We start from the raw sequence: 221,040 nt of genomic DNA, 5'->3' as shown, positions 1-221,040 counted from the left end.
AACAGTCGTAGAGATACTGGTACTTTTGTACTATAAATCCCTAAAGGTAAAGCTCGAATAAATAAAGCGGTTTCCTCAAACAAGTTCACTCAAAATATTCTGGTTATTACTTAACAAGGGGATTAAAAATTCTATGAAATCAATACCAACTGCGCCATAATTCACTTCTTTCAATAAAATGTTCATTTAGTGTTATCAAACCTTTAAATCTTAATCTCTCAATTTAAAATGCTTGGTAATTCGAGCTGTTCCCCTCCCCATAACACCAAACAATTTGACTCATCTGCTTATATTTCTGGTTTTCCTTCTGTATTTATGTTTTGTATGAAGCTCTCCCAAAACGCTATTTCACCACATGTTTCCACTGTTTTTCTGATCTGCTATAATATGCCGGAACAAAATGAAAACAAAGCTATTTTGCAGCAGACATAAACACTACGCTATATATATACAAGACATTTTCTCAATGAAATCAAAAAGCCAGCCGGCTTACGACGAGATTGATAAGAGAGAGGCAATAAAAGGAAGCAGTTTGCTGGAAGAGCGTTTTACTAACTGTTATACGCTATTTGGTTGTTCTGTACAGCTTATTGTGACTGAATTCTGTTTGAGCGGTGAGAGTATCTGAGAGCGCAAGCCGGTGAGTCTCAAATGAGCACTAACAGCTGAGCGCCACCAACGCGACAAAGCGACAAAACTTCTCAAAACTGCAAGCGAGTCACTGCTACGCTCATCTCTCACTTTCTCTCTCTCCTTCTCTCCATGCGTTATACAAAGAAGAGCGCGTCGTCTGTGTTCATTTTTGTAAAGCATCACTGACTTTTGCCTGCGAAATATGCTTTGCTAGCGAGCTACTCACAAAGCCAGGCGACAGACGAGTCTTCTTATCGGCGCACGAATGCATTTGTATATGTGCTCTTTGTATGCCTTGGCACTTGCCTTTCGTGTTGCAGCTGCTGCTGGCTCAGTGAAGCTGTGTGAGCGCATCGTACACAATCGTACAAACAGTTATGTCGCGCCACTGGCTGCCAACTCGTAGCCGTTGTGTCGAACAGTTTGCCAGCGATTGTCGTGTGAAAAGGACGTGCTAACGGGAAAAATTCGGTAACGCTAATACGTCGTACGTTTTACGCTCGGTCGCGTCGTGCAGTTTTCTAATAGCATACACTGCTGGTGCTGCTACTTTCAGCTACAACCAAGTGCAAATGAAAAGCCAATTGGATTTTATGTGTTTGAAATTTTCGAAAAAGAAAATAAATTTATGAAATAATAAAATCGTTTTGTGTTTTGTGAAAAAGTGTGCTTTGCGTTAATACATCAAGTAACAAAAAGGTATTACTACTCAGAGTGTTCATTTGATTACCACAATTTCGTCCAAATTTCGTATATTATAAAAAAGGCGTTTTCTTGCTGCTGTCGCCAGCCAGAAAAAGGCGAAAAAAGAACACACAGCAGACAGTGCTGTCGTGCGAAAAACGTGAAAGAAAAAACCAAAAAATAGGAAAAAAACACAAAATATTATGGCAAATTTGTGGCGCTTCCTTAATGTGTGGCCCTTGCAAGCGCTAGCAAGCGGCTAAGTGGGTGTACATATATGTATGTAAAAATATAAATTTCGATGTGTATGTGTGTTTGTGCGATTTACATGACTGAGGCGGAAGTCATTTTTGAATATCCGGCTTGTGTGTTGGCTGTAAGAAGAGCTAGCAGTAGGAAGAAGAGGCAAAGCTGCACAAAAAGACATGCCTTCAAGTGGCTGCAGGGTCTAGTAAACCAGGAATAGTTAACAAAAACATTGTAGATATATACTATATACAGTTATATAGCTATATCCATGTAAATCCCACTGTTTGCCTAGAGTCCCCGCGTCTCCATAACTCATATCGGTGTTAGCTGCTTATCCCTGTCGCTGTCTGTTGTCTCAGCTATTGGCGCTGTCATGTTGGCTGTTTCTTATTTTTGTTGTTGTTATTGCTGCCACTACTCGCTGCTGTCACCCAGCATGCGGCGCTATGTGTCTGTGATATATTGCATACGCGCATTTGCATATTTTAAGGCGTTAATGCTTGGCATTGTGCTGGCGTGGCGCGTAGGCAGCGCCTGCTTGCTGTTGCTGGCGTGTAAATATAGCATAGCAGCGCTGACGTACAAAGATGCTTTTCTTCTCGCATGACTTTGTGCGCGGCGTTTAAACTTGTCGATCGTGGCGTAAGATTTATTGTCTATTGCTTGTGAATAGAGCTGGAGAATGTGTTAAAAGCAATGCTTGAAAGGCGATATATATTGGTTGGTGGCATGCTTTGGAGGCGATAGTGACACGGAGTCAAATTAAAGCCTGAATAGACAGTGTTGTAAGCAAGCTGAGTGTGATTTTCTGTTAAGTAAAGCATGCTTTTAGGCGTTGAGGCAAATTAAATGCTGGAAAAAATAGTGAATATTGGCACTAAAGCAGTTTATTACAGTTTTTGGTGGAACTTTGACTATTGCCACTTGGTTTAGAGCTATTTAAGGTGTGAAGTATACTGTTAGGCGCTGGACACATATTCATAAAACGGCTACTGTGTGTAGGTTTGAATAATTTTCTTTCTTTTAATTTAAAGATCGAATTTTGTATAAAACTTATAGTTTTAAAGCGTACCCAAATTTAATTGCATAATTTTAGGCTGCGTTGAAAATAAGTTGAGTGTAAAATATTGCAAAAACTTTTGCTTCAAAATAAAAATATCTGCAGATATGTAATTTTCTAGCTATGTACCTTGTAATGAATATGAAAACAATGTTTACATTTTTAATTTACAAAATTGTTGCATACTTTTAGGAGCATTATAGGAAAATGAATTTAAAATTGTTTATAAAGGCTATGATTGATTTCGGGGCCTAAATAGTTGAGGTAAAAAATGTTTGCATACTTTCAGGCACTGCATACAATTTTATAATAATATGACTCGAGATAAGTTTCAAAATAAACGATTGAATACATGGAACTATATGAAATTTTAAATTTTTTTGAACAAGCTTTAATTGGCAGTAGCACACTTTTAAGCTATTCAATAAATTATTGAATTGAAAATTGTTTGTTTGCTTGAAATTGCTTGAAAATTGCTTGTTTAATGGAATTTTATTAAAATGAAATTAACAAATCTATTTAAAAGTCAGAAATTAAACTCATATTTTTTGTATGGATAGTACACTGCTAGTATAATGAACAAGTTGCATATATTAAGGCCTCTCGGACATTAAAAAAAAAAGAAATTGTGTGTATAATATTATTAGTAGACCTTCGGCGTGACAAGCTAAGTTGTATTACAAATTCTTTGCGGAAAGCTATTTAGCTTGCGAAAATGTTGAGTAATTGAAAGCATAAATTAAGGCGAAATATCAATTTTTTCGGTTTAGAAAATTTCTTCTGCTTTAGAAAATTTTAATGTGTTAGAAATTATCATCGTTCTATATGAAATTCTACAGAACAGCCTGGAAAAAATGTACAAAAAATATTTGCATAAATTTAAGATTGGAATGTATAAATTTATATAGCTGTAAAAATTAGCAAAATTCATACAAGCTCGAAATAAATTTATAAAAAAATACATCGCTGATATAATATGGTTTAGTATAACTTCGGGCGCAATTATTTTTGGTAAACTTAGTATGGTAAATTAGTAAATAATTAAGCACAAAACCATTTTTTAATAAAATATATTGTTTTTTTTCGAATATAAAATCATTTTGGTCAATTAAAGCATACCTATAGGAGCTAGCTTTATGATTTTTCTTCTGCACTTAAATTAAATTCCACAAGATAACAAAGTGTAAAAATTACATAAATTTAGCTTTTACCGCCCGTTACATTTTTTCCAAACAATTATTATTATATACTTATTATTTTAACCTACATTCAGGCGCTAGTGCCTCGGGAAATCGTTATAATCAATAGTGACAACAATTAATTGCAAAATCAAAGTAGCAAACAAAAAGTGAGCAAAGCAATTAAAATAACAACAAATAAAAAAACGAAATGCAATTAAAAGTCTCATAAAACAAACAACAACAATTAAAATAGCACAGCAACGGCCAGAGCAACAGCAACAGCAATAAAAGTGGAAGAAAAACAACAACGCGAACTGAACGGCAATTGCATTTCCTTATCAATTACATTGGCAACATTGTAAACAAACAAACAACGCGAACGGAAAAGCGCGACGCTGCATTTGTTTACCAACAGCTGACAGCTGCTGGTGTTGTTATTATTATTATAGTTTTTGTTGTTGCGCGCTGTCAGTGACTGTGCGTGCTTTTGTGAAAGAGTGTGTGTGTGTTTATGTGTCTGTTAATCTGTGTAGCGCCGTGAAAAGCCAATTAATTTGCTTTATTTATGCAAATTACGAACCGTCAAGGGAAGTGAACTGGAACAAAAAGTACAAAGTAGAACAGTTTTTTTAGTAAACGGCGGGTAATAAATGCATTGAGGAATTTAAAATAAAGTGAAATTAACGGAGAATTTGTGATTGATGCTTAACATAGGAAAATAATAAAAATTTAAACAAATAATTAAAAAAAAATTTGTAAACAATTTAATAAAAAAAATTAAATTAAAATTCGACTCTTTTTTAACTAAAGTTTTAATGTGTATTTCCAATGTAAATATACATTATATGAAAAAAAAAAATAAAAATAAATGTAGATGAAATGAATGTATGAATATTCAAAATATTTTAAAATAAATTTTGATTCAAATTATTCTAAAAAAATTAATAGATAAATTGCTCAAAATGCGAAAACTTGAAAGAGCTTAAAAATAAATATTAAATTCTTTTAATTAAATAAGCTATCTGAATAGTTTTCTCCATATAAAAAACTAAAAAAATAATTTTATTATGCAAAATAAAACCATAAAAATATTAAATTTTATTTAATACAAATAAACATTAAATTAACGCTGATTCTCATCCATGCATTTATCTAGATACTCTATGTACTTTTTTTAATTATTTATGCGATTGGAGTATACAAGTCAATTCAGCATTTAAATATTTCAACACAGTTTTTCTTTTCTTTATGTATAATATCCTTTGTTTTTCATAATGCATTCTGTGACAGCTAAAATATGGAACAACAATTCAAGAGTAAAAGAAAAAAATAATGAAATTTGATTAAATTGGTATAAATTTTTAATATTAAGTATTGAAAAATATACAAAATTGATAAAAACACATATATATATATATATATATATATATGTGTATATATGTATATATATAGGAATATAATGTTAAACTCCGAACTATTTTGTGAACGCTTTTTTGGTGTAAATACAGTTTTACATTAAAACCTAGAAATAATCCTCATGGAGCTATTATCTCTTAGCTATTTTCATTAATTCCTCGAAAAAGTACTTTTAAAATTCTCTTAAATACCTTCAAATTTCAATTTCTATATATGAGTGTATACGTATGTATGTATCTATATACTTGAATTTGTCTATACAATGATTTTGGTAAAAAATATTTCAAGGAATACAAAAAAATACTATTGCAATAAGCAAAAATGTTTTGTGCTTTCTTACTGTTTATTTTGAAAATTAAATATAAATATTAACTCAGATATATTATTTATTTTTTTAATACAGTGGAACTTCTCTAACTCGAATCACTATAATCCACAAAAAAACTTCGAGTTAGAGAGACTTCGAGTTATAGAATTTTCATTAAAACATACATTTTTTAAAAAGCTGTAAAATATAGATTTACCCACAGTTTTAGTTATTTACTTTGCAACACGTTGTAATTAAATACATGAAAACATGTATTTTGTAATTTTGTTTGTTGTAGTTTGCTATTGTTTGGCTCCTTACGTCTATATCTCATGCCTTTGTTACACGATTCAGGAAATCTGTAAGTATAAAATCATATTTTTTTCTTGCCCCTTTACGATATAGAAAGACTCTTTTAAAATTGTTCCCTGATAGTAAAATTTTAAATTTTGTATAATGTCCTGGCCGAAAAGTTCGATTTATGGAAGGAAATTTGTATGAAATTTGACTTCTATTGCCACTTGAGTTATAGAAATTCGAGTTAGGGAGGTTTGGCTTCTAAACGCTATTGCCAATTCAAGTCTTCGAGTTATGGAGACTTCGACTTATAGAATGTTCGAGTTATGGAAGTTCCACTGTATTTTTATAATATTTTGGAATATAATTTTTATTTTTTAATTTGGTAAGTAAATATCTAAAAATTAAAATAATAAATAAGTTTTGGAATCATACGAAAATTTTTTTTTTGATATTTTGTTAAATTTGAAATTTTGAAAACTTAAAACTAAAATGAATGCAATTAAAAATTATTCAAATTTTAATACATTATTAATAAAAAAATGTAAATTTCTTCATTATAATTGGAAGTACAAATTTTACGACACAAAATTATTTTTGTATCTTAAATTTTAAAACACTCCTAGTGAATCTCTTGAGTACAAGGGGGTTTATTTTTTATGTTACATAAGAAAATAAATTATTAATTTCATTTTCATTTAAATATTGAAGAAATTAAATTTTTAATTTTTGAATTAAAAAAAAATTGTATAATTAATTTTTGGAAAAAAAATTGGAAATTTAACTTTTAGAAAAAAAGTTGGAAATTTAATATAAATATGTTTTTTGACTAAATTTTATGTTTTTTCAAATTATTGTTTTCCCAGAGGCATCATGTATTTGAATATAAAATAAAATAAAAATGCATTTTATAGTATTTATAAGATCAAACAGATTGTAGAATATTAAAAAAAATTAAATATATTTAAAAGTAATATTAATATGCATGATAATATTAATATTATTAATAAATTTAATATTATTTGCAATTGTAAACATTTTTTTTAGTAAAAAAGGAAATAATTAGGAACGGCATCATACTCGAAAATTTGTATAAGCAAAATTCTAATAAGAACAACTGAAATCTGATGAATTTTCAAAATATTTTTGATATCAAAAGTATGAACTACATGTTTAATATTTTATAGTGAAGAATTTTCTATCGAATTTCTTATTTGAAAATATTTTATTTAAATATGTGAATATAAAAAATTACACAAATTATTTATATGACATTATTAAAATGCTTGTTACACCAATTATTAAATACATTATTAACATATTTTCTTATATACATTTTCAGAGATTTTATGAAGCCATTGCGGCAATAATCTTTAATGTACCGAAAGTTACAAAAAAAACTGCAATGAAATATTATTGAAGTCATAAATACTAAACAAAAAGTGTAATTTCTGAAAATTATTTGACAGGAAGATAAAAAAATTGGCGTGGAAAAGCGTTAAAATAAAAATTTGTCAGACAAAAAAGTCAAATAATATCAATAATAAATCAATATCAAATAAGTTAAACAACAAAAAAGAAATTGTTGAAAATTAAAAAAAGAATGTGGAAAAAATTGTTGAAAGGTACAGAACAAAGTGCTTGAAAAAACGCCTACAAGTATGCAATGTAAATTCAAACAAAAATACAAGCGTTAGCACTATTGCTCTAAAGTGTACATGTGTGTGAGTATCGTATTTTAAAACAGAAAAAGGCTAACTCAAACTGTCTGTTGTAAGTGAAAACTAATAATAATAACAGCAAAGCCGGAATGCAAACATAATAAGCATAACAAAAAAAGTGGAAAAAAGAAATACTGTGAAAAGCAAACAACAAAAGTAGGCCGTCAAGCGGTAAATAAAATAAAAGTGAGATATTAAAAATTATAAGCAAAAAAAGCTCTTGTAAGCAAATGCTGCAAATAAATGCCAATACAGCACAAAGTAAATAAAATAAAATAATAAAGAAAAAAATTCTTTAAAAATTCCACAGTGCTTGAAAGTGGAAAGGAATGTAAAAAGCAAAAAAGAACGGCAAATTAATTAAAACGACGTGTGCATGCAAGAAATAATCGGAAAAGCAAATACACTTCGAGCAAATAGACGCGAGAAAAAGTGAAACTCCCAGCTCCACTCCACTCTACTCCACAACAACTCAACTCCACCCAACGCAACTACTCAATTATAACAGCAGGCACCACTAAGCGTCTGCAAAGCTAAAAGATAAACAAGAACTACACACAATACTGCTGCAGCACACTGCACCTACTGCTCCGTCGTTTCCACCCCCGCAATACACGCACTAGACGCAAGTCAATGCACAATGGTAGACAAGCGCAGCGCCTGAAAGTGCACTCGAAGTCTACACAACTGCAACGCTGAAGCTCCACTCCGCACTCCAGCTGCAGCAGTCATTTATTAAAAGAAAAAAATTATAAAAAAAATCGTTGCATACTTTTCTGCTTGCACTATTTAACTGCTCTCCAGCCACATCGCTTGGCAGCGCCACGCGTGAAAGGGAATAAAACGCGCAACGATAATTTCAGCAAAAGGTAGGTTAATCATAGATTAAAATGCGTTTATTGTGCACATTTATCAATGTAAGCGCTCAGCTGCGCGGCGCCTACCGATATACAGTGCCTTCGTTGTTGGCTGCCATAATGCTGGTGCGCTTTTAGTTTTGCTTTCGTTTAAGCGCGGCGCTTGTGAAAAGTGAAATACGCGGCAGCAGATAATTAAGTTGGCATTAATGGCGCTTTTGCCAGTATAATGCCGGTTGAAGCGCCTTGAAGTAGGCCAATATTATTTCAATCATTTATCGCTGCGTATTAATAAGGCTGCACAGATAATTGTTGCCTTATTTGTGCTTCGGGGAAAATTATTTAACTTACTTTTATTGCTTTTCATTTTTTTAATATAATTAAATTTAAACAAATTTTAAAAATTTCCTTTCAAGTTTTTAAAGCTCAGTTTCATATCTATATTGTTATATTATTACTGTAAAAGAAATATTATTGGAAATTACTTAACAAGCAATGTGTGCAACATATGTGACAGTAAGTAATCTGTTCAGTTCTTTAAAGTTGCCTAAAAAGTATGCGATCATAAACATTTCAATGCGTTTTTATAACGATTTTGAAATATTTCGTGGAAGGATTCATGACTTATTAGCAACTAAATATGGATCAAATAGTAATTATTAAATTTAAATTAAAATATAGGATTAGGAAGGAATCAGTAACGCCTCATATTATGTTGCTGCTGAAATTTTGTTTTATTATTGTTTATAATGATCTTAATATAAACAAGTTAGGAAGGCTAAGTTCGGCTGTAACCGAACATTTTATACTCTCGCAATTTATTGAAGAAATTTTATTTATATAACACACAAATTTACCCATAAATTTGGCGTTAAGTCCAATAGAGTAACGAATATATATATATATATGAGGGCTGATGTAATTCCTAGACCGATTTCATTTATTTTCACCAGCAAGGTGCACTATATTCAAGACTATACGCTCACTTAATTTTGCTAAGATATCTCACATATTAACCAATACATATATGCGGAATAAAGCCCACCGTATTTTTGAAAAACCTATAATTAGGTATATGGGAGCTAGGAGATGTTATGACCCGATATTAATAATTTTTAGAACAGAACACTATGAGAAGAAAACAATTTCCTTTGAATTACATTAAATTATCTAAGAGATTCACCCATATTTTCGGTTAAAATTTACCCTTAGGCGCTGAGTTCAACATATTCGATATCAGGGGCTTTGAAAAGTTATAGTCCGATTTCGAGAATTTCACGATTTCACAAGTGATGCCACAGATCATATACAGTATTTGTATAAAGTTTTATTTCGCTATCTTCATTGGTTGCTTATATATATACTAGTAGACCCGACTACACGTTTTTGTGGCTAAGGTATACATTAAATTAGTAAATTTTTCAATATAGTAAAACAAATCTTACGCATAAAGAAGAAAGCGTTATAGCCGGTATATTGATTGATATACATTCTTGTAGATCTGTATTAAGCGTAAATCATCATAGTTTGTTAAACTTAAATTTTTTTTTTTAATCGTATATTGAATTGAGTATGTAACAAATTAGCAAATTTCATAGTTGGCTCAATCTTGGCTTCGATGACGATATTGATTACCTTAAGCACAGTCTTGTTCTATTGCAAAGTCGAGGATAATTTATGTTACGAAGCATGATGACAACTCACACTAATTCTAATTGCAAAGTGAGTGTTGCTGAACTATCAGCAATTTTAAAAAGTCTGTGGGAGAATTGACTACGTCATGTTGGTTTGTAGCTGTGTCAATTCTCCTGGAACGAAATTCTAAATTGTCACATTGAGACCATTGACATCTTTGTTTTTTACCACCAAAATAGGTCATTCAATCATCCATTTATGGTTATTATATTGTGATTATTTATAGCCTATGACCATTTCTAGGTTATCATCTATCATCATTCTAAATTTCATCACAATCTGTTCAGCCGTTTAGGCGTGAAAGAGTAACAGACAGACAGAGTTACTTTCGCATTTATAATATTAATATGGATTTGGATTATAAAGTGAAGGAATGAGATGAAATTCAAAATTGAGTTATATGGGAAGTTGTCGTGGTTGTGAACCGATTTCATCCATTTTCCACACGTGTCATCAGGGTGTCAAGAAAATATTATATACCGAATTTCATTTAAATCTGTCGAGTACTTCCTGAGGTATGGTTTTTGACCCATAAGTGGCGATGTCAAGCCCATTTTCAATTTTGTAAAAAAATCTGAGTACAGCTTCCTTCTATTATTTCTTCTGTAAAATTTAGTGTTTCTGACGTTTTTCGTTAGTGAGTTAACTCATTTTTTGTAATTTTCAACCTAAAGTTTGGTATATATAGCTTTATTGGTTTGTGAGATATATACAAATAACCGATTTGGGGGCGGGGCCACGCCCACTTTCTCAAAAAAATTACATCCAAATATGTCCCTTCCTAATACTATCCTTTATTTTAAATTTTACTTTTATAACTTTATTTATGGTTTAGTTATGACACTTTATGTGTTTTTGGTTTTCGCCATTTTGTGGGCGTGGCAATGGTCCGATTTTGCCCATTTTAGAAAGCAACCCTTTCCCAAGGAACATGTGTTCCAAGTTTCATTAAGATATCTCAATTTTTACTCAAGTTATCGCTTGCACGGACAGATGGACAGACAGACATCCTGATTTCAACTTCACTCGTCATCCTGATCATTTATATATATATAAAACCCCATATCTATCTCTTTTATTTCTTGGTGACACAAACAACCGTCATGTGAACAAAACTATAGTACTCTCTTAGCAACTTTTGTTGCGAGAGTATAAAAATATCGCTCAAAGGTATGCTATCATTAAAATACAAAGCCAGCTCTACTAATTTCTTCAGGCTTTATAGAAGATATCCTTAATAATAATATTTATTTTGAAGTTTTCTAGTCTATTAAAAAGTGAAATATGTTAAAAGTGGCTATAGGTATGCTCCATTTTACAAACAAAGGAAAAATTAAATTATGTTTTGAAATTTTTATTAGCGCTGAAAATAGTACCATTACAGTGTTTTAATTCGATATTTTTGTTATACAATTTCTTAGTAAACGACTGGAGGTATGGAGCTCTTCAAAATGTTAGAGGTTCTCAGATTTTATACAATTTTTTTCGATTTACAATGAATTATAATTTAGGTGAATTCTTAAATGTAACTTTGCAGGAAAAAATTTTATTTAAAGCAATTGGCTATAAAGGGATTTAAAATAATTAAAAACATTAAAAGCATAATACAATTCTCGCCTTAATATTGTCCGCAATGCTGAAATATTATCAGATTTGATTTTAAATGAAGCATAACTTTTCGAGCGGAGATATTATATACTTAATTTTTCATGATTTTTTCGGTGTTATTTTCGTAATAACAATAATAAAATACAATTTACTTATAAAGCAATTTAAGTATTTTTTTTTTCGAACCAAAGTTCATAGTTCATAAATGATGTTTACGAATAATTTAAAATTTAAAAGTAGATGATTCTAATGCACAAGTCATGAGTCATTAGAAGTATTAAAACCTTCACATAAAATTGAATGAAACTTCCAATACCCAAAAAAAAAAGTTGTCTCCTGTCATTATAAGATGATATATGTATTCTTCTGGTGTAGTTGTTCAATATACACAAATATATGTCTTTGTCATGACTGAAATCTTCATCAAACTTGTTGCCAAATAATAATTCTTGACATGATGTATAGTTTTAGACGCAATTTCTAAATATTTTATTTCATAGTTTTAAATCTTTTATTATGAAACATCAGCTCCAGGGGCCGAATCATTATGGTTTTCATGTATAAATATGCTTTCAATTTCCTAGATATGCGTCTACTTTTTTAACTTAATTGTTTATTGTTTTTTTTTGCAGATCAGTTGGATCTGCTAACCAGATTTAGGAATAAAATTTATTAAATAATATGAGAAAATCCGTTGCATTGCCTGAGGCTTAATATATTCGATATCCAGTAGCAAATTTAAGATATAAACATATATCTTTGAGTACTCTGAAAAGCCTTAAATCACGAGACTGTTGGTTCGAGCTATATTCTTATTGCATTGACCATATTTATCATTTTTATGTTATTCATCGAATATGGTTAGATACTTAAAGTCCCAATTTGGTAGTATGGAGCGGACAATGAGCTTTATTTAGCGGGATTGCCTTTCCAGAAATGCTCCTTTACTTACAATTATTTTTTCATTTGCATATTTTAATCAAAACTCGTTTTTATTGTACTATAAATAATTTATATAAGTAGTGCTTCAACTAATTCAACTATATCTCAAATATGGACATCGCCGAGTTTAAATTATTTCTAGTACATTTCTTTGAATTTTTTCCTGTATAAATAATTAATATATTTATAATTACCTATTCACCTAATTATATATACATATGTACTTGCTTTAATCTTAAGCATTTCCTTTCATATTTACACCCACACCATTTCACTTTTTAAACTTTCTCAGACAAAGCATTATGCGTACTTGAACATTTTAAAGACTTTCTGCATATTTACATACAAGCGCACTTACCTACTTGCTTACCCACGTGCTTACCCACTTACTTACTCACTTTCTTACTCACTTTCTTACTTTCTTACTTACACACTTACCTAGCCACTTACAGCAGATGTGTACACATATGAAAACCCTTTGGCAAGCGCTTTTTGCTGGAAAGCGAATGTTCTAGTGAGTGAGTATCTGAGTTTGTATATGTGTTTCTGTGTGTGTGAAAGTAAGGCGTTTACTTAACTGCTTATGCACTTACGCGCTTACTTGCAGCAAAGGCTATTTACCAAAGCTCAAACTCATACAACATATACATTTAAGTAGATTCAGGCATATACTTTTGTATATATGTATATACATAAATATATCTGTTATTGTAGATACATACATATATTATATATATATATATATAAAGCAAGGAAGTATACATACATATATTGGAGTCATATCATGAAGTGGCCATATTAATATTCTTACAAAATTTCATTGCATGTGAGCGCGTTTTATGTCTGCTTCTACTCTTTAGTATACCGTCATATGCATATATATGTATATTATATACATACATACATATATATTATATATAGCCCTCCATTCATCTGCTTGCATTTATGCTCTCACGCTTAAGCATTATCAGGCTATAATTTATGTCAGCTTTTACAATGTCTTTCCCCGTTATCTGCCAACAACCCCCCACTCGTTCCTTCCACTCCGTTTACCTTCAAACAGCCAGCTTATTTGCTGTCACTGCATTTTCGCTCTCTTCATATTCGCTTTGTTTTACTTGGCTTTCACCGCGTGCTTAATGCGTTTTTATTTTATTATTGCTTGTTTCCTTGATTTTTACTGCCTGTTTATGCGATTTTTATTCGTCGTCTTCCTTCGATTCATGCGACTCCTTTTACTTCATTAAATTGCTTTCTTACTTGTAAATATTACTTTTGCATTTATTTAAAAATATTTCCAACAAGCACACGCTCGCATTTGTGTTGCCTTTCGCCTATCAGCGCTCATTTAAATTAAGTGCTCCTCAAAAATATATAAATTAAAATGTGCGATATATGAAAATGACGCACCATTAATTGCCAGCGACAGCGCGCTGTCTGAACGCGAAGATATACGAGCGTAATTATGGCAACAATGTGTCATATTCCGTGATGGTGGTGGGGTGGGGGAGATATTTAAAAAAAATTTAAAGCAAGGAAGTGCCGTGATTTATGTTTACTCAGAGTTAGGGAGGGGTAATTTTTAAATGCTATTTGAGATATTTCTAGTGATTAATAAAGTTTTTGTTGTATCTTCAACAAAACTCTCGCGAATTTAAAGATCTCAAGTAGGCAGGAAACTCTGCACTCTTCTTGACTTTCTTCATTATCCAGGAGAGAACTTCTGACTAATAAATCAGTTTTGTGTTCTAAGAAACATAGGTGTTTTATTAGATGCTCGTCAGTTCCTGTCTAAATACTTGTTCGCAGTACTGATAAGATTAGTTGTCTAGTCTGGTCTAGCAATCTCTTTTTACACATGGGAATAGGTAAACCCTGAGTATTTTACTAAGTCCAATATCTGTGGTGTCCTTCTAAAGTTCGTTTCCTTAAGGAACCCCTGAAAGATGATGTATCCATTTAGAATTAATTGCTTTTAAGGAACCCTCGAAAGATCTGAGGTGTCCTTCTAGAGTTCATTGCTTTAAGGTACCCTGGAAAGGTTTGTGGTGTCATTATAGAGTTCATTACTTTAAGGAACTCTTAAAAGATCTGTGGTTTCCTTCTAGAGTTCATTTCCTTAAGGAATCTTGAAAAAATGTGTATCCGTCTAGAATTAATTGCTTTAAGTGAGAAGGCGAAGCCCGCTTGTGCGGTTGTGCGTAGGGCTTGGGACCCACCACATAAAAAAATCTCCCCAATGAAAACAAACACCGAGCCTCGGATGAGAAACCCCCCTTTTGATGACGACCCCTGCAAACGTACTAAGGATCATGATTTGAGGGCATGCACCTGGAATATCCGGACTCTTAATTGGGAAGGTGCCTCTGCCCAGCTGGTTGATGTCCTCATACAACTAAAGGCTGACATCACCGCTGTCCAAGAAGTGCGATGGACGGGACAAGGACGGAAGAAGGTGGGTCCTTGTGAAATCTACTACAGCGGCCATATAAAGGAGCGCAAATTTGGTGTTGGATTTGTGGTGGGAGAGAGACTCCGTCGCCGAGTCCTGGCATTCACCCCGGTGGATGAACGTCTAGCCACAATCCGCATAAAAGCGAGGTTCTTCAACATATCGCTGATTTGCGCCCACGCCCCAACGGAAGAGAAGGACGATGTGACCAAAGACGCTTTCTATGAGCGCCTAGAACGCACCTATGAGCGCTGCCCCCGCCACGATGTCAAAATCGTGCTTGGCGATTTTAACGCCAGGGTGGGTAAAGAAGGAAATATGGTTGTCTGTAGTACCAGATTCCAGCATAAAAAAATTTATCAAGCAACGTGGCTGTCCCCTGATCGAAACACGCGCAACCAAATCGATCACGTTGTGATAGACGGAAGACATGTCTCCAGTGTTTTAGACGTGCGTACGCTCCGAGGACCAAACATTGACTCGGACCATTATCTAGTAGCAGCAAAGATACGCACTCGCCTCTGTGCAGCAAAGAACGCCCGTCAACAAACACAAGGAAGGTTCGCCGTCGAAAAGCTGCAATCACAACCGACAGCCGAACGATTTTCTACTCGACTTGCGCTCCTGCTCTCTGAGAGCACTCATCAGCATCTCGATATAAGGGAGCTGTGGAACGGCATCTCAAACTCATTGCATACCGCTGCAGCCGAAACAATTGGTCTACGGCAACGCCAAAAAACCAGTTGGTACGATGAGAATTGTCGTTCCGCAGTGGAGAGAAAACAGACTGCCTACCTCGCAACGTTGCGATCGACCACAACACGTTCGGGGTGGGATAGATATCGAGAACTGAAGAGGGAAGCGAGACGCATTTGCAGACGTAAAAAGAAAGAGGCCGAAATGCGTGAGTATGAAAAGCTTGAAAAGCTGGCCGACATGGGTAATGCTCGAAAATTTTATGAAAAGATGAGGCGATTAACAGAAGGTTTCAAGACCGGAGCATTATCATGTAGGGACCGAGAAGGTAATCTGGTAGCGGATGTCCAGAGCACACTGGGATTATGGAGGGAACACTTCTCCGACCTGCTCAATGGCAGTGAAAGTACAACACCAGGAGATGGCGAACCCGATTCCCCAATCGATGACGATGGAATAGATGTTCCATTACCCGACCATGAAGAAATTCGAATAGCAATTACCCGCTTGAAGAACAACAAAGCGGCGGGGGCCGATGGATTACCGGCCGAGCTATTCAAATACGGCGGCGAAGAACTGATAAGGTGCATGCATCAGCTTCTTTGTAGAATATGGTCGGAAGAAAGCATGGCTGACGATTGGAATCTTAGTGTGCTCTGCCCAATCCATAAGAAGGGAGACCCCACAATCTGCGCCAACTACCGTGGTATAAGTCTCCTCAATATCGCATATAAGGTTTTGTCGAGCGTATTGTGTGAAAGACTAAAGCCCACCGTCAACGAACTGATTGGACCTTATCAGTGTGGCTTTAGACCTGGAAAATCCACAATGGACCAGATATTCACCATGCGCCAAATCTTGGAAAAGACCCGAGAGAGAAGAATCGATACTCACCATCTTTTTATCGATTTTAAAGCTGCCTTCGATAGCACGAAAAGGAGCTGCCTTTATGCCGCGATGTCTGAATTTGGTATCCCTGCAAAACTAATACGGCTATGTAAGCTGACGTTGAGCAACACCAAAAGCTCCGTCAGGATCGGGAAGGACCTCTCCGAGCCGTTCGATACCAAACGAGGCTTCAGACAGGGTGACTCACTATCGTGCGACTTCTTCAATCTATTGCTGGAAAAAATAATACGAGCTGCAGAACTAAATAGAGAGGGTACAATCTTCTACAAGAGTGTACAGCTCCTGGCGTATGCCGATGATATTGATATCATCGGAAGCAACAACCGCGCCGTTTGTTCTGCGTTTTCCAGACTAGATAAAGAAGCGAAGCGTATGGGTCTGGTGGTGAATGAGGACAAGACGAAATATCTCCTGTCATCAAACAAACAGTCGGCGCACTCGCGTCTTGGCTCCCACGTCACTGTTGACAGTCATAACTTTGAAGTTGTAGATAATTTCGTTTATCTGGGAACCAGCATTAACAACACCAACAATGTCAGCCTTGAAATCCAACGCAGAATCACTCTTGCCAACAGGTGCTACTTTGGACTGAGTAGGCAATTGAAAAGTAAAGTCCTCTCTCGACGAACCAAAATCAAACTCTATAAGTCGCTCATTATTCCCGTCCTGATGTATGGCGCTGAAGCGTGGACGATGACAACATCCGATGAGACGACTCTTGGGGTTTTCGAGAGAAAGGTTTTGCGCAAGATTTTTGGTCCTCTAAACATTGGCAACGGCGAATACCGCAGGCGATGGAACGATGAGCTGTACGATTTATACGACGACATTGACATAGTTCAGCGAATAAAAAGACAGCGGCTACGCTGGCTAGGTCATGTTGTACGGATGGAAGAAAACACTCCAGCTCTGAAAGTATTCGATGCAGTACCCGCTGGAGGAAGCCGCGGAAGAGGACGACCTCCACTCCGGTGGAAAGACCAAGTGCAAAGTGACCTGGCTTCACTTGGTGTTTCCAATTGGCGCCAAAAAGCAAAAAGGAGGAATGAGTGGCGCGCTCTGGTGGATTCGGCTATAATCGCTTAAAGCGGTTCCTACGCCAAATATATATATATAAGGAACCCTCGAAAGATCTGAGATGTTCTTCTAGAGTTCATTGATCTAAGGAACCATCGAAAGATCTGAGGTGTCCTTCTAGAGTTTATTGCTGTATGGAACCTTCGAAAGAGGCGTCCTTTTAGAGTTCATTTCCTAGGGAACCCTTGAAAAAAGATGTATCCGTCTAGAATTAATTGCTTTAAGGAACCCTCGAAAGATCAGAGTCGTCCATCTAGAGTTAATTGCTCTAAGGAACCCTTGACAGAGCTTTAAATGTAGTTAGGTCTGAACGGACACCTTGTCGGATAGAGTGAAACGAATTCATATACATCAACAACCACGCTACAATGTCGGCTGTAGACCGAGTAGTAGTCATTACTTTGATATTTCGAAGAACCTTGCTACAGTGACGGATTATCATTATGACTCAACGATGAATACATGGATGGAACCGTCTTAACTTGTGCTGATCATACCTCGGACTGATTCCTGGAAAGGTAAAAAAAATTTTTCAGACTGTTTTTTATGCATAATTTTCCGACTTTCATAAAGGCATTCTCATTGATCCAGCTTTAGCCACTATACAGAGGTCCGCGATTACTAAAATTTGCTCCCAACTCCCTCAATATTCTCTAGGAAATCATGAGTCTTCATTCATTTACATTTTCATTCTTCTTGACACATTAAATCTCGACAAAATATCATAAGCGCCTATTGGTATGCAACAATTGTTCGAAAATTACATAGAACCGAATATAAAGTCTTAAAACAAGACGCACCAACAGGAAGCTACAACAATATGACAGGAACAAGTGGAATGTTCAAACATGAACACGCCTCCAACTCCCCACCCAAAAACAACAATAAAGTGAAAAGAAAGAAAAAGAAAAATTGTTTCTAAACAACAGGAAATGAAAAGCGCACAATTGAGTTTAATTGTAGGCAACTTCCGCAGCACTTCAATTTGTCTACACCCAATATTCCTGGAAAACAAAGCGCAAATCAAAAACATTTCATACTTTGGCGGATTTGCAGCGGCTTTTTGTGATGACAGCTGCGCATTGTGTTGGTTGTGGGTTATGTAACTGTTTATAATTTTGCATAATTTGGTGTGCTTTTTTCTGGGAGGGGTCTGTGGAAAGCTTTTGGTATTTAGTGTGCTTAAATAGGAGGGAATATTTTATTTTATATGATTCGAATATTTAAATGCATAAACTTTTTGGGAATAATTTGTCTTGCATACTTTTCGGCGCCCACATTTTGTTCTGGCTAATTCCTATAAAATTTATAAATTTAATCGCTTCCTGTCTTAAGGTTAAGAAAACTGTGATAATTGTTGGAAAACACCAAGTCAGCTTAAATGGGAATACTTTATGAAGCATACCTTTAGGATTATACATTGCTAAAAACTATAAAAATGTGTAAAAAGATTAAAATTTAAATTTTGAAATATCAGTATAACTTATATAATGAAAGAAAGAATTAGTCATTGCAGGCTAGAAAAGAGTTGCCATGTATTTATTCTTAAAATGATAGAATACAAACAATTTCCCAAATTCTAATAAATATTTAAATTAATTAAAAAATATATAACTGTGACTTTCGAATTAATGCTTTCAATAATTTTATGATATTTCAAAAATACATATATACGAAAATAATTAGCCTAGAGTTGCCACATGTTAAACAATATTTCGTACAAAATGTCTATTTTTTTCGTTTTGGAAATATGTATATTTCACTTGCGGTGCTTAATTATACTGAGAATGTAAAATTAATTTTTATTGCTCTCAAAGCCTAAAGGTATGCTAAAATAAAGAAATAAAAAACGCCATTTTCAGATGCATGATGAAAATACTCGATTTTTATATAATATTAAATATATTTCAAGAATATTACAAACAGATGGAGTAATATTTTATATAAACAGCGCCAAAAGGCAGGCAACGTTACTTCAGAGTTCTCAGGTACCCTCTCCGTTTGAGGTAAAAACCATTTTACTATCAACAACCCTCGAAATTTTCAAAAAAGTAAATAAATGTTCAATTGGAAAGCAAATCTTATGAATCTGCGTCATATTTTAAAGCCTAAAAGTATGCATAGCGAAAAGTAATGCTTTCACATTTATATTACTTTCTCAACAAATCAATATCCCCTGGTATCCAGCATCCCACTAGTGTTTTCCGTACATCGCGTGTTTCAGTACTTCTCAATTCATATTTTCAACGCTGATTTTACCTTGCCTACATTTATCTGCTGTCAGTTTAGCTATGCCGGCTGTGCGCCGCAGCGCTACTCAATGGCAACAGGCAACAAGTAACAATGTGCGGCAATTTAGCACCTTTGCACCGTGGGGCACATGTGTCTGCGTTGCCAGCGTCCATTGTTCGCGTTGGAACGCAGCGCGCGGAGATCTCCCTTTAGAGCACTTAGCGCACTAAATTGCAGACAGTTGCGAACGTGAGCACTGCAGCAGGGGTATAAGATGCGGGTGGTGCTGCACTTTCCCCCAACTATAAAATATATAAAATATTATGAAAAAAAAAAATAAAAAAGGTATGTGTTTCATTCGTTGCTTGTGCTTTGTGAATGTGTGATTCAATGCTATTGTAGCATACATTTAGGCGGCTGAGCATTTCCAGACAAGCATTGCATTGCGTTCCTTTGCTCGTTTAGTTGCTTTTCAGTGAGGTTTCTCTGCGTTTTACAATTTGTTTTCTTTAGTCACATTGTTTTATGTTGTTATGTTGTTCATTTCTGTTGCTCTTTCTTGTCTTCTTCTTCTTATTCTGCCTTTTCCCTTTCCACACGTTTGTTATTGTTTTGCCACTTTAGCGCGTCGAACTGCGTTGTTGTGCGTTCAAGTGTGAATGGAAATACACGCATGTTAGTGACGGCGGCTAGCTCAAACTGGGGTTACGGCGGCGGGCCTCTGTGTATTAAAAGCGTTTCTTGTGGGCTTTCAGCAGCCATTGTACACAGTTTTTTGTATTTTTTTTGTTTGTTTTGTAAACTGAAATTTTGCATTGTGCTACCTTGAGCCACGCCAACTCATATGGAAGCATATAAAGAAATCTTCGTATAAAGCGCATAGCATATTTTAAGGCGTTGGCACAGTTTTGCATTATTCATAATGTGTGAGGGCGTTGTACGCATATAACAATTTTTTTTTCATTCGGCCGCCTCAACTTTTTACACTTACTTTTAAAAATTTCTTATTTTTCTTCTTCTTAGTTTTCTTCCACTTCTTCCTTCTTGAGCAGCTTTCTTCCCTTCTGTTGTATTTTTTTTGTACTTCCACGCACTTGTGTGCGCTCTTGTTGACATTCTGCGGTTTTTGTTTTGATTACCTCCACGCTCTCTACAACTTATATATATGATTGTTGCATACTTTTAGGCGCTGTGCATAAATTGTGGCTTTTCCTTACTTAGCGCTGTTAATTTAAATTTTTCTTTATTATGCTGGCTTCTCGTGAATCCTTACAAAAGCTGTGTGCTTTTTTTTCTTACATAATTGTAGGTCGCTCTGCCCCACCTTTGAGGTTAGTGTTGCGTAGCAGCGGTCATTGAACGCTTAAAAGGTGCCAAACAAAGCCAATAAATGTGGAAAGTGTGAAATTCAAATGAAAGCAATAAATAAATGAAAGGCAGAGAAGGTGTAGAAATTGTTTTATTGTTGTAGTTAGCAAAAGTAATCATTATGTGAATAAAATTTTTTTTTGAATATTTATTTAAAATTATTTTACTTCCTATCAGCTCTACTATACCAAGTGAACATTTTGTAAATTATTTTTTCTTGGTATTTAGAATAATAAGTGCAAATAAGTCCTGTTTTGTGTTTATGTTAATTATTCTTCAAATGACGCCCATAGATATACTACAAAAGCCACTTTTGTTTTAGTTTTTGTGGACCAAAAGGAAAAAGCCTTGGAAAATTCGAGTGGAAGGGTCATCTTCCATATAAGTATTTTTAACGGATAGAAAATTATATAAACAGAGGTTCTCGTTTAATGCTATAGATATATCCCTAAGCGAAATAAGTGGTGAGAAGCTATATTTAAAAGTTCGGTGAAAGCTCTTGAATAAAGGGGGATAGCTTCTGTATAATGAATGAAAACTTAATTTGTTAGTGGATTTCTGATACATGAAAATTTACTTCTTTTATAGTTATTCAGTTTTCTACTATATATACAATGAAACAACAACCTTTAAAAGCTTGGTGAAAGCTTCTGTGTGAATCGTGAAAGCTCTTTACTCTGTCAAATATTCTACCAAAACCGATGACACACATTCCAATAAATTTAAATACTTTCTCCTTACATTTCATTGCAAACTTTAAACACATTTGCAGTACTCATCTTCGCATAAGTAAAGAAAATAAAATTTAAATCTCCAACTTGTCCTGAAATATTTACAAAATCGAACGAAAATAAAAATCAGCACAAATCATGCGATTTATCCACTGATGGCCGTGATTTCTGCAACTCATGACAACCCAAAGGACATGCAGTACAAATAAAGACACAAATAAATAACAAGCACACACTGCCTATAAACGAAACAAATTCTACACTTCCTCTCCCCGCCTCCGAAACACAGACATTTTTATGACGAATACTTTGTCTTTACCCTACATTCGCTACTCGCTGTGTTATGCAAATTTGTGATCTAACGAAGCTCGCCGCTCACAAGGTCCAACTTACTGGAGCTTAGGGACCCTTCAAAGCAAATACTCTCTATATATTTACAATATATACACATTGCTGAGTATTTGCATATAAATTTGAGTTGAATTTGTGCCAGCGTAAGCAGTCGGTAGCGGAGAAAGGTATGTAGAAAGGATAAACAAAGTTTGTGAAAATATTTGAGTTAAGTACGTACAAAGAATGATTGGTGAAACAGAAACCGTTTGACAAATTGAAAAAAAAATAATGAATATTGTATTAAAAAGGAAATAAAATAAAAAAATAAAATAAAAATAAAATGGAAAAAGTTTGTTAAATACATAACTAAGGGATTACGAAATCAATAAGGACAGCGCGCGCTCACCAACAAGTGCTTATGCAATATTAATGTGGCACGACAGTCTGTTACGTCGGTATTTATGGATACCTACGCAGTTGCTTTCAAATGCTTTTAAATTATTTATGCGTAAGTTCACATATGGATGTAATACTTTCCAATAAATTTAGATATGTGGAGAGTACAAGGACAGCAAGTTTTTGTTGTGTTAAGCGACTACATTTTGTCCATAAAATCTGAAATAAAAAAACTTTTACATTAAACTTTAATTAAACTTAAAACTTAAAACTTAAAACTTAAAACTTAAAACTTAAAACTTAAAACTTAAAACTTAAAACTTAAAACTTAAAACTTAAAACTTAAAACTTAAAACTTAAAACTTAAAACTTAAAACTTAAAACTTAAAAATTAGTCTCGAAGAATTACATGTATTTTCATATTAAATTCTCCACTGCATAATGAATTCCCAGAAGCACTTTAATTGGACTTTTCCTTTCTTTACCGTTTTATTTATGTGCAGTATGCATTGTCTTGATAGGCGTATTTTCCCGAGCTCTTATGCCTGTACTCATTACTGTTCGTTTGGTTTATTTCTCGCCACTTTCCTTACATTAAATGCACTCAGCCAAGTTATAAAGAAGCAAGCCAAATAAAATGTTCTGCATGTAATTTATTGTTATCACATATTTTGCTGTAAGTCGTAACAGGCCGACAGCGGCAACAAAAATATCAAAAAAGGAAAAATAATTACATACAATTACAGCAACAAACATTGAAAAAAGCTGACCAGTCGTGATATAGCTATAGAAAACGAAACTTCGCACATAAAAGTCTACTTTGTAGAGATAGAGGAATGAAATTCGAGGCGTTGCAGCATTTTAGGCGCAATTATATAGACTGCACAAATCAACGCCCCTAAAATGCTGCTAATAAAAACGTTGTGTTGTATCTTCTTTTTTTGTGTGCCAACCTTCCCTAATGGACCGTCTGGCTGCCGGCTGTAGGAGGTCAGATTTGATACTCAAAGTGGAGGCAGGATTTTTTGTAAATAAAATGTTTCCACTTTTTCTTGAATGTCTTATATGTATATAATATAAGCTAGAGATTGATGAGCTAGAGATAGTATTAGACTTCCTTCCTTAACCTAACTCTAATTTAATTTTCTGCGTCAGGAAGAGCTAGTTTATCTCTGTTTTATCTATCAAGGCTACTTTAAGAAAAAAATATCATTAAATTCGTCAACAGTAACTACGGCCTTTAGGGAATCTAAGACATTGTTATTCGTTCTACCTATTGTCCGAAACTTAGAGACCTGAAAGCTCATCATCTTTAACGATTTTAAACTAAAATTTTGTATCATAATTTTAGGCGTGGTACTACATTTATGTATTAAACAAATAATTTAATGTACCTAATGGCTAATAAATACACAATTTCATCAAAAGACTTCTGTTTAAAGATATATTTTGTGTCTAAAATAAACTGAAATAAAACGTGTATAAACCACATTCAGATACCCCCAAATGTATGCTACACTTATTAAAAATCAGTTTCCACACTCAAGTGAGTATGTCTCGTCGTATAAATTAAATAATTCTCTTCATCTCACTCTCGCACTTAATTAGATTAATACAGAATATTTACAAACTTTCAATAATTCCTACAAATTGACTGAAATTGGATTAACTTATCAGTTATTTATGAAATCTATGGTTATTGGTTCATGGCAAATATGCGCAACATAACGATGAGAGCAAAAACAAAACCCAAAAAAAAAATAAATAAATATATAAAAATGCATAAACCAATACAAACATAAGTGGATATTTACTTAATCATGATTTATTGAAGCATGCTTTCAGGGGTATTAGTATTGGGTTGCAGCGAGTGTGGCTTGTCACTAAATATTAGGGTGTAGGATGGTGTTGATATGAAAAATTCACATTTTTTTACTTGTGTGTTTAAATATAAATACATGTGTGTGAGATTTTATATTTAGGGTGTGTCTGAGATAATAAATATTTTAAATATTTTCAGTTTTTAATTTAATATGTTGGGATACGTTTTGTTAGTTTCTCTAAATATTTTGTAGATAAAAAAATTTAAAAATGTTTAATTTTTTTATTTTATTTTTTTTTAACATTTAGTACCACCCTAACTTAAGCACTTTACCATCCTAACTTGTATGAATGCATTTATACATATTTTTTGTCAACGAGCTTTCTTTATAAAAAAGTTCAATTGCGCTGTACTTAAGTATATATAAAGTGACAACTTCAGAGCAACAGGGTGACACAAGTGTTGTCGAAGACAAAAAAATTATTACAATTAAAAATATATTGTATACATACATACATATAATAAACACTCTTGAAAATATATGAATACTTTTTCATATTTTTTCGGAATTTTTGTTTCATTAATGCCTTTAACCTCTATACATATTCGTTTATTTAGGATGAAAAATTTTCCACATAAAGAAGAGCACAACAAAGTATATACATATGTCTCTATATACTTATACACACCTACATATGTATATTCCATTCACCACGCACACGCAATCATAAATTCTCATTTTCACATACGCATCATTATCACGCAGACTAAGCGCCTTAAATGCTGCTATGTTTCAACTGCAAACCACATACATAAGCAAGCACAAATACATTTATTTTCCACATGACTATGGTTGGCATTTTTTGCGGCCTGTAAATATCACTACACATTAGCATCTAGTGAAATCGCAACGATTAGATTATTTATGGTTGACACTTTAGACGTCATGAAGTTTGTGCGGACAAAAATACAAAAAAAACTGTCGCGCATAATCAAGCCGACATAGTATAGTAGAAAAAGTAAAAGCTATTTGCAAGCAAAAAATATATATAATGATACTAAACAAGTGCTGTGTCTCGCTTTGTGAGCGTAGATGATAACGGCAAACACTCGAAGCAAATCGAATGTATAGCAAGAACACCGTAAAGTAGCGCTATGAATACATAGAAGAATACATAGTAGTAGTATGCCTGTGATGGGCGCCTTTGCAATGCAGAAAAAGAGGGCGGTCAGCTTGCTAAGCGGCAGGCGAGTTGTCTGCTCAAGCTTCGAATTTTTTATGCGCGTAATAAATACGCTCAATCATCATCAATTCTCGCAAGTTGAAGAGATACTTGTATATAGTAGTACATGTCTTCAAACAAATTTAACGAAATGTGTTAGGGGAAATGGACAGCAGAAAAATACTCAACTAATATTGCAAATTACTAGCAAACTAATGCAAGCGAACATTAGTGTTCTATTTGAGTGTAGAGTGGACAGTTGTGGTATAAAATATAGTAGAGTATCTTGTAGAAAAATGAACTAGTTCAAAACTAGTTACATTGCATTTTGTGATCTCTGGTTAGATGAACTTTGACCTATCTTAGAAACTTCTAAAAAAATTAGTAATAGTTGCCTACATTTAGGAGTATATTTATCCAAGACACATCATACATCTAGGCGCAAATACTAAAGAGCATACAATTACTATAATTAAACAAAAGCTCGCAACACACCAAAAATAAAGCACACAGACTCCCTAACTCTCTTTTTCCAATGAAGCCATTTTTCGTTTGAACAAATCAACAAATGTCATTAAAGCAAAAGAAAAAAAGCGTCAAAGTTGAGGTGTTGCATTACTAAATAACACACATAAATCGACTTTGGGTGTATACAGCATAAGAAAACTATTTATTGCCAATTTTCGGACACGAAGAAATGCTCACCCAAAATGAAAGAGAAAGAGGGTGGAGAGATTTGTCATTGTATGTAGGGGAAACACATTTCACCTAATGAGAAATCCTTAACTAAATAACCATTATTAATAGTGTCATCAGGCCAATGCTGACAAAGCAGAAACTTACATACTTGGTTTTGTGTAGTATGTATGTATTTGTACATACATGAATATAACCTTATAAAGATACTAAAAGGTATTGCGCACAACTTAGCTACATAAGCATAAAGTAAAGGCGAAAAATAAAACCAAAAGAAAATGTGTTGGACGCACAAAAAGCGCACAGCTTTTCTATCAAGCCAATTGTATAGAATGACTTTAATTAAGTAGGGCGTTAAGGCAGCAAATTGTCTTTGATAAATTTTATGTTTCGTGGCTTCTTTTGTAAAAACTTTTCTGCCATATTTTTGCAAATTATATTGTCTTTCTCATGAAAATGTAATATTAGTTGCCTACATTTAGGCAAGTTTCAGCCAAGACCCAAATATGAGAAGTGACGATAAAATGGTTAAGCATAAATCAATAAATAAACTACCTATATAGACTTCTTTAGGCGACTTTATTCCTAAACCAATATTAAAATTAAACTGTATTTTATTTGATTTTAATACATTTCAAATAATTTCTTAGACTTACTAATGGAGATCAGCTTTAATTAATAATATATAATAATTCAAAAGCCCTGATACTATTCATCAAACCATTAACTATATAGAAATATATAATATGCCATGTTAATTTTCTTCAAATCTCTTAAATTCTTACATTACATTATAAAATTGTATAATCTCTGTTTTCTGTCAAATCATATACATTGAGGCTTAGCTTAGTCATGTGTCATGAACTTATGATAATAACTAACTACTAATAAATATCGTTCGAATTTGGGTTTATTATCGAACAATTTTCTTTATAAAATAGAAATAATACAAAAGCAATGTTCTACAAAAACAACAAGCGCCAAAAATTTGTGTCAATATGTTTGCATGCTCATACATATTCATACATATTTACGACAAGCCGATTTTCTACTAACAACGCAATGTAGCGTCGCGCAGGCGGCCATCAATTTTTCGACACATCGAGCTTTACAGAGTCGTTTCAAGTGATCCCTCCGTAATTATAAATGCGCAAAATATGTATTGGATAGTATTGACTTACTATTAGCAAATATAAATAATTAAATGTATTTAAATATTCTACTAATATATGATGCCAAATATTAATGTACTACAATTGATTTTAGTAAGAATCGAGACATAAAACAATCCATAATAATATGAGTTGGACCTCTTTGCCTGCGAAAACGCGACACTGATTACAAGTCTGGGAGAAAAAAATTACTATTTGCGGTCATTCGTTGTCCGTGGCAACGAAGATTTTACAAGAAATGTACTACAAAACATACATATGTACATGTTTATATGTCATTGAACAAACACACAAACTTACATTTGTATATGCGTGCACATAAGTTTGTCAACCACCAAATTTACATTATCCCAGTGAACAAACAGAAAAAAATTTATCATGGCATTGGAAGCCATGGCAGGTCATGTCGCGCTTTGAGAGATGAAATGATAAAATTACGTCGAAATCCAATTGTCACCTTAGAAAAAGAATTATTCGAGTTTCTTAGCAAAAGAAAATGTTTATCAATAACATCATTCAATTGTCAAAGTCTTCGTGCTCATGTTGATGATTTCTCAGATAGAGTGTTTAAACAGTCAAACATCTTGATGTTATCAGAAACATTTCTGAACGACAACGAGCCTCCTGTATCCCTACCAAATTTGGTTTTCGTTGTAAGATTTCAACGAAATGAAACAAGAAATTCAGGCGTTGCTATTTATCATAATAAACAAGATAAATGTCATATTCTCACTCCTCATTTAGATATAAAGGCTCCGTACGCGAGTGATGCTGATGTGACGGTATCAACATCAACAAGAATTGGCGATTTGTGTGCGGTAGAAAGCAAAATGAACCCTAGCGATAATCATAATAATAAAAAATTTAATTTAATTGCCATTTATATATCACGAAATTCATCGATAAGAGATATAAAATTGTTCATCGGTAAAGCTTTATTACCGTTGTCAACTGCAGGTTCGCAAGCTTTTGCAGATATTATCAGAGAACCAGTAGAGTATAGCGAACAAACGGTACTCCTTGCGGGAGGTTTTAATGTAAATTTCTCATTGCCAGAAGCTGAACTATTACTGGCATTCCTCAGAGAGAAATTTTCATTAGAAATGATCAATGGAAGAAATGATCCTACAACAAAAGGATGTACGACTATTGATGCGGTATTCGCGAGAAATATAGATAAAATAGATGTAAGACATTTCATATCGTATTTTAGTTATCATAATCCAATTGTAAATATTATAGATATCAATCCGTCAGAACCCAGAAATGATAATTGATTTGGACTTTGGTTTATAAAATGTGCATAATAAATTTATAAAATGTGAATTTAAGAAAGTGTCTCTCGCTAGTTTTCTTTCATACAAAATGATATGCATTTCTTGGAATATCACTAAGAAGTATAACTTCATCCGTGCGTAGGGACTCCACGCACTCTTTTTTTATTTATATATATATACATATATACACATATATACATATATAATATCTCCGAGGTGTTGATTATTATATTTTTTTCTGCTTTTTAATTCATTTTATTTTATATTTTATTGATGTTCTTTCCTCAAAATAAACAGAGATGTTATTAATGCTCCTTGATGATATTTTGTTCAACTTAGAAATTGGTTGAGATAAATGCTGACAAAAAACTGTAGAGTTGAAACAAGGTGTTGATAATAATGTTCGAGTATTAGTAAAAATAAGCATATTTAGATAATTCATTAGCTCAACACTTTCTTAAGAATCTGCAACTCTTTACAAAAATATAGCAGACTTCTCCTTACAATGAATTTGATTGGTAAAAAATTCTACAAAAAATCACAACACCTCTTCCACATAAACAAAATCAATCAGCTTCTTAGAAATGCATTGACTCTCACATACATATTTACTTATCAACGACTGCGCTTCCATACATATAACTGAAATCCCATCAAATCGCATCAACTCTCATACACTTTGACACCTTCCGGAGCTTTGTCAGCGCTGGAATCTCGTAACAGCTTGTAAATTGCAATTTGTTGTTGTACAAATTGTTGTAATTTTTTGCCTTCTTTGTTCTACTTTATTTTTATTGTTTGTTATTTGTTATTGTCGTCTGCCATGTCACCTTGATTTGCTTGCCACATTGATTTTACAAGCTTTTATTTTCTTAGTCTCCCGCCGTCGTTGCTTTGCTCCTGTCACACCTTTCAATTTTCAGCAGCTTGCTTTCAATTTTCCGTTATTTCGCAACTTTGTTTTTCCTGCTTTTAGGCTGAGTGGCATGAGAGCGTTTACTATGTTTGAGTTGTGTGGCTATGTGCTATCATTGGCAGAGTGTGCTATTGCGATTGTAATGAGATTTGTTTGGGTTAGAAATATGTAGTATAAAGGTTGGCGCAGTGACAGAGGAAATAATGAAAAGTGCAAGCTAGAAGATAGAGTTGAATAGGGGCCAGAAAATGATAACGATGAGTGTTTTTGTTGATATTGAACAACTTTCACTGCATTGCAGATGATAGAGCTTCTTTTAAAATGAAAAAGAAAAATATATTTAGACCAGCATGGTAGAGTAGCTCTAAATTTTTTATCGTTATAGCTTATAATACTCAACTAGTTTAGCAAATATTGGATGAATTAATCTCTAAGTGAATGAGAGACCCCAATAAATTCATTTTCTTAAATGTACATACATTTTTAAAGCATTTTGTATACATTTCATTGCCGGTGTTTCATAATTCTTAACTGGTTTATATAATTTCATTCATAACTCCTACCTCAAAGCTTTTGATTTTATTATTCATACTACATCAAATTAATCCATTATTTTTAATACAATTTTATGCAGCATTTTGTATACATTTCATTTCCGACATTTCTTAAATCTCAACTGGTTTATGTAATTTAATTTCTTCAGAGCTTTAACTTTATTATCCCTGCTAAATTATTAAAACGCTTTAATATCACCACATAAACAAGCGAAAATTTGCTGCGCTTCACCACTGACATGAATTGCAAGCAATTTAACGGCACACCACAACAACCTTAGTCTACTTAACGGCGACCTACTTGTGCATTTCCAGGAAAAAAGAAGCGTATTACATTGCGGTTGCAAATATTTTGCAATGCACGCGCAATGCAATGGCCAACAATGAAAATGCGAAATGAATGCACGCTCTTTCCCAACGTCTATGCAATCAAAATGTTTGTGCGCTATCTACTTGATACATACCTACATACACTTGATTGTATATAATTGCCATCAAGGCAGCATTTTTTGTTTGTTGCAAATTTTTGTGCGTTATTGCACATTCTTCGCTCATTGCCGCTTCAGTTACTCCAAATGCATAAGTGCATACTTTGTGGCGCTCAACAGCGTATAGTTTATTGTGTGTGCAGTCATTTGCCATTTAGATTGTGCGCACACGGAAAAAGTGACCTGCTTTGCTGACCTTCAGCGTGATAATAAATTGCTGGCAGTATGTGTAGTTGGCGCACTGGCGCCTAGAAGCGCACTACAGTTATGAGAAATTGTAAAGATTTTAAAGTAGTCAGTGCTGGCAATAATATTATAGAATTTATTTGGTATTTTACCTTTCATTAAGTTGAGAAACAGCTGAAATGTTTAAAAAGCCTAAAAGTAGGCTAAAATAGTTTCAATTAATTTTCAGAGTAATATTACGAAATAAACATGAATAAATTTATATTTTTATACTTCCAGGTAATTCAGCAACACGAAAATTAAATAATTTTGACGGACAAACTAGATGTAGACATCACTAAGGTACTATTTGATATTGTATGTTGCCTAATTTTAGGTTTTAATTGTTATTACTGAGAATAGATACAACAAAACTTGTTTCTACTACACTACCGTCAGCTTTTAGCCACCAAGCCGACAACTAAATAGCACTAATTGCATTGCCATACATAATATTCGCTTACTCAGCCGAGCAAACCAATAAACAGCTGCGTGAAAATATACATTTCAATACATATATATGTATATACAAAACCTATATTCATTTAACAACCACTTACCGCAAACAGTATGCTCGCCGCACAAGTGCTACGCAGCTTAAGTTGTTATTTAAAAGATCAAGTACACACTGTGTACAGGCAAACAAGTAGACAGCAGCAACCATAAGCGCCTTAAAGTCGACTTCGAAATGTAGCTTAAGACTCTTATAACTTAAAGTGTTTCACAACAGCAAGCGTCATTACAATGCAGACGTGTGTTATTTGAAATGGTGGTAAGTTCATTTAACTTCACTTACATGCCATGGCGTTCAATATAAAGGTTGTGCGCCTAAAAATATATGAAAACACGTAAGTGTAATGTAATATTGCTGACCAGAACAGTTTGCCAATACATTTTACTTGACTGCTTACGCTAAGAAATACACGAAAGTGTTTTTGTAATGCTTCATTGAAGGTCTTCGGTTAAGCTGGTGTGGTTGTGGTGTGGGGATTTAAACCATAGTAAGACGTGCGCTGTAAGGCGCTACTACAATAATAACAATATTCATGAGCATAATACTGGTGTTGGTCAGTGTAATTATCTGGTATTAACCCCTTCTTGGGAAATTGGTTTCGGTGCTTGTGTGTCTACTTACTGTAAATTGAGGGTTCATTGATACGAGAACGTTAAAGGAGGCGTGTTGAATGTGTGTGGTAAGAAAGAATTGGTTAGGGTAAGGGTAGTAAGAAGTAGTACAGCTTAGTCTTAATGTTATTTAGGTATTAAATACGCAAAAACAAAATAAGAAAATTTATTACTGCGAGCTGCAGACATATACTGGAAGTATTCCACAAGTTCATTGTTTTCTGAGTTTAAGAAGATTTGTTGGCTAGCTCAGTCTAAAGACAGACGGAAAATGAAGTATTTATCATTTGCAGTTTAATTTAGTTTAGTCCAATAATCATTTTCTCATTCATTTTCCGTCTGTCTTTAGACTGAGCTAGCCAACAAATCTTCAATTTCATAAAGAAAACTCATTCGTAAAGCTTTCAAAAGCATATTATTAAAATTACCTCACATAATTAAGTTATTTTCACTCGAATTGAGGTTGACTTAAAGTATATTTTAATAAAATATATAATTTAATTATGAAATCAGCAAATTATAATTCTGCAAATGTCTTCAACTGTCTCAAAGTAAATATACATATCACCTGTAAGCTCACACCTTCAACTCAACTCTCAACCATTTCCGTTTTGCTCAAAGCTCACCTTCTCAGAATTGATTACTTTACTTTCATATCATATACATTTTATCGCCATCTTACACTGTTTCTAATCGCACTCATTAATTAAACACTCAGCAACAGCCTCACACTTACACCACTACTATTGTAGACAAGCTCCCTCCCACAAGACTTCTACTTCATCACTTTCTTCCTTATCACTGTTTGACCCAGTTAGTTGGTATTAAATAGTCATACCGCCTGACCAAGTCCAACCTCCTGACGCTAAATGTGCACTCACCTATACTAAACGCTCGGTTTGTCCTGCCATAGCATACATTTAGGTACTCTTTCAGATATATATTTATACATTTAACGCAATCATTGCTTTATTTCTTCACTTTACATGCTCTTCACGCTGCTCAGCTAATGAAATATTACAGCAATACAGTCATTTTAATTAGCTTCGTTAGCAATTGAATGATTGCCAATTAATTTGTTAGTGCAATTAAATGTATGTAAAGCAATTAGTGTATTGACAATTTGAAAAATCAATCAAATTGTGTGCTAGGTGAGGAGTACAAAGCTAATTGCACTTTAAATTTTATTTAACTGTAATTTTTTAGAGCATATTTAAAAAAATATATAAAGGTTGCGCTAAAAAGTATGCTAGATTTTAACATTTATTGTGGGCTGCCAATATTGAAGAAACACTTTTGTGTGGCGTGTAAAATGTACGCTTCACTGCCTGCCATTTACACTTCAATCAACGCAATATTTTGCTATGCTCTGAAGCGCACACTGGTTACTGTAAAAATTAAAACAAAAAAATCTATAAATAAAAATTTAAAAAATGTATAACGAAATTCAACCGAAAATCGTGCGAGAAAAACCTGCGCTCACAAAGTAAAACATGTCAGTTGTAATAAATATCAATAAAACCCACGCAATATGCATAAAAGCAATAATTGCGCTGAAAAGTATGCAATATAAAGTGGTTTGGCACTCTATAAAGTGGATTGAAAAGAAATTTTTGGCAAAAACGTCACATGTTATCAACCACTCGGCGGCTAAAAGTATTCGGAAGTAAATTTTTGTAATGCGTAGGTGCTTAATTTTAACCCTAAAAGTATGCTACGAATAAGTGAACTGTGGCTAACGATGCGCTAATTGTTTTTTGAGTAAATATTTGCACATATATATTTGCAAATAAAGAAATTACAATTAAGAAATACATCAACATTCTGTTGTTTAAGTCAAAATTGCATAACCTTAAATTCAAGAAATATATAAATCTCTTCCCCTCTCCCTCTATTTTTTTTTTCATTAGTGAAGATTTTCATGCTTTAAGCACCTGTCACACACGTCCTTAAAATTTACTTCAGTTCAGCTATTCTTCTTCTACCAAAAATATTGCACACCTTTAGCAGTTTTTGCTCCAAATAAAAAATGGCACAACGTGCAATTCGTGGTAAAGTGAGAGAAGTGCGAGATAAAAAAAAAACGAATATATAACATTTCGATTGCTTTTGCCAGCGCAACCGCAATGATAGTATAGACACTAACAAAAAATAACTAAATAAAATATACAGTTGCATGCAATGGTGTTAACGAAATAACATTGCATACATTTCAGCGCAGCGAAAGTGTCAACAAACTCCATTGCTTGCGTGCATACATTCAGCGTGTGAATACATTGATACGACTATATTTTAACATTTGCAAATAAATGCAATTTTTCCCCTTTACGCCGTGGTGCTACTTCGGTAGCATACTTTTCAGCGTCAACACAATTTTAACGCTTTCGCGTAACTGTCACAATAAAGCAGTGTAAATAGTAGACAAACTATTTGTTGACATGCATGAAATGGAGAAAATGTATCGGTTGGTGAATTGATAGAATTTAGTGCGAATTGGATATGTGGTGGGGTGGTGATGAGTTGTGAAATGATAGATATCAGTGGGGGGTGTTCAATTTGAAAAATTAAATTTGGCGAGAAATTTTTCTTGAATTTAAACCATTTCATCTAGCATAAAAGAGTTTTTACAACTTTCCTTTAAAGAAGTGAAGTAAGATATGACTTCACTTGGAGGTTGTACTTGAACCTTGAATTCGAATGTACTACAGAAAGGATTACTTACCAAATATACTATTTCTTAGTACCGCTTATGATTGCAGAAGCTCAATGAAAATTTGATATTAACATTAATTTGACTGATACATTGCGTGTTTAAGAGGCCAAATACCTTCCATTCCTCCCCTCGAAGGTAGTTCTTTTTTGTATGATGAATAACAATTTATATACGCAAATTGTTTTAGACCGCCCCTTAATTTAGACAATTAAGTAATTATCGTTTTATTGACTATCAATTTCTATGTGATTCAAATTAGCAAACATGATTATGCAATATCTAAATTGACTCCATGCTGAGCACTTTACACTTTTTTTGCAATGCAACTCATAAATGTTCTAAATTTACCTTATAAAATGGCAATTAAATAATTATGTCATTAGTACGAGTATTTGATTGCAAATGAATATGTTGAATGAAAATATATCCTAATTGCGCATAAGCAATAAACTAACTAATTGTTTCATATTTTAATTTAAATATACATAAAAATACTTAATTTGAAACTAAATTGACTTCATTTAAATCTTAATTTAAAGCTTAATTGACTTAATTTAAAATTTAAGTAGTTAAATTTTTAACTTAATCGACTACATTCTAATTTGAATTGACTTAATTTAAAACTTAATTTAATCAATTGAATACTTAACTGACTCAATCTAAAACTTAATTGACTCAGTTAATCAATTCTTAATTTTGAAAATTCATCGAAATTAATGCCTCTACTATCTAGAGTACAGTTCTATGAAATGTCTTTTTATGCGTCTGTATCTATCTTAGTATACTAAATTCACGGTTACTTCACTGTGTATTGTACAGTCAATGCACTCTTGCTAAACAGTTAATTACTACATTTACTTCTTAAACACCACTAAGTGACAGCTGCGAAATACAGTTAGTCAGTAACTAAATAGCAAGTAAGAAAAGGAAAAATTGCAAAAGAAAGTACAAAGTGAGACTATTTTACGTAAACTGCTAAACACACCACGCAAGTAAGTCCTCAAGCGGCAACCTCTAACCGTCACACTTTAAACCTAAGCAAACATAGGCAGTGAAATGCTTGCCACACTTTGTTTGCGCGCTCAGCAACAACGCTTATGTGTTTGTGTATATACATATGCATGTATGCGTGTGGGTGTGTGTTGCATGCAACCTACAGTCATATGCGCGATATGGCACTAATTATGCAATTAACGAGCCGTGTGTGTGCCACTTAATTAAATAATTTCATGCGCAGTCACAAGCGTGTAGGCGTCGTCTAAAGTGGTGCGACAGAAGCACATATTCATATGTATACGTATACATAAGTATATATGTATATATTTCTCTATAAAGGTGCATGGCACAACCAACGAAAATGTCTACAATTTGCAGGTGTATAATTTCAGTAATTTCTGTATACAGTAATATATGTGAACGTATATGTGTGGTGTGGAATGTGGCAAGTTTGCACATGTTGCTGCCAGACTGTCTGAAATATGATATGTATGCGCCAGCGTCGCTCGATAGCAACAAAGCTGAACTATGTTCTGCCAGCAGGGTGTTAGTGGTAGTTCGCTGGTGTTAAATATGTGTTTGTATGCGAGTATATGCTCCCACTATGTTTAAACACGTGTATGTCTCTGAATACTTGCGGTTCGCTGGTGACCGACCTGTTATTAAGACTTGAGAAAAAAGCTGAAAAAAGCTTTATGACATTTAAATATATAAAATATTGTTATACAATAACAACAACAAAAACATAAATATTTTAATTTTGGTAGCCGCGTATATCATGCTGAGGTCAAAGGTAATGAATGGATGCAACAAGCCTGTTTTTATTTAAATTAAACTCATAAAAATAATTTTTTAGTACAAAAAATAGTTATTTGCCATTCATTTAGTTTCACTTCCGCTAACAACAACAAAAACTGTTTACCTTCAAACAAACGCTAATTTGTGCTTTCCCTTGCTAACTGCCAGCTCGCTTACGTGCTGATTCCGCTTGTCACCACAGACACGCACACACACTTAACAAATAACACATATTATTATTATGTATATAGGTATGTATGCTTATATGTATATGTGAGTACACACAAACATGTCACGAACGACACCTGCAAATTAGTTGCTGACAACCAACTTCCGTTTGGCTAACGGACGACGAGTGGCGACCGTGCTTTCATGTAAATTATGTGCATTCGTTTGTTGTTGTCTTTTATTGCTTTTTATTACATACATATTTACATAACAACATAATTGTTGCACTTTGCTAACAAATTGTAGGAGCACACTGACACACACACACAAATACATATGCAAAAAAAAGTTTAACTGCTAACGGTGTATGTAAAAACAACGAAAAATATGCCTCGACTCCTTTTTCCAACCATTTTCCTCATCTTTCTCCACCGCTTTCTCTTCACTTTCGCGCCACTTTTGCATGCCTGTGACGAATTATGCATAATTTAGCAAATATGCGACACTTTTTTGCTGCCCCCAACACGGGCAAACACAATTATGTTGTTGTAAGTGACTCGTAAAAAATATAGCACGTTACAAAAACAACAACAACTCGCGAAATAATGAGCGAAAGTGTCGGCAATCATGTTGAAATGTCAACTTCCGCTTGACTAACAACTGAAAGTGTAGCAAAGCGAGAGAAAAATGTTACAACAACAACAACATAAAAAATTAACACAACAACAACAATAGAATAAAACTCAACAACACCTCATCCATATTTACCTGCAATCACAACCATTATTACCTCATATTGTTTAGTATGGCGTGCAAGACAAAAAACATGTTAAACACATTTCTGTTGCATACTTTCAGGCGCATGCGTTGCAAATTAATTTCGACATTAATTGCGCTCGCTTGTTGCTGTTGTTTGTTTGACAGCATTTTATTGTGTTAAATATTTGTAATACGCACAGCACGGCACTGCGCGTGTTAATGAAGTGATATTTTAGTGGTGTAAAAGATAAAAGCAACAAAAACAGCAACACTTAAACTCGCTTGTTAATAAAATGTGAACAATAAAGCGGCAAACATTTTTAACATAACAAACATGTATACACATACAAGGATATAAACAACAACAATACAAATAAAAAACAGCAATAGCAAACATACTACAACAACAGCAATATAAAAATTATAATAAAAACACACTAACATCACCAATTAGTCGTCCATTCCGCGCTTGAAGCAAAAAAACACAAAAACACTTTTGTACTTCCACGCCAACTAACAAAAAAAAAACAACAAAATAATAAAACGGAAATCACTCATTTGCCCGCCATAAAATATAACGACACACCCTCACATTGCCGTGTCACGCAACCGTCATTACGTGTTACCCCGTGACCGAGTGACTTTCCGCGCTTGACTAATTGTTGCGTGCCTTTTTTACCTTTTGTTTAGCCCATTAGAGCGCTTACACAAATTTTGATTGAAAAATTATGCTTTTTTAATTGCACTTTAATGTCGTACTAATTGTTGTTGGTGTGAAAGTGGAAGTGTTGACTTTTGTTAGTTTAGGCTGTGAGTTATTTAGGTTTTTGAGGTATGATCTCTCAGAGTTTATTCAAGCGGAAATCAGTTTGGAATTGTTATACGACAAAAAGGAAATCAAAAATTATTATTTAGGGGATTATTTTCGTCTGTACTAGTCAAGGACTGAGAAGAAATTAAATATAGAATTAAGCCATTGAATCGTTAGAACTCTCATAGTGAACAGATGTCACAGAAGCTATATGTGAAACTTAAAAACTTATCTCTCAATTTTTTGGAATCACCTTTCTTCCACAACATTCAGTAATACTGCGATTCTGAGAAGATTCTGAGCTATCAACGATCCTGCCAATAACGCACTAATCCAGAAGCACATAAATCATCATTTTGCTAAGGCTCTCTTCAATCGAATAACAGAGTCGGGAGAAAAACAGATAGTATATCAAGCCAGTTTACATATGTTCCAACCAACGGAATCCTTAAGAAGCTATCCAGCATTCCCGACCACGTTTTCGAATTACCCAAAGCTTATGTTGTTCTTGATAGGGGAACACAAAATATTATTATCATAATTCATTGTAATGAAACTAAGTAGTGTCAGTTCTTGGCCGGATTTAAAGTCAATTATATACTAGTTACTTAAATCTGACTATTTTTGAAATATAATAGAATAAAGGCTTATTTAACAAATTGGCTTGGAGAATGAGGCTCAACCTAGATTATGTTGCTGGATAAAATTGTTGACATGAACTTAGCTTTGATGGACAACAAAGGCAGCTGTTTATCAAATTTCTATCCCACAACCATACACTCCTCACTCTTCTAAATATATTGCGTTTGCAACAAAACCTTTCAAACAACCGAAGTGTCTGTCACTCAAGCTCTTCTCCAAACTAAAAGTTTCAAAATGAGGTCCTCAGCAGCTTCACTAGAGCTTTCATAAAACTGGTGAAATATTTAGAAAAAAATTAAATCCAAGTCAGCTTTGTTGGAGTAACTCGGATGAAAATAGATATGGAGTACCCGCTACTCGGCCATCAACACGTATCCAGAGAATCAAGCCAAACGATCATTAACTGGGACAATTATTTCAAAATCATCATCGAATTTTTATTCAATAGTTTCGAAGCTTTTAGAAGTAATTTCAGTTATTTCTACTGGTAAACGAACGAGAGATTGGTTTAACTGAGCGTGGCAGCTTTCATATTTTCAAAGAAGTATTATGTTTTGTTCTAACTTAAAATGTTTTGAACTTTGACATCATTTTTATTATAGAAAACTTTGTCACTGCAGTAGGCTCCAATGTGCGTTTACCCCAAATAGGAGTTTCTTCAATTGTCTATTAAACGAGCTGGATGGAAGGCACGGGTTCTGGTACTGGTCTAGGATTTCAGAGCTCCAAGCGAGTATCAAAATTTATCCAAAAGTCTTATTAATATTTGATTCTACTGGAAAGCTAAGAGGTTCTCCCTATAATTTAAGAAATTTCACCACAGTTACACCTTTGATATTACTATAATGGTAGGCCACCTCCTCCTTGAACTCTTCTATGTACTATAGTGTTAGTATCTATCATAGCAGACATCAAAAATTGAACGCCAAAATATGACAAATATGCACTTGCATCACTTTATCTACGAAATACAACCCTGCCACGCATTTGCCATTAATCAGCAAACCAGAAATTTTCCACATTTCCGTCATTTCCAATTCTTTCCGCCAATAAATAACAAACAAAGCGCGAAGAGCGTATTGAGCACTTGATGAATTTTATCACGCTGTGGAGCAGAGAAAAATGCCACTACCATTCGAATTAATGTACAAATTTTCCGCTAGCTATTGATACATACCACACTGCATACTTGCTGGCGTCATGACAAAGAGAGGAAGATGAGCTTTCATAAAAAAGAAGCAGCAGCAGCTTTCCATCAAATACATTTTTCATATTTCAAACGAGTTTTATTTTCATAATTTAAAGTACGTAATATTTTACGAGCAGCAGTGGAAGAGTTGAGAGAAGCGCCGGAGAGTAGGCAAAGTGTAGGGAAGGATAGCAGATAGAGGATATGTAGGAGATGCCGCAAGTGCGCTGATAAATAGAGTGTGTGAGCATAACTTACAGCATGTGCAAGCTGTGATAACACAAAAACAAAAAAAAAAAACACAAGTGAAGCAATAAATTTTGTTTTGCACCCATAAGTATGCTATATTTCTCATATGTGGCCAATAATATTTTATGCAAAAGAAATGTGGTGCTGTAGAGTGTTGCAAAATTTATTAAATTCATTGATCAACTGCTGATTTATGCCAACGAGGCTGAGTGGTGAGCATAATAGAATTTAGAGCGAATGCGCGCCTGGATGTAGGCAATGCAATGGCTATAATAAACTTTTTATAGCATTATATTTTATTTTCGCTTATTGAATAATAGTTCTATTGTTTAAAGACTATATAAAACGAACGCCTGCGGAAATACAATTAAAATCCATTTGAGTACGCCTAAAATGCCACCACCGAAAACAATGATACAGTTGCATATTTGCAATTGCATTGGTTTAGTTGCAGTTGCCACGGCGGGGGTAATATGAAGTAATAAAAGCAATTCATTGTATAGCGCCAAAAAGCGTTGCATACTTGCAGGCGCGCAAACTATTATTTGGCCTATCAGCGCCGCAGTGTTGGGTAAAATAGCATTTAGGCGTAGCTATGTGTATATATGCTTATGTATGCCGCCAGAAATATATATATATTTACCTGTATATAAATACATAAAGTAAAGTTATTTGTTTGCATGCGGTTACCGCTGCATGCCTGCCGCTGACACCTCGAAAACTTGATCGCATGGCGCGCTTTTATTTTTAGCTGCTTTTTGTTGCATATTTTTTCCCTTTCTATTTCCCGTATTCGGTTGCATGCTGCTATGCTTGGCGCTGTCTGCTTGCGCGCCTGCGGCAGTTACCATTTTCCGACCAGCTGTCGCGTTCGCGCTGAACTTTCGCCGCTGCAACTGAACTGTGAAATGCGAATAGTTGCGGTTTTTTCGCATTTGTCACATTGTTATTGTGTTTTTTAGAAAATTGGGTCAAATTTGTGCAAACGCATGCTGTGCGCGTGGGGAAGGAAAGTTGTTGGATGAGAGGGTATGAAATCGGGTATGAAAGTTGGTTTTATGCACAAAACCAATTTTTTTCGCTGCTCGGTATATGAAGTGCCATTTTATTAAACGAGTGGTGATTGAGAAGTTGTATTTAATTTATAACAGCGCCTAAAGGTAGGCAATGATTTTTAGAAGGGATGCAGGGGTGTTATAAATTATAGAGGTAATATTACAATATGTTTTATCTTTTATCAAACATTTTTACAATTTGCTCAAAAATTGTTTAGAGTTATCATATTTAAAAGTCTAAACGTAGCATAATTTGAGGCTTAATTGTTTTTTAAAAGATTTAGCTGTTAGAAATTGATGTAAGTTTAATTTTTTTCTAAATCCTAAAGGTAGGCAATAGCTTTTAAAAAAACCCTACAAGAGACGTGAGTTGGTTTTCTGTATAAATGTTAAGTTGTTATTAAGATATTTTCAAATGAATAACTAATTTACTATCACTGCCAATCTAAACACAGCACACATTGAAATTTTAATGTTTAGATGTGACCATCATCTGTCCATGGTGGCCACAAATTCAATCAATGCTTACTTAGAACATTAATCAAAAAGTTTCTTGGAAGCATGTGATCCATATGTTGCTCAGCTCTAAGTATTGATAGATACAAATGTTTTTATTAATTTCCCACATAACTTTTCACAATTAAATTTTCTTGCAACACTTGTTAAAACGTTTAATCAAATAAGCACATATGTTACTTTGAAAAAATGTTTTCTCATTACTTCATGTGCCTATACTCATAAGTTATCCAGGCTTCAATTCTCTCGCCATCTTATGGGATATGGATTAGATCAATTACTTTGCTAATCTGAATTGTTAATATCTGCAAATTGGTGGACTATTGCATACTTACAGGGCACTTCTAAGATTATTGAAAATAAAGCTGCAGCAGAATTATTTTTAGATAAATTATAAGTCATTTCAGAATTGAATACACAGAAAACATGTATTATACAGATTTTTTATTAAGTTTATAGTATAACCTTAGGCGCATTTGATTTTAATATCGAAGTTTTAAATATCAACTAAATTTTTAATATCTCTTAGAAGCTTATAACTTGCTTCTATCAATTTTCTCTATAATGTTTGTGTTTTTGAGCAAATTTAACAAAATTTTGTAGAGGCTATCTTAAAGTTATACTTCTGTAGAAACAAATCTGTTTACGAAGTCGATATTATTATTATTTTTACAACCATAAAGGCCATATTTATTTTATATACACATAACATATTTCAATTACTTCAAATAATTTATTAAAAAAACTAGGCACGAATGTTTATTGAAATTGAAAGCTAAAATATTTGTGGCCTATTTAAATATTTTCTATGAAATTATGGCTCTTTAAGAATAATTAAACTTTTTTTAATTAAAAAATCAAATTAATTATTACTACGCATCGTTGTATAAACTACTGCCTACTTTTTAGCGCACACTAGAATATTAATATTCTAAAATATTATTATTCAATTAATGCCTTGAAATAATAGTATAATTGCATTAAAAATTACTAAGTGCTCGTGTATATTCGAATTAGATTTGGTGATGGAATGAATTTAAAGCATACCTTTAGGCGCCAATTAGAATAAAGTTTATTAGGAATAAAATGGAATATCCATAACTAATACAAGGACGTGATTTTTATATATTTTTTAAGTAGAGAAACTATTGAAATATACTAAATGAACTTGCCTTTAGGAATGGGTCAATTGATATGAAATAGATTTAAATAGATTTGGTTACTTTACACACAAAGAAGTTTGGTTTTAATGCGATATTGAAAAAACATTATAAAAAATATAAAGTACTGGGTGAAATGAAGAACATGTTAATTAAATATATATTTTTATATGCATGGGCAATATGATCTAACGAATTCAGAAAAATAATTAAATTTAGCGACTATAGAAAATATAAAATTTGTAATTTTACGTTTCACTGCATATTTTTAGGCGTTGTTGCATGTAAAAAGAAAAAACAACAATTTGTAGACTTATATGGAGGCTTCAATTGAGACCCATTTATATATATTGTAACTATGCGCCTAAAATTAGGCTACATATCCACTTCAGAAAAAAATGGAGTTATCTAACGGTTTTATTACATACACATGTACATTTACACAATCGTAATATATTCTAATTAAAAGCCAACAGCAATTCTACTTGTTAGCACGCAAAAAAGTGCAAATTGCGATAATTGCCCACAAAAGTATGCAATAGCATACAACAATAAATAAGCCTTTTGATTAACAAATTAACAAGCGCGCTTTACGGGGCGGCGGTCACGTGTGGCATGCTCTAATTTGTCAGTTGTTGTTTTGTTTTTGGTGCTTTATTGCGTTTTGTTTTTACTTTTGTGTGCTGTGATCCAATATTTTTATTGCCACTCAGTTTGCCATATAAGTGACCGCAGAGCGCACAATCAGCCCTGACCGCGTAACTATTAATTATTATTTTTTGTACACGACCGCCGAACGGATGCACATACACGCCCACACATAATGCAAAAAACACGCCTAACCACAGGGTTGCATTTGTCATGCACGCCTATCACACTCTCGACGGCCTGGTGGGCGTATCAGCGTAAATGGCACATTTTCGGGTTAACCGCATTCCGCGTGACCGCATCGCTGTTTAACCATTATCGGCCGTCAATGACATTTTTCACAAATGAAATGAAATGAAATAAATTGCCACGCCGAAAAGTATGCAATGCAAGTATAATAAAATAGAACAATAATCAATTGAATATTGCATTTGCACGCGCGCATTCGCCGATTTATAACAGTAAATATAATAAATATTTTAATGCGCACAGTCGCTGCCGCCAACAGTGGCGTTAATCATTTGCGCAATCACACTGCTTATTGTTGTTGCATTGTTTTTTTATCTTTTAATTGCATAAAATTAGGCGTGGCATGTAGTTTATTTGTTAGCGCCACAAATGTGCACGCTTGTGCCTAAGCCATTGATTATGCCACAGCGTAATTAATTCCACTGGCACTAACATTTGTGGCCGTTTAATTGATTTTTGCGTAAAATTTGCAATTTTCGCATTTAATTAGCGCCTAATGCGCTGCAATGTTATTTCGGTTGATTTTTATTTAAAATTCACATGTTCGCAAAATAATTATCGGCTGTCAAGTTTTTGCGGTGGAATTATTTGAATTATATGGAAATTGAGTGTGTTGTCAGTTTTTGTGTAAAAACTCTGCATATTTTTGGGAGCGCCAACTATTTGGTATTTTAGTTTAAACTATTATCGCATATGTTCGGCATTAGCTGAATTAATAGCTGGTTAACATGATAAAATACCGGTAATGTATTTTAAGGCTTAAGATATAACCCATCACAAATGACTAATGACAATACAAATTAATGTGTGAAAAATAAGTTTAAGCCGGAAATAATTGAAGATAAATAAACATAAATATAAACTGATGTAAGCATTAAAAAATACAATTAATAATAAATACATAACCAAATAACATGTGACAAGTGACTGCTGAAAGAAACTTGTGCGTAATTTTCGGTCGAAATATTAGCTAGAGCGAGTTATATACATGTTAAAATTGATCTCTAAATACTATTCAGACAGAATATGTGACATAATCGACTTTAAAATAACATATGACATACGTTCGACTACATCATGACTAATGACCACAATGATTTAACGAAATAACTTTCGTTTAAGGATGAAATAATAACTAACACGTCAAACGTGTTGTTATATATAGTCATATAAAATATTTTTCTTTTAATTAATGTATGAATCTGTAGTACTAGATTCCAGCATAAGAAAATGCATCAAGCTACTTGGCTGTCCCCGGATCGAATCACTCGCAACCAGATCGATCTTTTTGTGATAGATGGACGGCATGTATCCAGTGTTTTTGATGTGCGAACGTTTCGTGGTCCCAACATCGACTCGGACCACTATCTTGTATCAGCTAAGATACGCACCCGCCTCTGTGTAGAAAAGCGCACACGTCAACAAACACAAGGAAGGTTCGATATCGAGAAGCTGCAATCACAACCGATAGCCAAACGATTTCCTACTCGACTTGCACTCCTGCTCTCTGAGAGCACTCATCAGCATCTCGGTATAAGGGAGCTGTGGGATGGCATATCAAACTCCTTACGTACAGCTGCAACCCAAACCATTGGTTTTCGGAAAAGTAAAAAAAAAAAAAAACAGGTGGTATGATGAGGATTGTCGTCTCGCAGTGGAGAGAAAACAGACTGCCTACCTCGCAATGTTGCGATCGACCGCAACACGAGCGGGATGGGAAATATACCGAGAGCTGAAGAGGGAAGCGAGACGCATTTGCAGACAAAAAAAGAAAGAGGCCGAAATGCGTGAGTATGAAGAGCTTGACAAGCTGGCCGACAGGGGTAATGCTCGTAATTTTACGAAAAGATCCGGCGACTAACTGAAGGTTTCAAGACCGGAGCACACTCCTGTAGGACCCCTAGAGGTGATCTAGTTATTAATGACCAGAGTATACTGAGTTTGTGGAGGGAACACTTCTCCAGCCTGCTGAATGGCAGTGAAAGTACAACACCAGGAGATGGCAAACCCGATTCCCCAATCGACGACGATGGAGCAGATGTTCCATTGCCCGACCGTGAAGAAATTCGAATAGCAATTACCCGCTTGAAGAACAAAAAAGGCGGCGGGGGCCGATGGATTACCGGCCGAGCTATTCAAATACGGCGGCGAAGAGCTGATAAGGTGCTTGCATCAGCTTCTTTGCAGAATATGGTCGGAAGAAAGCATGCTTGACGATTGGAATCTCAGTGTAGTCTGCCCAATACACAAACAGGGAGACCCCACAATTTGCGCCAATTACCGTGGGATAAGCCTCCTCAACATCGCGTATAAGGTTCTGTCGAGCGTACTGTGTGAAAGACTACTGGCTTTCTTCTTGACTGGCGTAGAAACCGCTTACGCTGTTATAGCCGAGGCTTTAGAAAATCAACAACAGACCAGATATTCGCCATGCGCCAAATTTTGGAGAATACCCGTGAAAATAGGATCCACACACACCATTTCTTTGTCGACTTTAAGGCTGCTTTCGACAGCACGAAAAGGCCTTTATGCCGCGATGTCTGAATTTGGTATCCCCGCAAAACTAATATGGCTGTGTAAGCTGACGTTGAGCAACACCAAAGGCTCTGTCAGGATCGGGAAAGACCTCTCCGAGCCGTTCGATACCAGACGAAGTTTCAGACAAGGTGACTCACTCTCGTGTGATTTCTTTAACCTGATGCTGGAGAAAATAATATGAGCTACAGAGCTAAATAGAGAAGGTACAATCTTCTATAAGAGTGTACAGCTACTGGCGTACGCCGATGATATCGATATCATTGGAAACAACACCCGCGCCGTTAGTTCTGCTTTTTCCAGACTGGATAGGGAAGCGAAGCGTATGGGTCTGGTGGTGAATGAGGACAAGACGAAATATCTCCTGTCGTCAAACAAACAGTCAGCGCATTCGCGTCTGGCGCCCACGTCACTGTTGACAGTCATAACTTTAAAGTTGTAGACAATTTCGTCTATCTGGGAACCAGCATTAACAGCAATAACAACGTCAGCCTGGAAATCCAACGCAGAATCACTCTTGCCAACAGGTGCTATTATGGACTAAGTAGGCAATTAAAAAATAAAGTCTTCTCTCGACAAACAAAATCCAAACTCTACAAGTCTGTCATAATTCCCATCCTATTTTACGGTGCAGAAGCGTGGACGATGTCAACATCCGATGACTTAACATTGGCAACGGCGAATACCGCAGACGATGGAACGATGAGCTGTATGTGTTATTCGACGACATAGACATAGTCCAGCGAATAAAAAGACAGCGGCTACGATGGCTAGGTCATGTTGTTCGAATGGATGACAGTGCTCCAGCTCTGAGAGTATTCGATGGAGTACCCGCTGGTGGAAGACGAGGAAGAGGGAGACCTCCACTCCGATGGAAGGACCAGGTGGAGAGGGACCTGGCTTCGCTTGGTATAACCAATTGGCGCCAAACTGCTAGAAGGAGGGATACGTGGAGCGCTGTTGTGAACTCGGCGCGTAAGCGGTGTCTACGCCAGTCAAGAAGAAGAAGAATGTATGAATAAAAAAACATTACTGTGACAGCTGACAGATGACCATACTTTGGTGATTCGTGACAAAGATGTAAACCTTTTCCAACTTCGATATATTTGGAGTACAACTTGATGTGTTTATGCTCATCCTTTTATTATTAGTGACAGATGACAGCTGATTCGGACAAAGTACACTACAACTTAACATTTTATATATTTTATAGCACAATACTTGCAAAAAGGAGGAACATAGCATTTATAGCGTTGATTCATGACAACTGACTGATGACAGATAATAAAAGTAGAATTGCAACTGGCATATCTCCAAAAATTATATAAACCAAAGTCAACGAAAACAAAATTATGTTATGAACTAACAATATGTTATGTAAAATATAATATTTCGAACTTTGACTAATGACGGCTAACTAACGACAGAGTTAAAATTAAAGTTTTATTTGTTAAAAGAATGCAATTTGTTTCAACGGTCGGCGGTTACAATTAGATTTTGTGAAGTTTTTTCACAATTTCATAGGAAATATATTATCGGCAATTCATGGGTAAAATACAGATTTCAAATAAAACTATAATTTAAACTAATAATTCTCAAAATATTAACTGCTATTTAGAATTTGATCTATGACAGTTGACAATTCAAAATTGGCATGTTAAAGATGAGTGATATGACATTGTTGTGCAAAGCTGTACTAAATATACGAAATTTTATTCACCGTGTAATAAGTTTTATTTTAACATTTGACAACTGACTAATGACAGGCAAACTATTTGAGTTTGTGGAATTATACGTGAATAAATCTTATAAGAATTGTGATTTTCGCAAAAATATATTATAGTGCGCATATGTCAAGTTTCAGAATGTCTATGACAGCTGACAAATGACATGTGACAAGCTCATAATGCAAATTTTAAGTTTATTTGGGTCTTGTCAGTATACTTAAATAAACTAGTTATATACATCAACTCCTTTTCTCTAACAAAACTTGACCAAAAGCTCAACAATATAGAGTTGCAACATTTATTCAACTGCTTATATAAATTTAAAGCACACATACAAGAAGTTGACATGCATTTATACGCTTCATGCTCCACTTTTGGCTTTATCACTCAAGGTAAATCTGCACAGCAAATGATAATGTGGGCATGTGACCACCTAAGTAGGTGGCATAGATACATGTAGTGAGTGTATAGTGGTTATGTATGTATGTATGAAAGTAGTGAAACGGAATACCTTCCACTCCAAATACGAAATTGCATAACAACACACTGGCATACATGAAGCTATCATTACATATGCGTGCTGAAGACTTTCAAATCTGCAGTTTGTATTGCTGTTATTTATATATGTATATTTAACGGCATATATTAAAGTGTTGTTAGTATTATCTGTTACAAGTAAAAAGAAAACCACTACCTAAGCAGTTATAAAAGTAAGTATCTGTATTTAGCTAAGCAAACAAGCGCAAAAGCCACAAAGACTACTTGTTGTTGTTGTTTTATTGCACGCAGCTGCGCCGAAGTCGATGAGTTTGCTTACAAGCGCTTGGCAATATTCCATTTAGGTTACCTTCATTGGTGTACGATATGCTCTCTCATGTACATGTGTAGTGTATATAGAGTGTGTATATGTGCTTATACATATGTATGTATATAAGACAGTACCAGTTACCTTAAACCGTAGAAAAGCAAACACAACGGTGTGTTGAAGCCAACTAAAGTCAGCGCCAAGTTGACTTAGGCCAAACCAAGAAACAAATATATTTGCCAAAGTGACGCATGAGAACAATGAAGTCAGCGGGGAGTGCGGGAGAGGGGGCCTATATATATTTAATATATACTCATAGGATTTAATACAAGCATATATTTATTAGCAATGCATTGTGCTAAGTTGTGAGCATTTGTTTGTGGTGAGTAGCAGTGTTGCGTTGTGTATGAAAGATACACACACACAAATAGAAATTTATATAAACAACCGCAAATACAAGCTAACACGCTATCTATTACCTATGTAATGATTTTATATATGCTTAAATATGTTTACTCAGCTTGTTGCGCGCATTGCCAAGCCATAAACAAACACTCACACACATACACCTTATATACCCATGAGTGTGCTCGCAAATAATTGTCAGTGTGTGGCATTGTGTGTGTGTGAAAGTTAAGCGATTTGGAAAAACTACTTTGCTTTGCGTTGGCAGGAAAGCTAGAAAATTGGCTTAGGCTTAACCCAATTCGTGCACGTCAAAGAAAAATATCAATTGTACAAAATTTCGGAAGGAAAGAAATTATAAAGAAAACTAGAATGAAGGAGATATGAGCTGGGGGCGGCGGACTGATAAGGAGGAAAATAAATGTCAGCATACAAACGGATTGAAATCAATTCACTGAAAGTGTTGACTAAGCTACATATATTTAAATTAGATGATTTTGTAGTGGACGACAGGGCGTATGAGTAACATTATTAATGGGTGAAAATATTATAACATTCTCTATATAAACAAGTTTAAAAAATTTAATTTATTGAATGATAACAGCTATATACTGTCCATTTGTTACTAAAATAGATAAAAACTAATATCCGCTTTTCTATGGTAAAGTTAGATCTTTAAGCTCACACATTCCCATCGGAGCTGCTATAACTTGTATCTGACCGATCTTGATAATTTTCATTACCTATACTGCATTTATTATAAGTTGATGTTTTATGGAATTTTGTGTTCCCAGCTCATTAATTTTACATATTATACTTAAAAGTCTCACATCTTATGTCATATTCACTCGATATTGGCGATTTTTACGGTACATATTTTATACATGATAAGTAAATACTCAAGAAATTCTCTTCCAAATTTTCATTTCTAAGCAATCGATTATATGGCAGCTACACTCATGGACAGAATAATAGGTTTTCGCTTAAAAAATAAGTGTTTATTTCGAAGATTTTATCATGCTCAATTATATCTTCCTTTGAACACTATTAATTGAAAAGAAGAAATTATTCAGAATGGGGTCTAGAAACCATTGCACCGATGTAGAGCATCGATTGGTAAAAAATTGAGTGATGAATGAAAAACGCACAGACTAACTGTCGGTATGTTAGGGCGATCGTAAAACTTTATAACTAATGCTGTAAAGCAAAAAATTAAAAAAAAATACCTGATCGTCCAAGACAAACAGACATGATCGATGATCGCCGTACACTTCTCATAGTAAGAAAGCACCCTTTTGTGACTTGACAACAAGTTGGACTAAATATTAGCTCGCGGACAATTTGGCATCCATTAGAGAATAAAACGATTCAAAGTAAAAAAAATATGCTTCTACGGAAAGTCGATATACAGAAGAGGAAAGTTTTGTCGCTGAACACAAAAATTGATGTGGACTCACTGAAGGTGAAATATTTTATCCAGGGCTAAAGTTTAGGTTAATAATTATGGAAATGATTGTAAAAGGACTACTTGTCGACCAAAAGGCAAACAATTTGATTGTACAAACACCACAAAAAAAATTAAACTTGGGGCGGAAACATAATGGTGTGGGGATGGTTCACCTGTCAAAGTGTTGGTCCGTTATTTTGGATAAAGCTCGTTATTGAGTACAGGAATATTTTGTAAAATGTTATGCTGTCATGTTCTAAAAATTACATGTCCCTGATATGGTGTTATCAACAAATTAACAACCTGAAACACGGATTTTTGCTGGTATCTGAGTGGTTCATGGATGCAAATGTGACCTGTATATAACGGCCTATCCAATCCTCTGATCTAAACTTGACTGTGGAGTGGCCTTAAAAGAAGATTGGCAGACATTCCATATGTAAATTATAAGCAAAAGTGTCGAATGCGGTCGGAAAAGCGGTGAAAACCATGAAGGATACAGGTTATTAAAAACCCATAGACCAAACTACATTTTTTTGTTTTTATTAAGAAAAATATATTTTACACCTTTTATTTTGACCAATGGTATTTCTTCTTATGAAAAAATTTTCAGTTTTAAAATTCAGAATGAAACATTTTTAATATATTTTGGTTGAATTACGTAAAACATTAATTTAACTGAAACAAAATTGTTATAAATACAACAACTTTAGAGTTATTAAGTAAAAACTGTACACACCTATTATTTTGTACATGAGTGTATATGTCATAGTCAACCGTTTTCGATAATTTTCAATGCAAATACTATTTTCTTCATAAATAAGCATTTAACAACATTTTATGTTTTATTTCTTCTATTAAGAGAGGCTAAAAGTCTCGCAACCGAACAATCGGTTGTATGGCAGAGTGAGGAGTAAGTCTATATACACTTCACTATATTTCCATTTTTCTGCTTCTTCTGCTTCTAATAAACAGCCGGCAGCGTTAGAGCGCCTCGTAAAATTTATTAGTAAAAAAAATAATTTGTGGCATGTCATACATTGTTGCAACAATTTGATTCACATTCACAAGCGCTATAAAAATTACAATAGAAATAGTTACAACAAAAACCAAACAATGAAAATCCGAAAGAAGTTCATTACTCTGACTTTTTTCTGCACAAATCGAAAGAACATGCAACAAGAGTGGTCGCAACTCCAATTTTCCAACGCAGCAAACAACTGAGTGTTTGATCATTTCTTTTCTTGTTGCAAGGCTTTTGAATTTCCTTCGCAAAAAAAAATTAAAGTGGCAAGCATGTAATGTGGCAACATCGATAAGCTTGCAACAAAGTGTGCACTACATTTCAGCATGCAGTTGCAAGTGTAACAATTAAAAAATGCTGTATATGCCACTACAATGACATACTGAGCACTTTAAAGTTCATCATGCTGCCACAATATGACAGTTGCAAGTAGCCATGTGGACGTTTCATTGTTAGTAGAGGCACGTTCGGAAGCACACGCACTAAACGCACTGCACCTATGCAGTGCTCTATAGTACTCACACTGTATTATATATGGTATACATGAGCAGGCCTAGTGGCATGCCACACGCAAACAATAACAACAACCGAACGTAGCCACAAAATGGCGTCACACATTATACACACATCTACATTAATATACATATAACATAACCGATATGTTTAGTGTGCCACATGCAGCCAGCAGTTAGCTTGCATGAGTTAGTGCCACACGATGTTGCAAGGTGCTTCTAATATTTCATAATGTGTCACGCAGTGACATTACGGTACATGCCTGCATGCATAGGCTAACAAAAGCCGCTGTCTATGTGTGAGTTGCATGCATACAGTTAAGTTAAGCGTGTTGCAAGTGTGTGGTTGCAAGTATTTGTGATGTGGCAAATTGAAGTTAAATACTAGCGTGCTTGAGGCAAGCGCACATGCAGAGATCGTCTATAAATTTCAACACACAAATATTTATATACAAATTGTAACGTGCAATATAAAGTGTTGCAACTACATATGTAGATATGTTTTTATTATAAGCAACCCTCATAAATAAATATATGCCTCCATGCGTCACTAACTTGCCACTGCACCCACAACGAACCCGCTCAACCGCTATCTTCTTGTTGTTTGGGTTTTTTATTGTTTATTATTGTTATTCTAGTGGCGACTGTGCCTCAATGTCTCTTAACTGTAGTCTATAGTGAAATGTGATATTGTCACCAATTTGTTGCCTCCTTTTGGGGTGCTCTATCGGGTTGTCGCGATGCTCTCATTGCTCCATTTGCGCTTCCTCTTTGTTGCTTCGTAGTCGCATGTGCCACATGTGTTGCTAGTTGACATAATAAATTTTGTGTTGCCACATTTGCGGCAACGTGTGCGCCAAGAAATATAGAGAGCCATGGTGCGCCAAAATTTGGTGTCTGAGACAGGCCTTGTAGGGAAATCGAAGCTTTTGATTGAAGTTGAGTGGATAAAAGGGCTTTAAAAGGCTTAGCTTAAAAATAGCTTTAGCTATCAAAGTAGATAAATTGAATATAAAGATATAGAGAATACATGGCTGATTCTGATACTGGAATTCAAAAAAATTCATCAGAGCTTTCTTTTATTTCTTTTGGAACTGCTCTCTCAGAGAGTGTTTTATACCGTATTGAGGACAGCGTCGCATACTTCAGACTTTAGAGGATAAGGACCGCAACAATGGGTTTAAATTAGTATAGTTCCATTAAAGTTCAATCATATATCAACTGAGATAATTTATCTCTCTCAGTATCTCGCATTACGCAATGTACTCAAGGATTAATGTGGAATATAATATGAATAGCTTCATAAGTTGAATGCATTTTTTTGCCGACGTGTTCTTTACAAGTCCTCCCAATCTTAAAGTTTTAGGTTATTGCTGGTGCTGGAAAAAAACTTATATGATGACAGTATTATCTGTGTCTTATCTCTATATTTTGATCTCATTTATGCTTTTGCTAGTCATAAAACAGTGAAAAGAGCTACAAGCGAACCTTAATTTCAAGAGAACCAAGGATGCTGAAAAAGGTGGCACTAATATCTGTTGCAGTTCCATAAAAAGTGATAGTCATAATTAGTTATATGGACTTAGTTAAGTTCTCTAAACCTGTCAGATCTCCTAGGTTTCTGATATCTCGGTCCAGTCGAAGAATGAACCTAAAACTGTTAGTATTCCAGTCCTTGGGGGATTTGGCACTCGAATACCTGACATAATCACAGAAAGTTGACATAACGAGTCTAATCTAGATCGTTGGGTCCTTTTACCGAGAAAAATACTCAAAACAAAGCAAAACATTGAGTTTAGGTCTGCTCGAAATGAGATTACCCAATTTTTGATTAAGAGATTTAAAAGGATATAATCTGACCTCGTTTTGCTCAAACGAGTTAGATATAGGGCTATATACATATATCAAAATGATCAGGGCGACGAGACGACTGAAAATCCGAATGTCCGTCCGTCCGTGCAAGCTGTAACTTGAATAAAAATTTAGATATCTTAATGAAACTTGGCACACATTTTCCTCGGGACCGTGAGAGGGTTGCTTTCGAAAATCGGACCACTGCCACGCAGACAAAATGACGAAAACCGAAAGCACATAAAGTGTCATAACTAAGCCATAAATAAAGTTATGAAAGTGAAATTTGGTACAAATGATCATCGTAGTAAGGGCCATATTTGCATGTAATATTCTTGGTGAAGCGGGCGTGGTCCCGCCCCCAAATAGGTTTTTTGTATATATCTCGCGTGGCATCGCCCACTTATGGGTCAAAAACCATATCTCAGGAACTACTCGACAATTTAAAAGAAATTCGGTATAAAATATTTTCTTCACACCCTGATGACACGTGTGGAGAATGGATGAAATCGGTTCACAACCACGACAACTTTCCATATAACTCAATTTTGAATTCCATCTCATTCCTTCACTTTATAATATATACATAAGGAACCAATGAAGAGAAGGAAATAAACGTTTACAGAAATACTGTATATGATCCGTGGCATCACTTGTGAAATAATTGTCGAAATCGGACTATAACTTTTCAATGCCCCGGATATCGAAGATGAATAACTCAGTGCCTTATGGTAATTTTTCACCGAAAATATCGGTACGTCTCTCAGATATCTTAATTTAATTCAGAGGAAATCTTTTTCTTTTAATAGTGTGTCTCTGTATCAGAAACGGTTAAAATCGGGTCATAACTTCCCCTATCTCTCATATACCTAATTATAGGATTTTCAAAAATACGATGGGCTTAATAGCTTATAAATCGGGTAATATATGAAATATCTTAGCCAAATCAAGTGAGTATATAATCTTAGATTAACGTATTTTGGTGATGAAAATGAGTGCAACCGGTTCAGGAATTACCTCAGCCTATATACTATATATGATGATTTTCGTTTTTCTACTGTACTTTATGCAGAATATATGGGTCAAATTGTGTGTTATCGTAATAAAAATATAGCAATGAATTGCGAGAGTATAAAATGTTCGGTTGCGCCCGAACTTAACCTTTCCTTACTTGTTTTATTAAATTTATATTTGTATTGACGACTATTTTTGTGCATTCGCCTAGATTTCTGAGATTTTGAAAGAGAAAGATTATTAGCCAGTAATTGCAATGAGTTCCGTTTACTACCTTTCGGAGAGTCATTCTCGAACTAAAGCCCGGTAAACGGGTAGATAGGACAGGTACTTATGCTGTCATTTCGATAAAGTAACAATATTTTTTTTACTAATTTAAACAATTTATGTATAATAAATAATTGCTTTTTTCCAAAGCATTTGTTCTAACTTCAGCAGACTGCTGTCAACACTGCACAATTTATCACAAGTGATATATGCATAAGCGGCGAGAATTTATGGCACACCGAAGCGTGCATATACGAGAGGGTACTTAAATGCGGCGCACACACACATATATACCTGCGCAAATCAAAGTAATAATGCACATGTGTGGTAAATAGTGAATATATATGTGTTGGTAGGGATGTAATTTCATAATCAGGAACACATGCATATACGTACATATAAGGCAAATAAATTTACACCAACATGTACCAGTATGCAGATCTCTCTTCTAGCTTTGTACTTGTATTTGTGTGTATATATGGCATACGTGCATATAACAAAATCCACTTATTTATGCACTCAAATGCATTCGTGCTTTGATAGCAGCAGTAAACGCTTACAGCTAAGCATACACATCCACTTACTTACCAACACATGCGAATACTTACAACACCCTGTGCTTAGATATATTTTTATATATACACAAACAACTTCACATCCACATACTCATATATACCCTTTAGCTCCGTATTTGTGCCATAAATTTTCTCTGCATAATTTCTGATTTAGAAGATTTTCTGGATTTTCTCGCTTTTGCCTTTGTCTCCATCGCCATGTGCCAAATGAAAATGCAAAATCTCTTGACGTTTTGGTGTCGCTGCCAATGATTAGCTCGGGCGATTAATTAATTGGAGTGACGTTTTATGCGATTTAGGTCACTCTCTCATCTCGCCTGCGAAGAAGAGTTACGAGCATGGCTTTTATGCTGCGTATACTTGAGATTGCAGTGGCTTTGTTACTTTGAAGTGCTGGATTAAACAACCGTGTGTGTGTGGGTTGTATGCTGACTTAAAATTCCGTAAAATTGACATGCTTTTCATTTTTAATGGCATACTTCGTGGAGAGTTTAAATTAGAAAACGTTAAATCGAAAATATAGCATAATTAGGAGTTGGGGAACAATGCAGCATTATTATTACATAAGCCAAGAATTTAATTAGAATTTTGGTTTAAACTTAAACTTAAACTTAAACTTAAACTTAAACTTAAACTTAAACTTAAAATTTAACTAAAATTTAAACTTAAACTTAAACTTAAACTTAAACTTAAACTTAAACTTAAACTTAAACTAAAACTTAAACTTAAACTTAAACTTAAACTTAAACTTAAACTTAAACTTAAACTTAAACTTAAACTTAAACTAAAATTTAAACTTAAACTTAAACTTAAACTTAAACTTAAACATAATACATAATACATAAACTTAAATTATAAAATTATAAAAAAAAATTAGTAAAACATACGTATATCTAATGAAACAAATTTTTTCTCTCTTTACAGTCTCTACCCACTCAAGCATTTAAATTTCCACCGCCAACCACGTAACACAACCTTCTAGCGAAAAGTGTACAAAAGAGGTGCCAAAACCCAAACAAACAAAAAAATATTATTGTTAAAATAACTTTCTTGGAAGTTCAAGAGTATAATAATAAAGCTCACTTGCTTTAAACTCCATTCGAAGCTAAGTGACAACTTGTAAAGCTTCGAAGCAATCTAATAGGCTACAACAATAAATTGCCGTTTGGAAGTGATGAAGTCATGAGACCGACATTCGATCGACGCCTCTGGATATTACTGTACATTTTACTAATACAATGTGAGTACCAAAAAAAAAAATATATTTATCATATCTTATGTTGAATATATTTACATATATGTATATCGTTAAACAGTTGAGTGAATTAATGATTAGTTACTAGAGAAAATAACTGAAGTATGAGCAAAGAATAGAACAGGTGGCAATATTTTGTGTACTCTACTACAGTCTACTCTCTTTAATAGTTGAGAGTTATAAGATCTACTACAGAAACTAGGTATCTGAGTCCGAAAGGCATTTTTAAAGCATAAACTTGTGGTTGACTAACTGAGTGACTAAGTGAGATACTGTGAGATCGAGGATATTTGATATTTAAATGGCTTATATGGAAGGCAAGGCTTACCATTCTTCTTTTAAGCAACAAAAAAGAAAATTTTATATGAAATCTCTAGCCCGCTACTTTTAATAAAGCTTCTTAACGGCACACAAAAGCAGCCATCTGTGTTGAATTTGCTTATCTGTCTCCAGCCAAAGCTGCTGAAACCAATACAATAAGAACTAGCGTCTTATAAAATGCATCAGTGAATGTGTGGACTCACAAAATCTGTAAGAAAAACTGGGTGAAGAATACAAACACATATAATTATTCTCCTAAATGTATACTAAAGCGGGGCACAGCAGTTGGGTAGGTACTCACCGCGGTTTTGCATAGTCTTCCGTCTGCCATCCTTCCATTTTGCTTCTATTACCTTATTCGCAAGAAAGAGAAACGTTCCATATACTTTTTTCCTCAAAATTCGCAGTTTTTAAACAACATTTACATCTGTTCTAACTCCATTTCCGTTTTCGCGTATTTTACTCTCTTTCATTCTACCGACTTCAATTCCACTTTGAAACCCATTTCCTCTTCTGCAATAGCCACTTTTCGCTATCACTCTCACAGCAACATATTTTTTATCCACTCTGCCGGCAACTTGCCACTCGTTTGAGCTCCAATAAAAATGCACACGTTGTAGCATAATTTAGGGCGTCAGCTGACAGCCGCCACAGACTAAGCGTTCGCAGCAAAGTTTTTTTACGTTTGTTTTTTCTGATTGCCTGCACTTTCTTTCACACAGTTAGTTTCCGTATATATATGGCAGGCAGCTTTCAATTTCATGCCACATCGCCTGCTGCGCTCCAGCGCCTATATGTAGGCAACAAAAATATCTCTTTCACGCGAAATTTCGTTGTCTGCTGGCGTTTCTTTTTATGCGCACTTTTTTCGTCGCCTTTCTGATTTAATGCCTTTACGGGGCGCATTAGCGTATAAATATAAAAACAACAAGCTCAGCCTTAGCTCAAACCCGAATACACACACAGACATAGATAGTGTGTGTTTGCGCAGCGCTGTCTAAGCATTAAAACGTGCGTCTGCTGCCTTTCCGTGGCGTGATAAACGTGCTTTTTCCCCCACTTCCCTTTCAGCTTTTTGTCAGCTGCTAAATTTTTTCACACACACACATTCAAACGGGGGTTTTTTGCTGTGTATGTGTGTTTGTGCCGCTTGTCACTGCCTGACTTATTTATTGTCATATTACTGCTGCTGTTTGTTATCACTTTGGTGTCGCTTCAGCGTCGCTTTTTATGCCCGTTTTTGTTTATTAGCAATTTTGGTGTGTAAATTTTCAACTGCGAAAATAAATTTGCGCCTAAAAATGTGTCAGCAAAGGCTTTGTGTTGAACGTGGCGCTTTTAAGTGCTTACTGCCTTAACTTTTTGGGGGTACTATAAGTGTTAGAAAAAACTTTAAATTTCTCAATTTAAGTCTCATAAAATTTAGCGCGTGAAAATATTATGGAATTTTATAACATTTTAATGTTTTTGCGAAGTAATTTAGTACTTGAAATGAAAATAAAATCAATGGCAACCCTAAATCCAAAGCTTTTTTTATTTATCACTTCACATGCAGTGATATACATCATCATAGATATATATTGTAAATACATAAATTTTTGGCAAACCTAAAAATTTTTACTTCAAAAAGGTTGGCAACTCAATGTTTAAATTAAAAAACCAATATTTTAAATACGAAACTCTCTCATCCATTTCAATAAATTCGAAAAACCGGGTGGCAACTCCAATTTTTTGTTCTTTTAACTAACTTTTACTTCTCTGTGCCAGCAATGTACACATATTCCTTAAATTCATTAATTATTGGCTACCCTAAACAAAGTTTTGCTATTTTTCTTTATGAAAGTTGGCAACTCTGCTACCAAAATATATAAAAATTCTAAAAATAATAATTATATAATACTGGCATCAAATTACTTATACTAATCTATACTAAAAATAATCTAGTAACTCTGGCATACAATATTCTCTCTTCTCTTCTTGACAACACCGTTGTAAACTTTGTATAAAATTTTCTACAAATTTGTTATCTTATACATATATAGCTGTTGTTGTTTTATAGTCATATTTACGGAATTAGATAAAAAATAATCATGTAAGAAAAACTTAGTGGCAACTCCATTCAAAAAAATTATTTCATTAAAAAAAAAGTAAACTAATAATAAGTAAATATTTTGAAAGAAAATTTATTCGTCAAAGAAAAAAGTAAAAAAATTTTGTAAATAGGTGGCAACGCGTAATTGTTTTTTTTTTTTAATTGAATATTACTTCAGTAATTTTTTTTTGGTAGATGTTGAAATATTATGTATATATATATTTATTTGTCTTGAAATTTACATTTAAATCGAGTATATAAAAAGAAGTTGGCAACCCTGTTCAAAACAATTTTTCTTTTCAATATATTCCACCTAAAATTCTTATGCAATTCTGTTAACTTTTGTCATATGGAGATCACAAAAGTCTCTCTATAATTATGCTAAAAGAAAAGTGGTCCTGGAGTAGAGGTTTTTTAAAATGCGGAAACCCTATTTATTTTAAGTTTATGTTTTATCTTATAGATCAACAATGAATTGTCTTTAATAATTAAGAATAATATATATATCTTCTGCATTGCAAATATAACGTATATAATGAAAGAATGAAATTTCATTCGTGCAATAAAATTATTTACAATTCTCATCTTGTTTGTGAAATAGTTTTCGGAGAGTTAGTGAGAGAGAATAGCTAATAGAAATATTAAATTTCAGCATTGAAGTCAATTTCACTCCATTCAAACCTCAAAAATTCACAATTTCACTCTTGTGCTTATCAACATGTAATCCTCAAACGGCTTATTAAGTAGATTACACGCAGCTTTTTAGCGAAAGTTATGTACACTATAAAATTATGAGCTTTCATGTCCAAAAATTATATGTCTAATTAAAACAAAATACCATCGCCATCACAAAACTCTTACCTCTGACTTTCACCAACTGATTAGTAAATACAAAAACGTACTTAACGTATAAATAACGGCGTATTTAGTTGAATTTTTTACGCACATATTTTTTGGAGCATTCAGCACATGACCAGCATGCCATTTTGTGTCTTCTGCACGACATGACGATGAAATGATAAGAATACTCAAACACAGCCAACTACAACAATACATCTCAATTGCTTTGCACTCGCAACACACACTCTTCCACGCTCAACACACAGCTCTATGATTCCTTTGACCTTTTTGGTCTCAATTTTCAGGTTTTTTGTCTCTGCCTTTTTGTCGCTCCACAATTGCCGGAGCTTAAAACGCCAGTTGTGGGGGCGTGAATGTGCGACGTGTCAGAAATACTGAAAATATGACCGCACCAGCCCGCGCGCCTGTAAATTTCATTAGTCTTCCCAAGTACAGCAATGGTCTATGGGTATTATGAGCTTTAAGCGCACGGCATGCGCTGTTCGCTCACAGTTATCTGGCTAAGCGTTGTGCGACGCTAATGCTTTCACTTTTCGTGCTTTTGTTTTTAATTTTATTATTCCGATTACTATTTTACTTGCGCTCGCATTGTTGTTATTGAGCTTTTTTCAAGCATTTGCTACGTGCCTTAACTCTGGTTGGTTGTGGCGATAGCGCTTGGTCTAACACTTGCTTAGGTAAAGTGTAAGTAAAGCGCCGAAAAGTATGCTAAAGCTGACTTAAGCTCCATGCTATTGTTGAGTATAAGGCTGAGATTAAGTTGTATTGAGGAAGTTCTGTGGAGTTCTCAATCCGAAGACGGAAAGACGAAAAGTAAATAATAAATAGTAAATAAGTGGAAAATATTGGTTTTCGTTTATCCTCAGAGATTTTTGGTTGATAAAAAAATAGAAAATAATTATTATTGATATAGAAAAATTAATTAATTATAAATAGAAAATAATTATATTTTTAATGAAAGTGCTTATGCCAATTTTCTGAGTATCGTGACTCTCAGTTAGTTTCTCTTCTCTTTTCGGAGACTTTAACGAAATTGTTCTAGTCTAAGAAATTAGGGACCTACTTTAACTGTCAACTTGTTAAACTCGATATTTATCGGACATAGTTTTAAGTAAAATAGGGAAATGTATAAAAGTGAGTAATTTTTAAAATTATTACGATACAAAGTTTGATAATAAGAGTGCAATAGTGTTGTTTATTTGTTCTTCTGTCTATAAAACATAATTTTTTAAAACCTCCGTATACTTTTAGGCGCTCTGGCATAGTAGTAATTTCGGCTTAGAAGTTTCAGTACCTAAAATGCATTTATGAGAAAATGTAGCACACTTATAAACTCAAAAAGAGTTGTATTTCAAAACTCAGCATATCTTTAGGCGCGAAAGACTCGGCTTTTTGATATTTAAAATATCTAAAATAAATTTGTGTAAAAGTTCAGCATACCCTAAGGGGAAGCAACTCAATTTCTATTATTACAATTTTAAATCGCCTGGAAATAGCTAAATTAGTCGGCTAAGCTGCGGGGAAAAAAAGTTACTCACAAAAAAAAAAAAATAAAAGTTACTCACACAGCAGCGACCATAGAAATTTATTTTTATTGTATTTAAAGTACTCACACATATAATCAGCTTTCTTAGTAATTGTAGAAATCTACAAGGCCACACATATTCGTTCTTCTCGATACAGCCACTGACTTATCGGCAACCTTAAAGCTAGCACAGATAATAACCTAATTTTACTTTCTTGGCTTTACGCCCGTCTTATTCACGGTAACCGCGCTCTTAATATGCCGTAAATACATTTTCGTTTCTCAATTTTTCCTACCAGTTCACCCCCGCTTCATTGGCGCGCTCAATTTAGACACTTTCAATTTAAGATCCTTCCGTCGTACAGCCTGTACTTGACTTTACCACAGAAAATGTGCTCGTTGCCACCTTTAGCTGTTTTCTTACTACTTTTTCGCCTTCCTCTCTCTTTTCCTGCCTCTTTCTTCTCCTTCCACTTTTTTCCCCATCCTACACACACCTGCTGCGTTGGTCAGTTCATTTCATTAACGCGCTTCGTTCCATTCGCATTGTTAAACTTTTTTGTGTACGTGTCGATGTTTTCATTTTCTTGACTAGCCTTTCTTGGCTTCAGTGTTGCCAGCCACAAAAAGTGTTGTTAAATTTTGTTAATATTATTGCTGTGTTATTGCTATTGCTGTTGTCGCTGTTATGGCATTTCATGTCTCTATTGCATTGGCAGTTGTTATGGTGACTGCCATTTTCGTAAGAGTTTTTTTGCGCTTTCTTGCTTCTTCTCTGCCAGTTTTGTTGGCACTTTAAGACTTCACGACGTTATGTCCTTGACGGCTTCAAATGTGCTGCAGGTATTTATTTTTTTAATATTTTGACTTTTCAACTGGTTTCATACTCAACCTTTTCATGCAAGTGTTGTTGTCACTTTGTTTCATGTTTTAATTTTTCTTCAACATATATTACACATCATGTAAACACAAATGTTCTTATTCCTTAAGTTTTAACTTGCAAGTTGGGGACTGACCCTAAATATAACTCGTAATTTTAAGTCAAGACTGCTTCACTTATTGTATATCAATAAACAACCAAATACCATTATTTTTAGACCATCTGGGTTTTTCTAGACTGGCAACCAGGTTCCTTTTCAGTTTAAAAGAATATGACTCAATTTTACTCTATTAAAAAATCACACATCGACCCCATTTTCATACTCATAGAGATCAAAAAGCTTCAGAAACCGCATTTTTTGACAAAAAGCTTTTCTATAAAAGAATTTCGCAATATTTCTCTCCACTACTAAAATTTCCGAAGTCCATGATTTTGTACCCGATTTAATGGTAATCAAGAGATCTTTTATAGTTTAATCTAAAAAAGTTCATACTAAACCTACATAGCCTAGATATATTACCGATGAGTAGGATCTCTTAGATTAAAATATTCCATTGCAAATGTAATGCTTTCTGTGCTAAAATATAAATATAGTCAAATTTCTTTAGTTTTCGACATATCAGCTGTAGAAGCATTGATATCATCCTAAACTGGGTGATAATCAGATAAAAGAGGAACAGTTTATACTTCGGTTGTGGATAATATTTCCCTTGCTCAAATCTTCCAAAATGTTTCAAAATTATAAATAACTTTTTCGTAGTCACCATCGTGAATACCGCTAATACTCGAAATTTGATATATTTGGTAGATTAACGTAAGAGCTTATATATGTATAGTATGAAGTAAAAATAAATATAAAAGTAAAAAAAAATATTTAAAATTTAATTTAATTCATCGTGAATATCCTTAAAAAGAAAAAATTATTGAATCTAAGATAAAAATACACTTAGTTTCACTATTATGATAAGTACTCAAAATATTTTATTAGTTATTTTTAAACATAAAAATTTTAAAATTTAAATCAATTAAGATTTATTTTTTTATGAATTGTCGGTCCTCGAAATATATAAATTTTGAATATTTAGCATCGCCAATACCCTTAGATTATAAAAATATATGTTTAATTACAGAAATGGATAATAAAATTGAAGCTTTTCTCGTAAACATGAAAAAATTTTGCATTTCTAACATTATAAATATCTATTGCCATTCAATGTGAATACCAAATTTTAACCCAATAGTCATCTATAGTGCCTTAAAAATTAAAAAGCTGTTAATTTATATTCTGTTTTTTCTTATTTTTTCTTGAAATCTGTTATTTTTCATCATCGTTAATACGCTTAAAGCAATTTATTGTTTGTTTTGCATAGATATATGGTATACAGAATTAAAAAATGTGTTAGTACAGTGAATACCATTACTTTATTAAATGCTCTTTAGCTTGTTCAACTATTAGCCATTGTTCGATTTCTAATATCTTAACCAACTCGCAACTGACATTCGCTTTCATCTCAGCTTGCGCTCACGGGCAATGCATTTATACAGAGAAAAACACGCATATGTATTTGAAGACACACATATACATGCAGTATTTGTAATATGAAGGCCCTCATACACACGCAAGTACGTATGGCAAGCTTTGATAACCGACACATGGCCTTGCGGCTAGTCAATAACATTGGACTTGAACGAAATGATTGTGATACTGATAGGCGCAGGCAGAACAGCAACAGAAAGGAATCAGATAGAGAAAGCATATATGATAATAGTCAGTTATGTGTATCTTTCATATAAAGTATGTATGTATATGTGGAGCTCTTAGCTTCATAACTTTTCTTAGCAATATAAGCTTGATTCAGATTTTGAAGAGGGGGTTAGATTGGAAATATTTTTATTTGTTGTTTTTGCCTATAAGTCGCATGTTAATACATAACCATATATATAATTATATTTCTGGCCTACAAGACGGAGCTATATGCCAATCTATTATCAAAACATATTAAGTGAAAGCTTATACCAAACACATACATACAAATGAGCTTGTGTGTGCCTAGCAACGAACAATTGATTAGCTTTCACTGCAAAATATTAATAGACAAAAGGCATATTAAAGCAAATGTCGAAAGTGAAATGCTGCCTCACATGTACTAGTCCAAACAAACTAAATATAATAGAGGCCAAATATTTTGCACACAAGTGTGTGTAGATAATTAGCCTCATACACACACTTACGTATATGAGTAGCCTTTAGCTAACTTTATATTGGCATATCCCTTTCGATTGTTGATTTAAGGCCGCACATGTTGCTTTGAACTGTGCTGTACACTTCTCCCCGCTTTAACCCGCAACTTTTATGATTTCCACTATTTCTGTTTTTTTTCTTGTTTTTGTTGTTGCTTAGGTGAAAATATTTACTTCAATTACATCCGAAACACGTATGTTCATTAACTTTCTAGGAAAATAAATTAATTCACTTTCAGCTACATGCTACTTAGTACCACTCCTCCTCTGTCTCTATCTCTCTCTCTCTCTCTCTCTCTCTCTCTCCCCCCACTCCTACATAACTAAAATCCTTCCCACTTGGCTTGTGTTCTAAATTACTTTGCTAAGCGAGTTGATTAATCTGCTGAGAGCATGTGGCTATCGATTTGCTTAGCAGGTTATAGTAGTTGGTTGCATTGATGAAGCGAAGGGGAAGGTATTGTAATTGGAGCAGCTGCGGTAAAACAGCAAAAGTCACTATGGGGATATATTAAGGAAATCACCAGTTGGTTTGGAGAGGGAATTAAAGAAAATAATTAACTGGATATATGAGAAGGATGGCAAATATGTTGCATACAAACAGGATATAATTAATTTTTTTTTTTCAATTTTTATTAAAGGTTTTTAAGTTTTTTTTTTATTTTTTTTTTTCAAATTTATTTTAATAGTTTTTCTATTTTTTTTACATTTGATTAATTATTTTTTTTATTTTTAAATTTTTCATAAAAAATACCAACGATTTATTTAAGTTCAGAAAATTTACAATATTCTCTCAAATCAACTCCCTGAACTTTCTTCAACAAAATCCTAGAGACCACATAATTTAAATAAATATTTATCCATACACACACCCATCTAACTATAATCCACATTTTCGTTACGCAGCACTAAAATAAATTCAAAATTCCACCTTAAATAGCCTGCGGTGCCCACGCCATGGCGTATACGCAACTATTTAAAGCAGCGCCCAGCAGTCGAATTTGTGGTTTACATTATCGCTTTGCGCGCCTGGCACACAGCCAAGCGTAAGCAGCCAGAGGCTTAACATAATAAATACTTAGCATTGAATAAATAAGCAAAGATTTAATTTTAATTAACACAAAGCAACAGAAAGTGGGCGCGTGAGGGAAAATGAAAGCGTGAAGTGTAACTAAGATTTAGTGGCGGTGAAGCCTAAATTTAGGGAGGATAAATGTGGCGAAAGAAGTTTAAAATGTAGAGATTTATTTGGTAGTGATAAGTAAAGTTGTGAATACACACGGAATGATTTTATTTTTTTTGTATTATACTTAAATTAAAAATTTAAAGCATACATTTAGGCGATTTTTTTCCAAATAAAGATAATTATTGAAATAATTACAATTTTAGTTTTCAGAAAGAACTGAATGCGCCTTTAGCTCTTTCTGGTACTATCTGTAGCGTACTAAGGCTAGCAACAGCTACTTTGTGACTGAGCTTTAAAATATCCACACAGTTGGTATTGTTGTTGTTGTTTTTTTAGCAATTTCTGTGTTGTAAATCTGTTAATCGTGGTTACTTAAACTAAATTTCTTAGAAAAAATATTTTCAAATGGTATATATTTCTCAACATTAAAAAAAAATAATTTTACCCCCAAAACCACACTACGTTTTTTGGTTTTACCGACTTTGCTGACCTTATTATTATTTATTTAGTTAAAAAATAAATATATATATTTTTGTTAGTGTTATCTAAATCTTAAAAATATTCGTTTACCCCTAAAAGCAGACTACGTTTTTTGGGTTTCCCCTCTTAGCTTGTTATATTATTATTATTATTTATTTGCATATAATATGCTATCTGCTAGCTGACACAAACAGACAACTACTTACAATAACAATTTACAAAAACAACAACAACAATACTAAAGTGACGGTTATATACGTATTATGACGCAAGTAATAGCTGAGTGCCAGTGAAGTTGAAATGGAAAGACGTCGGTAGAAGCCAACTGACGCGGTATGAGTAATAAGCTTATCAGAGACGGGTGCCTTGACAGACAATGCAGCACACGCACACACTGTCAGTTTCCCGAAAAATACACACACACACACACTTTTAAGCAAACACATATACACATATTTGTAGTGCAGTTGTGGTATTTTTATGAAAAATATGCAAACAAATTTCACTTTTGTAGCTGCCTTAAATTATGCAACAAGCCAGCGCCATAACCAAATGTAACTTTTGCTACTTTATTCTGAGTAATTGTGGCACATTTATCGCGCGCAAACAAGCGAAATGAATGTACGCAACGGCAAACGTGGCAGCAGACACACAGTTAGGCGAGTCAAGGTAAAGGTAGCTGCCACAAGATGTTGTTGTTGCTGCCACTGCCACACCGAAGCACTCCATTAGTGCCATACGAACGGCAGCACGATTGTATTTTGCTACGAAAGTGGCTGTGGAGTGCGAAAAAGTTGAATGTGTGGCATAGTGACTTTTCAATGTGCTCGTTTGTTCTACATTTCCGCATACCACACTTCCACGAAGGCTTTATATGTATGTATATATGCATACCTGTCTTCATTTTATTACATATGGCTGATGCTTCTCCTTTCTTTCGCTCGATTTATCAGCATTTTTGCGCGCATCACTATTATTTGCCTCCAATTTCCCTACTTCGCTGCGTAGGTTTAATATATGTGCGCCCCAAACGTATGCTAAGAAAAATTGCCAAAATGATTACAATGGCGTATGAGTATCTGCTGTTTCTTATTTCTTGTGAATGCATGTGTGTGCAAGTATTTGCATGGTGTTATTACTCACCTCTGACAACGCTCGTGAAATGTAATGGAGTGTACAAAATTTCGTATAATTTTGGTATATTGCATACTTTTTGGTGGCGGCACACATTGACTTTGCTGCAGATGGGTGGATTTCTTAGATAAGGTATTTTTGGCAGATATTAAAAATGTCTCTACATTAGTCATATGTGAAGATACAGCACTTTTTGGTTGTAAGTCGGTAGAAATTCTTTGGTGGTATTAAGAAACACCTGGTCTTTGTAATATTCCGATAAAATCATAGCAAAGATGGCTAAAAAATGCAGGGACAGCACTACGTCCAGTAATTTTTCGAACCACTAATAAGCCTTCAATCTCTAACGATTTTTTTAAGAGTAGTTACGACATTGGCGTGATTTAAAGCTCATTTCAATAATCGAATTACTGTAAAAAGTTTCAATGAGTTACTGTGAAGGTTATTAGGCTCTTTACAGACATTTGTATAATTATCATAGGAAACAAAAATATTTATCATACTTCAAGGCGCCAATAAATAATCACACAATAACCGTTATTAAAGAAAAATGTTTTTTTTTTTTAATTAATGGAGCTCCCAAATAAGATCAATGAAACGCATCTTTTACGCACTCTAGGTGCATAAGTTCCCCTTAGAGCATATAATCACTTATCATTGCCTATATTTAGGCCAACTACTTCACCAACAGTATAAGCCTTGCTCATTTCATACTCTAATTACTTCATCCAGCCTTACTAATTATTTCTGGAACTCCAACAACCTCATATTCATTAGAAGTTTGCGCTAAATTTCTAGGTTTTTTTTCTAAAATCTCTAAACTTACTTAGTTAATTGAGTGTGAATTCGCGTATGCTTGAATTGGCATTGCAATTAAATGGCAACTCACTCGAAAAGGCGGTACAATGTAAATTTGCATGCCGCATATACTTGCTACGAAGTTTTGTTTAACTTGCTGCCATTTGTTGCTGCGCCGCAAATTATACCGATTACTTCCACGGAGTTGGCATTAAATCCCGCGTATCGTTAAGTAGTTGCACTCAATCACATATAATTACACAAAAGTACAACGTTGAACATACCCAAGCAACGTTAGTTGCCTTGCCACGCCGGCAGTGCCTACTTCTAGGCTGCCTTTTTAAGTACTTAAGTGCTGCTCCTTTCAATTTGACATGCATAAGTTCGACAATTTTTCGCGCACACACATGCCGCATTCATATGCGTCGGAACGTTGCAGTACTTGCCACCGCTAATGTTGCTAATCTGACGTAAGTGTGAGCATTGCAGCAGCCGGAAGATAGGCAATACTTCTTGATTTCCATGCGTGTATTTGGTATATAGCGATGTATAGCAACAGCGGTGACATAGCACAGGCATGCTGGCGCTATAAATAAACGGCGCGTTTACTAATGGCAGCACGAAGTTTACACTGCAGCAGATTTTAGAAGTTGCAACAGCAATCCAGCTAACGTCTGTAGCAGCTGTTGCACTCACTGCCTGCTGCCGGTTGGTTGTGAACTTTTATTTCCGCCACTACAAATGGTAAATGAGCAGACATAAAAGTTTAGCAGCGCTGGTTGGTAATGCAAATGCGCCACAGCTGGGGTGTTGCATATGTGAAATTACATACCTTAAGGCGTATCAATAATGCGGCATTTGGTAAGATGCTGGCGCAAATTAGTTATTTAAGTAGTTTAATGCAAGTAGCAATTTAAAATATTAAAAAAATAAAATAAAAAAAAACTCAGTAAGCGCCTAAAAGTAGTTGAAAGAGTAATTGAGACATTTCATAAATTTATTGATATCTATAAAATACATTATATTATGCTGCCTGTAACCAATTAATGCATAGATGAGTTAATTTTATAATGTAACTTTACAAAATTTAATTGTCAGACCACTTTTTGAGTGAAGAAGCTTTTTAATGCTAACTTCAGGCGGAAAAATTTAAAATTTATATAACAAAATTCAAAAAACAAAAGTTCTATCATATGCTTTTAGGCGTAAATGTTTCAAATTGTATGAATTCAACAAAAATCAGAGAAATCGATATGCGGTATAATAATGATAACATTTTATATGAATTATCTAAGCAATAATTTAAAATTTTACAAAATATGGACTTTAAGCTACTTATAGGCGTTTTCACTGATTTTAACATTTAAGATTTTATTCTCAGCTTCACTTTAGTTTTAAAATTTCTAAATAAAATAAATATGCAGTCTTCTGGAGCAAATAAATGGAGGCAGAAGCTTAAAATTAGAAGTACAAGTCAATGTACAAGCATACATTTAGGAGTTATATATTTTCATATTGTTCGCGCCTATCTGGCACCACCGCAATCATATGTTTGTAAAAGCTTGGCTTGGCAGCACTTACAGTCCTGCTGTCAAGCTATGCTTCCGTTTTTCTCTCTCTCTTAATAAAGCTACCAGCAAGATAGGACGTGCAGCATTTTCAATCCGTGCTTTTACTTTCAATCCGCTTTAATCTTATATATTTAACCGCGAATGTTATTAGACATTCACATTTTTGGTCCTTCGAGCCGGATATTATTATTCGTCGAACCCGCTATTATTTTCGCAATCCTTCCGCAGTAAGTTATACAGCATGTCTTCCGCGAAAATTCGCGACTCCGCATTAAACTCCATCAAACGCTATTTGCAATCCAGCAAAGTGGATGCACTTTCGGTCGATACCGAAGTAATTACAACATATTTGCAATTGCTAGAAGAGCAATGGACTCGCTTCTGTGATGCACAACAAGAAGTCGAATTAGCATGTGGGGACGAGAACGTTTCCTTAGAGGAGCAATCACGCATACAAGGAGAGGAGTGGTATAGCACCGCTAAAGCTAACATGAAACGTCTATGCGCAGCTCAAAAGCAGACACCGCAACAAAGTACTACTCCAGAATCACCTGTTCCTGTACCTCTACCTAAACTGCAACTGCCGTCATTTGGCGGTGATCCTACGCAATGGCTTCCATTTCACGATGCCTTTTGCTCTCTCATTCATACAAACGCAAACTTGTCGGACGGACAAAAGTTACATTATCTACGTAACTGCTTGAACGGAGAAGCATTGGACTTGGTGAGTAGCTTAGCGGTATGTGATAGCAACTACGCTGAAGCATGGGACTTATTGACCGCGAGGTACAAGGTCATGAGAGTCATAGTGGACAGCCACATCAAAGCGCTCATATCAGTCGGGATCGCAGCTAAAGACAACGCTAAGGCCATAAAGCAAGTGCTAAATTCAATACTTCAGCACGTTGGTGCGTTACGTGCACTCGGGCGACCAGTCGAATTTTGGGACGACTGGCTCACCCACTTAACCGTTTCGAAGTTATCTTACGAAACTCGCAAACAATGGGAGTTATCACTCTTGCTAGATGACTTGCCATCTTTCTCCGCTCTTCGAGAATTCCTCGAAAACCGCGCACGATCATTGGAAATGGTGCCGTCAGTCAGCACTACCGCAAAGACAACAACAAAGAATGTCTTTCATACCGCATTCACGCAACCAGAAATACACGTTCCTACATCAACTGCTACCAAGGTGTCGAATTGTGTTTATTGTAACGATGAGCATAGAATCTATTCATGCTCGCAGTTCAGCCAATTGGATCCCAAAGGTAGACTATCCGCTATCAAGAAGTTAGGAACCTGTATAAACTGCCTCAGTAAAGGACATATGTTCACAAGATGCCGCAGCACATCTTCGTGTCGAATATGTCAACGCCGCCATCATACCTTACTTCACGCAAGCTTCATCAATCAACCCGCAACATCCGAGAGCACCGCAAATGAACATTTTAATGTAACCGCCCACCACGCAAACGCTGATCGCGTCATCTTACTGGCAACCGCAGAAATCATGATACAAGATTTCGCCGGTCGATGGCAACCCGCTCGCGCACTCCTCGATAATGGTTCACATGCATCATTCATCACCGAGGCTTGCATCCAACGCCTTCGCCTTCCCAGATCGCCTTCATCCGCTTATGTCACTGGGATTGGCTCACTACAAGGAGGTCGTACAAAGGGTGAGGTAACGCTTAATATATCCCCTCGAACCCTTAAGACACAATTTCAAGTAAGTACGCTTATCTTACCGAAAATCACTAACGATCTTCCAACCGCTTCTCTACCGAGATCCGCATGGCCGCATATTACCGATTTACCGCTAGCCGATTGGAACTACTCCGACCCCGGCCCAATCGACATTCTTATTGGAATGGACACAATGGACAAATTTCTACTAAGTGGACTCCGCAAGGGTGAACGGGGTACTCCAATGGCACAAAACACTGTATTCGGATGGGTACTATTTGGCAATGCAACTAATTCGCAGAACCCACCTTTAAAGGTTACAACTTTACATTCCGATACTCATTTAAATCAACTTATCAGCAAGTTTTGGGAACTTGAAGAGTTACCCACCCGCAAATTCTATTCACCTGAAGAATCTCTTTGTGAGAAATTATTCGATGAAACAACGCAACGTGCACCGGATGGTCGCTACATCGTTCGTTTACCATTCAAGAAAAACGTATTGATTGGTGAATCACGACAAGCCGCAGTTCGAGCACTCCTCCGCATGGAGAAAAGATTCGCCGCAAACAAACAACTTCTTGAGGAATACACAGTGTTTATGGAAGAGCTAATCTCTATGGGACACATGGAATTAGCTGAGACGACAACAGACAAAATGTATTATATGCCTCATCACGCGGTGGTAAAGGACACAAGCCAAACAACGAAACTACGAGTCGTTTTCAACGCATCCATGAAGTCTTCCTCTGGGAACTCATTAAACGACGCTCTCACGACGATGTCGTAATTATCCACGAAAGTAACACACCGCCTACAAAATGGAAATTAGGCCGCATCATCAAGACTTCTCCAGGGACAGATGATCGAGTTCGAGTTGTAAACCTGAAGACATCTGAAGGGGAGTTGCTGAGACCTATCATCAAACTATCGCTACTACCTACAAAAGGAGACATTTTTGATATTTAATATTTTTAAGTTTTCATTAAATTGTAATATTTTGAACGGTCGTTCAAGGCGGCCGGCATGTTCGCGCCTATCTGGCACCACCGCAATCATATGTTTGTAAAAGCTTGGCTTGGCAGCACTTACAGTCCTGCTGTCAAGCTATGCTTCCGTTTTTCTCTCTCTCTTAATAAAGCAAGATAGGACGTGCAGCATTTTCAATCCGTGCTTTTACTTTCAATCCGCTTTAATCTTATATATTTAACCGCGAATGTTATTAGACATTCACACATATAAATATGATATAATTTCATTTTTTTTTTTTTTTTTCATATAATTCTTTATTTATTGAATCTGCTCTTTGGAGCCTAACAATAAGTTATAAAATCTTAATTCTAATTAAAACTAGACAAGCTCAACCAATTGATTGAGTTGTTTTGGTGAAACGTTGCTCCTCAGTGTGCTGGCATATCTCTTCTTTTTAGACGTGATTGATTACAAGAATGTAATAAAGCATTAGCCAATGGGTTTGGGTGATCGCGGAGTTTGGACAAATATTTATTTCTGCTGTTCTCTACTTCTTTCTTTACCATGAGAATACCAAGATCTTTATGGATATTTTCATTACGCATATACCATGGTGAGCACGTGATTGTTCTAAGCATTTTTGATTGGAATCTCTGAATTATATCGATATTGGTTGCACAGGTCGTACCCCACAGTTGGATGCCGTACATCCAAATCGGCTTTATGACCGCGTTGTATAATAGAACTTTGTTGTCTAGGCTAAGTTTTGAATTTTTATTTAAAAGCCAATTTAAATTTGCTGCTCTTATCTTCATGCAGGTTATTTTGCACGATATGTGTTTTCTCCACGTGAGCCTTCTATCCAAGTGAATACCAAGATATGTTACTTCAGTCGCTTGGGGTACTAAAATATTGTTCATTTTAACTGCCGGACACGTTTTTGGTCTTAGAGAAAATGTAACATGCTTGCACTTCTGTTCGTTTACATTTATACGCCAGTTTGCTAGCCATTCTTCGACAAAAATCAAATGCGCTCCTAATACTTTTGATGCTATAATTGGGCATTTGTTTCGGCTCACTAAAGCTGTGTCATCCGCAAAAGTTGATGTCAAAATATTACTAGCTGTTGGAAGGTCTGCTGTATATATTATGTATAGAGTTGGCCCTAAAACACTGCCCTGAGGTACACCAGCTTTTATTGGTCGTTCTTCAGATATGAAGTCTCCTACTTTGACAGTAAACTTTCTATTTTTTAAATAAGACTCCAAGGTTTTATGCATTTCGAGAGGTAAGCTTTTTTTAATCTTATATAAAAGCCCGTCATGCCACACTTTATCGAACGCCTGAGCCACATCTAGAAATATAGCAGAACAGTACTCTCTATACTCGAACGCCCTTCTGATTTCGTTAGTAATTCTATTTACTTGTTCTACAGTGCCATGTTTTGCACGAAAACCGAATTGGTGCGTTGGTATTACATTATTTTCAAGGAGGAAAGGAGACATCTTTGATAGTAACACTTTTTCAAATATTTTAGAAAGACAGGGTAGAAGACTGATTGGTCTGTATGAAGACGGCTGTGTCAAGTCTTTACCTGTTTTCTCTATCATGATGATCTGCGACTTTTTCCATGAACTTGGATAGTACCCGAAACTGAGAATAGCGTTAAAGAGCAAGGAGAGTACTGTTAAAGCAATATTTGGTAACTCAATTAGCATTTTTGGAGTAATTTTATCGGGTCCTGCCGACTTTTTAGGATTCAGCTCTTTTATGATTTTAATAATTTCAGAAGATGACGTTTGAATAGACCCAAGCGACTCGTTAGCGCTATTGGAGATGATTGGCAGCTTAAAGCTGTTCTTTGGGCAATTAGGTTGAAATACCTTTTCTAGGTGATTTGCGAAACAATTTGCCTTATCCTCGTCACTTCTTGCCCAGTTTCCACCCAAGCCTCTTATAGGCAAGTTGGAGTCGACTGGAGGCTTCATTGACTTTTGGGCTTTCCAAAGAGAATTTCCTTTGTTTGAATTTGGACACAGTTTCTTTATATAATTGTGAGTGTGGTATTCTTCCTCACGTTTAAGCGCTGTTTTTAGTTTTCGTACAGCATATTTTAGTTGCAGCTGAGTAGAAGGGGAGCGATTTAACTGCCATTCACGTCTAGCTCGCCTTTTTTCATTTACAAGCTTTTCTATTTCATTATTAGTGAGTTTTCTGCGGATAATCGGTTTATTGCTTGTTTGGTGTTGCTATGACAGCTGCATTTGATATTACATCATTAAATTCTCTTATACCTTCATCAATATCTCTTTCTGTATCTATTTTTACATCAATATTAATGTGGCTACTCACATATTTTTTGTATTTTAACCAGTTCGTTTTGTGAGATGTTAGACCCACCTTTGGCTCAACGAATATGGGTTCTTCACACAACTTTATTAGTACAGGTGAATGATCTGAAGATAAGTCTGTACATGTATCAACTGTCACAAGTGATCTATCTATATTTTTGGTTACAGCGAAATCAATTAAATCTGGTATTTTGTTACGATCACTGGGCCAGTATGTAGGTTTACCAGGAGATATTATATCAAGGTTATTGTGGTTCATAATGGTTTGGTACAACTGGCGTCCTTTCGGATTATTAAGACGTGACCCCCAGTACATGTGTTTTGCATTATAATCTCCACCTGCTAGAAATCTATGACCTAGCGTTCCAAAGAAGTCTTTAAATTCGCTATCTGTAATTTTAAAGCGAGGTGGGCAGTATATAGCCGATAGATTTAAATCACAACCCCGATTTTTTAACGATATTGTTGTAGCTTGTAACTGTGCTGTAGCATGAGAACCCAGAGTAAAGTGGTTTAACCGATTTCTAACCAATACTGCCGTTCCGCCATGTGCTTTTCCATCCGGGTGATTTGTAACATACAGTCTAAATCCCGGTATTTTAAAATTGTTTTTGTTTGTCAGATGAGTCTCTGATATTAACATTACATCTATATTTTTTTCAGACAGAAATCTAATTATCTCTAGTTTATGTTGGTTAACACCGTTAGCGTTCCATATACATATGTTTAGTATGCTCATTTTTTACTTAATAAGGTTTGCAGCATTTGGTTTTGTGATTTTATTAAATCTTGGATCATGTTTTGCATCGTTGACATGAATTGTGTCATACATTGAGTCAGATTTAGAATCATATTTTCAATACCACTATTTGGAGGATTTTGCGGTGGTTGCATTTGTACATTGTTGCCTTTTACAACATTGGCATAGCTCCCTTGTACAGTATTATTTTTAATATTACTAGATTTCGGAATATGGTCTGTGATATCTATAATGTCAGTACGGGGAGTATGTAACATTTGGTTACGTCGTGCTTGAATTCCCTGTGACAACTTCGATTTCAAATCTTTATAAACAGGACAACCCCTGTAGTTGGCAGTGTGACTTCCTCCACAGTTGCTGCATTTTTTGTTTAAATCCTCTTTCTTGAGGATACATTTTGAAGTGGGATGTAAATCTCCACATACCACACAAACACTGCGTAGAGTGCAATAAGATTTGGTATGCCCATACTCTTGGCAGTTGGTGCATTGTACCGGACCGTTTCTTTTGTGTGGTTCTTCTACGGTTACTCTACGGTGCAGCAAATATTTTAAATTATATATTGGATGCACTTCGTTCTTTTTAAGCTGGTTAGAATTCGGCATCAATTCAATTCTAAACATTGGTTGTGGTACTTTGTTTCTGTTAAAGATGTTTACGACAGTTTTAACTTCAAAGCCACATTCTTCAAGAGCTTCTTTGATTTCACTAGAGTCTACAGATGACTCTATACCTTTAATTACTACAGCTAGGCCCTTTGAGCTCTTCAACTGATAGGAATAATAATTTTTGTTTTTATCCGACAAAAACTTGACAACATCCATAAAACTTTTCTCAGTGTATGTCTGTATTTTCGTTTCATCTATATTGCCTTTTTTTAAAGGCACTATATGAAAGTTTTTTCTACCTACAATTTCGCTTAATTTAGCAACAAGAGTATTTGAGCTACGCTCGCGCAAATATATTGGGGGCGGTTTGGCATACGCGACTGTGGTGGTACCCTTCGCATCATCATCAGAACCAGTGCTTAGTACGGCAAATCTGTTGCCATTTAAAACGTCAGGTTTATTCTTGGTTGGCGTGCCGCCTAGAAATTTTTTAGGATTGACCGCTGACTTCACAGGACTTAATTTCCTTTTAATATTGACGTAGCGGTCAATGCCAATCTGAACAGATGGACCTTTTTTGATTTGTGCATTCTCACCTTGCGTTTTCTTCGCTGTCTGCTCGCTTGCAGGTACCTGCTTATATGTTGATGCGTTCGTGTTTGTTGCTGGCCGTTGTTGGCTGCCGTTCTCTGCTACTATTGTTGTTGCTAAGCTCTGCTTAGGGTGCTGCTCCGTTGATCGCTGAGATGTCTCATCCTTCTCGCCTTTGCCTTGTTTGTTGGTAGGAGCTGGTTTTGCAGGCTCGACAAAGCTAAAGTAGGCATTCAGAGAATGCCTACGGCCTTGTTGGTGAGGCTGCGCAGCGCTCATGTTATTGTTTATTGTTTATTTTCTCGCACTTAGAATTTGTTATTTCGTATTTATTATTGTTTGTACACTTTTATTTCTGTGATTTTTTTTTTGTTTTGCTAACAATTTCGGCGTTATTGACTAACGCTTTGCTTAATGCACTGTTTAAGTTGTTTTGTTTTTTACTTATTTTATTTTAATTTTAGGTTTTAGAGAATAATCACGGAGCGCATAAAATACACGTCCGTATAGGTTGAAAGCTCTCTCACACCCACACTAAATAAACCTTTTTACAGTATTTTTTAACTTGCAGACTAAAAATATACATTCATTTATATTTATAGTAATATAAGAAAGCTCCAAATGTCAATACAAAATCTGTTGCCTACATTAAGGCGCATTTATCTAATTGACTATATTGAAACTACAGCTTAAAGAAAAATCATGTAAAAACATTGGAAAGCTATTTAAATATTCATTTCGCAATTTAACAAATTCTCAGCTTCCATTAATATTTCTATAATAATGAAATACTGCAAACGTACACTCAACATTTCATATAAATATGCGTATAAGCAATAAATTCCTGCAACTACGTGCGGCAAACATTTCAATGTCCATAAACAATTATTTCTAATATTTCACAAGAAAATCAATCAGTGGTATGTTAACCGCTTACCGACACGCAACCGCAAGGTAGCTAACTCACTCTGGCCAGCTCACTCCCACTCTCACTCTCTCATACACAACTTTCCTATTTTCACTCATCAGCATTACAGAAATTTATCTTCACTCATTTCACCACATAGCAATGATTTGCGGTTTCCACTGAAGTTGTCGGTTGCGCAATACATGCAAATGTCACTTGTCATCGGCGAAGATAAGCAAACCGTATGACATCGCCTCACACATGTGTGCACACGCACACATAAAACATATTTTTTCCGTACACACAAGCACGGAAAAATCTGAAAATCTGTTAAGATTTCAGAATAGAAAATCAAAGCGTTGACAGTTGTTGCAAGTAAACGTTGACAATAGCTGCAGGGAAGTTAAAAATTACATGTGAATTATTAAGGAATTGAAATTGGAAGTTCGCACAGGAAGTGTGACAAATTAAAGGAAAAGATGTTATGTAAACGGAAACAGAGATTTTCTTGTTTGTTAGATGAGAGTTGTAAATGGATGACAAGATCATAAACTTATGTGTCACATGCATTTATTTGATATTTTTGTACTTTTGAAATGAGAAAAGTTTAATATTTTTATAAAACTTGTATTGCGCCTATACCTTTTATATACAACTTTTTTGTAATGTATAATTTATTGTATTTTTAAATTTATACCCGTCTGTATAATTAAAGCGAAAACATAATTCATTGCAGCGTACATAATATATAATGAAATAAAGTGCCTAGAAGTATGCCTCATTTAAATATTTTGATTTTTCAACCACAAAGTCTCAGCAAAATATTGAATAAATAATCAAACAATGTTATTAAGGAAAATTAATTTCCAAATTATATTGATTCATTCATAATTTTATTCAATTATGTATAGCGCCTAAAAGTATACGTCTTTTTACTTTTAGTTTGGTTTTTGAAAATATTTTTCGCTCCCTATAAATCTCAATTTCGTTTCGTACTTTTCAGAACCCACAACCCCACTATAAGTATGCTTATTCCACACTTAATTATCATAAGTAGGCTGAAAGTAGATCTACTAATGTAGATTTCACACAATTATGTTGTCTAAAATGAGATTTACATTTAACACTTATTAACCAAGCTCCAATTTCTATAATTTGAAGTATACCTCGATTCTCAGCAAAAGCCAGAAACAAAAGATAAATTCATGGTAATCACTTCAGCTGTTATTAGCAGTACATATATATATACACAATCTATTACTGTACATATCTAAAACTTCTATATTGTTATTTGCGCCCAAAGGTAGGCCTTTTCACTTTTGAATTCATAAGAAAACTCTATGCATTTCACTTTTCAAATTCACGGTATTTACATTAATGTAAAATAAAAATGGAGGGCAGCTGAGTACCTAAAAAAATAATTTAAGTTCAATAACATTATTAATTTTATCGTAAATGTATGCAAAGGCGAAGCTAAATTCATTTAGGCGTCTAACAAATGAAATATTTAGCGATTAACTGAAAAAAGGGACAGAGAACTGAGTAAAAATAAATAGACGTAGAAATGCTTGAAAGAAAGTTAAAATACGTGAAAATGTTGAATACTTAATATTTAAAGAGGTGCAAAGAATTTCGCTAATTATATAATATATGAGAACACACAGAAGTATGAAAATATTTGTCAGAGAAAAATACGCTCTGTATATACGAGTATAAGCACTTACACATTTAAACATGAATAATCTTTATATAATTAAAAAAAAAATTTTAGTGTCGAATGACCTTGTGGCAGCGCTTTAACCGCATTTTCGTATTTACTTCAATTTATTTAAAATTTTATGTATTTACAAATTGACTGTGGCTACAGGATACGCTTTCGTTTAATATTTGATTTCATTTTTTTTATATTTTACTTCTTTTACTCATTGCTGTTTGCTTTATTTCTTGTCGGCGCAGCGACAGCCTTGGAGTCAAGGTTGAGTTGAAGGTAAATATTTAATAAAATACCTTAAAGCCTGAGAAAGTATTTTAAAATATTTAAATATATTTACACAGAATTTTTCAATTTCATGGAAATGAAATTAAAGAGAATTTTTATATTATGTATTCTGCTGGAGCGTAAAATTTATTATGAGTTTTTCATTCCAAGAAGATTTCTAATGTTGATAATTATTATTATAATTATGAGTACATGAAGAAATCCACAATGAAGTCGAAATAACGAAGAGCTTTGCCAAAAATTGAAAGGATTACTAAAAGTCGCTAAACAACAAAGTCGGAACAAATAGTAAAAACTATAAATACTCTCAGATTTCTCCCAATTTAAGTATCGTCAATAACCGTATTAATATCTTCACGCACCTAAAATAAAGCATATCCCATAAAAGTCAGTGACAATATACTTAAATTTATACTCTGTGACTTTAGTGCACTACTAATGCATCAATGGTTTCAAATTTAGTAGCGTACATTAATGTGCTTATGATATATGTATCTCTTATACAAACAAACTCGTGGTTATGCGCAATTACCACTGAATAAATTTATTAGCTTAGCTAGACGGCATTTATCATTTGCTGTCACATTTGAAATTTTGGTATTGTATTTGTACAGATTACAGGCGTATACAAACATCTAAGTGCGGATGGGTAGATATAATAAGTAGCTTTGTCAATATGTAATTGACTAAAGTTAAATAGCTTTAAATTTAATTATACTTAATTAACTGAAAATTGAGCTTAATTAAAGTTAATTTGAAATTCACATATAAACATATAAGACGTTGAATTAAATTATACTTAACTCGATTAGACGATGTGGCTTTAATTGAACTAAATTGAAAAAATTATAGGAGTATAATGATAAATAGACACTAAAGTAAGTGGAATGAATTATAGATTGAATTGAGTTGAAATGAATCAACGAATTTTGGGAAAAAGTAAAAAATAATATAAAGGAAATTGAAGGAAACTAGTCATAATTGAGTAATAATAATAAATTGATCAAAAACTTTATACGAATTTAATTGGTAATGTAATTTTCAATTGCTAGTAATTAAATTAAAATACCGTGTAGAAACTTACTAATTGAAAAAAAATTATTATTTAAATACTTTTAAGATTTTACATTAAAAAATCTGAATTAAATGGCAACAATATAAACAATTTTAATTACAATAAATTCAAATAAATCAAACAATGATAAGAATGACATATTTTGAAAATAAATCAAGGTGATTAGATGATTATTAATTGCAATTAAATTAAATTCAAAAACAATTAGTTAATCGACTTAAGTAGTAGGTAGTCTAAAATATCGATATGTGATAATTAAAGTTATTGGTGTGATATCCAGTAATAAAATCTATTTTAATGAATTAAGTATAAATTAAATCATACAATTTTTGTTAAAACTGTTACTAATTATTTAATTACACAGAAAATTAAACTATTAGAAAAAAAAAATATTTAAATTTACTTTAATTAGCAGTAAAATATAATTCAGTGCCCTTTCGACAAGCTTAATTTAAAATTATTTCACTTAATGTTCAGTCAATTAAGCTAACTGCAATTATTTTATTTTTATTTTTTAACTAAATTTAATGAAGTTTGTTAAATTAACATTAATTGAGTAAATTTGGGTTTGTGATTTCAAATAATTAAAATATTAATTATTACATGACAATATTAGTACATATATTAAAATTTTATGTTATAAACCCTCAAAATTTTACGCCGAACAACACATAGAAAATTATTTATACAGTTGAACCTTCAGCATAAAGACGCTCTGTTTATTAACATGGCCCATCAACAATTTTTTTCACAAAAAAGCAAAAAAAAAATCCCCCTCAAAGAAAAGAATGTCCACTCCTCGCCATTTCACACATTTGCATTTTTCTTCCATTTCAATTCACTGACTTGTCGACTTTAAGGCGCCGCATTGTTACACTTCGCTTCACTTTCTTACACTTAACACACTTTCATTGCACTGAGTAACTTGAGTAAGTTCTTGGCAAGTTGTTTTTTTCTCTCCCAAGTATTCAACACAAATTTGCTTTCATTTAATTTCATATTTTTTGCGTGTCCCACTTTGTGTGCGGAATTCCGCTTCTTTAAAATGCATTTAATTATGAGAGTGAAATAAATCAACGACAAATTGTTTGAAAGTGGGACACTGAGTTCAAACTTCTTGGACACTTGGCTTTTACATATGTACATATATATAATGTAAGATTTATGTATTATAACATATGCGACGAATTAGGTCAGCTAGGTTTCTTAACCCTGAAGGAAGATGGCAGAACATTATTTGTTAAAGATTGTGATTGAGATTATGAATGAGTTAAAATTGAGTTTAGAAATGAGACTGAGTTTGAGTATAATGAGTACAAAATTTATGTAGAAATTAAGATAAAAATTAATCGATAAATTTAACTGAGCTTCAATAAGTGAGTCTGAATATAATTAACTGAAATATTTATGGCAGTATAACTTCTGTCGATTCGGCTATAACCGGCTAAACGGTTCAACGCCAATTACATACATACATAAATTCTGTGATTTTTTTTGGCCAGAAACACTATTAAAAACCAATATTTCCTTTTCTTTACCCAAAGCTATATGAGTACATACTCAAAATGGCAAAATGAAAATGGAAGATCACAATAAAGTTAATCCGAGCAATAGGGAAACTATAAAAACGAAAGTTTGTGGAAAAAAGCTTTCGAAAAAGTTTTCCTTTATGTCCATCAAAATGATTATACTCTCTATAGTTGATTGAATGTTGACTAACAATGAGTATAAGAAAAAAATGTTTACACACGAGAGCGAATAAATAGAAACAGTTAAACAGAATTTTCAAACCAAAAACAAAAAAATATAAAATTTGCCGATAACGAAAATTGATTGATTGAGAATGCGATTGCAGAAATAATTAAAGATTTGTACCTGGAAAAGTTTGAACATAACTTACAAATGCTTTGACTTGGAATTAAGAAAATAATTGAAAGTGAAAATTAAAAGAAAGGTAAATTGTAACAAAGAGAAAAGGAATAAAGAAGACAGATTGTACTATGGCATAATCAGTTTTTCTTTAGACGTATCGAAAGATAGATTTGTAAATATGGAAATATGTGGATTCCAGGAAGCTTTCATAAAAAATCTTAAGAAAAAAAGTCGGAAATTTGAAATGAAAATATGGAATTTAAAAATATATATATATATATATATTTGGCGTAGGAACCGCTTTAAGCGATTATAGCCGAATCCACCAGAGCGCGCCACTCATTCCTCCTTTTTGCTTTTTGGCGCCAACTGGAAACACCAAGTGAAGCCAGGTCACTTTGCACTTGGTCTTTCCACCGGAGTGGAGGTCGTCCTCTTCCGCGGCTTCCTCCAGCGGGTACTGCATCGAATACTTTCAGAGCTGGAGTGTTTTCTTCCATCCGTACAACATGACCTAGCCAGCGTAGCCGCTGTCTTTTTATTCGCTGAACTATGTCAATGTCGTCGTATAAATCGTACAGCTCATCGTTCCATCGTCTGCGGTATTCGCCGTTGCCAATGTTTAGAGGACCATAAATCTTGCGCAAAACCTTTCTCTCGAAAACCCCAAGAGTCGTCTCATCGGATGTTGTCATCGTCCACGCTTCAGCGCCATACATCAGGACGGGAATAATGAGCGACTTATAGAGTTTGATTTTGGTTCGTCGAGAGAGGACTTTACTTTTCAATTGCCTACTCAGTCCAAAGTAGCACCTGTTGGCAAGAGTGATTCTGCGTTGGATTTCAAGGCTGACATTGTTGGTGTTGTTAATGCTGGTTCCCAGATAAACGAAATTATCTACAACTTCAAAGTTATGACTGTCAACAGTGACGTGGGAGCCAAGACGCGAGTGCGCTGACTGTTTGTTTGATGACAGGAGATATTTCGTCTTGTCCTCATTCACCACCAGACCCATACGCTTCGCTTCTTTATCTAGTCTGGAAAACGCAGAACAAACGGCGCGGTTGTTGCTTCCGATGATATCAATATCATCGGCATACGCCAGGAGCTGTACACTCTTGTAGAAGATTGTACCCTCTCTATTTAGTTCTGCAGCTCGTATTATTTTTTCCAGCAATAGATTGAAGAAGTCGCACGATAGTGAGTCACCCTGTCTGAAGCCTCGTTTGGTATCGAACGGCTCGGAGAGGTCCTTCCCGATCCTGACGGAGCTTTTGGTGTTGCTCAACGTCAGCTTACATAGCCGTATTAGTTTTGCAGGGATACCAAATTCAGACATCGCGGCATAAAGGCAGCTCCTTTTCGTGCTATCGAAGGCAGCTTTAAAATCGATAAAAAGATGGTGAGTATCGATTCTTCTCTCTCGGGTCTTTTCCAAGATTTGGCGCATGGTGAATATCTGGTCCATTGTGGATTTTCCAGGTCTAAAGCCACACTGATAAGGTCCAATCAGTTCGTTGACGGTGGGCTTTAGTCTTTCACACAGTACGCTCGATAGAACCTTGTATGCGATATTTAGGAGGCTGATCCCACGGTAATTGGCGCAGATTGTGGGATCTCCCTTTTTATGGATTGGGCAGAGCACACTGAGATTCCAATCGTCAGGCATGCTTTCTTCCGACCATATTCTGCAAAGAAGCTGATGCATGCACCTTATCCATCGGCCCCGCCGCTTTGTTGTTCTTCAAGCGGGTAATTGCTATTCGAATTTCTTCATGGTCGGGTAATGGAACATCTATTCCATCGTCATCGATTGGGGAATCGGGTTCGCCATCTCCTGGTGTTGTACTTTCACTGCCATTGAGCAGGTCGGAGAAGTGTTCCCTCCATAATCCCAGTGTGCTCTGGACATCCGTTACCAGATTACCTTCTCGGTCCCTACATGATAATGCTCCGGTCTTGAAACCTTCTGTTAATCGCCTCATCTTTTCATAAAATTTTCGAGCATTACCCATGTCGGCCAGCTTTTCAAGCTTTTCATACTCACGCATTTCGGCCTCTTTCTTTTTACGTCTGCAAATGCGTCTCGCTTCCCTCTTCAGTTCTCGATATCTATCCCACCCCGAACGTGTTGTGGTCGATCGCAACGTTGCGAGGTAGGCAGTCTGTTTTCTCTCCGCTGCGAGACGGCACTCCTCATCGTACCAGCTTGTTTTTTGTCGTTGCCGAAAACCAATTGTTTCGGCTGCAGCGGTATGCAATGAGTTTGAGATGCCGTTCCACAGCTCCCTTATATCGAGATGCTGATAAGTGCTCTCAGAGAGCAGGAGTGCAAGTCGAGTAGAAAATCGTTCGGCTGTCGGTTGTGATTGCAGCTTTTCGACGTCGAACCTTCCTTGTGTTTGTTGACGGGCGTTCTTTGCTGCACAGAGGCGAGTGCGTATCTTTGCTGCTACTAGGTAATGGTCCGAGTCAATGTTTGGTCCTCGGAGCGTACGCACGTCTAAAACACTGGAGACATGTCTTCCGTCTATCACAACGTGATCGATTTGATTGCGCGTGTTTCGATCAGGGGACAGCCACGTTGCTTGATGAATTTTTTTATGCTGGAATCTGGTACTACAGACAACCATATTTCGGGCCCCAGCGAAGTCGATCAGCCTCAGGCCGTTTGGCGATGTTTCGTCATGGAGGCTGAATTTTCCGACTGTTGTGCCAAAGACTCCTTCTTTACCCACCCTGGCGTTAAAATCGCCAAGCACGATTTTGACATCGTGGCGGGGGCAGCGCTCATAGGTGCGTTCTAGGCGCTCATAGAAAGCATCTTTGGCCACATCGTCCTTCTCTTCCGTTGGGACGTGGGCGCAAATCAGCGATATGTTGAAGAACCTCGCTTTGATGCGGATTGTGGCAAGACGTTCATCCACCGGGGTGAATGCCAGGACTCGGCGACGTAGTCTCTCTCCCACCACAAATCCAACACCGAATTTGCGCTCCTTTATATGGCCGCTGTAGTAGATGTCACAAGGACCCACCTTCTTCCGTCCTTGTCCCGTCCATCGCACTTCTTGGACGGCGGTGATGTCAGCCTTTAGTTGTATGAGGACATCAACCAGCTGGGCAGAGGCACCTTCCCAATTAAGAGTCCGGACATTCCAGGTGCATGCCCTCAAATCATGATCCTTAGTACGTTTGCAGGGGTCGTCATCAAAAGGGGGGTTTCTCATCCGAGGCTCGGTTTTTGTTTTCATTTTTTTTATGTGGTGGGTCCCAAGCCCTACGCACAACCGCACAAGCGGGCTTCGCCTTCTCACTTTAGCTCGCCTCCAAACGGATGTCTGTTAGCTACCCAGGGGATACTTGGTCTAAACCGGAAGTCGTGAGCTGCTTGAGTCATATGCAAAAGAATCGTTCCTGGCCATTCCCAAATGAATGGCAATCAGAAACTTTCCTCACTTGCGTGAACTTCTACATATGACCCCATCCCCCAATATTTTTTTTAGAAATATCTGAGAAAACAAATTAAAAAAAATGTTTTTAATTTTTTTTGTTTTGAAATTTTGAAAATTTTATTTTAGAAAAATTTGTGAAGAGAAAATTTTGAAATTATTTTTTTAATTCTTAGATTTTTTCACTGAAAAACTTAAACAATATTTATTAATAGCAAATATAACTATTATTAAGAGTAAAAATGTGTATCTCTGGTATATAATAATATTGTATTTGCTTTTCAATACATTTCCAAAAAATACTTTCATAAAACAAACTAGTTTCACAGCTCATTAAAATAACAACACGAACAACTATGGTAACATTTGACCTTTATCCAATTCCACACCTACAATTTGTTTATACAACTGACCACACAACCTAAACAAGCAAAACTAACATGTGGCCACACATGAATACACTCAGAGCCTTTATATAGATATTAGGTATATGAATGTATGTACATTTATCTGTGCGTGTGACTAACGGTATAACATTTGATGCAGGTGCTCATTTGTGCGTCATAATTACGCTATTTAGTTGCGTAAATGTGCGTAAGTGTCACCGACCGCACAGCAAGCGACAACAACAATATTTAAACCCACGCTCCAGCAGTTGCCAACAGACCACGCTAGCTTCTAACTATCAGTCTCTTTCTCACTTTCTGCCACTTTCTCTCTCTCACACTTCGCACTGATAATCTAATTTTCATTAACACCACGACTACGCAGCGGCTCAGTGTCTACCTTTGCGGGGCTTCTCCAATTACGCTTTACAATTAAGTGTCCTTGCTGTGGCTCTGACTGCAAATGTGGCAACACCGACGACGGTCGCCTACACGATTTGACCTACGCTTGACTTGCGTTGACTAGGCGGCTGCCTGGGAGTAGACTAGCACAAACACATACACATGATAAACATAAATATTTGTTTACGATGTATCTGTAAGGATATACAAGTGTGGGTATGTGTGTGGACCTACATATACATACATATATACAAGTGTCTGCATATATATTGGCTTGTGTGTATGCATGCGACCTGTTTGTCAGTTTGAGATAGTCTTTCAATTTGCCCACTGCCAAGGTTAGTGGCGACATCATTCATCAACCTTAAGTTACGTATACGCCATGTAGGTCGAACACCCAAAGGTATGCTATGGCATATAAGCAACACTATAAAGGTAGTGTGTGCCAGATGTGAATGTATTATTGTTGGTGTGTCACTACATGCGTTTCATATGCGTTAATGTGCCGTTAATTTGCTATAAGAAGAAGAAGAGGAACTTTTCTAAAATAGATACAGTTATGTCATATCATATGCATTTATCATACAGATAACTATATATCATTACAACACATCTTCTTCCTTCACTTTTTCTCATTTTTCCCTCCTCCCTCCTCTATCTTCACTCCACTCACCCACTTCCACTCCACTTCATTTCTATAACATTATTTGCTTTAGTCTATAATTAGGCGCAATTAAATTGCGTTGTCCATAACTGTCACTATTTCTGTTTTGTCGCTCACTGCTACATTTGTAAATTATACGTCTGTTTGCTGATGCACGTCTATGCGTGTACGTGCTGATGCTTACGCACTAGGTGTTGGTCTAATGACTTCATTGAATTTTATTAAGATAACTAGTCATTGATATGTATTGATCGATTTGTTTTGGACGAAATCTGCAATAGGCAGTTCTTAGTGTAATTTGATGACGTGCAACGTGAGCTGCATAGCGTAATTAATTGGTATATATGCCTTTATATGGAATTTGAATTAGTATTGTGACTGGAGAGGACATTGAATGGAAGAGACGTGTTCTCAAATTAGACTTAGAATCGTGTAGAAGGTACTCGATATGAAATTGCCTTGAATAAATAATATAAGAAATATCAAAATCAAAAATATTTAGAGTAGCTTTTTTATTTAAAATTATCACATACTTGATTCTAATCTACGTAATAATTTAAAAAAAAGCAAAAACCAAAAAAACAAACAAAAAAAATTAAAAATTTGAAAAAATACAAAAAAAATTAAAAAAAAATATTAAAAAATAAAGAAAACAAAAAGGGATTAAATGTCTGCTACGTCCACGTCGTTAATCCTGGGTTACACTAAATTCTGATAATAACAGTGCATAAATCAATGATTTTTCATCGTGTTCTGAGTTGGTTTTTTATTTGTAGCTCATACAAATATTGCTGTCCCAAAATTCCCTTTGGGGGGTAAAAAGATGATGAAATAAGGAACATTTTAAGATATTTTCGAAAAAAATCGAAGGGGGCATAAGTTGTTAAAAATTCCAAAAAAAAAAAAAAATTTCATTTTTTGCTATGAAATATTAATTTTAAAAATTTTTACGATATACAGTTTCAAAGTTTGAGAAATTCTGTACAAAAAAGTCACATGGTGTTTTAAAATCTGTTAATTAGTTTTAAAGTTATGGCGGTTCGAAAATTTTTTTACAAATAACTTTGGCCCCTTATAATATGGCAACCCCGCGTTACACAGACCTAAAACCATATGTTTTATTTTAGGTTTTACATGTACTATAAGATATATAATTGCCAAAGAAAATAAAGAACTTTTTTTCAAGTGGCTTTTTTTCCAGAGAATGCCCCATATATTTTATTGATTTAAACACAATTGCTGAACACTATATTAATAATTGATTTTTTCTCTTTGCAGGTAAGTTAAATCTGTTATTCCATGGACATAAGTGAGTGAACAAATAAGCCATAAATTTATCTACGCCTTAATGGATGTTACAATAAAAAATTCAAAGTGTTTCCTTGTATTACCTACTATAAGCAGATAATTTTCAAGCGATTAAGTTTGTATAAGAAATAATTATATGAAAAATCTTAAACTTGTAAATAAAAAAACGCCGAACTTAACTGTAGACTATACTAAAAGCTAGGTTCATCTCTCAGAGGGCTGACTTTGTATATAATTTTTTATAAATGAACATTCTGTTATAAATATTAGCTATTTTGAGCATAATTATGCTTAGGAAAGAAAACTACTTCTGGCGTGGTTTAAAGTCTACAAACTACTAAATTACTATACGAAAATATCAGTTTTCTTTTAATAGTTGTATGAGCCACAAGATATGCCTTCAAGCATATATAATAACATATTTTGAGTAAATTTTATAAACAAAAACATAGTGTATTTTTTGGAACAACTTGATAATTCCGTAATAGATTTAGTAAAATAATAATCTCGTGTATTCCGAACAATCTACTAACAAATGAATCTATAATCTTTCCAGATCTGTTTGACTTATAACTCTTAACTACCCAAATTTTTCATTTTTGATTTTATTTGAGAAAATATATAAATTGAATACTGCGCCAAAAGGTATGCTACAAGGAAAAATATGTCTTATATTTTTAATTTCATTTCCATATACTTTCAATAGTTTGACAAAAAGACCTTCTACTATTAATAGTTCTGTAAACATTTTTATATAGCAACAATTTATTGCATAATATAATACTAATAAATGTTCATAACCCAATTTCCAACTTTCCCTGCAACTTGCTAAAATCAACTAATCGAAATTGAAAACTACCAAAGCGCTCACTCGCCATACACAAAACTACTTGCCAACACATTATATGTAGTGAAATTAGCATTTCACCAAAAAGTGTATGTGAACAAAGAGTGAAATTTCATTATGGCGCCACAAAGTATGCTATGCGACACAATAATTCAAATGTGATTTGGTAAAATAATTAAATGTTATGCACTGTAGTTTTATTGGCATGAATATTTAAAAATGTCAGCGTTAGTTGGCACAGCAGCTGCCAGCCGCGGCGCTTACTTCGAACGCGCACGAAAAACGTTAACTTTTGAGTGCGCTGCACAACTGCTCGCCGTGCGCGCTTCATTAAAAATTGAAAATTTCAACATTTCATAAAGCTTGGCAAAACGCAGTGCTGATGATTTGTTGAAAGGAAAGAAATGTGAAACAAATGCTAGAAAGGAGGCAAAAGTGATGGGGGGAAGCAAATAGGCGAAAGTAAAAGAGGGAAAAATTTGAATAGCTAAATTCCCGTTGGGATGATCAGTGTACGAGTATATATGTATATATATAAAATTGCTCAAAAAAGCACACTGAGTCTGTATAACATTGCATTGAATGTAGCACAGCAATAATGCGTTGAATAACCTAGTAAAGAGTACACGCGAAAAATGTCCTTTCAACACAGTCAATCAAGCTGGCGCCTTACACCCCGACACGCCTCCTGGGTAGTCTGCTGCTGCGCGCTGGTGGGAATTCAGTTGTAGAAATAGTAAAAAAAAATTTATAAAATTAAAGCCGCCATCACTGCAACTTTTCATTTCATTTTGAAAACAAAATGCAAAAACTTTCAAACGCAGCACACAGCAAGGACATAACACCGCTACTCTGTGTCAATGTGGAGACAGCGAAAAATTGCGCGAAAGATTCAAAAAGGCACGACTAGATATATATACATCAGGGTGGTGTGAAATTATTGGATTTTTTTTTTAATTTTTAAAAAATAATAAAAAATATCTACAGAAAGATCAAACAAGAGTGTAAAAGTAAAAAATACAATAAAAATAAATAAAAAAATTAAGGACCACCCTAACTTTATAGTAAAATTCTTATCCCGACCGAGCGAGAGCCAACTGTAAATAGCCTAAGCAGGCCAGTCAGCCTTCAAATCTAGTCACCGCCAACGCTTTTCTGACGCGCATTCATTCATTCCAGCATTCCGTCATTCTCCAGCGTCCATTCATACAAACACTCAGCGCGTCGAGGGAGACTGCGCGCAAATACCGCTCCGCTCACACTATGCACTCGAGATGCGAAACTAATTAAGTTCATTTACTTTATGCTCTGTTATGTTTGAGTATCTGTGCTATGCGCGGGCTTTCCGTTTCGCCGCAGCTTGACTGGACGCTGTACAAATATCACCAATCTACAAAGTAGTTGCTTGGCTAATTATTGTACTTTGTGCCAATTCGAGCAATCGCACTCGCACATTTTAGTAAAATGAAACTTCAACTTAAATGGAAATTAAAAATGAGGAAAGTAAAAAAATGTTTCGAAGAAAAATAGTGTAAATATGGAACTGTTGAAAGATGTTATGATGTGGTAGAAGAGAAAATGCTTGAAAAGGAAGAGAGTGGCAGTAAACAGTAAGGCAATGGGATTTTTAGATGGTGACTATCTTGTTTATATCATTCAAGTGCAACTTGCCTTCTTCCTGCAAGGTCTCAGCACATCTTTCAGGGATTATTTTTGAGTGAGAAGAAGAAGAATATTAAGAAATTAACTTAAATTTCATGTCAATCCGAAAGTCGATTGGCAATAATGCATTCCAAAGCTAGATATTTTCTAATAGAGAGATTATTCGTATTCCACTATCCATCCACATCATCTTTTTGTTCAGAAATTAAAAGGATATGGTATTCAAATAAATAAAGAGAAAAAGGATCAGTTCTCAACATACAAAATATATGTGATTGTTGTTGTTGTAGCAGCATAAGCATTCTTCAAATAATTTTCGTAGATGCTGCTCATTTCAGTCTAGTGTGTCAGTTCCGGTTACTTAGGACTGACCAGTGGTCTTCGATCATTCTTATACAATGAGTGTACAGATTAAGCGAAGGCATTTGATGAATCGAGTTGCGCTTGTGGAAGAGAGGAGAGGTATAACAACAGCATTTTAACAGCATCCGATGAAATTACCTTGATTTTTGTAATAGGTTCAGGTCCAATTATTGGAGGATTTCAAGAGTTTAGATTCTGAGAAGAATGACTGTCATCTCTTTCCTCACTTTTTTATTAGTAAGTTAAAGCAAAGCAAAGCTAAACTGATTTGAGAGGACCTTATTTCAGTTGTTATCAATAACTGCGACGACGAAGCACCTTTATTTAAGTGCCAGGAATGCAGCTCTTATCATTTGATTTCTTTTATGTCAAAAACGTTTGACCTACTCTAGTGAACCAGGTGAGAGAGGCAGGGATGACCCTATTCAAAAAATCGCAGATTATGATACTCTCTATTTGAAAGAGCTTAACGCTCCTTGGCCTAGCGTTCTGAGACCGGAGAACTCAGAACCTCTTTTCTCTTTGCTTTTAATATAAACAAATCAAATTTCTGTCAACCTCAGTCCTCACAAACCTCCCCCCAATAAACAAATCTCAGTCTACCACTTTAAGCCAAATAATTTACTTTCATAATTCAAATATCAAACTTTTCTATGATCAAAACTGGAACGAAAGCAGCAAAATGCAAAGTAGTTCAAAGGCTTCCAAAATATTAACGGTGTTGTTGGTATAGTGGCAAAACATAAAAGTGGTATCATGCAACATAACTACTATTATTATTATTATGCTACTATTACGCTTACACCACTTCCATTCACCACAACAACTACTACAACAAATTGTGCAACAACAATAACTGCAATCAAAAGTACACTTTTAACAATAAATAATTTGTTTTGAGCAAAGGATGAAAGAAAAACCAAAAATGTTGCATTTTCAACCAGCGACGACCGCCGCCACTGACGATGAAGGACAAAGTTTTCCATTGGCTTCTGGACTGCGTCCTGCCGGCGCTCAATAAATCGAAATTTACTGGCTAACAAAATAAATATGTACTTGTGTGACTAAGTGCAGTTGCTGTGTTGTTGTATGGAGTGCGGATTGATTGGTTGCTTTTTATTTTCGGCAAAGTACTGTTAAAATTGCATTGAAAACAAGGAAACAAGAGAAATAATAAATATGGAAATAATGACTTTTTATCATTTGACAAATTTGACAAATGTAGTTTATTAGTGTTGCAAATTGCAAAATAAAAGCTTTTTTGATGAAGTTTTGGGAGCTTTTTAGAGTCTGCATGATTGCTTTAGTTTTAGTTTAGTTTTGGGGGGTATTAGAGGGGGAAAGGAAATATTTCTTGCTATTAACAAGGTTATCAAAGCATAATCAAAGCATAAAGCGTACCGAAAGCTACAAAAGCAAGAAAGCTCTAAAGCAATTAAATAATTATTATAAATACCATTATTAGTTAAAAATAAAAAGTTAAGTGACTTAATGAGCTTATTTAAGTCAATGAGAAATATAAACTAAAATAGCTTTTGCAAACGATTTAATTTTTTTTCAAAGAGCTTTTTGGTATTTTATTTTATATGTTCAAACATCTGTAAAGACTTTTAAAAAGAGCTTTCAATACAAATTTTAAATGAAGCTTTTTAACCTTGGCAAATCTCAAAATCTTTATAAGAGTAGTACTCCTATTTAAAGTTATCTAAAAAGCTTTACAGCAGTAATTTTTAGAGGAGCACAAAGCTTTTGGGATAAAATCAAATATCTACATTTTATAAAAGTATAATAAAATAAGCTTTCCAACACTAAGTCATTATAAACAATAAAACTTTTATTATATTTTCCGAACTGTTTTTTTTTTTTGTATTAAGCTTAAAAGTTTTTTTAATTAAAGTCTGAGAAAGGGATTTATTGAAGAGTATGTAATATTTAAAGGATTCTGAAATGTTATAAGAAAAAGCTTTTAGCAAGTTTTCAAAAGTGAAAGCTTTTTTATGTTATTTAAATGTATTCACTTGCGAGCTCTTTGTTGAATTGTATCCCTAATTTTGATGAGAAATAGCTAAAACAGTTATTTTAAACAATTTTGGTAAACGCTTTTTAAGAGCTTACTTGCACATTCCCGAAGTTCATCTCACTTATGCTTTTCGCGAGCTTTTTAAATAGCATACTACTTTTGCAAGCACATAACTGAAAACCCGTTTAACTAATCGTGCTTCAGTCCCCGAAACTGAACAATTGCGTTGCATACTCTAAGGCGCTTACCGTAAATCAGCCATGAAATTAGCTAAATCTCAGCTTTTATGACAAAACTATCGCGCATTGCTTGCACAATAAATCAAACATTGCAGTTGCATGCGAGCATGTTACGCGCACAATAACAACAAATAAACAAACAACAACATTACTTACCACATAAAGACAGTAACTGGAATTGTACATGCAACAATAAAACGCTTGCTCTGCAAGTTTAATCAACGCAAGCCGAATGCATGTTTGGTGCATGCACATGTGGCACGTCCTATTTGGCTGTGAGCAAGTCAACATACTAACACCTGCGGAGCAGTGTGTATGCGTTCGTTTGCTCGCGTGCACGGCATTTTGGGTTAATTATGCGGCGTTCGTGCATAGCACAAACGGCAACACGTGCAACATTTGATAACGCCACTGTTGGCAACACTTACACACCATGCTTGCAACGAAACAACAAAAGCAACATTTTCCAGAGAATGTCGTAATTTCATGTCTGCAGTCTAATAATGCAAAGCTGCTCAAGAGGACAACTGCTAGATATTATCTACACGTACGTACACGTGCCTATTGACACTGCCTCATATTCAGCATGCTGCATGGAACCGCAGTCAATGCGTTCGTGCAACATTTCTACTGTGACTGTTACGTTTGAATGCATTGAATGCGTGGCATGTAGAGCATTCAGATTGGATTTTCAAGAATATATTTGGACAATTTTATCGTAGTAACGGTTGTTTATTTGTTGTTGTTGTATAATTTTTTTATTATTTCAATATTTTTTTTTTAATTAATATTCACTTTAATTATTGTAACCTGAGAAACTTATAACTTCTAAATTGAATTCGAAAAAAATTATTTTTTGCAATAAGGTGGCAAGGCTGATCGACCAAAAAAATGTTCAATTAATATTTGTTCAATTAATTATTTATATGCAATAAATAAAAACCTATCTTTGATCAATTATCTAAATTTGCACAATTTTTTCATGAAATGGCCACCCTTCATATAGTGTGTTGCCACTTTGGTAATAATTTTTCCTTAGAAAAATATTTCTTTAATCTATTGTTTTTGTGTAAAAATGTCTAATTGTTTATATTTTATATTTATATCTAAATTATGCGCTTTTGTACATTTCCTTAATTTTATTTTTTATAAATATGGCAACACTGTGAAAAACTTATTTAAAAATAAAGATACTGAATTATTTTTAATTGTGTTATATTTTACCTTGTATTTATTAAATAAATACATATTTTACACATGTGGCAACACTGTTTAAGACGAATTTTGTTTATCACAAATATATTCGCCACTAACTAAATTTTATATAAAAAACATCTTTTTTTATTTTTCATATATGTATTTACATACATAATTCATCAAATAATTAAAAATATTTCATAAAATTGGCAACCTTAAAAATAAATATTTTTGGTACTATATTTTCTAAAGAAATTTTATTTAGATACAATTATTAATTTTATTTTTTTTTAATTTTAATTAATTTTATTTATATTTAATATTATTTTATTTTCATTTATTTTTTATAATGCAGCTTCAATAAACATGGCAATTCTATTGAAAATATTACTTAACAAGTTTCAATATTCGCAAATATCCTTTTGAAATTCAAATTATCGCAATCTAATCTTATTTAATAATTTAATTTTTTTAATAATAATTTTAAAAATGTTGGCAACCCTACTTCAAATTTAGCAGCTTTTTATAATCCATTAATAGAAAGAAGAATATATATCTATTGATATGTGGCATATAGCTATATATATCCAGTATATTATTTCAATAATTTGACCATGCTGGCAACCCTGTAATTCTACATTTTATTAACTATTTTACTTTTAATGCCACTAAACCCCAGCAGACTGCAATGTATAGCTTTGTTGCCTTCATGGAACACCTTGGTGAGCTTCCCTACACACTTTCCTCCCAATCACCTTCATTTAGAGTTGCCACAAAGGGCACAAATCTCAACCGGATGTGTCGCATAGAAAAGCGAAATAAAATACCAGCACACACACACACTATATTTATACACGTATATGCATATCAGCACTTACATGTAACTAACAGCCACTTCCGTTGTGTGGCAGCCACAGACACATTTGCTATTGCCACTAAAAGTGCAAAATATAACCCATCCACAACATGTGTCTCCGTCTCTGCACAGAGGACAGCAACGCCAGCCAGCCATTCACAGCACCATTTAGCGCAGTTATGACAACACGGCGTATGAGTGAACTGCCCGTACACTTGGCTAGACGTTGTGGCAAGCGTAAAAGAGCCATCACACTAACAAACAATTTTACAAATATTTGCATGCAAATGTATATGTGTGTGTGTGTAGAGAGTGTGTTGGTGTGCGTGATAAATTCTGTGCATTTTTCTGCACCCACACATACACTCTTCCATTTTTGACCAAGCGGTGGCAAATTGTTGGCATGACTGCCTGGTAAAACGCTTTAACGGTAATTCGACGCAGACGTGCTCGGCTTTAACACTCGACAGACGTCATAAATTCATAGCTGAGTGGCGGCGGGTGCACTATTTTGCATGCGAGAGTATATATGTGTTTATATATACATATATGTAGGTGTGTGAGTGTGCCCTTTAGCCTTAGTCCTTTTTGACATTTGTTTGTGTATCCTTACGGTGTTTTCTTTGTTGTTCTACCCCTTAAACTAACTCGTCGTCTCTTAGTTGTTTAACGAGGGACCAATTAACGCCACACAAAAACAACATTTACATTTTAATAAATTTGGTGTAAACACATGTGTAAATTTGTTCCAGATTTTGCAAATTGCTTAATAAAATTTTTCGGTCGAAGGAGGCGGACCAACTGATTAAACTAGAGGGTTGAAGTTGTAGACATAAGAATATATTGAGATATAGTTTTAAGAATTTCACAAAAAAATATTTGGGAAACATTTCAATAATTTTGTAATGTTGTAATGGTAATTGTAATCGTAATCATAATGGCAATGGTAATGGAATGAAAATGTTAATGGTAATGAAAATGGTAATGGTAATTAACGGTGATGGTAATGGTAATGGTAATGGTAATGCTAATGATAGTGATAATGACAACAAAGGTAATAGTATTGGTAATGTTAATGGTATTGGTAATAGTAATGATAATGGTAACTTAAATGTTGGTAATGTTAATGGTAATGATAATAGTAATGATAATGGTAACTTAGAGGCAATAGTATTGGTAATGGTAATGACAATATAATTGGTAATGGTAATGGTGATGATAAAGATGGAGATTAAGACAGAGATAATGTTAGAGATAGAGATAGAGATAGAGATAGAGATAGAGATAGAGATAGAGATAGAGATAGAGATAGAGATAGAGATAAAGATAGAGATAGAGGTAGAGATAGAGATAGAGATAGAGATAGAGATAGAGATAGAGATAGAGATAGAGATAGAGATAGAGATAGAGATAGAGATAGAGATAGAGATAGAGATAGAGATAGAGGTAGAGATAGAGATAGAGATAGAGATAGAGATAGAGATAGAGATAGAGATAGAGATAGAGATAGAGATAGAGATAGAGATAGAGATAGAGATAGAGATAGAGATAGAGATAGAGATAGAGATAGAGATAGAGATAGAGATAGAGATAGAGATAGAGATAGAGATAGAGATAGAGATAGAGATAGAGATAGAGATAGAGATAGAGATAGAGATAGAGATAGAGATAGAGATAGAGATAGAGATAGAGATAGAGATAGAGATAGAGATAGAGATAGAGATAGAGATAGAGATAGAGATAGAGATAGAGATAGAGATAGAGATAGAGATAGAGATAGAGGTAGAGATAGAGATAGAGATATAGATATAGATATAGAAATCGGAGATAGCAATAGAAATAGTCTTCTCCAGTTTGAGCCGTTTTCTCGACGTAATTTATTCCATCCGTGGATTTTCTTTTCAACTCCACGAAATTCAAAAAGTTATTTTTTCTTTATATAACATTTCCCTGTGCTTCGTCACTTATCCCACTATGCAAACGATATAAGTCATACTTAGCAGACTCTTTTCCACAGTAATGTATAATACTAACATAAGAGATAATAAAAATGTTTTTTAGTAAAGCAAAATCCAACAACAAAAACTTCCTGTAATATATGCTATAACACAAGCGCTACCCTATCCAGGAAGACCACACCACACATGCGGCCCATAAAGGAAGCATAGGTTACCAATTGTCGCACATGTGGAAGGACATTTCGTCACATGCGGCATGCGGCAACAAACAAGTAAATGACTGCTGTAGCAACTAGCAGCGGATATGCTTGCAATGGCGCATTTGATTCGATTGCAATTGGCAGCGCCGCGAACAATGCAACAAATTGCAATTGAAATGGACATTGGAAAGGCAATCGAGGCGAGGCACCAACAGCAAATTTTGTTGCAGGCATACATGTGTGCACCATGTGGATTCCTGTCTGGACGGGATATCCCGAAAACGGCGCTGTCACGTCGACAGCGAGGCTTCACCAGTAAATGCGAGTCCGCGCCGCAAGCGGAATGAGTCAAGGAAGCTGATGATTGGGGCCGCTGACATTTAGACTCGCAATCGTACGCCCATTGCTATTCGCATTTCCGCAACAATCACGGTGCCATGCAATGTAATCTTCGAATTGCCCATTCATAGATCCACTCATTCGCTCATTCTTTCACAGCATTTGTTCAATCAATTCGCCATTCATTCGGCCTTTGATTCGCTGCATCATCAATGAGCCCTTTATTTGTCCGTATGTAGCTTCCACTATATTACACTTTCATTTGCACTACCGCGTGCTTTCCTTAGAGTTCTTACGCTCTCCCTCTTCAGCAACAATATTCTTCTACGGTTCTTTTGCGCTTCTCTTCTACGGAATACCAATTTTCCACATAACCTCGTCCTTCGAACCCCCGATGCCGCTGTCCATCTCCTGGCATACCAATTTCGCTCACAATCCTCGTCCTCCGCGTACACGACTGGTCCTTCTACACGCAGCTGTGTGGCCACACGCAATGCCAATGTCTCATAACAGCCACCCATACGAGTGTGAGTATGTACGTGCCACATGCCGCATGCAACATGCACAAAACAACATTTCCCATTTCCAATCAAATTCTGTTTGCAAATTGCATGTGAATGCGAGTGCAAACAAAAGCCGAAAAATAGCAAACCATACAAGCGTACCGAAGCCGAATGCTGGTTGGAAAAAAAGTCAAGAAGACGTTGACGACGCTACAGCGGTTACCGTGCTACAACGCAATACAACAGTACAAACAAGCCAACAATCGTGCTCTATAGAAATCTACAACCAAAAAATGCTTTGTCTCACAAAAAAGACCGTAGAAAATTTGTGTTCAATTGCAATTGCAATGATCAGTTTCAGCATTCCATTTTCGTGTTTCCGTTTATCTCCGCCTCTTCTATCGCTTTGGTTCGCATTTATTTCTCAGTGCACGGAAGATGAAACCAATGCTTATTTGCCAATTCACACATTTGAGCACAATCTTCCATTATACATAAAAGCAAATATGCACGTACAGGCGGACCTCGTTGGATCTGATTGGAATCGCCTCAAAGTGTTTTAAGTAATCTGATTTGTCTTGTGAGGTGCCGTCTCGACGTAGGAAGTCTGATCTGAGCTGAGCTTGCCTGATAAAAGCTCGTTAGATGTAGTCCTATCAGATCCTAAGTGAATGGTTCTGACTTGATATAGCTTGGATCCGATCCTAACAGTTACAGTCTTTGATATCCGTAATCAGATTTCAGCTGAATTCGGGACTTCCGATCTTCAATGGTGTAATCTGCGCCGCCTTGGTGTTTCGTCTCAAGTTTCGGTCTCCTGGGCTCAGGTTTCTGGCCCTTGTACTATAGTTTCTGAACTGTTTTCATAGCTTATTTGGGTCTTATTGATCTCGGGTCTTTCGTTTTTTATCTCTGCCGCACGGGCTTCCTAACCTCTGACGCCGGTCTTTTGTCTCATTGGTCTATGCTGACCGGTCTCTTGGTCTATAGCGTCACTCTCTTGCCGCTTTGGTCTCTACCGACAGGTCTTTCTTAATTTTTGGATTAGTATCTTGCCATCATAGCCCATAATTTTGTTTTTCATTCACCACCATCTCTTCATCTCTTCTCATGGCCCAGCAGTCTGATATGGATGTTCAAACACCAATCTTCATTTTATTGGCTCTGTTCTCAGAACTTCTTTCGAAATTACAAAATTCCGCTCAACAAAGACACGTCTTCGCTGAACTAAGCCTTGACTCTGCAATATCCAATCAACACTGTGTTCCTGCAATTTGTATACTCACTTGTTTACATATTTCCCCCAACTACCAACGAAATTTTCATTTTTTTTTCAAATGCTCGCAACGCTCAAAACTTCCCCCCATCTCTCGCACAATAACGATGCTTCCATCTAAGTGCAAACAAATGTTTTTACAAATCGTTTGCCTATTTGTAGGCGCATACAAGCATGAATGTGCAAATTGCCATTGTTGTTGTTGTTTGTTTTTGCTGCTGTGCTGCCGCACCACTTCATCTTTTTCAACGTCTTCTGCTCTTAGAGCCGAGGTTATTCTCGTCTTTTGGCAATGAAATTGCAAAATTTCCAACTCATTCGCAACGCACCAATGGGAGTAGCAACAATAATATTGCGCATTCATTGCAGTTGAGTACATTGATTGTTGTTGTTTGTTTTTGCATTGTTGTATTTGTAGACACGCAGTTGTAGGTATTTGTGTTTAGTAATTTACACTTTCATTATGCTTCTGGCAAATGGGAATGTTTTTAGTTATTCTTCTTGCATAAGTTAAGGCGTTCTGCAGATTGCAGGGCGCTGTTTATCGATGTGTGTTGGCATTGCAATGTTTGCGTTTTAAGCAGAAGAAGACAATGAAGGGGAATGTAATAACCATAAACCTTTTAATAAACTTCGGGACCTAAATGTAAGAGAATTCTACAGATTTTTGAGTGGACTTCCCCTATCTGGAAAATTCTCCACAATAAGCCTATATGTATTCTAAGACATTTGGGAGAGCCCGGCTTCGAAACCTTTGTGGAAGTCCATTTCCGCAATTTTCTTTTTATTCAAAGGCCTCTTTTGTAGAGCTCTGTCTTTTAAGTTTCTCGAAATATTTCGAAATATTATATTTATTAACAATTAGTTGAGGTCCGGTACTAGAAATCCAGAGATTGTATCAAAGCGACAATCTTGAAAGAAAAATAAGCAATTATCAAGGCACTAAATATATTAAAATCTCAACTAGTGACTCTTCAAGATATCTAATATCCCAAACCGGTCACCATAATAAGACAACTCAATTTCAATATCGCTTGAAGATGAAATCATTTCACGCTATTCTTTCATTAAACAGATCAAATCTCAAAAATTCATATATTCAAATGGTCGAATTTAACAGGGTTGTATTATCATACTGCCTGATGTTCCGAAGTGTCATCTTAATAGCCCATACGATTTTTAATCGAATGTGTACTTGGATCTACCGAAGTTTCATTACAGACGTCTTCTAAATAGAAGGCACACTTTAAACCTGAGACGGTTCCCACTAGATTTTGAGTAAATTGAAGACTATCGATATATCCGACCCCAAAAAGAGTACTAAGCTTTTGAAGATTTTCCTTACTCATCTGAGACGACAATTCGTTTATTTTGATGCTCAAAAGCCAATTTATTCCAAGTGCCAAGTGCATAAAAATTGTATTGTCAGTAACTCAAAGTTGGCGTGGCATATAACGTCATCTATAGAAGTGAGTACTAGGAAAGGATCCAAGTCCGAAATTTAACATAATTTACCCATCTAGCAACTTTCTGGTATTTTGGGGTACTCAGACCTAAAATGCAAAATTTCGGACTTGGATCCCAATCTAGTACTCAGGTAGGTTTGCGAAATATTCTTAGAACATCGGCTCTTCCGGCCTTAAACCGCATATATTATTAATGTCCTTCCCAAATTGTATATTGCATTGAAGCTTTAAAATCTTCCAACAACCAGATCTTTCAACAATTATTAATTAGGTTAGTGTCTGATAATTACATTAAAAAGTGCCAAACAAATATGTTATAATTGCACGTGAGAGCTAATTATGAGCTCTAAGCATTCAATTTCAGTTAAACATACAGACATATGTATATTGCTAATTAAAAACTAACTGCAAAATTTAATTAGCAATGCAATAAAGCCACTAATTCTCACAGCGACAATTTCAAAAATGTTGCACACAAATATTGATACACATATATATACATATTTACATTTTATGTATATGTAATAGTGGAAGTAAAGCAGGGAATTTGTGAAAAAAATGTGACAAAGTGAGAGCAATATAGACTAATATATAGTTTGCAATGAAATTAAATTTTTCTTCTTCGTTCTTATTGGATATAATCCCTATAGCGACCTATAGCGTTATATGTATAAATCAATTAATCTGATGTATTCCCCATCTATACCTATCTACTCTCTACTCTCTCTTTACCTCTTTCTTCTCACCCCCAATTCTTTAAGTTTTTTCTCCACTTCCGCCAAATCAACTATCCGCATTGAGCTGTCATTTAAGTGCCCTAATTAATATGCATTGCATACATTTAGGCGCATTGTCATTTTAACGCGTAAATTGTTGACAGCTGTTGTTAGTGACACATCAACTGCAGCGCCAACAACAACTGCAATACCAACAACAATTGCAACTAAGACACACATATGCACCCATTTGTGCCGTAATGACAGTCAGTAATGCAAAGCTTTGCCGTGTGCCGAGCGGAGAAGTGACAAGTCGTTGATAATTTGACAGTCAAATGTTTAATTGTGCGTGTCAAAGCACACATGGTGCGCAAATACATACACATGTACGGTGATAGTTAAAGTAAATGTGTGCTTAGTGTTTAATTTATTTGTAGGCTACTGAGTCTGACTGTATTTGCAGTGGAGTGGAGTGAGGCCTCTGGCAGCTTAGGTAGAGTTTAAAAATGAGTAGGCACCAATTAATTCGAACTGTTTAATAAGTGAATTTTCACTACATCTATTTCCTAATCGTTTCTAAAATCATGGTTTAAGGGACAATTTGGAAATTTTAATGAATATGGAAAAAATAACATAAGTATCGTCGCCTAGACCCAAAAATCTTCTGGCTTGGAAACGTTGCTGCGATTTTGGAACAGTTCTCATAACGATCACTGATCATGGATCTAGAAAAATGAATCAGCTCGGACTCATTTTTCCACAAGAAATTTCTAAAGATAAATAACAAGGTAAGGGACTACAAAAATGGTCACAGGGCACATTGAAGTGATATCCCGACAAGTTCCTGTCATTAAAACATTACTTAACGGAAAAGGTTTCTTTAGATCCAACTACATTCAACCAATTCTAGTTTCTCAGTCCGGATAAGGGTTCAGGACTATTTCGATGTCGGTGATGAGGTCTTCCCTAAAATAAAGGATTTCATAGTTTAATGGAAGTCCTCTATTTGATTGGCCTTTTATATACAGCACGTATGACTTCATAAGTTTACAGATACTCTCATTATCTTCAGGCATAGTTATCAGAACCATCCTAGATGATTTTCAAATCAGCAAAGGATTGATTATAGAAAGTAGTAAATGAATACGGTGTCCCAATAATCAGTATTATGTTTCCTTATTACCTTTTATCTGAAAATCTGAAAAAAAAATATCTGAGAAAATTATTATGGAAACAGTCTTAAGTGTTGTTGGGTCCTTCAGAAAGATCGAATATTGAAATAGAGAACTAGAAAAAAATTAAATTGGGCGACCTTTAAAGATCAAATGAAACTTTGAGAAATCGTTGATTATTGCTAGACAAATATTAGATTCAAGGCACCGCTGATAATTATCATGTTTGTCAACATAAAATACCGCTAGGTTTGAGCTCACAGGCATATCCTAAACACATTTAAAGCATCCCAAGTATTACATGATCATTTTTTTTCAGAATCTATTCACCAAAGCTCTCACTCTTATACTTCATATCTAACAGTTAATGAACTTGCAACACATTGCTGCTATAAATATAAATTGAAAGGCTGTGTCACAAATCCACTAAAACGTCCATTAAATGCAGCTGCTTTTAAATTTAATCACATTTAATACACCCACGCACGGGGCACCATCTTTTTGGTATTGCTTTAAATACCGTTGGCTTATGTGAGTTGATATTTGTTCGCATGTATGTGTTTGTAAATATATTTTACACCGTTACACTTATACATACCTAACGCCTACGTGCTTATCAATATCAATTAGTCCATCACTAAAAGCCATGACTACAAGCATAAAAATATTCATGTATAAATTTATATGTAAATATTTCACAATGCATGTTGCATGTGGCATGTGGCACGTTGCATGTTGAAAATTTGCCAATTTCTATAACATTGCATGCGCGCTTACAATTATCATAAATTGTCAACAAAAACCTAATTAAATTAATGTACTTCAATTAGTGCAATATGAACCTAACCAATTAAAATGTAACGGCTCTCACCTGTTGTGTGTGCGTTTGTGTGATTGCGAATGTCACCGAATGGGAATTATTAGCACAAATGGCGTGAGGGGACTTTAGGGCATTACATATATAGTGGGGTTATGGTTGTATTTTCATATTTGTATTACAACTGAGAGTTTTGAAAGCGAATATTAGTAGTAAATAGTTGGTATAGTGAGACAAATTAGAAAAAAGTATCCATATAAATAATTATTACATAATGTAATATAATGAAGCAAATAGCTTAGTATTTCTTTCCGAATTTTTCTGTATTTTTTTCTCTCTGTATCCCTGTTTCTCTCGCTCTTTCTTTTCTATCAATATCTGTCTTTATCTCTATCTATTTTTTCTCTTTCTAACTTTGATTGCTTCTTTCTATTATCTATCTCTATTTTTCTCTATCCCTATCCATTTCTATCTCTTTTTCTCTCTCTTGTGCTCTTTTTCGGTCGTACTAACTTTTTATCTTCCTCTCTCATCCTATATGTCTCTCTTACTCTCCATCCATCTCTGTCTCCCTTTTTATCAATTTGGGTGAGGAAAAATATCACACCAACAATGTCAAATATTCATAAAAATATGTCATATCCATCGATAGTGAAATATAAAATACACGCACTTCAAAAACTTCCACTTCAACTCACTTCTATAATTAAATATTTATTTCTGTACTAATTCACATGCATGCTCCCGATTTACCACTTAAGCACTCATGCACATTGGCATGTCATCAATGTCTCCATCAGCTGACTACTCACTTGACACATGAAGGTTGACACTTCACTATTTTTATGGATTTTTATTTGAATTAATGTCAAATAAAGCTATTCATAGCATTTTTTCAACAACAACACGCCATTGACATACATATCTGAATTAATTAATCATAATAAATCTGATGTATATTAACACGCAATGAAGCACAAAGCTAATTATAAATACTCGAAGCGGTGGCAGTCAATACCACTTTATTGAGTACTCATATTGGTTGTACGAGTGGGTACATATAAAGAAATCACAGCGAAGTGTTGATGAGCTTTTGTATTTCATATTTGCTTAATGGACTTATTATCAGATGCATATTATATGTATATGATCAAATCAAATGCAGGGATTACAAAAGCAATATCAATGAATACAATTAAAACAAACAGCTTAATGTAATGCATTTTTGTGTGATTACTTTTATAATTCCTCGCAGATTACTTTTGCCATTACTATAATTACATTTATAATTACCATCCATTCCTCACAGATTACTTTTCCAAATAAGTTTTCACAATAAAAACACAACTTATTTTTCTAAAAATTAATTATGATCTAAGTAATAAAATATAGCAGTATTCATTACGTGGTGAAGAGCAATAACGTATTTTAAATCTTTGATATTCTATCCGTAAATCAGATACATAATCCTTCAATTAGACCAGCCAGTGATCATATATGTAGTTTTAAAACACATTTAAGCTAATCTGAATTCAAAGTGCAAATAACATGTCATCCGCTATATAAATCATCCTACGTCCCAGGTCTCTGAAAAAAATCTTCGATAGGAAATATCTATATCTAAATATCCGAACTCTGTCTAAATATCTGAGCTCTGGTTAATTTTAGCTCCTTAATAAACTTACATAAATTTTCACTAATCTTGTAGGATATTTACGATTTCATTGGTTCCCTGGTGGAAATCTATCGATCTTTTATTCACTAAACTCCACCGATGTACTGACTTTTGCCCAGCTATCTTTCACCAACTTGACCACGACCGTACTATGTTTCCCATTCAACCTTCGAACTCTAGAATTAACCTGTAAATTCTATTTCTAATCTAATTAAAACAAGAAATCACTCGGAGAGCCCATTGAGAATAACATATGCTTACAAATGTGAATTAAAGTTGTTCTGTATTATTGAAGTTGTTTCGGAACTATTTAGCTTTAGCTGCTCCCGTTATGTGATGTTCAGCATTCCATTTTCATCTCGATCATAAAAACTACCGGAACCAGGAAAGCGCTCACATGATCTGTGAAAGTTCAATGCATTCTCAGAAAGGTTCAGATTGGAAATTTTCCAACTCACTTCTTTTTTGAGAGTATCACATGGCGTGCTCCACTTCGTTCAGATATAAACTCTAACGAAACTCGACCAATTATTTTTTGATGTCATACATGTACGATGATCGGATTTAGATTACATTTTTAATTCAATCGACCTTAGTGCTACATTCAAAGTTCAGTCATTTTGATGTGTCTTTGCAATACCTATCCATTCAGCAAGCCTATATTTATTGGTGAATATCGGAACTCAATCTTTATCTTGGAATCCATGAGAGTTTTTGTAAGGTGGGAACGAGTCTTATTGAGAGAAATTCTAGAATACTCAAGCAAACATTCAAATATTCAGAATTAATTGTCTCAAAAGCTCTCTCCATCGGTTTTTTCTACTGCAGTGAATCTCCTCCGCAGTCCTCATTATTTTACTAATCAATTTACTAATTGAATGCTGCTGACCAAATGATGTTAAGTAAATTATGAAATACTGAAGTGCTCTCTCTTTTCGCAGGGTCCATATATTTACTTTTTCCAACTTCTCCGCCATATTAGTTCCAACCTCATTTAATTTGGGTGTACAGTGTCCATTCTTTAAAGGAGTGGCGCATGACGCTGCTAAAATAATGTCGAACACTTTGCGTAACGCAGGCGATAAATAAAAGCCAAAGAAAGTGTCACGAATGGAACACGAAAATTTACAACTGTACTTTACGAGGAAGGGAAAACGGACCCTAACCACAAGAAGAGGACAGCACTGAAGAAGGTCTTAATGAAATTGCAAAGCAAGTAGGAGACCAATAACGAATCATGAAAACGGTTGAAGTGTGGAGAAGAAGAATCTGAATATTTTATTTGTAAATTTAAAGGAAAATCGCAAAAAAAAAATATAATAAATGAAAGGATGTGTAGCAGGAGGCGTTCAAATTGAAGACCACATTGGCACAAGAAAATCTACAAAATAAATTCACAACAACGCAGTCAATGCGTAGCTGCACTACACTTGCGCATAAATATGTGCATTGCCATAGTTTAGTTTGCCAGTTCGGTGCACACAAGGCGAAAGGGGTGTTTTCGATTGCGACAAAAAAATAATCAATTTATTGCCCTGGTATAAGTCACATTTGGGCGCGCGCTGACACTGGTTGGTTCTCCCGACTCGGCAGCTGCATTCTCAGCTGACACATAGCGCACGGCATGCCCACGGGCAGCGCAAGTGCAGTCCAGCAGCGAGAATAGCGGCTGCAGCAACTAGCCATTAGTCACCATTGGCATGGCAAGTTGTATGTTGGTGGAGCCAACACGCCTTCAGCTGCCGCAGTGCGAAAATAAACGCAGTGACATTACGCAAATTGTGGCAAAGGGAGGGTTGCCACCGCCCTGAGAATGCGCTCGAAACTGCAGCTTGCAACGAAATTGCTTTCCGGCTAGCTGATGTACATATGTATATGGGTGTGTTTTCTCAAGTCGAGCGCACCAAAATAAATGCGTTACGCATATGAGCTATGCTACGAGGCACACACTAGAGAGCATATAAAGTGAACCCTCTATCCACCTACTAATATTATGTACACAACGCAGAGACAATATTAAAACGCATAGTAAGTTATTGCCACAGCGCTCCTTTCAGGCGTGGGTAGAGCAAATTGTTTTGCGTGAATTATTTAAATTGATATATTTTATTATAATTTACTTCACTATCCCAATATCTTTCTGTGAAAATACATTTATTTTTAGTAAAAACTTCATTGAAATTAATTTCATTCAATACATTACTTTGTAAGGTTAGTTCACTTCTTCATACTGCCATTTACTATACTCCTTTGTTAGTATGGTTTCCATACTGGCATCTCCTCTTTTGTGTGTTAAGTTAATCTGTTCAGTATATATATATTCTCAACGTTTTTCTAGATCGGCCACACTCCGATTGGTTGATGTAATGTAACGACGGTTTCTTGTTTGTGTTACAGAGTTTCTAAGTCTACCTCATTCTAATTTTAATCAAAGTACTCTTTTCTGTACCAACTTCCATAAATCAAGGCGGTTCTATATCTAGTCCTAGTTCTAGTTTTATAGTTAATTATCCAACATAAACTATTTAAATTTTATTAAATAACTCGCTGATATCTATTTAATGGAATATATGTATATGGAATATGTGTAAAAATCTAACAATCAGGAGTTTTTTATATAGCTGAAATATAAAATCATAGCTCTTTTGTCAGCTGTTTCATAATAGTCTATCTTTATACTCTGAACAGGGTATATTAAGTTTGTCACGAAGTTTGTAAACCCAGAAGGAAGCTTCGGAGGCCCTATACTTAGCTACGTATAAAGTATATATATAAATGATCAACATACTTGAACTGGTAGAAATAATGTCATCTCCGATCAGTTCACTATAGCATATAGGTGCCATACAAACTGAACGATCGAAATCAATGGATTGTATGGAAAACTTCCGCATTTTACTACATATCTTCACGAAATTTGGTGTGAGTTAAAAGATCTATTTTCTTTATTAAATAACCTTAATGTTACTAGCAAACAAGCCGGCTAAAAAGAATTAGTAAATTGTTTTCTTTTTTTTTACTTTTTCTTACGTCTTTAGATTTACTTAAACACATAGTTACTAAAAGAAATGCTCCTGTGAAGGGTGTATTAGCTTCGGTACAACCGAAGTTAACGTTTTTTCTTGTTTTACATACTTTTTTCCTTTACTTGATGTTTTCCTTATTTTAGTTAGAGTCTAACCAGTCTAAATTAGTTTTGAGGTTAAGTATTGAAGGACCAATCATTTAAATTGTACTTCAGACAAAAGTGAAAAACAATTTTAACAACACTTTAAGACATTGTTTGAATAATTAGTTGACGAATCCCTCACCTTGATGTAGACTTTTATTACTCTCTTATATTGACAGATTAATTCACTTATTGTAGATATACCCATATTAGAGATATAACTATATATCATCAGAATTTTTATTCTTGTATTAATTAATGTTAAGGATGTTGTGAGAAAGACTCAAATATTGAGAATAGTTTAAGCATTTTTTTTTTATAAAAACCTGGAAAGTACTTTCGTTTATATTAAACTTTAGCTGGTCGAAGTTTCATAAATTCATAAATGAATATAAGTAATTTATCAATAAACATAATATTATTTAAACAAAACTTTATGGTATTGTTAATCTAGCTAATTAATTTAGTCAATTAATATCTTTTCTAACATAATTTAATAACGTTTGTAGACAGGAGCTTATTAAGATCGATTTACCATACAAAATAAAATCTACATTTATTTTTAATTGAATTTTAATCGACTTGAAAATCAAAGGCAACTCTGCGACAAAGACGTACGATATTCGTTCTTTGTCTGCGATTGGCTGAATTTTTTAACAAAAAATGCTACGATAGATGTCGCTGATAAAAATATAAATCAGCTGATGAAATTTACCAACTTCTTATGAAAAGCAGAAACATTAATGTATAACAGCAGATCGGTTATCGAGTAGACGGAATTATAAAAAACAGAAAAGTGTTTCTCTACAAAAATGTAAATTGATCACTGATTTGACTGTCTAAAAACTAATAACACGTAGCTAAGTAAGACACAACTTTACTACCGAAGCAAAAAAAAAAAATTTAATAAAATTATCAGTAATAACTTAACGTGCCGTAACTTAACATAAGTTAGACTTAACTTAAAGTAATATATTTATGTATATAACGCAGCCACTCGAAGAATATTTTGCTTTCGCTTAAAAAACTATGTTTTGTCTATGTTAACTTAACTAAGGCTTAAACTTGGACTTAACTTAAGTTCAATTAAGCCTTAACTTTAAACTTAAACTTCAACTTAAATCAAAACATTTTACTAAACTCGCCTTAACGTTGACTAATACACATCCAATGTACTCATACCACAAAATCTATTACAAAAACCAAAAATAACGTGTCACTGAACTTTACGGTGACAAATAAATCAATAGCGCCAAATAATTTCCCTACACTAAACGAATTACGCTGCCAAAATAAAATTTATTGAAACTTCGTGGTAGCAATGTGCACAATTTAAGCTGTCAAGGAGAAGCGAAAAAATCAATGTAAATGCTAAAAAAAAGTGCAAAAATAACACCGAGCCATAAAATAACAAAAACAACAGTAAATGAGAAGACAGTCAACTGCCAAAAATTCACTGCATATGTAGAACAAATCGAAATGCAACTTGAGTAGCGATGGCAAGAAGCCAAAAAGTCAACGGAAGTGAAGAAAGTCTCGGAAAGTTGGGTGCAATTGCAGGCAAACCGAAATCTAAGCATACTTACAGGCGCAACATAAGCATAAGTTAAGAAAGTTACTTAAGCAAAGGGAGAGGATACGGTGGAAGAGTGGAGTGTAAGGAAATGTGGGGAGAATAAGAAGACTAGGAGAGTGTCAGGAGTGGAACAGCGGGAAAACCGATGCAAATTTACAGATAAACAGACACAGCCAGACAGCCAAAGAGCCAGACAAATGGACTAACAGTAGATATTGCAGCTACAGTGGCGCACAAATCTAAGCGGACATAGAGCAGAGTCGACTAGTAAGCAGCAGCCATGATGACGACAGTTAGACCAGTTCTTGCGGCATTACAGACAATCACGCTAGAGAGAGAGGAGAGAGCGGAAATATGAATTTGGAAAACCCGTTATATACCGACATTGCCACATAGAGACTGTTGCAAACGTCACTGACACAATTGCAGTTCAAGTGCGCCGAGTTGCATGACTGACTGAATGACTGACTGCTTGCCAAAATAGCTGACTGGCAATTATAATGCATATTTATATAAGAATATATATGTACTTAGACTTCCTGACTGACTGACTGTCGGCCGTCGTCTCTGTCACCCTTTGCTGTGCTTCCAATCTAGCTGCGTCGCCATCCTGCTGGCGGAAGTCAAGCAGCCAAAAAAACAGCTTGGTCGCCACCATCTTCGCCCAGTTGGCTTGTGGCATGGCAAATGTCATGCTGCAGCCTCAGCAAAGTTGCAACAGCAGTCTGTGAGTTTGTTGACTTTGCGGTTGAAAGCGTCGTTTATATTTTTTTCGTTGCTTTTGGGCGCTTGTTATTATTATTGCTGCTTTTGCTGTTGCGTAGTAGTTGCAACACGGAAATGACACTGTGGAAGTTTGCCAAAAAATCGCTAGAAATATGTGTGTACACTGTGCAGTGAGAAATTCCGTTAGAATTTATATAAGCAATGCGAGGCGCCAGTAGCGTTGATGCATATTTGTCTCCATATATGTATGTACCACAAATACATGTTTGTTGTTGTACAGGATGTTGCAATATTTTTGGTTCGTTGGTTCGTTTGTCAGCGCCAACTGGTAGCAAAAGTGAATGAACTCAGGCGACGGTATTTTATTTTTTTAATGTTTTTTGACAAAAAGCGTAGCCAAATATTTGCATGTTGTTGCTGGGGTTGTTACTATTCCATGCTATTGTCATATTTTCTCATAGTCACCAAAATTTAAACTCTAGTAAGAAATTTAATAATATTCTCCTACGAAAAGTCTTCAGTGAAGTTATGAGTGTGAGCTCTGAAAATCAATTAATGAGGTTAAAAAGAAATAGAAAACTTCTTCATTATACATATTTGCATTCGAAAAGTCTTGTAATGTCCTCTGACCTTACCACGTTACTAGTTTCATTCCCGAATTTAATTTTCCTCACTTTTGCTCTTTTTATTACATGGCAACTCTATATCAAACTATATCCAAATGCAAGTATTACAGTTTATTCTTCGGAACTTTCTTCAAATGCCCATATTTATAGATATTTTCTCTTAAATATTTATTTAGTTGGGTAGCAACTCTATTGCAAATTATCTCTTACTTAAACTTTGTCTTCGTACTTGCCGATCTATTTCCTTAAAGAGTTTAAAACATATTTCGTAACTTTTGCTGAAAGTTGCATTTGATTTACTTTATTTTTATTTTTTTGATAAGTGGCAACTCTTTTCCAAATTAATTATAAATCCGATTAACGCTTTCAAACTGAAATTCAAAGCCATTGTCAGTTTCATTTTTTCCAAATAAGTGGCAAAACTATATATTTAAATTAAATATTTAAGAATACAGTAATATTCGTCACTTCATTTCCTCAGGAAACCCCTTTAAATCAATATTTCTATAATGAAGCCTTATTGATAAACTCTATCTAGTGTCTTTCTATAAATAAATTTCTTTTAATTAATAATTATTATAATCTTACACACCTCCTTTCATTATTTTTATAGATCAACTGCGTCTTTCTCCATACCACAAATGCAATAATTTCTGAAATTGAAAAAATTAAGATAATTGTTTAGCGTCTCTTTGGTCTCTTTATAGTGATTGGTAAAAATCTGCAATTAAGTTGCACAAAGATTCACCACAGTTAATGGAATCTTTCCAATTTGAACCACTCACTTCACTTTCACTTTGCTTCAAATCACCATCTACTCTTTTTGCGCTTAAGAACTCTATCGACATGACTTCCTTCTTCCAATTTACTTTTATCCTTTTTAAATCGGTACGGAGTATTTATAGTAAATGAGGTAGAAATGAAATATTTTATTTTATTTTATTTTATTTTATTTTATTTTATTTTATTTTATTTTATTTTATTTTATTTTATTTTATTTTATTTTATTTTATTTTATTTTATTTTATTTTATTTTATTTTATTTTATTTTATTTTATTTTATTTTATTTTATTTTATTTTATTTTATTTTTTATTTTATTTTATTTTATTTTATTTTATTCTCTTTTTCCAGTTATTTTTCGTTTCTCTATTCGTATTTTTATATTTACTATTATTGTATATTATAATATTGTTTTCATCCTCTGATATCAAATTTGATTGCATTCTTTGGACTTATATATTATTATATACATAGTATATATCGTATACCCACATGTACATACATATATTTATAACCAGCTGCATGTGGGTAAACGTATTATTATATACATAGTATATATCGTATACCCACATGTACATACATATATTTATAACCAGCTGCATGTGGGTAAACGTGTCACAGCTAATGCGTTCTTAGAGCTAAGCGTTAAATGTGTCTCTATGGGCAAATTACATATAGCAGCATTGCGCTCATTTAATGGCCAAAAAGGAGGACATGTGTTGGTCGAGGTCGTGGAAATAGCCTCATACAGAAACCATATATATACATATGAAGGCATTTACTTTTACATATATAGATTCAAGTGATTGTTAAGGCGGTCCGTAAAGTATAAATAATATAATATTACCTCACTTCATCACTTTTAACTTTTAGTTCCAATATCAGACGTTTAATCATCATATCCAGGTCATTCATAAGGAAGTTCACTTAAGAAATATGAATTATACACTGTGGTAGTAGTGCTTAGATTTGGAGTTGGATAGTAGGTATGCACGTAATACCATGAACTATGAGAGTTTCTTGTAAGTCAATCCGACATTTAAGACCCACCCTAGTATATAAACACCCACATATTTGTGCGAAATGTAATTAAAATTTTATCGCACAACAACAAAGCAATTTTTGCATTACACAAATCGCATAAAAGCAAAGAAACACGCTTTAATGACTTTTTCGCCGGCATTTCTTCTAACATTCGCTAAATTATATTAAGCGATTCCGAAAATGAATTGCGATAAAGGCATGCATAAACGTATTTAAAGCTTTATTTCACAGGCTGAGAGAGCTTTCGAAATTCATCAATTTAGCGAAATGGAAAGTCAAATCTTGCAAATTTACAACAACTATTAATGCTATTGACATTTTCTGAGTATCTTATAATCTCAAATCTTATTTCTCATGTATTCCAAAAATCATTTCCACAACCTTATTATCTCCCTTCCATGCTCATAACACCACGCTGCCAGCCAATAAATCATTTCAACACTCAAATCGCTGTCACAAATGCCAACACACTGTTGTTAACCTTTTTTCCTTCAATCACTTCCATCGCCTCGAATACACACAGAGTGCCTACGACCGCTGATAATTTCCCAACAACCTGATGAGCAACAACAAAGACATTAAAGGAAGTGGAGAAAAGTGAAAGATATGTAGAAAAGTGGAGCAAAAGCAAAAAAGATAATGCAGAGTCAAGCGTAAAGAATACTGTTTGTATGTGAGTTCGTATTTGTGTGCGTTCGCCGGTGTTCACGCGAGCGTAAGCGAACGGTGGGGTAGCGAGAAAAGCAAAAATCAAAAGCAAATATGATGAAAGTCTAATCAAGCGGCATTAATTTGGGTCGTACTCTTGTTGCAGGGGGAAGGATATTGCGCAGCTACATATATTCTTAGCTGTGGTCTCAGTCCACTTTAATGTATGTTAAGTAGTAGGGAATACTTTTGAGTCAGGTAGGTAGGAAATAGGGATAAAAATATACAAATTCTTGATTAATTGTCGATAGCCATGGAACTTTTTAAAACGAAATCTGATCCACTCTGTTATCTCGAAACTTGATAGCATAGATGACTGATTCGAACCCAAAGATTAATGGAATTGACCTTATGACTTTCAGAAAATCGGGATATGCGAAGCTTTAACGTGGACTTTTGAAAGATCGAAAAGTCGAGTCCAGATATGAACGAGATACATTTATTATTTCAGAGATATCCAAATTTCTCCAGAGATCCATAGTAAGATAGTCTTTGAGCTTATTTACGATTTTAAAATCACCATCTGGAATGTACTGGCCCTCTCTGTGTAGTTCAAACTCCATAAAACATCATGGATTCTCAAATCAACAATAAGTCTGCATAGGAATGATCATGTATTTAAGAAATCAAGGTTTCCGTCCATGAAATTTTATATAATAGACTCAAAATCACTTTTCGACGTGAGCATCGTTAGTGGATAGAGAGGAAAGTAGTTTCCTAATCTCCATAACTAACTCTTCAAAACTATTTCCAAAAAATCCGGACGGATAACAAATCTCTCTGAAACGACTACAAGGTTTCGAGAAGCTAAATGTAGCCTGAGCTTAGGATATATAACTCAGTACAGGTACTTCATATCCATCAGCAAGTAGCTCGAATCATCTTGAAGAATTACTTGACTGCAGTCTGCCTTGTCTCATACCAGAGGGTTTTAGCTAACTCAAAAAACTGTCTTAAATTTGTGATTACTTAAAATGAGATCCAATATTTCCTCTCACTTCTCTTTATCCGACACTTCGTAGGAAGAACATAATTTGTGCTATTGGCTTTTACCTTATCTCTGTCGCCTGTGTTGGCTTATATGCAGCAATTGCTTTTTCACATTCTAAGCGGATTTTGGACTTACTTCCACTTGGCAACCCATACGCTCAATCTCTCGTTCACACTTTCGTAGATACATCGTTGACAGCCGAGATCTATCAATCTTGCTTTGATTTCTATTAGAATTTTTTACATTTTCCTTTCGTGTTTTACTTTCTGCGCTATTCCATGCATTGTCTTCACAGCTCATTGCATTTAAGCGCGAGCATGTGTAAAGGAAGCACTGATAGCGGTATATACTTAACTTGCAATTGTCCTGTATGTAGTTATGCATGTGACCCTATTAGTATTTTATGGTTATGCAATGGTCTACGGGAATCTTAATTGTTCATTCTTTAGTGATTTTCTTGCATGATTCCCATATTTATTCAAAGAGACGGCAAAACTGTGACTCTTCTTCTTCTTCCTTTGAAAGTAGCGAAAAAAGCACCATTAACACTAAAGAAATAACTATATTCATATAAGTCACTAACAAGCCTAAGTGACATCCAGTCTTTCCCAATGGAAATGAAAAACTTCTTCTTCAAATTGAAAAATCTTGTTGAGAGACTGAGAACTGTCAGCGAGTGTCATAACAAAAGTGCGACAAAATAGAAAAATTCTCTCTAAAACAACAACAATCTACACTTTATATTTTTTTCTTCACACCCCATATTTTACGATTTGTTTTTTTTTTTTCATTCGCTTTTAATTCACACTTTTCCACTCGTTTTCGCTCAATTGAATGTGTCTTCAAGTTGTTTTGTGCAGTGTCTACATTGCAACATGTCTTAAGTGTGGCTGCCACTGCAATCTTTGCCGAGCACCTAAGCCGTTTATGGGTAAATAACAAAGTGACACTAAGTGTTAACTGAGCAGCAGATAGTAGTAAATGATATTTCTAAGATATGTGCAACTGATACGATTATAACTGTGGGAAGTTGACTGCCACAAGGTTGATTTTTTTGCTCTTCGTGAGAGATATGCTGAATCGAAAACATCTGTGACATAATTTAATCCCTCGTCTTAACAGGTAATCTATCTCACGACAGCTATAGTGAGCTCTGATGCATTTCTGACTTGAAATTCTCATTTTGTTCCAAGAGTTCATACAAGATGAGCGCTTACAATTCATCATTGGCTTAAGTTAAATTTAGATTTGTGTGAAATAACTTCTTTTCATGAAAGAGTAGGTTCTCAAGTCCAAATTCAGATTTCAATTAAAGTTTTTTTTTAAATATTCTATTGATCAAAGTCTTAATCTTAGGCAATTTAATTTTCAATGGTGTTTCTGGTGGCTGTTTCGAAGATAAGTTGATCTATATTTAATTCTAGGAGAAGTCTCAATGTTATATATTTATATTATCACATTCCATAACCTATGGAAATCCCGGTTTTCAGTTTAAGATTACGAAGTTGAAGATACGGTAGTGAAGTTAAGGGTTTGCTTTACAATTGCTGTTCTTGTAAGGCTTTGGCTAGCTTCATTCCGGAGGAAACTTTAGTGACAGGTCATTGTGATATAACTGATGACTAAATTTCTGGAAATATCGTGAGGGTTACACATTATCAACACTATATAGTTCGGTCAACGATATAATCCTTGAATATTACTTATGTGAACCAATTTTTTGTATGAAACTTAAAAAAGAGGTAAATACGGTCTTCCATAGAGGGATCGCGGGAAATCTAGAAAACTAGCTGTAGAGGAATTGTTTCTAATCTCTACTTGACCCTTTCATCCTCTCTTGCTATGTCCTCTTACCATCTCTGTCGGTATTAAATGAACAAAAAGATTGAGTACAACTAGAAGTCCTTGAGGTCTACTTACCATATAATGATTTACTCGTCTATCTGAGTAAGTCTAGATAAATAGTTTTAGTCTAGTTCGTAAAAGTATATTTTCTTGTTTTACAAGGCTGACGGCCTGATCTATTTTTAGTACAGAAGTAATCGGTCTACACAATCCGTCCGTCCGTCCGTCTCGTATTAGATTTTCTACTAGGCACATTAAATTGTTAATGAAAAGCCATAATCTGATGTGTGTCTTCATTTTCACTAACTAAAAACAATTTTCAAAATGCATTCCATTCATCTACCGCACACAGCCATGTGAAATCCTTAGAGTGTTTTTATGCTAAAAGGCTTTTAATCGATTTTAAATGTTTGTAAATTTATTATGCTAATTCACGTTGCTTGCTGCTTGCTATGTAGCAACTTGTTTGTTGTTGTTGCTGAGTAATACATATGCACCTGCACACTTCGACTAATGTATACTAGCGGTTGCATAATTGAGTGTTAATCATGCCGAGTGGAATAATTTATGCCACAATTGTTGTTCTTCGCTCCAATACATACAAACATATACACATATGTACATATGTATACTCATATACTGCTTTGTGTGTTGTCGAAACTTCCCTTTCTCTCTTTCTTGCATTTGAGCAGCACATATTCATACTTGCCGTTTATTGCCTTTCTTCTTCTGCGCCATGCATTGCCATTTTCATCTCTCTTCTCTCATTTACTTCTCTTCGCTTATTTCATTTCATTGCTTGCCTTTTGGCTAAATTCATTTATGCTTTAGGGCTAAATTGCGTTTGGGAATTTCAAAGCACCATACACGAACAACAGCAATAACAACAACAACCAAACAAAAACAAACGCAACAATAATAACAACAAATGCAACAATAACAACAGCCAACAACACAAAATGTCAAAATTATCCATAAGGGAGCATTTAATGTGGCATTGCATTTACTGCTTTAGCTTTATTACTACTACTGCGCTCCGACGCCTAAAAGCATGCCAGGTGTGTGGGCACACATTATAATAAACACATTTACATACGTTACATTTACGTTGGTAATTAATTTATTACACAAAAGCACGCAATTGACAGCCGAATGTCGAATTTATGTTTTGTTCTTGAGTATTTGAATGCTTCGACATTAATGATTGGTTTTTGACTACAGAAGTAATTTGGTGATTTGGATACTGTTCTGTATTGTTGGCCAAGGTTTTTTATGGATGGGAGTATTTGATTCATTTATACGGAATTCGAGACTGATTTAAAGAAGGGGCTAGACAATTATTTATGGAAAAATACTGTCATTTTAATGAAAATTATTCATATAATACTTTAAAAAAACATTTTTTTTTATAAAATTATTAATCTTGAGCACTAAAATTTATAAACTATATATTCTAGGAGTTACCATTTACTTTATTATTAAAAATAGAAATTTAACTTATTTCAATTTAGAAAAAAAATTATGAAATAAATGAAATGGAAATATGTTTATGAAAAAAAATTATGTACACTCAAAATTTTTATTCTTGAATATATTTGAAATTTAAAAAAAATTTGATTGTTTTCATAATTTCATTTAAAAATAAATTATTCTAATTTCGTTAAAAAATCTTTAGATTTTTTAAATTTTAGAATAATTAATTTACCCAAAATCATCAATCTTGAATATTTTAATAAAAAAAAATATAATATATATAATAAATTTATCAACAATAATTTAATTTAATTTTTGTAATTAAATGAAATAAAATTTTTGAAATTTGCATATTAGTTTTGGTTTTAGAAACATTATTTTGGAAATTATTTTTCACTTGACACACTTTCTCACTTGACACTTTTCTGTTATGTTAATAAAAAAAGTATTTTGTCACTAATTAAAATGAAATTAAATTTTTGAAAATAATAAAAAAAAATTAAAAATGTTGTCGAAAAAAAAGCTTTAGGCTTTAAGCATGTTTTCAAATTATAGATTAATTAATCACCAACTAATTGACAAATTCATTGTAAATGCCTTTGCGAAGAATAGGTAACGGTGAAGTATGGTTAACTGTATAACACGTGCTTAACAAGTAAAATAATAGAAGTGTGTACAGTTTTTCTTGACACTAACAAAATTGAATGATTTTTGTTTTTTGTTGTTCTTGGTTGGTTTTTGCATTGCTTTCGCAGCTTTTTTTGCATCACATCTCTTTAAATACTGTAAGTAACCATCCCTGATTCAAAAAATATGTTGAACTGAAGTAAAAAGTAAAAAATTTTGCTGCGGAAAGTGAAAAAGTATATTTATTTTCAATGTGTAAACTGTTTCTTGACATGTATGTATGTTATTGGCGTTCAAGCGTTTAGCCGGTTATAGCTGAATCGATGAGAGCGCGCCACTCTTCTCTTTCCTTCGCAGTTCGGAGCCAGTTGCAGATTATAAGTGTAACCAGGTCGCTCTCCACCTGGTCCCTCCAACGGAGTGGAGGCCTTCCCCTTCCTCGGCTTCCTCCGGCGGGTACTGCATCGAACACTTTCAGGGCTGGGGTGTTTTCGTCCATTCGGACAACATGACCTAGCCAGCGTAGCCGCTGTCTTTTTATTCGCTGAACTATGTCAATGTCGTCGTATAACTCGTACAACTCATCGTTCCATCGTCTGCGGTATTCGCCGTTGCCAATGTTCTAAGGACCATAAATCTTGCGCAAAATTTTCCTCTCGAAAACTCCTAGTGTCGTCTCATCTGATGTTGACATCGTCCAAGCTTCTGCACCATAAAGCAGGACGGGAATGATAAGCGACTTGTAGAGTTTGATTTTGGTTCGCCGAGAGAGGACTTTACTGTTCAATTGCCTACTCAGTCCAAAGTAGCACCTGTTGGCAAGAGTGATTCTGCGCTGGATTTCGAGGCTGACATTGTTGGTGTTGTTGATACTGGTTCTCAGGTATACGAAATTATCTACGACTTCGAAGTTATGACTGTCAACAGTACCTTCTCTATTTAGCTCTGCAGCTGGCATTATTTTTTCCAACATCAAGTTAAAGAAGTCGCACGATAGTGAGTCACCTTGTCTGAAACCTCGTTTGGTATCGAACGGCTCGGAGAGGTCCTTCCCAATCATGATGGAGCTTTTGGTGTTGCTCAACGTCAACTTACACAGCCGTATTAGTTTTGCGGGGATACCAAATTCAGACATCGCGGCATAAAGGCAGCTCCTTTTCGTGCTGACGAAAGCAGTTTTAAAATCGACAAATAGGTGGAGTGTGTCGATCCTATTTTCACGGGTATTTTCCAAGATTTGGCGCATGGTGAATATCTGGTCGGTTGTTGATTTTCCAAGTCTAAAGCCACACTGATAAGGTCCAATCAGTTTGTTGACGGCGGGCTTAAGTCTTTCAGTCTTTCACACAGTACGCTCGATAGAACCTTATAGGCGATATTTAGGAGGCGAGGTGGGATCTCCCTTTTTATGGATTGGGCAGAGCACACTGAGATTCCAATCGTCAGGCATGCTTTCTTCCGACCATATTTTGCAAAGAAGCTGATGCATGCAACTTATCAGTTCTTCGCCGCCGTATTTGAATAGCTCAACGGGTAATCTATCAGCCCCTGCCGCTTTGTTGTTCTTAAGGCGGGTAATTGCCTTTCGAATTTCTTCATTGTCTGGTAATGGAATATCTATTCCATCGTCATCGATTGGGGGATCGGGTTCGCCATCTCCTGGTGTTGTAATTTCACTGCCATTCAGCAGGTCGGAGAAGTGTTCCCTCCATAATCCCAGTATGCCCTGGACATCGGTTACCAGAATACCATCTTGTCTCTACATGAGGATGCTTCGTTAAGTCGCTTCTTCTCCGTAAGCCGATGGTTTCGGTTGCAGCGGTACTCAGTGAGTTTGAGATGCCGTTCCACAGTTCTCTTATACCGAGATGCTGATGAGTGCTCTCAGAGAGCAGGAGTGCAAGTCGAGTAGAGTATTTCGTGGCTATCTGTTGCGATTGCAGCTTTTCGACGTCGAACCTTCCTTGTGTTTGTTGACGGAGCGTACGCACGTTTAAAACACTGGAGACATGTCTTCCGTCTATCACAACGTGATCGATTTGGTTACGCGTGTTTCGATCAGGGGACAGCCAAGTAGCTTGGTGTATTTTCTTATGCTGGAATCTGTTACTGCAGACGACCATATTTCGGGCAAATTTGCACTCCTTTATATGGCCGCTGTAGTAGTTGTCACAATTACCCACCTTCTTCCGTCCTTGTCCCGTCCATCGCACTTCTTGGATGGCGGTGATGTCAGCCTTTAGTCGTATGAGGACATCAACCAGCTGGGCAGAGGCACCTTCCCAATTAAGGGTCCGGACATTCCAGGTGCATGCCCTTAAATCAGTATCCTTAAAACGTTTGCAGGGGTCGTCATCAAAAGGGGGGTGTCTCATCCGAGGCTTTCGATTTTTCATTGGTACTTCGTTTTTATGTGGTGGGTCCCAAACCCTACGCACAACCGCAGGAGCGGGTTCGCCTTCTCACTTTAGCTCGCCTTCAAACGGATGTTTGTTAGCTACCCAGAGGATACTTGGTCTAAAACCGGAAGTCGTCAGCTGCTTGAACCATGTGGAGAAGAATCGTTTCTGGCCACTCCCAAGTGAATGACAATCAAAAACTTTCCTCACTTACGTGAACTTCTACACATGATCCCATCCTCCTCAAAAACTTTCCTCACTTACGTGAACTTCTACACATGATCCCATCCTCCATCTATAAATATAGAAATAGTAAAATGTAAAAAAATATAACTGCTCAAAATTCAATTATTTTCCAAAAATATTATTCATAACTATTTTGACTTCATTTCTTATAATGTTCATATTCTAAATTTCATTTTGAATAATAATTAGGTCTGTAATACAATATCGTCTTTATAAATCCTCTCTAATGGCAATATTAAAAAATAAAAATATTTATTACAAAACTGTCTATGTAATTGCGATTGTGCAGTGAAATGCACTGCAATTAATGGTTATGCAACTGAAAGTGATATAAATCCTTTCATTTCAAGTCGGGGTGAAATAAATATTGCATACCGGCAGGCGCTAACTCCTATGAGATATGCAATCGCACATTTATATTTTATATAACTTGATACTCACACATGGGCCAGTATTGAATTTTAATGCGCGCCTAAGCGCCTTTATTTGTGTGTGTGTATGTGTGAGTGCGTTGAAGGCCATGCGTTCGCACACGTGATCATATGCTGATTTCCATTGCAATAATAATGGCAACTGTGTAAACACTTATCAACAATCAGCATAGATATACTAAATAAACACAATGACACGCACAAACACACTCATACAAACAGAGAGATGTATACATTTTGTTGTGTAAACAGCACTCAGACGCTGCATATATGGTTTAGTAGATATTATAGCTAGTTTGGACAGCTTTTACTTGTTGTGTGCCATAGACAGCTCGTATATCAGTTAACCACTGAAATGGCATGGCTGTGTAAGCCAAATGAAAATCATACGCATTGCTATTAAGTGCAATCTGGTTAGATAGTGGAACCTAAAGAGTGAGGAAAGGAAGGGTTGCCACCATAGTATAAAATAAAAAATTGTATAATAAAAAAATCTTTAAAATTTAGTTGTTTTAAATAAATTTATTTTGATACAATCAAAATTTTCAAAAAAGATGACAACTATTTATTCCAAAAAATTCTTCGATGGAAATTTCAACATAAATTATATTTTTTGTTAATAAAAATATTGGAGATTCCTAAGCTATAATAAAAACTATTTTAATTTTTTTAAATATGGCAACCCTTCCCAAAATATTTCTCGGTAATTTTTAGTTTTCATTTAATTTCATATTTAATTTAATTGATGAATTTGATAGAATGCATAATTTCAGATAAGTGACAACCCTTTTCAAAACTATTGTCCATTGTAGACCGCATTAAACTATTTTGACTAATACGTACAGTTATAGTTATTTGATTTGTTCTTAATTTTTTCTCAATTCATTTAATTGCAACAAATTTACCATGTCATTTTATAAAAAATAAAACTCAAATATTTTTTAGCTGTTAACTTATTTTTTGTGATACCAATTATTTTATACTTGTTTTTTTTTTAATAAGAGTCTTATTTTACAATTTTTAAAAAGATGGCAACACTCATCAACAATATTTTATACTTAGCTTCCGCATACTTCAATAGTTAGATAACAATATTGCAGTAGTTATTTATTTAAGTTTTTTGTGTACTTTCTATTTGCAAACTCTCACATAATCACCCTCTAAAAGCATTATCGCATAGCAGCGGCTGTTACATGCATAACAGTGTATAAAATCCATAAATCATAAAATATAAAAATAAAATCCACTAATGCCATAATAATAGTGTGAAATGTATCGAGACTGCAGTGAAATCCCAAAGCTAATAGCACGGCAAGTAGTGATAACAACAACAACAATAACAAAAGTGTTATATGCACAGCATTGACAACAATAACAACAACAACTTGTAGCTTCATCATATGACATTAGCAACATTTAGATAGACTTGCATGAATTCGGCAGTGGCAAATGCCAGTGGAAAGTGTTGATGCTACACATAGCTTATATGCAATACTTCCATACAAATATAAGTCATATGTATGCATATGTAAAGCACTCCATGTCTATTTGTGTGTCTCTACACATGCCTGTAGTATTTGCTTTGCAACTGATAGTATTTACATACGAGCATGACAAGCTTTCAAATGGTAATTAATATTCATCAGAGACATGTAGTGGCCTTGCCACTGACAACTGCAATACTAATAACAACAGCAAAATGTATGCATGAAAAATTATATCTAAAATATTTATATAAATATGAGTGTCACTTGGCAACTCTACTGCAAAGTGCATCTGCATTTAGTGTTGTGTATATATTATATGATAGTAAGTGTTGCTGTAAAAGTGAGCTGCTTTGAGAGTTGCGTGCCCTCTGAGCTGGTGGTGTAGCTGCTCCCTTGAGTGGAACTGCAGTCGTTTGTTGCTTTCTTGTGATTATTTATTGCATTACCATCGATTTTTGCAAGGCATAGAAAGCAATAAATCTTCGCAGATATGTTGAGCTCGGAATTTAATGGTTAGATTTTGGGTAGTTGCAGAAATTTGTCAATATATGTGGGCATTTAAGGGTTCTAGTGTAGATGCATCTAAATCCTTGCTTTCTTTAGTATTAAGACAATGATTTGTAATCTTTTCCATGTGAGTCTTTGACTCTTGTAATTCTGGATTCAATTGGTTGTCAGATACGTTTATATACCTAAAGACAACTCCTTTTTTATCATTCAAGTAGTCTTTCATTGATCGTTAATGAATTTTCAAATCTTTCGAGACTGGAATTTCGTTAACGAGATCTCTCATTAACTAATATTCTTCCATTATCTATATTATGAATGATTGGCCACACGTTGAGACGTATTTTCTGTTTTATTTTAGACTTACTCCGTAGATCCTCTTTTGGAAACTGCTTCTTCATAGTCTCTTTATAGTCTCCAATATTGATAAAACAATTAACCTTTGCATAACAAGGCAGAGAGGTTGAGATTAAACGTTTTAGATAACTGTCGCCATTATGAAAAACTAATGAGAATAGAAGAGTCTTTATTTTAAATATGTCCTCTCTGTCCTTATAGTAAAATTTAAATTTCCGAAAATTCCGATAGGAATCATTTTTGTATTCACTACCGAGACCAATCATCCAAGCTTACATCCACCTAAAGTCGGTGTTTCTGTTGTGGACTATCAGTTCTAGATAATTACATAAATTTTATTCTCTGAGGAAGGTTAATACTTTCTAGTAAGAGAAAATGTTCCTGCGGCTGGTTTCGGCAAATTCGAAGTAATTTAAGTCCAAAATTTACGAAGATATTATTCAAATCTGGCCCAGAACAGGTTTTAAGCTTATTTTAAGGCCGGGAATATTCAGTCTCAGATATCAGATTGAAGATGGAGGAATACCTCGAAAGTCAATTGCAGTTTTCTTAATGTAAGATACTATAAACTAATAAATATTCTCTTTCGGAACGTGAATCATCCAGAAATCCTTCTAACACATAAACGCCGAGCAACGAGTACAGGGCGACAAAGAAACCCATTTCTTTGATATTTTTAATTATATCTTTATAAATATTTACCTATAAAATTTGTCCATGTCATACTATTATTTGTCCATAATTCTACTTTTCTCCTTACATCTACTTACAGGCATTGCCATTACAAATCAGCAAAACATCATCAAATCACAGAATTTCCACCTACAACAACAGCAGCCGCGCTACAGCGACGCAGACGCACGACGAGACAGTCAAACTGTCGGCGCGTCTGCGTCAGCGTCGGCAGCGGCTACAAGTCACAGCATATCAACAGCACAACGCGTGACAAGCAGCGAAAACGTTGCGTGGAATACGATAGATGACAATAAGCTGTCCGCGTCACAGCTAGCTGTCGACGAACAGCAACAGCAACAACAAACAAAACAAAAATGTGCCAAATTTAATTGTGCAGCCGCCACAAAGACACATGTGGGCGCACAATACTACGCCTCTACTTTTTCCTCTTCAAACACTGCTCACTCACTTGCGGGCGCAGCGCTCAGCAGTCAAGCAACAAAATCAAATTACTACAATTATAATAACCAAAAACTAGAAGAAGAACAACAACAACAGCAGCCATCCCAATTGCCCACGCGGCGCGTGCGTTTTGAAGCGACAGAAGAAGCGCCTGCGCGGCGGAGAGGTGTAGAACTCTCGGCGCTAGAAATTCCGGCCATCCAGCAAGCGGAGCGCCATGAGAGAAGCAATAATAATAAGAAGCAGGCGGCGCATGCGCAATGGTCGAAGTTACTGCAGTCAAAGCCGAAAGAGCACCAAAAAGTGCACGTCGCACACAAAAGTCAACACAAGGAGGTGAAGCGGCACCGCGCGGCGGCTGGCGGTGAGTTTTGGCGAGCGCATGAGAGTGCGCAGAAACTACGCTGGGCACATGAGACCAGCGCTGTCATTAAGCGACGCCTACGACGCTCCACCGATGCCATAATATTGTTGCCAGCGTTCAATTTTGATGCCGACGAGCCGGCAGAGAGTATAAGTGAAGAAGTGCTGGACGATGAACGCGTGCATTTGGCGCGTCGGTCCGTTAGTGAGAGCAGCAGCGAAAGCGCCGGTGCTGCAACAGCGAGCGCCACAACACAAGTTGAAGCGGGAACGCATGACGCCACTTCTTCAGCCTCCACCGATGTCGCTGTGTCTACGTCAGCTGCAGTAATTTCATCCGCTTCGGCGCTCACCACATCCTCACTTGAGGACTTTAGTTTCTCCTCGCCCGTTGCTGAAACGCAACGCAGCGCCATCTATCGCAACGCAACAAACTCGGAACAGCATACCGCCTCAGCTGCCGTTAAACCCATTCAATATGTGGCGCTCAAGTCGAAGCGCGCACGCTCTGCTGTGAGTGTTAGTGTGCCCGTCGAAGTGCTACGTAAACCGAAGGAACCGATTATCATTATCGATGATGTCGAGGAATTTGATAGCGGCAACGATCGTGAACACGACCTTACTGCTATAGCTACTGTGGATGATAAAAGTGAGGATTACTCACACGATGAGCCCATTGAGCCGCGTATGTTGCCATTACGTCCAGTATTGCCTAATCCATATGAGGATGAGGAAATGTCTGTTGTTTATGCGGAACAGCATTCCGAGATACGGCTGATGTGCGAGGTGGACTTGGATATATCATCCAGCACGTGGTACAAAAATGGACAGGTGAGTTTAGATTTATAAATTGGCTAAACGACCCCGGATGTATCATACAATGTATTTTAAAAATAATTTTCACATAAGGAGGGTTCTTTAGAGGAATTTGAACAATAATCGGTATTTGGCAATTGCTTTTAAATAGTCGCTTCCGATTCCTTAAATGAGAATGGAAGAATCGAATGGAGTAATCAGTTCCAAAGATTCCCAAATTACAAACTGTATTAATAGAAATATTCGACTTTTCCAGTTACACCTACTTCGGATAACCATCCAGTGCGATTGTATACTGATCTTTAATAATATTCTAAGGGAAGGAGTGGAAGTTTAGTTTCTACTAGTAAAAGGAAGTCTAAGGTCTTTAGGAACTTAAATCCCAGCTTTTTTAAGGAGTTCTATTTTCCATTATCGCTTTTAAAAAAGTAATGCCCTTAAAGACTTGAGAGTAGTTCAATTACAGTGATGCAGTGATTTTTTGAAGACATTCGAATGACCTCAGTTGGCTTCAGCAGAAGCCATTATTTACTCCATGTGTGAAAACGGGTTCCAGAACCCTTGCACTGTGAGTGCCCCAGGTCAACTTTTTTCCCAACAAATGTTAAAGCTCAGCCCTAAAGCTTGGAAGGCTTCAGGCTTTAGAAGCCGGCTTAGTTTGTTATTTAATGTTCCACCTAGAGCTTTAAGCTCACCTCGCGTTTTTCTGATAGTTTTCTATGTTATTCTATACTGTATATGACTAAAGAGTTTCTAATAGGGATACTCACTACATACTTCGTACGAAAACGGGTTCCAAGAACCTTTCACTGTCAGTGTCAAAAATGCAAAAGCTTAGCCTTAAAGCTTCAAGGACTTTAAGCTTCAGAAGCCTACTTAGTTTGATATTATTTGTTACATCTAAAGCATTAAGCTCACCTCGCGTGTTTCTAGTAGTTTTCTATGTTATTCTATACTGTATATGACTAAAGAGTTTCTAATAGGGATACTCACTGCATGTATGTATGTATGTGATTGACGTTGCAACCGTTTAGCCGGTTATAGCCGAATCGACGATAGTGCGCCACCTCTCTCTCCCCTTCGCTGTTCGGCGCCAGTTGGAGATCCCAAGTGTAACCAGGTCGCTCTCCACCTGGACCCTCCAACGGAGTGGAGGCCTTCCCCTTCCTCGGCTTCCTCCGGCGGGTACTGCATCGAACACTTTCAGGGCTGGAGTGTTTTCGTCCATTCGGACAACATGACCTAGCCAGCGTAGCCGCTGTCTTTTTATTCGCTGAACTATGTCAATGTCGTCGTATAACTCGTACAGCTCATCGTTCCATCGTCTGCGGTATTCGCCGTTGCCAATGTTCTGAGGACCATAAATCTTACGCAAAATTTTCCTCTCGAAAACTCCTAGTGTCGTCTCATCTGATGTTGACATCGTCCAAGCTTCTGCACCGTAAAGCAGGACGGGAATGATAAGCGACTTGTAGAGCTTGATTTTGGTTCGTCGAGAGAGGACTTTACTGTTCAATTGCCTACTCAGTCCAAAGTAGCACCTGTTGGCAAGAGTTATTCTGCGCTGGATTTCGAGGCTGACATTGTTCGTGTTGTTGATGCTGGTTCCCAGGTATACGAAATTATCTACGACCTCGAAGTTATGACTGTCAACAGTGACGTGGGAGCCAAGACGCGAATGCGCCGACTGTTTGTTTGATGACAGGAGATATTTCGTCTTGTCCTCATTCACCTCCAGACCCATTCGCTTCGCCTCCTTATCCATGCGGGAAAAAGCAGAACAAACGGCGCGGTTGTTGCTTCCGATGATATCAATATCATCGGCGTACGCCAGGAGCTGTACACTCTTGTAGAAGATTGTACCTTCTCGGTTTAGCTCTGCAGCTCTTATAATTTTTTCCAGCATCAGGTTAAAGAAGTCGCACGATAGTGAGTCACCTTGTCTGAAACCTCGTTCGGTATCGAACGACTCGGAGAGGTCCTTCCCAATCATGACGGAGCTTTTGGTGTTGCTCAACGTCAATTTACACAGCCGTATTAGTTTTGCGGGGATACCAAATTCAGACATCGCGGCGTAAAGGCAACTCCTTTTCGTGCTGTCGAAAGCAGCTTTAAAATCGACAAAAAGGTGGTGTGTGTCGATCCTCTTTTCACGGGTCTTCTCCAAGATTTGGCGCATGGTGAATATCTGGTCAGTTGTCGATTTTCCAGGTCTAAAGCCACACTGATAAGGTCCAATCAGTTCGTTGACGGTGGGCTTTAGTCTTTCACACAGTACGCTCGATAGAACCTTGTATGCGATATTTAGGAGGCTGATCCCACGGTAATTGGCGCAGATTGTGGGATCTCCCTTTTTATGGATTGGGCAGAGCACACTGAGATTCCAATCGTCAGGCATGCTTTCTTCCGACCATATTCTGCAAAGAAGCTGATGCATGCACCTTATCAGTTCTTCGCCGCCGTATTTGAATAGTTCTGCCGGCAATCTATCGGCCCCCGCTGCTTTGATGTTCTTCAAGCGGGTAATTGCTATTCGGATTTCTTCATGGTCGGGTAATGGAACATCTGTTCCATCGTCATCGATTGGGGGATCGGGTTCGCCATCTCCTGGTGTTGTACTCTTACTGCCATAATCCCAGTATGCCCTGGACATCGGTTACCAGATTACCACCTTGGTCTCTACATGAGGATGCTCCGGTCTTGAAACCTTCGTTAAGTCGCTTCATTTTTTCATAAAATTTTCGAGCATTCCCTCTGTCTGCCAGCTTCTCAAGCTCTTCGTACTCACGCATTTCGGCCTCTTTCTTTTTTTGTCTGCAGATGCGTCTCGCTTCCCTCTTCAGCTCTCGGTATCTATCCCATCCCGCACGTGTTGTGGTCGTTTGCAACGTTGCGAGGTAGGCAGTCTGTTTTCTCTCCGCTGCGAGACGGCACTCCTCATCGTACCAGCTTGTTTTTTGTCGTTGCCGAAAACCAATTGTTTCGGCTGCAGCGGTACGCAGTGAGTTTGAGATGTCGTTCCACAGTTCCCTTATACCGAGATGCTGTTGAGTGCTCTCAGAGAGCAGGAGTGCAAGTCGAGTAGAGTATTTCGTGGCTGTCTGTTACGATTGCAGCTTTTCGACGTCGAAGCTTCCTTGTGTTTGTTGACGGGCATTCTTTGCTGCACAGAGGCGGGTGCGTATCTTCGCTGCGACCAGATAATGGTCCGAGTCTATATTTGGTCCTCGGAGCGTACGCACGTCTAAAACACAGGAGACATGTCTTCCGTCTATCACAACGTGATCGATTTGGTTCCGCGTGTTTCGATCAGGAGACAGCCAAGTAGCTTGATATATTTTCTTATGCTGGAACCTGGCACCACAGACGACCATATTTCGGGCCCCAGCGAAGTCGATCAGCCTCAGGCCGTTTGGCGATGTTTCGTCATGGAGGCAGAATTTTCCGACTGTTGTGCCAAAGACACCTTCTTTACCCACCCTGGCGTTAAAATCGCCAAGCACGATTTTGACATCGTGGCGGGGGCAGCGCTCATAGGTGCGTTCTAGGCGCTCATAGAAAGCATCTTTGGTCACATCGTCCTTCTCTTCCGTTGGGGCGTGGGCGCAAATCAGCGATATGTTGAAGAACCTCGCTTTGATGCGGATTGTGGCAAGACGTTCATCCACCGGGGTGAATGCCAGGACTCTGCGACGGAGTCTCTCTCCCACCACAAATCCAACACCAAATTTGCGCTCCTTTATATGGCCGCTGTAGTAGATGTCACAAGGACCCACCTTCTTCCGTCCTTGTCCCGTCCATCGCACTTCTTGGATGGCGGTGATGTCAGCCTTGAGTCGTATGAGGACATCAACCAGCTGGACAGAGGCACCTTCCCAATTAAGGGTCCGGACATTCCAGGTGCATGTCCTTATATCATTATCCTTAAAAAGTTTGCAGGGGTCGTCATCAAAAGGGGGGTGTCTCATCCGAGGCTTTCGTAGATTTTTCATTGATACTTCGTTTTTATGTGGTGGGTCCCAAGCCCTACGCACAACCGCACAAGCGGGCTTCGCCTTCTCACTTTAGCTCGCCTTCAAACGGATGTCTGTTGGCTACCCAGAGGATACTTGGTCTAAAACCGGAAGTCGTGAGCTGCTTGAACCATGTGGAGAAGAATCGTTTCTGGCCACTCCCAAGTGAATGACAATCAAAAACTTTCCTCACTTGCGTGAACTTCTACACATGATCCCATCCTCCTCACTACATACTTCGTACGAAAACGGGTTCCAAGAACCTTTCACTGTCAGTGTCCCAGATGAGCTTTTTTCAGAAAAAATGTAAAAGCTTAGCCTTAATGTTTCGAGGGCTTTAAGCTTCAGAAGCCGACTTAGTTTGATTATGACAGTACGCAGAAATCTAATATTTATAAAAAATTAATTTTTATAAAAGCTTTTTTTCAATAATTAATCAAGAATTAAAAAAATTCGTGAAAAATTAAATTTCCATCTGAAATTTCCACAAATTAAAATTTCCATTGCATACTTAGCGGCGTTTATGCACTGCGCATAACACAAACACCCAACAAAAACCAAAAACCAGTGTTAACAAGTCACAACTACGAAAATAATAATCATTACTACAACTCAATGGCACAACAATAACAAAAAGGCACTATAAAACCGAGAAAATCACTGTCAAATAAATTTCCAGTTAGTTCACCAACAACTCAACAAAAATTACGAACGAGTTGTAATTGTTACAACTAGCGGGTAACTGCAATAAACAGAGCAAAACATAAATGAATTGAATGTAGAGAAATAACTAAAACAACAAAAATAATAATAAATCATAACAAATACATTAGAGCAACAACAAACGAAACGTGCATATTGCATACTTTCCAGCGCAGCCAAGCCAAGCGTAAATGTAATTACAGTTATATTACAGTGTGGTAACGGCGTTGAATGCATTGAACGAATGTATATAATAAATACAAAAACAACAACAACAAATAACAACAAAAAATTTTTGTTGTGAAAAGTTTACAGTGTGCACAAAAAGCTATGCGAACAATGCAAGGGTTAACAAAAAACACACGAAAATTTGGCAGAAAAAGTTGGCGGCGCTCAACGAATTGGCAACTCATGGCAAATTGTCGAAATATGAATGAATTCGCTATAATAATAGCTCAGGTGGGCGTGCGGGTAACCAGCATACGTTTTACCGTTATTTACCTTTGTGTCCTCTTGCCAATTGGTCAGTTGGCACCACAGCGCTTTGGTGCTTTTTCCACAGATTTTTGTTTGTAGCTTTTTTGTAGTTGTAATGACTTTATACCAACATTTGCTGCAGCTGCAATATATATTCAGCAGACAGTGTGTGCAAAAAATATGCAGTCAACGCAACGTTTGTGGCATAATTGGAGATAGTTTTAACTGTTGTCAGTTAGTTTTTGCCCTTTCCACGTATTTTTGTTGCTGTTTTTACTCGAACTTTTTCAGCTGCGCATTTTTGGGGCGCAATTCCAATATTATTTGCTATTATTGGCGTATATTTGCAGTGAGCAATTGTGTAAAGGGAGAAACAGTTGAATAAAGTAATATATTTTTGACGGAAAAAATTAAATAAATATAAAGCAAATAACAGTTACAATAAACAACGGTAGCATTGAGTAGAAAAAGCGCTGAAGTGTCTGTCATGTGCAAATTAAATTCGTGAAAAAACGAATTGGAAGTGACAATAAATGAATTGTAAAAGATTGATGACAAATAAGTGATAATATATGTATATTCATATATATATATATTCCTAGAAGTGTGCTACAGTTTTTGCGTATACACTCCAGCCCCACTACTAACTATATGACGACTATTCAGCAAAATAATTGCTTGTAATTGTCGTAAAGAAATAACAAAAATCTCATATAAGGTATTTAACCAGAAAAACTTGTTTGTGTGGCAATTCAGCGCTTTTAAGTTAAATTCAGCGCACTTTTTTTAATATAACAGCAATTATATTCATTATTGAAGTATATTTTGCCTTTAATATTACAATTCAGCGCATTTATTTAGATAATTATAGAGCTAAAAATAACACAGTTCAATAATTATAATTGTATTACTTAGAAGAAATCACTTTTCAATTAATACAGCACATTTTTTTAAAGAATTTGGCATTATATTTGCTATTTTTATATATTTTACTACAATTCAGCGCACTGATTGAGTTCACTTTAGTTCTAAAAGTAACTCAATGAAATATTTACCACAACTTCCTTAAGAAGTTTGCTATTCAGCGCACTAAAAGTGAATTCAGCGCAACTTTATTGCATAATATGCCATTCTTACTTCATATTAAAGCATTTGAATAGATGTTACTATAATTCAGCACAACAAGTGAATTCATTTTAGTTCTAAAAACTACTCAGTACTGTATTTACTACAGTTTACATCACAAACATGTTATTCAGCGCCTCAGTAAACACTAAATATCATACCAGGTAGCTCATACTGTGTCTAATTTTCCGCACACTAGTTTTATTTTGCTATACACATAAATTCAGCGCGAAAAATATTTACTTACTTTATATTTATACAAGTGAACAAGAAAATAATAACAGCGAATTGTAAGCAATGCCAAGCAGCAATTTGCGAATATAAACTTTATCAGAATTCTAATTAAAAACCTTAATTTTATTAAGCGAACACAATTCAGCACATTCAAAACAAATTCAGCGCAAATTTCTAACGCCGAAACGATGAATTATGCGTTAGTTAGTACCTAAATATTTCGCCGTGCTATTCAGCTTCATTTATTCAAAATATAACTTATTTTGTACAAATTCAGCGCAATTTTTGCTTGTGCATTATAAATCTTGATACTAAATAACCACAAATACAGTTGTTTTATATTAATTCAGCTCAAATAAAGTCAATTCAGCGCGCATTTTCCAATATTTTTCATACCCAATTACCATCGCGTACCCACATGTATCTTTACTACCCTCAAGTGGCACACGTACCAATTTTAGTGAACCATACAACTCCTTGAGACGCACTACCTCATTGGTATGCCACCATTAGCAGCGAATTCAACATACTTTTTTCAACTGCTCTGTTCTTCTTGTCGTTTTCGCTATCTAATGTCAATAGTTTTCGCCTCATCAATTCCTTAGCGATTGCAGCAGGCAACAAAACTGCCAACAAATAAAATCAAGATGTATATGTATGTGAGCTTATATCCTTGGCAACATGCGCTTGCAACACTTGCCACAATATTTTGTATGCGCCAGCAGATAACAAGCAGTCAGCTTGAAGAAGCATAACAACCAAGAAGAAACAAAAAAGCTACAACAAAACACAGGAAGAAACAAACAAAAATTTGAGAAAACAGCAACAAACTCAAAAACAATGCACAGCAATCAAGCTGTTAAACAAGGAGTAAGCAGCAGCACAACTGAAGGCGAAGAAGAAGAAGAGTTGAAGCTTGAAGCTGAGCAGACACTGCTGGCGGCGCATACACCGAATTGCAGCGTAAAAACTTACGCTCAACTTAAGCGCAATGCATGCGTGAATTTCGCTTTGTTGTACACAACAACAACAACAACTATTGTTGTAGTTATTTTAATGTCTGTTTTTTTCTCGATTTTACTTTTCACTCGATTTCCTCGCCTTGCCTGGCTTGTTGTCTTATGTTGGCACGGTTCGAGCGCTGCCAAATGCACAGTCTGCTACACACATGCCACAGCGCATTGCCATGAACGTGGGACGTAGATTGGGTTGCTTTTTTTCTTTGACTTGTGTTTCCTTAACTTGTTACTTGCCACATGCCACATTGCGCTGAGCGGCAAATGTGAAATTGAGCAAAACTTCTAAATTTCATGTTTTGGGTGGTGAAATTTGATCGGCTGCCAGCGATGCATGCAGCCATAGTTGAGGCAACTTGTGTAAGAAATTGACTTCTTGCAACAGATAAGGGCGCATTGGAAAAAGTGGAATTTCAATGAATGAGGCAAGTGAGAATTGCATGTAATTGAAAGTGTTGCGGTGCATATGGAATATAGAATGGAATTAAAAATTATTTTGGCGAATATTGTTGTTGTTTTTGTGATGATCGTAGCCGGTTTAATTAATTTTGAACATTTCGTTAAATTTATATTGCGCTGAATTGGGCTTGGAAACTGTATAGTACATATATAGATGCTGCAAATGATTGCTCTGCACCTTATCATGATATTATTGCACCGAAAACAATTGCTGAATAAGTTTAGAAGATGCTGAATTATAAAAGTATTACAAGAAAGTTTAACTGCAAACATAATGGAAAAGAAAGTTATGAAAAACGCTGAAATTTTCACGCGCTGAATTAAATTTAAAAATTGTATATTAGCAAACTGAATACTGCAAAGGGTCACTCAATCCCTTATAATTGCATTATTTTATTGAAAACAGTTGCTGAATAAGTTTATAAGGCGCTGAATTACGAAAGCTTATACATTTCGTGGGATCTTAAAGGTTAATAGTGTGGAAAATATACGCATGAAGTGCGCTAAATTGTTTAGGTTGATTCAAAAGTACTTTAAGTGAAATAAACATTGTAAATTTTTTACTCATTTTAAACATTTGGTTGAACTAAATAATATATATTACACTCAGTTGTATTAGGAACTAGTTTATTTTAAAGCAGATACCCTTTATCAATGCATAATTCCAATTTTAAGACGCTGAATTGCAAAACTTCTATATTTCCGGTAAAACGGTAAACCACAACGGATATAAGAAACAATGTCTGCTGAATGATTTTGGTAGTCTAAAAAGCAAATATATATTTCTGAATTTAGAATGGCAATATTTTATTTTTTGATCATTATTTGCTATATTTTGAAATAAAATATTTTAATACATTAATAAAAAACATGCGCTGAATTCACTAAAAGTGCGCTGAATAGCAACCAAACTAGTTCAAATAGTTTGCATACGATTTTTTCATCACTACCTACTGCAAAACTTCTTGCTGAATTGATGACACGTGCGCTGAGCGCTTCAAATTTCATCAGCACATTATTGTATTACATAATTTAAGGTTGATAACTCCAATAATTGGTTTTAAACTTATTTAACGGACATATCATGTTGCACACTTGTCAGGCGCGCTAATACCCCAGCAATCCACAGCCAACTCATTATGCTGATGAGCTTATTATTAAGCACGAATCGCTGTTGTTAAACCAATTGCGTCGGCGCTATGAATGGTATTTCGGGGATATTTTTTTAATATTATCATTTTCAAAAAATTTCCGCTGAAAAACGCAAAACCGCAGCCACATCCAATATGCGAATTGCCCGAAAATGCCGCTAGCCCGAAGTGCCCCCATCACCACCAATTGCCTGGCATACACCGACGCTGTCACCAGCTGAAACGCAATCAATCTGCCGCAACATTATTGCACACATCACTGGACGCGGGAGAGTGTGGTATGAGCTGCCATTGGGCACATACTAGCACATACATATATGCAACATGACTGTGCTGCTACAACTAACGGTTGTTTGTTGTTTTTGTAAATAGCGATTTACTACGCTCATTTAACGCTTTAACCATGTGTCAGGTGGATTTTGCAGTGCAGCCAGTTGACAGCGGCTGGCTAACGGCCAATAATGTTGCATGCAACACACCACAGCAACTGATACAGTTACTGACATCTAACCGTTTTCCCAACACCCCTTCAATATGAGCGGAAACACCTTAGGCATTGAACTGAACTCTTTTCGCTTTGCTGCCACATTTCACTCTGTTGCATCAACAAGCAGGCGCAACGTGAAATGTCAACAAATTTAATAACACATAAATCTAGGTAGTGGACTCAACGCAACATCACGTTGCGCACGAACCGTCTATTTGTTGTTGTTATTGTATTTAGCTGTAAGCGCTAGACAAACACAGCGCGCGACATGCTTGGCCCGCCTATAAGTATGCAACATAAATATGCCGTGCCAACAGCTGTGGTTGAAATCCGCACGTGAAATTTGCTTTCTCGGTGGCTGGATATGTATGACTGTTGCACCCCATGTTGCAAGTTATTTTCACTTGCGGAAAATGTGATATATACTCTCTGCTGTGTGTGGCGCTGGTGCCTGGTCCATTGGACTCATTGCCGCCACGTTTAGTGCTCATAAATTTCCAAATGAACGCATTGATGGGCATTTGCATTAATGAGTGGTGTGGCAGCTATGAGTGCAACATGCCGCCACCACTACTTGAATATGTGGTAAGCTCAGAGGCGCATACAGGCACATATTTGCGCATCCGTATCACCACACTAAGACACGTCGCTCTGTCTCTGATTTTCGAAGGACATTATTTTGGATTGGAGGCCATTTTGTTTGGCGGAATTCAATAAAAACAGGGCTGCCACACAAAATTTTTGGTTGCAATTTTGCAATGTTTAAGAAATATATACGAAAGATGTTTAAAAAAGTGGCGCTGAATAGTGCTGAATCTGTTTTCTGAGTAGCGCTGAGCTGCTGAATTGAGCTAAAATTATATTTTGTAGCTTAATTTTGAATAAAAATACATAAATATATTCAAATTTAAAAATTAAAATTAAAAAAGTTGCGCTGGGTAACGCTTAGTTCTTTTTTACTGAGGCTTATCAGCTGAATTAATTAAAAATCATAGAAACGTTCAAAATATTCAAAGAATCGGCGCTGAATACGTTTGAGTTAGTTTTCTCAGCAAAATTTGGTAGCTGAATTGGCTTAAACGGGTAGAAGCAAACAAAAAAGACGCTGAACAGCGCTGAATTTGCATTTAATAGCTGAATCGAACCAAAATGCAACTTAAAAATAATAATAAATGACAGATTAATAACACTGATTTTCATAATATAGTTTAGTATTATTAAAAGCAACTGAAAATGAGGCCAAATAAATATGTTTACATTGAAATTACTCTTGAGGCGCCGAAAATGTTGTTTTGCTGGCAAATACAGCTGAATAGTGCTGTGTAATCTTGTAGTCCATCCACAGGCGAAAAAATTTTCTCGGAAATTGTATTTAAAGCTGCTGAATGAAATTTTAATTGATATCAATCCCTACTTTTTCTATGTTTTGGTTTTATTTCATATATATTACGGATTATGATAAGAATCAGGATAGTGCTGAATATCTGAATTTAATTAAAAGTATGTGAAACCAAGTGTGTGCATGCTTTAAACCCAAAAACAAAGTGTAGAAATTAATTTAACGAAAGCAGAACTACAAATTAGGGGCTTTTTATGGGAGAAAAATTAAAATTGGACTACTTGAAAGCATACAAATAACGATTGAATTGCAAAAAATGTAATCCGTTAAATATAAATGAATGCCAACGGGTGCTGAATTTAAAAATGTAGCAAATATTTCACCAACAAAATATTTTCTTTATGAAAAAATGTGTTGCTAAAAATATTAAAAATTAATGTAATTTGGATACATCAGATAGTATACCATATTATAGATAAAGTCGAATTAGCTGAATTACCTTTTGCCTAAAATTAAAATTACATTTGGTTGACATTAATTCTGCAGAACAATTAGAGGGTTTCTGTATAAGAAAACTTAAAATTATCATACAAATAAATGCTGAAATGTTAAATGGACAGAATTTAAAAAAATAAAGAATATTTTGTATTCAGAATAATTTCTTTTTGAAAAGTATGTGGCTGAATACAGCTAAACTTCCTAAAAATGAAAAAAAAAAATAATTTAATAAAGATTCAGAAGATAGCGTACTATTTTATATAAGAATAAACTAGCTGAATTACTTTTTTTTAATTTTAACATTTTTTTAATTGCTGTTTTTAATCAAACAAAAATTTGGAATATATTTGTAATCACAAAACATTCGAATTCGATAAATTTCAAGTTAATACCTTGTCCTTAGAAATTATTTAATGAAAATAGTGCTGCTGAATTAATTTCAAATAAGCTGAATAGCGCTGAATTCTATTATTTCTAGCATACAATACAACTTCTGTGAGTAAATTATAAGGCATAGACAAACGATTAATGTCAAAGCTGGTTTAGTTTTCCGAAAAAAATATAGCGTAAATCATTCATCCCATAAACAGATTTATTCAAACTGCTCCCAGCGAATATAACGTTTTATGAGAGAGAAAGAGAAAAATTCTAGCGAATTTTTGCTTCACATGGCCAAGGGCGATAATAAAATTTTACATACATATGTATTTGAATGTATGATATTTAAAAATATAAGCATTTCCATTGATTTTTCCTGCAGCAGACATTTTCGTATAATTTTACATATAAATTCAGTAATTGCATTTAAGGGAATATATGTAACTGTACAGAATTTTCCACAACTTCTGTTAAATTAAGTTATTTAATTTAAATTTAAAAATAAATAGAATTTAATTTACTTTTTAATTCGATTTACGCTAATGCGGCTTATCAAAATACACCGCCAAAGGCTAATACACGTATATGTAGTTAGAAATGTGTGCACATACGATTGCGAAAGGCGCACGGATTTTACGCTTCGGGCAAATGCAATTTCCATTTATATTTTTGGCTCAAATGATAATGAGAAAAGTGGCAGCTGAACTTTGGGAATTTTGTAGTTTTACAGAATTTTTGAAAATTTAGCAAATAAAGCTGGGGATTTAAGGCAAAATTAAATTTTGTGGTGTTTATTTCCATATAATACCAATAAATTAAAAAAGTGGCTTTAAAAGACGCTGAATTTATAAAACAGCTTGGAAAGGTTTCAGATTTCATAGGAAATTAAACGAAAAGCAGTACTTGTATAAGAATTTAATAAAAAGCTGCGCTGAATTGTGCTGAATGTAATTCTTGTGCGCTGCTTATAAAAGCCTCGAATTTCGCAAGATATTTAACGAAAAATACTTCTTGTATAAAGATGGAATAAAAATAGCGCTGAATTGTGCTGAAAATTGCTTTGGTAGCGCTGAATTAATTTCTTTCGTTTCAAGACTAGAAAATTGCTAAGTATGCTTAACTTGTAGTTGTTAAATTTAAAAATGTGGTTCTGGAATTTGAAAGCAAGAACGTTTTTATTTATCTGAATACATATTTCTTTCCACAAAAGCACCTTTCAGCTTTTTGTTGTGTTGAATAAAGTTTACTGAAAACTACTATGCGAAACATTGATAACATTTGCACAACATTACGTGCGCTGCATTATATTTTGTGAGGCTGAATACCTATGAAAATATACAGGGTGCATTCTTTTAACTCAAAACTAACTCTCAAATTTTTAAATATAGTATGTATGTGATTGGCGTTGCAACCGTTTAGCCGGTTATAGCCGAATCGACGATAGTGCGCCACCTGTCTCTCTCCTTCGCAGTTCGGCGCCAGTTGGAGATCCCAAGTGTAACCAGGTCGCTCTCCACCTGGTCCCTCCAACGGAGTGGAGGCCTTCCCCTTCCTCGGCTTCCTCCGGCGGGTACTGCATCGAACACTTTCAGGGCTGGAGTGTTTTCGTCCATTCGGACAACATGACCTAGCCAGCGTAGCCGCTGTCTTTTTATTCGCTGAACTATGTCAATGTCGTCGTATAACTCGTACAGCTCATCGTTCCATCGTCTGCGGTATTCGCCGTTGCCAATGTTCTGAGGACCATAAATCTTGCGCAAAATTTTCCTCTCGAAAACTCCTAGTGTCGTCTCATCTGATGTTGACATCGTCCAAGCTTCTGCACCGTAAAGCAGGACGGGAATGATAAGCGACTTGTAGAGCTTGATTTTGGTTCGTCGAGAGAGGACTTTACTGTTCAATTGCCTACTCAGTCCAAAGTAGCACCTGTTGGCAAGAGTTATTCTGCGCTGGATTTCGAGGCTGACATTGTTCGTGTTGTTGATGCTGGTTCCCAGGTATACGAAATTATCTACGACCTTGAAGTTATGACTGTCAACAGTGACGTGGGAGCCAAGACGCGAATGCGCCGACTGTTTGTTTGATGACAGGAGATATTTCGTCTTGTCCTCATTCACCTCCAGACCCATTCGCTTCGCCTCCTTATCCATGCGGGAAAAAGCAGAACAAACGGCGCGGTTGTTGCTTCCGATGATATCAATATCATCGGCGTACGCCAGGAGCTGTACACTCTTGTAGAAGATTGTACCTTCTCGGTTTAGCTCTGCAGCTCTTATAATTTTTTCCAGCATCAGGTTAAAGAAGTCGCACGATAGTGAGTCACCTTGTCTGAAACCTCGTTTGGTATCGAACGGCTCGGAGAGGTCCTTCCCAATCATGACGGAGCTTTTGGTGTTGCTCAACGTCAATTTACATAGCCGTATTAGTTTTGCGGGGATACCAAATTCAGACATCGCGGCGTAAAGGCAACTCCTTTTCGTGCTGTCGAAAGCAGCTTTAAAATCGACAAAAAGGTGGTGTGTGTCGATCCTTTTTTCGCGGGTCTTTTCCAAGATTTGGCGCATGGTGAATATCTGGTCAGTTGTCGATTTTCCAGGTCTAAAGCCACACTGATAAGGTCCAATCAGTTTGTTGACGGTGGGCTTTAGTCTTTCACACAATACGCTCGATAGAACCTTGTATGCGATATTTAGGAGGCTGATCCCACGGTAATTGGCGCAGATTGTGGGATCTCCCTTTTTATGGATTGGGCAGAGCACACTGAGATTCCAATCGTCAGGCATGCTTTCTTCCGACCATATTCTGCAAAGAAGCTGATGCATGCACCTTATCAGTTCTTCGCCGCCGTATTTGAATAGTTCTGCCGGTAATCTATCGGCCCCCGCTGCTTTGTTGTTCTTCAAGCGGGTAATTGCTATTCGAATTTCTTCATGGTCGGGTAATGGAACATCTGTTCCATCGTCATCGATTGGGGGATCGGGTTCGCCATCTCCTGGTGTTGTACTCTCACTGCCATTCAGCAGGTCGGAGAAGTGTTCCCTCCATAATCCCAGTATGCCCTGGACATCGGTTACCAGATTACCACCTTGGTCTCTACATGAGGATGCTCCGGTCTTGAAACCTTCGTTAAGTCGCTTCATTTTTTCATAAAATTTTCGAGCATTCCCTCTGTCTGCCAGCTTCTCAAGCTCTTCGTACTCACGCATTTCGGCCTCTTTCTTTTTTTGTCTGCAAATGCGTCTCGCTTCCCTCTTCAGCTCTCGGTATCTATCCCATCCCGCACGTGTTGTGGTCGTTTGCAATGTTGCGAGGTAGGCAGTCTGTTTTCTCTCCGCTGCGAGACGGCACTCCTCATCGTACCAGCTTGTTTTTTGTCGTTGCCGAAAACCAATTGTTTCGGCTGCAGCGGTACGCAGTGAGTTTGAGATGCCGTTCCACAGTTCCCTTATACCGAGATGCTGATGAGTGCTCTCAGAGAGCAGGAGTGCAAGTCGAGTAGAGTATTTCGTGGCTGTCTGTTGCGATTGCAGCTTTTCGACGTCGAACCTTCCTTGTGTTTGTTGACGGGCATTCTTTGCTGCACAGAGGCGGGTGCGTATCTTCGCTGCGACCAGATAATGGTCCGAGTCTATATTTGGTCCTCGGAGCGTACGCACGTCTAAAACACAGGAGACATGTCTTCCGTCTATAGTGCTGAATCATATTTCATACAAAATTTTTATATATTGATGTATTATTTTTATCACAGAGCTATGAAACAGTTTTAGTATGAAATATTATTAACCTTTTCGCAGCATTGATAGCGCTGAGTTATATTTCAAGTAGCTGAATAGCCTTGAAAGTATTAAGAGTGCATTCCCTTAACTTAAAACTAACTATCAAATTTAGTTAAGTAGCGCTGAATCACATTCCGTTATATTCATACATTTTCTTTACTATAGAGCTTATTAGAAACTTTTATACGAAAGGTTGATACATTTCACACCATATTAAGTACGCTGAATTACATTACAAGCAGCTGAATTGCTTTGCAACTCTAGAAGGTGTATTATTTCAGCTCAGAACTGTGTCTCGCACTTATAAAAGTAGCGCTGAGTAATATTTAGAAGTTATTTCCTTAAACAATTTTCTGACAATTAAAAAGTTACTCTTTCTAGCAGATAATCATCATGATGCTTATTGTCAAAAAATATTTTCAAACTACATAAAATTTCCAACTTTAAGCGCCGGTGTTCATTTTTCAAAGCATTTATTCAGCTCACTAAGTTGCGAGAAAAGCTGCAACCGAATATGAAAAGTACAAACTTTCAACAAGAATCCACTTAATGACTCCGAGTAGGTGTAGCGCTAGCTCACTAGGCGCTTAGCTGTCTCAAATGGCTTAAAAGCGCTCAATATGCTGGAAAATACCAAACTAAATTAAGCCAAATAGCAGCTGAAAATATTATGCATTGCATAATTTTCGGCGCTTGCACGCTGAATACTAATGCCAGAGCGCCGGTAATTACTATTTAGTTATGCAAAATGCGCAATTGCATACGATAAACTAAAGACTCATGCAACAAGAAGTGCCAACAACTGCTGTTACACAGATAACAATGGACGTAAATGAGCACAACTTAAGCAACAACAAATAAACCAGTGACAAGACTAAGTCGCGCTACAAAAACAAAAACAACTGCAAAATTCATAGCTAAGCGGTATTACCGCAGCTCATAAACGACTTAAAGTTTACGGCCTTAAACGCTTCCCACGCGCACACAAACGCTCAGCGCTTAGAGTGGCGGCGAGGTGATAGTATGATGCTTCAAATTTTCGCGCACTTGCTAATTCCGGCACTTATGCCGGCTATACTACCGTTTGTTTTATGTCATTTTATATGTCTGTTCTTCTCCATTTTGTGCTTCTTCTACTTGTACTCACACAACATTTTTGTCTGCTCTTCTCTTTAATCCGCAGGTGGTACATGCCATAGATCGCACCTCACGCGCCACCGATTATCGTTTCATTAAGGAGCCAAATGGTGCGCTCACCATCACAAATGTAATGCTCGAGGACGATGGCAAGTGGCAATGCGAAGCGGAGAATACGCGCCGGTACACGGAGAATGCGAGACCCGTTAAATTGGTGGTATTAGGTGAGTATCAAAGTGAGTTATGCGAGCGTACATTTGAGCAGCCGAAAAAGTTGAAATTCAAGTTGAGAAATGCGTGTGGGCTATGTAAGTGTCGGGAACTCGATGCTAAAAGGCACAAGTTTTTGTTAATACCAGCATAACAGCCGCTAAGTAGCCATCAGCGCGGATTTTACTACGCAATTTTAAGGCCAGCCTAAATCACTGAACTTTTAGTGAATGACTACACTGACAAAAATGTTGTCGATTTCTGTAAGCGTGTAACTTTTTGCAATTTTCTTAATCAGAATTTACTAATATCAACTCTGGGAGTGTATGGTATGTGAAAATAATGCGCTGAATAGAAAAATAAGGCGATTTGGAAACCATTTTGAATAGGAATGAAGACATAACTTATCGTTAGCAGCACCCTTTATTATTTTATGACAGCTGAATTGCTAATGGCCGGAATAATATTGCAATTAAACAATTTTTCCGATAAAAAATTAAGATTTGCTGAATAGCTGAATTTACTACAAACAAGTTTGTGTTGCTACCATTTACGATTGTATCAATTATATTTCGTGATACAACATGAATCGGCAGGCGCTGAATTGGGCTGAATTGAGCTGAATAACAACATTTAACAATAATGTCTTCAAAATATTTCTATAGCATAAAAAATATTTCATTTATAAACAGCTTAGACTAAATTCCTGTTTCATATAGCATTATTTATGGTAATTTTCATTTTTATTTCAATTTTTAAAAGAAATTAATTTCTATTTCGTAAAGAAAACATTTCAGTTTTTTTGGCGAAAAATCTCGTTGATACATTAGTTTTAAAAATTTTATGAAATTTACGTGTGTTGATTAGAGCTGAATAGTATTCAGCTGCTGAGTTAAATACAATTTTGGAAAGTTTATCAATTAGAATGTGAACTAGTATTTACTGAATTGTAAAATACGATTCTTGGAGAGCTTTGAGCTTTTATTTAGACGCGATAAGCATTTTCTTTATTAATATAAACATTTTCGGATAACTTTCGCACTGTAATCAAAGACCACATATTTCTAACTGTATCCCTCGAAAATGTTCCTTCAACCGAACTCAATCCCTCACGTTCACTGCTGTCGCTGAATGAAATGACCTGAAATTAAAAGTTGGTTACAGCGTGCACTTTGGCTCCACTTGGCGCTGACTTCTGTCCGGTCAACGTTGGTGCCACCGCACAGTACTGACGAGTATTTCTGTTGTTGTTAATGACACAAATAGCGCAGCAAAGGGCATGTCAGCACCAAACAAGCACTCACATAGAAACAAGTTTCGTAGCTGGTAGCACCCATTTTGTTGCGACTACAATCGCGCTGTGTCGGCATGTTGCGAAAACTTTTCTTGTACAAGTACAAGTTGCAAAACGAGGTTGCAGAAAAAGAGAGAAAAAACCTGAAAACTTTTCGCCGTTTGAATGGCGAGCAGTCGTCATTCTGCAGTGCTAGTCGAAATCAGGGGTATCTCCGTGAATGCCTGGTTGGATTTAGTAGCCGCATTAAGCGCCTACTCATGCTCTCTCTTTCATCCCTCATTTATCCACGCTTTCAAAAGCAAGAAAACAAATAAGCAACAATAGCAAAACAGCTAGTCCTTAAAGTTTGAAAAATTGCGAATTTCCGAAAAAAAAGAATCATTAAATTAAAAGTGAACCATAAAAACTTTTTAAATGACCAAAAATTATACCCGAGGCTTTGCGTTGGCTACCTCAGCAAAATTTATGTATGACATACTTTTAGGCGCCCATCAATGTTGCACAGCTACTACAGCAGCGCTGTTCCTCAATGTAACTTATGCGTGTATCCTTCTCAAGGCTCAACACGCACAGCTGAAGAATATTCTCTTTCAAAAGTTTGAATTTGCTGATTCAACATTCTTAAATTTATTTTATTTTTGTTTTTGTATAACCCTTTTATCTGTTATTTTAGCGGTAAAATATCGTTTAAACTGAAATTTCAACTCCAATTAATTTTGTGTCATTTTAATTACTTGCAGATCGCCCGAAGCCACCGTATCTGCTGATCGATTCGCGGCGCCTAGATGCAGGCAATATTTTTGTGCCGGTCAAAGAGAATTCCGAATTGAATTTGGCCTGTGTGAGCGAAGGTGGCAATCCGAAACCGACGCTCACATGGGAGGTGCTACTCAGCCCTGGTGTGGATCGGCATGCGCAGAAAGTATCCGCTGAGGTGTTGGAACTCGAGGAGGTGAAGAATGATAAGGTGAGTTATACTAAATGTTATAAGTGAATTAATTAAATTATTTTCGAAAAATAGAATAGAATAGAATAGAATGGATAAAGAAAGAATGGCAAGGAGTAAAAAAATGCGCTGAATTGAAAATAAGACCGCTGAATAGCCCAATAAATATTTTTAATTAAATTGTAACAAAAATTGCCAATTTTAGCATTGAAATATATACGCTGAATTGACCATAAGATCGCTGAATAGCCCATTAAACATATTTGAATATCTTTTCAATAATAATTATAAAATCTAGCCTTGAAATCCATGCGCTGAATTGAGTTATGAACTCTTTACTTACTAACTTGTTTTAATTGCCTTGTAGTCACTACATAACTCTAACGTATTTGTGGCTGAATAGGGTTTTACTTACATCAAATCGAAAGTAAAATGAATGAACCCCAAAAGTTGTGTGTTGAATTGAATCTAAAGCCGCTGAAGGTGTTTTTCTCTACTTTATTTTGGTAATTTATGCACATACCTAACTATTTGGCTGCATTTGCATCTCAAATTGCTCGCTGAATTGTTGTCTTAAATTTTGCAGTACAAACCTTGTAGATCAATCAAATAAATATAATAAATAAGCTTGATTGCTTATACTTACTAGATACATATGATTATTAGTATGCTTTTAGGTGCTTTTAATCGCAAACTTGTAAAAATATTTGACATTAAATGCTAGCCTGCCAAAATACGAAAGAAAAATCTTTGCTGAATATATATATTAAGCGCTGAATTGGCTTAAAGCTTAAAAATTTGATAAAAACATGTACACCAAATCACAATGTCATTAAAACACAAGTATAGCGACCAATAAAAGTTGCGCTGAATTGAGTTAATATGCGCTGAATTGAAAAGAGCCTGTATTTTTAGAAACGCTTGTAGAAATCTATAAAACTTGAGTTGAATTGCGGTTAGGGGAGCTGAATTGAGTCTACATGTGCTGAATACAGTTTTCTTGCGCTGTATTTGAAAATAATTCATAAAATTACAAACGCAAAACTTGGTTAAAAGGCACATAATTATAGTTAATCATATGTTAAAATGCACTTTTCTTAGTTTATCAAATTAAAACCAGCTTAGGGAACTACAAAGTGGACTACAACTTTTCAAATTAAAATTCAGTATATGTATACTATCCATAAATACAATAGTCGGTATGTAGGTATGTATTTCATAAATTTGTTTTACTCATACGCAACGGCGCCCTCCAACAGTCTACCCCATATGAACACAGGCTACTTCAAATTACATGCTTCTAATTGTTGCTTTTGTAAGCGTCTTGAATGTGCAAAAAACCATACAATTTCATTGTAGAAGTTGAGCATTTTAATTGCCAACAACTAAGTGGCAATATTGCAGTTGAACGAACTAACAACCGCACCGAAGAGTTTATATGTACGTACTTGCAACTTACGAGCAACTGTACAAATTGCAACAGCACTGGCGCTCACTAAAAGCATGTTAAAAGTTGAAATGAAGAGATTGTGTACTAACTTCTAAATAAATGCATAAGTGCTTGCTCATAAGTGTGTAGCTCTCTGTCTCTATAATAAATACACTCACATATACTTGCGTCATGAGTTATTCGTCGGATGATGCGAATCATTTGCTAGTTATCGTTATTATATGCTGTTGATGGATATACACATTGCATGTCAATAAATATGGAGGATATCCGTTACTTATACGAGTACTTACAACAGCACATAAGCATTTGCATAACTCTCGTGTGTCCGTATGTTGTTGCATAGCATTTATGCATGCTTGTGCCATAAACTATCATGTACGGCTACTTATTACTTTGTGTAGCTGTTGGTAAACAAGAATTTCCATTTTACAGCAAATTTGTGTTAATATCTATGGTATAAACTTTAAATTGCCATGTAAATGTAACAAATTTTCGAGAGAGAAAAAAGTCGCATACGTTATGTCCCAGTTAGTGTGGATTCAATGGCTGACTGGTTATGGTCATATTTATTTTATAATGTAGCAATATAAATAACGAGCGAGTGGATATATGTATGTCTTATATACACATATAAGCTCGATGGACTTATATACATACATATATACGTAGATTAGAAAAACCCTGTAAGAAATTGTAGTAAAAAAGTAGTTATAATCTACTGCCAGTTTTCACTTACTTGCTTAATGTGCCTTTATTTATGAAAAATTATATAGAAATAGCGCGCTGAATACAATTTCCAGGCGCTGAATTCATAAAATGTTATAATGCAGCTACAGCTTATGTAACGCTACCAGTATTTACGCTGAAAAAGTTGCGCTGAATTATAATCTAAGGCTGCTGAATACAAATTTTTTAACAAATATTGACTGAATTAGTTTTGAAAATGTTGAAAATTTTAAAATAATATCACAGATACATTTTCTCTGTTATAAAAAATGTTATGCCAGGAAAAATATGTGCTGAATTCGAGCATATTAACTCAATTTAGCTAAAATTAATAATTTTTAAATAGCTGAATTTACACCCGGAAAAATATTTTACAATTTAAAACTAAAATTTTTTCAATTTTTACTAATGAAAGCATAATTGTCATTAATAAAATGATATTATATGAGCTGTATACATATTTTAGAGTGTAGAATATACATGAGAGCCAATCAACTATTTGACGCCAGAATACTTTCGACATTTTTTATGAAAGCGTAATTTTCATTCACAATATGGAACTATCTAATTACACTACTAAGAAAAATTTCAATAATTTATCAGACACTAACAACTTAATGAAATCAGAAATATATTATACTAATATAGAAACAGACTATTTTAATTATTTGTAGATCCAAAAAAATAGATATATATTGGCTAAATGTAAATTGTAAACTGTCACCAAACAGAAGTTTACTTGAAAATTATGCGCTGAATAGAGTTTCTTCAGCTGAATAGTATTGGTTTAAGCAAAGCCTAATTATATGTTTTTGTAACGAATGCATATAACGGGCGCTGAATTGAGTAATATAATTAAAAACTTTTTTTTTTTTTGAAGCAGAACTATTGAGATCATACATCAACTTCGGCAAATGATTTTACTTGTGACCAAGGATTTACTGCAAACAAATTAAAAAAAAAAAATTTTTTTCTTGCTAAATGTGAAATAAGATACGCTGAATTGGTTATTAAGCCGCTGAATAGCAATCAAATGAATAAATTTATGCAATATACCTTTAAAATAAGTAAACGGACTAAACACCTACCCTTAATAGGTAAGCTGAATTATTTCTGATGTTGTAAATTAACAAATTTAGTCTAAAAAGTCTCGCAAGCCTTTTTCATTCATATTTTTTCGTATGTACCCTCTCAAATATATAAACACATAAAGTCCACTCAAGCCAGCCACCATGCTCATATTCATGCTGATAGACAGTTGAATGGACGTCACCGCAGCGTGGTCTTTATGCGCACATAAAGAGTTAAATCATAAATGAAAGTGCACGTACTGGAGGGACTTAGATGCCAGTAAGCGACGCAAGCGGTCGACCTTGTATGTGGCATGTTTGACTTGTATATGTAATACTTTTCAAGTAAAAATATAAAAATATTTATGTGATTTCACATGCTTTCCTATGTATAAGTGCAGTTGCCCAAGCATGTGTTAGTCGCTGTCACTTGATTGTATGAATAAATGACTATATAAGGTGACTAATTTGCATAGTGTTGTACATATTGCTTGCCACCGAAGTAACCTAAAAGGAAACGTGCAACATATGAGCGTTATTATTATATTATTTTTTCGTTTTTGAATGAATATATGAGAAGCGTAAGTTGTTAGAAAGTAAGCAAAAGTTTGTATCAATTTTCTTTCTATTCAGCTAACCGCTGAATATGCGCTTGTTGCTTGCATTATCCCCTAAATTTTGTAAGCTCACACACCAGTGACCTCTTTCTGCATATTTAACTAATATTTCACTTATATTTCATTTAATTATTGTTAGAAAAGTTATAATTGCGCCATAGAATATGTTAAACTTGTGCATAGCGAAAATATTTCTATTAACTAGAATTCTATGAAAATAGTTTATTCAACTTCAATGTGTCTAAATGGAAATTTATTGCTTTTCTTTGCTTAATTTCCACTTGATGCATATTAATTTATTAGTTTTCATGGCTTGCCACTTCATTATTTTTCCATTATCGCACACACATTCGCCGCTGATACAGTCAATTAAAGCGCTTGCTTACTTGCATATGTTGTATATATCCATACAGTTAGACATATACATATGTCAGTTTAGCCGCCGCCACTTGTTAGCTGCCACTTAGTAATGTTTTGCCACGTGCAACAAATCATTTGGCACACTTGGCCACAAATCTGTGGCAACGACAGTGTCTGGACGCAAATGCTGTCTCACCGAATACTGTTCAAATTAGAATCTTAAACATGTTAATTGAATTTGTCAATATAAAATATATATATTTTACATATATACCTGTGTCTTCTGATTGGTAAATGACAGCACACATTTGTATAATTTTGAGGTTATTATTATATTTTTGGAATTTTAGTGTCATTGACCGCGCGTTCCGAATAAATTTATTCAACTTAAGAATTTTTATATTCTTATGAAATTCCCGTTTAGCGAGTCTCTCTTTTCTTTTTAACATTTTAGACTGTGAAACGATGGATCGACTCTCAAAGAGCGTCCTCTGGTCACTAGATTCAGAGGTCGAAGAAGAAACGGCGATCTCCATTGTGATCTATTCAACCGAAAAGAGCAGTTTCCAAGTTATATCCTTAGCACTCAATGAATGAAAACGGGACCTCTCTATATACATACATTCATAACTTTAGGTTTATTCATATATCAGTGTGTATTCGATGTCTATCTATGTCCGTCTTAGGCTTAGTCTTCCGTAACGTAGTATAAGTGATTAAATATCAGACCTTCGAAGCTCATAGAGCGGGTCTGTTGATCTCTGTGAGTTCCTACCTAACGAAAGTTCCACGATAAGCCACATCCGCTTACCTATTATGAAGAAGCAATCAAGTTTGAACTGCAAAAAGATAACTGAATTGAGAAATTAAGTGGATATTAAGGTTTAGCTATATATCATAGGTTCTTGGTCCTCTAATCTAAACTGAATCTTAAGGTCTTATAGGTGGCACTTGTTATACTCGGAACTCTTAGATTACTTACTGACACCTCTTTTATTTAACGGACGGATCGTTAATCACAAGTTTAACTGCCTCCCAAAATCCCTAGAGATCAGAAACCGTGACAATTCGACTATTTAAACTTTTATGTTCGAATCAACTTAGATTTAAACTAACTCAAATTAAATCTATTCCACTCATACTCACAACACTCACTTTCATAGACCCATTGCTAACACTCAACCCCTGAGTTATAAGTTAATCAATCAGTCAAACTCCTCATATCTTGGTTCCCAACGTTCCAAATGTTTACATTAAACTCACTAAAATTTGACTCAAACTCTTACTCTCTTTCATGTACACTCATTCAGTTACTCTTACACTCTAATATAAATAACAATAACCTAAAACAAACGGTAATATATATTTCAGAAAACTACATGGTCGCTTTTGTCACAAGTCCAATATATTCCGTTATAAACAACGTTAGGAGACTCTCTCTTCGTACTCACTACTCCCAACATTCACTCCAATGTAATTGAGTGTATGTTTCATACAAATTGTTTGGTTGCGGTTGCAGTTCGGTTAATTTAACTAATGAAAATTCATTGTGGTGAATCGATGGATTCAATGTGTAGCTTCAAAAGCAAATAATCTAAAACAGAAGCACTAACAAAAACTAATATATATTTGGACTAATGAATTTGGCTTGCTAAGCAGTGAACCTTAATGGCTTTTAATTAAATTCTTCGTTGTTGTGTTTCACTTTAAAATTTAGTTGTTTAATAGTTTTATGGTTAAATATTAGTGGAGCAAAAACAATGATTCATTAGAAATTTGCAATTAAGCTGTGATATACACAATTCAACACGTAATTAAGAATGAAAATATCCTACCCAGTATCGCAGTTTACAATATCTACCTTATTCAGCTCAATTCAGCTGCGATATATGCAATTCAGCATGATCTTTTCACTGATAGAAATACTAATTCACTTAATTGTAACTTCAAAGCCTTTTTAGACAAATTTTAGTATATGTATAAATGCTTCAGGTCGAATATTTTAAGAATTTTTTTATATAAATCATAATTCAGCTTAGCTGACTCGGAGACATCTTATTGATGATATCCAGTTAAAATATGAAATATGTAGATATCATTTTTATATATAAATGTGGTCAGCGCTTAATATCATCATTCAGCGCGCTTCAGTTATTCAGAATTATATCACTAATTCTATATAAATATAATTCAACGTCAATCTATATCATTCAGCGCATCTCAGTTCTATTCAGTATTCGCTTAATGCATCTTAGAGTTGCCTTAGGTATACAATGACACTATTCAGCATAATTCAGCGCTATTCAGACTACGAAAATTATATCAAAGTCGTTTTAAACGTGATTTTCGGCTCAATTATTCAAAATTATATCACATAACATAACAGCAATTTAATTCAGCGCGCTTTAAATAGCATAATCTGAATGCTTATTAGAGTAGCATTCGATGCACAGTGAAACTATTCAGCTATATTCAGCACCCGAAATTTATCTCTAAGCGTGTTTAAAATATTATTTTCTACTAGTTCTAGTGCCTATAAGCTACAAAAAAATAAACTGCCTCCAACTCCCCACCTCCCAATCACTTAATACCTGGTGCACTCACTCACCACGATTCGCTTTCACTTTACTCTCATTCCTCACGGTGCCATCATTTATTTACGTGCTGTGAAAAAAATACACGCCTGACATAAAGCGGCACACTTTCACGCCTCTTGCTAGGCTTTTGTCGAATTTCCATACCTCGCTGGAAACATGAAAAATGCAACATTGTTGCCAAAAGTATTTCAACGCTGTCATTTATTTTCATTTGGCGCCATAACCTTGCGCCCGCCGCCAAGCCACGCAATTGAGCTTCCCACAGACACTCTCTCACTCTCTGTCTGTGAGTGGCCTTAGTTTTTTGCTCTCATTTTGGATTTTTTCTTGCTTTCATTTTTCGTTGCATTTTTATGTGGCTTTACAAGAATTCACCTTAAAAATGCAACACTGGCATTTTGCAATGTGCCTGGTGTTAGAGCGTGAGTGGTGTGGCATGCACATGTGGCACCACAGTGTTGCAATGCATGAGTGTATGCGTGCTTGAGAGCGTATGCAAAATTGTGCAAAGACCTACAAATGTTAGTCCAAAGTAGAGCGGCGGCAGACGGACGAGGCCTCAGCGTGTTTCATGTAAATTTTTTACTGCATACGAAATGTTTTCGAAAATTTTTACCCAACACCAAAAGTATTTGCACACAACATACAACGTGAGTGTGTGTGTTTGTATTATGTTCGCCTTTGTTTTTCGGGAATTTGTTTATCTTTGCACTTCTCACTGGTTTCATACTATGCTTTTTATGCTCTTTTCTTTTCAGGATAAAAACGCATACAAAATCAATAGCGGCGCGAAAAGTGAAGCCCGCTTGCCGGCTGTCTATCGTGCCCATCACAATGCCCGCATTCTGTGCGTTATGGAGCATCCGACATTGAAGATACGCCAAAATGCATCACTGCTGCTCGATGTGCAATGTAAGTAGCGGAGGAGGAGGAGCGAAGGTCATGTAGTGAGTGGTGTTATGTATTGATGAAGCGGAGCAAGCTTTTGTTGGAAACTTGCAATAACTAAAGTTTGCTTTTTGTTTGTGGCATATTTTTAGGCGCAAACACTGGTAGTTGATTGGATTTTAGTTCCAAAAAAAAATATTGCGCTTAAAGCGTTACAAAAAGTTGTACAGAAAACATTTTTCTGAACAAAGTGAGCATAAGGACGAAAGAGCTTTCGTCAATATATAGATTATAGCTATGTTTGCCAATAATCGATTTTAAATGTTAACTAATTATTTGATTAATGATTTTAATAAATAATGTCTAATGAAAGCAATTTAACTCATAAAGCAGTAAAAAATCTTAAAAGCTTTCATAAAAAGAATTTTTGAGCTTTCACTTAATAAAATTCGTTTCCACGATATTCATAAAAAGATCTGTTTGAAGATTATTTTATATTTCTTGCTTATATTTAAATAATCCTTTGAAAGCTCTTCGCGAGTTTTAAGTGTTTGTGAGGAAAAAAATTAGAACGTGCACTTAATAATGCATCACCTAAACTAATTTAATAAAGTTTTCCACTTCGAACCAGATCGTTTATGATCATAGAGCTTTATTTTTATAAAAAATCTAAAACTTTTGTGAAAGCTTTTAAGATTATGTTACATAATTTAATACGAGTTTCCATTAATACAGAACTTTTTATATGTATTATCGTTTCAGTAACAATAGAATATCAAAGCCCCGCGCTGGACGCTTTAAAAGAAAAACTAAATTCTATAACTTTTTGTATTTAATGACTAACTTAATTGCTTTCTCGTTTCGTAGGCCAACATAAAAATTTCATAACACCTTTGGAGCTTTAAGCTCATTAAATTCAATTAGTGAATATTTTCCAAATATTTGAATGATTATATTTTTGTATATATTTTAGTATTAATACGCAAGAGCTCTGGCTGACCTCCAGAGAGTCACTTTTACAGAAAAGCTTTTAAAAAAGATTATGAGAATATTTTTGAAGTTGAAAGCTTTTTTTTGGATATATGTATGTTTACCTTTGGAATAATATTTTTACAGTTCAAACATACATTCTCTACAGCTTTACGCTCAAGTATTAACCTTTAAAACGCTTTTAATTCATTGACACCAAAGAAAAAAAATTTACTAACGACCTCAAGCTTTATTAAAAACGAATAAGTTGTTTTTGCAGTAAAGCTTTAACCCTTCGGCAAGAATGTGTGAAAAGAGCTTGCTAATGATACCGTTATTCTCACATCTACTTACGAGCACGTGTGCTCACAACATTCCCTATACTAAAATATTCAACAAAGTGACTTTAAAAGCAATTTGCTACTTTTCCACAACAATTTTTCCTTCAAAATAAAAACAATTTTCGAAACATAAGACGACTTACAAAATAACTATGTATCTGGGTAGCAAACTTCTCACATCATCGACAGGCCGCATGCAAGTCACAGTTTATTTAGAATGCGCCACTCTGAGAATGTGACAAAAATCTGTAAGAAAAGTCAAGTGACTTTAAAAGTTCCAAGTGGCAAAGTTATTAAACTCTCATTAGCGTGCAACACAAGGCGCTATTGTTATGTCATCGCTTACAAAGTAGTGAGCGCTGCATGATAATGCAAATTGAAGAGGTAGTTTTTGTAGTTGTCAGTAAGCGAAAAGAAATGACAGTTGGAAGGCTGTCAAGTACGAGATAAATGATGAGAGAATAAGTTGGATGATTGTTGTTATATTGAAAGTATTATACAGCCTTTGGATTATATCGGAATCAGAGGGAAACGAGTCTACTCTAAAGATTGGTCACGTTTGGAAAGATTAATTACTCGATACTGTAGATTCCATCTGGACTAAATAATGGTAATGGTGTTTCTCAGATTCTCTTGTAGTATTGTTTTAAATTATTGGAAAGAAAGTATAAAATCGGTCGCCGTTTGATGGAAGCTTAAGAGCCTTTCTCACGATAGTCCGGTCTACATTACTGGGGGGATCCGGATCTCTGCAACATGTCTCATCCCGTAAAAGCTCACTAAAACAATGCTCAGTAGGAAACCATATCCAAGAATACAACTTTTAGGTGTACAATATTTACCATTCTCAGCTAACTATCTGATGATGTCCAAAGCTCTCAGTGACGTGATTAATCCCTAACATTCTGAAGTATACCACGCATACCTTACTAAAATAACTCAACATATACAACTCATCGGTAATATCGGTAATCGGTGGATTGATTTGTCCATATTAGTCCACTGTTTTTTTTAGGTTAGGAAAAGCAGTAGAGTCGGTGTTTCCTTATTTAATGACATGGATCTCTCTGTAATTTTCGTAAGTTTCATGGTATAATAAAAGATGTTGACAAATCCTTCTATTAATTTTCGAAGACCACTAAAAATATGCGATTCTTTTTTCCATGTTTACGGTTACCAAAGAATACATACATATAATGGATTCTCCTCAAATCTCTTCATGGAAGATTCAGCGAATCCATTGCTAAAAGCCGTAAATGGTTTGCTTGAAAAGTCTAATCAGTTCTGCAGTTTTGGAATTTTACCGAGTCCACTACGAATATTGGATATATGAATATATGGTTTCTCTTCTGGTCCGATTCTATTATCTGAAGGTTTTGGAAGACAGAAGGTCGCAGATTGTGGCTGATTGGCCTTGGTCCTTCAAAGATATTAGTTATAACTGATCTTTGCGCCCTTTTCAGACGATTAGCCAAAGTTAACTCCCACGGTAAGGTGTGCGTTCAACAATAGTTCCATAATGCCTTTAGACCGAGTTTCCGTATTTTTCGAATAATTTCCATAAATCGCTAGTCTGTGCGACGAAGTTTCTCCCTGTCTCTACGAAGTCATAAGTTGCCGCTATTGTCATCAACTAGCGACGAGTAGATGCCATTTTCATTGTAATTCCAGAACAAAACTCATTTCATAATCGTCCATAAAATACGAGAATTTATAACTTCGTAATCACACCAATTTCGTTTAATTTCTATACCCTTCCACTTCACTGCGCCGCACTGCCCCGCCCCATTCTCTACTTTGGGGCGCTGTCAGTCGTACCGAAATGTGTACGCCTTTGCTTTGGCTAAAGTGAACCGACTTTCGAGGCGATTACATGATTGCCACGAAAAACAACTACAAAGCAACTTTCGGGTAGGCGGATATCCTGCCACACACGCACACACTCACATCGTATAATAATGCAGAGCGCAGCCATTATGGCTAGAATTTACAATACAACTGCCAGCGAATAGTTGAGGAGACAACTTTTGTTTCGCTGATTTCGATTTGTTGTTGTTGTAGTTGTCTATTTTGTTGTTATTTGATTTTACTATTTGTATTTGTCAGCGTATTTGTTTTTGCTGTGCGCTAAACACGCGCCGCATTTACATTTACTTTAATTATAAAAGTTTTCTGAGGAAATGTGTGGCTGTGTGTGTGAATATGTACAACAATAACAACAATAATAATAATAAAGTTTTTAATTAAAAAGCGACAAAACGGTGTAAAGTCGCTGCGTGTGTGCGCCAACTAACGCTAATACCTACCGAAAAGTCGAAAAAACAAAAACCGTACATACAACGCCTAAATGTATGCTACACTTTTCAAGCAAAACTTTGCTTTCACTGCCACCTTAATGTCTTAACTACAACTTTCTCGCGCGTTCACGTCTACTACACGTGTAGTTATTTGAATTTTACAACTTAATATTATAGTCTTACCGCTTATTACTTACATATATCTACATATATATATACCTATATATTCACCACTTTCTTTTTGCCCTTTCCACAGATACACCTTCATTCGCCATTTCACGCACTCCCGGTTTCGGCTATCCGCTACGCGAAGGCATTGAAGTTTCGCTGAAATGCGATGTTGACTCAAATCCGCCGAGCACACCGCGTTGGCAAAAGGACGATGGCGATACGCCGGTAAGTAGACTATGTTTCTTTAATAAGTTGGAGATAAGTAAATAGGTGGCGGAAATAAGTTATTGTAAACGTATGAGTTGGTTAAATGCAAAAGCAGGGTTGAGCTTGGTATCAGTGAAAAAATAGTAGTAGAAAAGTAGTAGAAAAATTAATTGGTATGTTGACTAAAGTAGTATGAATTTTACCACGGCTCTAAGAGGCAAGTAAGTCTGTTCATTTGACTTTACTCACTTTGACATTATTTTATTTTCTAAAATTTCTACGTTATCCCAATCTTGAATTCTGTTGACCCAGGATTTGACTCGTATGACCCCAAAATGAGCATATACCAACTCCTTCTTATGTGAAGCATTAATCTTCCTAAAAATGCAAAAAAGAACCTTACGTCACGTCCAAAAAATGTACCCCATCCCCTATCCAAGGTCGATGATCGCACTTAAAGTTTGTTTAGGTTTTGGTTTACATAGATCATTGACCCAGCCTATGATTTGTTTACATTTTGGCCAAGGTCAATGACCTCTGGAAGTGCTTTTCTTATATTTTGATTCGAAGAAATTTTTTTAACTTTTGAACGGTGTTTGTTTACATTCTGAAGTGCTTTGATGCTTAGAGTTTCCAGAAAAAAGTTTTCACTGAATCAAAAATAGTAGTAGAAATTTAATTCCAAATTCCGTATATTCAGTTTGAAGAATTATATTCCATAAATGGTCACGTATAATTAAAATAAAAAATATTAGAAAATTACAATTACAAATATTAGTAAAATTGTAGTAAACTAAAATAGTAGTAGACTGGAATATGGGTGAATACTGTGTTTATCTAAGTTATTAATTTTGAAACGTTAATGCATTATGAAATTAAAGTATGTTTTTTATAAAAAAGTCCTTAAAACATCATAAAAATAGTAGTAGCTTTTTTACAAACGGTTTACACAGAAAACTCTTGCAGAAAATTAGTTCAAATAAAAGTTTAAAAATATGGTTATCCCTCAAAATAAACAACTGTGACATTGAAACACAAGAATACCAGTTCGAAAAATAGCAGTAGAGAAGGTAGTAGATTTAAATTTATTATTATCATTTTTATAATTCATCATATGGAAAAGAATCGTAATATTTTTGTTTATTTTGTGGTATTAAGCCTCAATATCCTATGAATTTTATAGTAATTTTTCCAGTTTTTGAACCAGATATTTCACATATATTTTCTTGATTTATTCAATACAAGAACGAATGGCAGAAGCGTTACACGTCCGCGCAAAGTGACTTGGATTCGAAGTTTTATGTATGTTACATATACATATGTCTATGTAGGTCCTTCCAATCAAATCTCTATCTTTACTACCACATTCCACAATACCCACTCACATTCAGTGATTTCCGCTCTTTTTCTCTATAATTTCGCAGTTTAAATTTTCAAATAAAAATAGGCATGACTGTTACTGTTAAATATATGTATATATTCTGCCAAATCTATATATATTTTCATGTATACACAGTTGAACAAAGTCTAACCAAAATTTTGACAATTTTCTCCAATACTGCCTTCCACAACAACACCCACGTATGTGTATGCGAATATACTTTCATATGTGTAAGTACGCACACAAATAACCAACTTCAACTACTTTCCATGCCAGCAGACAAATGGTAACTACCACTGTCTACTACAATGCTGGCAACCCTAAGAATACACAATTTATCCCTTCAACTTTTCGGGCATACGCCATCGAATCTACGCGCACATATGCCTACACATGCACACATATTTAGAGAGATAGTCGCAATCACGCAAGCAAATACTACAAGTGTTTATACAAAATATGCAAATTTCCTGCTGTTCACAGACAGACAGACATATATGTATTTACTGCCACTTATGTATATTTATTTGTGATTACATATGTACCCACTAAACCTCCATCTTCCTTTTCCTCGAACCACTGCTAGTTTTGGTACTTTGCGGTAAAGTTAAATAACATGAAAATTTGTTTCCCAAAATAAAAAAATATCGCAAAAAAAGGTCCGAAAAGCGAACCCCAAAAACTCAGCCGCCAGCCAAACATCAACAATCACTGATTTGAGCGACAAATTTGCTTTTCCACTTTTGTCATTGTGGTTGGTCCGAGTCGTTATTGTAGTTGTCCTGTTTGTTTGTGGGCTTTTGTTATCTTAGTTGGTATTTATATTTTAGTTTTTGTTAGTTGAAACTGTTATTTTAGTTGTTAAGTGTATTTGTGTTGGATTTTTGAGAGTTTTCCAAATAATTTAGTAGTTTTAAGGCAACTTAAAATGTAATTCAAGTGGAGGATGTGAAGGTAACAGAATTATGTATGTGATTAGTAAAGTTAAGATGATTTCATGATGCATCGAAAGGTAATAGAAATTAAATGTTAGAAATTTTAAGTAACAACTTTTTCATGTGGGTCTGAGGTCAGCGTCCAACTGCCTTATCCACGTATGATCAGGTCTGCCAACTCGCCTCTGTCCAGGCGGGTTCCAATCAAAAGCATTTCTTTACGAAGACAAAGGTTGACGAAATATTGTGGACGTTGCAAATCCCTGGCTCTAAGCTTTACAGCAAAACATATTTTTTGTTGGCACCAAACAAATGCATTGTTCGAATGAATAACTATTATGATTTCCATATGTTTTTAAGCGATCCAAATGCCTATGCGATTACTTTAATCCTCAGAGGAACCTCCATTTCGCGGTTATGGTGCAGCCGATATGAACTTATGATTCATCATCTTCTATATATTCTCCAAGTGTATGCAATGAATTCTTATTGTTAGTGTTCAAATTCATAATTTTGGTTTTTTTGAGATTTATTTTAAGGTCTGCTTTGGAGGTTGCTTCGGACATATCGTCGAGTTTAGCTTACATATCTGCGTGACTATGCGATAGAACGCATCTGTTAGCCGCATAGTCCAAGTCTAAGCCGAACAAACAGCGCACACTTTATTCCCCATCATCACAATGTCCAGAATTATTTTATTATAGTAGAGTTATAACTGTCAATTTTAAATTAATTGAAATCTGTTTTTAAGATTTATTTATTAAAATATTTAATTAATAAAATTCTTACAGATAGCAATAACAAATGTTTTAAACTTTCAAATTATATAATATTTTTAACGTAAATGTTAAACATGTAATATTTATTTTAAATTATATTTTAAAAAATAGTAGTTAAAATTTTGAAATTGATTTTCAGGTTAGGTTAACCTGGTGGGCCAATGAGTCACATAGAGACCGATTTTTGTTCTTTGCGATACCAGATGGAGTGCCTTCAATGAGAAGTAGTCATCCTTTAGGATGCCTGAACTTGACGCGAATTTCAAAAGATGATGTGGTTTCACTAAAGATATCTCTCCAGATTATCATACCGTAAAGCCCCTAAGTGCCCTGTGTGCTAAAACCGTTGCTTTGACACTGCAGGACAAGCACACAAGATATGTTCCCTTATTTCTTTGGTCCTGCAGTGATCCGGTAATTTGAAAGGTGTGTAAGGCAGCAGTAACTCCGGGTATATATATCCTCCTCATCCATCGAGTCATCCGTAAATATATTTAATGTGCTGCGTGCATCTGTCATGCCCTTACGTCAGCCATCGCTTTGAATCTTCTCTGCTATTTGAATAGTGTGGTCAAGTAGTCGGTGCTTTCCAAGCTGAAATCACCCACAGTGCTATGACCGAAGGTTCTATGCGTAAATTCTCTTGCTACCATTAGTCGTACCGCCGCGCTGTTTTTAGAAAAGAGATGCATAGGTGGCAAATTTACTATTAGTTCACTTTGAACTAACGTCGGTTCTTAGTGCTCCCGTTATGCAAAGCGCAGTTAACCGCTGAACTCTTTCCATCTTCGTAAAAACAAGCAAGTCAGTTTTGGTATAAAGAGCAAAGTAGAGTGGAGTATATATATTATCTAAAAATAGTAATATATATCTTTTATATATAAATCATTTTAAAAAATAGTAGAATTTCTAAATTATTTTTATTATAAAGGAAATAAATGCACATAAATATAGCAGATGAATTAGTTTTTTCCAAAAACAAATTATCCAGAGTTTTATTATTTTTTATTAGCACTCTGTACTATATATGCAACTACATATACACATTCATTTATTTATGTATAAGAGAGTATATATTTAGTAGTATATATGAACTTTTTATACTCTCGCAACAAATGTTGCTAAAGAGAGTATTATAGTTTTGTTCACATAACGGTTGTTTGTAACACCCAAAACTAAACGAGTTAGATATAGGGTTATATATACCAAAGTGATCAGGGTGAAGAGTGGAGTTCAAATCCGAATGTCTGTCTGTCCGTCCGTCCGTCCGTCTGTGCAAGCTGTAACTTGAGTAAAAATTAAGATATCTTGATGAAACTTGGCACACTTATTTCTTGGCATCATAGCACAGTGGTTGCGTCCATAGGACAAAATTCAAAAAATTCATAACAACAAAAATTTGCGAAAAGTAACAAAATCGTCTATAAAATGTCCAAGCTTCTTCATGGCAAACCGGTTTTTACTGCAAATCTAACGGGACATTCTAAAAATAGAATGCAAAGCGTGAGCAACTGTTCAATTTTACAGCGAAACCGCGCTAAGTTAGCTATTTGTGAAAACAAAATTGAATTTCAAAGTGGTCAAACGTTTGCTAGAGAGGTCCGAATTTGATTATTTAAAATTAATTTTATTGTTGCAGGTATTTACTTTAATAAATTCATCTTGTGAAATTAGTTTTATTGATTTATTATTTGTTGTGTATTTTTGATTGATTATACTTTTTTGTGTATTTTTTTAACGTAATTTTCATGTTTAAATAGACATTTAGTTATGTTACCCCACGATCCCCCCTTTATGAGTGTTATCAGTGTATTTGTCAATGTTTTAAGGTAATACAAATGTTAGGTGTAGCTGCCAATATTTGCCCGTATGTGTATATTCGTGAATAAACTTAAGCTGTCGTCTTACTATTGCTCAAATTTGGTTTGGTAGAACAAAGCATTTAAAACAAAGGCTACGCAGTAGAGATGAGGAAACTTAACATTTGTATTGGTTACATTTGCAAAAAAAATATTACTTATTGGACTAAATACAATCGTTGTAAGATTTCAATTGTTCAGAGGTTCCGCCGTAGGCCAAAAATCAAAAAATCCATCTCTCGATTTTTTCTTATTTTCAAACCGGGTTTTCCAAAAAATCTAACGGTACTTTCTAAAAATAGAGTTAAACGCATGAACAACTGTATTTTTTTAAAGCACATCAGCATTTGTTTTAAATTCGCCGCAACAACGCACTTCAAATTGTTCTGGTAATTATTCAGGTTAACGAATCAAGATTATTTTTAATGGCTTTTGAAGCTAAAGGTATTTATTTTAACTTGTGAAATTAATTAAGACAAACCTGATTTGTATTTTTTGTGAAATTAGTGTTTTATATCACCTATTTCCTATTTCACCTTTTTTCTGCGTCTTCAATGTGTTTACATAAAGTTTTTGTTGTGTTCCCCTGCGATCCCCGGTTAGATTTATTTTACATTGTCTTTACCAGAGTCTTAAGGTAATAAAAGTGTTAAAGTTAGGTGCGGAAATTTGCAGATGTAGAAGTAATGTTCAAAATAATAATGGCCTTTGAATTAACTATTTTTAAGTTCTTTTAAAAAGGCTTGGAAAGAAGGATAAACCATCTTTATTTCAATCTATGTACGGTTTACTTGAGGATACGGTTTTTGTTCTAATTATAATGGCTGTATAATGGCAGTGAAAAAATGAACTGTATTAAATTGGTTGATAATTTGCTTTTTTCCTACATTCATTTTTTATATGATATTATTCTTATAGGTGGAATGTGGGGGTTGGATGGGGGAAACTCGGCAAATCATGTTCAGCTTGTTTATCGCTTTCTTAAATGTTTTTACAAAGCCTTACTGAAAGTTTGACGCTCCAACTATGGCCATGAGAAGTATTTTTGCGCATCATTGCCATATAATGGCAATTACTGTTCTATGGGACCTAGTAGTCTAATGGGGCCAATTTTTTTACTATATATTTAAAAAAAATTTCTAGATTTTTGGTGAAAATTTCAAAGCGATATCTCAACGGGAAGTATTTATGACCGCACCTTCATACAAGCCCGACCACTGTGCGCTGCCACGCCCACAAAATGGCGAAAACCGAAAACACATAAAGTGCCATAACTAAGCCATAAATAAAGCTATGGAAATAAAATTTGGTATGAAGGATCGCACTATGAAGGGGCATATTTGGATTTAATTTTTTTGGGGAAGTGGGCGTGGTCCCGCCCCCTACTAAGTTTTTTGTACATATCTCGCAAACCAATAGAGCTATATAAACCAAACTTTCTGCAGTCGTTTTTTTTAGCCATCAGTTATCTCAGGAACTACTCGACCGATTTCAATGAAACTTCGTTTGTAATAGTTTCCTTACATCCCAATGATATGTTGTGAAAATAGGCCAAATCGCTTCACAACCACGCCTACTTCCTATATACCAGAACTTTGAAGACAATCTGAATCGTTTACTTTACAATATATAAGGTAAGCACTAGTGAAGATATCGGCGCAGAACTTTGTTATTAAATCGGACCATATGTTTTAAAGGCCCCATATATCGAACACGAGGACCTCGGTGCTTCTAACCTAATATTATGGTTTCCAACTTTCAATGGACTTTATACAATATATATAATGAATATGTGGGTCAAATTGTGTATTATATAATATAAATTAAGTTAAATAAATAAATTGCGAGAGTATAAAATGTTCGGTTACACCCGAACTTAGCCCTTCCTTACTTGTTTTTTATAAAATTTACATTTATTCTGCTTATAGCTTACTGATTTTATTTTATTTAGCCAAACGACTATGCAAATGAAACTTATTTCATCCCACTTTACTCTTCATACTTACAGGTTCCACAAACCGGCGATGGTTTCCTGAACTTCACATCGATACGTCACGAACACTCTGGCTGGTATAAATGCACGTCACGACATTTGAACTTTCAATATTCATCGATTGGCTATTATTTGAGTGTGCGATGTAAGTAGAAGAAGATAAAATGTAATTTTTACTACAAAAACAAATTTATATTTGTGTGAATGTGAATATATGTATACATATGTGAAAATGGCACAGTGAAGGGTTGTAGAAGACGGTTAAATGTGTGTACTTTTATTTTATTTTATTTTTTAAAGATACATACAAATAAGGGTGGTAGAGTAAATATCTACATGTTTAGTATACATACACATACATATATAAAGCAAGTAAAAGTCATATAAATATGCATGCTTGTGTTGTGGAATGGGAGTAAACATATCCAAGAGCTGCTCTTACTCCACTTATGTCCTCATAATACTTCCAACCTCTTCTTAACGACATTATAAATATTGGAATTTTAGTACAACAAAATGGTTTCAAATATTCATATTCGAAAATGGCTTTTAACAAATATTCCCCGTCTTAGTCGACTTAAGGCACTCCCTTCATATAGATGGGGATATATATTCGTAAATATATATTCATATTAGCATCCACCACTCGATTGAGCCCTTCACGTACGCAGAAAATCGCACAGTTATAAACAAATTAGCGCAAATGCGTGAAATTGCCTATGCAAAATTCGCCAAATAGCGAAATGGCAAGAAATTGACAAAAATTGTGTTTAAGTAGTTAGACAACAACAACAACAAAATGCATAAAAAAATATATTTGAAAGCATAAAAAGAAACACACCATACAAACATGCGCTAAGATAACGGCAAAATGACGCAAGCGGCCGACAAATGTGTAAGGAAGCGCTTGGTGGATGGTGTGTGTGTGTGTATTGAAGAAATCTACAAAGGTAGAGTAGGAGTGGCAGTATGAGCGTATAACTGCTGACTAAACGTTGGTTTGATGACAGCAGCAGTTTTAAAGCACACCAAATGTCAAGCGCAGTAAAATTGTTGACAATGAGCAGAAAAAAATCGAAAAATCATAGCATACTTTACGGCTGCCAACAGTTGAAAATCGCTGGTGTAGGTATTTTTTTATCTACTTCGCCATTTTTTTTTTTTTTTTTGCTACAATTTTACAACTTCGTTTTTCAAGGCATCGTTTAGACACAACATATTGCGCTTATTGCCATTGAGCACACTTTTTATGGCGCCGTCAAATCAATGCTCGTGCTAATAGCGGTAAATGGCAAATCGAAAGCAGAAATGTGTTGCCAAAATATGTGCATAAAAACGAAATGTAAAAGTCAATACTTAAGGTGGGAGTGGCTGTTTATAACGCGTATTTGAGGTCGCTTCCGCTTGCCGAGATAGTCTATGTAGGCGGTGTGTTAGGTAGACATTGCGTTTATATTTATGTAGGTGTAAGTGTGCGAAATATTTGCACGAGTTTTTGGAGACGATTGGTATTTAATAGCTCAGCAAATCAATAACGTTTAAAGTGTGAAATTAAAAATGAAATCTTCGGTCATATAGAATAAAATTATTAATATTATTTCAAATAATAAACCAATTTTTAAATTTAGAACTTTAAAAAGGAACTGTGGCATAGGTGGCAAAACTTTTCAAAAATATTTTCTGCTAAAAGTCTTCCCAACCCGTTTTGTTTTACTATCCATGTTGTAATAATATCTTTATTACTAATTATATTCAATAAAAAAATTTAAATAGGTGGTAACGCTGAAAAACATTTTTAAAAAAGTGACAACACTTCTATAAATATTTTTAACGAAGTTTTTCATCTTTCGTAAGCATCCTCCATAATGACTCGTCTATCATATATAAATGTTATTGAATTTAAGAAAATTAATAAGGTGGCAACATTGCTTGAAAATTCGTTCAATTATAAAAAATCTGCAGTGACTACAATTTGATAACCATAACAATTGGCTTATTAGTTTTCTTGAATTAATTGAATTAAAATCTTTAAACAGGTGGCAACCCTCACAAAAATTAGTTCAACTTGAAGTCTTCTTAAACTCATTTAGTTTAATGCCCATAATGTTATAATTCGTTTTGGTAATTAGTGCTATTAAAATATTATTATTTATTTTCTAACAAATTTAAAAGTGTTGCCACCCTTCTCAAACGATGATTTAAATTAAATAAATATTTCTAAAATCTTATTTTCATAATTATTCTCTCTTTGTCAATTAATTATTTTACAATTTTCAAAAATAACTAAAGTGTTGCCACCTTTCTGGAAAATTATTACATTTGTAAGTTTTTTCGATCTCTTCAGTTTGTTGTCCATATATTTGTTTGGCTTATCAAATATGGAGGATAAAAATATTATTTTATAAATTTATTTTATTTTATTTTATTATATATTTTTTATTTTATTATATGGCAACCCCAGCAGAATATCAAAATATTTTTTTATTTTCACAATTTGTGTTCAGAAATGTTAAAAATTGTGATTTCTTTTCTAATTTTTATTATAAAAGTATTAATTACTTAAGAATATTAAACAATCCAGTAATTATTTTGTAATGATTACCAATACCACTACTTAATCAGTAATTATCCTCACTTTTCCAAGCATAAATTTAAATTTGAACAATTTTTTTTGCCGAAATGCAAATTTCTCTGCCTTAAGGCACAGTTGTTTTTGAAACTCAACATTCCAAGCTGCATATTAGGCATGCATTACATTACCGTTAAATACCGTTCAGCGAAAGGCAGAACACACAAAAATGATAATCAATTAAATTCCGCAACAAAATTAAATTCTTAGCAACAATTCTTCCGAATTACTAAAAATCACCTCCGCCTACCCCCCGCGCCATTCCAGTTCAGTGCCCTCATTCAAAACGCAATTATCCATGGCTAAAATCACGATATGAATGTGAGCATTGTGCATAACAACCGTTATATTAAGCGATTTATCCTCAGCCAAAGCTATGCTTGATTTGTGAAGCAAAAACTTTTTCAAACTTTTAAAATTTTCGACTGCAGATTTTTTTCTTTCTTTTAATGGTCTCAGTAGAAATCGACAAGCAATCAAATTGAAGCAACCATATGTTTGTGTGTTTGTGTGTGTCTTTCAATTTGTAATACCTATGTTCTATCAGCTTGTTTGCCATTCATGTATTCTATCAGGCGGCTATTTGTTAGACAAACGCTTGTAGCTTGTCAAAAATTTCAAATTAAAATCAAATTGCAATTTATCAGATTAGATTAGAGTACCGTTAACGGTCGGTCGGCTGCTGTTGTTTTATTATTGTTATTGTTGTTGTGTTTTTCTTTTTTATTTGTTTTCTTGAACTTTTTGCTTCGCACGACAGAGTGAAACTAAGTGCCGAGAGCTACAACTCTCACACCACTCACCCCCACCGCCTGTCCACTAATCGCTGCGAAAAGCACAATTGTTGATTTATCTTAACTTCGTTTTTCTTGTTTCGCTCATCAACAATTTATGTTTTTTTTTTTGTTTTCTGCTTATTGCTTTGAAAAGTTTCCGAATTCCTTGGCTGAGGGCATAGTCCGACTCTCCAGTTGCTCACTGTCAGTTCGACTATCTGCCCGACATTGATGTGCTGTGGATGAAATTGTTTTAATTTTGAATTTCAAATTCGATAAAAATAGCACGTGGCAAGTTAGGACAACAACAACTACAATCATACTAATAATAACAAGTAAACTTTTGAGTGGCATTGTGCTTTGAAGCGTGGCGCTCGCTTATCGCTTGATTTCTTGTAGCCGGTCAATCACGATATTGCTTCTTCGATTTGTCTAAGGATTTGACTGGCTTATTTCAGTGCACGTGCATTAGTTATTACAAATTTGCATTGATTCTCTTTGATATTATGTTATATGATTCGGAACCTTCAAAAAGCTTCATAGGTTTTTTGTCTCATATACGAGTCTTGTTGTGGCTCTGGAAGGTGTATTCCGCCTCCAAAAATAGTAAGCTATCTTTCTTTACTGAGATCTTCATTATCTAGCGATTTGACTTCCAGTATCGAAAGTGTTTATCACTATTTTCCTTCCAAATTCTATCAATATTTCCTTCCCATCAACACTAAAATGTCCAACTACCGTGAATCTCTAACTGCCATGGTCAGGATAGAAGATATAAACATACATATAAAAGAGCTCCAACAGCAATTGGGTAATTTTTTACCCATGGCCCGACCTAGACCTAAAGCTGATGACAAGTTCCGCTTAAAAAGATGTGTGGGGTTTCTAAGGTGCTGAACCCAGCAACGATCCTTAAAACAACATACAAATTAAGTTGGCTGTGATTGCTGTGACTGTAGCAGCTTAAGAGCCAAAGAGCTCAAGGGTTATCTGGTTAGACTGTATAACGTCTGATCAGATCCAAATGCCCATTTCTTCAAAAGTTCCGCTGGTGCGATGCGTAAAACCGACCACAATCTAGATTAGAAAGAGATAACATCCGTTGGACTGAGGTATCTACAACTAAATTCACTTGTATTCTGTTTAATATCATCCGAATCCAGACTGCTGTTCTGATACTCGAGATACATAAGTTCACTACCAGTTAACCGACTTGTACTGGATCTCAGAAGTCCACTGTCAACAACCCTCATTCCTGCAACCCATATTTCTTCCTCCGAATTCGATACGTTATTTCAGTTACAGGGTTACTCTTCCTCTGGAGTTTTTTTAAACAAATTTTTGGAGTTGAAATTTACTCGAGGCACCCGAAAAACTCTGCTGGGGTCGAAAATGCTGGACAAAGACGATAAATGAAGAACTAAAATGTTTTCTCAAGCCTCTTCTTCCTTTGAGATATCTAGGAAACGGTTGGGATAGGGTCTGGTGGTATATTCTGTCTTATTAACTAGGATAATGATGAATAGACATATCTACTAGATGACACAATAGATCATAATCTATCTTTGTTTCGAAATTCTTATAGATATCATCACACTTGACTGCAGCTCTCAATACTCATCCAATGTGAGCCTAAACCATATAATATTATTCATTGTGTGCACTTTTTCCTTCTTTTTGTTTGAAGAATTCACTACCAAATCCAATAAGGCACATCAAAATGCTGATACAAATTGATTTATGTCTTCGACATGTTACTCTTATCGATGGCTTAACGACTCACACCGCATCTTCTCTTGTTTTATGAGTTGTAATAGACATTATATAATATGTTTTCGAAGTTCCACCCTCATCTTTTGTCTTTTTTTTTGTCAAACCACATTAAAGCATTTATAAATATTTTTTCTTTGGCTGTGGCTGCTCTTCTTTTTGGTACTCTACAGTTTTTGGTACAGACAATTAGATTTGGCTTGCCGGCTAAATAAATGGGGGACAAAACGTACTTAAAATTGGTTACAATAATTTTAGTTAGAAGTTTTCGGTTTTCTTCTACAAGAATTGGAGAGTGGAGAGAGTTTTTCTTAAAGGAATGAACATTACAGTTTTTTGGATATGTTATTCAATTTATTTCCTACTAAATATTTTCATTTCTTTTTCGTGTTTGTATGTAACGGTATTATATATTACATATACATAGTATAAAATAGCTTCCTTCAGCATTCTGCTCCTGCTTGCTCTTTTCTCACCCCCTTCCTTTTTAACCATATATTTTTTTCTTTTTATAATTTCATATACATTTACTTTCGTCAAATTCTCCCCCATTCCGACTAACGCCATTGTCTTTCATCTGTTGACGTCTATCAATCATGGATAATGACTCGTTTTAGATATCAAAACCTCATTCCAAAAGTAAAAAAAAATCTAGAATAAACGACATTTGACAGCCACACCCATCCATTTGCCATTTGCGCTGAAAAAATATTTCGTTGTGCTCGGTGTCTTTGCAATTTTTTCTCTCATTTTTTTTTTTTTGTATTAATAAGGTATTTACTCGTTATGTGTTGCAGCATCTCGGCTTTGACTCACCCTCCTCTTCGGTTGACGATAATGAGCCACATTAACGACATTTGTATGACTGATTGAGTGACTGTAGGGCTCAAGTTGTACGAGCTACACGTGACGCAACGCACCCTCACACCGCTCTCTCATTACTCACCCCATCCTGAGTATCTTATGCCCAACGCACTTTGCTTTAGCTTATCGCCCTGGACTCATGTTTATCACTTACATTTCTTGCTTTTATCACTCCGAGACAGCTTTGTGGCATGTTTTTTTTGTAACTTAGCTCCCTCAAATCGTCTTCCACGCATTTGTGCCACATAACACATACGATTGCTATAAATCAATGAAACTTGTGGTGTAACATTTTGTCAAGTCGTTATTACCAAAAATTTTATTTTTTCTCTAATTCACTTCACGTGTTTGCCACTTCGCTTTGTCATCAACATTTTTCACAGAATATTAAGTAATTTTGCGTTGTTCGTTTGCTTATTATATCTCACATAGTGTTTGGTGGCTCTCTTATGATAGCTTTGTTAATGTTGCTTCTTCTTTTAATGAGTGCAACGTGTTGCAAATAAATAGACTATCATTTCGATGATTTGTTGCACGCATTTGTTGGCGTTATCTGCTGTTTGTTTTGTTAGTGGTGCAATATCAAATATATAGGATCTAAAGCTCTCTGCATCATTTGCTGTTTGTTTACATGCTCCAATTAAGAACTCCCTGCTACTGAAAAATGCGTTCAATAGCTTATATAATAGATATAATAGAATATTTCAAATATATTGAAATAACATTTAATTAAATAAAAAAATACGCATTCTAGAGTTCCTATATACTCTACAAGACCCCTTCGTCCTTAATATTTTGACACCTAAATTACTAATTTAACTCAATTAAAAAAATGAAATCATAATTATGCAATTAATAATGCATTTTATTACATAAATCACATCATGATTATAACACAACCCTTTAACAGTTTTCAAATATCGGCTCACAAGAGACTTGTGGAATTTTGACAGCCTAACTAAGGCGAAAGTATTTAAAATGATGTTTCATATAATTTCCCATGGTATACCAATTGGACAATTAAGATAAAATCAACAAAGAAAATTGATTGAGTATGATTTGAAATACCAAAAGTTAACTATTGTTTTAAAAATTACTAATTTGAATGGAAATGATATAATTAACCAACGACCATTTAGGCTTCTCAATTGAATCGACTTAATTAAGAAAGCTTTAACAAATTGTAATTGCCTTAAAAAATTTAACTATGTAACTAATTTTAATGATGACTTCTTGTAATCAACTACTAAAAGTTTGTGCTTAGATGACTGGGCATAGACTCCGGGCCATTTTTAAACGCATTATGTACCGTTCTTAACCTTACTAACTTGAATTTCTTGATATTTAGAAGTTATTCAGTGGCTCAGCTCGACTAATTCTCTTACCTATTGACGAGGGCACATCATCAAGATGTATAGCATCTAAATTGTATCGTCTTAATTACCACCAAGCTTCTAGTAGTCAGTGAAGAAATGTAGTCATTCTCGTTTCCATAATCAGAACCTCGTGTTCTCTACTCTGAATGAAACTAGGCGGACTTTAAAACTGTCAATATAAAAGGAGAGCGAGTCTCAAAAGAGTGTTTATAAGATTTTTAGTCAGGGTTGTGATCCAATGTCCTTCAAGCACCTTAAATAGTAAAAGCTTCAAACATATTCCACAGTTTGCGCTGTCAAAATTAGAAAGATAAGTGCATTAACAGGATCCGGGATCTGTACTCAAATTGAACAATTAAAAAAACAAAAAAAATTAATCATTATTTTCGATGACTCTAAAGGGTACTCACATACGAATTTTTAAAGCACTCTGGAAATTTTTCTCGACCTCGCTTATCATATTTTCATCAAATATACTGTCAACATCCAAATATTTTTGGGAAAACTTTTCACACAAATTATTTGCAAAATCTCTTCTCCAAGCAGGCAATCAGAAATAACTATAAAACCACATAGTAATAAAAAAATAATCATAAAGAAACAATAAATACAAATTCATACAAGGATTCAAGCAAAGTTTAATGGTAATTCGGCGACACAGCTGGTGGTAATGGGTCAAACGAAACAAACTGAGCTGACAAACACACCCAGACACATACAAATAGATATATAAGCATATATAATATGTACCGAAATCACATAAATGTAATGCAGCGCCATAAACCGACAACATTTGACAGCAACAACTCCCGATAAGCGGCGAAAAGAGCGAATAATAAAAACTAACAACAACATGAGGCAGCAAGCAATATAAATTGGCAAGCGATAAGCAGCAATAAATGTTATCACAAACGCATGTGTGGGTGTAAGCACCATAACTGTAAATGTATTTCAGCTCCCTCAACTTTCGCTTGTTCGTGAAGCTTTAAGTCCAACTACAACGACAGCACGCTTGTAGCGTCGGCATTAAATGATAAGGAAATACATTAAGTTTAAGCGCAAAACCCTTTCACTCCAACACTCACACGCCACACACATATGAAGTGCGATTAAATTTGATTGCAAGTTAAAGCGATATTGTTTGCCTTCATATTAACGGTGCTTTTACAGCATTTTTACCGCATTGCCACGGCGTATGAGTGATTTTTACAAGTTTTCACTTGCATGTAAAGTGGCTGCGCTACATGTTGGCGGTGTACAAGCGGATTGCTGGCATTTATGGAAATCTATTAAATGTGCCACTGTCATCGTTATCTTTAATGCGAAAGAAGGAATTTATGACCAATAATCGAAGTTTGTTTGGGATTTAGTTTAACGAGTGATAACTTTGTTTATGCGCAAGCAAACGTGTGGTTATGAGCGCTGATAATGTGGGTAATGGCGGAGCATAGATGTTATGACAGCTGTAATGAGAAGGACACATTTTTGCACAAAAGATATTTGGAAAAAGTTGTGGAAGACAACATTGTGTCTGAATGAATATAAGGAAAGGAAAACAGAAATTTTTGATTCTTGTTTGTTTTAAATGGGTCTCATATACATACATACATATTTGCAGTTTAGACAAATAATACAATAACAACACTCAAAACTAATTTGCTAGAGTTGACAATGTTAAATGGCTTAAACATTTCTATTAGTCGAAAAGTAACATCTTGCTGAGTGAAAACTGAATGTTTTTCACAAAAAAGTAACGTGTGATCCGTAGGGAACTCCAAACAAATTTTAAGGATCTGTCTATCCGTGAAAGCAATAAGTTGAGTAAAAGATGCTATAGAAGGGCTGCACGCAAAATTCTATACACAAATTTAAATGGGTGTTGCTCCGCCTATGGGTCAAACACCATATTTCAGAATTTACTCGACCAATTTCAAAAAAATTCGATTCGTTCCTTGTCATCTCAATGCTATAGTTTAAAAATCGGTTTACAACCACGCCTACTTTCCTTATACTACAATTTCGAATTACATCTGATTCGTTCACTTGATAATATATACATCAGGAACTAATGAAGATAACGGAATAAAACTTTTCACGAACACTGTATTTGAAGTTACTGAACATGAGGACCTCAGTGCTGTGACCTATTTTTTTTTATCGAAAATGTACTTAAATATCGCAGATATCCTGAAGAAATTCAAAGTAGATCTTTGTTTTTTGTACTAGTATACCTCCGTGCATAAATTGGGAAAAATCGATTCATTACTGCCTGTAGCCCCCATATACCTAATATGCGGATTTTCATACTTACTGTGGACTTTATACCGTATATATCGGTTAATATGTGAGATGTCTAGGAATTATCCCAACTCTTCTTCTTCTTAACTGGCGTAGAAACCGCTTACGCGGTTATAGCCGAGTCCACAACAGTGCGCCACGCATCTCTCCTTTTGGCAGTTTGGCGCCAATTGGTAATACCAAGTGAAGACAGGTCCTTCTCCACCTGGTCCTTCCAACGGAGCGGAGGTCTCCCTCTTCCTCGGCTTCCACCAGCGGGTACTGCATCGAAAACTTTCAGAGCTGGGGCACTTTCATCCATTCGAACAACATGACCCAGCCAGCGTAGCCGCTGTCTTTTTATTCGCTGGACTATGTCTATGTCGTCGAACAACACATACAGCTCATCATTCCATCTTCTGCGGTATTCGCCGTTGCCAATGTTTAAGGGACCGTAAATCTTCCGCAAAACCTTTCTCTCGAAAACTCCTAGTGCCGTCTCATCGGATGTTGACACCGTCCACGCTTCTGCACCATAAAGTAGGACGGGAATAATGAGGGACTTGTAGAGTTTAGTTTTTGTTCGTCGAGAGAGGACTTTACTTTTCAATTGCCTACTCAGTCCATAGTAGCACCTGTTGGCAAGAGTGATTCTGCGTTGGATTTCAAGGCTGACATTATTATCGGTGTTAATGTTGGTTCCTAGGTATATCGAAATTATCTACAACTTCAAAGTTATGACTGTCAACAGTGACGTGGGAGCCAAGACGCGAATGCGCTGACTGTTTGTTTGATGACAGGAGATATTTCGTCTTGTCCTCGTTCACCACCAGACCCATTCGCTTCGCTTCCTTATCCAGGCGGGAAAAAGCAGAACTAACGGCGCGGGTGTTGTTTCCGATGATATCAATATCGTCGGCGTACGCCAGGAGCTGTACACTCTTGTAGAAGATTGTACCTTCTCTATTTAGCTCTGCAGCTCTTATAATTTTCTCCAGCATCAAGTTAAAGAAGTCGCACGATAGCGAGTCACCTTGTCTGAAACCTCGTTTGGTATCGAACGGCTAGGAGAGGTCTTTCCCGATCCTGACGGAGCTTTTGGTGTTGCTCAACGTCAACTTACACAGCCGTATTAGTTTTGCGGGGATACCAAATTCAGACATCGCGGCATAAAGGCAGCTCCTTTTCGTGCTGTCGAAAGCAGCTTTAAAGTCGACAAATAGATGGTGTGTGTCGATCCTTTTTTCACGGGTCTTCTCCAAGATTTGGCGCATGGTGAATATCTGGTCAGTTGTTGATTTTCCAGGTCTAAAGCCACACTGATAAGGTCCAATCAGTTTGTTGACGGTGGGCTTTAGTCTTTCACACAGTACGCTCGATAGAACCTTATAAGCGATGTTAAGGAGGCTTATCCCACGATAGTTGGCGCAGATTGTGGGGTCTCCCTTTTTGTGGATTGGGCAGAGTACACTGAGATTCCAATCGTCGGGCATGCTTTCTTCCGACCATATTTCGCAAAGAAGCTGATGCATGCACCTTATCAGCTCTTCGCCGCCGTATTTGAATAGCTCGGCCGGCAATCCATCGGCCCCCGCCGCCTTGTTGTTCTTCAAGCGGGTAATTGCTATTCTAATTTCTTCACGGTCGGGCAATGGAACATCTGTTCCATCGTCGTCGATTGTGGAATCGGGTTCGCCATCTCCTGGTGTTGTACTTTCACTGCCATTCAGCAGGCTGGAGAAGTGTTCCCTCCACAAACACAGTATACTCTGGTCATCAACCACTAGATTACCGCTGGGGGTCCTACAGGAGTGTGCTCCGGTCTTGAAACCTTCAGTTAGTCGCCGGATCTTTTCGTAAAATTTTCGAGCATTACCCCTGTCGGCCAGCTTGTCAAGCTCTTCATACTCACGCATTTCTGCCTCTTTCTTTCTTTTTCTGCAAATGCGTCTCGCTTCCCTCTTCAGCTCTCGGTATCTTTCCCATCCCGCTCGTGTTGCGGTCGATCGCAACATTGCGAGGTAGGCAGTCTGTTTTCTCTCCACTGCGAGACGACAATCCTCATCATACCAGCTGTTTTTTTGGCTTTTCCGAAAGCCAATGGTTTCGGTTGCAGCTGTACGTAAGGAGTTTGATATGCCGTCCCACAGCTCCCTTATACCGAGATGCTGATGAGTGCTCTCAGAGAGCAGGAGTGCAAGTCGAGTAGAAAATCGTTCGGCTGTCGGTTGTGATTGCAGCTTCTCGATGTCGAACCTTCCTTGTGTTTGTTGACGTGTGCGCTTTTCTACACAGAGGCGGGTGCGTATCTTAGCTGCTACAAGATAGTGGTCCGAGTCGATGTTGGGACCGCGAAGCGTACGCACATCAAAAACACTGGAGACATGTCGTCCATCTATCACAACATGATCGATCTGGTTGCGAGTGATTCGATCCGGGGACAGCCAAGTAGCTTGATGGATTTTCTTATGCTGGAATCTAGTGCTACAGATGACCATATTTCGGGCCCCGGCGAAGTCGATCAGCCTCAGACCGTTTGGTGATGTTTCGTCATGGAGACTGAATTTTCCGACTGTTGTGCCAAAGACACCTTCTTTACCCACCCTAGCGTTGAAATCGCCAAGCACGATTTTGACATCGTGGCGGGGGCAGCGCTCATAGGTACGTTCTAGGCGCTCATAGAAGGTATCTTTGGTCACATCGTCCTTCTCTTCCGTCGGGGCGTGGGCGCAAATCAGCGATATGTTGAAGAACCTCGCTTTGATGCGGATTGTGGCTAGACGTTCATCCACCGGAGTGAATGCCAGGACTCGACGACGGAGTCTCTCTCCCACCACGAATCCCACACCGAATTTGCGCTCCTTTATATGGCCGCTGTAGTAGATGTCACAAGGACCCACCTTCTTCCGTCCTTGTCCCGTCCATCGCATTTCTTGGATTGCGGTGATGTCAGCCTTTACTCTTACGAGGACATCAACCAGCTGGGCAGAGGCACCTTCCCAATTAAGGGTCCGGACATTCCAGGTGCATGCCCTTAAATCATAGTCCTTTATACGTTTGCCGTGGTCGTCATCAAAAGGGGGGTTTCTCATCCGAGGCCTGTGTTTCTTATTCACTGGTTATTCGTTTTTATGTGGTGGGTCCCAAGCCCTACGCACAACCGCATAAGCGGGATTCGCCTTCTCACTTTAGCTCGCTTCCAGACGGATGTCTGTTGGCTACCCAGAGGATACTTGGTCTAAGACCGGAAGTTGTGAGCTGCTTGAGCCACATGTAAAAGAATCGTTCCTGGCCACTCCCAAGTGAATGGCAGTCAGAAACTTTCCTCACTTACGTGAACTTCTACATATGACTCCATCCTCCTATTATCCCAACTCCCATATACTATATATAGTGATTTTCGTTATTCTAGTTAGCTTTTTGCCGAATATATGAGTCGAATTGTGTGTAATTTTAATAACAGCAAATAAATAACTTGCGAGTGTATAAAATGTTCTGTTAACCCGATCTTAGCCCTTCCTTAGTTGTTTTCAAATTATACTTCTATCTAATGCTTAGGAAAATGTTAGATATTTTAACTGCTCTACATTTACTTCTTCCACCAATTTTTTTTTCAATTTTTTTTGTAAAATTTAAAATTGTAATTATACATATGTGGCAACCCTTTTTGTGTTTTTCTATAATTCTATTTGGTAACAATTTGTTTCATTTTATAAAAAAATTAGTTTGAAAAGGTATATTAACATTCAAATTATTCAATTATTGAAATCTAATGAGAGTGGCAACCCTATACAATTTCAGTAGCTAACTTAATTTCATTAAACATAATAATTAAGCGAACTGAGTATTCAAAAAACTATATTTTAGGAAAATATAAAATTGAGCTCATAAAATGTAATCGTTTAATTTATATTTATTTGTATTAATTTAATTTGAGTGGCAACCATATCAATGTTCTTTGCACTTAAAATACTTGCGTACTCTGAAATAGCTATTAATTAACCTTTTATGGACTAACTTGTTAAATATTTTTAATATATACATAAAAGTGGCAACCTTTTTATGGTTCTAAGTGGTTTTAGTTAGAATAAATATGATTTCGTAAATAAATTTCACTAATTTTTATTAATTTATATTAAATAGAAGAGAGTGACAACACTTAACATTTTTAATTTTTTTCTCTTAATTTTGTAGTCTCAAATCAACGGCGTGTGTAAAAATTTAACTTGATCTTAATAAAAAAAATGTATTTTGATAAGTGGCAACTCTATTGAAAAATATTTGTACCTAAGCCTGCTTGTGACACGGCTTTGTTCTCACTATAGTGTAAATAGTACAAATAATTCATTGAAATATTACAAATTTAGTGAAACTACAAAATAATTTATGTAGCCCCTGTTGGTATGCTTAATTTTTTACCGGCAGTTATTAAACTATCACTGAGAAGAAATTCTCGGCACAAATATTTCGAATATAAAGCTATAGGCTTTAGAATTGCACTAATAATATGCTTCACTTTGCACTCGCTTCTTTGCATTTTAGTCATATTTTTGTACTATCCGCTCTACATAATATAGTTTTAACTAGCTCATCTTCCACCAACAAATACAGAACTGTTCACTGTAAAGTCACGCAATTACTTTTGCTCCCCTTTTCACTTACTGATTGCCACATAATCATCGCTCGCATTTCATTGCCACATCTCGGTGTAGAAGGAAAAAACTAATAATCTATCAGTTAGGTCGTCAAGCGAGCCCTATTGGCGCAACGGAGCAGATAAATCAAGGCAAGTGTATCATTGGCATGGAAAATATTTGTAGCGGCTGAAGGAAGAAATCAGCATAAATAGCAAGAATTAATAATTTCCTTTCGCATTTTTCAGTTACGCAACAGTTTCTTCTTTGCTTTTGTTGCAACTGTAACTGTAATCAATGCAGAGTTTCGTAAGTTGCAGTTCAATTGCTGCGTCAAACACATACACACACACACACACAGATGCAAACTAGTATTCAATATTCTGATATAAGTTCTAAGAATTCTAAGAATATCAGCATCGTTTACATTTTGACTCACAATCACACACAGAGATACACTCGCAGCCTGTTGTGGCATTGAATATTGCATTTTCTGTGTTTGTTTATTTGTATTGCCGCTTTGTTGCTGTTGTTTGTGTGTAATTATTGTTGTACATTCGCTATGGCTCTCCTACTTCTTATGACTTGGCGTTGCCATATTGTCGAGTTCTTGCCGCGTGCTATTGATGAGCAAGTAATAAGCAGTGTACATGAAAATGATGATGCTCCTGATGAGAAAATATATTATACGAAATAAATATAAAGCGAAATAGAAAAGTGAAATAAAAATGCAGCGAGGTGAAATGAAATGAAATTGTATGAATCAAAAATATTGCAATAATGAAAATTGCTTAGCCATATTGTGCAACATTTGCGCGCGCACCTGTAATGGCAGGTATATTCTTGAATAAATATATATATATTATATATTTTTGTGTGTATGCCTGTAATAACATAGCTTCGATTACGTGCTTAGAAATCACATGGTTTCATTGCGTAATCCAGCTCATTGCTATTATGCGAATATTCGCTGCCTTGCCGGTGAAGTAGTCAAACGCATTGTTTAGGTTTCCTTCGATTGGTCTTTGCTTTAGCCTTGAACTATTTCTATTCGAGATTTTAGATTCTGATTTTGAGAAGAAAAATGTGAAAAATGAATAGACTCATACAATTTTTGCTAATATGCTGAAGTTTATAGATGTTACACAATAACTCATATATTATAGATAAAGCTCTATACTTTCAGTGGCAGTAGCAAATATAGCAAATTTTATTCGACCAAGAGTCAACAGCTCTTGGGACTATTTGAAAGCTTCTTCCAAAAAATTGCATTATGACTATAATTCCAATATTTTAGAATACTAATATTCTGATACTATATTCCACAAAACGCAAAACTCCAAAGCAACACTGGTAACTGGTACAATACCGGCAGCTTCACAAGCATATCCACATACTGGTAAACACCTGCTAACTTTCTACCCCTCCCACTCTGACCTCTACTCATTACAACAACACCACTACATTCGCCATTATCCCATTGTGCCTGGTTCTATTGACACTTCTATCAATTCATTTCCATCATTTGTTTGCTGTTGGTTTTGTAACAAAACACTTTGATCTCAATTAACCGAAACAAAGTCAAATTTAAATTTTGTATTTATTATCTACTCACACACACACACACACCTACTTACATAAGCATACACAATTACACAGCATATCCAGCCAAGGCACACAATGCTAAATAATCAAGGTAGAAAAAATTTCTGTTGAATTGTCGAAATGAATGTTGAAAGGCTGTCTCATTTGGCAAATCTCATTTGAAATTTTAGCTTCATTAAGGCGTGTATGTCAATCGAATGCACACGCACACGCATTGCATGCAGAGTAGCACGCCCACAGGGAGAAGGACACGCGCGGTGCGCTGACACACGCAGTATCAATCCAAGGGGGCGTAGCGCTCGCCGCAAAAGCTCATTATGGCGGAAGGGTTTGTAGGAAAAGCAATGCTTTTGAGAATCGTTGGGATAAAAAACAACACCAATAAATCTAGCTTTTCTTACTGTTTTTAGATTTTAAATTCTCCCATCGTAAAAGAAGGATCAAATCTTTTACAGATTAGGAAAAATTTAATATTGAGACGAGATCGATTTTCAGAATATTTAGGTATTTGATTCTACTTAGGCTTGTCTTATGGCCAAGTTGTTGATAACTAAAAAAAAAGTCTGTCCACTAACAGAATCTGGGGAGTTCCTTAGTATAATGTCTTTGACTTGCATTTACTGTCAGTTGTAGATCTAAATATTTCAGCCCGCTTTGAACTGAATTTTCAAAAATATTTGACTAAAGCAACCCTTAAGTATTTTTAGAAAAATAATTTAAAAAGTCAGTTACCAATTTCCTACTGGGAACATATCGCCGAAAATTCGATTCGCGCACTTCAATCGCAGCAGCAGCTTCAGTGCGGCGTGTCAATCACTCATTGCCTCAACTCTCCAATGCCGCAACAGCTCAGCTGCTCATAAAATGTCAATTGCTGCTTATCGCATTGCAATCGTTACTCTACAAAAACAAATACAAATACATATATAATAAATATAAGTGCGTGTGTGAACGTTACTGACGTAGAAGAGGGTTGCAATTTGTACGTTTGATTGTTTTGGTGCGCCAAACGCGCGAGCCAAAAAAATCAAATTAAAAGGCGATGACATAAGCGACAAAGTTGAAGGTAAGCCGGAATGAGGGAGATGAAGAGAGTTGTTGCGGAGGAAAAATTATGAAGACGAGGATTATTTTGGTGTATGTGTGTGAGTGACTCAGCAGCGGATTTGTTAGTGGTTGATTTGTCTGATGACTTTAACTCGAATGTCTGTTACTGAGATCAGCAAAAATGTGCGAGGCACACATGCACAAACATATTTTCTATATAAATTTGACAATCATTTTGTGTGCGCTGCCGCAACGTCATACTCTCATACTCACACACATCGACACTCAAAAGGCGACATGAAAAGCTCTAAATGATGAGAAAGAAATTTAAAATCGCACAAGAATCTTTATTACAGCGCTGATAAAATCTGAAACAAATGCTGCTAAAGCTGCTGCTTTTGTTGTGCTGACTTCGTGTGCCGTCCCAGGGCATTATAAAGTTTTGAGGTTAGGGTCGTTGTGTTGTTAAATTGTCAAATTGCTTTGACAAATTTGAAATTCAAACGGTTCAGCGATGCTTTGTTTATGGCTCTGTAGAGTTGGTGGGGAGTGAGTAAGCATTTGTGTGATTTTAATCGAGTTTTAAAAAAGTTGTTGGGAGGCGATTGTGATTCTTTAAAGCAGTTAGATTGTTGATAACGAAATATAAAATATGAGGCTTTATTGTTTGACGAGAAAACACTTCGAACTTAAGTCGTTTAGGTGCAGGGTCACAGCTAAATCGCTGTGAACTGTATAGTTGATGAGCTTTTGACCCTATTTCACCAGGCTTGAAATGATGAACGTCTCGTGGGTTCGATAAAAGCAGGTTAACAACCAGCACCTGCTCGGTTGCGAGATCATTTTATCCCAGATTTGAACGTCGGCTGAGCACTGGAGGAAGGAGAGATGGAAACATCAAGTCATCTCCACCTTCACTGTACATGGCACGTTAACCTTACCTAAGCAACCGAAAATAAATTGTTGTAACATTAGACTAAAATTATAAAAGATTTTGAATATTTTAAACAATTTTCATTAAGTAAAAAATCCAATTCCATTCAAATATGCTCTTTAAGGAAGTCTCATATATATTTCAAAATAAACGTTTATAATATACTACTTCATAAGTTTAAGTTGCATCTTCTTCTTCTTGACTGGCGTAGACACCGCTTACGCGGTTATAGCCGAGTCCACAACAGCGCGCCACGTATTTATCCTTGCCGCCAATTGGTTATACCAAGCAAAGCCAGGTCCCTCTCCACCTGGCCCTTCCAACGGAGTGGAGGCCTTCCCCTTCCTCGGCTTCCTCCGGCGGGTACTGCATCGAACACTTTCAGGGCTGGAGTGTTTTCGTCCATTCGGACAACATGACCTAGCCAGCGTAGCCGCTGTCTTTTTATTCGCTGAACTATGTCAATGTCGTCGTATAACTCGTACAGCTCATCGTTCCATCGTCTGCGGTATTCGCCGTTACCAATGTTCTGAGGACCATAAATCTTACGCAAAATTTTCCTCTCGAAAACTCCTAGTGTCGTCTCATCTGATGTTGACATCGTCCAAGCTTCTGCACCGTAAAGCAGGACGGGAATGATAAGCAACTTGTAGAGCTTGATTTTGGTTCGTCGAGAGAGGACTTTACTGTTCAATTGCCTACTCAGTCCAAAGTAGCACCTGTTGGCAAGAGTGATACTGCGTTGGATTTCAAGGCTGACATTGTTGGTGTTGTTGATGCTGGTTCCCAGATAAACGAAATTATCTACAACTTCAAAGTTATGACTGTCAACAGTGACGTGGGAGCCAAAACGCGAATGCGCCGACTGTTTGTTTGATGACAGGAGATATTTCGTCTTGTCCTCGTTCACCACCAGACCCATACGCTTCGCTTCCTTATCCAGTCTGGAAAAAGCAGAACTAACGGCGCGGGTGTTGTTTCCAATGATATCGATATCATCGGCGTACGCCAGGAGCTGTACACGCTCGACAGAACCTTATACGCGATGTTGAGGAGGCTTATCCCACAGCAATTGGCGCAAATTGTGGGCTTTTTGTGTATTGGGCAGAGTACACTGAGATTCCAATCAGGCATGCTTTCTTCCGACCATATTCTGCAAAGAAGCTGATGCATGCACCTTATCAGCTTTTCGCCGCCGTATTTGAAAAGCTCGGCCGGTAAGTTGCATTGCATATAAATCGGCATCTATACACAGCTGGGTTCCTTTCTTCTTCGTTAGGTCTATATAGCTGTGACATTGTTGAGAATAACTGTATCCCGTGAAGCATTCCTTAGCTTATAGCCATCTTAGTGTACTGCAGAATATCAATAGAATCTGCATTTTGCCGATATGATTCCTAGGTTTTTTTTACGCAGGAACTCACTCGGTATGTGGAATGTAAATTCTTCGATTACTTGTAGTGACGATGATTTTGTCGAAACTCGCACATGATCTCGTTTCTACTTGTCAGACCTACACTAGTAATTGCTTCTAGCGCTTATGAAACCTACCTGGAACTCTTATATGTTGGAACTGATTCAGGGTGTCCTCTGACCGTCTGTATGAATAATCATAATATATATATATCATATATAGAATGTTGCCAGCAACCTGTTCCTGTACATTTACCTCGGCCTTGGTACCACATGCCGAGTTTTATTGAATCTGTATAGGTACTGTTTTCTCTAAGTGACAAAATATCGCTTTGCCTTGTGGTAGTATGTCAATCTGAGCAGTAAGTGGCTAAATGTGTCATACTGCTGCAACTGTTACCAACCCAGCTTAACTTATTTAGTATTCTATAAAATTTTTCCACACAATTTTGTGAAACTTACATATTTATTTTAGAAAAATATTTTTTTACATTTACCATGTATACCATATAGACAAATGTCATAACATGCATTTTAGAAATAGTAATAAATATATAAATATGAAATATGAAATATTAAAAAATATATATCCATATACACATATGAATATGTAAATCTCTTTATATGCATACAATAACTACAAAGTTTAATAAAAATATATACGCATATAAAAATATTTATTTTTGCCGCCATCAAATAAACACACAGTATTTTTGGCAATATTTTCCATGAATTTCCATTTCAGTTGAGCAAATAAAATTTTTTATGCTGAAATTTGTGCTTTTACAACTGCACAGTTCTCAGCAGGCACACAAACACACATTCGTATATTAGTATGTATATAGTATGTAACGGTGCATCATAATTTTCGAATCAGTCATCGTCTGATTTTTAGTGCGTCATCACTAGCACATTCCACAATGCCAAAGTGAACAAACATAAATACCAATAAATGTTGATACACAAAATACTCAATGTCAGCATGAATGGCATGAGCTAACACACACACACCCACTCTCACATACTCTCACAAACACTCATACACAATCACTCATACTCATGAGTACACTTATAGCTTACAGCAGCGCAAATGCATAAAAAGGCATTAGGGCGAGTGCATAATGGCAATGAAATGCTTTTTTTTATGACACAACAACAACAAAAACAGCAACATCAAGTACTGAGTACTTACAACAACAACAAAACAAGCACACTCCAGCGCCTGTGCCACATACATTCAAATCACATATCATCACATAAAAGTACTCATAAGCTCAAACATAAATAGCAATATTGGAATGTGGAGTGTATTGGTATTGCTATTGCTCTGCTTGGCTTGCTTGATGTTGTGCTGCGTTATGAGTCTCACTAACGTCATTCACATCACTTGCAGTTATCACTCGTTCTATTGAATGCGTTCAACGATGTGTCGGCTGTAAAAATAAATATGTGTGTGTGTGGATGTCATCATGCACTTCGATTTGTTTGTTCGCATTTGTGCGACAGACATTAATCATCGCTTGTGGAACTTATTGAATGTTATGGAGTGCTGTTGCAACACACTTTCACATCGGCAACGAGGCCAGTAATGCTAGTGGCACATAGTGTGTTTGTGTCACTTACAGTGTAAAAGCGAGCATATACTTTCATACATGTTTATGAGTAAGTGACTGCGAAGCGATACTTGATGAAGAGTAACAGCTTGACATGTAGTGCCTTTTAAGCAAATATTTCATGCTGTGTTACAGCAAATACAAGCTCAGTGTAGTTTTACTTCTTAATTAAAATATAATGGCACTGGAATCTACTTGAGCGGTAGTTGTCAGCTACAACACGTATTGTCGTTCATACTCTCATTTATTGAAACGTATGAAATTAGGTTCCACAACAACAACATTCATATATCCATGAGATACCATGCCTAATTAATAGTTAAATAAAATATAAAATACCAAATAAAAATAATATCCACAAATTGAAATCCACACATTAGAATCCACAAATTATGTTCCACAAAATTTAATTGAAATTAATTGAAAACCTAAAACTTTGTTAATGTTGAAAAGTCCACAAAATCTCTTTTATGTTCCACAATCAGAAATTTATGTTGAAATTTTCATTTGAACAACATCCAAAAACAGCTGCAGCATATTTCTTAATTAATAGACTTTGAAAACAGAAATAAATTACAGTATTATGCTTAAAATTAAAAAAAACAAAAGTGATCAGAATTTGTGGAAAGAAACCACAAAATGTTCAGTGAAACCATTAATAATCCTATGAAATTATTTGTCATAATCCTGTGTAAGTTATTTTATATTCTTAATTTTCTCTTTTTCGTAAAATAAGTTCCACTTATGTATTATGTTCCACATATTAGATGGGAAATATATTTTAGACATAGTATAATGCAATGTTGATTTGAGTTTCTAAAACAATTAGGTCCCACAAATACAATCTACATAATAACTTCCACAAAAATTTATTTATACCAAAATCTAAACAGGAATCAGCTAGAAATAAAACAAAATTTAATTTGTAAACCAAACTAAGTCAAATGTAATCGGTTTTTGTTCAACAATATTGATTTGTGATTCCACAAAATAAGTTCCACAAAACACGTATGACAAATTTAAACTAAGATTTACTTAGAAATATAGCAAATTTTAATATTAGTGAGACCTAGAAAAAACTTGGTTGAGTCTCATCAAATTAGATAATCTACAGAAAAGAACTTTCAGCTGCTAAAGAATGTGGGACCAAAGAAATTGCGGTTAATTTTTTTATAAAATAGTTTCTACATTTTCTTCCTCCCAACTACTATTAATACGTTCCACAGTTTTCTACAACAGTTAACATTAAACGCTTACTTCTAATGATCACAAATTAAATATCAGAATTATATCTCAGCTTAGTTCAAATGCAGTAGAAACCCGCATAAGTGCATGTTGAGACATAAATGCATATTTACAGGCGCACAGAAAGTAGCATGTCTTTGATAATTCTGCTTACCTTTTCAGCTCGTTCGTTTACCACATTTTGCGCATTGCCAGCACTGTTTACATATGCAACAAGCGCCTGAAGGTCTTGCGCCTAAAAGTAGACCACACTCACTTGCATAAGTGTCTGCTGTTGCTATATAAAAGTACTTCCTTAAAATTGACATGCGGTGTTTTTTTTTGCTTTTTAACGCACACAAACACACTCAAATGAAGTGAATCACATACACTCAGACACACAAGTGCTGTCACAAAATATACAAATGACTTACTTATGACTACTCATATCGCATCTTATATGCTTTGCTATGCACTTGTCTCGCTGAATGACTGAATGAGTTAAGAAACTGAGTCATTTGTAAATAATTAAAGTGCACTTAAAACAACCGAGCTGAGTTCCACTGCAAAAGTGAAATAAAAGTGAGAAGATATATGCATGGCTGTTTGTGTGGCACAAACATGCCCAAGTATCTACTCATTGACATGGATGTACATATGTAAAATGAAGTGAATAAGCGCAGACAAGTAGTTCATATATATAAAAATGGAAACACACACACATACTTACAGAAGTACTACTCTTGTGTAAAAAAGTTGGAGTATTTAGAAATGAAAGCGAATACTTTGTTTGAGTGCTCACTGGCAGCTTTTGAGTGTGTGTTTGAGCAAATATGTATGTATTTCTGTGTAATGCTTATGGTTGTCGAGTGAGTACACTAATTTCCAGTGCAAAACTTGACTCCTTTGAGAGGTCTTTAGTAGCTGTTGCTGTTGTTGTTGTTGTGTTATTAAATATTTGCCTTAGTTATAGTTGGCCAACTTTACTGTTGAGTGGGTAGCAAGCATAAATGCTGTTATTCATATTATTCACAGTTTTTATTGCACTTCTCGGCAAGTTTTTTGAGCGCTACTTTTTTATGAAGCAGAAAATAATTAGTTATGAAAAAGCGAAAATTGTAAACAAGCAGTAGTTTACAGGATTTAGTTATGCAAGTTGTATTTTATAATTATGTAAGTTTGCTTATTAATTATTATATTTTATTGCTGAGAAGTTTATAAATTATAGTGAGTGCATTGAAATGTTGAAACGATATTTAAGTTTTAACTTAAGGAAATGAGGGAAATGTTAAAAAAAAATGAAATTAATTACTTAAATGCGAGTTGAGTCTTACTTACTTTTTTATTACACAAAGTTCCACATGTTATGTTCCACATAGATACATGTAGTATGGAAGACATATTATAAACACAAAACAATACTTTGTGAAGCTAAGCTAAAAATTTCGTTCCACCAATACAATCCACACAATAAATTCCACATAATACTCCAGTTTTTTTATTAAAGAAGGTGAGGGAAAGGTTTAAAATATATAATATGAATAATATAAATGTAAATCCACAAGGTTCCACATGTTATATTCCACAAATTACATGAAAGACTTACTATGTACATAAAACAATTCAATGTCGATTTTCGATGCTCAAAAATTTGGGTTTCAAAAAATACGATCCACAAAATAGATTCCACAAAATAATGTAATTTATAATTATTAAAAACGAAATGTCACTTAGCGATATTAACAAATTTTAGTTTTACAAAATACGTTCCACACAATATATTCCACAAAAATATAGTAGACATAAATTTAGAATTTTTAAATTAACACAAAGTTTATTATTAGTGGTACAATTTTACATATAGACTATTTTAATAGAAAACAATAAATTTTCTAATCTGTAAAATATTTTTTGCTGTAAATATTGCAGTAAATTTTAAATAATCACCTTAAAGTCCACTCAGCTTTCGCCAGATGCAGAAGAAGTTCAAAAAACTCATGCAGACACCTTAATCAGTGTCTTAATCTCGCTCGTAATACTATATGCCAAGGTTGATACTTCTATTCAGCCACGTATCAGCTTTTAAATGAATTAATACCTGACCTCCCGCCACCACACTCCACTCATAAACCCACTAAAGTATGCAGTGAAATATGCCGCTATAACATTTTGTGTGTTTTTTCGTGTCGCAAGATATTTAATTTCGGAATTAATTGAATATATGTCGAGACCACCTGCAAATCTGAGCCACGTATATCTTGTGCACGCTCGTGTCATTGAAATAGCAACGTGCGCACAAATGTATGCTTTCCACAAATTATATTGCATATTTGCAGGCGCGACAGCAACATCATTGTAAATCAAATTTTGCCAGTGACATGATGACGAACATTTTGTAGCATTTGCCAGCAAATTTTGAATACATAAATGCAGGATGGAAGATATATTCTTACACATAAATACATGCATATGTACATATCTCTTTCACAAAAGCCAGTGAAAGTGTCGCACCTGCTTTTCGCTGATATATTGCATACCTGCGTGAATTTGGCGCGCCCTAAAAGTATACTTAAGCTTAGCAGTATGCGCTTGATTTTCGGAAATTACACCAACAACAACCACAGGTTGACATATATGCGCGTCTGAAGGCTTCGGGCGCAGCGATTATCGCGAAGATGAAGTGGCTCTCACACACATCCGCACATTTATCAAAAAATCCTACGCATACAAATTTACTAATAATTCAGCATGTGCACAGTTGCGTCCCGTGCGGCGCGTCCTTGCACAAACACATGATGTGATTGCTGCCGGAAATTGCTTTGCTCCGCCTTGTGAAGCGTGCGAAAAGGCAGGAAAAGCTGCTGAGTGGGCGTTGATTGACGCGCGCTTTCCTGGCGCAGCGGCCTCCAATGTATGTGTGTATATATATGTAAAGCGCTTTAAAGTATGCTTCATATATGCAAATAATATTTATATGTCTTCTTGACATATGCTCGCATATTTATTTATGCTTCCAAGTGGCAATCAAATCACTCAAGCTGGAATTATTGTGACAAGAATGCGAAAGAATTTTCTAAATTTGAAAAAAAAAAAATTTAAATGAAAAAAAAAATAAAAATTTCAAACAAATAATATTTGAGCAGCAATAAGTTGACTTTACAACTCGGCAAGCATTTAAGGATTTGCATATTTCTACAAATGTGGCATTAGAGTTTTGATATAATTTTCGTTACAGCTTTCTGTGTGTGTGGTATACTCAAGGTGTGTACGTGTGTGTTGTTGTATGCAATAGCTGTGTGTGTATTGGGAAACATTTTATAAATTTGTGTGTGTTTTATAATTTTATGCATATGACAATCTGCTTAAAGGAAATTAGAACACAGCGAAATTATTTATTAGAAGGTGAAAGTTATTTCGTGCGCCTAAAGGTATGCTACGTTTGTGTGTATATGCTTTAGATTGTCTAGCAAATCAGCTTACGTTGATTAAAATCTTTGCAGTTATCAATATTACTTAAGAAATATTTGAAATTTGCGTTTTAAAAGTTGAATTGAGTTTGCTTGAAGCGGAGATATAAATTTTGTAGATTTTTGATTTTTTTCCTAAAAGTAATTTATACTTTGAAAGCAAATATGAACCACGAATATATAATTATATACAAATTTGAATATATCAACACTTTCTTATAAGCTGATTTAATAAATTTCAAAATACAATTCTGCGTAATTATTTCCCTTTATTATATTACAGATGATTCCGTTGACGTCACCTCCGAGCCGGATGATCAGGATATCTCAGTGGCAGCGGCATCACATAATCCCAATAAGGGCCAGCTGGAGGTGCAATTAGGTGGCGCAGTGACGCTGCAGTGTCCGCAAGGTGAGATCAATATCAATAATATAGATATAAGGACCTTTGAGAATAAACGATTTATTTCAACAAATATAAATGCTTTATCTAAGTGAGACATTTGCTGAGCCCAGACAAATAAATGTATAAACAAGTAAGGAAGGGCTAAGTTCGGTTGTAACCGAACATTTTATACTCTCGTAATTTATTTATTTAACTTTATTTATATTATGAGTATATAATTAATATTCGCCATATATATCGTATAAAGTGCATTGAAAGTTGGAAACCATAATATTAGGTTCCTCGTGTTCGATATATGGGCCTTAAAAACCTATGGTCCGATTTCGGCGATTTTTTGAATGGGGCTGCCACACTATAAACATAGTAATTGTGCAAAGTTCTGCACCGATATCTTCACTAGTGCTTACTTTATATATTGTAATGTAAACGATTCAGATTGTCTTCAAAGTTCTAGTATATAGGAAGTAGGCGCGGTTGAGAAGCGATTTGGTCTATTTTCACAACATATCATTAGGATGTAAGGAAACTATTACAAACCAAGTTTCATTGAAATCGGTCGAGAAGTTCCTGAGATATGGTTTTTGACCCATAAGTGGGCGACGCCACGCCCACTTTCCATTTTGTAAAAAAATCTGAGTGCAGCTTCCATCTGCCAATTCTATGTGAAATTTAGTGTTTCTGACGTTATTCGTTGGTGAGTTAACCTACTTTTAGTACTTTTTAACCGAACCTTTGTATGGGAGGTGGGCGTGGTTATTATCCGATTTCTTTAATTTTTGGACTGTATTAAGAAGTGACTAAAAAAAAAAAAAATGCAGAAAGTTTGGTTTATATAGCTCTATTGGTTTCCGAGATATGTACAAAAAACCTATTTGGGGGCAGGGCCACGCCCACCTCCCCAAAAAAATTACATCCAAATATGCCCCTTCATAGTGTGATCCTTCATACCAAATTTTATTTCCATAGCTTTATTTATGGCATAGTTATGGCACTTTATGTGTTTTCGGTTTTCGCCATTTTGTGGGCGTGGCAGTGGTCCGATTTTGCTCATTTTCGAAAACAACCTTCCTATGGTCCCAAGAAATAAGTGTTCCAAGTTTCATTAAGATATCATAATTTTTACTCAAGTTACAGCTTGCACAGACGGACGGACGGACGGACGGACAGACAAACATTCGGATTTGAACTCCACTCTTCACCCTGATCACTTTGGTATATATAACCCTATATCTAACTCGTTTAGTTTTGGGTGTTACAAACAACCGTTATGTGAACAAAAATATAATACTCTCTTAGCAACTTTGTTGCGAGAGTATAAAAATATACAGTGGAACTTGTATAACTCGAAGATCTCCATAACTCGAACTTTTGAATTGGCACTAGAAGAAAAATTTCATACAAAAATCCTTCCATAAGTCGAACTTTTCGACATACTACAAAATATAAAATTATACTATTACGGAACAATTTTAATGGAGTCCCAATATTCGTATGGAGGAGATTTTTTTGTGGATTGAGGTGATTCGAATTAGAGACGTTCCACTGTATTAAGAAACTGTTCTTTTCTAAACAAACTTTAAAGAGTTTTTAATAATTTCTTGCTTTTATTCCCCCTTAATAGGTTCCTTAGGCTGCTGGTCGCATTTAGATCCGGTAACCGCACGCTTACGTGGCTTAGGTCACGGTCTAACCACACCCACCGGTCAATTTTCACTCAAAGATGTTGTCTATCACGATGCAGGCACCTACAAGTGCATCGGGCAATCGCCAACGAATAAAAAGAAGCTGGAGGTACTCCAGACGGTGGGCGTAACAGTGAAAGGTGAGTCGACATTTGTTACTATTTGCTAGAATTTACCTTAACTAAAGCGGTAAACTGGATTTTTTTTAATTTATATATTGATATATTGAAAATAAAACAACATAACGTTTTACACTCAGACTTGAGAGAAAAAAGCCTAAAGGCCTAATTCCAAAGCGTCTTTCCGGAGATTTAAAAATTACTAGTCGGTAAAATTGCTTGTAATTGTTAAATTTCAAATTTAAATTAAAATGTATTTTATTTTATTTTATTTTATTTTATTTTGTTTTGTTTTGTTTTATTTTGTTTTGTTTTGTTTTGTTTTGTTTTGTTTTATTTTATTTTATTTTATTTTATTTTATTTTATTTTATTTTATTTTATTTTATTTTATTTTATTTTATTTTATTTTATTTTATTTTATTTTATTTTATTTTATTTTATTTTATTTTATTTTATTTTATTTTATTTTATTTTATTTTATTTTATTTTATTTTATTTTATTTTATTTTATTTTATTTTATCTATTTTCGAATTTTCGAAATTAAATTGTTTCGAAATTTATCAATATCAAAATCCTACTATCACCTCCTATCGAACGAGGTAAGAATTGAGTATGCAAGCACTCTCGACTTTACCTTTGAACCTGGCACGTTGCGTGTGACACCAATTCAAAGATATGCAATTACAAGCAGCCACAGGCATACATACCATATACATATATATCTGATATGAGAGTGTGTGAACTACAAAAAGTCATTAAGGTGCATGCATTAGCATGTATTGCAGAATCGCATATATATATATAAATGTATGTAAGTGCTATTTATACATATATACTCTGCTACATGTCCTTGCATAAGTGTGTGCGTGTGCTCCAGTTGCACCTAAATTACTTTTGCCGCCTCTGCTAAGACTCGCTCTTCTCCATACACCTACGTATATATAGGTGTACATACATACATATAACTCTATATCTGTTATAAGCATATCGCTTACACAATGCAGCTGCCAGCAAGTCAATATTTCCGGGTCAAGGTGCAAAGGTCACTCGTGTGTGTGCTGCAGAACTATGATACCGAAGAAAAAAATGTGTAAAATAAAATCTGTGTGTAAAAGTAAATTTTGTCCAATGTCCGCGCAGAGATCAAAGCATCATTAATTTTGTAGGTCACTACAAGATATATACATATATATATATATATATATATATATACATATATATACATAAATACATATATATGTGTCTCCTATATCAAGTGTATTAAAGCAGAAGACAGTTTTTAGTTAAAATGAAATGGAAATTTAATTAAAGTGACACATGTTTGTGTCAAAGGTTGCCTTGACATTGTTGAAATTTATAGTCTAACATGTAGACGTATTAATGCTACATGAATAAGGGAGTTTTCTTTGTAAAAAAGAATTAAGTGATAATTAGTTTTAATGCTAAAATATTATTTTGCTTTAAATAATATAATTATTAAACAGCGATATCGCTGTCCAACACGCAAAGTAATAATCAAAGCAATAATCAAAATATGTTGCATACCTTTAGGCGCTAAATGTAAATAACTTTCGATTCGCCAACGTTTAGAAAGTATTTAAATGAGTCGAATTATTTAAATATAGTGATAACCCTGACATACATGGGAATATTAAATAGGCTTTAACTTGACAGCACAGAGTTCATAGGGCTTCAATATAGTATCACCTAACCTAACGAACATAACTATCTGGCTTTGAATACAATATTAAAATATATTATATTCTTGAATAATCATTTCATTTACGCTTTAGTTTTAAAATAACCAAATGTTTTCCAATACACGTCCTGTTTTGATCAAAATATTCAAATTCGTAGTATAGCTGTAGGCGCAAAAGGAATATTTCCAGTGTTATTTTAAAGTGTATCTTATTAGTTAATTGTAGTATTTTATTACTACAACGGTTTTAACATTTATAATACTTGTTTCTAATACTTTTTAGTAAGCATAAATATTTTTCAAATATTAAAAATAAATTTAAAAAAAAAAATTTAATTTTAATACTGTACAATTATTATTATTTTATTTTATTTATTAAATCTAATTAATTTTTATTTATTATTAATTAGTTTCAAATTTCTAAAAAAAAATCCAGCAGGCGCTTAACAGCTTTTGTTTACTAATTTAAGCTATTTCTGTTGTTTTAAAATATTTCAAAGATTTTTTCAGTGACGTGTTAAAACAACAATAACAACCAACTATTTTTAGATACAAATAAATTCAAGAGTTTTTGAATATTTTTTTTTTTGGGTTATTAAATTTGTAACGTGTTGGGGTTAAAACTACATAACTTTCATCGAAATAAAATATTTTTCTCTCAATGGAGTACAAATTGAAAAATTACCAATTTTCCTGCCACACTTCAGCACTCAACGCAGTAGCCACTTCTGACAATTGTCTACAAAAGCAACACAGTCATTTACTGTAATTGATTTGTGAACATAACTCAACTGAAACACTCACATAAGCATACACTCAGTAGTGCAAATTAAGTGACTAGTAGAAAAATACATGCCACTTCTGCCACAAAACACTTGACTTCCCGTGGCGCGAGTGAAAAATTCTAATCGAGCATGATGACGCAGGGTTGGTCGAAAATCATGCAAAATATGAGAAGTAATTACGCAAACAGTTATTTTTACAATGTCACTGAAGAGTGTGTGTTTATTGTAATTTGCATATGTGTTTACTGTGTGTGTGACATGCTGAAGTATTTAAAATTTTCCACCACCAATTGCCGCCGGAGGCTGCCACACTCGTTGGTCAGGATTTTTGCGCTAAATTGTACCGTTAATAATTACATATACACTCATGCACACATTTATATTTATAATTGGCGACGTCGAGTTGCTGATTGATTGTGTAAATGACAAATTGAAGGCATGCAGTGTCGAGGGTTGGCGAAACACTGTGGGTGGTGAAGGGTTGGACTGACATGAAAATTAAGAAAATATGAATTTATAATATAGCAAGATAACTAAGAAGCATATTTCCTAAAACAAAATAAATAAATAAAAACAGGGATTTCAACAACAAAATATTTTTAAAAAATTTAATAAAATTTAAGAAAAGCAATGCATCAGAATATTTTTTTTTTATTTAAAAATTATACGGAAATGACAGATTCGCTTTAAAACTTACATAAATTTTCAAAAAAAAAAATCCATATATTAAAAAAAATAGTTTTCCAAAATTGCAAAAATTCTTGTAATCAAAACGATTTTAAATCACAACTTTTGCTCAATTCCATTCTCCATTTTTTTAATTCCCTCCCAACTTTCGCTTTCACTAAATAGAAACTAGCTAGCCATTAATGCCAAGCATGCCCAAAAGTATGCTATGGAAATGCCACACATGCTTGTTTTGGGCAACCGCAAATGCAATTATTTGCTTAGAAAAATAAATATTTATTTTTTTCTCCTCCTTTTTAAATTTAACTTTCACTCGCTTTTTGGGAATGTTTGTTCGAAAATTCATTGCTGTGGGTTTGCACAACTTTTGCATTTTAAACACACGCTTAACAAAAAGCAAGTACAACAAACATCCGAAAATATATTCAAAATAACAGTAAAAGTAGTAGATAAGGTGCAAAACTAGCAAAAATACACTTTGAAAATTTTAAATAAATAGTGGCGAAAGTTATGCGCACAAATGTGCAATTGGAAATTGTTTTCGAATGCCTGCGGTTGGGATTTATGGTTGATAAAGAATTAAAAAAAAGGAATTAAAATATGTGAAATACAAATCAAAGGCGAGTTTTGCGCTTTCATGTGGGGTTTCTGTGATATGTAAGCAACTTTTAGTCGGTAAACTTGTGGGTGTAATTATTACTAATGCTGTGTATGAGTAAGGGAGAAAAAGGAGTCGAATTTTTTCAAGTAATTAATACTTTCGTATATGTTTTAAGGAATAATTAATCTGTTAAAGTCATCTAAAAATGTAACTAAAAGAGAAGAAAGTAAAGAAAAAATAATTAGTAATTTAAAAATTATAATATTTAAATATTTTTCGGAATTTATTCAGCCATGTTGTAAATTTCATGTGAATAAAGCATTCCCGTGAATTGTTATTTTCACACGAAAGAAAAAATGGTATCATGAATTTCGAGTAAATGTAAAATTATATTCGAATTTCGGCAGTCTGTCACACATATTTTTGTTTTGATTTTTTTATGTTTTTTATTGGAGCTACATATAAAGGAAATTTAAATTTATAAATGCGACTGTTTTAGTATAAAACATGAATTATCCACATAAAATTATCAGTGCCGGCCCGACATGCGTTCTATACCCCGGAAAAAGATGTAATAGTATATTTGAAAAGATCATTTACGAAAAGAATTTAATCAGACGCACATTGGGCAGCAATCATGTGCTTTTCGCCAATCGATATCGATGGTGGTCCCATTATATCGAGGGAATTATGTTACTATTCAAATGCATGCACTTTCTCCTTATTTTCTTTGGGAGCTATATTAGGATTTTCTACCAAAACCTGTTCCCCACAAGAGAAGGAATACACTTAGATATTATAGATATAGGACTCGTCAATGCGCCTTGAACCGACAACAAATCTGCATACATTTTTTACTTCTAAATCCGCAAATTCGCAGGGTAGATAAAAATATTGAGATTCAAGGAATTTTATTATAGATCTCCCATAGGTGAGGCATTCCAACAGCAAGTGTTGAGATGATTCTGCCTCGTTTTCTTCTAGGAAACTTCTGCAGCTAGCGTCCGATATAATTTTTATTGATACGATGACCACTTCAAATAATGTTTCATTATTGATAGTGAAGAGCTTCCTAGACGTCTATCGATTTATTTTGGGTCAGCAGGATCTTGCGACTGACCAGAGCTCATATAAAGCCTGACTGTATTGAAAGCTCGTTATCAACCTTACGTTATTACCTGGAATTCCTCTGTGGTCAGGCACACAAACTAGTCTAATCGCCTGAATGTGAGGGTAGACATTTCCTTACCAGTCTCGAGCACTTACTACCAAAGAGAATCGTCACCTCACTAAAGGATGCCAAGCTTTGGAGCAATATATCCGTTGCTACCTTATCCACTTGCGCTGTAAAAACGCCAAAATAGTCGTGAAGTCTCCACCAAACTAGGATCCCACCATATATTAGTTTAACTTTGGTTTTATATAGCCAAAGGGCTACATAATATACGTAGACCTTAGTTCATATTAGTTGTTAATATTGATGAAATTGTTAATATTTATACAATTAATTTTGTGAACAAATTTCACTGTTTCACATGAACAAAATTTCATTTACAATAAGGGAAAATTTTCGAAGGTGTGAGATTTTCCTCATATGAAATACAGTAGTTTTCCGAAATAACGAGCACATTAATTATTAACCTGTTCGCTATATCGAATTTTTCGTTAATTCGAGTACTCATTTAGAGGTATTTTTATCAATAAAAAATGAGTTATATATCCGTAAATTGCAGTTTAATAAGTTGTTTTATTAATTATTTGTTAAAAAATGAAAAACCATAGCAAAACAATTCAAATCCAATAAATTCTTCCAAAATGGACCAATTCTGACACTCATTCTTCTATGTGATGCAGATCAATAATTTTAAGCTTTTTTTATAAAATTCAACATTTTTTCAATTTGCACATTTCTTTTGAATTTTTTCCAGTTATATTTTTAATTCTGGTTCGATGTTATTTGATTTTTTAATCTTTCTTCATATGCCTTCTTCATGTTGTACGTTAAACCGAGTACTTACAAATGCCCGATGTTCCTTATTTAAGGTACTCAATGTAACAAATTTGCTTGTTCGTTATAAGCGGTCTTCGTTAAAACGAATATTCGTTATTTCGGAAAACTACTGTACATGATACGAAAAACACAAATTTGTGAGTTTTTTCATTAGGAATGTCGTTCACATACAATTTACAATAAGGCTGATTATTTCCTCTAAAATGATTTTTGAAAAAATAAATTCCTATTTAATTTCAATAAATATTTAATAGTTTATAATAGTTTCTAAAAAGATTCTCATTAATGATGCAAGATAATGTAAAAAATAGTAAATAAAAATTTAATTAAAAAATAATAATTTAAGTAAAATAAACATAGTTTTTCATTTTAGAATTTCAACAAAATATAATTTCAAATATTAATTTTTGTTTTTTGTTTTGTTATTTTTTCAAAATATCTGAAATAAAATCTATACGTATGTAAATAGAAAAGGTTATTCTTCATTTTACAAAGATCAAAATCCATATTATTACAAAATTCCAGTTTTGTTAATCAAACAAAATTTTTAAGTATTGTTTACGTAATTTAAAACAAAATTCATTTTAAATTTGTGGATCAGAATTTAACATTTAACATTTTTTAAAATTTTTAATTAAAAATATTTTTGGAAATATTGAATATAAAAAAATTAAGAAATTTGCCCTAATTAAAAAGGAAATTAATTACCAAATTATATTACAACAACAACTTATTAAAACTTTCCAAAAGTTATATATACATTTTTATAAATCATAAAAAAATCATAATATTTGCGAAGTAGCCACACCCAAATTTAAATTTTTTTTGTTTTCTCCGAAATATAATGAAATTATAAAAACTCGCACACTCTGCTCTGAATTAACCGGCGCACCAACAAACCGGCGCCGTTCCAATCGTAAACAGATTTTACTGCACACATCCGGCAATGCGCAGAAATGCCAAAAAGACATGGCGACTGCAGACAGTTGAACTCATTTCCGTTTGGCGCATATACACCCAATGGCGAAAAGTACTTTATGAACTCAAAATTAGACGATTTAAAATTTAGAGGCGATAATGGAGACAACAAATTGAAGTTTTTTTTTATATTTAAAGGAACAAAAAGGGAATTGCACTGTGGAAAATAGTTTTCAACATAGATTCTAGCTCTCTCTCTCTCTCTCTTTCATTATATCACACTCTCTTTCTCTTCTTCACTCTCACTTATCCCATTTCATTAATTCATATTTTGTTGCCCTGCTCAAAACTTTTCTACACCCAAATCACACTTACTTGCATTTCATTCAACACTATTTCCATCTATTTCCCTCAAAACCCCTTTCCGCTCACATGCCGCTATTATAATTTCCCTTTCGATCTGCCCTTTTCGAGTTGGCTTTGAACTGTCAGCAAGCAAATCACTGTCTTCCGCTCCATATTTGTCCGAACTGCGGCGAGATGTCTGCAAAGTTTGTGTCATGGCAACAAGACTAATGCAAATACGCCAAGCAGACCCATAAACCGATACTTGTGTAATCACATGAAGTCCCAGAGCAATTCAAAAATTTTCACTCACACTCTGAGAAAAAAAAACACGAAAAGCAATTCAAACTGTCGCTGTCGCTTTCGCATTGGTGGCGGCCATTAATTTGATGAGTTTCAGTCAGAGCAGCCATAGAAAGTGAGGGCCACACACATATAAGCTCATATATATATATTATAAAACTCTAAATATATATCGCTATATACACATATATATAGAATATTTCGACTGTTCAAAAAGTTGGCATGCGTTTTTAAAACTAATATGGCCGCCTCCGCGTCTGTAATGGCGCGCTGAGGCAAGAAATTAAAATTAAAAACACTTGTTCCTGCGCCTTTGGCTATGCAATGTAGTGAGAAGTAAATGATGCTTTACATTACCACGGATTTCATATTAAATGCTCTACTTGAGACAACGCGCAGTTCGAGATTTTATTGAATTAATATTTTATGTTTATCATTATTAAATTGAAAATAAATATTTTCCGAAATCGTAGACATTAAACGCCTTAGGGTAGGCAATGAAAATTTATATTACTTTATGTATGTATTAGTTGGGACGTTTTTTGTTATTATAATCACATTATTATAGGAGTGTGGTAGAGTGGTTCAAAATTTCCTCTTGCTCCTAAAGGTAGGCTTTCAACTTTTCAGATGGCTTTTCTACAGCAATATATATGAATTTTATAGATTTTATAAAGTTATGTAATAATTATAATTTTTTATTTGCGAGATAAAATTGTAAATTAAATGTACGATAAAAATAAATTAGGGCAATGATTTATCAAAAGCCTGAGGACAGGCAATCAAAACCTCTTATAGTACTCTTTGGGAATTTCTGGTTTAAAAATACGGTTATTGCTTTATAGAATCTTTATCTTTTTAGATCATAGTAGTTCAAAATTTGCGCCTGGAGGTAGGCTTTAAAATTTTTAGATTGTATATTGAAAGTTTTTTTGCTTAATTTTTAATAAATTTATAAAATAATTATACATAATTGTTAGCTTTTGCGATTAAATAATTACATAATTATATGAAAAATTTAAATTATAAAATTTCTCTATGAAATGCCTAAGGATAGGCAAAGAAAATCCATAATATTTTTGAGATTTATTAATTACGTTTGTTTGTTTATAAAAGTTATATTATTGCTTGACTGCAACAGTGTGGAGCATACTTAGCAGCTAAAGGTATGCTTTTTCCCCAGCAATAAATAAAAGCTAGAAAATACACTGCTTGTAAAATATCTTAAACTTAAATTTAAAAAATATATTTAATATTATTCAACGATGAGATTTCAACAAGAGAAATCCATAAGAATAGGTTGCAAATATTTTTTTAAATCATCTCTTAATAATATTTAAATGTATAGTACTTGAAATATAGTTATACTGTGCTGTAAAAACATTTTTGAGAGATTCTTGTCACAAAAAATGCTGCGAGGCTTGAGACTCTAAGTTTACTTTTTTTCCAATTTTTTTCCTAATATTTATATATAGTTGGTTGGATATATTATTCTAATTCAATGAATTCATGCAGAAAAAGTGCCATGCATTCAAGAGCATGTCATTTTATCTTTTTTTCCACAAATATTTTGATAAAAAGGGTAAAATAATTATTTTATGGCGAAGAAATTTATACACGATCTATAATTACCAAAAATGATGAAATGTTGACCTACCCTTAGGAGCAGGGAATTTCATATGAAAACTGTATGAGTTTTAAATAGTTCTTTGCGAAGCTCTATGCATACAAATAGAGATTATACTTGAAAATTATTCACTAATACACCCCGTCTTGATTGAATTATTTAAAATATATATACAAATGCCAAAAAGTATGCAACTAATAACAAATCTATCACTAAATTTTTTTACAAGGATCAACACCCGCGCGCTCAAACTATAACCCCAAATTTATGCGCCTTCAGTGTTGCTAATGCAATCATGCAGCGCCTTCATTTAGGCGCCACACACACTCCTAGCAACAGCAATACCGCTAGGCCACTGCCCCTGCAACACTCAGTGTTTCGGCGAACGCGGCTTTTTATGTTTGTTATTGTGTGAGTGGCAAACAAAGGCGAATTTATGTGTGTGACGACATCCGTTGCAGTAACATGATCGCTATTGTTGTTGCTGCAACATTCACCACAAACGCATTTAATGCGCACAACAAGGCATTATCGGCAGTAGAAACAGCAGCCGACGCGTTGTCATGGCGCCTAAAAGCCTGCTTAAGCGAACACCGCATTGTAGCGCCATTGTGTTGCGCGCCAGTGAAAACCAGTTAATGGCGGCTTGTCGTATGTATGTGTGTGTGTGGCGGTATGTGTGCCCGGGCGTTATCAGCCGACAATTTTATGCTTAAATAGCGACAATGCTGCGCCACTGATAAAGTGTTGCCACCGCATGTTGCACAAACCCATGCACGCATCTACGCCGACACAGAGACAATCTCGCATACAGTGCCCCATAGATCTGCAAACGTCATCAGGCGCTTTTAAGCGGCGGCAGTAAATTTACATTGCATACTTACAGGCTGCAGTTATAAAATGATGCGTTGGCTGTCGACACCGGCCGTTTGGCGAAGTAGATGCAACATTTTATGTGCACCAAACGCCCATACAGCTCTGCTGACAACAAAAGCAAAAGAGTGAGCAACAACAGCAACAGGCAAAATGTGGAGTCGGCAACAATTCAACTGCAAACTGCAAAACCGCAACCAGTCGCAGCCACAATGTCCGGCTTTGGCAACGCTTTTGTTACATTGTCATAATTTTTGTTGCCTCTCACATGCCGCACACACCTACCTTCCTGGCTCTTCCGCACAACCACCGCTCCTGCCCATGCCACAAAGCAGTGCGTAACTTGCTAATGCGCCTAAACGTGTAAGTGGTTCTTGTTGTTGCTCACACACATTAAGCACTATGTAGTCCTAGTGGCACTATTATCGTCGTACTTGTTTTTGTTGTTGTTGCTGAATGTGTTACAACATTTTCGCCTCAGCAACGTTTTGCAACATTTTTTATGACTTGTAAGCATGTTGTAAGCACTTATCAGCCTGTGTATGCGCTGAGCTCGGCGCGTTGTACTTGTACAATACAGCCATGTGAGTTATGTGGCATACTTTAAGGCGCATCATTACGTGACAAATTGAAATTTCTAACAAGATTTACTCCCCACAGTAATAGTAGCTGTTTTGAAGTGCCCGGCAATTAAATGTTGTGCTGCAGCAAACTTTTAATTTCATGGAAGTTTCATTTTGAAGTCATAATTTTAAGTAAGTGCACTGTTAGCAAAGATGTAGCATACATTTGTGCGCCGCTTAACAGTAGGGCGTCGTAAAACGCTTGCGGTAACTAGTAATGAGTGGTGCATTCAATTTGTTGTCGGCGTTCTAGTTATATCATGGCATAAAATAACATGCAGCAGATTTATGTAAGGTTTTGAAATGATCTGATAACTTAGCTTTATGTACGCAATGCAATTTTGTGTTTCAGTAAAGTGCAATTGTATTATAGTATTGTTAAACTTGTTTTAAAACATCCAAACGAAATTTGGAAAATATGTAAAATATTTCACTGTGCCTAAATATATGCTACAAAAATTATTTTTTTTTTTAATAAATAAATTTTCAATCAATTTTTTTATTAATTTTTGTATAACTAATATTTGAGTTCTTCTACTAATTTTTATGAAAAAATTAGCATAGTTTTAGGCGTAATATATTTACTTTTTAGTATTTTACCAATTTACCATTCTGCTTTAATATTATTAATGCTTGCGCCTTTACTTAATATGTAATTGTTTTCAGAAATTAATTGATTTATTTGCATATTAGCCTAGAGGTATGCTAGGACGCAGTTTGACTATGGAATTTATGGTTTTCTTTGCAAAATTGCTTAAAAAAATGTACATGAAAGAATTATGCTTCATTTTGAAGTTGCCTAAAGGTATGCTAAAAATTATTAAAGCCAGTTTCATAATCAAAAATTATTTCCCACCTTAATAAGTGTTCTTGTAAATACTTTGCTTTGTTTTTCCGAAAATAATTTAAATGCAGTCTACTTTTAGGTGCAAAAATATTTAAAAATGTGATAATGACAGTTGCATTTTTTCTCAATAAATATTTCGTTTAATATCTCTGTAAATTTTTGGTATACAAATCTTGTCTCTATATTCTTTTTTTTACTGCCTACTTTTAGGCTGTTCAGGTAATATTAGTTTTAAACGACATTTCGATAAGTAAATGAATTTAACCATCAGCAAAAAAAAAATCGTGGGAGATTCTTAGAAACAAATGATTTCAGTGCATACTCATAGACTCTACAGTACTTATAAAATAGTTAGTTGTTCTGTAAATAACTAGAATGTAATTAAATTTCTTTTTAAATTCAAAAAGCAAGAAGGCAATATTCTTTGATGCAGTTTATTAACTGAGCCGCTCATTTCCATTGAAGTACATATGCAATATTACATAATCTTCCAAGCAGCTTTATAGTAACCCTTATGCGCTTTAGTTTCAATTCTTTTCACCAAGCTCTTCTTCATACATTATTTTCAACTTTCTTTATGCACCGCCTCCAATTTTGCTATTCTTGCATTTTCATTACTTAGTTCTTCTCGTTTGAGAACTTTCAATTTGTTTTACTTTTCTACCACGCAGGGCAACACTAAGCCCTACTTTGCATATATGCAATCTTCAGTCTTCAGCCGCACGCACGCACGTATACGCATATTTATGAACGCTACCTCACTCTCACTTGCAACCGCGTCGAACTTATTTGAAATTCACTTTTTACCTACTTGAAACGCCATTTGCACATAAGCAAGTGCTTATGTATGTGTGTGTGTATCTTTCTTCATTTTGATTATTTTTTCTTGCTGCGAGCCCCCTTGCATTAAAATTCATTCATTCATTTGCTCATCTTTATGCTGTTGCGTGGCAGTTGCTTGGCAACAGCTGCCTCAACATGTTGCCGTTATGCGTAAATTTATGCATATGTATGTATGTAAGTGTGTGTGAGTCCTGCCTCTCTATTGTGCTGGCGTTGCTGCCTTAATATGTTGCATCTGTTGCTATGCGTCAACAACAACAATACACAAACTGCGCCTAGTTGGTATGCAACGGTTGCGGTGTTTGCTTTTTCTTTGATTTTTTGCGGCGCTTCCTTCGTTGCGTAGGCAGTTGTGGTTGAGTGAAAGTAGTGCGCTTGTGTGTGTGTGTGTACTCAAGTTGCTTGAGGGTAAAACACAAAGTAGCAGTAAGTATGTGGCAACAGTATTGCGATTAATAGTTAAAATATGCTGAAAATATAATTTCCTTTTTTTAAGACTTAAGATGGTGTGTTCAAAGCACAACTGCCGGCCTCCATCATTACCATGCAAAAAATCCAGATAAAGTAAAGTTTTTTTGTGCCAGATTCTTTAGTTTCTGCCCCAAATAAATCAATCGTCCGTGAATGTAACTGCTCTCGTGAAGCATAAAATGTTTCCAATCAAACCAAACTGACGTTAGCAACACAAACCGATATGCGAGCAAAGCTCTGCGGTATTTTCTAAGTACTGGTGTGGCAGCATGCTCAGTCGTCTTATTCGTATCTTTCTGAGAGCTCCTTACACCGGCAAAAACGATTTTGTTGTAAGCGAAGGACCCCTAGATTCGTATTGCCTCTCCCTGGAATTCGGAAGTATTCGCGGGTCTCTTTTGAATTCCCTAACTCTTTCGATCATTTACAAAACATCGTTAGAATTGCAGTCACATGATCACATCTCGGGAATCCCATAAAACGGTGATCAAACCCTTTCCAGCTGATCAGAAATTCTTCGCCTTCTTCTAAACAAATTCGCCGAATGAAGTCCATTGTTTTGACTGCGATCTTAGGTCCTTCTTCGTAGTATATGCAATTCAATTAAAATCCCTCGTTAATTTTAGCCTTGTTCAGTGGCTTGCTTTGAAGAGGCAATACAAAGTTTTTAAATAAAGTGGCTTTTGGAAAGACTGCCAGAGCGTAAAACTCTTAATGTAGTGCTCTTCCTTTAACCATTACATTTATATAGCGAACTCTTCCAAGGGAAATGTCCCCAGCAACCGTACTACTTTTTAGACAAACCATACGAACCATTCTTATATAAATCAGACAGACTTCACTAAAACAGTCCATTCATCAGTCTTCTGCCCATCCAGTTAAGAAGACAGTCATAAGGTTTGGCGTTTGTAGAGTTGGGGATGGTATACAGTCTTGGACCTTTAACTTCTTACCAAGATGTAATCTTGTACCCATCGTCTTTGGTTAGTCATCCGTAATCCATAAAATCATCCCATTCAGCTTACTTTCGGAACAACTGAGTTGAGAACGAAATCGAGCATAGATAAAAGACACTATTTTGTTCATCGAGCAGAAACCGAAAATGAGACAACCGAGGAAATCTCCGAGAATATTTGCTGAATAAAGGATCCATTACTATAAGCTAAAGAGAAGAAGGAGTCACTGGTGTTTATATGTATCTAGAATAGAGTTATCTACACCACAGGAATAGAAAAACGTCTAACCTGATTGAGTCAAATTTTTGTACTAAATAATCTGTCTCTCGTTCGGAAATTATCATCATAAATTGTATCCAGTCTTTAAGGAACTGATGACTTTCTTAGTAACCTTGATACACTGAACAAATCTGAACCTTTTCAGTTAGAATGAATGATCCCCAATTTAGCAGTTCTTTGATGTCGGGATCATACTTAAGTATTATTTATACTCCTCAGCTCGAATAAACCTATGGAACTTTGAAGAGTCGATTCCGCTCCGACTTTTTTCAGTCAAATCAAGTTGAGATAACTCAAAATTCTTTAATAGCTCTGCACTTGAGTTAAACAGTTCATATTCATCAACAGTACCTTTATCGTGTCTTTTACACCATTTCCTTTCTAGTTTCGAAAAGTTAATTCTAACTGTTTTACACAGTACCAGCGTTGCACTCGCATTTAGTTAGTGGCAAGTTTGTCAGTTTTGTGCACGAACTATGTAATCGCAGCTATGAAAGCTGCAGCAAGTTTGACTAAAAGGTTGTAAAAGCGTTCGAGCTTATAAAAGCAATCAACAGCAGCAATAGTTAAGCGTTTGCGCAACAACTGATGAGAGAGGTAAGGGGGAACCTCCATCGGACTCTGACCCATTGATACATGGCACAGGTCAGTAGCATGTGACACCAAAGCAACAACAATGTGTGTGTACTGTCGTGTGGGTGTTGGCGTTTTTTTCCCTTCACTTATTAGGTTAGGTCAGTTGAGCGTGGCTCTTAGTGGGTTAACAGTCGACTGTCGCCGCCGCTCAGCGCTTTCTGCTGCGTTTACTCTGGTGGCAAGTTCTTGAAAAGTGAATTAGTGCAGTGTGCCAATGTTGCAACATGACTGCACATTAAACGACCTTAAAAGCGCCAAACATTTTGCAAAAGTGCCAGTAAAGTCCTCGTCGACAGCATATGGACGCTGTGTTGTGAAAGAAAAACTGAGCGCACCAATTTTCATAACAACAAAAATGCATTTACAATTAGAGAAGTTATTAGTTGACCGAGTTAGATAAAAAAGTTTCGCATAACGGTCTTTCGGTATTGTGAAGAGTTCATAAGGGTAGCAGTAAATATAGAGAGTGACTGGTTAAGTCAAACCAAAGATAGGATCGTTTTCTTGTAAATGGTATTCTTCCGTTTGTTTCAAGTACTCTTATCCAGTCCGTAACGCTTTGTTAAAATTCGAAACTGGAAAGCCGATGGATCGGATCAGTCGATCAGTCGACATTGGAGCAGAAAATCGTTTGAGGGTTCTTCGAATAACAAAAAATTATGACTTCGGTTAGACTTTATCTAAAATTTTCGACTGATTTCTGAGATGCATATAAAATAGAGTATTGCAGCGGCACGGCCTTTGGACTTTGGAAAAGTCTCTCCATTAAACAGGTTCAGATAGGACCATAGTATTTCTTTTGCTACAACTACTTCTGGCCTGCTTCCAAGATTAGGGTCAGTTCTTCCTTCTAAGCCATGGTAGTCTTTCAGTAAGCTGTAAAATAATGAAATTTTCAGAAACTTGCAGACGTTTCAATGTGGAAAATAGTTTACCATAGTACAAACTACTAAAATGTACGTACAAATCGATTGGTAAATGGGCTATAAAGAACCAGCCATGAATATTCATGAGAAGGAAAACTTTGCTGACGATTGTTCGAATCTGTTGTGGCCCTTTTCGCCTTGCAACCGTGACCATTTCCATACTATATTTAACTCTCTCTATTCAAGACGATCTTGTATGGGTTCCCATCAATCTACCTTGATGTCGAAATTTAATCAATATCGATCGGTTATATGATAAATATAACTGCACAGAGTTGCCAATTGACTAAAATTAAATTTGTTAGAGAAGACAAAATATTTTAAATTTGCAATAGGAATGCTTCAGTTTAATTTTTTAAAATCAAATTTGACACAGGGTTGCCATTTATTATTTATTTCTAAATAACTATATAAATATTAGAATTAATAGAAAATGCTGAATATAATGAGGTTATAAAATTTTATTTATTTTATAATACTTTGTTTTAGGTAAATAATAAAACAGAGTTGCCACCTTATTAAAATTACTAACATACATATTTATAGAAATTAAAAAAACAGTGATATGAAAGTGCAAAATTGTGGTTTTAAACAGTATTAATTGAAGAAATAATATGGAGTTGCCACCTGTTTTAAAGAACGAATAACTCTTGCAAAATTTAGTGTGAAATGTTTTTTTGCCGAATTAAGAGCTGTTATAATTTATTTTGATTTATTTAATATCATAATTTTTTTACTATATTCGTAGGCTTGAAAACCCCTCTTATGCAGCCACGAAATATCATGGCCTACTGCAATAATATATCTATTTATTTATATATGTGTGTACATGCGCTATATTTCAAAAATTATCATTCTAAACCATTAAACAATCATCTTCCGTTTTCGCTTCCTCACCATCTTCTGCTTCATATCCTTCATATTATTATTATTATTGTTACTCTGTGTTGTTGCTGTTGTTTTTTGTCAATTCGACTCATAGAACATTTTCGAAAATTGCCACTGAAGTCTCTAATTTAATTTGGCCACAACAAATTGCCACTTTTGGAAACAACGAAACTTTTGCATGAACGAACGCAAAAACGACTGTTATACATAGATACATACATACACACATACATACATACGTACATAGACAGACTTACAGTTGGATAGACAGACAGACAGATACACAGCGAAGTAAACGGTAGTAAGAATTAGTAATTTTGCATACACTAACAACTTACTAGGCAATAATATTACTGGAAAAGTGGAATTGCGAAACTAACGCCAATACATACATAGACTCATACCTACATATATATATATACACACACATATATATATGTATATGTATATTTGTAGATAGCTAGCCCGCAGCGTAGGGAGGGAGGAGGGGTCACAAGAAGACGAGGGAAAGCAATAAAATATTTACAAAGACAACGTGCATAACACAAGTGGCAACAACAACAAAAACATTTACAATTACAACAACATAACAGTCGAAGAAGCATAACAAGCGAGTGCTAAAAAATATTTTATGTATTTCACTCGGCAACAACAACCTCAACAACAACACAAAACTTTTCATTTGACTTGACTATTTTCGGCCACGATTTCACTTCACACATTTATCTTTGACTGCGCGTCGTTCCCACTCTCTCTCTCTCTTCCTTCCGAAGCACTTGCTTTGCATATTTTACTGCCAACAGCTACTGGTTGTTGTTATTATTATTACTCGTACTTTTGGCAGTACATGAAGTATAGTTGTTGTTGCTATTATTATTTTCCCTCGATTTTGCATAATGCTTGTTGTTGTTGATTTTGCTATTATTGTTTTTGTTATTGTTGTATTTCTCTTCCTTCACCAGTCACATACTAACACTTATTGCTGCTTCCATTCAATTTCAAGCTACTACTTACTATGTTTTTTGCTATTGCTGTTGTTGTGTGTTGTTTTGGTTTCTTCCTCCACTCATTTGCTATGCCATTCACTCGCTCATTCATTCGCATTTCGAATAAAGTTAACATAGCAAATTACTCAATTCTCGTTTAACAAAGTTTTCAACACGATAGACCGCCTTCCAAGCCAAATTAAATTTTCATACAACTACAAAAACAATAAGAGCAACACAACAACAACTACATGTATTCGATATAATGGCCGTTGTATGTTTATGCAATTGTATTGTAAGTAGCTAAGTCTGACTATTTGTCTACTCGAATGGCATGGCAGGGAACTGTTGCGAATAACGGTGAAATATTTTATTCTTCTAAAAAAAATTTCCGTCGCTGCCACAGCGCTGTCAAGTTGTGGTTGTTTTATTATTATTATTGTTGTTGTTGTTATTATGTCATGGTTGTTTCAAACTGAATATGTAACACATATTTAAGTGAATTTGCTGACATTTACATGATTTGGCAAAGTTTTGGCGGAGCGTTGAAGGAATTAGGTCATTTGGAATTCGAATGGACATTAGAGAAATTCATCTATTGTCTTTAATGGCAGCATAGAGCTTAAGAGAGCATAAAGACATTTTAAGCATATGTATCTTCATTTATTATTAATGATTTTTAATAAGTCAAGTGTTATTTTAAGTGAGCTGAGCTTTCACCAAAATTTTGTGCGTTCAATTTTTATAACATATAATAACTCAAAGTAATTACTTAAACATTATAATAATAAATTTTAATACATTTGTATAAAGGAACGCAATGAGCTTTCACATAAAATATTGGTCGTAGTAAGCTTTCACGCAACTTTCACAACATTATAACTTTAGCAAAGCCAAAAGTCATCTGCAATTAGGTGACTAAAGTTACATCCGAAATTTTTGGTTTATTTAAAAATATGGCTGAAAATGAGCTTTTTCGAAATTTTCACATATCTTAAATTTCAAAATTAGAAGATTCGCCGCATTTATTTGACTGGATCTGCATCAAAAATTGTAGAATTTTATCTTACACTCTCTACTTTTAATATTATTGGTAAAAAAAAAGCCTTCAATGAAACTTTCACACACCATCAAATTACAAAAATGTAGATAACCTACACTTGGTGGTAATTATTGGTAAAGCATCAAAACACGCCATTAATTAATATTTTATAAAACATTGTATTGAAATAAATAGCATATTTATATAAGCAAATGCCTGCATTTAACATAAGCAAATAATATAAAATTGTTTTCTTAAAGTAAGCTTTCACTCAATATTGGTACAATATTGCATAAGAAAATTAAAATATTATCTCACTTCAGCAATTTCGATTTGAACTTAAATCTGGAAATCTTGGAAGTTAATTTTTGTGTGTGTACACACAGAGCTTTCATTACACGCTCAACTGAAAAGAGCTTTCGCTAAATATACCACACTTATAATTTTTTAACGTTTACTTCAAAAGCTTGCAATCTGTATATGCAAATAATTAATTGTTTCTCAGTAGTTAAATTGTACTTATTGCAAGAGCTTTCACAAAAGTTTCTGTAATTTTATTTCTATTAATTGCTATATAATTAAATAAAATACTTATCGTAAATGAAGACAATAGCTTCAGCATACATTAAAAGCTTTCACTTATCACCAAAGCTCCTTACAATATATTAAATATTTAAACTTTATACTTCTCTGTTATTAAGATTATGAAAATCAAATATGAGTATATGAGCTTTTTTAAACATGTCCATTGCATTAATTTAACTCATAGAATTTTATATAATTGGTTGTATTGTCAGAAGATATTGATTCTAAAAAGTTTTGATTTTAACAAGTTATTGTTGAGAAGAGATACATTTTTGTGTAACATAGTTAAATTTTTTTCTTTGCCGTTTGTATAGTATTTGAATAATTAAAATCAAGGTGAAAGCTTAAAGCTTAAGCTCATTTATTTCCCATAAAGTGATTATAATGCATTCCATATAATGAATAATATACTTTTTAAATTTCAAAATAAATTAATGCCACAACAAAACATTTGTTGTAGAATTCAAACTGAATAATTATTTTATTGACACAAACAACATTTTCATGCGCAAATCCCTGAGATGAGATTTTTCCAACAAACAAAATGTAATTAATTGAAATGAAAAAAGAAACGAGCTGAGAGTAATAGGCGAATCCCAAGCAATAGCTGAATATAGTCAACAAAGCTGGCAACCATCAATTGCCCACAAAAACTCATTAAACTTTGCACAAATACAACGAATGCAGAGTAGAAGAAGAAGAAGAGGAAGAAAAGGAAGAAGAGGAATGAGAAGATACATGAAAATTTCAAGATAGTTTGAATGTTGCAATAAACAAGTGTTTTCCTATGTCTTCGTGTGTGTGTATATGTATGTATGTAGTATGTAGTATGCGTGTGTATGTTTTTCCGATGGCAGATATGTGCTTGTTAATAACAAGAGTGCGCAATAAATTGCAGCATACTTTTGAGGGAGGTCACACAAGTGCAGAACAACGCAAAGGAAGCAGAAGCGCTTAGTAGCAAGAGGCGGAGTTGAATAAAAACAAAAACAATAACAATGAGTAGATAATCAAAAAATTTGCAATTTTCTACATCATTGCGTACAAGCTTGAGCATTCAAAATAAATGCAAAGTTATAAATAGATTGGGAGAGAGTAAGAGTGAGAAAGAAGTGAAAGAGTGAGACTGAGGAAGGAAGACAGTGTTCTTGTCTGAGCAGTGGCCGTCAGTAAGCAAATAAATTGTTCATTTGCTGCATGCGGACATAATAATGGCTAGTGGAAATTATTGCAAAAAGCAAGAAGAAGAAGAAACAGAAGCATCAGGAAGTTGCAACAACAATTACAATTAGTTGAAAATGAAGATATGTATATTAAAATGCTATGGTTGCAAATGTTAAGCGCAAATGTGTATTGCTGCCACATAGAAAATTACATTCAACACAAGCTAAGCCATCACTCAAGAGTCTGCCCATGTATACTCAAGTTGTATTGTGCTACTTCACTACTATTTTTGTTGTTCTTATTGTCTAGTATTTAATGGCGAACATATAAGCAACTCATAAGGGAGCAAGCACAGTTTAATATAAAAAGCAAGATGAATATTCTTCTTCATATAATTTTTTGTACTTTTTTTTTAGCCAGAAGAAAAAAACAACAACAACTACTTTTATTACAACCGAAAAATTCAAATTACAAAATGGCAGTACAAAAAACTGCAACAAGGGTGTTAGTGAAGTATAAAATGCTTATGGGACCCCTCTTTCAATCATTATGAGTAGACAGTGCAGCTTGTCTGCTGTCTGCCTGTCCTTCCGCTACGAATATTTTTTGGGGTGATTAAAATCAATTAATATTATAACACCCACTTCTGAAGGGTGTGAGTTCATTTCAATTATATAAAATGCATACGATTTCTGAATTAAGCTCCATAGTCTATGTGTATGGGAGGAGCTTTTAAAGATCTTATTTAAAACTTCCGCCAAAGTTAGTTATGGAATTTATAAGTCAACTCTTATTAGACCTCTAGTAAAATAATATCACAAAATAAATACCTAAAATGGAAATGCAGGCCTTTTACTTTTTTGATAAAACCGAGACTGAAGACATTTTTGGTATGAAAGCTGAAATGAAAGTTTTTCCATGAGACGTTCAGGCTTTTTCACAAGGCTAATATCAATTATTAACAAAATTTTGATACAAAAAGTTTAGAACTTGAAAGCTCCCTGAGTGAAAGCTTTATCGAGAATAACTTTCACTTTTATGACAAAAAAACCGTAAATAGAAAATGCTTTTCTTTTTCCAGAGACTTGTATAAAATATTTGGTATTATTAATTAGTTTTTAAAAGCTTTAATACAGCTTTCATTGTAATACAAAAGCCGGCAAGTTGAATAATCAGTTATCATCATAGACAAAAATCACAAATTAATAACTTCAAATGAAATATCTAAAAATATTGAAAATTGAAAGCTTCAGTGTAATAAAAGCTTACTCGAAGTTTCTGAAATGGAATTTCTGAGGTTTATTATCAATAGATGCAAAAAACATGAAAGCTCAGTGTAAGCTTAACTTTCACATATTATTGAACTATATCACGAATATTGCGGTCAAATTCCATAAATATTATTTTCATGGCAAGCTTTGAATATGTAAAGTATGAGCTTTCTCTTGAACTTTCATTATCACCTCAAACTTAATGAAATTGTCTTCATAAAATCGACCCTTTTAACATTTGTGATAATTCAATAAGAATTTGCTTAAATTCTAATTAAAATACGCTTATACCTACCCTGAAAGCTTTCTCTTTTCACCTACCACTTTTACAAAATCTCATATCAGCAATACTTTTGGTTGTATTTATTTGTTGCACATCAATAATTTCGCAATACACGCGCCATATACGAATACACATTCAGTGAGCAATTTGTTCATGACACAAGGACGACCGTAACGGACTATAGGCTATAGCTAGCAGATCAAGCATGAACCGACCGAATCAAACCAGCGATGGTAAGCCACCAACGACCGAAAGCAATCAGTGGCCAGAAGTGACGGCATGGAAAATTCCATCGAACAAAATGGTGAAATCGAAAGGCAAATGGTGCGAGAGTCAAACGAAATAACTAAAATGAAAATGAAAATGAAAAATTTAAGGTGGCAAAGCGAAAGCGCTGCGATTGAGATACTAAAGTTAACCAGACGGAGTGGGCTTAATAATATTTTGTACGAGAGCGGAGTGGGGACGAGTGACAGCGGTCAGGCGTGTGTGCCTGTCTCGATGTACCCCCATATTCTATATTCTCGTATGTATTTAGGGTGTTGTACGCGCGCGCAAATTGCCGAAAATCAAATTAAAAATCCAACCAATGGACAAAAGTGAACGAGCAATGCATGGCGCAAGACCGCCGGACATGGCCCTTACGATACGCTTCCACAACCACCAACAATTTGCAAATGCTGCCACATGCTTCGTTGGGCAAGCAGCAAAGCGCTATAGCGCCCTTACATATGCAAAGGTTTCCAATATGATTTTATATAGAACTTTAAGGTCTTTCCGGTGGCGACCAATGCCAGTATGAGCACACATACACCCAGTGTCAGGACAAATAATAGCTGCGCAGAGTTTAGGCAAATAAATTAAATTTTTACACTCGAAAATTTGCACACGCCATTGCAATTAGTTGTAGAGGGTTGTGCGTTCACCAATGGATGTTGTTAGTTGTTGTTCTCACATGTGTTTTTGTTCAAATGAATTTTTGACACCAATTGCGATGCAGACATTTTAATGGTACTTAAGCGCTGATTGCAAACACCTGCGAAATGCTGATAAAATGCCAGCAAAAAAGAAAAATAGAAATTTAAAAGCTTTCACTTAAAAAGTTTTCAAAAAACATATAGAAAAAATTTATTTCAGATAATTTAATGAAACTTTTTTCAACTTTTACATTTTTTGTGAGCTTTAATAAAAGAGATTTCATTTAGGAGGCACATATTTATATAAGACTGCCTTCTTGAAGTACAACTTATATTTGTTATTTGAATAATATTTTTTTCAACATTTTAGGTTTTTGGGAGCTTTCATAAAAGCTTTGTACAGCTTTCACTAATGGGTCACATAATTTAGTAAAACTATCTTCTTATTGCACATTTTTTTTAAATTAATATGATTAAATATTAAATTTTTTACAGCTTTGTTGAGCTTGTAGGAAAGCTTTTTCATCTATGGCTTACACAACTTTGGAAAGTTTTTGATTTGTAGTAAAATTTCTGAACTAGTGCTCACTTTTCATCTTCCGTATTCTAAAATCAGCTTATTTAACTTAATCGTTTCACTTTTTAGTTCTTTATATTAAATTTTAAGAGCTTTACCTTAACAAGTTTTTTTTCATATGTTTGTATAGTTAAAAAAAGTTTTCCTAGTTAAAGATAATAAAAATTTCTGTGGAGAAAGCTTTGAATGTAACATTTCATTTCTAAGTTTAGAAATTGCCAGAGTTAGCTTATTTCGGTATTCTCAAAAACAAGTTTATAAAAAATACATATGAGCTTTCGTTTAATGAAAGCTTTTTACAAAATACTCTGCTTCTATAGAAACAAATTTGGGCTTCTCAAAAATAAATACATAATTGAATAATATTTGAGCTTTCATTGAGTGAAAGCTTGCTAAAAAATATATTGCATATTTCTAAAGAAATGGTTGAATAGACTTACATAAATTCACTTGCTAAGCGTACACATATGTATTGAACGAAGAACTATACATAGTTGTCGTAAAATAATACTTTATTTAATAGAGGGCTTTTAAAAACTTTGGTTGTACAAATCATACTTTCTTAATAGATATAACCGACGAAGTTTTGCACTTTACGCCAATTAAAAGTATTTAGACTCACTTAAAGCATCTTTTTGCATGCGAGAGCAAGTACAAAGCAACTAAGATTTTCGAGCGCAAATCAGAAATGTGAGTAAAAATACAATGTTGGTCGTGGTTTTTCACTTAAACTTTTCAACTCACTTTCAAGTTTGAAATCTTTTACCATACCGCCGAGAATATATATGAAATGTGAGTGTGTGTAGTTATTGTGTCAAAGTTTACGAGAAAATTACGAAACTCCATTACGAAGTGCATTTTTGTCACGAGAAATTGTAGAATTACATGAACGTATATGTACATACAGAAGAATATATCTGTATATAGCTGAGGAAAGTGATGAAAGCTTCGTAGCCTGGTGACACATTCATATGAATACTTGTATGAAGTTGTATATAAGAGGGGTTTAATCCTATATAACTCTTTGTATGCGCATATGTGATGGAGTTGCTTGCCACCGCTAGCGAGTTGGAGTTATTAAGAGTCTCTGGCGCGCGGTAAGCCAAGTTAAAAGCAAAAGCATATGAAATGAAATTATTTTAAAAGCTTTCGAAAAGTAAGAGACATCAAGAAATTGTGAGCAAATGTGTCGGAGTTATGTTTTATTATTTTTTATTTTTTTAAGCGAGTTGAAGTGTGACGTTCTTTGAAGGACTTGTGGTATGAGCCTACTTTGTCTCCACAAACATACATATCTACATATGTATTATTAAAAGCCAAGCAAATATAAATCATAAAAAATCCGAAATCATGAAAACTAATATCTTAAAGCAATATTTATACTTTCAACAGGGCTGTCACCATTTGGAAAATTGTCAAGTTTGTAAAATAGGTCAATAAAATAGAAACTGTTCTATAAAAAGTCTTAATAGTGTTGAAGATAGAAAAAAATTGGGAAAGATATTTTAATAGAGTTGCCAGATCGATGTTTTTTTAGTAAAATATTTCTGAAATAAGAATTTTGATATGACAAAAGTATATTTGATTGTGGGCAAAAGCAAAGCAAATATTCAAAAACATAAATATATAAAATAGTATAGGGTTGCCAGAGTGCATGATAAAAAATAAAAACCAATAAATTAAGATGTGCAAATTATCCTTTTTCAATAATACAATTTCTCCTTTTCATTTTCCAGGCTCTCCCACTGTTGTTGCACGCAATTCCACGCCCGTCGCCTACCCCGGCTCCCCACTGCATTTAGCCGTCGAGTTCTGTGCCAATCCGCCGGCGCATGCGGCGCGCTGGCTACACGGCGATCGTGTCTACACGCCCGGCAATCAATATGGCAGCACTGTGCTGGCCTATGGCGTAACGGTAAGTTTGAAAAAAATTTTAACTCGAAAATGAGATAAAAACTAAGAAAAATATATCTTGCCTTCCAGGACCTGCCCACACCGTATTGCAAGGAGGCGCGTCTCACCTACGTTAGCATGCACGAGCGTGTGCCGCGCACCTTCTACTTCATTGTATCCTCGCCCGGCGGCGTGGCCGAGGCGACATTCAAGGTGAACTTCACCATGCGTTATCGCGCCGTCTCCAATGCGGTAGACGATGAAGAGGAGGAGCTGAGCGAACCTGAGGAAATACACTTTCCGGTATTCGGCGCGGGTGCGGCGGCGCGTAGTGCGCGTCGGCATTATGAAGGCGCAGGCGCTGTAGCTTGTGTGCTAGCGGCGCTCGTGCTGTTGCTGAGCGATATGCGTGTGCATAGTAGGCGTGGCTGGAGTTAGGTGTGTTAAGAAATTAATTTTTTGTTCTCAAAATTTTTTCGAAAGTTATTTTCGAAATATTTTTTCGATTTTTTTCGAATTTTTTTTGTTTTTAATCTCTACTTAATGCAACTTCAAAACTAGCTTGTAATGTCAACCGTATGTCAAAAGAGAAAGTATTGGCGAATACTATAAAACCAAATTACTAAACTTAAAACTAAACTATATATATTTATATATATATATATATATATGACTATGCTAAAATATCCTAAATCTAACTAAATAAGCGTATATTTGAGCAGTAAATACAAAGAAAAATTATTCTTAAAAATTTCCGAAAATGAATATGTGTGCTATCCTATCCTAAACTAAATTATATTGTATACATACATACCCCAACTATACTTAAGTACTCGTACATATATACTAGCATTGAACTATGTAGCTCAAAACCAAAAGAAAAGGCAAAAATGCATATTACTTAATCCCCTTCCGCTAGCAAAGTGTAACTACTTTAGTAACTACTTACACCCTAAGCACTTGCTAACTACATTATACATACACTAACATTAAGTGACTAGTTTTCTAAGGTTGCCACGTTTCTAGGTTCTTAGGTTCTTAGGCTACCAAACTAACTATGTATCAACCTACAAATGTACTTACTACTAACTAATATATACTCTATTAGTAGACTAGCGCTTTGCTGTTGTGCAAATAGCTTACTGCACGCCTAAAAGCGTGCTAAGCGTTGTGTTTATTGCAATGTATGTACATTTATGAGTTGCTTACAGTGAAAAGCCGTTATAAAATAACGCTTTGCCTATTAGTTTTTACAATTTTTGGTTTTAATTTCATGATATTTAGCTTTTATACACTTTCTAAGCATAGTTTTAGGCTGCAGTTTAACGTGTATAAGTAGTTCGTTACTGTCAAGAAGCTCCCAAGCTCTCGCAGGAGGCTCTAGTATAACAATTTTGCTGCCAAATTAAACTAAGTAGTGTAGAAATTATTTTATTAATATTTTTATGGAACTTTTTCAGTTTTTATATGAGGAGAAAATTTTAAAATAAAATCAGAAATGCTCAATTCAACCAAAATTTCTCTAAAAAAAAAATATTTTTATTTTTAAATTTCTTTTATAATAATTATTTGAGCATTTACCATTTTAATTTCAATAATGTTATATATATTTTTTTGTCAATATTTAAATGACTTTTTTTAATTATATAATGCATAATGTTTCATATTTTTATATTTTTAAAGGCCAAAAATTGTTATTAGTAAGATTTTAAGCAAAAATAGTATTTAAAAGTCTACCAAATACTTTTTTTTTTACTTTTATTTTTTACAATTGTACCTATTATACAATGATTAAGTACTAACAATAATTCAATTCTAATAACTTAAACT

The 221,040-nt window shown here is 35.0% G+C and overlaps 1 protein-coding gene across 1 annotated transcript; it reads left to right on the top strand.

Moving 5' to 3' along the window:
• Positions 1 to 1,037: 1,037 nt before the first annotated feature.
• On the top strand, positions 1,038 to 220,741 carry LOC105214855 (uncharacterized). The gene is made up of 13 exons (XM_011188522.3): positions 1,038 to 1,332; positions 7,170 to 8,417; positions 57,382 to 57,697; positions 126,905 to 128,463; positions 145,287 to 145,464; positions 147,488 to 147,714; positions 155,275 to 155,428; positions 159,268 to 159,407; positions 166,352 to 166,481; positions 192,249 to 192,377; positions 193,993 to 194,193; positions 219,054 to 219,232; positions 219,301 to 220,741. Exons 3-13 carry the CDS (start codon positions 57,640 to 57,642, stop codon positions 219,646 to 219,648), a joined length of 3,303 nt encoding a protein of 1,100 aa, XP_011186824.2. The 5' UTR covers positions 1,038 to 1,332; positions 7,170 to 8,417; positions 57,382 to 57,639; the 3' UTR covers positions 219,649 to 220,741.
• The last annotated feature ends 299 nt before the right edge of the window (positions 220,742 to 221,040 follow it).

The sequence above is a fragment of the Zeugodacus cucurbitae genome, chromosome 6, assembly GCF_028554725.1.
Source record: "Zeugodacus cucurbitae isolate PBARC_wt_2022May chromosome 6, idZeuCucr1.2, whole genome shotgun sequence".
NCBI classification, from domain to species: Eukaryota; Metazoa; Arthropoda; class Insecta; order Diptera; family Tephritidae; genus Zeugodacus; species Zeugodacus cucurbitae.
The sequence above is the reverse complement of the archived record's forward strand: the minus strand, read 5'-3'. Positions and strand labels throughout refer to the sequence as shown.

Bases quoted from the DNA above. Each gene is read 5' to 3' on its own strand.
- LOC105214855 (XM_011188522.3), top strand. From the start codon at position 57,640: ATGAGACCGACATTCGATCGACGCCTCTGGATATTACTGTACATTTTA. The intron at 128,464-145,286 runs GTGAGTTTAGAT...TTTAATCCGCAG, and splicing joins CGTGGTACAAAAATGGACAG to GTGGTACATGCCATAGATCG. The intron at 194,194-219,053 runs GTGAGTCGACAT...TTCATTTTCCAG, and splicing joins GGTGGGCGTAACAGTGAAAG to GCTCTCCCACTGTTGTTGCA.